Below are 288,358 nucleotides of genomic sequence, written 5' to 3' on the forward strand. Positions count from 1 at the left end.
TCTGCTACATATTCCAAGGAATATTGAATGATTCCTGATAAATTGATGGAAAATACCTTGATGTAAAATAGTGGATAAGGCAAAGTTTTTGTACTACCAAGTTGAATACTTTTTTGGGGGTAATAAATAATAAGTAAAATGGAATTTTATATTTTCTGCCTTTTTTAGTCAATCATGAGATGGTCAAAAGGTGGTCATTGTTGAATATTATTTACAGAATCCTGTTTGTTCCCTTGAAAATGCCCTCAATTTGCATGTAGGTAAGCCTTCAAATAATAATAATAGCAATAGATAGCATTTATGTAGTGCTTTCAGGTTTTAAGGTACTTTACACATTAGCTCAAGTTGATCCTCACAATAACTTTGTGAGATAGGTATGTACTATTTTACAGGTGAGGAAACTGAGGCACAGAGAAATTAAATATATATGGGAGAGTAGGCATATAATTTGGTAGTTGTTGATGTATTCTTGACCACTTTTTCTTTTGGAATTAAGTTCAATATGTTTTTCAATGCCTTCTTACTTTCTCTTCTGAATAAATTTCATTCCTTGCACCCCACAACTCCATCCTCTCTAACAAAGAAGAAAAAATTAAACAAAACTAACCAGTACATCAACCAAGTCTGACTATATATGTGACAGTCACACCCCTACAATCTCCCACCTCTGCAAAGAATGGGGGTGGGCGTACGTTTTCTCAGCTCTTCTTTGGGAAAAAATCTGTGCATTATAATTTATAGTGCTTCGTTGAATTTTTTTCCTCAATAAGCATTTAAGTTCCTATTATATTAAAGGCACATAATTGGGCAAAACAAAGATTAAAAAAATGAAATATACTCTGCTCTAAAGAAACTTACGTTCTTACAGCTTCTTTCATAGCTAACAGCATTTATTCTATTTCATCCAACTTCTTGTTTTCTAAATCCTTATTTCATAACCTCAAAAACCTGATTCTGAAGAATAAACATAGAAGTAGAAAGACCACTGGATTTAGAATCAGAGAACTCCAGTTAGAGTTCTAGTTGTGCCTGCTGATTACTGGGTATGTGATGTTGGACAGGTCCCTTTACCACTCTGGGCCTCAATTTACTCATGTGTAAATGATGAAGTTTAATAGCATTCAGCTAGAATTTGTAAGCACCTACTACGTTGTAATTGCTGTATGTAAGTATTTATGTATTAGATGAGGGAATTGAAGGGATTAGGACAGTAAGTGGTTAATTGTGGGAACTGAGTGAACCACACTGACTCCATCTTGTGATAATTCTGGAGTTAGCTCAGTTCCCTTTCTATTCAATTATGGTTTTAGTCCAAATTCTATCCTGTAAGAAAACTTTATTCAGTTGTGGGAATTGAATACAATTTATCGTATTGTTTAAACCTAGTCGTGCATGGCTGGGAAACTGGACCACCTCTGCCTGCTGTTTAAAGACCCTTAGCTAAGGACCTAGGTTATGTTGATCAGAAACCTGGTCAGATTCAAAGATTGATACAAAAAGTTTTCTCAGAATTGTACATCTCATGCAACCCACATGTTTTATTTGAAAACTGGCCCTGTACAGATCAATCAGTTATTGTTTACATGTTCCTTTGATTGTTTACAGACACTTTGGGGAGTGGGACATCTCCTTTTCTGAATTCAAGGAATATACCTGTTCACTGTCCACCTCTTGAAAAATTCCTAGTCTTTCTTCCAATTAAAAATCAGTTCCTTAATGTATTGTTTCCTTTTAATTAATTGGCCTTATCTGATTGTTTATAATGTACAAAAGTCTGTCTCTCCCTGTATTTGGGGCCCAGCCCCAAGCTGAGGAAATGGCCTGGTCCCGATCAGTTAGGCTTACTAAATCAATACGCTTGGAAGATCAAGCTTTTGTTTCCTCAGTAATTTCATCTTTTACAAGCACACAGAACAGTGCTATTATGCTGTGAGAATGAAAGGAGGGTTGATCCCAATGTCCCTTCTAGCCTTATATTCAATGATTTTGTTAGGAAATTGACTATATAAATTGACAGACATATTTAAAATGTTCTTCATTGATCATTAAAAGATGATAGTGGATAGGAGAGTACTAATTCTATATATTTTTATTGCTTCTCCTCAAAACCACTGTAGGATTACTAAAGATCATACAGATTTTTGCATCCTGAGATAGTTGCCAACCACTCCTATTCTATTCTAGTCCAGATCTCCATGAAAATCTGATTGTAGTCAAAATTTCTCAGCAACATAAGCAGATTTCCCGTCTCTTCAAGACTATGAAACAATTTTTGCATGAATATTTTACATATATAATCCTGTTTTGTAAGTGACCCCCAAAATTTTCCTGGCAGAGTTTCTATGTTTTACATTTCAGCTTCAAAGCTGGCCTTTTCGCCTTTTCTTCTGCTGGATTATTTTTGAAAAAAATTTTTTTTTATTGCTTCTGTCTTGTAATTACTGCAGTGGGAATACTTACATCATATGATTTATAAAACTACAAAATTTCCATTGTACTTTATTACCTGAACATGAATAATGCATCGAGTCCCGAAATGTCACCACTGAACATCAAACGGTTTTTACATAATATATTATTACTGGAGTTTCAAGAAGCCAGCAATCCTAAGAGGCAGCTGCTAAGACCTGAGTTTGGAAAGAAAGCTTAGTCCAATGCTGTGATCTGATCAGGAGGTGCAAACTCACATCTAAATGAGCAAAAAAAGAAAACTCAAGAAATACTTCACTAGGAAGAAGTAAAGAAAAACAGTAGATTTTTTCCAGAGCAAGTTTAAAGAAGAAAGGTTTAGAAACAAAAGAATCGAAGATTCTGAAAATTTTGTAGGGGGCAAAAAAAAATACCCAAAACAATAGCGCCCCCTTCAAACAACAAACAGAAAAGAAGCAAACAATGTAACCCCACCAAATGAGGGACCGAATTCTGAATGAAAGAGAAGCATCGCCCAATAGTGACACTTTTCAGAGAGGTGATGGTGAAAACGGGGTTCAATCATTTTCACCTTTCATAACTGAGAAATCCTAGTGTCTTTATTTACAAAGCTGAGATGAGGAAGTTTTTTTAATCTTCAGATGCCTGGTTATTTGGCAAGAATGCTCCTCTCTCCACCTCCCTCTCCCTTTTCAAGGAAAGTTTTCTTTTCCATTCTTTTTGTAGGCTTGTCACTATTCAGAAGGTGATTGGAACTGCTTCCAGTCTCCACCGCAGGATAGAGCTGCATTTAAAATGCTTACCATGGAGGAGTTGAAAAAGCCATGACAAATCTATGATTTTTTCCCCCTCATCTTCAGCATAGGGTAATTTCCCATCCTCATACTTAGCTTGTAGTTATGGCAACACAGCTTACATTCCTAGATTCGGCGTAGGCAGTCATGAATTCAGATGTCTATTGGAAGATTCTGATTGCTTTGTTCAACATTGTCCTTCTGACAAATTGTTATCGATCAACTTTTCAAAGCCTGAGGCTTAGATAAAGAAAGACGCCTTGGCTCTCTTGATACTTTCGCAAAACAAAACCACCACCTGACCTGAACCAATACCTCATTGGGTCTTCTGTCTTTTTTTCTCCCAGGCCATTAAGACTTTACATCTTTTTATTTCTCTCTTTAGCTTCAGGGAAGGCAGAGTGAGGACGCATCATGTTGAAGCTAAAATATCATAAACTCATGTCATCCATTGATCCTTTTCCTGATAAAGATAAGTCAAAATATGGAATTTGTTCTTTGGTTGAATTATGAAAAACCAATAGAATCTGGGGCTTCAAATGTCATGACACCTCATCTGTAGACTATGTTTGAGACAAATTGAGAAAAGAGAAGCTAGGTGGCACAATGGATAGAGGGCTGGGCCTAGAGTCAGGAAGACTCCAGTGCCCTTACTAGTTGTGTGATCCTGGGCAAGTCCCTTATCCCTATTTGCCTCAGTTTCCTCATCTGTAAAATGAGCTGCAGAAGGCAATGCAAAATCACTGTAATATCTTTGCCAAAAAACCCCCAAAAACTCAAATAGTCACATAGAATCAGAGACTTGACTGAGCACCAGCAATGGAATGTACTGAGCACCTGAAGTGATTTTGAAGAAATGGAAAGGGCAGAGACTTGAGGTAAGTAGATCAATTAGGAAGCTGTTGAAATAGTCCAAGATTGACAAGGGCCAGAATTATCCACTCTTTAGCATCAAGCCTGGCACATAGTAGGTACTTAATAAATGTTTATCGACCGTCGGCATGAATAGACTTCTGTCTATTCGTCCAAAAGACGTGGAGTTGGAGGATCTGGGTGCCTTTCCTAGCTCTGTTAGTTAATACCTGTGCAACCCTGGTCAAGTTCCTCCATCTCGATGAAGGTTCAATTTCCTCATTTTTAGATCATTTCTAAGGACTCTTGCAGCCCTAAACACTAAGAAATGAATCAGATGACCCAAATTCATATCTCAGTTCTCCACATCATTACTTGAGTGGCTTTAGGGAGTCACTTAACTTTTAAGGACCCTCAGTTTCCTCATCCATAAAATGAGAGGATTAGACAAGATGACCTTTAAAGTCCCTTCCAGCCCTAAACCTATTATCTTAGAAGCATAAATCCATGTGGTATATGTTAACTTGTCCATGTGCACCATCTGCTGGGCAGGGAGTGTTAGTGCTCCTGGACATAGGTGAAATATTTTTTCAGTGGTTTACCTTTTGAAAAAAGTCATATCATATGATAACAATAGCAGGTCTAGGGACTCTAGGCCATTTAGTCTGTTTCCTTTACTGTTTAAGCTTCTTTTTCATTACTATGAACTTGATAAACATTAACAAACACAAACATTTCTACATATAAAGAACAGAAAAAAATTGTATAGAAACTGTGAATTTTCATTACCTACAACATAGGTGTGTATGAAATTGAAAATGTTAGTTCTAACACTGACCTCCTTGTCTGTGTTCTTTATTAAACTTCCTCCTACTCTTTTTTGAAAATTTTTACATTTCATTGATGCTCATTTCTTTTTCTTCTATTCTTTTTCTTTCTCCCTCCCTCCTTTTCTTCCTTCCTTCCTCTCCTTTCTTCCTTCCTTCCTTCCTTCCTTCCTTCCTTCCTTCCTTCCTTCCTTCCTTCCTTCCTTCCTTCCTGTCTTCCTACTTTCCTTCTTCTTTCTTTCCTCTTTCTGCCTTTCACATCAGTATCACTACTCCCACTTTACCCCGACACCTTCCCTTCCTGAAAAAGCCCTTCCTTGTAACAAATAAGTACATTCAATCCAAAAAAATCTCTGTATATTTGGCACATCTAAAAATGTATGTCTTATTTTGTACCTGGGCAAGTCATTAGCTGGAGAAGCAAATGACAAAGCATTCTAGTAGCTTTGCCAAGAAAACCCAGATGGAGCCACAAAGAGTTAGGTGTGACTGAAATGACTGAACAGCAACAACTTAGAATATAAACTTCTTAAAGGCAGAGAAGTCTTGAATAAGGGTAAGGTTGAAACCTCTCCATTTGGCTCAGTGACTTAAGTAGGTGAGAATTTTCTAAAGAGTCAATCAGACCTGAGTGTGAACAGGGCCCAAAGCCCTGTTTTGTTTGAATCAAACAAAGACGATGCATGAAAGACTGAGTCAGCAATTTATATAAAGGAGAGACGATATCTCAGAATGGGATTGAGAGGAAGAGATTCTGATCATCGGGATTCTGGAGGTTGGAGAAAACATGAAGCAAAGGGAGAACTGAGCTGTGACAGAGAAAGAGGATATAAAGAAGACTGGTATTTCAAAGAAGACAGGCTGTGGATAGTCAGCTCTTTCCTCACCTTCCCCTCTTGCTTCTCGTCTCTCCGCAGACACTATGACACAGCTTGCTCTTTCATTACCCAAATGTTTCTAGTAAACTGAATTTTACCTCAACCACAAAAAGGTAAGGGTTTAATAGACAGACATACAAAGTTAGGCAGAGAGTCTACCCTCTACCTAGTGTTAGGAATTTTCCTGAGGGCCAAGAGTGACTGTGACAGAACTTAGAATTTTTCATCTAAAATCAACTCCCTAAAGTCAAAGAGAAGTCAGGTCAAGTTACTTAGCATTTATTAAGTACCTGCTACGGCCAGATACTGTGCTAAGTATTGGGGATGCCAAAAAAGGCAAAAAACCAGTACCTATTCTCAAGGATTTCACAGGGAAGAAAGAGTAAGATTGTTATGAAGCGGAGAGGTAGAGGATAGAGAGGGAAAGGGAAGCCTTGCTGGAAACTGGATATGGATTTTGAGTTGTGCTTTGGAATTCATTAGATGCAAAGGAGAAAAGAGGGCATTCCAGGCAGTGAGCACAGCCAGTTAGAAAGTGGACTGCATTTTCCATAAGATACATAGTACTTAAGGATTTTGTTCTGTGGTATCACATAATCATAGAAATGATGACTGCGATGTCAGAACAAACATCGAATAATTATAAACCTAATTATTAAAAATAATAAACTTATGCACCAAGTTTTAAAACGAACCATATATATAGATAGATATACATACATACACACACTCTACATATTAAACTAGAGGCCCGCTCCATGAAGTACACATTTAGTGAATAACAATATAATTGTACTATAACTTAAATTTGTTCTAAAACCAACATGCTAGCTATTATAAACATTAATGAAGCATTTGATTAGCATCAGTTTTATTTGCCTTCTTAGAATTTAGGTTTTTGGAGAGTAAGGATGCAGCGTAGAGGGTAAGTCTGAAGTTTCTTTTTGGTTTGAAAAACTTCCTGGGCAAGAAGTACATCCAAAATGGTTCCACTCCCAAAATTCAGAACAAGCTGTGTCCATGACTTGTCACAGTGCTGAAGTATTCAGTCAAAGAAGCATTTACTAGGCGAATGCTATGTGGAAACTACAGAGAAAGCTCTGGAGAGAGGTAAGACAAGGATCTAGTTCTTGAGGTACACAGAGAAGCAGCGCTTTGGAAACCAGGCTCAAAGTCATGAAGGGGTTAATCGGGTGGTGTGGGGGAGGCGGCCCTTTGTTTAGGCAGGAGAGGGGAGGATGGTGGGAAGTGTAGTCGTAGCCCCGCGGGCTGATGGGAAATGGAGTTCCGCTTTTTCCAACATGGCTGCCCCCAGGTAAGGCGCTGCGAGGAGCAAGGGGCGGGTGGGCGAGCGGCTGGGGTCTTACCGGAGAGTCAAGTGGCGGCCTCCCCGTGGCTACCGCTGCCCCCCTTTTCCCTGCACACAGGGCAGAACTTGGAGAGGGATTCTGGGGCCGGCTCCTGCTCCCGGCCCCCGCGTGCGGTGTGCGGCGGGGGGTGCCCGCACTTGTGTGTGCCCCTGCGGTTGGTTGGGGTTTGCGTTGGTAGGGGCCGTCTCTGTCTTTGCCTGGACGTGCCCGCCTCTGGTGCTTCCCTGGACTATTTCCGCTTGACCCCCGTTCGACTGGGAGCGCCCCGAGGCCCGGCCCGTCCTTTTCCTTCCTTAGCATTTGCCGCCCTCCGCACAGAGCCCGGCTCCGGGAGGCCCGGCGCAAAGGTTCACTGACTGACCCACAGCGCCCCTGTGGGCACGTGGCATCCCGGCCTGGCTGCCCCACCTGGCGCTTCGTCTGTCGCGTGCCCAGAGGACGCCTCTTGGGGTGTGCGGATGTGGGCGCGGTGAGCTGACTTCTGTCTCTGGGCTCCCCCATCAGCCCCCTTCTCTTGGCACACGGTTCTGCGTGGTCTCTGCTTCTCCTGCTCTCCAGACTGCTTCCTTGGTTCTGTATTCCACACTGCTCCCGGGACCATTCGTTTCCAGTTCTAAAGACTGTTGCATTTTATTTCTTACCCCACTTTTTGTCCCCTCCTGTTCCATCAGAGGAACGGGTGAATCCTAACAGTGAAGTATCATGGAAGCCGAGGAGAGGAGGATGACTGACAGCGTCAGAAAGCCACAGAGAGACCCAGAGACCAACTGTTTTTCTTTCATCATTGACGTGGAGGACAGAGAAACTTAGCCAGATTCTGATAACATTGCCCACCCCTCCTTTGTGATGCATCTACTGTGCTTTTTTCTTTTTTCCCTAAAGATCCTGTACTTGGTTGAAGTAGGTTTAAGATTATAGTTGGATTGAGTAGCAGAGTCAGGGGAAGGCTTTTTTTATGTAAGAGAGACCTGGGCGTATTTGTAAGCTGAGAGGAAGGAGCCAGGAGAGAGACAGCCAGACTGATGAAGCAAGGCTATGGTATAGATGAGAGGGGTAGGATTGAACCGTTAGATGGAGAGGGGAACTTTGGCCAGGAGGGAGGAGATCGACCTCTTCTTCCCATACCAGAGGGAGTAATAAGTTCAGTTGCTTTTGAGAGTTAGAATCTGGTGATCATTTAGGAATGAAGAAAAAGTATATCTGAAATTATAACGTGAATAGGAGAGAAATAGGATTCTATTTATTAGAGATAACTTGCAGAAGAAGACTCATAAACTTATTGCATTAAGTGAGATATTATTCTTTTAGTGTAGATTAAGAAAAAGTTTATATGTATGTGATCATAAGGCTCCATCTGCTGGAAACTAGATTGCTAACTACAAACAGAAACTTAGCCAGATTCTAATAACATTTCCCACCACTCCTTGTCAGTCTTCAAACATTGATTCATTTGCTGTTGCTTTTATTTATTCTGTCTCCCTAAAGATCCTGCACTTGAAGAAGGTTTAAGTCAAATCCAGGAGGCCTTAAATACCTGGCTAAGGATTTGGACTTGAATGATGAAAGCAACTAAAAAATATTGAGCAGTGGGATGAAGTGATCAGTGATGCTTAGAAGGATTAAATTTGGCCGTGGTATGTATAATGGAGAGACTGGAAGAGGAGAGAACAGTGGGGAGACTTGCAGTAGGTTAGGCAGAAGCTAATGAGGGCCTGGTCTACAGTGGTAGCAATGGGAATGGAGATTGGATCTGTGATATTTTGTGAGTGAAATTGACCAGATGTGTCGGTGACTTCTGCGAGGACAGTAAGGGAGAAGAGTCAGGTATCGCTGAGATTTTGAACCAAATTGACCGGGAAAATAATAGAAAACTCAAATGAACATTAAACAAAAACCCTGGTAATTCTCATTTTGTGCTATCTTCTTTGCACAGAAACAACAGACATGCATAACTAGTATAGGAGAAGTATGTAACCTGAGTTATTAAGGAGAGATTCTTAGAACTTTCAGATTCCTTCAGAAAAGCATCACTTTGTGAAATTCTTCCTCTACCCCTAATGCAAGGCAGCCAGATGCTGCAATGAGTGCCACTTCTGAAGTCAAGAAGACTCATCTTCATGAGTTTAGATATGACCTCAGAAACTTGCTTTGTGACTGTAATCACTGTTATCTCAGTTTTCTCATCTGTAAAATGAGCTAGAGAAGGAAATAGCAAACCAAAAAACCTTTGCCAAGAAAACCCCAAATGGGGTCATGGAGAGTAGGACACAACTGAAAACGAGTGAACAACATTTCTGGTGTACCTTGTACAAATAGTAGTTAATAATAGCTAGCATCTGTATAGCTTTTTAGGCTTTGCAAAGTGCTTTTCATATGTTAATTCATTTAATCAAGTAGGCACTCAGTAAATACTTGTTAAAGAAAGAAAAAAAATTAAGTGTGTTTAAAAAACAATCATTGTAGAAGCAGTTGGAATATTGATACAGGACTTTCCTTAATACTATAGTGGATCTCTGATCTCATTTCTAATGTGCATAGCCTTCCATTGGTGCACATCATAACCTATGCATGCCTTTGATTTGGGATGAATCTGTTCATGTCCTTCCCTAGATTCTTCAAAGAGGATCCACTCAATTGTTAGATGCCGTCCTCTAGATCTTCTGTTTTGTACTATTTAAGAATGCAGGTTGTCTGTCTGTTATCCCTCGCTCTTTCCACAATAACTAGTCCGACCTCTTTTTAATCCTATATTTTCTTGATGCCATTTCTTGTACCACAGGTATCAAATTTAGGCCAAAGGAGGAGGGCTGTGTGGCCTAGGTCATATTAAAACGTACTTGGGAAGCGTTTAACAAACTAAATAAAATACAAAGCAATATAATGTTCATTTCTGGTTTTTAAAGTCAGTATGCTGCCATGGGGATCTGTTTCTATCTAAGTTTGGCATAACTTCCTTAAGCCACTTCTGTGATCATTGGCAAACTTGTAGTCTTTTTGTGCATGTATTAAGGACATGCAAGATTCCTTGATAAATGAATGCAACCATAGATTAAACACACTTCCCTCTTCTTGGGAGAGAGATAAAGGACAATTGGTGCAGAATGTTGCGTGTGCTATCAGACCTACTTGTTTTGTTGATTGATTTTAATTGGCTTTTTTTCTTTGTTATAAGGGAAAGTTGAGAGACATCCTGCGTAGGTGGATAGAGCTTGCCTTTAAGTCAGGAACACCTGGGTTCAAGTCCTTCCTCTAACATGGGTGAGGAACTTGTGGCCTCGAGGCCACATCTGGCCCTCTAGGTTCTCAAGTGTGGCCTTTAGACCGAATCAAAACTTCACAGAACAAATTCCCCTAATAAAAGAATTTGTTCTATAAAACTTGGACTGAGTCAAACGGCTATACCCAAGTACCTAGAAGGCCACATGTGGCCTCGAGGCCACAGGTTCCCCATCCCTACTCTAACACATATTGAATGTGCCACCCTGGGCAAGTCACTTAACTTCTTAGTGCCTCAGGCTATTGTCTAAGATGTCCAAGTACAAAATGGGTACTGATTTTAATTGGTAGAGGGAGTTCCTTATTAGGATACCCTATATTGTTGAAAGTGCTTGGCCAGTCAAAATAAGAAAGTTAAAAGCTGGAGAAGATGGGTAATGGAAAGTAGCTTGGAATATAACTGTGGTATAGATAACAAAAGACAATGAAATTTTTTAAAAGGCCATCACAAAAAATAACCATGTTCAATGATCCTCAGATTGTTAAAGTCAAGTAAGGTAGGAAACAGAAATATATGTTCACCAAAGATGTTTGCTTTTCTATAGAGGTTGTCCTCTGCAAAATCCACAAGGAACAGAGGATCCTCCACATTTTCTTATTTGTCATTTTATTGTCGGGATTGTAACAATTCAAGAAGGTTCCTTCAAGTGAGAGCAGTGATTTCTCAAAAGATATCAGCCTTACAATTCATACAGGAAAAGCTAATAATAAAATATAATTTTTAAAATATACATAACTACATTTACATAAATTTATTATTAAATAATTTAATAAATATTAATAGCACATTAATTACTAATAATGTATTTTTAATAAATATACATTATATGATCATATGTAAGCCTGTAATTATATATCATATATTAAATTAATATTATATATTAAATATAAATTAAATAATTTAAAATAAAATAAATTTATGTTATATAAAAATATAATTTAAGATAATAACATAATAATGAAGATTATATATTATTCAGACTATGACCTAGTAGCATGGGCAGTCCATTGAGTTTACGTTTGTGTTTACATACCTGCCTGGGTATCTTTTTACATTGTTGTTAAATCTGGCAATTATATAGCACTCTGAGGTTTGCAAAGCACCTTACAAATATCTCATTTTATCCTCAACATTCCTGCAATGTAGGTGCTATTATTACTCTTTTATAGATGAGAAAGCTGAGACAGATCATAACTTGGGGTCATGTGTCTAGTAAGGCCATAGAGCCAGATATGAGCTCAGACTTTCCCAATCCTGCATCCTCAACTCTATGGATTGCACCACCTTGCTGCTTCAAATCATTTTACACACTGTCTAGGCATCTGCTAGTCATTGTGTATGTTGTTTTCTTGGCTCTGCTTACTTTGCTGTGCATCATTAGTTTATGTAGATCTTTCCTTGCTTCTCTGTATTTATCATAGTCATAGTTTCTTACAGCACAGAAATATTCTATTACAATCATGTACTATTCATAGTGTGTTTAGCCATTCCCAAATTGATGAGTATTTACTTTATCTCCATTTCTTTGCTACCACCCAAAAAAAATACTGTTATAAATATTTCAGGCAGGATTCATTTTTTTACATACAGATGTTTTCTTGCCAATATTGTGTGGTTGGGAATCTGGGCTTGAGTTCTAAGGAATCAAAGGAACCCAGAGAGCAGTGGAGGCATGGATGGAAAGTGCAAGGTACAAGGCAGGAATGGCATTTTTAAAAATTATGCTTTGATAAGACTTAATGAAAAATGGTCTCCACATCCAGAGAAAGAACTGATGGAATCTCAATGCAGATTGAAGCATGCATGCTATTTTTGGTTTTTAAATTTTTTTCGTAGTTTTTTCTTTTCTCAAACTAATTTTTTTACATAGTATTTCTTCTTTTTACAGCATGACTAATGTGGAAATGTTTTACATAATTGCACATATATAACCTATATCAAATTGCTTACTGTTTTAGGGAGGGGGGAGGGAATGAAGGGAGAAAATTTAGAATTCAAAATTTTAGAAAAAATGAATGTTAAACATTGTTTTTACGTGTAATTGGAAAACAATAAAATACTAGTAAAGAAGAAAAAAAATTGTGCTTTGAAGATAAATATTCCATTCATCTTTTTCTGCAGTACCAGCATGGACAACAATCAAAGTCATCCAAAACTTAGTAAAACTGAGAAGAAATTTTTGAGGAAACAAACCAAAGCCAGACACACTTTGCTGAGACACGAAGGCATCGAAAGTGTATCTCATGCTACTGAGGTGACTCAAAACTTTTATTATCACTTGATTGTAAATATAACTGCCATGCTACTTTCAAATATTAATGCATATTAATAACCTCTTTTAGTGAAACAGGTTTGAGGAGATGTCTTCATTTACACTTTAGGGTTATTTAACATTCTGCTTGGACCCATATCATGATCACATATAATTGTATATTTATATTCATATGTAATTCAGCCATATGAGTTCCCATTGCTTTTGCTGGGTAGCTGGAGGAAGCTTATGTTTTAGGAGATAGTATCACTTAGGGAACTAGAGAAGACCTGAATTCTAGTTCCTACTCTTTCACTTTAAGCTGTGAGGGAGCAAATCAATTAATATTTCTGAACCTCAATTTCCTCACTTTTGAAATGAGAATATCACTCTATCTCACATGGTTATTGTGAAGATCAAGTGAAACACTATATATTAATAACTGATAATACCTCATGTATATAGTACTTCAGTATTTGCAGGACATCTTCCAACAGTTTGTGAGGTAGGTGATGCAAATATTAGCCTCATTTTCCACATTATGAAATGGAACCTCTGTGAGGGTTTCAGAGAGTAAGTAACTGAGGTGAACTTTGAACCCTGGTCTCTTGACTCCAGTTCTTTCCATTGTGCTATGTTGCCTCAAGAGGATTATAGCTATAACATGGTATTGTTATTGTTTATTATTTCAGTTTTGGTCCATTTGAATCATAACATGGAGACTCCTAATGAATTTAAAACAAACATATGAGTAGAAAACATGGTTGAGAGGCAATTATTTGTTGAGAGGCAATATAACTTCTGGCACACAAGACATCTAGTCTAGGAAATGAATGTTAATGATGGGGGAATTTAAAGGAAATTTCTGATTAAGAGGATGAAAATAAGATGACAGATTAAGTGACTTTTAAATAAAGAACTAGTGCCTAAGTTTATTTGAGGAACTATATTAAATGAAGAACTATTCAGAGAAGTTTGAAGATACTTAGCCATTTGCCTTCCCTCCACCTACACCTCAACTTCCACCAATGGCACTGTTTGTTTCTCCTGAGGTTACTGCTGAGGTAACCAAAGGATTAAATGGATGCCCCACCTGGTGCAGGATGTTCTGATGGCTGTGGGACCATGCTTTTTACTTTCCCTATACAAGAACCATTTGACATAGTAGTAAGAAAAGAGATGGGAAGAGAAGAGTTTAAGAGATTCTTAAACTGTATTTGAGATTCCTCTGGCTTTGTTTACCAGCCTTGATCAAACCACAGGTGACGCCTGAAGAGTGAGGTTACAATGGAACCTCTTCTTTTATCCTGGAGGCTTTTCTGTGTTAAGTAAACTATACTCCAACTCTTCCAGTCTTTCCTGGATACTTGGATCCTTTTTTTTAATAAGTTTTTAGCATTTAATAGCTTTCCCTTCAACATTTTGGCTTAAGGACCATTACAAAACAAGACTTTATAGACCTGATCTCCCACATCCCTTTGACTCCTGAAGAAAATAAATTGTTGATCTTTTATCTGGTTTAAGAAACAATTGAACTGTTTTGGATATCTAGAAAAAAAATTTTTATTTTTGTACATTTTGACAATGATTCACATGCTATGGAAAATTTATTTTTCAAACATTAACTCATTATTCTATATTTTGGCTCATAGGATCATTAACTAGAAGAGAGTTGAGAGGTCATTTAGTCCAACTCCCCTTATTTTACAGGTAATGAAAATTAGTCCTAGAATGGTTAATTGAGTTGCCCATGGTCATTCAGATAGTAAATGGCAGAGCTGGGTTTTGAACCCAGATCTTCTAACTTTTGAACCATTGTTCTAACTTTTAGACTGATCTACAGATGACTTAGAGAAGACCTTTAAAGGAAACCAGTGGCCTTCAGGATATTCTCTGAGAACTACTGCCTTAGAAATAAGACAAGTACTATGAATACATTAGGTGCTCCATAAATATTTTGTGTTTAGAATAAAATCATTCAAGCTCTTAAGTTGTAAATGAAATTTTCTATATTTTAAAAAAAGATTGTATTTTCAGAAAAATGATAACTATTTTCAGATTATATCTGAAAAATACACTTATATGAAAATTTCACAATTAAAGATGAAACAGTGGCTAGTGCTGAGATGTTTCTTTGGCTAAAACTAAAGGTTATAAAGTTAGGTTTGTCAAAGTAAGGTGTAGGAGAGGAACAATGACTTGGAGCATTAATATGAAATCTCGAGCTAACACCTGAAGGATTAAAATGAAAAAGAGAAATAAGATATGAAAAGAAAGAAACTCTCTTTATTCCTGCCATGTTCTTTTTCTTTCTTACACGTTTTGTTTCTGTCTTTTTTTTTTCCCCAAAAGGGACAATTTTCGAACCTTGGTAGTCATCAGCTGTTCCATTCTGAGAGCCTATCTACCTGTCAGTCTCTCTGTCTATCTCTCTGTCTCTCTTTCTGTGACACTTTCTGTCTTTGTTGTCACACGCACGCACACATGCATACACATGTGCTCACGCACACACACATGCACGCACACACATGCACGCACACACATGAATTTGCTCTTAAGGCTGTCCTGAAATTTATACCATCATTTGCCTTGTAGTGCAGTCTTATAATAACCATCTTATAATGAGGTCCTTTTGGCAGGTCATAGACTAAACTTTCTTTACTAAAGAAGTCCGGAAAAGACCCATATTAGATATATGAAATTGAATTCTAGTCTAAAATATTCATTGTTATAGCAAGATTCCTCTGTGTGGAGGGGAGGGGGGCATGTCGACCTTGAGAGATTATTATATTTTGTTGTCATCAAGTTTCATTCTTTAAAGTTTTATAGCAGAGACCTATATTTCCCTACTTGTCTTTGTTTATGAAGGTCTGGTGAATCACAAACCAATCTTATTCTTGATGAGATGCTTATTTCTGCTGTGTTTTGATATTCTCAGGAGTAGTAGATGATAAAGTAAAGGTTATGTGTGATCCAGACTGGACAACAAATTTTTCTCTGTTCAAGGACTTTTGCTGTGAGACCAAAAGGATGTGTCATCAGAAGAAAAATACAAAGAAGAGAAAAAACATTTCCCTGAATAAAGTTTAGTACAAAGCAGCACAAAAAAAATCGCATTTGCTAAAAGTTCTGTGCCTCCTGGATGATGTATATCACTTGTAGAAAACTTTGTCTAAAAAGAATTTTGTGAGTCTGTACGTTGGCTAATTGAGCTAGTTTGATGTTGGACTCATTTTTACATGTATAATTAGTGCTTCATTGGAGTGTAATTTTAAAAAACTCATTGTCCTTGGAAATAATGTAAAATAGTTGTGTGAGGATGCCTTTGTGTGATATTTATAGTTAATAAGCAAGACCCATATTTTGAATTTGGGCTGATGTGTATGTTTTATTTTTTTAAAAACCAACATCCACAATAAGTTGACACGTACTATAGACACAGGGTATTAAATTAATTGTATTTTGGACTTTTGTATAAAATTATTAAACTAATTAATCATTAAATAATTGTAAAATAGTATTCATTTTTTTCCTTCTGGCATTGTTGTATTAGTAAAATACTCTTTTAGGATAAACAAATCAATTTTGATTGCTAATGCCTCTTTTTTGTTTTGTTTTAATTAGAGCCTTGTTGTTGCCAATGGAGGTTTGGGTAATGGTGTGAGTAGGACCCAGCTGCTTAGGGTATTAGAGAGATGCGGATCAGTGGAAGCTCTCTTAATGCCGCCTAACAAACCCTACTCCTTTGTAAGATACAGGACCAAAGAGGAGTCCAAAAAAGCCTATGTAACCCTCAATGGAAAGGAAATGGTAGATGACTTGGGACAAAATATCACTCTGTACTTAAATTTTGTGGAAAAAGGTATTTTATTTGTTTATTCTCTGAGAATAATTCTTTATCTTGCCATGGTTCATTTTTTTTTTTTTTAACATTGAGACTTATAGATGAGCTTATAAAATGAAGATTAGTTAAATGACAGGTCTATTTAGCCATTGGAGCAGAGTGCTGAGTTCAAACATGGCCTCATACGTTTATTAGTTGTGTGACCCTGGGCAAGTCACTTAATCCTGTTTGTCTCAGTTTCCTCACTTATAAAATGAGTTGGAGAAGAAAATGGTAAACCACTGCCCAGAAAGCCCCAAAATGGGTCATGAGGAGTTGGACATGATTGAAACAATGGAACGATAATGCTCAGCGTTTAGCCGTTGGTTCTACTGACAGTACACATATGTCCAGTTAATATAAAATCATCATGGAATTCACAGTGCCTATCATGATACTTGATAAATCAGCTAAAGTCATTTGGAGTTCAGGTTGATTGTTGAGGATCACCTTCCATGACTATTCCCTAAACTTAGGAAATGGAAAGAATTCTATATTTACTTGTCTTCTCAGGGAAGAATTTAATAGATCAAATTTACATTGCTTCAAAATGTGTTTCAAAAAGAAATTTTAAAGCATTATTTTTAAAGAATGTTTTTGTATTTTAGGAAATATATTGTGTTTCATCTCTGACTAACTGCAGAATTTTTCCAGTTTTAAATCTATGGCCTAAATTTAGACCTCTCCTCTCTATCTTTGATAGATTATGTCTGAGTTTTTAATGTCTCTAATCAATTTTTAAAAATTAAAGTTAGGAACCAAGTTTTCATTAGAAGCTGAATATTGTCCCAATCACTTCCTGTCACTTTTTTCTTCTTTGAAATGCAGTAATAGAGTCTGCCGAAGTTCCAAAGCTACTACGTGCACACTTATAAACTTATGGCTTTGTGAATGAGAGTAGAACAAAATAAAAATGATCTGGGTACTTGTCCGTAGTGAATACCCACCGAGCTGCACATTCAGAAAGTGTTTTTACTTTTTCTAATATTTCAGAGAAAAACAGAAATTTTACTTAAGCTTACAGTTGATTTATGTTTTGCTCAAAGAATACTAAGCACAATTTTGTCTTTAAACTGAAGCCATTCACAAGGCTTTATTGATATGTCATTTGTACAGCATACCGCAGTATTTAAATCGGTGGACTTGTGTGGATACAACACAATGAAATCCTGTTAAGGTGTGTAACTTATAGCTTACATTTATATAGCACTTTATCCTCCCAAGTTCACTTCAGTTCAGCAGCAAGCATTTATTAAACACCTGCCCTGTGTAAGACACTGTGCTGTACCCTCGGGATGTAAAGATGAAGTAAGGAGTAGACTGCCCCTAAAGTGTTTGTAATCTACTGGGAAGATAGAGCATTTACACAAAAATGTAAACTCAAGGCAGCTTGAGGAGGGTAAGTACTAGCAATTGTGGACACTAGGAAAACTCATTTCTGTTTATCACAGTGATCCGGTGAGGCACACAGTGCTAGCATTCTCCTTGCCCTGAAGAAGAGGAAACAGACTTAGAGGAGTTAAGTGACTTGCCCAAAGTCATGTAATGATGGAGATGATGATGATGATGATAATGAAATTAGCTAACATTTATATGGGGCTTTAAGGTTTGTAAAGTGCTTTACATATTTTATCTTATTTGATCCTCACAACAACCCTCTAAGGTAGGTATCCTTATTTTATAGCTGAGGAAACTGAGGCACAGAGAGATCAGGTGACTTTCCCAGAGCCACACAACTAATAAGTATCTAAGGCAAGAACTGAACTCAGGTCATCCTAACCCCAAGTCACACACTCTTTCTACTGTGCCACCTCACTGCCTAATTAGTAAGCAACAGCACAACTGGAATCTAGGTCTTCTGATCCAGTCGACTGCTCTTGTCACTGTACCAGCTTGGGATTGCATGTATTTGGATATACCACATGTCTTTGAAGGTATTTTAGCCTCTAGCAGACATTTTATTTTGTTCCCTAATACTTTTAAGGGGCAAGTAGGTTGCACAGTGGAGAGAGTGACAGGCCCGGCATCAGGAAGACTCAGGTAGTGGCAAAGAAAACCCCAAATGGAGTTACTAAGAGTTGGACAGGACTAAAAAACTACTGAACAACAAAAAATACATTTAAGCATGGACTTTCCTATACTTATTTTCTGTACCTGCATCCTTATCAGTTATCCCTTCAGAATTGCAATTATATTTGGAGCCATTTGAAGGATAGTATGGAAAATTTCTCTTTTGATGCTATCAGTTTCTTAGAGATTGGTGTATTAGTTTTCATTTCCTGTAGTTAACTATGACCTAGTGTCCAGTGTTCTAGAAAAAATAATTGTACATTAAGACTCCTGTGTGAAATGACCAGAGAGCACAGTTTCGTTTAAAGAGGCCTGTTGTTGAGTATTTCAAAAATTTGATAAAAGATTTTTCTTGTCTGAGATTTGAAAAAAAGTGATTTAGTCGTTATTGAATGTAATACCTAAGTAAGGGCTGTTTTCTTTGTTACTGATTATGACAGTGGGCAAAACTCATTATATTCTTAGTTTTTTGCTTTTTTTCATATGTAATGTATAATTTTGGGTCAAATTTTATATTCTGTACATGAAATTTTGGAAATTTATGACTTGGAGTATGGATATATGGGTGGAATTACTATTTTATGTGCAATTTTCTTCTTATTTCTCTAGTGCATTGGGAAGATCTCAGACCTCCAGTATTACCTCCAGGTCTTATGATTGTGGAAGAAATTGTCTCTCCTGAGGATGAGAAAATATTATTGCAAAGCATTGATTGGACTGACAGATCTATTGGTCAAAATAGTAAGTGAAGGTTATGGAAATCAAGACTTCGCAGATGTCTTCAAGTGGCTGTCTTGGATGCTTTTTATACTCTAATTGATACATATTTTCAGTGTCATGGATTCTTTAGTACATCTTACCACCTTCCCATGGCTTCTCATCTTATACCATGGTTGCCTAGGCCTTTCCATAAATCCTCCATAGAGAATTCACACTATGTGCTAGAGACCTTATTTTTATTCCTTTGGTATCTTGGGGATGCCAGTGTAGTGTTGGGTCTGTCTTTTGGTCTTTCCCATTCTTTTTAAATGGCTAATTTTCCCTCCTTTTCTAGTTAAACTGGTCCTTAATGATGTATTTTACACCTCTTCTCAAATACCAGTTGTCTGGTAATCTGCTCCAACCTAATTATGTCTACCTTATTTCAAGGGTCCTTTGGGTTACTTATACTTGGGATTTTTCTGAGATCTTAGTATTCCATGACTTATGGCTGTTTGGCAGCACTGGTGGAATATTGGTTTTAAAAGAGATTGTCATTTGCAGCAAGGAGCACTTTAGAGTTTTTGAAATTACCTTGCAGTGTTCCTCAATTCAGTTTAGTTCAGTCATTCTCTTCCTACTTAATTCTAGACGCAGATCATTGTCCATCTACAGTACTTGTCTAAGATATATAGAAAGAGATGGTATGGTGTGTGTATACATTTACCTGTATACACACACATATTAGCCATATATATACCATAATATATGTATGTGAACATATATGTGTGTAAATATATGAAGTGATGTATGATATAATTGACATGATATGTGGTATTGTCTTTCTTGGAAATCTGACTGATGCTTCATTACAGCTTAGAGATGGCTAAGTTCTTGGGGACTGTGTGTAAGCTCTAGTAGGTTCTCATAAGATGAAAAGGTATCAAATACTGACTCAGTGATGGATTCTGTGACTGTTATCTAACAATTAGCCTAGCTAAGCTCATCGCCACATTGGCCGTAAGGTGGTGAAATTTTTGGCCACAGTACATACACACATGAATGCATATGTGCCCACAGATACATGTGCACGTGCACACACACAGTCATTCACCCAACTGGATGAGTTACTCTGCCTAATGTGCATCTTTCATCCATTTTGTTTTTATAATGTTGATGTTTAAAGCAATCTTTTTGCTGAATTGTTACAGGTTTCACTGAGGAGGCATTAGAGCATTCTGGTGCTCTCTTCAATAATGCAATGTCATCTGCAAATAAAAACATTTGGAGAACCTAATATCTTTACCCATGCCAGGAGTGAGGGACCTGTGGCCTCGAGGCCACGGATGTGGCCCTTTAGGTCCTCAAGTGCAGCCCTTTGACTGAATCCAAACTTCACAGAACAAATTCCCTTAAAAGGATTTGTTCTGTAAAACTTGGACTCAGTCAAAAGGCTGCACTTGAGGACCTAGAAGGCCACATTGGCATTGAGGCTGCAAGTTTCCCATCCCTGGCCCATGCCATAAAAGAAGTCCCAGGCAGGAGCTCTAGTAAAGAAGGACTTCCAGCTAATAGCAGACTTCTCTAAGGGCTTCTGTTCTTTCATAACTCAATTCTGAGTTATTCTTGGTATATGTATTTTTTTTCCCAGAGTTAAGCAAATTATACTAATAATATTTTGCTGCCATGGTGCAGATTTCCCATAAGAACTAGGAAGACTATTTTCTCATCATTTCTCATAGTTAGATATTTCAAACTCTTTTTTCAGTTTTAAGAACCTAGTGCAGTCTCTTTAAATCTATAATGCTCTGAGTACTCTCTCAGATTTAAAACTCTCCAGTTCATTAGTAGCAGTGTGAGGGGCAGGATAGTATTTAAACTACCCATTCGGTGAAATCTTAATTGTTATAGTTTTAGACTTGAAGGAGCACTGGGTGCAAAAGCAGAGTATTTGGTTAATTTTGTTGAATTCGTCAGCAGAGGGAGTTGTTTGTAAATACTACAGCTTCCTCTACAAATTCTTGCACAAATTTAGGTTCAGAGACTCACAGGAAATCCCCAATTTTGAAACATACGAAGAAGGCTAAGTATTTTTTCCCCAAAGAAATCACTTCTTTTCTTTTTCTTTTTCTCTTTTATGCAGCTCAGAAATCTTTAAAACATAGAAAAGTAAAGCATTATGGGTATGAATTTCGCTATGATAACAACAATGTCGATAAGAATAAGCCATTACCTGGAGGTAAGATATTGTTAGTAGTTATTGGTACTGCATTTCAATTATAATATACTCTATAGGAAATGAGGTCTCCTCTAATAACTGCATCCTAGTTGAGGGGATGCTAGTTAATTTTTTTTATGAGAGGCTTTGCAAATAACTGGAAATTGACTACTCCTGGCCACGGTGAAATAAAGTTGGTGCCGTTTGGTTGTGTGTGATGTGACCAGAGATTTTGAATGAAAACTCAAGAATCACCTCATTAAAGCCCCAAACTGAAGATGTTCAGTATAGTTTATAATTGAAATAATTGTAAGACATAGTAGATAGAGTGTTGGATGTGGAGTCAGACCTACATTCAAATCCTTCCCCTTGTGTTTTACAACCATGGGCAAGTCAGTAAACCACCTGGTCAACAAATGTTTATTAAGTGCTTTCTATGTGCCAGATGCTGTGCTAGCACTGAGAATAAACAAAAAGAAAGACAATCTTTCCCCTTCAGGACCTCAGTTCAAATCCAGCCTCAAACAGTAGCTATGTGACCCTGGGCAAGTCACTTAACCCTCATTTGTCACTAATTGTATTCCCAGTACCTAGCACTGTGCCTGGTACACAGTAGGCACTTAGTAAATGTAGATTTTGTTGGTTTGGAGTAGAAGAAGGTACATGGCTCGGGCTCACTAAGAGATGTCGGCATGATGGAGAAGTTCACAGGAGCAGGATCTGATGGAAAATGAAATCACTTGATCTCTCTGAGCCTCAGTTTTCTCACCTAGAAAATCAGAGGATTGAACTAGATGATCTTTAAGTCTCTGATCCTACAATGCTATAGGCTGTGCATATTATTTAAGTGGGATTCAAGAAAGGACGAAGCAGCATAATAGACCCCAAAGAATACTGACCCTTCAGGACTCAGGCAACTGGGTTCTGGTTCCACAAGATTTGCTGTTGGTAGCCACGTGACATTGGTGAGTCACTTTACTCTGGACTTTATCGTCTTCATTTTTCAAATGACAGGTTTGGACTATCTTCCACTTCTCAAATTTTGTGATTCCATGTGTTTCGGATACTTTCTTCAACTGTATATAAAATTCTTCAAAATTGAGAGGAAAAAAAAAACTAAGAGACAAGTTTTACGAATTGAAATCATCTGCCTTTGGTTTTTTCCCAACCCCGAAGAATGATTGGTATATTGATTTGGTAACAAAAGAAATACCTTGCACCAGAACTTTATTTTTATTGCAATATTTTTGAATTTTTAGGGTTTTATTTAATAAAATAACATTATGAATAATAAATAAAATGTAATTATATTAGAGAGTCACCTTGAAGTTGCAAAAAGAGAAATGGCCTTGGAGTCAAGAAAACCCAGACTCAAGTTCCGCCCTTGATACATACTGACCAAGTGACTCTGGACAACCTCTCAATGCCCCAGACAGTCCTCTAAGATTATAAATTATAATCTGCACTGGTGGAGAGAAATTCCACAGCAATGAAACTATAGTTCTAGACCCCCAAAATGTATTACTAGATTTTTTAAAGTTATGTTGTGGTTAGATCTATTATTTCGTCACAACAGGGGACTTGTTCTTTTATAAAATGCAAAAATTATTAGTAATTCCTGAATTTTGCTTAAAAATCTTGGGCAGCAACTTAAAAATTTATAAAATTTAAAAATATTTGATATTTGTTTCAGGTATGAGTAGTTTGTGTTTTGGATTTCTTTGTTGTCATATGGTTATGGAGCTTGATTTAGATTTAGAGTAAAATATACCTGTATTTTTTAGACTGGCTTTGATTTTTGTACTTACATCAGAAATATTTAGTAAATGTTTTTCTAATCTAATGTTTTATGCTTATAATTTTAACTGCAGGTCTTCCTGATATTTGTAACAGTATTTTAGAGAAATGTTTAAAAGAAGGACACATTAAATACATCCCTGATCAATTGACAGTAAATCAGTATGAACCTGGGCAGGGTGAGTACTTCTTCTTCTGAAAATTCCAAAGAAATGAAGTAAAGGAAATAACCATAAAGAATATAATGTCCTGTTAATACTACTTGTTGTTTTTTTTTTTATCATATTTGCCTCATAAATTATTACTGTTTCACCTTTATTAATTGCTTCTGCTTGACCTTGGTCCAATAGAAATAGTCTAGAAGCTGTGTGGAACTTTTATTTAAAATATTGGCAATCATATTAAAAATAGATGTCTGGAACTCTTTTAATGGAACTGTTTCCATTAGAGAAATAAAAAAAAAATACCTAAAATGTGAGAAAAGGAATAAGTGAATAATTAACTGAAAAAGATGAACCCAAAAGAGAAATGAACAACAGTGGGAGGCAGGGATATAATGATGAACGATTATGAGAAGATTTGGCAGTATTGTCAGATGGCTTTGCTCTTCTTCCCACACCAGAACCTCTGTAAAGAGCAAATTTAGGTTCAGAGACTCACACAGGAAATCCCCAAGTTAGAGTCGTCAAACTTTGGGGCCAGGCAGAAACTCTGGGAGTGTAACTTGAACTGGATTAAAATGTAATTAGAAAATATTTAGCAAAATAAAAATACAATACGATATAGCTATTAATTTGTAGTTTTCTAAATCAGTATGCTTCCTGCGTTTGAGTTTGACACTGTGGCCTTGATTGATCTCACCTAATCTGGCAACACTCTCCCCTGGTATTTGGAGTGTGTCAGTGTCTTGTAAGGAATATATAAACTCCTTGAAGGGAAAGACTATCTCAAATGCTTTTAAAAAATTTCCCCTCCTGTGGGCAGAGAAAACAAATGCTCAGGCAGTTAATTGATATATAGAGAGTGAGTAAACAGAGGAGAAAGCCATACCTTCAGTCACGGGTCTCCTTAGATTTGGTTTTATCTATGATTTAGGTTGTGTTCACACCTGGTTAAAATCCATTGCTTTCAGGAAATGGCTTTTGTGATAAAATGGCATTGATGTTTCAGCAGTTGAAATCTTTCTGAATCCTGGCCACTCTTTCTCCCCTCCAGCTTTATCTTGGGCTGCAGTAGGCCACTCAGTGTCTGATGAGCTGAACTGGGGCACAGTAGAATTTTTCCTGAATCTTAAGATATAGGACAACCCACTTTGTTTAGTTCCAAGAAGGAAAATTGTATTTACCTTGCCTATCCCTTTTAGTTCAAATTATAATACTTTTCTTGTTATTGCTTGAGCTTTTTATTATATTAAATATAATTGATTAATCAGTCAACAAGTATTTATTCAACATGTGTAGAAGCCTATGTCTAGAGTGTGTGTGTGTGTGTGTGTGTGTGTGTGTGTGTGTGTGTGTGTGTAAATTTTTAAAAAGGAAGAAAAATGATCTAACTAATTCTGTTTCAGGAATTCCTCCTCACATTGACACCCATTCTGCTTTTGAGAATGAGATCATCTCTCTCAGTTTGGGAGCAGAGGTAATTAGCAAATGCATTTTATATAACACTTTTATATATTTTGGTTTATAGAGGACTATTTCCCATGTCTCTTAATTTTTAGTGCAGACAGGCTTGTCTACACTTAGTACACAAAACAATGCTGCTCTAATGGATGTTGGACATGAATCTGTGTAAGAGAACCCAGCCTCCCAAAAAGGAGCAGAAAGGGAGAGCTAACCTGCAAAAGAAGAATGAACAGTTATCATGCATTTATCGCTTATTTTTGTATAGATAATTTGTGTGCTGATATTCTGCCTTAGTACTTAGTTGAAGATTTCTGAACCTGGATACTTCAGTCTTGCTCCCTCTCTGAAATGGTACCATGTTTGTCAGTCATTTTTAGTGTAAGTACCTTGGGTACTGATTCTGTCCTAGGTACTTGGAGAAGATTATATAACATACCAACAATGTTTTACTTCAGTTTCTTCATCCCCAAACAATGGATAGGTTATATGACTAATCCTTTTGTGTGACAGCCTCTCAGATACTTAAAGTCAGAGATCATGTATCTTCTTAGACTTTCCCTAACTGAGACAAATACTTCACAGGGGTGGGGGAACCTGCCTCCTCAAAGCCACATGTGCTCCTCTGTGCCCTCAAATGAGGCCCTTTGATGGAACTGGATTCGGTCAAAGGGCCACACTTGAAAAACTAGAGGGCCACATGTGGCATTGAGGCCACAGATTCCTAACCCCTGTAATGCTTTCAATTACATTTATAGAGCCTATTACAGTTGACAGTGCCTTTCTCACAATAATGCTAAGAAAGACAGTACAAATATTATTAACTCTCTTTTAAATGAGAGAGCTGATGCTCAAACCAGGGCTTCTGATGCTCGATCTGGGCTTCTTTCTCTTGTACTCGTTTTGCTTTTTGACATTGCGTTAAGGAATAGGGAGAATTGCCTCTGGATGAAGTATGTCAGGAGCTTACAATCCTGTTGAGCCTCTCTCTGGTGGATTGCTTGAGTCAGGTTCCCCACAGTTTTCTTTGTGCATCTCTAAATTCACTTAAGCAATTCCAGTGAACAAAAATCTACTGAGTATTTATTATGTGATAGTCACCGTGCTAGACTTTGGGAATTTAAAACTCAAACCCAAGCTTGCCTGTCCTCATGGAGAAGAACCAAGAGTGCCATAACCAAAAACAGTGTGTGTGACGGGAAACTGTGTCTGTGATTGAAAACAGTATATGTGAAACTGAAAACAATGTGACTGAAAACTGTATGTGTGTCTGCAAACAGTGTATGTGACTGAAAACTATGTGTGATTGACAACAGTATGACTAAATCAGTGTTTGTGACCCAGGCAAACCGTGGGCATAGAGAAATCAGAGAAGCCTAAAGATGTAAGAAACCTTAGAAAATATCTCATTAAATTCTGTTCATGATAAGTGAATGCTTTGCCTAATTAGCAAATTAGCAGAAGAACCAGGGCTTGAACTCAATTTTCCTAATTCTTAATCTGGTCTTTGTTGTCCCTTACAGATCTTTTAATATATCCTGCTGATATAATTCATACAGTGACAGATAAAATCCTGTGGACTTATATTTTGATTTTCTTCTTTACCTGGAAAAAATTGTAAAAAAAGCAGTGTTTACTAAGTCAGACATTCAACAAATATGTATTGAGTGTACGACTCTGTGTGCTTAGGCAGTAAGGGAAAAAGAATAATCTTCAGCTTCTAAGAGTATACAGTCTATAGCTACAATTTAGGATAATACAGATACCATATCACTAGTACTGTGATAAGTGCTGTTTAAGTTCCAGGATGAGAAAGGTTGCTTTCATTTGATGCAATCCAGAAGCCTTTTTCCAGAAAGTGCTGTTTGAGCTGAGCCTTCAATACAATCTCTTTACCTTCTTGATAGTCAGAACCTATTGGCCCAACCCCTGTGCCTTTCTTTGGGCATAGAATCACTGCGTCAGTATCACTTTTCTATTCTCAACTTAACAAGTTCTCTTTAATTTTCTAAGAACCTTTGTAAATCTTACCTTTTCTATGAAGTTTTCTTTTTATTAACTGAAGTCAGGTGTTTACAACCATTGCATTTCATCTGTTTGTATCTGCATTTTCTACGGCACAGAACTCTTGCTCATATTAATAATGCTTGTAGGGATAGGGATAAGACCTGTGATTTCACTGTTATATGAAACTCCTGGGTCAGGAAACTCCCTCTGCTACCAATGCAGGTTGGCGTCTTTTTTCTGATGTCTGGTCTTAAAGAGGTGTCTGAGGCAATGAAAGGTTAAGTGACTTACCCCAAGCCATACATCCAGCATACATCAGAGAGAGGATTTAAAACTAGTTCACACTGGTTCCTGATTCCCAAGCAAACTCCTATCCACTAAGCAATACTGCTTCTCTGAAATAATGATTTATAATATGTAAATTTATAAATATGCAACTCCTGTTTATTCAGGAACTGATTGTTGTTGTGAAGATTACCCTTGTGTCCTTCCTAGTTGTTTATTTATGTTTATCTTTAAATGGCATTTAATATAATACTATTACAGGTATGGATACTTTATGGGTAAATCTGGTGATGATGCTGACAGAATTTTATACTTTTTTAGTTTTTGTCTTTTTTTCCTTTTATGTAATTTTAGTCAGAAATGAAGAAGCCACAGATTTTAGTTGAAGAAATAAAAATCTATTGTCATATTCACCATATCCATTTGGTGGCTCTGGAAGCACACATTGGGTTCAGTTTTCCAAAAGAACTAGAGAGCTTCAGGTTAAAACCTTGTTTTAACATTTAGAAAAAAATAACATTGAGAAGCCTGTGATGGAGATAATAGATTTTATTTTTTAAAAGATAGGGTCAGAGGTAAAATGAAGCTTACTAATACTATGGTAATTTTATACTTCCTTTCATTAACTCATCATTTGCTTTTTTGACAATGATTTCCTGTATCTTTCAACCTCTTCAACTTCCTTCAGGTTTACTGAACTAATTTTTCATGCGCTTAGGACCTTGACACCTTGAAATTCCCTCAGTCATTCATCAGTCATGGCTGTTCGGGGCCACAGCTGCTTCTCTTCCTCCCTCTGTGTAGTTATCTCAGCAGGTACTATCACCCAGGAATTCCCTGCTTTCTTGACCTGCTATTCCCAACTTGACTTCCATCTATATGTTATTTCAGCTTCTCCTTGAGAACTGCTGAGTATCACTAGAGAAAGTGACCAAGCCATACTGATCTCATCCATTTTAAAGTCATGCTGTAACCCCAGCTGGGCCCTTAGCACTCTTCAGCAGTCTTTCTATCGTCTCTTGTTGACTTACTATTGCATTTCCCACAGTGGTTTTTTCCAGTCCTTTTCCCCTCTTTCATTCTCAGATAACCTTACCACCTACTTGACTGAGATCGTCTGAATCTTAAGTGGTCTTCTTTAACTTCCGTTCCTACTTACTCAGAATTTCTCTTTTTTTAACTACCCATGTCATCCTTTACTATTTTTTTCTCAAGAAAATGTGTCCATCCTCTTTGCCAAGGCTAATTCCTTTAATTGTGCCCTCAGTCTCATTCCTTTCCTCTTCCTTGGCAGTTCTCAGTGTGTGGTCCATAAACCCCTGGGATTTCAGGAGGTCATCAAGATCAAAACTGTTTTCATAATAATACTAAGATGTTTTGATTTCTAATATGGTAAATCTCAATAGATGTAATCCATATAAACAAAAGTTCTTTGGAGGGTCTTCAGTAATTTTTAAGAGTGTAAAGGGGTCCTGAGACCAAAAAGTTTGAGAACTTTATCTTTGTTATTATTCTGTCATGAAGCTTTAACTTCTCCTTCTCCACCCTTCTTCATAGCCCTTAGCTTACAAATATGCTTAGGTCTCCTCATTCCCAAAACAGAATAAAAATCTTTCTTTCAACTCTGTTGTCCCCTTTGAGATTTCTTTCCCTCACCATCAGACTTTTCTAGAGAGTAATCAATATACATTTCTTCTGCCTATTTCCCATAAACCTTTAAACCATTATGAATCTGGTTTTTCTCCTCATCCATCCCTACCCAGGTATCTTAGATGCCTCTCTATCTTTTTTTTTACTTATCAAGATCATTCATGATTATGCTGTAAGAATTTCATTCTTGGGAACCTTTCATGATGATACTATTTTACTCTATAGTTTTTTTCTATTGTAGACGTAGTTGGGATCTACCCAGACTACCCTAAAGCCAGTTCTCATTTAAGTAGGTGGTAATCATTGCAATGGAAAGTATGCTGTACTTGAAGGATGAAAGACCTGAGTTCAAAAATGACTTCAGACATTAGCTGTGTGACCTTGAGCATCACTTGCCCTCTGTTTGCCTCAGTTTTTTTCAGCTGTAAAATGGGGATAAAATAATAGCACCTAACTCCCAGGGTTGTTGTGAGGATCAGATGAGATAATATTTGTAAAAGCACTTGGCACATTGCCTGGCACATAGTAGATTATATATAGAGTTAGCTAGTAGTGGGAGCAGCAGCCTTAGTAGTATAGACTATAGAGAATTTTTTCAAACTAACCTCATCTCCTCTATCTGCAGAGTCAAATTAAATTCATAGATTCACAGATTATTAGGTCTGCAGTGTTAGAGATCCATGAGATCTGAAGTAGAGGGACAAAAGAGAGACAAAATCCAAGAAAGTAGCCAACAGTAAACGCTACAGATGTCCATAAATACTATAGAAAAAAAGCAAGGTAAATCGGTGGCAAATTTGGCCTTATAGGTAGTACTGAGACTTGGTAGGATCAACCCCACAACTGGAATGTGACTGGAAGGGTATAGAAGGGGCATGGGAGAGAGTAGAGCAGAATGTACTCATATGAAGAAATTCAGAAACCAGAGGAAGAAAGCATGGTAGAGAGTGTTTGGATAAGATAAAGATCAAAGGAGGCAATCTATCAATAAGTAATCATTAAGCACCTCTTCTGTTGGAGGTAGGAGTTTAAATAGTGACATCCCTACTTTCAATGATGAGTTGAGGTAATATATATAAAAGACTGTATAAAGTCTACCTATTATTATTAAGGGGACAGTTACTGATGGGGGAGCCAACATAACATTTAAGCTACAAATAGCATAAATGTAAAGTTAATAAATGCAAACATATACAAGGTAGTTAGTACAGGGTAATTTGGGAGGGAGGAAGAGAGAGTATCAGAAGCTGTGAAATGAGGAAAGGCCTCTTGCAGAAGATGGTAAAGAGCTTCATTCTAAACCAAGAGAGGAATCTGGGATGGAGGTAAGGCACATAGGACAGCCAGTGAAAAGGAACAGAGACTAAAGATGGATTGTATACACATGTGTGTCCTTGTGTGTGTTCATGTGTGTGTGTGTGTGTGTGTGTAACAGAGAGAAAACCATTTTGATTGGATCACCAAGTGTGGGAAGGGGAGTATGGCAAAATGTAAAATGAGACTGGAAAGCTAGACTGGAGCCAGGTGGTGCAGGGGCTTTAAAAGCTAAAAAAAGGATGGTATATTTTATCTTAGACATGACAGGAAACCACTGGAGTTGACTGAGTGGGAGAGACACATAGTCAGATCTTTTACTTCATAAAAATCACTTTGGCAGCAGTGGGTAGTAAGGCCTGGAGGGGAGACACTTGAGTCAGGTTGATAAATGAGCAGGTTATTGCTATAATCTAGGTAAGAGATGGCCTGAACTGAGGTAGTAGATGGAGAGGGGTTGGATGCAAGAGATGTGAAGATAGAAATTACAAGAATAGACAACTGACTGGATATTTGGGGTGAAGAAGAATGAGTTGTAAAATATAATTTTGAGATTTTGAACCCCAGAGGCTGAAAGAATGACTTGAATAGAAATAAAGAAGTTTGGAAGAGGGGAAGGTTTAGGGGAAAATATCACGATTTCCATTTTGGACATATTGAGTTTCAGATGTATATAAGACACCAGTTTGAAATACACAGTAGTCAATTAGTGATGTAGAATTGAAGCATAGGGGAGAGACTGAGGATGGACAAGTAGATCTGGGAGTCATCTGCATAGAGGTGATTTTTAAAGCTATGGAAGATGAGAGAAGGAGAAGAGAAGAGGCTGTAGATTAGGACCTTGGGGACCATTCACAGTCAAGTGACATAATATAGATGATGAGCTAGAAAAGAGACTGAGAAGTAAGAGTTAGAAAGGTAGGAGATAAACCAGGAGAGAGGAGTGTCATGTAAATGCAGAGAAGGGAGACCCTCCAGAAGTAGAAGGCAGTCAACCCTTTCAAAAGTGGACCAAGAAGTATTTGGACTGAGCAAAAGTCATTAGATTTATCAATTAAGTGATTGTTGGTTACTTTGGACAGAGTACTTTCAGTTGAATGATGAAGTTGGAGCATTCCTCTATACCATCCATGTTCCTTTTTGTTCCTAAATTATTTTTTCTTAATTTCTCCATATTTAAGCTTCCATCTTGGCTAGACGTTACATTTGCAAAACAAGCTGTGAAAGACTGGTAAGGATGCCTTTTGGGTGAACTAAATCTACTTTTAAATGAGTTTGTTCACCTATAATTCAGCAGTGTAGCATAGCTGCCAAAACATCACATGTTTTGGCTATATTAGTCCTAATTAAAGTCACTGGCTCATAGACCCTAAATAAGGAAGAATACCTCTTACCAGAACCCATCTTGGGTAATCGTGATTTTAAAAAAGATTGTTAGACTTTTTTCTTCCAAATCTCATTTCTTAAAGTTTCTTTGCTTTGATGTCATTTTTGCATATTTATAGACTTCCTAGAAGCCCAAATTGCTCTTTTTATAAGCAGAACTCAGTACTGAAAAAAACATTTTTCTACCTCCAGCTATGATGGTGGGTTTTTGTTGTTCTTGTTTGTATGGGTTGTAAGCTAGCTCCCTCCACTGAGCAAAAAAAAAAAAAAAAAGAATAGAGCTTCCTTTATCCAGTCAGCGATCTGCCAAGAGATCTTTTTTCACAGTGAGGTCACTAAAATAGAGCAGTTGGTTGTATTTTGTGTGATTTCTTTTTGAGTGCTGATTCTTGTGTCTTTTGTTAGAATTGTGGATAATGATTCACTGTGTAGCAGAACTGTAGAGTCCAGAATTATGTCTCCATAGATATATTTAAGGAACAGAAGGAAAATTAGAAAAGCAGTTGAGTTTGACTGATGTCACCTCTGCCCTCAACGGTTCTGCTCTGGTGTATAATACTTGGTAGCTGTCTTCAAGAAGCATATAGCTTCGTTTAGTTGGAGATGTGCAACTTATAGTAGTTACTCTCCTTGTTCTTTGCAGTTTTTAAAAATTTATTTATTTTAAATTTTCAACCTTCATTTCCACAAAATTTTGATTTCCAAGTTTTCTCCTCATCTCTCCCCTCCCCCCCACCCCAAAGTGCCGAGCATTCTAATTATCTCTACCACTAGTCTCCCCACCCTTCTAACATCCCTCCCGTCCCTTATCCCCATCTTCTCTTTTGTCCTGTAGGACAAGATAAATTTCTATACCCCATTACCTGTATTTCTTGTTTCCCAGTTATATGCAAGAACAATACTCAACAGTTGTTCCTAAAACTTTGAATTCCAACTTCTCTTCCTTCCTCCCTCCCCACCCATCCCCATTGGGAAGGCAAGCAATTCAATATAGGCTATATATGTGTAGTTTTTTGCAAATGATTTGCATAACAGTCATGTTGTGCAAGACTAACTATATTTCCCTCCATTCTCTCCTGTCCCCCATTACTTCTATTCTCTCTTTTGACCTTGTCCTTCCCCAAGAGTGTTGACTTCTAATTGTTCCCTCCTCCCACTGCCCTCCTTTCCATCATCCCCCTCACCCTGCTTCTCCCCCACTTTCCTGTATGTAAGATAGGTTTTCATACCAAAATGAGTGTGCATTTTATTCCTTCCTTGAGTCAAATGTGATGAGAGTAAGCGTCACGTTTTTCCTCTCACCTTCCCCCTTTTTCCCCTCCATTGAAAAGTCTTTTTCTTGCCTTTTTTGTGAGAGATAATTTGCCCCATTCCATTTCTCCCTTTCTCCTCCCAATATATTCCTCTCTCACCCCTTAATTTCATTTTTTTAGATATGATCCCTTCCTATTCAACTCATCCTGTGCTGTGTGTGTGTATGTGTGTGTGTGTATGTGTGTGTATGTGTGTGTTTGTGTGTGTGTGTGTGTAATCCCACCAACTACCCAGATGCTGAAAAAAGTTTCAAGAGTTACAAATATTATCTTTCCATGTAGGAATGTAAACAGTTCAACTTTAGTAAGTCCCTTATGATTTTTCTTTCCTGTTTACCTTTTCATGCTTCTCTTGATTCTTGTATTTGAAAGTCACATTTTCTTTTCAGCTCTGGTCTTTTCATCAAGAATGCTTGAAAGTCCTCTATTTCATTGAAAGATCATTTTTTTCCCCTGAAGTATTATACTTAGTTTTGCTGGGTAGGTGTTTCTTGGTTTTAGTCCTAGTTCCTTTGACTTTTGGAATATCCTATTCCATGCCCTTTGATCCCTTAATGTAGAGGCTTCTAGATCTTGTGTTATCCTGATTGTATTTCCACAATACTCAAATTGTTTCTTCCTAGCTGCTTGCAATATTTTCTCCTTGACCTGGGAACTCTGGAATTTGGCTATGATGTTCCTAGGAGTTTCTCTTTTTGGATCTCTTTCAGGAGGTGATTGGTGGATTCTTTCAATATTTATTTTGCCCTCTGGTTCTAGAATATTAGGGCAGTTTTCCTTGATAATTTCATGAAAAATCATGTCTAGGCTCTTTTTTTGGTCATGGCTTTCAGGTGGTCCCATAATTTTAAAATTGTCTTTCCTGCATCTATTTTCCAGGTCAGTTGTTTTTCCAGTGAGATGTTTCACATTATCTTCCATTTTTTCCTTCTTTTGGTTTTGTTTTGTGATTTCTTGGTTTCTCATAAAGTCATTAGCCTTCATCTGTTCCATTCTAATTTTGAAAGAACTATTTTCTTCAGTGAGCTTTTGAACCTCCTTTTCCACTTGGCAAATTCTGCTTTTTAAAGCATTCTTCTCCTCATTGGCTTTTTGAACCTCTTTTGCCAATTGAGTTAGCCTATTTTTAAAGGTGTTATTTTCTTCAGCATTTTTTGGGTCTCTGTTAGCAAGTTGTTGACTCGCTTTTCATCATTTACTTGCATCTCTCTCATTTCTCTTTCTAATTTTTCCTCCACCTCTCTTACTTGATTTTCAAAATCTTTTTTGAGCTCTTCCGTGGCCTGAGACCATTGCATATATTTTTTGGATGTTTGGGATACAGAAGCCTTGACTTTTGTGTCTTTCCCTGGTGGTAAGCATTGTTCTTCCTTATCCAAAGGAACAGATGTTCACCAGGAAAGTAACCTTCTGTAGTCTTATTTTTTTCCCCTTTTTTGGGCATTTTCCCAACCAGTTACTTGACTTTTGGGTTCTTTGTCAACAGTAGGGTATACTCTGGGGATCTGTAAGATCTCAGTTCCTCCAAGGTAGCACAATCAAGCATGTACACTGGTCTGGGAGAAACAAGAAACTCTTGTGCCAAGAATCTGTGAGTAGTAGAGTTTCCTCTCTACAACCACCTGGGCTTCAGTTCCACCAAGCCATCACTGGGGGCTGAGATTAAGATAAGCTGCTCAATTCCCCCAGGGGTTTTTGGCAGGGGCAGGGCCACCTTTCAGTGTGAGATAAAGATCAGCTGCTCAATTCCTCCAGGGGTTTTATGATCCAACAATGGAACCAGGCTGCTGTGTGAGGTGCTGCCACCTACATAGCCTTTGCCACAGCCACCTGCATGGCCTCTGCCACAGCCACCTGAGGCCAGAGCTATGGGAAGACCCTGCTCCCTTCCTCAGCCAGCTGAAGAAACCCTCTCAGTGACCTTTGGCACCTGTGAGTTGAAGGATCTGCAAACCACCACTACTGCCACTGGGGATTTCCTCCCCACCCAGGACTGCTCCAGTCCTCCTCCCAGCGCTTGCTGCTTGGCAAAACCTACAAACCCTTTCTCAGAATAATATTTTTTAAATGAAGAAAAAAAGAATAAATTGGGTTATAAATGAAATCTATCATACTGAAATACAGTGATCAAGATGTGTTTTTTAAAAAACTGAAGTTAATGAACCCCCAAGTTAAAATACTCCTGCACTAAAACATCTTGAGCTAATTTGCATTTAGTGCCTTTGCTCTATTCAAATTGGTTGCCTTACCTCTCACTTTTGCTACTGTTCATTTAGCAAGCTGTCTCTGGAGGCTCCCCCTTTTGTGATCAAGCAGATAACCACATTCATTATTCTAAAAAACTCTCAAGGAATTGCTTTAAGAACTTAACAGGAAAAACTTCTTGCAAAGGAAAAATTGACCAATATGGTTGGGGACCTCAAAACTGTAATGTATTACTAAGGAAAAATGTATTAATAGAAACTTTTTAAGAGTAGTTTTATTTCATTATATATATTTATTTTTCTTAAAAGACTTTGACCAGGGCACAAAATGAAGGGATAGTACTAAGTTAGGATCCTTTCCAACCCTGGAATCTATTATTCTGAGTCTTTAGAGAAAAGACAATAAATGTTAATGTGCATATTTCTATATAGATACTTCAGAAGTCTCTAAATACTTATTCTTTCTCTAATATGCATTTTTTTTCCTTGTGTGTGTGTGTGCGTGTGTGTGTGTGTATTTCAATAAGCTTTTATTGAGCACCTACCATTGGGAGACAGTATAGTACAACAGAAAGGATTTGGAGTCAAATGACCTGACTTCACATTCCAGTTCAGCCATTATTAAATAGTAGAAGGCCATCTATGAAATCTTGGGAAAATTACTCAATCTCATCTGTAAAATCACTGTAGGGGACTAGATGACCTCTGGGTTCCCTACCAGTTCTATATCAGTAATACTATGAATTCTTTGAGATGAATGACACTATTTTAGAAAAAAAGCTTTTATTATATTTGGTTCAAATGAAGTTAGGAAAGGAGAGTTCAATTTAGTATAACCTTGGAAGATTCACACTTGGCATATCTGCATTTTCACCATTCTGTTAATTGAGGGATACTTACTTTCTCCAGGTCACCTTGGTAAAGAAACTTCCATGCTCTCTCATGGTTTACCCCTTTAACTGAATCACAGTATTTCTTTCATTGTCAGCTTGTTGTTTAGATTTTTTTTTCTGTTGCTCTCAAAAGGTTATTCACGTCAGCCTAAATCTAAGTAGAAACAAAAGAATGTTTGCCCTTTGTATTCTTTTCTTGTGATTGGATTGTGTATTGTATCACTCCCAGTGGCAGTATGAGCTTCATTTGGATGCTTAGTCAACCTGGAGATCTGTATATTGCTTCATGTGTTCTGCCATCTTAGGGACATTATAAGCAAGATGAAACCAGAGATTGGGATTTCCAGCCCTCACCATCTTGGGTGTATATCTTCTATAAGTACAAATAGTGTAAAGGTTACATGGGATCAAAATGTCTAGCATTTTTATTACTGAGCATAATCCCTATGGTGTGCCAAGGGTAGCTGGCAATTTGATCTTTATTGACTCTGCCACCTGAGAAAATAAAGAAAATTGGTGAAAAGCTAAAAGAGTAATTGGGAATAGCTACTGTGGAACAAAGCTGTCATGAGGTAGATCGATTCAGTTGTGGCAGAGTAGCACTATTGATTGTGAATCTTTAGTGAATTAAAAAAGCTATATGCTTTATTCCCTTTTTTAAAAACTGTAACAACTAGGATTGTTCAGTTAGGAGTCTACTTGGAAAGACTCTATTTGAACCTTTTTAGTGTTTTTCTCAAGAAAAAATGAGACATTTATTTAAGAAAAGTGTTAGAAGGTAGAAACAGGAGGATTTCCATATTATTTTCAGAATTTTTGAAAAGTATAGCCCCAAACTTGGAAATATGGAGTGCTGGCTCCACTCCACCCCCCTTCTATTATTAAACTGATATTTTGATCCAGAATATTAGGTCAACAGATTATGTTTGGCAATTAGCAGAGTCTACTGGACACAATGGGTGCTCGAGAAATATTGTTTTAATGAGGAACCAACAGTATTTCCCAAGATCTTGCAGTACATAGGCAGTATTTAGTTGGTGTTTTGTTGTACCATTTGGCCACATTGGATGAAAATTGGCTGGTTTTTCATAATCATAAATGGCAGAATTTTTAAAAGGGGAAGAATTATGAACAGTTTAATTAGGGTCAAGTTTCAACTTCTCAGTTCTAATCATTTATTAAGCCGAATTTTCCTCATTAGTCATTACTGTCTGCCAGGAAAAGAGAATGTGCATAAATTTCACAGATACATGTGAATTATACCCCTTCTCATTTCCTAGCTCAGATTTGCTGGATATTTTTTCATACTGACAACTACAGTAAAGGCGTGGGGGCTCACAAGTTAACAAATGATTAACCTATATGATACAACTAATTCAGTTCAGTCAGGCAACAACTATTTAAGTGCTTACTCTACACTAGGCACAGTGCTAAATGCTAGGGATATGAAGAAAGGCAGAAACACTGTTCCTGCCCTTAGGGAGCTCCTATTTGTTTTTTCTCCCCAGTTACATGTAAAAAAATTTTTGCCATTCATTTTTCAAAATTTTGAGTTCCAAAGTCTCTCTCTCCCTCCCATCTTCCCTCCCCAGAAGATAAGCAATTTTATATAGATTATACATGTGAAATCATATAAAACATATTTCCATATTAGCCATGTTGCAAAAGAAAACACAAAGAAACAAAAACCCAACAAAAGTAAAGTTAAAAATAAGTGTACTTCTAATCTACATTCAGATTCCATCAGTTTTTTCTCTGGAGGTGGGCAGGAGGTTACATTCTAATGGGAGAGGCAGCATATGAATTGCTTTGTACATCAAAGATTTATGCCGAGTAGATGGAAAACAACTTCAGAAGGTAGGCTCTGGAAGTGAAGGAGTTTACTAGGAAAAGACTTGCAGAAGATAGGATTTGAGCTGAGTCTTGAAGGAAACCCAGGAAACAAAGAGGCTTAGATGAGGATGGAGAGTATCATGTGTGAGGACCAACAGGCAGGTCAGTGTAGCTAGGTCATAGAGTGTGTAAAAAGACTGGAAAGATAGGAAGGGGCTAGGTTGTGAGAGGCTTTAAATACAAAAGGGAGTTTTTATTTGATCCTGGAGATAATAGAGAGACTCTAGATTTATTGACTAAGAAACTAACATAGTCAGACTTGAGTTTTAGGAAAATTACTTTGGCTACTGAGAGAATTGATTAGAGGTAGGAGTAGAAGTGGGATCTGAGGCAAGAAGACCAATTAAAAGCTTATTGAATTACTCCAAATGAGATGTGATAGGACCCTATACTAGGGTGGTGGCTGTGCGAGTGGAGAAAGACAAGATTGGACATATAGGAAAAAGAAACAGGAATGAGGTAAACATTTATATAGTGCCTACTGTGTGCCAGGCACTGTGTGAAGCTCTTTTGTAAAAAACATATCTCATTTGATCTTCACAACAATCTTTTATATTTGTGGAAAAGGAGGCAAGCAAAGACTAAGTGAGAGACAAGGTTAAGTGACTAATGAGTCTAGTAAGTGTCTGAGGTTGGACTCAGGTCTTTCTGACTCAAGGACCAGTGTTCCATCTACTGTGCCACTAGCTGCCACTCATCCCATATGATGAGTGCAAGTAAAAAGTCAAGGATAACAGTGAGGTTTCGAACCTGGATGGGAATATGGTGGTGCTTTTGACAGTAAGAGGATAAATGGGAAGAAGGGAGAGTTTTGGGGGAGAGATTTTGGGCATGTTGAGTTTGAGATGCCTATGGATACCTGGCTTATGATGTTCAAAAGGTAGTTGTTGATACAGGACTAGAACTCAGGAGAAAGATTAGGGCTGCATTTATAGATCTGAGAATCATCTGCATTAGGTGATAGTTGAACCCATGGAAACTAATGAGATCACGAAGCAAAATATCATGAAGTGTGAGTTCTTAACCTTTTTTTAGTCATAGATGCTTTTGGCAGTCTAACGAATGTTATGGATCCTTTCTCAGAATCGTTTTTAGATGCACAGACAAAATACATTGAATTACAAATGAAATTATGTTGAAATGCAGTTATCAAAATATTTATTTTATTTGACTAGGTATAAGTTACAAGGGTTTTGTTTTTCTTTTTTCATGAGAGGTAGTGAGAAGAAAGATTTGTTAATTGAAAAAAACATATGTATTTGAAGAAAAGAACCCTTAGGTAACAGCAACCCTTCCTTGGTGAGCATATTTATATCTGTATCCATTTTATTTGATATTAGCTCAGAAATTGAGAGTAATGTTTTCATTCTTGTTCCACATAGGTTTGATAGTTATATTTTTGTCTTTCCGTTAAGATTGTCATGGATTTTAAGCACCCAAATGGTTGCATGGTGTCAGTTATGCTGCCTCAACGGAGTTTGCTGGTGATGACAGGAGAATCTAGATACCTTTGGACCCATGGGTATGTGTTGAACCATCAGTGTTGACAATAAACCTGTCCCATAAATTCTGAGCTCGAAATGCTCACTGTATTACAGAGGAAAAACCTGGGGTCTTGGGTGAATAAGTGACTTGTCTGCTACAACACAGGAAGTAATTCTGTGGAGTTAAGCAAGAACTTTCATCCCTTCTTATCTTGGCTTATGAATAGTTTTGTCTGAATAATTTTGTTGTGAGGCACCCAAATGAGAGCTGCTGCAACCCATTTTTAAAGGGTGGATTGCTGTGTGAAAGTTCTTTGCTTCTTTGTAAGGACTTTATATAGCTGAACCATGCTATGATCTCTGCTTCCTGCTCAGAGACATTAAATGCCACATTTTGCCATTTTTGCAAAAATTAAAAGAAACTATGAATTGGTTCTAAAGATTGACTGATTTGACCTGTTTAAAAGCAGTCTGATTTTCAGAATAATTGCTCAGTTTTTAATGAGCAATTCTAGCCCTGACAGTTTATAGTAGATGAGCTATTGAAAGGGAACATGACCATGTGACCTAGTGGTTTAGTAAAAAACTTGGAATTGAGAACCTTGGGAGTCTAGCTCTGTTTAGCTTGATTACATCTGTTTTTCTTACCTTCTTGACTTATTAATTCTATCAGTTAAAACCTTTGTAAAACGAAAAGAACATTTTCTGTATAACTATACTATTAAAATATTGCCAGCTAGGTGGCACAGCAGATAGAGCACTGGACCTGGAGTCAGGAAAATCTGAGTTCTAATCCGCCCTTAGATGCTTCCTAGTTATGACCCTGGACAAGTCACTTGACCACTATTTGCCTCAGTTCCTATTCTGTAAAATGGGACACACTGGAGAAGGAAATGGCAAACCACTCCAATATCTTTGCCAAGAAATTTCATGAACAAAGTTCGTGAGGTCATGTATAGTCAGACGCAATTGAATGGCTGAACAAGAGTAACAAAATTCATCTTACACACCATTGTCAGTTTAATTTTTCTCAGGCAGCACTTTTGTCAGAATCTGAGTTGAACAGGACCTTAAGGGCCCTCTAGCCTATTTTGAACAATGATACATTCCACAACCTACCTAAATGCTCATGCAAGCTTTTCCTGAAAGTCTCCCATGAAGCAGACCCTACTTTCTCCCAAGATAGTTCGTTCTCCTTTGGTATAACTGTTACAAAATTTTTCTTTTCTCCTGGTTCTGCTCATTTCATTTTGTGTCAGTTCACATGTCTTCCCTGTTTCCTTTGAAACCATTCCTTTCATCCTTTCCTGTCTTGTCCTCTCCCAAAACCTTAAACCTGCTGCACTCTGAAGCTCAGATGCCAATGGGCCTTTGCCTAAGGGCTCTTCTGGACCCTCCTAGCTTTAGAGTGATTATCAATAGTAGCTGTTGCTGTTTCCCTCCCAGCCTGATGTCTTTCTTTTTCTTGGCCTCACTAAAGGGGCCATGCCCTGGCTACTTCTTAAACAGGCCTATTCAAGGAATTGGTGTTACCTCACCCTAAATGAGTACCTGCAAAGACCTTGGCCTAAAGGGCCCAAGGTCTCCCAGTGCATCCTGGGTCATCTCCAGTCATCCTGATGAATATCTGGTCACTGGATTCAGATGGTTCTGGAGGAGAAGTGATGCCGGTGACCTGAACAGCCCTCCCTCACTCAAAACAAAGTCAAGTGCAAGTCATGTCATCATTTCTCTGATGACATGGTCTTCCTCTGCAATGAAGGATGAACACAATGGTGCATTAGTATTTTGTTACTTTCATATACCAAAATTTGTTCAATCATCCCCCAATTGATTGGCACTTTCTTAGTTTCATATTTTTGCTGCTATAAAAAAAAAAGCTGCTATCAGTATCATTGTATATATATGTATATATATTGCATATATGTATGTATATATATATGTGTGTTCTTTTCCTCTTTCTTTGATTTCTTTGGAGTATACAGGCTTAGTTAGTATCACTGGGTCAAAGGGTATGTATGCACAATTTAGCAACTTTGGGGGGAAAATCCCAAATTGCTTCCTAGAATGACTGGACCAGTTCACTACTATACTAACAGTTCACCAGTGTACTTATTTTCTTATATCCCCTCCAACATTTATCATTTTCCTTTTTTTGTTGACTGTGCTAATCTGATGAGTGTGAGGTGGAAAGAACCTCATTGTTGCTTTAATTTTCACTTTTCTAATTATTAGTGTTTTGGAGCCTTTTTCTTATGATTATTGATAACTTGGATTTCTTTCTTTGAAAAATTCCTGTTCATTTTGGGGATTGGTGCTTGAATCAGTTCCTCATGTATTTTGGAAATAAAGCATTTATTTGAAAAACTTGGCAACTGCTGAAACTTCATGAGTAGGAGAGTGGTAGGTTGGACCTGTGTTTTAGGAACATATAACTTTGGGGCTTTATAGAGAAGGATTTGGAGAAGGGGAACAGTGGATTTGAAGAGAACAATTAGGAAGTGATTGTAATAGTCCAAGCAAGATGTAGTGAGGAGCGGTGTGGTGTGGTGTGATTAGAGGAAAGGGGTAGAATCTGGGACATATTGAGGTGGAATTAGTTAGATGTGATAGTTAGAGATAGTCAGCAAGGCAAAGATGACTTACAGGTTTTAAATCTGAGTAACTAGAAGATTAATAGTGCCCTTGGCAGAAATAGAGATTAGGAGGATGGATTGGACATTTTGTGTTAGAGATACTTATGAGACATCCAGGTGAAGCTGTTAAGAAATTAATTGGAGATTCTGAAATGGAACTCAGTAGAGATGAGGGCTAGATATGTAGGTTTAAGGCATTATGTACATAGAGAAGATGGTTGAAAACAGAACTAAGCAAATCACTGAGGAGAAGGAGAGAGCCCAGTATAGGGGCCTGATGGGCTAAATTTATATCATTTGCCAGTTTGATAAGCTTATCACTTGTGCCTCTGTCCAAGTCATGGATAAAATATCAGCACAGGGCCAAGTAGAGATTCTGGGAACATTCTACTCTTTCCAAGTACTGTTTCCAAGCTGGCATGGAACTATTAATAATCATTATTTTGGGGGAGTAGCCATCCAACCAGATGTGAATCCATCAATCAGATTGTTCTACTACTTAGCCTGATCTCTCCATCTTGCTTACCTGAATAGTATATATGACTTTGTGAAATGCTTTGCTAGATAAACTACATCTCCATCATCCTCCTGATCCACCCATCTGGTTCACCTGACAAGACCTGTCCTTGATGCAAGATTTCATTCTTTGTATTTGTATCCCTAGCATGGTACCTGGCACGTAGTAGATGCTTATTAAATGATTGTTGATTGATTGAGGAAACCCTGTTGGCTCTTTTAGATTACCAATTCCTTTTTGTAGATGTTCATTAATGATCACTATAGCAGTATATTCTAGAAGTAGTAAATCAAGCTCACTTGTCTATAATTTGCTGATTCCTTCTATTCCCCTTTTTCAAAAATCAAGATATTTACCTTTTTCAGGCTTGTAACACCTCTTCTGTTCTCCACAATCCTTCAGAGACCAGTAGCTGAGTAGTCATATCTTTCATTCTTTTTGTGCTCTATCATGGGGCACCTAAGTGACACAGTGAATAGAGTACTGAACCTGGAGTCAGGAAGACTTATCTTCCTGAGTTGAAATCTGGCCTCACTTAACACTGTTTGCCTCATTTTCCTCATCTGTAAAATGAACTGGAGAAGGAAACAGCAAACCACTGTGGTGTTTGCCAGGAAGACCCTAGATGGGGTCATGAAGAGTCAGACACAACTGAAAATAATTGAACAACAACAAATGATAAAATTTATTGAGGCCTAGTGACTTCAGTTCATCAAAGGCAGTTAAATACTCCCTTATTATCTCCCTACTTATTTTGAATTTCAACTCCATTTTAGCTACTTTTTTTTCATATACAAAGATTATTTCCCTTGGAAGGAAAACAGTGTAAGAGTTGAACAGCTCTGCTTTGTTTCTTCTGTCTATTATCGTCATTCTGTCTTCCCAGAACAATACCTAGCCCATCTTTGATCCTCCTAATTTCTGCAGCATGTTTTAAAATATACCCTGACATTCTTCTTAGAGGGCCATGCTGTGCTTGTATGTCCTCGGGTTGCCTGCTGTTGTTTTCATCTTTTGTACATATCTTACAAAGACCTACAAGTAACAAGTTATCAATGTGCCGTTTTCCTAGTGACTAACCTTCAGTGATTCCTTATTGTTTGTGACATAGGGTCTGAAATCTTACATTTTAGCCTCTCCCTGCATCTCTACTTCTCTGGCTAAGCTGTTTTTGCTCATTCTGTGAAAATACTTCTCACCTTCCATCTTCTACTATTTTATTTTGTTTTAAACATTCTTTCCCTCACTTGGGTTGGTTTCCCTACTACTCTTCCAACTCTTAGTATGTTGTCCATGACCTGACTCAGCTCTCATATATGCATAGAAGTTTCCCTGACCATCCCAGGTTTCTCTAAGCACCCTATATATTTTATACTTAATTGGTTTTATGAATTCTAAGTAATGATTTAAAACTTTTAATTTTAACAAAATGGGACACTCTGGTGTTATGTATTGCATTGTGATAGTTTCTAGGTGACACTTTCTTAGATCAATGGATTGCTAGAAGAAGTCCTCTTATTTGACCACCTCGGTCACCTGATCTTTCTTTATTAGTCTTTTCTTGTGAGGACCCATTAAAATTTTCATGTTTGCATCAAAACCTAGTTCATTTGGTGATTTTTAGAATTAGGTGTACAATCCTTTCTGTCACTGGGCAGCAATCCTAAAATCTGCTCAAGCAGTGTATGTCACAAGATGGTGTTTATGTTGAATTTTAATAATGAGTATCAATATTTTAATAATTCAAATAAATACCTTTTCAAGTATTTATTTATATTTTTACTTTATAGATTAAATATTTTAATATTTAATAATATTTTAAATAATAGTTACTTAATTTAAATAATAATTTAAATATTAAATATTAAAAACAATATATTTTGTGCATTTATTATATTTTTATTGTTATATATATCATATAATAGTGCATATATTTACATATAGTATTTATACTTCTGAAGTTTTTAAAGCCTAAAACTGCACTAAGACTTTTGAGACACCCTGTATATTGTTTCTGTATGTGCAAATTTTCTACCCTCAACTACTATCGATTGTGAATTTATAGTAGGCAAAGATCATTTCTTCTTTTTTTTTCTCACAGTGTTTCTCTCGGTATCTTGTACATAGTAGATGCTTAATTAGTGTGTCTTTATTTCAATTTATGTTATCCCATTTGTACTTTTAATTTAATGTGAAATATTTCATTAAGATAAAATGTTAACAATTCATTGTACCTCCCCCCCCCTTTTTTTTTTTTACCAAAAGAATCACACCCAGAAAATTTGATGTTATCCAGGCATCTGAGGGACAGAAAAGTGGAATTATCACTAGTGATGCTGGAAACTTAACATTAAATAAAAGAGGAGTGCGAACCTCATTTACATTTAGAAAAGTGAGGAGAACACCTTGTGACTGCAGTAAGTATGTAATCTTTGTACTGTAAAATCAGCTCTACTGGCTCTTTTATAAATACAAGTGAACAGTGAAAGGGCTACACTGGAAAATGAATAAAAACAGAGTATTCTTTGCACAGTTTTTGGTCTGAGCATAGATTTGTTGGTTGTCAAGATTCAAAATTACTTCCCATTAACCCAACAGGGGAGCTGAATGTGACATATTGCTACATAGTAGATTGCCCTTAAGGGAAATAAACACTGATTTATTGTTAGTTGAGTTGGAGCCCTGGAAAAGTGGAAAAGAAGTATGCTGTAATAATTGGCATTTATGTTGTATAACCTATACAGTATTTTGCAAATATTATCTCATTTTACCATCAGGTAAAATGCAGTAGGTAATATTATCCCCATTTTGTAGGTAAAAGATATGTCTGTAGAAATGCCTATTAAACTGAATGATAAACCGAAGCTTAGCAAGACCAGACTGTTTGTATTTAGTCATGATAGTAAAAGTGAGATGCACTCAATGTGCTGGGAACTTCCACTGTAGATAGCACATGACAAATTTTTCTAATTTCTGTGCATGATAAAACAGAATCAAATTAGTTCATCTAGCAGAATGAGCCAACTTTAATCATAGAACACAAGGAGAGTCTTTAAAATAACTTTTGAGTTAAAGGTTCTTATTATTGCATCACCCAGAATTAATGTAAATAAATATCTTTGGAAAAATCTAAAATCTCTATAGGTAACAGATTACCTTGACAACAGTAAAGCCCAAAATAGTTCTTTGTTTATTTTTCTAAAGGGAACCTAAAACATAAAATTCCTTATTGATCAACAAGTCTTCAGTAAGCTGCTACTATATGCCTAATAACTTGTTGTTTGTTTTGGAAGATCCTGAAAAGTAGAAAGCCTTATTATCCCTCACTGTCCAGGAGTCTAATTTGGAGATAAGTTTTGTTGGGCAAATATTTCATTGACACCTTCCTGATGTGAGATTGATGTATTTAACAAGCCTCTCTTTAGGTTTATAAGTTTATTTCTACTTTTGAGCCCAAAGCCATCCTCTAGAAAGTTATTGTACAGATTTAGAGAATTTTTTTTGGTATCATTTTTGTTTCTAGTAATGCAGGTGGCTTTTAACCTTTGGTAACTCAGATGTTCATAGTTTCCAAGAGAATTAAAGTGAAGTGATAATTGCATACAGTAAAAATTCAGCCAGGATACATACTACTCTGTTACTGAGGGTTTTGTTCCATATGAATACTTTCTTTTCTAGAAGAATTAGAGACTACCTTTTTTTTCCCTTTAAAAAAATTAATAAGAAATTTCATGGAAATCAGTTTAAAAATTTATTTGTATTATTATATCTTATTCAGGTTATCCTTCAGTCTGTGACAGCCAGAGTTGTCATCAAAATGAAACTTTCCCCTCCTTCCCAGAGAATGACAAAGAAGCCTCAGAACTGGAACGGGAATATGTCCATAAAGTTTATGAGGAGATAGCAGAGCACTTCAGCAGCACAAGGCATACCCCATGGCCCCAGATTGGGGCATTCTTGAAAGCTTTACCAAAGGGCTCAATCGTGGCAGATATTGGGTGTGGAAATGGAAAATATCTAGGCCTGAATAAGGAGATATATATGGTAAGTCAATTTCATCTTTGGTTTTCTTGAGTTTTTTTAAAATAGTTGTCCCTTAGCCCACATGATGCAATTTTTTTTTATACTTGAAAGGTACTGTGTTTTCATTGGTGTAATTTTTTATTCACTGATGCAACTCACAGACCGATTATAGCTTTATAGATAGATGGTCAAATTCATTACCTAGTGGTTGGCTGTCTGTTGATGAGCATTTCTGAACCTAACCAACTAGTGTCAGAAAACATGTCTGCAACTGGGCCCATAATTAAAGGCCTAATAGAGATGGTCACAGCTCCCTCTGTTTTTGACATAGATACAGGAACATAGCAATAATGATGTACTGGGGTTGTTTAATTTACATATAGCATTTTTAAAATTGTCTAAAACATCATTTACCCACAGTAATATAAAGCATAGTGAGAGTATTGTGATTTCTTAACGTTTATTCTAAACTTAGTAGGGGGAAATTACCTTTGTCACCTTTAGATTTATTCGGTAATAACAGAATTTGCCTATTTCTTGAAAGTTTCTAAACTATCCCTATATATTCATGCCATGAAGCTGTTGGGTTTATTTTGTTGTGTGACTACTCCTGTCAATGGAATGACATTGTAAAAGACTGAAAACTAGAGAGAACTCCCATTCTTTCTTCATTCTTTAAGTGACTCTGTGTGTGTCTGTCTGTGTGTTTCTTTGTGTATCTTTCAGTGTGTTTGTGTGTGTGTGTATGTGTATGACTCAGGTCAAGTAGAATTTAATAACCATAGATTAGAATACTTTTGGGGAAAGACTAAATCTTATTCCTGTGTTCTTGGTATACAATACAAGGACACTCTCAAAGTATCTCTTAAGCACTTTGGAAGTAATTGTGTGACTTGGGAGACACTGGCATAGGAACATTCAGTGTGGCATGCCCTCATCAGAGAAGGTGCTGTATGCTATGAGCAAAGCAGAATTAAAGCAGCTCAAAAGAAACATGAGATGTGTAAATTTAGAGAATCCATCCAAAATGTTCACAGGGACTCATTGTGCCTGTCCTCTTACAGAACATTCAGAGCCCGTATTGGTTTGATTAGCCACAGTCAGACACACTGTAACTTGACTCTAGCCTAGTGATGTCATTTTGTCCTCTTTGAGAATGAAGGACTGCAGCCAACCAAATCTTATCCCAGAGATAATACCATCCCAGGTATATTGCAATAATAATGATTATGATGGTGTATTAATAATGTAGCTTTTTGGTAATAAAAAAAAAAACAAAAAAAAAACTTTGTAAGATTTTGGTGTAAGAGAGGAGGGACTAAAGTAAATGAGAACAAGTGGAACTACAATATGATAATTTTCCATCTCCCTCTCCCCCCTGCCTGTCCACCAATATCTTACTCTTTCCCATAATTAGTATTCTAAAGCTATACTGGAAAAGAAAAGAAGCTCTGGTTAGGGTTCAGTATTAGTTTAGCTAGCAAATCTTTCCTAGTCTCTACTGCTGACAGGTCTTTCTCCTTTTAAGTTACTTTCTTTTTGTTCTCTACTGAAACTGGAACTGTGATTTCATTGATTTAGGGAACTCCTAGATGAGGACATTCCCTGTACAAGTACAGATCAACATTTTTGCAACTTTTAGTCCCTAGAGAGCTGACTAGAGCATAGAGATTTTTATATTAGTGCTGTCAAACTCAAATAGACGGTCCTTGTAGTGCAGATTGACTTGGAAGACCACAAAATAACATTATCTGTGTTGTGTTGTATTTTTATTTATTTTTGTTAAACACATCTCAGTTATCTGATTGGAGCCACACTAGGAAGGTTTACTGTTTTGACAACTCTCAGTTACTTTATTTGCCCAAGGTCACACAGCCAATATATGTCAGAAGGCAGAACTTAAATCCAGGTCTTTCTAACTTCAAGTCCAGTCACTTACTCAGCAAGTATTTCATAAGCACTTAGAATATTCTAGGAAGCTCTCTATCCACTGTGAAGGAAAAACTGATTAATTAGAACTGATGAAAAAGAGAATAGAGTCCCCCTGGAGGCAACAGATTTCTCCTAATTGGAGATCTTCAGGCAGAGGCTGAACAATCGTTTGTAGAGATGTTATAGATCTTATTCGGAAATGAGTTAGACCAAAGGGCCTATGTGTTCTCTTCTACCTCTTAAGATTCTGTAAATCTCTGATATGTTTAGTAGGGATGGGGTGCAGAGCAAAGATGGTGGAGTAGAAGGAGGGACCTGCTTGAGCTCTCCCACCCAAACCCCTCAAAATACCTGTAAAAAATGACTCTAAACAAATTCTAGAGTAGCAGAAGCCACAAAATAACAGAGTGAAACAGATGTCCAGCCCAAGACAATCTGGAAGGCCAATAGGAAGGGTCCATTGCACTGGGCTTGGAGTGGAGTGCAGCACAGACAGGACTGGAGCAGGCCTCAGGGTGCTGAATCACAGGCAGCTGCTTTGGTTTCCTGACTTATCATCCCACAAATGCCAGAGTGTAAGAAAACTCTCTCATCTGTGTGAGAGGGGAGCATAGTTCCACTCCAGCCCCTGTGGTGGCTGCTTCTACAACTCACGGCCTACAGATAGTTGGAGAATCGAGCAGCTGATCTGGGTCACAGTCCTGAGTGGCAGTCCTGGGGTGAGGAGGAGCACTGGTGTGGCGGGGCTAGTGGTAGCAGAGAGGGAATTCTACTAACAGTTCCAGGGCAGAAAAAAGTGCTTGTGATAGCTCATAGAACAGAGTGTAGGCCAGGAGAGGAGTAAACACCTCTTCATTATACCACTGTGGAGGAACTGAAAACTTACAGGTCCCTAAAGATATCTCTGAAAACAGCTACACAAAACCACTGAAACTTGGGGTAATATGCCCTACACTTAACAAAGAGCTCAAAAGTCCAGTCAAGTAATTGGCTGGGAAAATGTCCAAAAAGGGGGAAAAAATAAGACAATAGAAGCTTACTTTCTTGGTGAAAAGATATTTTCTTCCATCCTTTTGGATGAGGAAGATCAAAGCATACAACTGGAGGAAGATCAAATCATGCAACTGGAAGAAGACAGCAAGGTTATCTTCTCCATCCAAAGCCTCCTCAAAAAATATGACATGGTCTCAGGCCATGGAAGAGCTCAAAAAGGATTTTGAAAATCCAGTAAGAGAAGTAGAGGGAAAATTGGGAAGAGAAATGAAAGCGATGCAAGAAAATCATGAAAACAGTCAACAGCTTGCCAAAAAAGACCCAAAAAAATGCTGAAGAAAATAACACCTTAAAGAATGGACTAACTCAAATGGCAAAAGAGGTCCAAAAAACCAATGAGAAGAATGCCTTAAAAAGCAAGATTGGCCAAATGGAAAAGGAGATCTGAAAGATCACTGAAGAAAATAGTTCTTTAAAAATTAGAATGGAGCAAATGGAAGCTAATGACTTTATGATAAATCAAGAAATGATAAAAAAAAAAATCCCAAAAGGCTGAAAAAATAGAAGGCAATGAAATATCTCATTGGAAAAATAACTGACCTAGAAAGTAGATCCAGGAGAGACAATTTAAAAATTATTGATCTGCCTGAAAACCATGATCAAAAAAAGAGCCTAGACTTTATCTTCCAAGAAATTATCAAGGAAAAGTGCCCTGATATTCTAGAACCAGAGAGTAAAATAGAAATGGAAAGAATCCACAGATCACCTCCTGACTCCAACAGGAAAATTTCTAGGAATATTGTAACCAAATTCCAGAGTTCTGAGGTCAAGGAGAAAATATTACAAGCAGTCAGAAAGAAATAATTCAAGTATTGTGGAAATACAAACGTGACAACACAGGATTTAGCAGCTTCTACACCAAGGGATTGAAGGGCTTGGAATATGACATTCCAGAGGTCAAAGGAGGTAGGATTAAAACCGAGAATCACCTACCCAGCAAAACTGAGTATACTGCTTCAGGGGAAAAAATGGAATTTCAGTGACATAGAGGACTTCCAAGCATTCTTGTTGAGAAGACCAGAGCTGAATAGAAAATTTGAGTTTCAAATGCAAGAATCAAGAGAAATATGAAAAGGTAAACAGGAAAGAGAAGCCATAAGGGACTCATTAAAATTCAACTGTTTACATTACTACATGGAAAGATGATATTTTTAACTTATGAGACCTTTCTTAGTATTAGGGTAGTTAGAGGGAATATATATATATATGTATGTGTATATGTATGTATGTGTATGTTTTATATATATATGTATGTATATATGTAGGTATGCATTGTGTGTGTATACATACATATATATGTATATATATGTATGTATACACACATACAGGGGGCACAGGGCAAGCTGAATATGAAGGGAGAATCCCTAAAAAATAAAATTAACTGTTGAGAAGAGTGTATTGGGAGAAAGAGAAAGGGAGAGGTAGAATGTAGCAAATCATCTCACATAAAAGAGGCAAGAAAGAACTTTTACAATGGAGGGGAAGAGGGGGGGAGGTGAGAGGGAATAAGTGAGCCTTACTCTTATCAAGTTTGACTTAAGAAAGGAATAGCACAAACTCAATTGGGTATGGAAATCTTACCTTACCCCGCAGCAAAGCAGGGGGGAAGGGGATAGAAGAAGGAGGATAATAGAAGGGAGGGCAGATTGGGGGAAGGGGTAATCAGAAGCAAACACTATTGTGTGGGGGCAGGACAGGGATAGAGGGAAATGTGGTGAGTCTTTTACAACGTGACAGTTATGGAAGTGTTTTGCCTGGCTACACATGTATGACCCACATCAAATTGTTTGCTTTCTCAGTAAGGTTGGATGGAGAGAGAATGTGGAACTCAGAGCTTTAAAAATGAATGTTAAAAATTGTTTTTGCATGTGCTCAGGAAATAAGATGTACAGACAATGGGGTACAGAAATCTATCTTGCCCTGTAGGAAAATAAAGGGAAGGAAGATGGGATAAGGGGGGCAGTGATAAAAGGGAGGACAGATTGAGGGAAGGGGTAGATAGGGTGCACACTGTCCTGGGCAGGGGAAGAGATGGGGATAAAATTTAGAATTTAAAATCTTGTAGAAGTGAATGTGGTAAACCAAAAATAAATAAATTACATATTTTTTAAAAATCTCTGAAATGTTTGTCAAAATGAAGTAAATACTTTGGGCAAAATATATTTAGCTTTTTCATTGGGTCAAGACATTGATATTTGTGGCAGTGTAATTTTTTCTCTATTCTTATAGATTTTAGAATTCATGTATTTTTAAGATGAGGAATCATAGTAGAATTTAAAATGAAGAATGTGATATTTTATTCTGTCTTTGGCATCAATGCTGCCTCAAAACACCTATCATTTTATTCTTCCCAGAAATGCAGGTAGATGTCCATGAATAAACTGGTGGTCTCTGTTCATTGTTATTGATCATTACATGGCAATGTCAGGAGGGCTTTTCTGGGTACTCTGCTCCATTCTCAAATATAAAGTCTTTAGAGTAAAGTTTCTTAATCTAGGCTCTGTTATCTTGTTTGGTTTCTTTTTTAATATTTTGATAACTGTACTTCCATACAGTTGTAATTCTTTGTAATCCAGACTATTTTATGCATTTAAAACATTCTAAGGAGTCAGCCTTCACCAGATTGACCAAGGGTCCGTGATGTAAAATAATTAAGAACACCTGCTTCAGAGAGACGTGAAGACAGATTTGGGAAGAGAAATACAGGATGATAAATGTTTGATAATAGGATAAAGAACTTGCAGATAGTTAGATGGATGACTGGATGAGAGGAACCAACTCATTGGGCACATTCGACGGGTCTGGTGTCTTTGAGGAGTGTACATTAGACCTGGCACGTTCTTTCTGAGCATTGCCAGCCTCTCTTCTCTTGGATAAAAGGAAGGGGTACGCTAGTAATGTGAAGCCCTTTTATTACTGCTGTTTCAACTCCTTGTTTCATTTTGGTATGTATTTCCCAAAATGATTTCCTGCTCAGGCTTTCATGTTGTCAGTATAGGTAGCTGAACTGTGTCTCTAGAAAATGAGATTATCTTATTGTTGGGAGTCTAGCTTTCTCGAGGCAATTCTATGTAAAGGAAAGAATAATGTCATTGAATTCAGAAAATCTGGGCTTAACTCTACACTTTGCTGATTACTAGCTGTATGGCCCTGGGCAATTCACTTCCCCTTTCCGTGCTCCCTTTTCCTCAAAGGCAAATGGAAGAGATTTGGCTGGATATTCCCCAAGATCCTTTGCATCCCTAAGTCTTCTGTTCTTAAAATGAGTTCTTTTTTACTTAGTTCAGCTTAAATAAGCCAGTGTTCATTATTTTGAAAAACTTAATTCTGCCAAGTATTGGTGATTATAATGAGTGACAAGAACCAAACAGAGCACGTGCTGTTTTGGGTGGTATTGTTCCTTAGGAGTGGTTAGGCCGTAATTGTTCGTTCATCCATAGTGCTTTTCACTGTGCCAAAAGATCTCTTATATGCATTCACTTCTGGGGTAGAGTAGGACCCCTATTTAATAATGGACCAAAAATGAATTATCTCTTATCAAATAAGAAGGAAATGCCCTTGACAGAATGATTAATATCCCTCAATTCTCAGAAGGGCTGAGGAAACTGCCGATCATTGCTCATTATGACAACAAATTGTCAGAGTAAATAAAAGCTTAAGGTGACCACTTCTGTCTAACTAAATCTGTTTACAATTCTCTTCCTCCCTTTCAAAAATTAAATTTAGAGGCACTGCCTGGGATAATTAATTGCTAATTTATTATTTAAGATTCTCTAAGCACCTACCACTAAGTGTTGAACACTCCGAGGTCCATAGTACATATGCAGTGATCTTTGATACTCAGAAAGCTAAGAGTAGGCACACAAAGAAATTCAGTAAAAGGAGACGCATGGAGTCAGACACTTGAGGTCACATCAGGCCCTCCGTGTACTTGATGAAAAGGTAGATTGTGCACTTTCATTCTCTTCCATTGCCCTCCTATACACAGACCCAAGCACACATAGACACCAATAGTAGTCATCATAGCATTTATATAGTACCTGCCATGTTCTAGGCACTGGGCTAAGCAGCACTTCACAATTATTGCCTCATATGATCCTTACAATAACCCTAGGAGGTAAGTACTCTTGTCATCCCCATTTTACAGTTGAGGAAACTGAGGCAAACAGAGGTTAAGTGACTTGTCCAGGATCACCCAGCTAGTAAGTGTATGAAGCCAGATTTCAAGTCAGGTATTCTTGACTCCATGCTCAACATTTTATTCTCTGCACCATCTAGCTGGTGCATTTTGTTCGTTTGATTGAGCAATTCTAAAAGTTTTGATTTCAAAAACTTTTGATCAAGTACCTCATTCTTGTCAGAATTTAGAAATGCTTCTGTGATAAGAACAAGAGAAAAAGAGAGTTCAGGTACCATAAATAAAAGTGGGCTTGGGAAGCACTATAGTATAGCAGCTAAAAGACTGACATTTGAAGTCAGAAAGATCTGGGTCTTACAGTCTGGTTGTGTGATCCTGTGCAGGCCACTTAAACTCTCAGTGTACCAGGTAACTTTCTGAGTCTATTTGCTGATCTACACTGGCAGAGGAGTTTCTTCACTGAGACCACAGTTCTAAACCAAACAGACAAAAAGTGGGATTACTTTATTCACTTTCAACTTAGAGCCACTGAATAGCTGTCACCAGATAACCTATAATTTAAAGGCAGATTTGTCTTCTGAGTAATCATAGATAAGTACATTCTGTTGTAAGACTATCAGAGTGGTAGATGTGATGATAACTCTGTATTTAGTAGAGAAAAACAGCCATATGGTGTTTTACAAAGAAGGCTGGCATTTCAAACTGTGGTTATATAGATAGAGACTGAGATGTCACATTCCAACTGTTTGCACATTTACTCCTCTCATCCATTTGTTTTGTTTTATTAATTTGGGTACAGGATATCTACAGTGTCTTTCAAAGTAATGAAAGCTGTCCTGGTCAATTGAATGTGGTTCTTTTACCATATACATTGAATCCATACATGGTAATAATGCTCTGATCCCAGTCTAGTTTCCATGATATTCATGAAAAATCATTCATTTACAGCCCCTGCCTGTACTTCGGAGTAGCTAGCAGTAGTGACAAAGGGACTTGTTAGTTTCAAAGTTCATACAATACACTGCTAATCTAATACTCTTTGTTATAGATTGGTTGTGATCGCAGCCAAAACCTCGTCGAGATCTGTGGGGAAAAGCGGTTTGAAGCTTTTGTCTGTGATGCCCTGGCTGTGCCTCTGCGAAGTGGGACGTGTGATGCTTGCATTTCCATCGCTGTCATTCACCATTTTGCCACAGCAGTAAGTATTTTTCATTTTCCACCTTATGATGATTGAGATCAGGGTGGGTTTTTTTTTTGTTTCGTTTCAGAGTTGGGTGTTTTGGGTTGTTTTTTGTGGGGTTTTTTTTGCCTATTTACTTACTACCTTACAGCTTTTTATTATTTCCCATTTCTTTGATCATTGTCAGTCAGTTTCTTCAGTATCCAAAAGGAATGTAGGATGAAGACAGGCTTCATGTGAAATAATCAGAAAATACATATTTACATGGATAGACATGCCTATATGCCTGTAAATACACACACAAACACGCATTATATATACACACACGTGCCACACTCTCCTAGAAAAAAACCTTATGGTGGTTTTTTTTTTGGACAAATACCTGTCTACAAATTGTAATCAGGCTCCTTTTTCTCATGTATATGCCCATAATCTATAGTTGTTACCTTGGTTTCTGTCATTCATTTTGGTCACATCACCTGGGTCTGTAGTACAGTTTATTGTACTTTAACAATTAAGAGAAAGGAAAGCCAAGGTAGGGCAGCTGGGTGGTGCAGTGCATAGAGCATTGGGCCTGGAATCAGTAAGACTTATCTTCTTGAGCTCAAATCTGTCCTCAGGCTCTTATTAGGTGTGTTGCCCTGGGCAAGTCACTTAACTCTATTTGCCTCAGTTTCTCATCTGTAAAAAATGATAGGGAGGAAAAAATTGCAAACCACTCCAGTATCTTTGCCAAGAAGACCCAAAAATGGGGTCACAAAGAGTTGAAAATGGCTGAAACAACTGAACAACAACAAAGCCAAGGTTCAAGATGCATAATAATAAAAATTTATTTCCTCTTAATTAAATATACAGCTCATCAGAACTTGATTCTCCCTGATTTCCAGTTGCTGTCAATCATTAAACATTTTCTTAACACCTACTGCATGCCAGACACAGTGCTAAGCCCTGGGGATACAAAGAAAGGCAAGTGTTCAAGTGTGCTCAAGGAACTCACTATTTAAAGGGGAAGACAACATGAAAAAGAACTGAAAACTGGAGGGGTCTGGTGGAAGGGGAGAGGGATACCTGGCTTGGGGACATGATGAAGCTGATGACAAATGATGAAACAACTGCCCTGGGCACCTTCCTTAAATGGAGAATATGAGATGTCTCTGACGTCCTCTCTCTGATGTCCCCCCGTAACCACTCCCCAATCAGAAGGAGGGAGGGGCCCAGGGACAGAGGATGCTAAGGGGGTGTGAGTTTCACAGTTGATGTTCTCTTGTAGGATGATGAATTTCTGGAGATCATGAAGTCTAGGAGCGCAGCTGGGAGGGAAAGGAGGTGGGATTTCATTCCCATAGTGTCTTCTGTGACATACTAGTCTTTGCCTAAATGGATGATTTTATTATTTAAATGTGAAAAGCTATACATAGCAAAATTCAGGGAATGTGAGGGTAGCTAGCTCCCAAATACTCAACCAAATGTAGGGGTGGGGAACCTGCAACCTCAAGGCCACATGTGGCCCTCTAGATCCTCAAGTGTGGCCCTTTGATTGAAGGATCCCCAACCCCTGGGTTAGGAAAAAGCAAATGAAAGAGGAGTTAACCAGATAAAATTTCTTTTTTTATGCATAGTCTCAGTTATAACTTTTCTTAATCTGAGAATTCATTACGGAGTGAGAGGTTTTCTGTTTTTCTCCTTCAGTTTACTTAGCATGTCTTAGTGGAAGTACTCTAATTTTAAAAGTGTTACTATCCATTTTATATATACATACATATATATACACACATCTATATACATACCTGCACATATACAAATACATATGCTTACATACATAGATACATACATGCACACATGTATGTGTATGTGTGTATTTAATGCCATTTTCTTCCTGTATCTTCTTTGGGTTAATAAATGCCTATGTGTTTTTATTAGGAAAGAAGACTGGCAACCCTCCAAGAATTAGCTCGACTCCTGAGGCCTGGAGGAAAGGCTCTCATTTATGTCTGGGCAATGGAACAAGAATATAATAAGCAGAAATCTAAGTACCTTAGGGAGAGCAAGGATGGTGAGGAGAAGGAGGAGCATCTCAGCAGCAGGGGGTTGGCCTCAGGGCTGCATGGGGAGCAGAGTCCTGGCCCCAGCAGTCATAATGCTGTATGTTCTATCACAGCCACTGATGACTTGAAGGATGGAGGTTGTGATGCAAATGGAGTAATTCATTCCAAGCTGCCAGTTCACACTAACAGGACCTCTTTTCATTCTCAAGATGTACTGGTCCCTTGGCACCTCAAAAGGGACCCTACGAGAGATAAACATGCTGAGCCACTGAAACTTACACCTGATTTTGGGGGGGCACATGATCCTAGCCCAGTATTTCACCGCTATTACCATGTATTTTGTGAAGGAGAATTGGAAGCAGCATGTAGAATGTTAAATAACATAAGCATTCAGCAGAGTTATTATGATCAGGGAAACTGGTGTGTGATTTTCGAAAAGCTCTGACTCCCTAAGCACTTCATCTAGGCAAGATATGGTTAATCACTTTAAAAAAATAGTTGACCATTTATTTGACTAAGAAGAAAGTCTTCTGGGCAGGGAGGCACCATCAAACACACTTCTAGAAGACTGAAGAATCAGAGAGATGGAGGTTTATCAACAGACAGCTGATTTCTGTATGGACCCTGCTCTGCCATCTGGATGACCTTGGACAAGGCATTTAATCTCTCTTTCCATCTGTCAAGTGGGGTTTATAATATAGTTCCCCTTCTCTTTTTTTTCTTACAGGGACATGGACTTTGTAAAAGTGAATGAATTAGTTTATGAAAAGCTTTGATATCCTTTAAATTTATATCCTATTAATTGAAGGTGTTTCTCCTTAAAACATTAAGGAATGCCTTTATTTTAAAATATTAATTTCAGATTCTTTGGAATTTATACAGAAATCACAATCTGGTAGTGTCTTAATGAATTTGTATTTTTTCAGTAAAAGAACTTGAATCTTATTGACACTGAAATAATTATCCCTTCAATAGAAAATGTTTATATTCTTAACTCTGGGTTTGTATTTGTTTGTTTATTTGGGGGGGTCAGCTGGGATTTGGTAATTCATATTAATCAGGAACCCCTCTAACATTGAGTTTTCCCCCAAATTTCAACCCTGGTCCCCCGTCTGTTTTTCGTTCTGTATTATCTCACTAAATGATATTGTCAGTTCCTGTAGGCTTAGTTATCATTTCTGCAAATCACTCTCAGATCTATATCAAGCTCTTAATTTCTACTGAGTTACGTAATTTCAAATGCTTTTTGAACATCTCAAACTAGATTTTTTTTTTTGGTATCTCAAAACTCAATATGCCCAAACAGAACTCATCTTTATCCCCAAACCCTCCCTCTTCCAGTCTTTCTTGTTACTCTTGAAGACTCTACTATCCTCTCAGTCACACAGGCTCATGATCTTGATGTCATCTGTCATCATCACTTTCAGCCATCTCACGCAGTCAGCCCATTGCCAAATCTATATGCATACCTGTCTCTCCACTTATTCAGCCACAATTCTAGATCATATGTTCTAGATCAAGCTCTTAATCACCCACGCTTGGACTGCTACAGTTGTCATCTAATAGTCTTCTTGCCTCAAGTCTCTCCCACTCCTAACCATGATCCACTCAGCTATCCAGGTTTATTTTCATAAATTGTAGGCCTGGCTATGTCACTCCCCTACTCAGTGATCTTCATTGGTTCCCTATCACCTCTGAAATTAAAGATACAGTCACCAGTTTTAAAGCACTTAATAATGTGTATGTGGCCCTTTCTCACTTTTCCAGCCTTACTTAATATACCTTACTTCCCTTCACAAAATCTGTAGTTCAGTTACTTAAGTGTGAAGTGCTCTCTCCCCTCTTTGCACTGGCTGTCCCCCATGCCTTGAATTCTCTGCTCCTACATTTCTTAGTTTTCCTAGCTTTATTCAAGTCAAGTCAAATACCATCTTCTATGTACCTACTTATTTACATGATTTCCCCCATTAGAATGTATGATACTTAAGGGAAAGGACTTTTATCATTTCATTGTGTCTTTAGTGCTTAGCACAGCGCTCAGTACTTAGTAAGCAATAAATGTTGACTAATTAAAAAGGAAGGATCATTTGAATGAGACTGATCACAAATTCAGGATAATTAACCAAAGATAAACTCTTAGACCCATTATAGATCTCCATAGATAGGCTAACCCAGAACTGGCTCTTCTAATCCTCTTGATTAAGCAGCAAAGGGTCTAATGGCACAGATTAGACCTAATTATATCCTTCTAGCTAAAGAAAATATCCATTTTTATATTCCATGGAAACAGGTTAAGATGTGGATGTGTAATTCATTTCATCCCTTAGCAAGCATAGGGTTGTTCTTTTTGGTTTTTTCTTTTTCTCTTAACTATTCTGTTTTGGTCTGTATTGCCTTTCGTTTCCTAAATCATTCCCCCAAAACTGTACTTGGCCAGGGATCTTCTCTAGCCATTCTTTCCTAGGGTGATGTCTTTTGTTCCTGTGAATTTAGTTATCACTTTTATGCAGATGACTCCCATATTTTTACCTATAACCCTGAGCTACCGTTTCACCTTTCCAACTGTGTACCTCAGCACGGTGTCAAATTCAACGTCTGGATGGTCTGTATGTAAGCTCATAGTAGAAGGAAAAAGATAGAACTATATTAAATAGAAGTCTAATTAATAAATTTTGTAGTACCATTTTCTTATTTAACTCCTTTTAACAGTTCAGTTTAGTAACATATACATAAATATGGCACTTCAGCTGTGCTATTTTGGATTCGTGCATTCATTCATACATGGCTTCCAGATACCTTCACTATCACAATCCTCCTGTAATAACACCTGCAAACAAACACAACTGTTGTTTTGTACTCAGAGTCATTAATGAACAGATGTTAAGTCAGTGTGTTGCATGAAAGTAGAAATGAAGAGAATTCAGCCCAGAATATATTTCAGATGAATGATATTAGAGGATGCTTTACATTTCCTTCCTTTCTGTTAAGAAATGAAGAACTCTGAGATAAGAATGTTAAATATGCTGTCAGTCCCAATAATTACTCTCAATGGTTTTTCCTGATTGTTTTTCAAAAGAAAAATACTATTATTGGGGAGAATTTTTTTTTAAGGGAAGTGATAGTTATGTCAAAATGAAATGCATCAGTAATTTTAAAAAACATCATGTATGTCATTCCTACTGCATTTCTCTAATTTGCCAGTCTAATGCATCTGTCACAAGTTTAGTCTGGCATGCCTTGCTGTTGGTAAAAATGCTGTGTCCTGATCAGCTGCTTTTTAAAGTGCTAATAAAATATATTTGGTGATTCATTGTAAAAATTTTTCTGGGAATTGACACTAACAAAACTCTAGTCCTTTATACTTAGTCTTCAAAAATTTGTCAAATCAATCAAAACTTAAAAAACAACTACATAGGAAATATTGACATTGAAAGAATAAATTTTCTAAGACAAGAAAAATTTTGAGAAAGGTCAAGCAGAGGATGAAGAAGACAACCACAAGGTCAATGCGGGACCACAGAGGGTCAAGGGAAGGAATCATGGGGGTGCTATTAGAAAAGCAGCTTTTTTTATCAGAAATCAAGAATCAAGATATCTTGATAGCACAGCTGGGAGTCAGAGCAAGGAAAACTTAGGATGTAAGTCTAAATGAAATCATAAATGGTCAAAGAATGCTGGTGGGATGCAGCCAAATTTGTTCAGAATTAAGAAACGTTGGAGAAGTATCTGGGCATCCATAGGTGGTGAATTAGAGCAGGAATAGAAGAATAGGCATGTGGTGTCTTGGAAAGAGATCTGGATTGAGAGTCAGAGGCTGTAGATACAAATCCTAGCTCTGCTATGGGCAAAGAACCCATCTGGGCTCCATTTTCCTCATTTGTAGAATGACAGTTTGATTAATTGACCTCTAAGATCTCTTCCAGCTCTAGACCTGTGGTTGATTAATTTTCAGTCCAGGGGTCTAAAGTATAGCATGTGCGTATGTGTGTGTGTTTGATAATTGTGAAGTTTTGTAATTTGTACTATTTAATCTACCCATATTCCATTTGAAATATGTTTATCTCTTTCTGATCTCTTGTTTTCACTTTTAGAATACTTAGAAAATTTCAAGGAACAATGTGCCTTTTTTTTAGGGACAGGAAGGTAAGTATTTAGTTGGCTGACAACTCTACTGCTAACCTCATAGTAAAGGAAAAATACTCAAACTGAAAGTGATTACCTGTAAGGCTATGTAGGGCAGTGTTCTGGATCTGTGCCCTCCCAAGTGCTGATACCATCAGACCTATCTATGTGTTTCATAAAAAGGGCTTCACAAAGTGATATGGGTTGATTTAGAAAATTTCATAATGGCAGATGTGCAAGATATGTCTTGCAAATGATTTTGTAAAATCAGCTAACACAAAAAAAGTCAAGATTTTTCAATCCCTTCTGAACTGATTTAGCATTCAACAGAAATGACAAATTCCCATATAATCAGAGGAAAATGACTTAGGAAGGGAAGCAAGGAGTAGCAAAAAAGGTTTCTGTAATGAGAGTGAGGAGATATGGGTACTAGTTCTGGTGCTCTCCTTAACCAGTTGTGTGCCCTGCACAACAGCTAGGTAGTATGTTGGGGGCAGGCTACTAGACCTGAAATCAGGAAGATCTGAATTCCAATCCAACCTCAGACTCTTAACTAGCTGTGGCACGTTGGGTACCTCATTTAATTTCTATCTGCCTCAGTTTCCTCATCTACAAAAATGGGGATTAAGAATAAAATGAGATATTTATAAAATGTTTAAGGTGCCATACTCACCCAGTCAATAAACAGTTATATGCCAAATGCTGTACTAAGTGCTAGTGATACAAAAAGAGGCAAACACATTTCTTCCCCTCAAGGAGCTTACAAGCTAATGGGAGAGAAAACAAGCAAACAAATATGCACAAACAAGCTGTATACAGGATGAATAGGAAATAATTAAAAAGGAAGGCACTAGAATTAAGAGGGATTGGGAAATGGCTCCTGTAGAAGATGGAATTTTACTTATAAAAATGAATATTGAAAATTAAAAATAATTTTTGAAAAAAGAAAATAGAATTTTAGGTGGAACATAAAGAAAGCCAGTAGGCAGAGATGAAAAGGGAGAACATTCCAGGCATGGAGGACAACCAGACAAAACTCCCAGAGCTGAGAAATAGAATGTATTGTTCATGTAACATCCAAGAAACCAGAGTCAGTGTACTAAAGAGTACTGCAGGGAATAAGGTGTAAGAAGAATGGAAAGGTAGGAAAGGACTAGGTTATGAAGGGCTTTGAATGCCAAGCAGAATTTTGATCCTAGAGGCTACAAAGAGCTACTAGAGCTTATTACAGGTGTGTGTGGAGAGTGAGCGTGTGTGGGGACGGATGGGGGCGCGGTTAACACAGACCTATGCTTGAAGGAAATCACTTTGGTGGCTGAATGAAGAATAGATTGGAGTAGGGAAGGACTTGAGGCAGGCTGACCCACCAGCAGGCTACTACAGCAGTTCAGCCACGAAGTGATGAGGGCCCGCGCCAGGGTGGTGGTGGTGTCAGAGGAAAAGCAATGGTTGGTTGACCACTGTGGGAGGCAACTTTTTCCATTACATTAAGAGGTTTAGTAATCAACCAATCAGTAATCATTATTAAGAGCATGCTTTATGCCAAGACCTCTGCCAGGTCATGGAGATACTAAGACAAAAACAGAAGTCTTTGCCCACAAAGAGCTTGCATTCTACTATACAGATGTACACAGTTGAGTATGTAAAAGATAAATATAAGATCATCTTAGAAGGACTCCAAGTAGAAAATGGTACTTGAGTTGAGTGTGAGGGAAATTTCAGAATTGTAATAAGGAGGGAGACTATTCCTGGCATGGAGGACAGTGCAGAGACCCAGAGAGGAAAGGGAGAGTTCTATGTAAGTAATAGCAAGAAGGTCAGTTTGGCTTGAAAGCAAAATGTGTAGGTGAAAAATATTTAATCAGATGGGTAAAGGTGGAGGTTGGGGTATAGTGGTGAAAGGTCTTAAATGTCAGGGTAGTTTGTACTTCATTTTAGAGCCAAAGAGGAATCCACCAAAGTTTATTAAGCAAAGGAGTGACACAGTCAGATCTGTGCATCAGGAAAAATAGTAATAGTGTCTATTTTCACCTTAATTTTTCCCATATTATTATTTCTAAAAATGATAAGTCACATTTATGTGGCCATTTGAGGTTTACTAAGCACTTTTCTGTAATTTGGATAATCCTTTTTTACAGATGAAGGAACTGAGGCCCAGAAAAGGTAAGTGAATATACAAGGCCTGTAGTGTGGTTGGCTGGGATTTGAACCCTGGTCTTCTGACTTAATAGTTTCTTTTTCATACAGAATAAAAATATCTTTTCAGCAGTGTCTTTTGAACAAAAGAACTGTTATTGAGCTTGCATATTTTTTTTCCCCACAAGTATTTGTAGTTTGTTACCTTAGAGGATAGCAGTGGTATATGAAAACAATCTTTGAATGAATGAATATCCAAAATAGCATAAGTGGAAGTGGAAGCTGGTATAAAAGTGAGGTGGCATGGTACAGTGGCAAGAGCACCAGGTAGGTAGTCAAAGGACCTGGGTTTGAATTCCCACTTTACTACTTACTGTGTGATCCTAGGTAAGACACTTAACTTCTGTCTGCCTTAAGTTTTTTTATCTGTAAAATGGGGCTGTCCTGCCTCCAAGGGTTGTTGTGAGAATCAAATGAGATAACATGTAAAGCACTTTGTAAACCTTAAAGTGCTATACAAATTCTATGATTATTTCCTCCTATTAAAATGGAGGAGGGGGTTAGACTAGATTATTTACAAAGTGCCTTCTACCTCTACTCCTTGGGCCTATATGCTTATTATGTTTTTGTATATATGTGTATAAAATTACACACATGTATACATACATACACTATATATGTGCTGTCAACTTTGGTAACAAATGACCACAGAGTCACAGAGGTTTTGCAACCACTGTTAAAATACTAAAAATAGTAAAGAGCTCACACAAAAAGGCTTTCTTTGCTCCATTGGGGAAAAGAAATAAGACATGTCAAGGCCTCCTCTAGTAGGAGACCCAGGGCAGTGGGGCTCAACCTTGATCTACATATTTGTGGCTAAATAAAGACTCAAACAGCAGTGGTGACATACAACAGCAACAGTGAGGTAAGGTTGTCTAGTGACAAGAAGTCCATTGGTAGCAGGGCTTCATGTCTAGGCCTGTTGGTGCTTACCTGAGCTCAGGGACCATCAGTTCTCTGATTTAGTTGCAGCAATGTTCATCCAGAGGGTGAGCACAAAGGATTGCTGTTATGCCAAGCTCAGGGCACAGCTTGTTTGCTGGACCCAAACTCTGGAAAACAGAGTGTCTCCTAATAGTAAAAAAGAGAAGAGTAAAAAGAAAGGGTTGGCCTTGGATCCTGACAGTATACAGTATACGTATACGTGTGTGTGTATGTATATATACATACACATACACATGCATATATAAAGATATGTGTGTATGTAGCTTGATTTATTGTTTTTTGTTGTTGTGTTTGTCCTTCATTTTCAAAGAGGACCATGACATCAGAGAAATGATGACATGACTTGCACTTGACTTTGTTTTGAGTGAGGGAGAACTGTGCAAGTCACCAGGCTCACTTTCTCCCCCTGAGCCGTCTGGATCCAGTGACCAGACATTCATCAGGATGACTGGAGATGGCCCAGGATGATTGCAAGGGAGACCAAGGTCTTGTATCTTGATCTAGAAGCAGTGAAACAATGACTGCTACTAGCAAATTTGCCAAGGTTCTGTTTATACAGTAGTTTCATCCCATTCCATCTGTTCTAGAAATTTATCCCATAGACCATTTCCTCCCCATCCCTCATCAGCTTTAATCTCTCCCTATTAGCTGACTCTTCCCCACTGCCATTCCATATTCTTCATCAACTGATCTTATCTCTCTTTCAATGCCAACCTTTTAGAGTTTTCTACTGTTAATGTCTCTCCAGCCTTACCACCCACTCACTTCTCAATTCAGAGTCTCAGAAAAGTAGAATGTGTGAGTCATAAGGGACCTCAGAGACCATCGAGTACAAATAAGAAACCCCCTATTACATTCCCAAGTGGTCATCTACGATTTGCATGAAGACCTCTAGTGAGGAACCCACTACTAGAGGTAGCCCAATATCTCTTGTTAGGAAATTTCCTCTTATATTTATCCTAAATCATTTTCACTGTAACTTCTACCTAAGGGTGTGCTCATAAATGTTAGTAACTGTCCCTCCAGGGGGAAAAAAATGTATGCCCTGCACACTTTTGTTTAATTTGTACTATTAATACTTTCTTAAGTCTATAAACTACAAAATAATAAGTTAAACTCCAATTTGCAGGGATTTCTGAGGTGTAAAAGCTCATGATGAAAATGTAAAATTTGCCTCTCACATAGGTTCCAGCAGATTCCAACACACTACTGCTTCTATCCGTTGCCCCTAGCTCTCTGTCCTCTGGGATTAAACAAAGCAGATATAATCTCTGTACCAAAGGCCCTTCAAACACCTGAGTCTTTAACAGTTTATATCTTCCTATTTCTTTTCACTAATCCTCTATATGCCATCATCTTGAGGTCTTTCACTATCCTGATCATTTTTCTCTGGACTAAGCCCAATTTTGTTATGGCCTTCCAAGGTCAAAAGAATTATCAAAAGAATTAACCTTTTGAGCCCATAGAGCTCCAGCTAAAAGCTATTATTAGGAATGGGTTTGTTGTGCATGGATAGTGCAAGCTCCCCTAACATTTGAACGCTAGACATGCTGGAAGTTGTCACATTCCACTCTTTTACCTGTACCTATGTATGAGCTTATGTAGCTTCATTTAATGGGAGGGGAGAGGGGCAATTAGGCGATACAGCACCAGTTCTGGGGTCAGTAGGATCTGAATTCAAATCTGTCCTCAGACACTTGATGATTACTAGTTGTGTGACCCTGGGCAAGTCATTTAACCCTGATTACCTCACAAAATAAATAGAGGGGAGAAAAACATGCCACGCAGTGGCCAGAGTCACCTCTCCCACAAAGTGTAACCCATTTAATATATGATTTAACCTTTCTTCTGTCCCTCTTGGGATACCCACAGGTATCACTCCTACTTGTCCTTCTCCAAGTGTCCCTTGGAAGTCCTACCTTAACTATCATAATTTCTATGGGTCATTCCCCACATGGATAAATGGTCAATGGATATTAACAAAGAGTTTTGAAAGGAAGAAATCCAAGATATCAAATATATATACACACATATACATGTACGCATATATACATGCATATACACATATACACATACATATGCATATATGTATATGTGTGTATGTCCATCTAAAATGCTCTGCCCCCTCAAATTAATTTGAATTTATTTTTCTATTTACCTGTTGTATCTCCTAGTAGAATATTAGCTTCTTAAGGGAAGGGATGGCTTCATTATTGTTGTTTTTGTGACCAAAGACTTTAGTTCTTGTTTGAAAAATGTGGAAAGTAATTGTAGTGATAAACCAAGCAAACTTCAGTTGTTCAAACAAAGGATTATGATTAACTCTAGATGTGTAAACATGATACTAATTCAGAATTAGGTGAGTAATGAATGGTATTTAAGATCCACACCTGCCTTTAAATATCTGTGAGCTCTTTTAAATGAAATCAAGCATATGTTTTGACTTACTTCACCCAAGCACAAAATGATGTGTGGTATAGATTTGCTAGTCTTAGATGAGAGTAGAAGTGAGGCTCAGAAATTTCACTGCTACACTCCCAGCCCAGAGCTCCTTATGGAGGGCCCCACTTGAACCCTTTCTCCTTATTGTTAGCCTCCATCTTACCGATAGTGAACCTCAGCATTTGTTGCTGCCATGTTTTCCCCTTGCTCCTGTTTTGCTCTCTCACATTTCATCCCATATCCCAGCAAGACTAGACTTTCCCTACTTTCCAACTGACATTTAGTGAATTGGATGAATTGACTTGTTAATGCCCTAATGCAAGAAAGGTTTAAGGGCTACTCAAGATTCTCCCACAGTTTCTAGGCCTTTGGTGTTAGGCTAGAAGTAGCTATCTCCAACAACATGAAAAAGGGGGGAATTTGTGCTTTATAAGAGACTTCTAAAGACAGTAAAGAATTATTATCTGATCTTTCAGTTGCATTATATTAATTTTATAAATTAAATAAACTAATTAAAGTGTACAAATCAGTACAGATGAGGATGGTTTTGAATTGCTTTGACATCAATTGAAAAAAATGCAGCATAATATAATTACATTTTATATGGTAATATAATTTGCAGTAGAATACTTATAAAATATACTGTAATATGATATTATAGTAGAATACTTTATTGTAATATAACAAAATAACATTATATAATGTAGCAAAAAGCATAATGCAGCAATTAAATTATATTTAAGAGTATTATCCCCAAATGACTCTCCTTTCATTAGCATATCAGAAAACTCCTGCATTAATTAATGAATTTGTTAATCGTTGTTTCTTATTTAGTGAATTAGTAAAAGTTGGAGGTGACATGAGAGTTGTGTTTCAGTGTCTATATGTTTGCACATTAAAATATGTGGTTATCCATTGTCTCAAAGATCCCCTCCGCCTCCCAAATGGTGTTCATTTCTAGCCTTGCAAGAGCTGTGAGTGTCTACCAGCCCTTGCCTTTTAGACTGCAGTCAACCTTCAATCACCACAATAATGAGAAAAGCAAAGATAAATGAAATCTACCGATAATCCCCAAGCCTTCTTTCAGTCCTGTCTTTCAATTTCCTCCCTCACTACTTCCTTATAAGACCTGTTAACAAAGCTGATTTAAATTTCACCCCCAATCTGCCCTCCAGAGTTTGCTGAGTTTCTTATTTGTTCCACTATTAGTGCAGAAAATCTCTGCGGGGAGAGGAGGGAAAGGGTCAGGGAAGAGGAGTATTTGTTAGGAAACTGTTGGGAGAATTTGGAACTAGGCTGAGTTGGCCTGGGAAAGACTGACCCAGGGAGTCTCATACTTAACTAGTTCACTAAGATGTCTTAGAGTCTACCTATGCACTGGAATTTAATTGGCCCACAAAATTTTTAGATAGTAATCCCCAAAATAGGTATGTATACCTCTAGGGGATACTAAAAAAAATTTCAGCAAGAGCATCGAGACTATTTATCAAATAGCTATATTTTTCTATTGAAATTAATAATTTTATTTCTCTCTTATGTGCATGGAAAATCTATAATTTATTTCCTATCATGTCAATTAGCAAGATTTTACTGAAAACCAAGGAAAGAAAAAACATCGAGGAACCCTGCTTTAGATAGTGGAACTGATCCACAGCATCACCAGATCTTTGGTCTGGAATTAAAATTAGTCTAGCCTCTGAAGATTTGCAAAGGGGATGTTATTCACTGTTTTGGCATCCAATTTATTGTGGGCCTGATGGGGTTCTTGGGTGCCTGTGCTTGGACCCCAATTCTAAAATCACATTTCTCTCTAAAAATCACATTTCTCCCTAGCCTCAAAACATTATCCCAGGCAGTTTCTCCCCAGCCCAATAACAGCCTGCCCTGGATCTCTCTTCTATACAGTAGCCAGCTGCACCCATAGAATTTATTAGTTTGAACCAGCTGCGTACCGGCTGAACTGGCTGTGTACTGGGTCATAAAGATATTTACTACTCACTGACCAGTCATATGCATCCTAGACTTAGACATGTGTATACTCCATTATGTTTATTTTGTCTAAGGAGACATTGCTGGGAGTAGCCTGGGTATTTCTCAGTCAACCCTGACAACCCTGACTGGTAGTTGACTTAGTGACATTTCAGGCCTAAAACCACAGCTCCATATAGTTTCTTCTGCCCCACCCCCTTTTGGGCGTTTATCTGATGAACTCTGGATATAATACCTGTGCAGTAGACACCAAAAGTGCATGTTCTTTTAAGAACTAACCATTCCTTAACCACTCCCTAATCCCTCCCTGAATCACCTAATTAGCATATTTGGCACATTTTATTATAGAATACCCTATATAACCTTTAATTATACCCCTCTAAGGTTGCAGATTCCCTAAGAACTGTTGTCCCATGAAAAGTGTAACAAATCTTTACCACCTTGACTTGAAGAATACCTGAGTCTGCAAATTCTTTCCAAATGGTTCACCTCTATACTCTGGGGGCTGGGGGGTCCCAGAATCCTACATCCTCACCCTTTTAACCCTCTTCAGACTTTTTCTTTGTTTCTGGAGGTGATGGGGTGCTATTGTCTAAACCCCCTTTATATTAAATCTGGCATCTAAGGGGCAAGGTGGCTTCCCAGAGACCCAATGTATTTATGAACTTCCCTGGATTTCTGACTGACTCAGAATTTTGGCTTCGTTTAAACATCAGTTCAGCAAATCAGGAGATATTCCTTTCAATTCCCACAGAGCTGGTTTCCTTAATGAAGATTCTAAATGTTCATCCATGCAAGTCCCTTTTTTTTCAGCTGAGCTGTTTTCTTTTGTTCTGATATATAACTAATTTTAAGATATGCTGCTCTGTAATATAATTTTATAATCTAGCCTTGACAGCTCAGCTGGAAAGTGAGGATAGCTGGGACAATATCATCCTCCACTGGCAGCCAATGACATCTTTATTTCTATTACCTTTAGGTCTATGGTGATACTTTATATCCCCATAGCTATGGAACAAGTAGGAAGGCACTGTAAAGTAACTGGTTTTAGCATAGAGGACCCAGGTTCAAATCCCTGCTATGCCCCTTACAAAACCTGAGGCAAGTCACTTTAATTCTTTGAGGCCATGTTTCCTCCTCTGTAAAATGGGAATAACAATACTTATGCTACCTGCCTCTCACAAAATTACCTTGTGAAGCACTTCAGAAAGTAGAACTACTATTATCATTGCCACTGAACTTAAAAGGGCAAGTCTATTTCATTGTAATGTATGACCTGAAGGAACGAAAGTGAAGGGGGAAAAAGGCTTATTTGACTCTAGTCTATCATTCCTTTTAATAATGTCCCCTTTTCTTATGATATACTTTGGATTTACTCTGTAGATATTTTGTTCTTACTCATATATGCACATGGCATTTTCCCACAGTAGAATGAAAGCCCCTTGAAGGGAGGGGCTTTTTTTGTTTATGTTCCCTGGGACTGTACTAGACCTTGGTTGATTTGAATCAATTGAATAGCAATTATCATTGCAAAGGAAACAATTTCCTTTCAAAGAATCTACTTATAGATATAAAAGCATGTGTTCCACTTTCTCTTTCACCTCTTAAAATCCTAGCTCCCCTGCTTCCCACCGAGTGTTATCTTGGGCAAATTACTTCACAACTCTGCCCTGGTTTCTCATCTATAAGATAAGGGATTTAAGGTCCCATCTAATCCTAACTCCTATGAAATTAAAATTAGACATAGTATATTTAAGCAATTTAATTAAATTCAGCAAACACTGATTAAGTGCCTACAGTGTGCTAGACATTATTCATCATGCTAGTCACAATAGATATTTACATGCCGCAATGGATCTATGATCTTGCCTCCAGGGATAGAGATCAAAGCTGTCCCATTCAGGGCTACTCTTATCCTTCCATAAATTCGACACAGAAGTCCATTTAACCTGTTGGAAACCTCCCTCAAATTCTCTTTGAAATCTTAAGGGAAGCACCCTGGCTTTCTGCCCATCATCGTTTGTCCTAGCCATAGGACGAGCCATCTGTACTTCCCTTTTGTTTCTGTTCTTTTTTGAAGTTCCTTGTTGGTTTTATGTTGAAGCCTGCTCATACCCACCATGCATTGCCCTCTGTGTGATATTCATTTTTCAGTTCTTCACACACTATTATATTCTATGTTTTACTACCATGCAGGAACATGGGTAGAATATTGGTGTTAAGATGGGCCTCAGTTTCCACCAGAAATGCGGTATCATTAAAAGAATTTTGCAGTTTTCCAATGGCAATACAGTCTATTCTCTTCTTGTCCAACTCTACCCAGATGGATGTCCTCTCGTCCTGTCTGCCCTGGTATACAGACTGATGGGCAAGCTCTCTAGGCAGTGAGAATACAAATATAACAATGACATTGCTCTCATAGAACTGACAATCTACTGGGGCTAGGGTGAGGAGTGGAGATTCGAATGATTAATATGTCACATGAAGGAGACTCAACCAGTTGAATCATGACTGTTGTGCCTAATACGTAGAAGGAACAATAAATATTGAATTGAATTAACATTAGAAAAAGATAATCATCATAGGTGGCAGTGACACACAAAAAAAGCTAAGCATTTGTCTCCCAGGGATTTTTACTTTGTTCCCAAATATATCTGATTTTAAGAAGGGCCCCATTTATTTAAATGAGGTTGAGCAAAGGAAGAATTAGTATATCCAACATAAGACACTGAGGAACTGCCAGGAGTCTCTGCTCTTGAAAAATGTGGTATCTGTCTATTCTGGGCAGAAGACCACCTTTGGGACAATAGGACTGTCACGTTTTCTAAAAGAATTTACACCTTTGTTTTAAGGAAAAACGAACACTACTTGGAAGCCATTTAATCAGAAGCCTGTTTCATCTGCTTCCAAGTGACTTTGCTCAACTGAATTGCTACCATTATCTGGACTTCTCAGAGGTAAAATTGAGATCTTCATCAAGAAGGGAACATAGAAAAAGCAGGGGGAAAGAAGAAAGCTCTGTGCTAGTAGACAGTTGTCTGTTGTAATGAATGGCAAAAGAGTTCTCCATAGTGGTAGAGGAAAAGCTGTTTATAAATATTGTAATTGTTTAATGGCCTCTGCTTACATAGGTTAATTGCTTCTGACCTTGGGCACTTCCTTGAACCTCAGTTTCCTCATTTGTAAAATAACAATAATAATATTAGCAATACCTACTTCTTATGAGATATTATGAGAATCAGATTGAATGGGGATGCTATCAAGGTGGCAAGTAGCATTCTCCTCTACATTTCCTTCCTGAAAATCTAGAAAATATACCAGAGCGAATTTTGATTGAAAAATCCAAGAAAAAGTGACAGAATCACTTTTTCAGCCCATTGAGGCTTAAGGAGACAGAGAGTTCTGCAGACACTTACAGAAGTAAGCTCTGCTCAGATCATTCCAGTGCCCATGAACTGTAAGAGGATGGAGACTGGTCACCAGGGAGGAAGAGATTCCATGGGACACTTGAATTAGTGAAGGGTTCAGGAACTGACACCATCTGGAAGTTATATCACCCTTTACCCAGTTCCAGCTTATGGATCCAGATTACCATTAAAAAGTTTGAGAGACATAGTTTCTGGGTAATTTAATCATTTTATTAATAAATCAGGTTATTAACAAAAGAATGGTCATTTGGCCATCGCTCTTAGACCAAAGACTCCTAGTGACAGTGAGGTCACAGTTTATATGCCCTTTGAAGAGGAGGTGTTCCTGAGTGGTGGCAATCAACTGGGATCAGTTAACACAAAGACATGTATGGGATATATTAAAATGAAGGTCTTGGAGTATGTGATGTAGGTCACTCAAATCTTGATAGAAGAAACATCAATTTCCATATCCCCTGTCTTGATAATGGGGAGAATCAACCTTTCCCCAGGACTCCTGGAGCAAACACAATGAGCAGGAGTATATCCATTCACTGGATGAGGTTGTAGAAAAGGGGAAAAACCTTGGATCTAATACAATAATTAGTTATTAAGTATAAGAGAGAATATTCATTTCTCACACAGGTCAGACTAAGGACAGGACCTATACCTACAGATAGCAGAGAAAATTATGGGTCCCATCTGTCTGTTAATTAGAAGTCAATGATAACTCCCAGGAATAGTTTTAGTTCTAACCTCCTACCCAGTGGAATAACCAGGACAGAAATCTCAGACCCAAATGGAAGCTGCTATAAATCTATAGGGTGAAAGGGAAGGAAATAATAATTTATAAAGCACCTACTATGTGCCAGGTACTATGCTAAGTGCTTTACCAATATTATTTCATTTGACCTGCACAATAACTCTGGGAGGCAGGTGCTATTATTATCTCCATTTTATAGTTGAGGAAATTGAGGCAAACAAAGGTTAAGTGACTTGCATAGAGTTACACAGCCAGTAAGTGTCTTAGGCCAGATGTGACCTCATGTCTTTTTGACTCCAGGTCCAGCGTTTTCTCCACTGCACAACCTAGCTGTCCAAACCTTCCAGTCACAAGTAAGCCAACAGACCCAAACCTGGATCAGCAATTTACAGAGCTCTGATCAGAAAGGCAGTGAGAGACTTTATGCAGGATCACATCAATGGGAACAGTGAAAGCTTCCAGGTACACAGTCTAAGCTTGGAAACATCAAAAAGACTCCAGAGGACAGAACTTTAAGCCAGAGATTCTCTCAGAGAAGCACATAGAACTCCCTAAGTCAAGAGTCAAGAGCTCCAAAGTCAAGAAGCAGGATGGAAGAATGAGCAAACTAAAAAGAATCCCACTATAGAGAGCTAGTATGACAATGGGGAAGTTCAAGACACAAATCCAGAAGAAGAAAATTACTTCAAAGCATTTACAAGAAGAGCCTTAAAGAAAATGCAGCTTAAACACAAGTTCAATTATAATTCTTGGAAGAGTTAAAGTAAAAAAACTGGAAATGATTTTAAACTAAATAAGGATAATAGAGTAAAAATAGGAAAAGAAATGGGAGTTATAGAAGACATATGAAAAGAGAATTAACCACTTGGAAGAAGATGTGTAAAACCTCACCCAAGAAAAGTTTTTTGAAATTTAGAATTGTCCAAATTGAAGCTAATAATTGCATGAGATATCAAGAAATATTAAAACAAAGACAAAAGACTAAAAAATGAGGTATCTCATAATAGAAACAATTGGCAGAGTGAGGAAATATAATTTATCATGACCAAAGAAAGAGCCTAGCCATCATGTTTTAAGAAATCATAAAATAAAACTGCCAAGGTCTCTTAGAACCAGAAGGCAAAGTAGAAAGTGAAAAAATCCGCCAGTCACCTCATGAAAGAAATATCAAAATGAAAACTCCAGGAATATTATAACCAAAAGCCAGAGCTCCTAGGTCAGAGGAAAAAAATACTGCAAGCAGTGAGAAAAAAACAATCTCTTCCTTCTCCCCAATTTTTAAACATTTTAATTTAAAGCTTTGTGTTCCAAATTCTAACCTTCCCTTCCTTCCCCCCTCCTTGAGATGATAAGCAATCAGATATGGGTTATACATGCGCAATTATGAAAAACGATTCCATATTAGTCATTTTGTACAAGAAGATTCAAATAAAAGAAAAAAATGAAAATGAAAAATAGCTGTGTTCAACCAATATAGGTTCTTTCTCTAGAGGCAGATAGCATGCTTCATTATTAGTTCTTTGGGATTGCCTTGAATTATTCATTGTATTGCTGAGAATAGCTGGCATTTACATTTCTTCATCAAACAAGATTGCTGTTACTGCGTACAAGGTTCTCCTTGTTCTGTCTGCTTCACTATGATTCAGTTCACATAAGTCTTTCCAGCTTTTTCTGAAATCATGCTGTTCATCATTTCTTATAACACAATAAAATTCTATTACAATGATATACCACAGCTTGTTTAGCCATTCCCCAAGTAATGGGCATCCCTTTGATCTCCAAGTCTTCGTCACCACAAAAAGAGTTGCTATAAATACTTTTGTAAAAATAGGTCCTTTTCCCTTTATTTGAATATCTTTGGGATATAGACCTCCCAGTGGTATTGTTGGATTAAAGGGCATATACAATTTTATAGCCCTTTGGGCAAATTCCAAATTGCTCTCCAGAATGATTGGATCAGTTCACAACTCCACCAACACTGCATTAGTGTCCCAGTCCCATATCCCCTCCAGTATCCAACATTTTCCTTTTATCACATTAGCCTCTGATAGGTGTGAGGTTGTACTTCAGAGTTGTTTCAATTTGCATTTCTCTGATCAATAGTGATTTAGAGCATTTTCTCATGTGACTATAGATAGCTCTGATAGATATGAACTACCTGTTCATATCTTTGGAACATTTATTAATTGGGGAATGACTTGTATTTTTATAAATTTGACTCAGTTCTCTCTATATATTTGAGAATGAGGCCTTTATCAGAGATACTTGTTGCAAAACTTTCCCCCCAGTTTTTTGCTTTCCTTATAATTTTGGTTGCATTGGTTTTGTTTGTGCAAAAACTTTTGAATTATATGTAATCAAAGTTATCTATTTCACATTTTGTAATACTCTCTATATCTTCTTTTGTCCTGAAATCCTCCCTTATCCATATACCTGACAGATAAACTATTCCATGCTTTCTTAATTTGCTTATGGTATCACTCTTTATGTGTAAATCATTTACCCATTTTGACTTTAACTTGATATACAGTGTGAGATATTGGTCTATACCTAGTTTCTCTTGTACTGTTTTGTAGTTTTCTGGGGAGTTGTGATCAAATAATGAGTTTTTGTTCCAAAAACTTGGATCTTCAGATTTATCACATACTAGATTACTATGGTCATCTACTATAATGTAATTTGTACCTAATCTATTCCACTGATCCACCACTCTGTTTCATAGCTAGTACCAGATTGTTTTGATAATTACCACTTTATAATACAGATTGAGATCTAGTAGATCCAGACCACCTTTTGCATTTTTTTCATTGGTTCCCTTGATGAACTTGAGCTTTTGTTCTTCCAGATGACTTTTGTTATGATTTTTTCTAACTCTATAAAATAATTTTTGATAGTCCAATTGGTATGGCACTGAATAAATTAATTTAGGTAGAATTGTCATTTTATGACATTTTATGCTCAGCCTACCCATGAACAATTAATATTTTTCCAATTATTTAGATCTGACTTTATTTATGAGAAAAGTATCTTATACTAGTTTTCATATAACTTATAGGTTTGTCTTGGAAAATAGACTCTCAAATATTTTATATTTCTGCAGTTATTTTAAATGGAATTTCTCCTTCTATCCCTTACTGCTAGACTTTTTTGGTAATATAAGAACTTATGACTTATGTGGGTTTATTTTGTATCCTGCAATTTTGCTAAAGTTGTCAATAATTTTAAGTACTTTTTCAGTTGATTCTCTAGGATTTTCCAAAGTATAACATCATATCATCTGCAAAGAGTAATAGTTTTGTTTCCTCATTTCCTATTGTAATTCCTTTCATTTCTTTTTCTTCTCTTATTGCTATAGCTAACATTTCTAGTATAATATTAAATAACTGAGGTGATAATGGGGATCCTCTCTTCACAACTGATTGTACTAGGAAGGCTTCTAGTTTATCCATATTACAGATAATGCTTGCTGATGGTTTTAAATCAATATTACTTGTCATTTTAAGGTAAGCTGCATTTATTTCTATGCTCTCTGGTGTTTTTAATAGGAATGGGTGCTGTATTTTGTCAAAGGTTTTTTCTATATCTGTTGAGATAATCATATGATTTCTGTTAGTTTTCTTATTGATATGGTTAATTATGCTGATAGTTTTCCTAATATTGAACCAGCCCTATGTTCCTGGTATAAATCCTACCTAACCATAGTGTATGATCCTTGTGATATATTGCTGTTATTTCTTTGCTAGGATTTTATTTGAAATTTTTGCATTAATATTCATTAGCAAAATTGATTATCATATTCTTTCTTAATTTTGTTTCTTCCTGGGTTGGGTAACAGTATCATATTTTTGTCATAAAAGGAATTTGGCAGGACTTCTTCTTTGCCTATATTTCCAAATAGTTTATATAGTATTGGGATTAATTGTTCTTTAAATATTTGGTAGAATTCACTTGTGAATCCATCTGATCCTAGGTATTTTAAAACAAACTCTAAATGAGGGGGCAGAAAGCAAAGAAAAGGAAAGACATTAGAGAATAGGTAGAGGAAAAGATGTAATTAACCACCTTAGCTACAAATATGAATAGGATGAACTCATCCATAAATGGAAAAGGATGGCAGAATGGATTAGAAACCAAAATCCAATATTATGGGTTTTTTTTTGTGAGAAACACACTTGAAACATAAAGATATATACAAAGCTAAAAAAATGGGGAGGGGGGAGGCCTAGAGTAGAGGCTGTTGTGCTTTAACTAAAGTAAAAAAGGCAGGAGCATCAATCATGATCTCAGTCAAAGCAAGAGCAAACATAGAGCTACTTGAAAGAGACAAACAGGGAAAATACATTTTGCTGAAAGGCACAATAAATAATTCATCAATGTCAATATAAAATATATACACCAAATGTATTATCATCTTAATTCTTAAATCTATTATCATCTTAAAAGTTAAATAAGTTACAGGGAGAATTAGATAATGACTATAACAGTAAGGGCTCAATTTATACCCTCTCACACCTAATTAAATTATAACTAAAAATAAGCAAAAGAAATTACCATATTTTGGGGTACACAAACCTCATAAAAATACATGAAGCAGAAATGTTAAGTGAATCTTTCATTAACCATAATGTAATAGAATTATATTCATCTGAAAACTAAATAATCATAAAGAATGAATGGGCCAAAGAACAAATCATAGAAAAATCAATAATGATATTAAAGATAATGACAACCATAAAACAATCTACTAAAATTTGAAGGATGAAGCCAAATTAGTATTTTGGGGAAAATTTATATCTCTAAATGCTTTCATCTATAAAAGAGAGAAAGTTCTGATCAATGAACCAAGCATGTAATTAAAAAAAACACACCCTAGAAAATCAACAAATTAAAAATCCGCAGTTAAACCCTAAAATAGAAACTTTGACAATCAAGGGAAGGAGAAACAAAATTGAAAGCAGTAAATGAAAAAAAAAAAATCCCCTTTGAATTAATAAATAAAACTGAGAATTGGTTCTTGAAAAATAGAATAAGTCAATAGTTTATTTGATTTAAAAAGGCAATCAAATTACCAGTATCAAAAATAAAAAAGGTGAATTCACAACCAATGAAAAAGAAATCAAAGAAATTATTAGAAGCTATTTTGATCAAGTCTATGCCACTAAAACTGACCGTCTAAACAAAGTAAATAAATATTTATAAAAGTATAAGTTGCTAAGATCTGGAATAGAAAACAGAGAATTTAAATAACCTTTCCTTAGAAAAAGAAATTGAATCAGCCAGAAATGAACTCTCAAAGAAAAAACTCCAGTACCAAATGAAGTTACAAGTGAATTCTATCAGACATTTAGGGAATTATTCATTCTAATATTATATAAAATGTTTGAAAAAATGAGGGGAAAAAGGGAGCCCTGCCAAATTCCTTCTATGACATGAGTATGATATTGATACCTAAACCAGAGAGAGTCAAAAGAGAGGGAGAAAACCATAAGCTAATATCCCTAATGAATACTGATGCAAAAAAATTAAATAAAATATTAGCAAGAGGTTACAGGAATGTACACTTTCATAAGAAAGTATTTATAATAGGAATAATGATTCAATATTAGGAAATGATAAAGAAAATTGATCACATTAATAAAAAAAGTCATATTATATCAATAGATGCAGAAAAATGTTTTGACAACATATAATACCCATTACTGTTATAAAACATTAGAAAATATAGTAATAAATGGAGCTTTACTTACAATAAATAGTATCTATCTAAAAACAAGACCCAGCATTATCAGTAATGGGGATAACTAGAAGCTTTTCCAATAAGAAAGAGGGTGAAGCAAGGATGTCCATTATCACTATTACTATTGAATATAATGCAATAAATGCTAGCTATTACAATAAGCAAAGGCAAAGAGGATCAGAATTTCTACTTTTTGCAGATAATATGATGATTTCCTCAGAGAATCCTACAGAGGTAATTAAAAAAAACTCATTGAAACAATTATCAACTTCAGCAAAATTGCAGGATATAAAATAAAACACATATCATCAGCATTTTTGTATATTACTAACAAATTCCAGCAGGAAGAGACAGAAGAAATAATTTCTTTTAAAATAACTAAAGATTGCATGAAATACTTGGTAATATACCTGGAACTATATGAATATGATTGCAAAGCACTCTTTTCATAAATAAAGACATCTAAATAATGGGAGAAATATCAATTACCTATGTGTGGGCCAAGCTAACAGAACAAAAATGACAGTGCTACCTAAGTTAATTTACTTATGCAAGTCCAACAACCAAACTATCAAAGGATAACTTTACGGAACAAGAAAGCATAATAAAAAAATCTTTCTGAGAACCAAAAAAAGTCAAGAATATCAAGAGAATCAATGGGAAAAAGTGGGAAGGAAAGAGACCTTGCAATACCAGATCTCAAACTGCACTACAAAGCTGTAAACATCAAAAGAATTTGATCTGTGAACTAATTTGATGTATCATGTACAGAAGCAAATGAGCACAGTAATCTATGTTTGAAAAACCCAAAGATTCTAGTTGTTGGTGCAAGAACTCATGATTATGCAAAAACTGTTGAAAAAACTGGAAAGCTGTGTGGCAGAAACTAGGTACAGACCTACATCTCACACCCTATAGCAAGACAAGCTCCAAATGAATGGAAACAGAAAACATAAAGAGCAACAACATGAACAAATTAGAGGAAAATGAAAGAAAATACCAGTCAGATCTGCGGGCAGAGGAAGAGTTCATGAATAAACAAGAGATAAGGGACCAAAGGAGATAAAATGGACAATTATGATTATATAAAATTAAAAAAAAATTTTTGCACAAACAAAATCAACATAGTTAAAATTAGAAGAGAACCTGGAAACTGGGGAAATAAACCTTTACAGCAAATTTCTCTCATAAACATGCCATTTCTAAGATATGTTTGGGAACTGATTTAAATTTATAAGAATTAGAGCCATTCCTCAATTGATAAATGGTCAAAGTGTATGAATAATAAGTTTTCAAAGGAAAAAATCTAAGTTATCAATAGCCATATTGGGAAAAGAAAAACCTCTCTAAATAACTAATAATTAGAAAATCAAAACAACTGAGGTATCCCACCCTGCCAAACACACACACACACACACACACACACACATACACACACACACACACACACACACACACACACACCGGATTGCTAAAGTTGTCAGAAAAGGAAAATGAAAAGTACTGGAGGGACTGTGGGAAAACAGGTACATTGATGGGGTTTTGGTGGACCTATTAACTGTACATACCCTTTCACTGAATGATGCTATTAGCAGGTTTGTATGAAGGGGATAGTTTTGGAGAAACCTGTGAAGATTTCTGTGAACTGATGCAAAATAAAGTGAGTGGACCCAGAAGAATAATTTATATAATAACAACAATATTGTAAAGACAACCTTGAAGGACTTAAGAGCTCTGATCAACATAATAAATAGCCACAGTTGTGCTATCCACTTCTAGATAGAGAACTGATGGACTCAGAGTACAGATTGAGGCAATTTTTTTTTCCTTGGGAGGGGAGATATAGCTAATGCAGGAATTTATTTTGCATTTATTTTTTATACATGTCTCTATTTTTTTTTATCTTTTCTTCCTAGTGGGTGACAGATTGAGACATGAAAGGGAGATAATTCTGATATGAAAATAAAATAAAATTGAATTTTAAAAAAGAATCAAATGGGATAATATACTTAAAGCACTCTCAATTTTAAAGTATTTGTAATTGACATCTCTTAGGAGATAGGGTCTTGTCCTTTGTTTTTAGTGCTACAGGGAACTCCTAGGTGAAGAAATTCACTCTATCAATTCAGATAGGTACCATCACTATCTCATTGTGCACATCCAATCTGTTGCCAAGGCCTTTCAATTTTACCTTTGTAACATCTCTTGAATATGCTCCCTTCTCTCTTCTGACTCTGCTACTACTCTAGCAGGCCCTCATCATCTCATATTTGGAATCTTGCAATAGTCTATTGGTAGGTTGTCCTGCCTCAAGTCTCTCTCCCAAACCAATGCATCCTCCACTCAGCCACCAAAGTGATTTCCCTAACGTACTGGTCTCATTACATCACCCCTCTACTCAGAAAACTCTAATGACTTCCTTTTGTCTCCAGGATCAAATACATGTTTGGCATTCAAAGTCCTTCATAACCTATTCCCTCCTACCTTTCCAGTCTTCTTATACCTCACACCCAGACACATAACTCTTAAGTCCAGTGACACTGACCTCTGGCTGTTCCAGGAACAAGGCACTCCATCTCTTGGATCTGGGCATTTCCTCTGGCTGGAATGTTTTACCTTCTCACCTCTGCCTACTAACTTTTCTGTTTTCATTTAAATCCCAATTAAAACCTCATCCTCTATAGGAAGCCTTTCAAAACCCCTCTTAATTCTAGCGCCTTCCTTCAGTTATTTCCTCTTTAATCATTTATATAGCTTGTTTGTACATACTTGTTTCCTTGTTGTCTCTTCTTTTAGATTGTGAGATCCTTGAAGGCAGGGCTTGTCATTTGCTTTTTTTGTGTGTCCTGAGTGCTAAGCACAGTGCCTGGTACATAGCTGGTACTTAATAAATATTAACTGACTGGGTAACTGATTTCTGCAGCCTATAGTCATGGAGAGTTACCTAGAATAGAAAGATTAAGTGCCTTGCTGAGGATCATAACCCTGTATATGTTATAGATTGGACTTAAATCCAGGACTTCCTGACTTAGAGGTCAATTCAATATCTTTTATGACATTCTACCTCTTGTTTTTCAGTTATTGTCATAAATAACAACTTAATCACGTTGGAAATCTTATGGTAACATAGCAAACAGAAATATTGTAGATTAAAGCAACATGGCATAGTAGAAAGAACAGTGAACTTGGACTCAGAAAAGTCTTACCCTAACCATATTATTACAAATAAGCCATGTAATCTCTCTCTACATCAGTAAAATGGGAATAATATCTGTAGTATTTACTTTGATGGGTTGTTAGGATGATTAAATGACAATACATGTGCTTTACAAACCCTAAAGTGCTGTACTATTTATATAAAATTTTATTATTAAAGCAGCAATTTCTAAGGAAAAGCATGTTACAGATTGCCCAGCTGTGAGAAAATCTATGCTAGCACATACTCAAACTTTCACCATAAATTTATGAGGAAATGAAACATCGAAGATCATTTGGACATTTTGACATCAAGGTCCAGATGAGTTGGTGACTCAGAGGAAGAAAAAAATGCTTAAATTACTGTGACTCACAGCCTAGTCAATATTTCTAAAACCATGAATTTTCCTGACTGGATTTCATATCACCAACCTGATATTATATTGTGGCCTGGGAATTTGACAATTGCTTTTTATTTGAAGGAAAGATTAACCTTGTTCCAACTGTTTCTGCTCAGTGAGACCAGCCCATCATCTGGAAAGGGTCATGTGCCTGTCTCAGCGTGGAAAAACACCGGGTTTAATTCACTTGTGGTTCTTTGTATTTAAAAAGAGTGTGCTATCTATGGGATATTTCTAGTAGGAATAGATATTCAGGGTTGGAGCAGAATTAATTGAAGCAACTAGATGGCACAGTGGATAGAGGGCTGAACCTTGAATCAACTAAAACTTGAGTTGAAATCTGACTTTAGATACTTACTAGCTGTGTGACTGTGGGCAAGTCACTTAAACTGCTTCAGTTTTTTCTACTGTAAAGTGGGGGATAATAATAGCACTTAAGTCTTAAGGTTCTTGTAAATATCAAATGAGATAATACTTGTAAAGTGCCTAGCATGTAAGATAGGGACTCAATATATGCTTATCTCCCCCTCTCCCAGTTATTATGAGTTACTTCAGACTTAAGTCACTTTCTACTTTGATGATGGTGATAATTTTAGTAACTGACATTAATAAAGTAATTGGTTTACAAAATACTTAGTATTCTGTAAACACTTCCTATACTGTACCACACGTCTCTCTTGTAAATCAGCTCTGGGACAGGTTGTCAGTGCAAAAATTAACTCCTGTTTTGCTGACAATGAAAACTACTATAAAACCAGACGGCTAAAAGGGATATGACATCTTTGTAATGAAAACACAATCTTATAGAACAGTATTCTACTTAGTAGAATAATATTATTATTCAGGGCACATAAACAACATGACTCAGGACCCCATAGCAGCAAGGTAGATAGATTATAAGATTTAGCTAGTGAGTCCAGTGCTTTGTTCATCCTTGACTTGATACAGCCATAGTCATAAGTGATGGGCTTCAGGTTACACTAGCTAGGTCACAGGAAAACAAGAATAAAGAATAGAAGGCCATTTCAAAAGCAAAGACAAAACAGTAACTTTTTCCATCCTCACTTCATCCAGCTCCTCATATAATATCTTTAGCCAATGCCTCAGTTTGCTCCATCCAAAGACCCACAGCACACTGCAAGGGCAAACTCTACTTTTTACACATGTTCACTAAGACCAGAAGTTACATTTTCAAAGATGTTCCTTCCATTTCCCCCTCTATTACCTTCTTCTTTCCTTCCTCTAAATTAATTTCCATTATTACAGTTAAAATAATAATGATTACATTTGAATGATGGAATGTATACATGACCATAAGCTCTTTGAGGGCAGAGACAGTTTCTTTTTTTGTTTTGTTTTAGTGTCCAGAGCACCTATCTTGCACATCAGGACTAATTAATAAATTCTTCTTGAATTGAACTCAGTGTATGTGAGGGAGTATACCCCTTTCAGATTTTGAAATTTTTTCTAGTTGAAAGGGGGAAAAACCAAAAATAAATGTAAAATTTGTATATTTGAGAAACACTAAGAAAGCAGCCTCCAGGGACAAAGCATTTATTCAGGGTAAAGATGGTTGTAGTGTCCTATTTCCTAGCAGCTAATACACATGTAACTGATAGAAGTATTAGCGGTTGGTAACTACAAAACTGAAGCACAGAATCTTTTGGGATTAGGACAAATGTACATTGCATGATTTTGAATTAGCCAACAGAAATGATCACTGAGGGGAACCTGATTTTGACAGGAAAAGGGTGAACAAAAGACCTCAGAGCTTAATGAAAGGAGAAAGGCATTTCCTTTCTTTTAACTAATATTTGTACAGGGAAGCTAATAAATAACTACTCAGCAGCTGGTGGTAAAGTGGATAGTGTGCTGGGCCTGAAATTAGGAAGACTCATTTTCCTAAGTTCAAATCCAGTCTCAGATGCTTACTAGCTGTGTGACCCTGGGCGAGTCACTTAACCTTGTTTGCCTCCCTTTCCTCATCTGTAAAATGAGCTTTAGAAGGAAATGGCAAACCTCCAGTATCTTTGCCAAGACTGCAGACTGTATCTGAGGAAAAGAAAGGATTATCAGGGTTTGCCTTTCCAGAATTTTGAGTTGCCCTGGGCACCTGAGTTTTCTACATGTGTCTCATCAAATGCAAACTAAATAAAATTAAATTAAAGGCAAACTTTAAGTTTGTTCTCTCTTCTATGGACACTGTGTATGTTGGTAAGATGGTATGCCCCAGGTCTGTGGGTGTATTCTTTTTTGTTATATGTTATAATTCTTTTTTGCTTTGCTTTCTATTTAGTAAATGTTTTGATTCACTTGGCTGATTTGTCAAGCACACTAATGGAGGCTCAGGACCTATAATATCCAATAGAAGGATGTGGGCCTCCCTCTCCTACTTAGCAGGGGTTACCCCTAGAATTTTTAGAGAGTTTAGTTTAGTAGCAGTAGCTGCTTCTCTGTGAACCCCTCAACTTGTCAGCATGAGTCAGGTGTTAGGAAGACCTAGGTTCAAATGCCACTCCTGATACTAGCTATATGACCATGGACAAGTCACAAGTTCTCTGAGCCTCAGAAAAATCACTAAGGCTACATATTAAGTTATATAACTATATCACACTAAGTTATAATGAGGTCACTATGTGTGCAGTGTCTTTTTCTCAATCTCAGGTAAGAGATATTGATCAATGATGTGTATATCCATGCTTCCATCTATTTTAGCTATGGTGATTTTTTTCTGATACTGGTCCCCATCATCACTATACTAGTTCAGACAAGGTAAGGAGGGCCTAGACTAAGGTAGAGGCAGTATGAGTGAAGAGGAAACAAGGTATGATCTTTGTACCCTCTTACAATTTGATCTCCAAACTTACCACTCTCTTGAAACCAAGATTGCCAACAATTACTTAACTACTAAATCATAGGATCATAGAAGCATAGAAATAGAAGGAACTCAAAAAGCCATCTAGTTCCAATCCAATCCTCTATACAGATAGGGAAGTTGAGGCCCAGAGAGGATAAGTGACTTGCTAAAGGTCACACAAATCTTCCCTCTCAATGGAGTTAGAAGTATAGAGGAGATGGAAAGGGAGAGGATTATAGAAGACACATAGTCAAGGAAAGGAAATAGGAGAAAAATCTGTCCTCCACCCAGCAGCAAAAATGATTTTCCTAGAACAGAGAGGTAACTCTAGTGGCTCTCTATTACTTCTGGGATTTGCAATAGATAGACAAGACCCTTGGCACTGAAGAAGGCAAGTCACCTCTAGACCAAATCCAAGTAACAGAAGTCCTGTCTTTCAGGACCCCCAGGTTATAGAATTTTCAAGCATTCTGTGCTTAATAGCACAGAATACCATCCCCATCAGCAGTAGCATTAATAGCCCTGACAGGAAAAGTGATCCAGAAAAGAGCTTAAGAAGATAATTGCCAGATACAGCTCTCTCCTCAGTCCTTACAAGAGAGTCTGCACTATGGTGAGATCCTTACTTCCACATTAGCCAGAGGAGTGGACAGAAGGAGGTCCAGTTTTAAAGCCTACAATTTCAAGGACGACTCCCTGCATGAAGATTCATCTTCATTTCTTGCCTTCTCTAAAGGGAGAGAACTGTATAGATTTGATGTTTCAACTTTAAAAGTATATTCTAAAATTGAACAAAGGATGCCCACTGGCTTTTCAGTCTATGTTTACATTAGGCTAACAGGTACTTGTTTATCTGTGGTTGCTGTACATTTGCTATTTCAAAGAATCTTGGAAACCATTTTATTGGGTTTTACAAAATGAATGCAAAACCCAAGAAAAGCTGCCAATAAAAATAAACCTGCACGTCAAGTCCTTATCCAGTCCAATTCCAATTTGGAAATCAAGTGCAAACTTACTGCTTTATAAATAAGAAGTGCTTTCAAACTTAGGGTCTTTGAATTTTTAAAAGATTTTTTAAAAAAAGTTTCATTAACCTAGTCAAGTTGATCTGGTTTCTATTAAAAAAGAAAAGAAAATTCAAACAATGAACTGGGCCTTATTTACTTTTTCCCTTCCCATCCTTTCTCAGATGGGATCTTGGTTTTATTAGGACAACACAGTAATAAGCACTAACATGCCAGCTTCTTCGGAGCTTGTCTGCTTGAACTGACTTACCACTTTGATGTTTCATGTGAAATGACACCTAATCAAGGAGTGAGACGGCAGCGTGCAGGTTGAAGCTCTCATAAGTTTTAAGGAAACTCTTGACTAATAACTTTCTTCCAAGAGCTAGTCAATCTAGATGATGATTAGGTCTGAAAACCACTAAGTAAAAGGAAGTGTTTACTATTATTTACAAATTCTAGATAGCAGTTTGACTGTGAAAATGATTATACCGATAACATATTTTTCATTTTTCTTTTTAAAATGTTTCACATTTGATCATTGCTCCAGAGGCCAGCTAGTCACACTGAGTATTGGACCTGGCCTTAGGAAGATCTGAGTTCAAATTTCCCCTCAGGCATTTACTAGTTGTATGACCCTAGGCAAGTCATAATCTCTGTCTGACTGTTTCCTCATCTGTAAAATGGGGCTAATCATAGCACCAGCTTCCCAGAGTTGCTCTGAAGATCATATGAAGTAATAATTGCAAAGCCCTTAGCACAGTGCCTGGAATGTAGTAAGCACTATACAAATATTGGCATTATTGTTGGTATTATTATTAGCTCTTAAGGGGGATGCCAAGCTGACTGACTTGGAGACCAGTAATGCCCCTTGTCATCATTCTAAGCTACGCAAAGAACCTCACTTTGTTCTAGGGGTGTTTTCTCCCAATTACATACTCAAGCTAAAAATTCAAGTTTCAGAGTATTCTGAAGTACACAATTAAATAATGGAAATTAGAAGAAAGTAAAGATGAGAGTTGGGTAATTCTAGAGACGCAATATAGGTACAGCATTGAACTTAAAATCAGTTAACAGTGAACAAAACACAATTGTACAAATGCAGAATGGAAGATAGCCTTCTTAATTGTAACATTTGTATTACACTTTCAAGCTTGCAAAGCAACTTCCTCGTTGTGAATTATGCAATATAAATATCATTAGTTCCCATTTTATAGATGAGGAAACTGAGTCTCTGAGAGGTTAGTTGCTTTGCCTAGGGTCATATAGGCAGGATTCAAAACCAAATTTTCTTGACTCCTTTAAAAGCAAGGACCCCAACATACAGAGAAGGGCCTACTGTCACAGGTTCTTAGATTTGCTTTTCTAAAAGGAAAATCACTTTAATCAAGCACATATATCATTCACCTACTTCAGGGAAAAAGTCAGCACCCTGAACTTCAGAGAAAATACAGAGAAATCAAAATCAACAGACAGCGTTTCCAACTGTCTGACATAAGCAATACATACATCATAGATCAACAGACAGATCCAACTGTCTGACCGTTACATACATACATCGTTACGGGGGGGTGGGGGGGGGGGGCGGGGTTCCTTAGTGACTGCCCAGAGTCTTAGCCAAACAAACCCTTCCAAAGAATAAGTCCCAAAGTAAAACCTCACCTCAGAGTATTTATACATTTTTTAGAGCTGGAGGGCATCACAACCAGCACCTCATTAGCAAAAGGTGTGGGCCTTCCTACAAATCTTCCCAGGCTCATCCATGGGGGCCAATCTTCTTTAACCACATTATTCAATCAGATGCACTTGATTATACTAAAACAAAAAATGCATTATCAATACAACTTCCAAGATCAGGGCAATATCCCAACAGTATTCACATTAAGCATGTTTCATATAAAAAAACATGCTAGATTTGTTGATTGTAATAGTATGTTGTGTCTGCCAAAAACTATTTAAAAAAAAAAAAACCTGATGGAATTTAAGACAGCACACATAGAAGTGTGGGACCTGAATGAGGTAGGTGATGGTCCTGTTACTTCCTACTCTGGCTATCCCACATACAGACCACCTTGTTCAGTTCTGTGCTGGAATATGTAAAACGACTGAATATTCAGAAGACAGCAATCAGAATGGTGAAGATACAAACAGAAAGCTAAAAAGCTCTCTGTTTTCCAAGAGCTCACATAAATGTGCTGCTAGGAAGGTTTCAGTTTTGAGTCAGAAGGAAAGGTCTGGGTCGTCCGTAGCTGTGTCTATAAAGCTTGCTGGAGCAGTTGATATGCTACATCTCCATATAAATGCTTCCTAGGAGTGGGCTGGTTGCACTGTTATTCCAAAGGTTGTAGGTTGGGTTGAGGGTCCTGGTATGTCTTCATAGCAGAAGATAGTGATCAAAATGGTGCTGGTAGTGGTCTCACTTGTCCGGCACATTCTGCCTTCTATCTCTCCCTTAGGGTCCCTTGATGCTTCAGGTAATCTGGTTTGTCTCTCTTTTGAGTGGCACTTGGTTGGCAAATGATGATGAGTTCACTTGGAACTATGTCATATAAGGATTGATCTAAAGAAATGGAGGAAACACAGTTGGGAATAGAAAATAAAGGAAGCCATGTTAGTTATCTACAATATTTAAAAGACTTGTATGAGGAAGGAATTAGATTTATATTGCTTGATTGAAGAGGATAGAACTAGGAACAATGAGATGAAGATGCAGGGAGATAATATATATACATATAAGGAAAAACTTTTTTATATACATTTCTCTGTTCCTCTCTTTCTCACTCTATTTATTCAACTTGAGTCCCTGGTTGGGTGGTATGGCAATCCATGACTGGACTGGGTCAAACACATGGGTTCTCTGCTGGGCTGGCTCCTTACCATATTTGGCTAATATAGCAAATCCAGTTACTTGTGAGACCTTTCTGATGCATCAAATTCACTAGTCACCTGGTTAACTTCCCCTTACAGAATACTCATCTCTAGGGAATACTATAGCAGTTATGTTAAGTTTCTGAATCCTGTTTTGAGACTTTTTTGTATTTTGTATGATCATTTCTTTTGTGTGTAAGAAATAAAGGTAATTTTTGGCAGGAAGAGGCATTAGCAACTTGGAGATGAATCAGGAAAAGCTTCTTGTAGAAGTTGGCTAACTTTGAAGGAAACTAATGGTGCTAAGAGGTAGAAGTTAGGAAAGAACATTCTAGGGACAGAGGTACCCTTTGCAAAAGCAAGCTAATGGGAGCTGGAATAGCAAGAAAACCAATTTAGCTGGACCAGATCTAACTAAAAGGAAGTAATAAAGCTGAAAAAAGTGTTTGAGAGCCAGGTTGTGAAGTAATTTAAAAGTCAGGCAGAAGAGTTTGTATTTTATCCTAGAGCTAATGGGGGTGGGGGTGGGGGTAGCCACAGGAGTTTATTGAACAGATGAAAATTATGTTCAAGGAAAATCACCTGAGCATCTATGTGGAAGCTAGATTGTTGAAAGCAAAAACTGGATGCAAGGAGACTTATTAGGAAATTATTGCAATAGTCCAGAAAAGAGGTGATGAAAATGTCTAGGGTAGTGACTAAGTGATTAGAGAAGACATCAAATGTTAGAGACACTGTGGATGTAGAATCAATAAGACTTCTCCAATTGATTGGATATGGGGATAAGGAAGAATGAAGAGTTGAGAATGACTCCAAGAATGTGAACTGGATAATTAGAAGGCTGGTTGTATTCTTCAATTGAAACAGATTTTAGCAAGCGGGTATGTACTGGGCAGAGGAGAGGAGGGATGGCTGGAGTGAGGGGACATAATTGTTTTAAGTACATTGAGCTTGAGATACCCATGAAACATCTAGTTCATCAACAGGTAGTCTGTGATGAAAGGCTGGAAGTCATGAGGGAGATTCAACTGTTTCAGTCATATCCAACTCTTCATGATCCCATTTGGGATCCAGAGACACTGGAGTGGTTTGCTATTTTCTTCTCCAGTTCATTTTACAAGTGAGGAACTGAGGCCAACAGGGTTAAGTGACTTGCCCAAGACCACCCAGCTAGTAAGTGTCTGAGGCTCGATTTGAACTCAGTCTTCCTAAGTTTGGACCTGGCACTCTATCCACTATGCTACCTAGCTACCCTGAGAGAGCCTCTAGGACTCCCATATAGAGATCTGGAGTCATCTGCATAAAGATCAAAATTAAGCCCACAGGATATCATGGGGGCATCACTTAGGAGTATAGAGAAGAGAAGCCAGTCAAGGACAAAGCTTTTTACTATTTAAGCTTTCCACAGATGTCTTTGGTTTTTTCCTTATCTGGTAAGTGCCTGTTGCATTCTATAGGCAAGGAGGTAAAGTTCATTCAGCAAGCATTTATTAGACAATTTCTTTGGGAAGAGCACTATGTTAGGGTGGGTGAAATGTAAAATTTAGATAAGACAGTGCTTCTGGGAGCAATCAAGGAAAAATTGATGTGTCAGTCCCTGGGGGTGGGGGAGAGGCATGGAAGAGGAATGGAAAGATGGGCAGGGAGCATTAGCTTCGGCATAGAAGAAGCCCCAACTAGACTCTGGGAAGGAAGTGATCTCTGTTCTATAATCTCAAGATGTTTTATTAAATGTGTTGTCATCACAGTGTCACAGTTTGATAAAATGCACTTTATTTTTTTTTTGTCTGATAAACTTCCTTGCTTTTGCTAAAAATATCAAAGAGCTGCAAGGTTTGAAGCTGATTTGTGAAACAAAGTTTTCTTTTCCTACACACTATCTGTTCATGTTATGAAAAGTTTTAGATTTTAGAAATTCATATTGGAATGTGATGCAGGTTTTGTTTTCTCAAAAGACCCCCTATTGTATTGTATTACATCCTATTATTAATTGTATTGATTATTGTATTAATATTGCATTAATATTATTGTATTATTAATCCTAATTGAATTAGGATTGTATTAATTGTATTAATTATTGCATTAATTATTGTATTAATATTGTATCATATTAATCCTAATCAATAAACATTTATTAATTGACTCTTATGTATGTTAGCATATAAGCTCCTTGAAGGCAAGGAGTGTCTTACTTGATTATATTTTAATCCCAGTAATTAGTCCATAAAATGGTTAATAGATACATTCTCTCTCAATCTCCCTCTCTCACTTTCTCTCTTCCCTCTGTTCCCCTTCTGTTTCCTTCCTTTTAGCTATCTAGTTATGTACCAGGCATTGTGCTTAGTATTGGATATAAGATGACACAATGACACAAAAGTAAACAGTATCTGCCCTCAAGGAGCTTACTTTTTTGGAGGGTGGGGTGGGATATACAACATGTAAGTACGTCAACAAGCATTTGTTAATGTTTTAAGCTCTGGGGATGCAAAGAAAGGCAAAAACAGACCCTGCTCAAGGAATTCATCTTTCAGTCAGACAAGACAACATCAGAAGAGGGTTTCTTTGCTTCAATATCCTTCTTTGAAAATGAACTCTGGTCTTCTCTACTCTTGTAGTAACTCTATGGTTGGATTCTTTCTCCTTTGCCTGTGCATTTTAAAAAATTCGTAGTAGTTTAGTTTTTATAATCACCTCTAGTCTTGGGGTATGGGTGAATGGTGCCTTTGGCCTCAGATCCTCCTTCAGTTTTCCCTTCTGGCCTTGAACTGATACCAAGATCATCAGCCTCCTGTAAGCGCCCATAATCAGTGGCAACCGTCCCCAAGGCTTCAGCACTTACTGGGCATGTGTTGGCTTCTTCTGTCCCCTTCCCCCCTCCACATACATCTCTGTAATATATCTGAGTCTGACATTCCTTGTCAGCAGAGGTTCCCTAGATCTTCCCCGGATTCCCAACTCCTCTCACTGGCCCTGGGTTTTGTAAAAGTTCCTGTGGCTGGAGCTGAGGTAACCTCCCAACCCAGCTAACCCCACAGCTTGCCGCTTGTTGTTTAAGCAGACCTAGGACCTATTCTGGTTTCTACTCTCATAGGGACCAACCTGGCCATGGGATTTTTCTTTAGTTCTCCAATTGTCCTAGGAGGATCCCTGTTCTGCCCTTAATCTTATTTATTTTTACTACTCTATGTTCGCCCTGAGGCATTATTTCATCTCTTTTTGTGAGGGGAAATCTTGAGAGCTTGGAATTTTCTGACCTCTGCCATTTTCCTAGAATCCCCTCCCAAAAATTCACTGTTGCAAAGGTTAATTTAAGGTTACCAAGAGAGCTGCCAGGAGAGCAGTTGGGTTTTCAGTTCTTGCCCATATAAGAGAAGATTTCACGAAAAGGGAAGGCATTAGATGCCTTTGCTTCTAAAATAACTAGTGCCCCCTAACTGAGCAGAGCTAAGTTTTACATATAAATATACTTGACACTTAGGCAAGGGGCAACTAGGTGGTGCAGTGGATAGAGCACCAGTGCAGGAATCAGGAGGACCTGAGTTCAAATCTCACCTCAGACACTTGACATTCTCTAGCTGTGTGACCTTGGGTAAGTCACTTAACCCCAGCTGCCTCATTCTGGGTCATCTCCAGTCATCCTGACGCAGATCTGGATACTAGATTCAGATGCCTCTGGAGGAGAAGTGAGGCTGGTGACCTGCACAGCCCTCTCTTACTCAAAACAAAGTCAAGTGCAAGTCACGTCATTATTTCTCTGATGGCATGGTCTTCTTTGGCAACGAAGGACGAACACATACTTGACACTTAGGCAAGAAAGGATCCAGGAGACATGAAGAGGAGAGGAATGAGTATTTACAGTTTTGTAACTGATGTCTTTCTGAGAATATTTTATATGTTAGGTAGAAAAGTAATAGGACAAAAATCTATACTGAGTTTAGAGATACTATTAGTTTTACATTACTCTTAAAAATAATGCCCTGAAGTTAGTTTTCCTGTGATCATTTGGTTCTTCTGTGAAAAAGTTAAGGTTAGAATAGATGTTATTTAGCCATAACAATTGACATCTTAAGAGTCATCCACAAACTATTTGCTATCAGGAAAAAGGATCCCAGGAAAGTTCACCTCTGACATCTAGATGGTAGTTAGTAGCAACTGCTGCCATATGTGATCTATCTAAGGCGTAATTAACCACGACTTCATCTTCCTTGACCTCTCTGCAGTATCTGACATTATTGACTAGTGTAGAAGTCCAGAAAACCTTTGTGGTTTTCTGGGTTTAACCTTTCTCACTATTGATTGCCTCTTACTCTACACACAATCCCTCCTCCTACCTGGAAGCCCCATTCTACTCCCATCCCCTCTTTCCCATAACTAGAATAATACCTTGCCTTTATATGCATCCTTAAGGTTACCTTTATATATACAGGGTGTCCTAAAAGTCTTAGTGCAGCATTGAGCTTTAATATTTTAATAGCTTCTTAAGCTTTAAATGGCACTAAGATTTTTGGAACATGTGTACGGATTATTGAGGGGCCTGGAAGTCCCAGACATTGATAGCCAAGGGTGCCAGAGCATTCTCCTTCTGTCATGTCTTAAATATTAACACAGTGACCAGCATACAGTAAACTCTTAATAAATACTTATTGATTAATTGATCATGGCTCTTAAGGCTCTGACAACATTTGTTGCTGCATTTTTTCCCTGCTCTTCTTCCTCCTGCTTTGGAAATGTTAGTTGCTACTGTGAGAAACATGCTCACTTTAAACAAAGAACAGTACTTGTGAAATCAGGAAAGCTTTTATTAATTTTTATGTTCATTCCCTCAGAATAAACAGGTAGCTTCTAATGGACAGCTACAATTGTTCAGACCAGTGTGAGCCCCTTTATACTGATCCCAATTCGAATTTCCAGCCTTGCTCTCCATTGACTAAATGCAGCCTCCTGAACACCTCACCTCACGATCCCCTCTCTGACAGACTCTCCCTCAAACAGCTCATCAAGTATGTGCACAAGCTTCTGACCTGTTACCAGGTCAGAAGTCTGTTTCTGCTAGGTCACAACTCCAATTAGCTGCTATCACTCAAAGCTGGGAAGAGTTTTAATCCTGTGGAAACAGAATTCCTTCTTTTGTTTCTGCCACTACCCTAGTTTAGAGGCTGGATGCAATGCTATTGTCCTTCCCTTGCTTTCCCTGGCTCCCACTCTGTGTACCCAACCTTGGGTTTCTCTAGTTAAGCCATGAAAACTTTCCTTAAATGTGCCAAATAAAGACTACTGTTTACAACATAGGATGGTTAGTCTAGTTTTCCCTGTGAAGCCCCATTTAAGTCCCAAATGGATTGAAAAACCCTCTTCTTGTGTATTCTCTCCTTCTATGCCTTAAACATATACCACCCTCTCCTGGTTTTTCTCCTGTCTCTTTATCTACCTTTTCGTTCTTTTTTTTTTTTGCCTCTGACAGCTCAGTTCATTAGTAAACATCTGTTAGGTGCCCTGTGTGTTACTGTGCTAGGTCCTGGGGATGCAAAGGCAAAATTGAGACAGTCCCTGCCCTTCAACAGCTTATATTCTACTAGAGGAATATGATATGTTGACAGGTAAGCAGATATAGGAGCTATACAAAGTGAATAGAAAATGATTTGCTAATTATGTTAATGACAGTTAAAGATCTCCCCCTGCCCCCATTAATGGGTCTGCCCATTAAGAAAGCTTGATTAAGGGAGATTTGTAGGAAGGCCCACACCTTTGGTTAATTTGCCCTCTGACTCTGAAAAGTGTATATATTCTCTGAGGTGAGGTTTTGTTTTGGGGCTTACTCATTGGAAGTATTTGTTCGGCCAGATGAGACTCTGGGTGGCCACTAAGGAGCTACCCGGTTTTGAAAACCCAGATGTTGGTGTTTCTCTCTCTGGTAACTATGTATGTATGTGTTGGTCAGGCAGTTGGATCTGTCTGTTGATCTGTAATATATGTATTGCTTATGGTCAGACAGGTGGAAGCCCTGTCGGTCTTTTTTCTCTGTTTGTATTTTTCCTGAAGTTCAGGGTGCTGACTTTTTCCCCTGAACTAAATGAATAATATATGTGCTTGATTAAAGTAGATTGTTGACCCCTCAAAAGTTGTTTTCCTTTTAGAAAAGCAGATCTAAGAACCTGTACGGTAGGCCCTCCTGTGTATGCCAGAGTCCTTGCTGTTACAGTCCTTCATTCTGGAAGGCAACCATGACATCAGGAAGGTGATGCCATGACTTGCAAGTGACTTGGATTTAAGTGAGGTAGGGCTATGCAAAGTCACCATCCTCACTTTGTCCTCCAGAGCCATCTGGGTCCAGTGGCAAGAGACAGATCAGGATGACTAGAGATGGTCCCCAGTAGATATGACTAATCATGGCCTGAATATGTACCTTTTCTGCTTTACTGAGATGGGTTTACATGGCAATTAAAATACTGGGGAGTTAGGATCACCTTGTTGTTCCTATGGAGTTTTTTGTTTGTTTGTTTTGGTTTGATTTTTAGAGTGCTTGCATGTGGTGGAAGGATAGTAGGAGAACACTGCTTTAATGGGTTTTGACGACATAAGAGACATAAGGAATTACACGAAATTTTTGTCTGAAACAAAAGTTTAGCATCAGATAAAAACAATAAAAAGAACAGACTTGTTCTTACCCTTGGGTGCTGCCTAGAAAGAAAAGGCACTGTTTAGGGGTTCAGCCCTTACCCTTGTTTCTCTTTAGGCAAGGATGGACTCCTTCTATTTCTCTCACATTTTGGTGGGAATCAACACTTAGTGTCTCCATTTGGATCACAGTCTGGATCCATGTGTATAGGAGATCATCCAGGGAAAACTTTTTTTTTTTTAAAGTGCGGGCATATTTTTGGTTCAGACTAGGGATATTTCTAGCAGGCTTTTTATGTTGTCCAAAACATATTTGTGAGCAATTGGGGGGAATGGGGAGGAGAAAGGGAAGAAATTATTTATACCATACTACTATGTGCCAGGCAATGTGGTAAAGGCTTTTCATAAATATTATCTCATTTGATCTACCACACTACACTACTATACTATAAATCACAACAGCAATAATAGTCACAAGTTCTATTATTATCCCCATTTTACAGTTGAGGAAACTGAGGTAAATAGACGCTAAATGACTTGTCCAGGGTCACAAAGCTAGTAAGTATCTGAGGCTGGATTTGAACTGTTTTCTTGACTTCAGGCTTAATACTGTGCCACTAGCTGTGCTAAATAGAGGATCAAAGTGTATTTTTTTAAATTTCCAATTAAATTATCAATTTTTAATTTTAATTTATATTTAATTTTATTATATTTTCAAATACATGTATTTATTTTATAAGCATTTACAGCTTATCCTTCACACCACTCTGTCTACTCTCCCCAAATTGAGCAATTAAAAATTCAACTCATATCCACAAAGGTCAGCAAAACAAATTCCCACATTATCCATGTCCAGAAAAGTGCATTTCTTTCTGAATCTCAAGTTAATCACATCTTTCTCAGGAGGTGAGTGGAATGTTTCATCCTCATTCTTTTGGATCTGGGTTATCATTGCATTGATAAAAATTCTAAGTCTTTTGGAGTTGTTTTTCTTTATAATTATTATCATTTTGTAAATTGTCCCCCTAGTTCTGCTTACTTTGCTCTGTATCAGTTCATAGAGGTCTTCTCAGTTTTCATTACTTCCTATAATAAACTCATATTCCATTACATTTATACATAATAATTTGTTTAGCCATTCTCTAACTGAGGGGTACTCCCTTAGTTTTCAATTTTTGTCCTCTATGAAAAGAGCTCTAAATATTTTTGTACATATAAACCCTTTCTCTTATTCTTTGTTCTCTTTGGAGTATAGACCTAGTCATTCTGTAGCTGGGTCCAAGGCTATGGACAGTTTAGCATGGTTCCAAGTTGTTTCCAGAATAGTTGGAACAATTCACAGAAAATCCAACAACATTTACCATTTTCCTCCTGAATCTTTTGTCAGTCAGATGGGTGAGAGGTGGAATATCAAAGTTCCCTTAATTGTAATTTCTTGTATTATTTATTGAATTCATACATTTTATCCTGTGATTGCTGATAGCTTATATTTCATCCTTTGAAAATTATCTGTTCATGTCCATGGATCATTTATATGTTCAGGTAAACTCTTAGTCCTATAAATTTGAATCCATTCCTTATGTATCTTGGATATTAGATCTTCATCTGAGAAACTTTCTACAAAGATTTTTTTCCTGTTATTCTTCTTACCCTTCTGACTTTACATTATATTTATTTGTGCAAAAATGTTTAAATGTCACGTGATCAAAATTTTCCACATTATCTTATGTGATCCTTTCAACAGCTTGACAGTCAAGAACTATTCCTCTTTCCATAAACCTGAAAGGTAATTCTTCCTTTGCTCCTCCAATTTGCTTATGATGTTACCTTTTATATGTAGGCCATGCATTCATTTGGAGCTTACCCTGCAGTATTGTGTGAGGTTTTGTCCAAAATTTAATTTACTTCTGTCTACTTTTCCCCCATAGTTTTCTCAAATAATAATGAGTTCTTATCCCAATAGCTGGGATCTTTGGGTTTATAGAACATTATGTTACTGAGTATTTGCTTTTGTATATTGTTTATCTAGTGAGTTCTTGTTCCAATAGCTGGGATCTAGAAAACAAGAAAAGACAGATTGGTGTCTAGTTTTCCCAACAGGTTTTTGATTTTGTTTTATCGAACAGAGAGCTGGGATCTTTGGACTTATTGAACATTATGGTACTGTATGTTTGTTTCAGTTTATCATATACCTGATTTGTTCCACTGATTAGACCTCTATTTTTAAAACCAATATGAAATTGTTTTAATAATGACTACTTTGTAGTACATTTTGAAATCTGATACTGATGTAACCATCCCCATTCCATTTCCTATTTTTATTTTATATTATTACCCTTGATATTCTTGACCTTTTGTTCTTCCAGATGAATTTTGTTATTTTTTGTCTAGGTCTTTAAAATATTCTTTTAGTGGTTTGATTGGTACAGCACTGAATATGTAAGTTAAGTAGCATTTTCATGATTTGTTTGACTTATTCATAAGCAATGAGGATTTCTCTGTTAAGAGTCTATACATATATATAATATATATGTACCTATATATGTTAATAACATTTTTTTTCAAATAAAAGCCTACCTTCTCTCCTCACCTCTTCTCTCCCAACCTCAATGGAAAGCAAGAAAAATAAAGTCCCTATTACAAACATGCATAATCAGGCAAATCAAATTCTAACACTGGCCTTGTCCCAAAAAAACATATCTCAATCTGCACTCTGAGTTCATCACCTATCAGGAAGTGGGCAGCGGCAAGTTTCATCATTAGTTCTTTGGAATCCTGATTGGTCATTGTCTTGATCAGGGTTCCTAAGTCTTTAAAGCTGTTTGTCTTTACAATGTTGCTGTTATTTTATAAATAGTTCTCCTGGTTCTGTTCACTTCACTTTGCATCAGTTTATACAAGTCTTTCCAGGTTTCTCTGAAACCATCTCCATTTATCTATCTATCTATCTATCTATCTATCTGTCTGTCTGTCTGTCTGTCTGTCTGTCTGTCTGTCTGTCGTCTATCTCTCTGTCTGTTTAAAATTTGTATCTTTTCCCTCTTCCTTTTACTTCTTTGGGGCTTATTTTTTTTTCCAGAAGGGCTGGAGTAGTTTATAACTCTTCCAACAAGATATTATTGTACCTGTTTTCTGATAGCCCTTCCAGCATTGATCTTTTTCTTTTTTTCCAACTTCATCGACCTGATGGATGTCAAGTAGAACCTCAGAGTTGTTTTAGTTTACATTTATTTAATTATTAGTGGTTTAGAGCATTTTTCATGTGGATCTTGATTTCTTCCTCTGAATACTACCTGCTCATATTCTTTGATCAGATTGAAGAAAGATAATTTAACAATAATTGAACTACCTGAAAACCATGGACATAAAAAAGAGCCTAGAAATTATGTTTTAAGAAATCATTTTAAATGTGCCAAAAACCTCTTAAAACCAGAGGGCAAAGTGGAAATAGAAAAAAAAATCTACCAGTCATTTCCTAAAAGAAACTTGAAAATGAAAACGCCTTGCACTATATCCATGGTCCCCTTTTATGTCTATGAAGCCCAGATTAAGAACCTCTGATCTAAGTTTTCTTTCTGAACAATTCAATTAAACAAATATTTTCTTGTGGTGAAGATGCATACAGATGAAATAGGGATGGCTTTACGAGATCCATGAAGATCAAGGAGTCCAAATTAAACATTCCACTTCATATAATCCTTTTATGATGTAGCTAGGTGGTGCAATGAATTGGACTGGAATCAGGAAGACCTGCTTCAGACACTTACTAGCAGTGCAACTTAATGTTTCTTAGCCTTCGTTTCTTTATCTGTAAAATGGGTATAATAACATCTACTTTCCAGGTTTATTGTGAGGATCAAATGAGTTAACTATGTAAAGCACTTTGCAGACCTAAAGTGCCATATAAGTACTTATCTCTGTCATTGTTCCATATATATGAAATATATCACTTAGAGTTTGAGGCTTCAGATAAATAATTCCTTTAATAAAAACATATCTAATAATTCCCAGATAAAAGTAGTTCAGAAAGGCAAAAGCAGCCTAAGAAGTCAAAATCAGTTAAAAGTCATTGGTATGGAGATTAAAAAACAGATAGCAAAGATCTCTGAGTTCTGAGGAGTTTGTTATCAAAATTCTGAGGCTGTTTTTCTATCTTCCTTGTCCAAAGGGACCACATCTGGGTCCCATATCAAGCTACCTGAAAGCAAGGTTAAACCAGTCGCTCCAGGTATACTCCATGACTTCCTGGCTCCCAAAGATCTGGTTGATGTCATGGAAGTTTAAGTGTTAGATCTCCTCAGGCAACTCCAACTAGGCAGCTAGGTTGCAAGTGGATTGAGCACATTGCTTTGACCTGGGTTCAAACTCTGCCTCAGACACTAGTTGTGTGGCCTTGGGCAAGTCACTTAACCACTCTGTGCCTTAATTTCCTCATCTGTAAAATGGAGCTAATAATAGCACCTATCAGAGGGTTGTTGTGAGGATCAAATGAGACAACACACGTAAAGGCTTTGCAAACCTTAAAGTGCTATATAAATAGTAGTGACATCAGTCCCACTAGCACCCAGGTCTATAAAAATACACTATAGTTTGGATTCCCCTCAAGATTCTGGTTGTTCTCCACTGGATCTGCTCCAACATGTCTATGTTCTTCATTAAACTCTGGTAACCAGAACTGGAAAACTGGACATAATATTACATAGAGGCTCTGTCTGACCATAGCAAAAGTCCACTTGGGATTATCATCTCCTCCATTCTGGACAGTTTGAAAAGCTGAATTGTTAGGTCCCTGACAGGCACGCTGACTTTCCTTGTTACTCTGGCCTTTGTGTCCTAAGGCTGTTATTTCAGTGAGCAGAAGGGAGATTCATTTGTAGTTAGGCTTTAGCTTACTGCCTGCTTGACTGCTCACAGCAGAGCAGAGGAACTCTGTGATGTGAATACAGATGCTTGAAGCTTACGTATATAGGCAGCCCTAAGCTTAGGTACCTGTGCAAGGACACTGCTGGAATGTCTTATTGAAGATCTAAAAATAGTTTGAAAAAAAGCTCTTCTGTATTTTTATGATTAAGGAGAGAGGAAAATGCAAAAGTGAGAGCTGAAATCTCTTCTTTTGGTTTTCCTGATGCATACATTTCTTGTCTCTTTTTCAGAAAAAATTGCATGAATCATTGTTCACCAGGATTTAAAATCATCTTTCAAAGCTTTCCTGATTGATAGAGCTAAGAGACTACTATGCAAACTGAATGAACAGTTAGAAAACATTCTGTGCTCTGTCCTTCTGGATTCCTCTGATGTTAGTGAAAGCTGGAACAGGGTGAGCAAGTACAGTAGCTTCTCCAGTGACCTTGGCCATGACAAGTTAAACCTGATTTGGGATGTTCCAGCTACTCTAGTATGACATGCCAGATGAAATAAATGAACATGGGCACAAGCTACCTCTAAGAGACTATTACCCACATTTAATTGTAACCTGCTCTCAACTCTCAATACAGAGACCCAGAAAATCACAGAATCCTACAGCTAAGGAGACTCCACAATCTGTCCATTCAAGCACCTTTATTTCGCAGATACAGAAACTGAGATTCAGAGAAGAAATCATATGTATAGATCTGATCATGACATTCTGTTAAGAAACTTCAGTGGCTCCCTTTTGGCCAAAGTTTAAACTCTTTATCCTGATATCCAAAACTATCCATTATTTGGGATCATTTTATACTTGTTTTTTTAAGTTGGGGTATCCCAAAAAGTCTTAGTGCAGTGTAAAACCTTAAAAAAAGCTTTATACTTTAAAGTATAAAGTGTATATAAAGTATAAAGTATATTTTTAAAAATTTTTTTACTTCAACTTTTAGGCCACTCTGTATTACTCCCCTCTATGTACTTTATTTATCAGTTAAACTTGATACTCTATCCCCCAAACACATGAAACAGGTGAAAGAGAAAATGACTGAGAAAATAAGGGCTTGAGCTTCTGTACAGTTTATTAAGCAAAGCATGCAAAATGCTCAATAAATTGGGACCAGACCCCTTCCTCAACTTAGGGTTACACTCCAGAATACAGGGGCACATAAAATTTTTTACATTAAAAACACTTAATCAAATAAGGCCTATTAATTAAAGGGAAACAACATGACATTAGGTAATCTGATTTCTAATTGGATAAAAGATTAGGGACTTTCCAAGTTGGGAAGGGGAAAATGAACAAATGTAATTTCCTGAACTCGGAAAAAGAGGTGTCCACTCTCCTCAGGTATTTGTAAGCAATCAGAGAAATACAGAAATAATAACTGATTGATTTGTTTGGAGCCACTTTTCAGATAAGACATATGGGTTGCTTGAGATGTACAATTATGAGAAAACTCCTTCTTTTAGTCTTTGAATCTGACTAGGTTTCTGATCAGCAGGTAGAGGTGATCCAATTTCCCAGTCATGCACGGCTAGATTCCAACTATACAATAAAATTTTCTCTCAGTTCCCACAACTGAATAAAATTTCTTCACAAGGCAGAATTGGGACTAACTCCAGAGCTAACTCCAGAATTGAGAAACAACATGGAGTCAATGTGGCTCACTCAATTCCCACAATTAACCACTTGCTGTCCTAATTGTCTCAATTCCCTCACATAGACACTATTCTTTCCTACCTCCACACCTTTATTTAAGCTGTTCTCAGCACCCAGAATGTCATTCCTTCTCTTCTTTGCCTACTGAATTCCATCTTTTAAAACCCAAATGAAATGCCATGTTTTCCATGAAAATTTACCTTGTACCTGCTCCTACTGGATTAAGAACTTCCTTTCTCACCTCACATATTTGGGGCGGGGGGTAAGGGGGGATGATGATAAGCAAAATGGGATCTTTTACTGTTTTTGTTTTAGTACAATCAGATGCCTCTGATTGAATCCTGCCTTTATCAACCAAGAGTCTTAACTAGGAGTAAAGTACAGAAACAAGAGTTTCTTTAACTAGAAACAGTCTATGAATTTGAATAGTTAATGTGATTAAAGATCTTCCCCATCCATTAATGGGCCTGCCCATTAAGGGGAGTTTGATTAGGTAAGTGTGTAGGAAGACCAAGATCTTTTGTTAATGAGGCACTGGTTCTCTAGGGTTGGCATGCTATCTGGCTCTAAAAACGACACAAATACCCTGAGAGTGAGGTTTTACTTTGGGACTTACTGACTGGAAGTGTTTGTCTGGCCAGACAAGGACTCTGAGAAGCCGCTTTAAAGAGTCCCCCAGCTTTGAAAACCCAGATGTCAGTGTTTCCCTCTCTGGTAACTATGGTCAGACAGTTGGGGTCCAACAAGCTGTTGAATTCAGGCAGAGGAAGCCATGTCTGTTGAATTTTGATTTCTCTATATTTTCTTTGAAGTTCAGGGCGCTGACTCCTCTGAACTAGGTGAATGATATTTGTGCTTGGTTAAAGGAAAGATGCACGTGCTTGATTAAAGTGATTGTTAATCCCCCAAAACTTGCCTTTACTTTTATGAATGTAGAACTAAGAACCTGTGATAGCAGGCCTTGCTATATATGTTGGGGTGCTTACTGTTACAGGGTAACAGGTACCTTTTAAATAATATTTTATTTTCCCCAATTACATATAAAATCAATTTTTAATATTCTTTTTTTAAAAAAATTTTAAGTTTCAAACTCTATCCCTTTCTCACTTCTTTTCCCCCTCCCTGAGATAGCAATCTGATATAGGCTGTACATTCACATGCCATTTAAAAAAAACTCATATATTTGTTAGTATCATGCTTTTATCATTCATGAATTTTGCATCATGCTTATTTCTAAATGTCTCACATTTTCCTCCTGATTAGAAGCTCCATGAGAACAGGGGTTGTATCTTATCTAAACCTTGTATCTCTCCAGGCATCTAGCACAGTGTACTTCACAAAGTAAAGAGTACTTCAGAAATGTTTGTTGGATTGACTTGAAATGACTTGCCCAAGGTCACAATGAGTTAAATGGCAGATCTGATTCTCAATATAGTGATCTTTATACTATGTTTTGGCTGTACCCATTATATCATGGCTTCCTCTCCTTTCTGGGGGATTGAATTGTGGAAAATGTGTTGTTTTTCTTAAAAGGTGACATCAACCATGGGTGGCATCAACACTCTGTACCATTTGGAAAAAGGAGTGTTTTCTCAAATCAGAATTCCAGAAAATTATAGTTAAAAACATTATAATTTTGCATTTATTTTAAGTGTTAAACTCTGTGTAATAAGAGGAAGATCAGAGAACCTCCATGGCCAGATAACTGAGGAAGAAAACACTGAAGCTTTTTGCTATACTTAGAGAAATCTACACACCACAGATCTCTTAAGAGGGTAATCAGTTTAGATTAGTCCTTTGTCCTAATAGGTGTACTTGATTTTTATTATTACCCACAAATTAACAATAACACCAGCAAACAAAAACCCTACTTGTTTTCTCTCTATTTAACTCTTAATTCATGAATTAGGTAGGGAAGAAATGAAGATCCAAATGATCTATTCTGGACGGTATGAAAGCAGAAGTGTTTGTAATGTTCAGTAAATGTGCTGGCAGGTGGTCTTTCCATTTACATCCATTTGCTACAGGGTTGTGTTTGGTCACAGTACATGTGCCAGACTTACAGAGCTCAAAGAATGGGGCAAGAGAATACTTTCAGCTTGGCTCTGATGCTGTAAAGAACCACTGTTTCCTGCACAAACTATATGCTTGATTGGAGCAGAAGGTTAGAGGCTTGAACTGGTCACCATAAAGCTAGAAATACATTTTTTTTTTCATAACTGCAGCTAGCTCAGGTGAAAATAAATGGGCAAGGGAGTATGGAAAGGAGGTGGAAAAAGGAGGCTTCTCCATTTGCTCCTGGGAAATAAGTAGTCTGAGGAAGACTGGAAAATGAATTTGAACTCTCTAAAGTTGCTCCCTGTGTATTTTTTTCTCTTGCCCTTTATTTTACTTGGGTCATTCCTTTTGTAAATGGTTCTTTCTCTATCTGTTCCTGGCTAGCATTCTCCCTTATATTATTTAAAATCTTCATTTTTATTAGGTTATTTCTTTCATTTCCCTTCTCTTTTATTTTTTTCAATACTTTCTTTTTTTAACACTTACCTGACTAGATGATTTCTCAATTCTCTTCCAACAATAAAATTTTATAATTATTGACTAATTTCATCAAATAATATTTCTAACATACCTCCTTAAACCTATTATCTATTAACTTACCTTGTCTCCTAAACTAAATTTCCAGGAGACATAATGGCCTAGACAAGGGTGGGAAACCTGTGGTCTCAAGGTCACATGTGGGCTTCTAGGTCCTTGGGTTTGGCCTTTTGACTGAGTTCAAGTTTTACAGAACAAATGCTTTTATTAAGGGGATTTGTTCTGTGAAGTTTGGATTCAAAGAGCCACTCTTGAGGACCTAGAAGGTCACAAGTGGCCTTAAGGCCACAGGTTCAACATCCCTGTCTAGAAGCATAATGTTAAAAAGCCATGGAATAGTGGAAAGACCCCTGGATGTGGAGTCAGGAAACCTAGGCTCAAATCATGGCTTTGACACAGCGCTTGTGTGATGTTTGGAAAATCCTTTCACGTAGGTTAGAACAGATGACCTCTAAAATCCCTTACATTTCCAAACACTTGTTACTATGATGAGTACAAATGAGAATAATGTCCTTTGAGTAAATGCACAATAAGAGGATAAACGAATGATCATCATGGGAATAAGTTATGGAAGGCTTACAGGAGAAGGTGGCAGTTAGGAATAGGAAATAGAATGCTCTTATATTTATAGCCTCTACTATCAAGTGTATCTGAAGCTCTAACACAGGCTTCATTATCAGGTAATCTCTGGATGGCTAAAATGAAAATTCAAAACCTAGGCATCTCTTTGTGTCTTTGGTTTGATGAAGAGCAAAGTCAGCTAATACTGCTTAGGAAAATTATGATTTCTTCTATATTAAGCATAAAAGCATTTTATGAACTTTCATGTAGCAGAGGGAAACTATGACTCTATGACTCTTATCACTTCCTTACTGCAGATTAATTTTTGCAAAAAGTGTTGTTAATGAACCTGTAGAAAAACCAATAGAAGATCCAGTAAATGAAACTAAATAAAAAAGAAAAGCTAAATTACAGGAAAAGGAAAAGCAGTTAGAGAACTAGGAAAGGTCAGGAAAAGAAAAGGAATCATAATGTAATATGTTAATGAGTTTGGAGCTGGATAGGATCTGCCCTAAGTAAAATGTCAAAAATAGGCAAAAATTCCTTCCTGCTTCCTTGTTCTGTGCCCTTTTCCATACATTATGCCTCCTCTTAATCCCCCCTCCTCATCAATATCCTTATGTTCTCTCTGCCTTTTCCCTTATCAAAACTTGCTCTCAGGAAAGAATATGATGAATGCATTCATAATTTAGGTGTTAATACTACTAAAGCCTAAAGTCTTAGCCTATAGACTGCATTTGGCTTACTTGAATTAAATCTAATATACATTTGTTAAATGCATGTTATGTGCACAATACAGTGCTAGGCTGGGGATACAAAGGTAAACAGGACACAGACTTTGCTCCCAATCTAAATGGAAAAAAGACATGTACAAAAATAATTATGATACAAAGAACAAGCTCAAAAGTACAAAGAAGGCTGGGCAAAGCCCTAGGAGAAATGGGAGGAGGGGGTAGTCACTTTAATTTGGAATCAAAGGCATGAAGCTCTTATTGTGGAATTTCAGACATCAGTAAAATGGAAACAGGATACAGGGTCATGATCTGTGAATCCCTGAGAGCCCACTATATGCCATCTTACATGATCATTCCTAAGGTTGATGTTGTTTAAGCATATGGTATTGTAACTAAGGTAGCATATAGATTTACTGATGATTGTCTCCAGGACATTTGGAGAAAAACAAAAAGTTTTCCCTATTAAATCTCCCTTTTCTCATTCCTCTCCCCCCACCCCATCTTCCTTTTTCTACTTTGAAGCAGCCACCACTGTCTTATAGGGGATCTTTTTTATGAGTCCTTGCTCCAGTTGAAATTGGCTAAATTAAAAGAGCAAGTTGTCAGCACCATGCACATGAGAAGCAACTAGTCACAGAGCTCCACGCAAGATTGCTTGTAATTGAATGACTAGACTGCCATTACAGGCAAACTGAGCAGGCCAGTGGTGAAAGATTTAAGGTGGAGGAAGGACAAAAGTCATGGCCAATATTAAAAGACTGGTCACTCCTGTGGAACTTTGTGGCATAACTGGGTAACTTCCAGGTTTCAGGAAGGGCATACCTTCATTGTTTGGAACCTTCAAAAGTACTCCCTGATATGACCATTTGTTTGTGTCTCTCCCAATACACTATCCCTTGGGAAGGTGGCTTGGGGGCTTTGTCTAGTGTTTACATTTCAGCTCCATAGTCCATACTATGTACAAACGGTGAGCTGTGGTTGGGTACCTCTAAGGTGTCATATTGATTAATAGATTTACAAATTCCTTGAGAACTTCAGGCAAGAACTTCTGCAGGTACCAAAACAAAAGGTGTCTGTGGGAGCAAAGGATTATACTCATTTGGGAAAAAGATAATGGGGGAATACTGGTTACTAGTTGATTAGAATTTTCAAGTTTATGTTGGAGCTCACAGCTCTAAGGGAACTGCAGGTTGGGACAAAGGGCAATTTGCAGTGAACACCTCGAAAGTTGCTTTAGTCTATCTTTCAGCAATACAAATTCACTGCTTTAGGTTAATGTTGAATATAATGCCTTTTAAAATATTTCTAACATTTTTAGGTTGGGAGTGCTGCAAACATTAATAATTTGCATTATATAACATATGTCAGTGTTATATGGACCAAGGAGTCTAACACAGTGGCAAGTTAGGGGCTTGTGAAAGCTACCTTTGGCATGATGAAGGTGAAGGTCAAAATTGGGGTGTATGGAGCATTTGGGGAGGACTAGCACCTTTGGTGTAAGGACTTACCAAGCACTTTTCAGGATTGTTTATCCACCTTTGGTGTCCACCTATCATCCATCTCTCACCTGTGGCTCTAAGAAGCTATAGCATGCATAGCCATACCCCGGTAAAGCTGTCTTGGCAGACCAGCTAAATCAGACTGGGGCGAACCAACAGGCCTCAGACCTCAGATGTCTACCCCAAGCATGTGAAGACTTCCCCCAGTGGAACTGGTGGATGAGAAAAATTTGTTCTAATGGGCCATGAAGGCAGAGGAAGCAGGTGCTATGATTTGCTTAGAGCTTGATCAGACATTGAAGACACCAAGGCCATCCATGGAATCCTAGGACTTTACCAGTTGTCTTGACTTTTGTCTTGCCACTGGACTTTGATGAGTCTGAAAGAGAGAGTGAGGCCAACAACTTTGAACAACTCTGCCTCACTTAAATCCAATTCATGTGCAAGTCAAGATGTCACCCATCATCTACTATTTTATTATTTTTCTCTCTTCCTTTTTAATTATTTTACCTACCTTGAAGTCCTGTGACCAGGTGAATGATGAAGCAGCAGATGTGGATACACTAGGAGCTGTACTCACAACCCAGCACATAGGCAGTCCAGTATAGGGTCATCTTCTCACTGGAATGAAGAGGCAGAGGGATTAGCAGTTCCCTGGATTTCTGAGCAGCTTTTTAAAAAGACTCTAATGTTTACCTCCTGGTGTAAGAAAGGGGCTAGAAAAGGTACCCTAAAAATTGTTTGCTTCACCCAACCTTATGCTTCTTGCTGGGGCAGGAAGGACCAGCTTACAAATGCTGAATACATAGTATCCTCTGTGAAGAGGAGCACCATGAAGTTGGCTTACATTTTGCAATCAGATCTAATCAGCAAGCTTTTATGCCTCCCAAAAGTAGTGAATAACACGCTCATTGAATGCAGCTGCCAGTTACAGGAAAATGCCATGCCACCATCATCAGAACATATCCTCTCACCAAGATTAATCTTGATAAGTTCAAAGAAAAATTTTATGAAGACCCTGGGTACCCTCATAACCAATGTGCAAAAAGAGGGCCAGCTTGTAATTCTGGGTGACTTTAATGCCAGAGTAGGCACAGATTATCAGATGTGGCAGGGAATCCTCAGGAGGATGTAGCACCAATGTGATATTCACAGTGCCTATAGCAGCCATGAATATGCCAGCACAATTCTGAATTGCGAAATACCACAGACTCTCCACATGGAAGACAGAGCAAAACATTTACTCAGACACAATAACAACGCAGAGGGCAGCACCACCCTAAAGCCTTCCCTCTTCTAGGCTTCCCACAAACCAGCTCCATTAGACAAATCACAAGTAGACTCCCTTAAACAAAATCACAAACAGGCTCTTTCACTCACACTAGCCAGCTGCCTGCTTGCTTGGATCCTTCCTAGCTCTGACTGCTCTGACCAATCTTTTTCTCAGCTCTGCTCTAGCTCTACCTCTTCCTGTTCCACCCTTCCTGCTCTACCCGTCCAGCAAGCTCCTCCCACAACATGTGACTTAGGCTTCCATGTGATTTAAACAGGTCACATGGACTTGTTAATAGATGGGAAAGATCTTCAAATTAAGCAAAATATTACACTAACAATAAGCAAAAATGAATTATCAATACAGAGGAACATAGCCAGAAATAGCAATATCAATGGTCATTTACTACTGAAGACTTGAGTGTTTCACAGCTTTCTCATCGTCAACACCGCCTTCTGTTTACCTACATTCAACAAAATGTTTTGGATGCACCTTTGTAACAAGCACTGACTATATCATTATAAGGGGAAGAGACAGGCAGGAAGTGAGAGTGATGAAGGTGATGTGTGGCACACAGTGCTGGACTGATCACAGACTTATCCTTTTAAAGCTAAAATTCCCATGCAACAAAAGTGGTGGCCCCAAGGCAAGACAACAGTCAGGAGACTCAACCTCAACAGATCAGAGTGCTTCTGCTTTCATAAAGTTTATTGCTGACCTGAAGGGAAAGCAGAGTCAGCAAACAGCAACAATGGAGCAGAAAAGGAGTGGGTAGCATTCAGAGATTTGGTGTATGGCACTGTATTTGCTCATCTGGGCCAGAACATTTGCAAACATAAGAACTGGCTTGACAAAAATGATGGGGAAATTAAAGAAGCTGTTAGACAAAAAAAGAGAACTCTACAGTGTTTGCCAGGAAGACTGTTCATCTGTCTCTAAGAAGGCAGTATTTAACTCTATCAAAAGTAAACTGAAATCAAAGCTTAGAGAGATGTTGGATTTTGAATTCAGTAAAAAGGGAGATGAGATTCAGTTTTCCACCAATAGCAAGTATCCCAAAGTGCTTCTATGATGCCCTGAAGATTATTTATGAGCCAAAGACCTCTGCTGCATCTCAAGAACTCAGCACTGATGGAGTCACACTGATTAGTGATAAGGATATGATCCTGAAGAGATGGGCTGAATTCTTCTATAGTGTTCTCAACACATCACCATCAACCAATGCTGAAGCCATTGGCTGTTTACCTTAGGTTGAAGTCAATCCCTCTCTAGATGAACTTCTAAATGAAGGAGTACTGAATGCCATTAGGCTTCTTTTGTGTGGCAAAGTGCTTGGCACTGATTCCATCCCAGCAGAGATCTACATGGCGGACAGGTTCACTGTTCATATAGATGCTGACTGAAGTCTTCCAGGTTATGTGGCAAGAGGAGGTTATCCCTCAGGAGATCAAGGATGCTTCCATTGTCCATCTCTATGAAGGAAAAGGAAACAGATTATCCTGTGACAGTTATAGGTGTGTGTTTATGTGTGTGTGCATGTCTGTGTGTGTGCGCGCGTGTGCGTGTGTGTGTCTTAGTCATTGCTGGCAAGATTCTTTCCAGAGTACTCCTTAATTGGCTGATCCTTCATGTGGAAGATAGTCATCTACCAAAGAGCCAGTAAGGCTTCAGAAAGGGCAGAGGAAACGGCATTATTGTGTTTGCTGCCCAACAACTCCAGAAGACATTTCTGGACCCAGTGTTTGTCGACATGACCAAGACCTTTGAAACTTTGATACCTGATACAAGGCCTCAGTCATGAGATCTTATGGAAGATTATGTTGAACTTTGGCTGCTTGGAGAAGTTCATCAATATTGTACACCAATTTCATGATAGCATATTTGTGTAAGTTCTTGATAAAGGACAATACTCTCATGCTTTCCCAATTATCAGTGGAGTGAAGCAGGTTGTGAGCTTGCTCCCATGCTTTCTTAGCATTGTTAGCATTTCAGCAATGATGTTAGATGCCTTCAATGAGGGAGAAAACAGCATCAAGGTCAGCTACTGCACTGATGGCAAATTCTTTAACTTGAAAAGGCTACAAGCTAAAACTAAAGTAGAGGGAGAGTTGGTACACAACTTTTTGTTTGCAGATGATTGTGTACTCAATGCAGACTCTGACGCTGAGATGAAACAGAGTATGGATTGATTATTTGCTGCTTGTGCTAATTTTGGCCTGACAATCAATACCAAGAAAATAGAGGTTCTCCCACCAGCCAGCATTTTTCCATCCATTCATGAAACCGTTGGTTAACAGTGAATGAAGAAATTTTTAAAAAATTATTAATTTATTTATTTTCAGTTTTCTATAATCACTTTCATAAGTCTTAGATATTTTCCCCCTCCCTCCCAAGAAATTTTCTATAGTGTGGGGAAATTCACTTACCTTGGTAGTATACTTTCCAGGGATGTTAGGTGATGAGGTTGATGCATACAGACATTGCCAGAGTTAGCCCAGTGTTTGGGAGGCTCCAAAATAAAGTATGAGAGAGAAGAGGTATTAGGCTACATACCAAACTGAATGTCTACAGAGCCATTTTGTGCTGACCTCATCACCATATGACTATGAAACCTACCTTGTGTACCAGTACCATGCCAGAAAAGCCAACTGTTTCCATCTGAATTGTCTTAGATAGATTCTGAAGATTACCTGGCAAGATAAGGTATCAGACACAGGTCCCTGAATTATTGGCATTACAACTCTATGGCAGAAAGTGTAACTCCAATAGGCTGGTCCTGTAGCCCAAATGTCAAACATATGTTTACCTAAAAGACTATTTGGCTGAGAAGTCTTCTAAGGCAAGCACTCACATGGGGTCAGAAGAAGTGGTACCAGGACACTCTCAAGGTCTCTCTGAAGAACTTTAGTATCAAGTGAAACATGGGAGACCCTGGCACAGGACTGCCCGGCATGGTATACCTGCATCAAAGAAGGCTCTGTGCTCTAAGAACAAAGCAGAATCACAGGAACACAAAGCAAATATGAGAGGTACAGATCTAGAAAAAGCCATCCCAAATGTTCAAATGGCCTATTTGTAGTTGGAGCTGTGGTAGAGAGAGTCTTGTGAGCTCCCATCGGACTGATCAGCCTCAGTCAACACGCTGTACATCACTGTGCCCAACAGAGTGATGTCATTGGTACTCCACAACAACAACAAACACTGTGGGAATTAATTTTCTTTGTATAATTCCTCTGTGTAATTAGTAATAATATAATTATTCTCTGTATAATTAGTGGTGAAAATGGGAGTTTTTTGAGGGAGGCGTGATAGTGGGTGGAGAGGAGTTGATGTCTAAAACTTTGGCAGCAGAGCGCAGCGTGGGGAAGCTCTAGGTCAGAAGGGGGGAGGGATCCCCAAGGTCAGAAGGGGGGAGGGAACCCCAAGGCTAGAAGGGGGGAGGGATCCCCAAGGTCAGAAGGGGGGAGGGATCCCCAAGGTCAGAAGCGGGGCTCAGAAGTTAGGGGTGAGCAAGGGCTCGGAGTCAAACTTCATGGTTTTGCGGAGGGTCGGTTACTGATACAGGGGTGCCCCGGCTGCGAAAGGTGAAAAAGAGCATCGACTTTCCATAGCGAGCAGTGAGGTCCATGGCAAGACAATCACATTCTCGGGTGCCCGGTGGCATCATCCCTTCCGGTAACAGCCTCCCTTTAATGCTAGCAAACCTAGCCCAGAGGTGAATACGCGGTGTCCCAAAGGTCTCACAGCAGGTGGGTCAGCTGACTAACTCCTTTCTCCACCTGCATTTGCCTTCTCCTCCCAGGATTTAGCTAGACTCGAGGGAGGAAAAGACCCCACTCTTGGAGAGGGAGAGAACAATTCCTCGCGCGCATACCCAGGACTCTGAAGTTCCAACTCTCCTTCCCATAGGGCGCCCCGCCCCTCTCCGTCCCGCCCCGCCCCTCTCCGTCCCGCCCCTCCCCTCTCCGTCCCGCCCCGCCCCCAGGGACTCCTGAGAGCGACGAACCGGAAGGTTCGCTTTTACGACTGTCGTAAGCCGACTTTTACGACGGTTGCCTTGGGAACTTTTCCATAACAACAACGATGGCGGCTTCCGGTGGTCGGTTTGAAAGCGCTAGGAGCATCGAAGAACGGAAAGAAGAGAAGCGGCAGGCTCGGGCCGAGGTCCTGCGACAGGTATCTCCGTCTCAGAGCATCCTTGTACCGTCGTTCCCTGTGCCCAGGGCGCTGGGGGTCTGGGGAGCCACCCCTCCGGCCACCGCCTGCTTCCTCCCTGTCCCCACGCTCTCTTAGGGGCCGCTCTCAGGCCTTCCCGTCCGTCAGCTCCCACCCCGAAAGCCCGCGGTCGCCCCCGGTCACCCCCGGGGTTCTCGCCGTTTTAGACCATTTAAGCTCAGACCTCACTAAGGCTTGTGGGGACCCCTGATTTCAAGTCCCGCTTACAAGTACAAGTGTTGGAGCGTACGGACAAGAGGCCTAGAAAAGGGGAGGAAGGCTGCCCAGGGGTTCAGGCCTCGCCTCCTTTTGCTGTCGTTCTGGCGAGTTTTTGCGATCCAGTCCCATTCAGCGTCCTCTCGCCTCCCCAGCCTCCCCCCAGCTTCTCCCCTTCCCTGTTTCTCTTCTCTCTTCTACCCTTCAGCTTCCTTTCCCTATTTATGGCCTTTTCTTCTGTCTTTCTCCTCTTAACTGTTTTCTCCTTATCTTCCTTCTCTCCAGAAGAAGACGATTTGTGTAATGCGTATATATAGTCAAGCAAAACAAACTCCATTACTGTCATATCAAAAAAAAAAAAAAAAGATCTTTCCCTGCATTCTAAGACCATCACTTCTCTGGGCTCCCTCCCTAGCCCTCTCCTACATTTGCACTATTTTCCCTGCCCTAGAAAGTTAAGGATTTCCCGGACCATGGGGTAGGCGTCCTGATCACCTTTTTCTTTGTTTTTCTTAAGCTGTCAGATATTGAGAAACTGCACCTTCAAAAAATGTTGGATGGAATAGACGTTGTGAAGCTCTTTAATTTTTCTGAAATGGAGGATGGACAGAAAGATTCTGAGCACTAAATACATCGATTGTCTTTGTGAATTTGTGAAAACTGGAAGTGCCAGTTTTTCCTTTGGAATTTTAATCTACTTGTCCAATATTTTTTTTCCTTACTGAGTTTAAATTTCCCTCAGATAAAAGTGTATTTTGCAAAAAAAATTTTCATTTGAGATAGTCATAAATGGGTGAATATATAAATTGGAGTTAAGTAAGAGAGCGTTTCTGAGCAGTTCCATAGATTTTTTAAGAAAAAAAGTTATTCTTCATTTTATTACATGGTAAATTCTTGAGGCTGTGCCTCAGTTGAAGGTTCAAAAGATTATGAGAGTTTTGTATTTCTAGGCTGAACTAGGAAAGATATCTAGATTAGCTTTTTCAAAAGTCAGTGTGGTTTTGCTTAATCACATTTGTAGAAAATAGGTATTACTGTTTCTTGCTCTGTGAAAATTGAACCTGGAAGAGGATTTGAGTCTTTTCCCCCCTCTTTTCCTCTATGCCTCTCTTGATTACTTGTTGAAATGGTGCCATTGTTGCTATGGTTATGATTTTGAGGATAAAAAATAATAATAGCATTTATGTGTCATTTTAAGATTTACAAAGAGCTTAGAAATTAGGAGGTCATAGGATTTAGCAAGGGAAGAGACCTTGTAGACAGCCCAAAACTCTTATATTACAGACAAGAAAAAGAGGCCTAGAGAGGATAAATAGAAGAGACTGAATTTGAATCCAGATCCTTTGACTCCTGTTTTCTGCTACAACAGTAGTTTTACTTGGTAGGCACAGTTATATTGACTTTCATATTTTTTTATGTAGCAGCATCATGCTTGATTAACTTAGTTTTCTTCTCAATGTCATTGTGAAATAGCTTTTACCTCTTTTATTGCTACATGCTAAAGGAACTCCATCCACTTCAGTAAGCATTTATGTTCAAATCACTGTGTTAGACGCAGTGGTTAAAACAACAACAAACAAAAAAAGTTACATAGACGAAAAAGGGCACATACCTATCATCACATCTATTAGGGGATGGAATGGGGGGGAGACACAACATGTAAGAATAGACAGCAGATAAGTACAGATACAGATACAGTGTAATGGAAAGGAGGACACATTAATTACTGAGGGAATAGGAAAGAGTTTTTTTTGTTAGAAGTAGTAAGTACTTAAGTGGAGCTTTGAGCCTTAAAATGAGGTGGAGCAGAGAAGGAATGTATAACCTGTGTCAAGAAAGAGAGATGTAATGTTACAGACAGGAAACAAATACACCCATCTGCCTGGAATGTTGGGTGTATGAGAAGAAATATGAAGTCAGTTTGACAGAAGATAGAGCCAGAGAAACCTCTGATATTTGTTTGACTCCTGTTCTTTAAAAACTTTGGAAGTCTTTGTAAATAGGCATAACATGACACTATTTGAATTTCTCATGTTTTCACCTCTTTGTATGTATTGAAGAACTCTAGAATAAACAAGTTTATTTAGGTTAAAATTTTATATTACATACACCTTTTGTTCAGAAATCTGACTTGCCTATTGTTCATCTTGGTGATTTATATTATTTTTAGTGAAGAGTTTACACATTGATATTTAAACATCTTTGACTTTTTTGGCTGTTTGAATTCTGGTTATACAATGGAGAAAGATGTTTGTGGAAGAATGACAGATACTAGTACAAAATTTTGACAGTGTGGACTTACCAAAAGATAATCTATTAGATGTATTATTTGTTGAGTTGTGTATTGATTCAGCCATTCTGGAGAGCAATTTGGAACTATTCCCAAAGGGCTATAAAATCACGCATACCCTTTGACCAAGCAATACCACTACTGGGTTTGTATACCAAAGAGATAAAAAAGGATAAAGACCCATATGTACAAAAATATTTATAGTTGCTCTTTTACTGGTGGCAAAGAATTGGAAATTGAGGGCATGTCCAGCAATTAAGGGAGTGGCTGAACAAGTTGTTGCGTAATATTGTGATGGGATACTATTGTGCTTTAAGAAATAATGAGCAGGATGCTCTCAGAAAAACATGGACCTGATGCAAAGGGAAATGAGTAGAACCAGGAGAACATTGTACACAGTAGCAGCAATATTGTGTGATGATTTATTATGAATAATTTAGTTATTCTCAGCAATACAGGTGTGGTTCTCCCCTCCCAAACACGTTTTAACATAGGACCCATGATCAGAAAATGGAGGAATAATTTTATGCGAGGTGTGTCTGTTCATATTCATGAGGTTTTGTAGGACTTGTGATGAAAGGTGCTGTCCATCTCTAGAGAGAAAACTGGTAGAGCCCGAATGCAGATCAGAGTCTTGTTCTTTACTTTCTTTGTTTTCCTTTTTTTTATCTTTTGTTTTCTTTCACAGAATGACTTAATTGTGTTTTGCATGACTACACATGTATAACTACTATGTCAAATTGTTTGTCTTCTCAGTGTGGGGAGGGAGAGAATTTGGAACTCAAAATTTTGGGAAAAAATGTTAGTATTATTTTTATGTGTAATTAGGAAAAATAAAATATTGAATAAGATTTTAAAAAGATAACCCATCAGATTAGAATGGTGAAGAATAGATATGGAAGCATCACATTTTGAACAACCTAATTCTGTTTCTTCTAAGAGTACAAATAAGCATTTTCTTCAAAACTCACTTCTCTTTGCTACATTACCATTTGTGTTTCAAGGCCATTAAACATTTTCTCACATGGAAGCATTAGAATTAGTTTTCTGGCATATGTACTGTAGAAATGGAATTGACCTTTCTTTTTTCTTTTGCTGTTATTGAATAAAATGTTTTGTTTTTTTTTTTTATCAAAAGTGAAAAAAAAAAGGTGCAGGGGGTGAGCTTGTCATTAACCCTGTCAGATCAGAAGATGAAATTCTCTATTTGACTTTTTAAAGAACTTTTTATGCCGCTTAAGTGTATATATAAGAAAAGTGTGTGTATATATCTATATATCTATACATATATACATACATATATATACATATATACATATACATATAAGTGTATATATGAGAAAAAAATTATTTAAAAATGTGTTTTTTTAGGATACCTAGTATGAGTTGTACAAAGTCAATGATTAACTCTTTTTCCATGGTACTTTCTATGGGTATTTTTATACTGTTATTTTAAAATGCATACTTTTATAGAAAAAAGCAATAAGCACTCACCTTTTTTTTTTTTGCCACCTTGATTAGTGAATCAAGAGTGCATAATAAAGACTCACATATCATTTTTTCCCCCTTCCTCTGCCTGTTCATTCAAGCAGTTTTAGGTAACAGTCATACCCTAGTCAGATATGTAATGTTTGTATTAAGATTCTAGGGAGAGACATTTTGAAGCTTCTTTTTAAGTCATTACTAATTGTGAGAGACAGCAAAAAGTTAAGTTTCCACCAAGTTACTAGTTGAAGAAGTCATTGAGAATAAGTCAGATAATACAAAGCTAGCAGACTGCAGGTGGACTCAACCAATCAGGAGACAGACAGTGGCCTTCAGAAAATTACAAAGTGATTGATAAAGGGATCAAATCTGAAGCTAACTTAAACTAGTCAGGGAAAATGACCTAGAATAACCTGGAGAGAGCTTTTCTTCACTGTACTTGGTTAGTGAACCTCATGAATATGAACAGACACACCTCGCATAAAATTATTCCTCCATTTTCTGATCATGGGTCCTATGTTAAAACGTGTTTGGGAGGGGAGAACCACACCAGCGGTGGTTACTTAATGGGCATAGAGAGAAGATGGGGACCTACTGGAGAATGGAACAATCTGTCTTCTGATAGGAGGAATTAACAGTATAAAGCCAATCTCGCTTCTGTATCCGATGCTCCCTCCTCCTGAAAAGAGGGTGGTGGGGTCTACTTTGGCCAAAATGTTCAATTCCTCTAAACTTTGCTGTAATAAATTTTCCTTGATAGCTTTTTGTGTGTCAAGAATGTTTCTAACACTAATGACTAGTAATTATTTTTGAGACTTTCTAATGTAATATCTTGTGTTTTAATAGTGTTTGTCAAAGTGGTAGTATTTTTCAAGTCAGTTAATACAGTATACTTATTAATAACTAATGTCTAGTAGTACAGAAGGTTCATATCTGCTGAAGAAGAATGCATGTCTCAAGTTCTGAGAACCTTTTTTGTTACAAATATCATTGTCTTAGTACAGGTTGATGATGGGAGGAAATGAGGCCTTGACAAGTCATTGAACAGTTAACAAAAGGTTTATTTTGTCCTAACACAGCAAGGATGTTCAGGAAGGATATTGTTTTCCTCCTAGGATTTTGGCATAAAGTGCTTCCTAAACTATAAAAGGCTGTATAGATGATAGCTTTTCTTATTACATTTAGGATTATAAGATTGTAGATTTATAGGTTTGGAAAGCTTCTTAGCTGCCATCTTGTCCAACTCTTCAGTTTACAAATGAAGAAACTATTGAATTGGCCCTCTAAAAAGAGTAAGTGACTTGCCCAAGGTCACTGGTAGCAAGTGTCATATCCTTGTATTTGAACTCAGATTCTTTGACTCCAAACCCAGTACTCTTTCTTCTATACTGTGTAGTGTATAACAAATTGGGAAGAAAGGTGGAAAGCTTCTATACTTGAGCTTCTTTGAGGATTGTATGACAGTGTCTTTAGTTCTATTACTGTATAACTGTATTGCTATATAAGATGGACTAGGGTAGTAGTAATAGTATTACCTTAAATATTGAACTCTTAGGACCATGTACTATAGGAGGAGGAAGAAAAATTCCTTTTTCCAAGATTCAGGCTAGTCCTAGGCAAAATTTTAAATGTGTGAGGGAGCTATTAGAAGCACACTCACAGTGTCAAGAATGACACTTGACAGCATGGAAAGAGACAGAAAAACTACCAAAAGCAGATATGAGTTACAAAATCTCACGACTTCAGGCTCATGCCTTGAGCTAGACTTATACTGTGAGTGACTCAGAATGTAATTGTCATGGGAGAATGAGATGTTCTTCTAGCTTGTATTTAAACAGAAAGGACTCAAAATTCATGTCTATGCATAGAAGACCATGTATGTAAAACCTTTTTTGGCGCTGTCTTATGGCATGTTTCTCTTCCCTGCAGAGCTACATCCCTGATTTGGGAATGCGATAGTCAGAGGGGGGCAGAGCTGTTGCTTCAGGTTCTCAGCCACCTCTGGTCTAATAGCCTCCCCCAGGATCCTGTTGCTATGACAGGGGCCTTTTTGGGGCCATTTTCTTCCTCAACCCCTTTTCAGAGTTCTGACAGAACTTTCCGGGGGTACGGAGTAGTTTGTAGTGTGAGTGTGTATGTCTGTGTGTGTGTCTGTGTAAAACTCAGAACAGGAGTTTTTATGCCCCTAAATTATCTTATATTAATTTTGTACATAATTCATTTTTTATATGTTGTTTTCTCCATTAGAATGTAAGCTCCTTAAGGGCCTGGGCAGTTTCACTTTTGTCTTTGCATCCCAGCATGTAGGAGGTGCTTAATAAAATGCTTGTTGTGATTACCTGACTCCCTCACTGCCAACACATTTTTCTAATTATTTATCAAACTTATCTTAAATGTCTGCCATGTGCCAGGCACTATTCTAGGCACTGGTCACACAAAGATAAAAAAGAAACAAGGAGAGCTCATCCAGGAGATTATAAAAAACTCTGCTTTTTCCCCACTCTCCAAATCAGTCTGACAAAGTTTTCATTTCTTTTCCTAAAGTGTGAATTGCTCCTTTTGAACATTTTCTCTCTTGGAGGCTGCCCTTTATGTTCATTGAAACCTAATTTAACCTTAATAGAACTGATTTCGATTTGGAGATGGGAGCTGAACTGAACTGAACTGTTTGTTCTGTTATTTTTATTTTATTTTATGGCTAATATGTTTAATCTAATTTGTTTTGAATTCCCTAAATTTTTGAACTTGTAATTTTAATTTCATTAAAAATTCTTGAACCAGTCTCTTTTCTATATACTTAGTTTACATTTTACATGGTCATGACCCACCTGTGAGATTCTAAATAATAAATGTTTATTTCTTAAATACTGAAAACATTTTGCACCTTCAAAAGAGGACTGTATGTGATTATATTTGACACTAGTCCTTGATTTTATCTTGAGGGGTTCTGTATTTTTAAACAGTTAAGTACCACAAAATGATAGAATTTTTGAACTATACCAGAAAATCGTTTGGTTCTGATGCCTGAGGTTGAGTGAACTTGCTCAGTGTTGTATCCTTTGTAAGTGTGAGATTCAGATTTTCTGACTTCTAGGTCAGTTTATTTTACTATATGGAACAATAGAAGATTATTTTGATATATTTGTTCTTTTTCAGCCATTTCCAATCTTGAAATTTCAAGATATATTCTGAAACTGCATTTAAAAATAAGTTGGAGAAGTAGTAATGCTAAGATCATAGAAACAGCTGGTACAATTCTGGCAGTGTGGCAAATGTACATGGAGTAATAAGAGCCAATTCGTATCATTCTGTCTAAAGAAAAATAACTATAGAAGTGTAAATAGTGTACTCCACTTAAAATAGATTCATCAGGTGTGGGCAGTTGAACAAACCAGACAAAGTGTATCTCTGTAAGAGATTATCTATCTGTCTGTCTATCTGTCTGTATCTATACACATGCATACACACATGTGTATATATATAATATACATATACATACACACATACTTCTACATACATATGTATAGTTCTCCTCTTAGAGGGGCAAAAACTTTTTTTAATAGGAATTTGAGAAATATCAGGAGTTAATTGTAGATAAGGGAGAACAGGTATACTCAGCACCTTTTCACCTCTCTCAGTTGACTTTCTTCTTTGTTTGGAGGACTGGAGAATTGTGCATTAATTGGCACCCCAAGCCTTTCTTTATAAAAGTATGCCTCACAACTTTCCAAGTAACTCTCCATTTTCTATCAGGGTCCCTGCTTGGTTTACTTGGATACTACATTTTAAGAAATTTTAAGTGATAATTGTCTATATTTCTTAGACCGGAAGGAAAAGTAAAAAGTAAAAGTGAAATGTAAAAAAAAAAAAGGTTAAAAAAAAAAAGTTAAAATAAGAATTCACCAGTCATCCTTGAAAGAAATCTGCAAATGGAAGTTCCCAGGAACATCATGGCTGAAATCCAGAGCTTTTAGGTCAAAGCAAACATACTTCAAGAAGTTAAAAAGAGCTATTAGAGATACTTGATGCAAATATTTTTTCCCTTTTGATAGTTTAGTTTCTTAAGTAGGTTCCTTGATTTTTGTTTCTGCAAAAGCTTTTAAGTTTTATATAAAATAAATTATTGATCTTAATTTCCTGTTTGTTTTAAAATTCTCCCCCAGCCATTACTGTGAAAGATATTTCCATCCATTTAAAAAATAATTTCATGATGCTGGAACCCTGAAATTCAGCCAAACGGGCCCTATCTGTGACTTTCACATAGCACACGCTGTTCCTCCTTTTCTCTCTGTATCTTTGAACTGACTGGGCCACATGCCTGGAATGCATGTCCTCCTTACTTCTGTCTCATAGAGTTTTTCTCTCCTTTTATGCCAAAGCTAAAGCAAGAAGCCTTTTCTGACCTCCCGTTCCAACTGCTTGTGCTGTTCTTCCCACATCACCTTTTATTTAACTTCTCTCTCTCTCTCTCTTTCATATATGTACATAAATGTATATATATATATATACATATTCATTTTATATTTATTTTGTGTATATTTTTAGATGTACTTATTCTTGCCTCCATTTGAATATAAGTTTTTGTGAGTAGGGATGTCTTCATTCTTTGTACTTGTATCATTGGGCCAATTCCTAACATCATGCCTGACATGTAGTTGATGCTTAATAAATACTTGCTGATTGATAATATGGTATAAGAGTCAGATCTAAACTTTTTTTTTTTTTTGCCAAACTACTTTCCAGTTTTCCTAGTAGTTCCTGTTAAATAGTTATTTCAAATGACATTTTGATAAAATATTCTATGGAATTGGTTAAATGGCTGAGCAAGCAATCAGTAAGAATTATGAAGCTGTAGAAATGAATTAAAATTATAATATAAACACTTGAATATGATTTTTTTTAAAAAAGTGACACATTTCAGGGAGGAAGAAGTTTGGGAAACCAGGTTCTGGGAAGCAACTCTAAGGAAGATGTGACTTGTTATCTTAAAGTCAACCAATACAGATTAACAGAGGCCTCCTCCTGTACCATACAAGACTTGATCTTATCCTGGGTGTGATAGAGAGAAGGAGTAGGAGAACTATCTGTTTATTCTAGGGAGATATAGAGGAAAAAATGTTGTAATTCAGTTATAATAGAAGGACTAACATGGATATGTTGAAGTTGGTATCACCTTGCTACATGTACAGGAACAAAGTTTTCTGTATGTATGTTATTCCGTAATGATTAGAAGCTAGAGTAGTATATACTTGTGTCCACCTGGTATATTTTTTAAGAGCAGTCAGTGGAACCTTAGAAAAATATAACACATAGATGATTGTTTTGCTAGGATTATTTTGAGGGATTGGAGATTGCTTTTCATTATTATTTAAATGTCTTATGTAAGTTATATTAAGGGGTCACAAAAAAATTAAGGCAAAATTTGAACCCCATAAATGAGGTAGCAGAAATTTAATCAGCATACATATGTAGTTTAGTTTGTCTTAAGCCTTTACCTTGTTACAGATCGTCCTTTAAGAGGTAGGCAAACTTTCAAATGAAGTCTACAAATCAACAAACATTTAAGTGCTTTGTATGTGCCAGATGCTGTGTGAGGTAATGAGAATACAAAGAAAAGCAAAAAAAGACCCTGTCTTCAAGGAGTTCACAGTTTAATGGGGGAGACAACATGTAAATAACTATTTACAAACATGCTACGTATAAGATAAGTTGAAGGGTATTAGGTCTGAAGGGGATTGGAAAGTCTTCTTGTAGAAGGTAGATTTTGGGAGAATTACCAGGATAGACTGAAAGGAAAGAACCGTGTCTGGGGAAGGCAGTTCTGCAAGGTCAGGCTCAAGTAAGCCTTAATAGTTGGAGAATTTCCTGTCTGAGGTCTTGCTGTTTTTACTCTTTTGGCAATAGGTTTTGAAGTTAGCTGGAAATAAGTGGAGTATTACGGGGTGGGAAACAGATTTCATTTTTTACACTTCTTTCTAGTTGAGAGATAGCATGTCATAGTATAGAGCCAGTGGACTTGGTCTTTAGCAATATATGAGTTTGAATCCAGCGTCTGACACATGGTTGTGAATGAGGGCAAGTCACTTAACTTTGCATGCTTCAGTTTTCTCATGTGTGAAAAAATTGCATTTCCCTCACAGAGCTGTTGTGAGCATCAAACAATATGTGTAAAATGAATTGCAAGCCCTAAAATGCTATGTAAATGTCATTTATTATTAGTTCATTTCCTCTTTTCTGTTGAGAGAAGAAATTAAGTCCTTTCTTGTACTTTGAGGTGACAAGGTAATTTAACTGGACTCTTTCCTGCAATTCAACCCAACTCTTAGGGTCTTTCAGTTTTTCCTTTAATTAAAAAGGGAAATAGGGTCCATTGTCTAAACAAAATAGAAGATAACTTGGCTGAACCATTGGAATATAAAGCTGTGCCCTAAGAATGTAGCTTGAAAATTTGTGTCTGTGTGCATGTTATAGGCTAAAGCAGATTTTGAGAAAGAAGAGAGGCGCAAAGAACTTAAGCGGCTGCGAGGTGAGGACACGTGGATGTTAGCTGATGTGAATGAGCGAGTTGAACAACTATCACAGGTAAGGATTACTAATTATATTTATTTGCTCCAGCCATAACTGTACCTACCTTGTTGTTTTGCCCTTGCAGTTTTTTCAGAAAGTTCGAAGAATAGTCCTATAGGTCAATTATTGTGAATTAGACCTTAGAACAAGTTTATTTACTTGGTTGATATTACATCATTACATCCTTGAGAAAAAAAATTAATTTTAGTACAAAAGGAAACCAATGATTTCTTCATTTTCTGTATCAGTTCTCCTGCTTCATATAGTCATTTTATGTAGATGCTGCCATTGGGATGGAATGTTAGACTCTGGATTTTGTTGTGTAAGTTAATGTGTGAAGCAGTAGGTAATTGTGACTGATCAAGCTGAATCTTGACTGAATACTACAATTCTCAACTCTCCAGCTTATTGATATCATTTTCAAGTGGCATATTCTGTTTTGGGGAAATTGTTCTTACTTTCCCTGAAATGGTTGTTTTTAGGTTTTTGGAAATGATAAAAAAACCCTCCAAAACACATTTTTTTTTTTCATTTAAAATTATCATATACAGGAACATTCTGTGAAGAAAAAAAGGAAGAAGGATAGACATTCCAAAAAAATTAAGAAAGAGAAGAAGAAAAAGAGCAAGAAACAGAAACATGAAAAAAATGAATCATCTGATAGTTCATCAGTGAGTACCTGTTTTTTAACTCACAGTTTAAGAGCTGAAAGAAACTTTTGAGATAATTTATTTTAGGGGGGTTAGAAGTCATAGTCTAAACCCTTCTTTATAGAGATTAGGAAACTGAGATCCAGAGAGATTTAATTACTTGTCTAAATTCACAAAACTTGTGAGTAGCAGAACTGAGATGAGCCTAGTTCTTTTGTCCTATGAGAATTATAGAATCTCAGTGTTGAAAAGAATCTCAGAGGTCATCTAGTTTGACCTGTGTATGACCAAAGATCTTTAAGAAAAGTTTGAATATTATGCACAGTAAAATGGTGTTTAGTCTTTTAAAGCTATAATATATGTTGTTTAGAAACTTTACTTACTATAATTTGAGAATTAGATTTATTTTATCAGAAGAATTTGGCAGATAGCACAGGAACCAAAAAAATTTATTCTAAGCTTTATCTATATTGCCATAGTGGAAAGATGAGGTTATCTTCATGGAAGAGTTTGTATTACTCAGGAATAGCCATACTTCTGTTGCTTTTAGGGTGATGTAGATGAGCTATTAGAGTGATGCTCAATTCAACATAGCCCTTTTCCTATGAGATATTTAGTTTTGAGTGGCTTTGGTAATCAGAGATATTTTTTAAAAATTTTGGATAATATTATTAGAGAAGTGCAAGTTAAAACAGCCTTGAGATATTATTTTACACCTACCAAATAGTCTAAAATGGTTGAAGGGGAAAATGACAAAAATTGGAGGGGATATGAAAAAATTGGGACACTAATTCATTGTTGGTAGAACTGTGAACTGATCCAGCCATTTTGGAGAGCAATCTGGAATTATGCCCAAAGAGTTATTTTATTAAACTGCCTAAATATACCTTTGACCCTACAATACCTCTACTCATCTATTTTCTAAAGATGGTTAAGGGCAAAGGAAAAGACCCTGTATGTTCTAAAATGTATATATAGCAGTTCTCTTTGTAGTGGCAAAGAGCTGGAAATTGCAGATGCCCATCAATTGGGGAATGGCTGAATAAGTTGTGGTATGTGATTGCAATAAAATACTACTGTGCTTAGAAACGATGAGCTCAGAATCTTAGAAAAACGTGGAAATACATGAAATAATGAAGAGTGAAATGAGCAGAACCAAGAGAACATTGTATACAGTAACAGCAATATAATTTTAAGAATGACTTTAAGTGGTTGTCATTTTGACTGTTATAAATATACAAATTAATTATAAAGGACATTTGAAGAAATGCTCAATCTGCATCTAGAGAAAGATCTGTTAAATGGAAGTATGGATGCAATAATTTAACATTTATAATACGCGTTTGTGTCTGATGTGAGCCATCTCTAGAGCCATGGGTGGGGGGAAGGGAAGGAAAAAAAAAGAAATTTACATGATAACTTTACTATATATTTAAAAGCAAGTTATACAAAGTGGATTTGCAATTTCATGTGCTATAATCTTTTTATTAGACTATGCCATGGAAATGCTTGTTTTATTCCATAAATTAAAAATAAAATGCATTTTTTAAAAAATAAAAATTTAGAATATTTAATTTTTTTCCAACTACATGTAAAAACAATTTTAACTTTTTTTTTTAAAAGATTTGAGTTCAAATTTTCTCCCTCCCTCTTCTTTTTTAAAATAAAATTTTATTGATACCATTTGGTTTTTTAAGGTCACCGAAATTTCCTTCCCCCCTCCAATAGAGCCATCTCATATAGCAAATAATATTTTTAAAGAAAAAAAGGAAAAAGAAGAGAAAATCAATGAGCATAAGTGATCAGTACATTGAAAAATAAGTCTGAAAATATGTGCAATGTACAGTGGACCTTCCACCTCTTCAAAAGAGTAGTAGTGTCTTCTCATATTTCTTTTTTTCTTCAACAAATACCTTTAATGTTACTTAGAGGGAAAAATGCTTATAATATCCTCTAACCAGACCATAAAAACATTAAACTTTCCATTTCCTTTTATGTTAATCTGGGATATTTGTATTTTTGTAAACATTTGTCCATTTTACTTAGATCGTCAGTTTTATTGATATAATTGGGCAAACTTTGCTCCCAGTAATTGCTTTAATTTTTTCTTCATTGGTGATGAATTCACCCTTTTTATTTTTGATACTGGTAATTTGGTTTTCCTCTTTTTTGTAAATCAAATTAACTAATGAATTATCTGTTTAATTATTTTTTCATGAAACCAGCTTTTAGGCTTATTTATTCAGTGGTTGTTTTTTTTTTAACTTTTAGTTTTATTAATCTCTCCTTTAATTTTCAGGACTTCTATTTTGTTTAATTGGATATTTTTAATATGTTCTTTTTCTAGTTTTTTTTTTGTTGTTGTATGCCTAATTTATTGTTCTGCCCTTTCTCTTTTTTTTATTAATGTAAGCATTTGGAGTATAAATTTTCTACTATTTACTACATTAGTTATATCCAACAAATTTTGGTATATTGTCTCGTTGTCATTCTCTTTAATTAAATTGATTGTCTCTATGATTTGTTCTTTAATCCATTCATTCTTTAGGATAAGACTAGTTTCTAGTTAATTTTTAATCTATGCTTCTAAGACATTTTATTGAATGTAATTTTTATTGCATTATGGTTACAAAAGATGCATTTAATATTTCTTCTTTTTCTGCATTTGTTTATAAAATTTTTATGCCCTGATACATGGTCGGTTTTTGTGGAAGTGCCATGTACACTTGAGAATTTTCTCATTCAGTTTTCTGCGGAGGTCTATCATATCTAACATTTCTAAAATTCTATTCATTTCCTTAACTTCCTTCTTATTTTATAGGTAGATTTATCTAGTTCTGAGAAGGAAAAGTCTATACCTTTGAGGTGTTGTCCCTCTCAATATCTTAACAAACTTTCTAACATGTTAAGCCCTTCCCATATACACAGTAATCAAATTTCCTGTAGCCTTCTTAGTAGGAGTCTAATTTTATTTATTTAGTAGTGATACTCTAATTTCATTTATTAAATAGTGATAATACTCTTCTAGTACTGTATTGACTAGAGGTAACATTTACTTTTTTGCTAATTGTGCAGTCAGATTAGAGTTGCTTGTTGGCTCTGGGTACTGTTCCACAGTTACTAAGGGGTCTCAAGAAACCTCTTCCCAAATCCTAGGATTAGGTGAAAATCCTGAGATAGTCTCTAACTAGTGAAGATTGTACATGCACAGAGTCATAAAGAATTCTGGGAGTTTCTTTTGATTTGATTTTATAATGGGAGAATTGGCTCCCAACCTTGTGGTTAGTATACAAGCTCTTTAAGGCTATAGGAGCAGAAGAACAAATGAAAGTAAAAATCATTTTTCTTCTCAGGAATTGTGTTTCTCCTTTCTCAAGAACCCTATATTTGCTCCTTGTTGGGAAAACCTTTCTGGTATGCTGAAACTTTTCTACCTTTCATTATTTGAAATGCTGCTTTCCAAGAATTTGAAAGATATATAAAATTTGAGCCTGTTTCTTTTCTTTCCTCTTAAAAAACAAAAAAAACCCCAAACACCAAAAACCGCTCAAGAAACCTATTCTATGATTAAAGCTTGAAATTAAGTTTCTCTTTTAATCTAATCTAATCTTTTAAATCCCTACTCTGCCAAGGGATAATACTTATTTTATACTTTCTTAGTGGTGAATTCCTAGAGAATACGGGGCCATGTCTATGCAAAGATCTTTTTATAGCACCATAAGTAAATAAACCCTTTTGGTGATGATGATTTCTTCAAATATAAGTATAAATAGGGAGAGAAAAACTCAAAGGAAATCATTACGTAAGCCAGATGGATCTTTCTGGACCATAAATAATAAGAACGATCTGTATTACATTGGAGGTAGATGGGAGTGTAGATTCCAGAACCCCAGTATAATTTGTTCCATGTAGGTCATACCTTTCCTGTATCTCTAGTTCTGTATGCACTTGGCTCTGTGGGGCCAAACCTCTCGATAAGTCATAGTAATTATCTCCATCCTATGGACACTCTACACTGAAAGGTACATTGGTTACTTCTTGACAGGAAGGGATAGAATCAGGGATAAATGAGGAAAGGTTGGCCATGGCAAGGAGATGGAACACAATGAAGGAGGGGATAGTGAGAGGATGATACCAGAAAGATGTAAGATCAGAAGAAGAGAGGAAGAGGGCGTTCTTAGTGAATGACTTTATTTCAGCTTTTTTAGTGAAGCATGAGTGGAGGTCCTGAGCCTTTTTGGGGGAGGGTAGGGAGGCAGGAAGAGAGAAAAGAAGAGAATGTTTGAAACAATCATGTGGTGAGTAAAATAAGGAATTTTTTAAGTAGAAAGAGAAGGATTTCCTTGTTAGGACTCTGTTTTGATATAACAAATTTATAGTGGGCCCAGTAGGCACAGTTTAGTGATTTCCCTCATATAATTAGTATATATTATATGTAACATATAATACAAATTGATATCGAAATGGTATAGAATTAAGCTGGAGGTGGAGAGCAGGCTGAATTGTATTGGAGAAATTGCCAAGCTCCTGTGATGAGCCTAAACTCCTAGAAGACAAAGGCCTATCTTTTTAATAATAATATTCTGTTAAAGTTACATGGCAGAAATACATAGAATACCACAGTCTCCAAACAACTGAAAATAAATACCACACAGAAGACAACATAGAGAGATACACAGTGGGTGTGAGCAGACTACTCATGAAGAACTTTGAAGAATGAGAGTCATTTGGGAAATGTATGACAGAAAAAAGTTTGCTGCTTCTGTGTCAGTAGGGTGAGGATTAACAGATGGACACCTTCAGTGCTCCACTGGTATTTTTGCAATGTCGAGGTTAAGCAAGACTAACAAAATTCTCACAGTATGGATAAGCACGGATGAGTTGTGACCTGCATCACTGGAAAAAACATTGCAACTGATGATCCATTTGAGGATTTGCAAAATTTACCAGCTTCTCTTCTTTTGTGGAGGTAGTAAAGATATTGTTAAAAAGCATTTTTTGGTTATCTATTTGATGTGACATTGTGTGAAGCTGGTCACATTTCTCCCATCTTATTTATATCTGTCCTTTGCCTAAATTCCCATTACATTTGAACAAATAGATTCATGATGGTTTGTTGTCTACTTGTTGTTAGATGGAATTGGAGCTTTGTACTGACGTGCTTTCTTTGTCAAACTGTTATTATCATTATTCATTGCTTTTTCTTAGTTTTGTGACATAAGTGTATTAAGAAAAAAAGCTGTAATTTAGTTATTTTGTAGGATTGTATCAAAATGATAGCCTTTACCTCTTTTTATTTTTTTCAGGAACTATTTTTTTTATGTACACATTCTGTTTAGAAAATGTACTCTCCTGCTTTGATATCTCTGATTTTGTAATTTTATACTTGAAATGTACACATACAAGTATTTCATTTGTGCGTTTTGTCACTTTTAGAGTTCTGAAGATGAATGGGTTGAAGCAGTTTCATTGCAGGCAACTGTCCCAGAAAAAGCCTGGAAGATCAAGAAGGAGGAATCAGATAAAAAAGAAGGTTCCCAAACTGTTCAGGTGAGCAGCCTGATTTTCAGTAAAGCAAGCGTGTTCTTATGATAAAAGAACTGCATTTTTAATGTAAAATATGATTTAATTTCTTTAGATAAAGATTAACTCTGGAACTTCTGGATGATGATGTGCTGTATTTTGGATGTTCTGCTGAAATATAATTTTTTGAGTGGGGGGAGTGCAATTGCTATCAAATACTTTGGAAAAGGGAGTACTCTTTATTTCTGTCCTTAGTTTTCAGATCTCTAGTTTGGGAGAGAGAAGTGGCACGCTAATTGTTACCTGTTTCTGATATTCTTCAGTTAGGTAATTGGGAGCTGAAAATTAAGCTCTAGTACTGAGTGTAGCAACTCTTTAATAGCTAAACTTGACTGATTCATTCTTTTAAAATTCATTCTTTTGATATTTTTGCATGAATAGGAAGTGAAGAATATTTTATGCAAAAAGATTAACTAAACAGCAATTAAGAAGTCAGTTTATAGAACTTTAGTTCTAAGCACTTGAATTGAAATGGCTTACTTTCTTCGTAGAGAGATGAATGGATGACCTTTGATTTTATGTCTGTTAAAACTGTATCATCATCATCATCACTCAAAGCTGAAAAACAGGCTGCAAAGAAAACAGAACAAGAGAAAGCCCAAGCAATTGAGCAGGTAATAGGACATTGGAGTCACTCTTTAATCTTTTTTTCTCTTTAAAAGAAAAGACCTTTCTTATTGTGAACTTAAGCATAAATAACATGAAACTTCAATATACAAAGAATGGAAAAGAAGATTTTATATGAAAATATGAACTTTAAAATTTTTAGAAGTATTACCAAATTTAGAATGATAGTAATGAAACTGTGCTGGTTGTATTTGTGTCCTTCTAAACTTCCTTCTGTTCCTTTCTCGGTATTTTTAATGTTTCTGTAACACTCTTTTCTTCTTCTTCTTTTTTTTTTTTTTTTGGCATCACCATACTCCAGCTCTCTTTTCCTTTCCCCTCCAATCCCTACTCCCAAAGTTCTCTTTTGTAGCAAATAAATATTATCACAAAAAACAAATGAATACATTGGCTAAATTTGAAAGTGTGTCAGTTTCATTCTGCATCTTTAGTACAACATATTTTTGCCAGTAGATAACTTGTTGTTTAGATTTGCAACTGCAGATAGAAATATTTCTAAAAAGTCAGCCTGCTTTTTGATATTCCTCAGTTCCAAAAAAACCTGTTCTGCGTGAATCTAAAACACAAATTAAATTTAAAAAATTTTTAGTTTTCACTGGTAATTGAGTCCATTATTTTTACTAAAATAAAACTTAAGGAAGTTAGATTTCTTAGATAAGTACATAGTATCTCATTTTCTGAATACTTATGAGGAAAAATGATTATTGTGATAAGGATATTACTTTTATCATGTAACGTATCTAAATATTTTTTAGAGCAAGAGTTCTGTGGATTTCAGGTTGTCTGTGAAGTTAGATGGGATAAAATTAGATCTTTATTTCAGTATGACTTCCTTTGCAACCCTATGTGTTTTATGCATTTAAAAACATTATTCTGAGATGGGGTCCATAGACTTCACCACACTGTCAAAGCGCTCCATTACACACACACAAAGTTAAAAACTCCCTTTCTGGAGTAATCTTTAACTGAAATTAAATATAAAAAGTATTTCAGCTTGGGAGAAAAATCAGTAAGGTTATAAGCACAGGTCAGATGAATTCAAGGTAAAACAATATTTTGTTATGCATATTGCTTTGAATAGCAAAAAAAGGGGAATTAGGGAAAATTTTTAATAAAAATATTTTTACATACTAATTCTTCAGTATTTTACAGTTCAGTTACATTCAACAAATGTTTTATTAAGCACTTTTATGTGCAAAGTGTGATAGGCACAATAAGAGAAAAGAAAAAACCAGTTCTTGCCCTTAAGGAACTCACATTCTATTTGAACACATATAAACAAGTAGATAATAATGTAGTCTAAAGGGGGAAAGAGCATAAATAATTAGGGATTTGTAAGGGAGTGAAGCAAGGCTTCCTAATTCAGTTGAGGGATCTACTACTTTGTGAAACCTTTTATTTCTCCTATGACCTAAGTTGTTAATTCTTTCTCCTTCCTCAGATTATCTTGTATGTAATTTAAGTACCCTCCCTTCATAGCCAGCCATCACAACAAGGCACTATTCCCATTCTTTGAATCTCTTCTCCCCTTGTTGTTTCATTGCTCTTAAGCTGCAAATTGTCATCCTGTGGTCTCTTACCTTCCTTTGTATTTCATCCATGTTCTCATCCTTCTCTGTGTCTCATAGGATGTAATAGACCTTTTTCCTTGCCAAGAGTTTTACTTCTGTCTTTGATTCTGTTTCCATTTATCTCTTGTTTTAGGACCTTGTTTTAGCAGTCTTTTTGTAACTCTTGCTCATCTTCAGTTTGTTATTCTCTCTTTCAGCTTTGTCTGTAAGCATGCTAAGGCCTTCCCTTGCATGGAAAATGCATTGGTTTTGTAATCAAAGGTTCTGGGTTCGATTCCTGGCATTGCTAATTACTAAATGTGTCAACTTGGGCAAATCAGTTAGCCTCTCTGGACCTAGTGTCTTCATCTTTGAAATGAGGAGAGTGGATTAGAAAAATTGTAAGATCCCTTGTAGTTTTACATCTATGATCCTATGACTTCAATCTTTTGCCTTTTATCTTTCCTTTATAGCTAAGCAATAAAGTTTGACATTCATGGGGAGCCAGTTTATAGAAGAACTTGAATGACAGAAAGAGAAGTTTGACTTTGATCATATGAGCGGTGAAGACTTTAGGGAGAGATGAATTAATAGTAATAATGATTTGGGAAGATTATTCTTATAATGGTTACAGCTCTTAGATGTTAGACTGATCTTTTTCTGTTTTTATCCTATTCCCTTGGCATGTTCAGATTTTCAAATAAGTCTGTGATCTTATTCATTTGGAAGTTCCCTTCAGGAATTCAAGTTGCAAGCCATCTATACCTATTCATGTTCTGTGACTTTTGTTCTTGTCGTCTAATAGATTTATCATAGTGGGCCCATCTAGCATCTTGGAGTTCTTCCTCAATTTCTCTTAACATTTTGAGGGTTTTAGTAGAGTGCTCTGGCTATCTATCTGTTGTCCCTTCCTCTCACCATGTAATCAGCCCATCTCCTGTTTCTGTCACACATTTCCTGTTGATATTTTACACTCCCATTTTATTTGAAGGTCCTTACTAGTTATATGGTGCAGCATACTCATACTGTGAGCCTTTCTTTTGTCCTTTGTGTGATATTCATTTTCAGGTCTTCAGAGACTTTTATTTCCTATCATGCTGTTGTATTTCTTTTCATTCATGTCATGCATTCATCATTGCCATAAAGCAATACCAGTAGTATGCTCATATTAAAAATGTTCGGTTTTTGTTTCCATGTGAAGCTTGGGGTCATTTAAGGAGCTTTTCAATTTCCTAAGGGCAGTCTAGCCCAGGACTATTTAAACTTTTTCCATTCCAGACCCCTTCAGTGCTTCTTAAACTGTGAATGGGGTTGCAACCCACAATTTAAGAAGTACTGACTCTATCCCACTCACCTCCTTTAATTCTAGGACTGACTCCTTAGATATGCATACTGATAGATAATCTCTATGGGTTTTATATGTCATAATAGATCCACTTGGTCTTTCCTGTGTGGAAAGGCCAAACTGTTGTGGGGGGGAGGGTTATAGATTTCTACTAAGAGGTTTTGCAATATTCCAGTGATTGATATGATCAACATGACATCATTTAAGTCAAATCAGTAGTCATTTATTAAGTACCCTAACTATGTGTCTGGTACTGTACCGAGTGCTAGAAATGCAAAGAATGACAAAATCAGTCTCTGCCTTCCAGGAACTAACATCCTAAAGGAGGAGAGAGCTTTCAAACAACTGATACAAACAAAATCCATACAGGATAAATTGAAGATACTCTTAGAGAGAAGTAAGGAGTGCCCGAAAAGCCTTTTTGCAGAAGAAGGGAGTGTAGCTAATACTTGAAGGAAGACAGAGAAGCCAGGAGGCAGAGTTGAGGAGGGAGAGAATTTCTGGCTTGGGGATTAGCCAGTGGAAAACAGGCAGTCAGGAGATGGAGTGTAATGTGTCAGAAAGTGCAATGAAGCAGTGTCATTGAATTGTAGAGTACATGGAAAGGAGTGAAGTGTAAGGAAACTGCAAAGACAAGAGGCCAGGTTATAAAGGGTTTTCAAATCTAAACAGAGGATTTCACTTGCAAGCAAGAACATCGGGCATATCATAGAGAAACTTTTTATAACTTGAATTCTGACCTGGATCTAGTACCTTTGTCAAGCATTCCTCTCTCTGTTTTATACCTCATTTGATGTTTTTATGTTCAGAGAGTCTTGAACAGGGTCATTTCTATTATATCTTTCAACAAATACTGAATGGTTTCAATGTGTGGAAGGGACATTGCTGGAAAAGGGCATTTAAAATGGCATTTTGTTCTATCGAATCAAATGATTTCTCACAATAAAAAAATTAGCATTATAGGATCTTATATTCTCTATATCTTTCAGTTAATTTTGAAATGGTGATGATGTGATCCATGGTAAGATATCACATTTGAAAGCCTATTTCTTCCCTAATACCATCTTTAAGGGTCTCTTTGACTTATGTAGGCATAAAAATTTTCAATAGGTATTTGTAGACTAGGAGTTGTTGATGTTTTCTCAGTAAATTTTTTTTTCAGAACTAATCAGATCCAGGTTTTTTATTTCTTTGGTATCTTGAACTCTAGCATTTGAGTATAAAGCACAGGTTTCTTCTTATGTACACTTAGTACAACCTGGCTAATTTCTCTCATCTTTGTTGTCCATATTGCCATTTTTAACTCCCAGTAAGCACAAGTAAGATTGTGATCCATGGATCCAAGTATGTTTCCTCCAAACTTGTTTGTGAAAATAGTTTATTATAGTAAACTTGGTAGATATTTTCCTTTTTTTCTATTTGTTGTCCTTTTTTCCTTTTTGTCTTTATATACTGTTAGGAAGAGGTTATTTAGTTGGATTTCTTGCTAGGCTTATTTTAAACTGAATTTACCCACATTACTTTCCTCTGCTTTATGAGATTTTATGGCCCATACTTATCTATCAGCTTTGTTTGTAAGATTTTGCAAATGAATTTATATTTTATGCTGGTCTGTGGCTGTTTGTCAGATAAATATAATCTTTTCTGACTAAGGTACTTCCTGGGTTCTTTTGTCTTTCTCATAGCAACAGATTTGTAGCTATTAAATTTTCTAATAAAATTAATGTCTATATCCTTATTTTAAAAAATTAATTAATTTATTTTTAGTTTTCAACATTCATTTCCACAAAGTTTTGAGTTCCAAATTTTCTCTCCATCTCTCCCTTCCCCCCACTCCAGATACCATATATTCTGATTACCCCTTCCCCTAATCTGCCCTCCCTTCTATCACACCTTTCCTTTCCATTATCCCCATCTTCTCTCTTTTCGTGTATGGGAAGATAGATTTCCATACCCCATTACCTGTATTTCTTATTTCCCAGTTGTATGCAAAAACAATTCTCAACATTCATTTCTAAAACTTTGAGTTCCAACTTCTCTCCTTTTCTCCCTCCCCACCCATCCCCACTGAATAGGCAAACAATTCAATATAGGATATACATGTGACTATCATAATAGTCATGTTGTGAAAGACTAACTATATTTCCCTCCTTCCTGTCCTGTCTCCCTCTCTCTTTTGACCTTGTCCCTCCCAAAATTATTTACTTTTAATTACTCCCTCCTCCTATTTGCCCTCCCTTCTCTAATCCTCCCCACATCTCCCTTATCCCCTCTTCCTCTATTTTCCTATAGTGTAAGATAGATTTTCATACCAAATGAAGTGTGCATGCTATTGCTTAAACCAAATGTGATGAGAGAAAGTCTCACTTTTTCCCTCTCGTCTTCCCACTTTTCCCCTCCATTGAAAAAGCTTTTTGTTGCCTCTTTCACTAGAGATAATAATTTGCTCCATTCCATTTCTCCCTTTTTCCTCCCAATATGTCTCTCTCACCCCTTAATTTCATTTTTTTAGATATCATCCCTTGCTATTCAACTCACCCTGTGCCCTCTGTCTATATGTATATAATTCCTCCAACTACCCAGATACTGAGAAAAGTCTCAGTTGTTACAAATACTATTTTTACATGTAGGAATGTAAACAGTTCAACTTTATTAAGTCCTTATGATTTCTCTTTCCTGTTTACTTTTTCCTGATTCTCTTGATTCTTGTGTTTGAAAGTCAAATTTTCTATTCAGCTCTGGTCTTTTCATCAAGAATGCTTGAAAGTATTCTGTTTCATTGAATGACCATTTGCTGGGTAGGTGATTCTGGGTTTTAATCCTAGTTCCTTTGACTTCTGGAATATCATATTCCAAGCCTTTCAGTTTGTTAATGTAGAAGCTGCTAGATCTTGTGTTATCCTGATTGTATTTCCACAATACTCAAAATGTTTCTTTCTGACTGATTGCAATATTTTCTCCTTGACCTGGGAGCTCTGGAATTTGGCTACAATATTCCTAGGAGTTTTCCTTTGGGATCTCTTTCAGGAAGCAATTACTGGATTCTTTCAATATTTATTTTACCCTCTGGTTCTAGAATCTCAGGGCAGTTTTCCTTGATAATTTCTTGAAAGATGATGTCTAGGCTTTTTTTTTTTTTGACCACTGCTTTCAAGTAGTCCCATAATTTTTAAATTGTCTCTCCTGCATCTGTTTTCCAGGTCAGTTGTTTCTCCAATGAGATATTTCACATTATCTTCCATTTTTTCATTCTTTTGGTTTTGTTTTGTAATTTCTTGGTTTCTCATAAAGTCATTAGATTCCATCTGCTCCATTCTAATTTTTAAAGAACTATTTTCTTCAGTGAGTTTTTAAACCTCCTTTTCCATTTCTCTAATTCTGCTTTTTAAAGCATTCTTCTCCTCATTGGCTTTTTGGACCTCTTTTGCCATTTGGGTTAGTCTATTTTTAAAGGTGTTATTTTCTTCAGCATTCTTCTGGGTCTTTTAGGAAGCTGTTGACTTGCTTTTCATGATTTTCTTGCATGGCTCTCATTTCTCTTCCCCATTTTCCCTCTACCTCTCTTACTTGATTTTCAAAATCCTTTTTGAGCTCTTCCATGGCCTGAGACCATTGCATATTATTTTTGGAAGTTTTCAGTGCAAAAGCCTTGACTTTTACGTCTTCATCTGGTGGTATGCTTTGTTCTTCCTCATCTGAGAGGATGGAAGAAAATAACCTTTTCACCAGAAAAGTAACCACCTCTAGTCTTATCTTTTTTTCTCCTTTTTTTGGGCATTTTTCCAGCCAGTTACTTGACTTTTGAGTCCTTTGTCAAGTGGAGGGTAAACTTTAGGGACCTGTAAGTTCTCAATTGCTCCATGGTGGCACAGTCAAGGGAGAGGAGTTTATTCCTCTCCTGTCCTGCGCTCTGGTTGGGAAGCAACCGCAAGCTTTTCTGCCCAGGATCCTCTCCAGAGCCTCTAATAGCTCCACCACGTCAGTGTTCTTCTTCACCCTAGGACTGCCACTCAGGGCTGAGATCCAGATCAGCTGCTTGATTCGCCCAGGGTCTTTAGGCTGAGAGCTCCAAAAATGGATGCTGCTGCAGTGACTTCCTCATGCCAGGCTGGACCCTCGCTCCCCTCTCACACAGGTGAAAGAGCTTTCTTACTGACCTCTGAAGCTGTCTTTGGCATTTGTGGGTTGAGCAATCTGGGAACCGCAGCTGCTACCCATGATTTCGTGCCCTGAAGCCTGCCTAGTCCTGTCCGTGTCATGCTGTGTGCCCAAGGTTGGGCTGCGCTCCTCTTGGAGCCTGGTGCAATTGACCCTTTCTGTCAGCCTTCCAGGCTGTCTTGGACTGGAGATCTCTTTTATTTTGTCATTTTGTGGCTTCTGCTGCTCTAGAATTTGTTTAGAGTAATTTTTACAGGTATTTTATGAACTATGGGGGGAGAGCTTCTACAGGTCCATCCTTCCTCCCCCATCCTGACCTTGCTCCCTTCTCTGTATCCTTTTGAATGGCCATTTCCAATTTCTCATTTTTGACATACATATTTTTATGTAACCTGCATAATATTCTTTTTCTGTTCTTGAAGTTATGCTTCAGAACTGAATCAACCAGTGCTTTTTAAGTGTCCTGCTTTGAAACTTCTCCTTAAAGTTATCACAAGAGCTTAGATAGATAAGCATTGAAGTTTTGACATTAGCCTTGATAGTTTGATGATTGATCTTTGTCTTTTACCTAATAGGTTTAAAATTGTTATCCTGGGATTTACTGGGCTTTGGAATAAGTTATTAAGTAAGGTTGTTTGGTTTCTCTATTTAAAGTAAATATTATTGAATTTCAGGTAGAATAGTTCAGTTGGAGTTTTTCTTGAAGGGTAATGAATACATGACTTGACTAAAGTTCTTGCCAGCCTGTGGCTAAGTTCAGAATGAGTACTTGAAATTTGGTAATGTCATTGTATGGGTGAGAGCAAAGTCAAAATGGTGCAGTGAGAGGTCACAGCTGCCAAACGTCTTCTATAAAATGGTCACCAAAAACACTGAATAAAATTTTGAGTGAGAAAGCCAACAAAAAGTCATGGTGAGTCATTTTTCCAGCACAGGAATCTTAGGAAGATAGAAAGTGAGACCTGGTGTCACTGGAGTAGAGATTGGCCTGGAGCACAAGGCATGGCATGAGCAGCACTGACTGTGAGCTGTGCGGCAGCAGAGGTGCTCAGGGATAATAAGGGTGTTCAGGGATAGTAAGATTGTAGTTGTGTAAGGACCAGATCACAGATCAGGAGGGTAGTTACCAGACCTTTCCCCTGATCACACCACATTGGAAGCATCAAAAATCTACAGGCCTCCAGAAGAATATAAAAGATAGAACCTCAGGCTAGTCATCTCCCACAAAGATGAGCAGAGTCCAATTCTGACATAAAGTCCAAAGAAGAAGGTTGGACAAAATGAGCACACAACAGCTACAAAGAACCTGCCCATAAAAATCTACTATGGTGACAGGAAGATCATGACACAAACCCAGAAGAAGACAATGACTTGAAAAAACCTGTAAGTCAAGCCTCACGAAGAAATATAGATTGTGCATAAGCTTAACAAGAATTCCCAGAAGAGCTAAAGAAAGAGATTAAAAGAATGGCAAAAAAAAAAAAAAATTTAAAAAATCAAATGAGAGCAGAAGAGGAAAAGTGGGGAAGAGAAATGGGAGCTATGCAAAAAAATTATGAAAATAGAATTAATGTGTGGATGTTGTGTTTTTAAGCCTAAAAATAGTAAATCAAGAATAACTTGGCCTTGTTGTACATAACAACTACTTATTGGAAGAATAATATCTGGAGTCGGTTATTTTTACTTTTTTAGCCAAGAGAAAATATAGTTGATAAAGTGCAAAACATGGAATTAGTAAGAACTGGGTTTGAATCTTGTCCCTGATTGTAGCATTCTGACTATAAGAAATTAACCTTTTAACCTCAGTTTCCTTATCTGTAAAATTGCGTTAATATATTTATTATTTACACCACAGAGGTTTGGTAAAGATCAAATGGTAAATTTGTTACGTACTTCGCAAACTATGAAGCACTGAATGAATGTCAGTTATTATTGGGAGGGATAATTGACATGTTTGATATAAAGTCAAGAATCCAGAAAGATCTGAAGAACATGTAATGGTGGCCCAAATCTAATTAGAAGAAATTTAATATGGGTTTAACAAATCAACTTCAAAAGGATAAGAAGGGGGCAGTATGGTGAGAGAGTTTATATTAAAAAGATCTTGAGGTTTTGGTAGACTTCAATCAACTGAACATTTACAATCACTTGCTATATGCCAGGGACTATGCTAGCCACAGACAAAAATGAAATAGTCTTTACTTAAAAAGAGCTTGCAGTCTATTTGGGGAGAAAGCCTATACACATGTAATACACATGTATTACAGTGCATTATCAATCATTAGCATATAGTTACTAAAAAATCATAGAAATATAACTAAAAGAAACCTGTAGCATTTTCTAATCTAATGTAGTTAATAAGTATATACTATGTGTGTGTATGTGTGTATGCATGTACACATAAACACACATACGTATATATGCATAGATGTGTGTGTATATATTTGTGTGTGTATGTATAGATACCCCCATATACGTGTATACACATATATTTCATTATATACACATTTTATATATAATTCAGCATACATATATGCAATATATATGTGCAATATATTGCATATATGTGGTTTCAAAATATTTTGTATCTATATATCATACACATGCACACAGATATACATGTATATGTGTGTATATATATATTTGTATGTGTGTGTATTCTCCCCAAGTAGACTACATGCAGAGACTCTTTCATTTGAGGCAACTGTGATATAGTAGCCAAAAAAACCTTATATTATCTGAGGTTTTATTAAGAGAAAACATAGTGTTAAGAAACAGGAAATAATAGTTCTGTTGTACTCTGCCCTGTGGAGATCATATCTGGAGTATTATGTTTAATTCTGGATACTACATTTCAGGAAGGACTTTGATTCAAGAGAGTGCCCATTGAATGGTAACAGGACCTTGAAATCTTGCTATTTGAAAATTTATTAAAGAAACTGGGGATGCTTAGTCTGGAGAATTGATTTGAAAATAGAGGCATTTGATAACTGTTTTTAAATGTCTGAAAAAGATTATACTGCTTCTAATTAACCTCTTAGGGCACACCTAGGAGCAGTTTGGTGAAAGTTGCAAAGAAGCAAATTTAAGCTGGATGCAAGGAAATAGCAATTGGAGATATAAAAAAAAGAGAGCTGCCTTGAGATTTAATACTTAGTAGAGTTCTTCAAGCAAATGTTGCATGCCCGTTAGTCTTGTATGTTGTAAAGAGGATTTCAGTTAAGCTATCAGTGGACCTGGGTGGATTCTAGGGCCTCTTCTCACTGTGAGTTTGTATAATTCTTTCTCTAGTAGTCTGGTAAAGCCTGTTGATTTCTCAGAATAATAATTGCTTAAATTCTTAATTGAAGGAAATGCTAAATTTCAATTAGTGGTTACCTGAAAATAAAGATCTAATTTTTTTTCTCGTCAAAATTTCTCATCGAAATTCCTGGACCCCCTGGATTTATCTGTGCTATTCTCCCACCCCCAAGTTATGAACACCTACCTTAAAGTTTTTGTTTAAATATTTACAGCTAGAGAAGTAGAACTATTATTTGTATCTCCATGATTCTTTAATGCTCGCTTAAAATGTGTTAGGGTGTCTTTTCATATAAAACATAAATATAAAAGTCATTTGCCAAAACAGAAATATCAGGGACAACATTTAACATTTTGTTATGTGGAACAATAAAGTTATTACAGGACATGATTAATCTTCAGCATATGTTTACTAAAAAATTGTAGAAATATAAAGCTAAAAGAAACTTGTAAGATTTTCTAATCTAATTTTAGTTAATAAAGCATGTGGAAATTAAGGGGTAGTAGATAGAGCGCTGGGCCTGGAGTCTGGAAGACCTGAGTTTAAATCTGGCCTCAAACATTTGCTTAACTGTGTGATCCTGGACAAGTCACTTAACACTGTTATCTTAGTTTCTTCATCTATAAAATAATCTGGAGAAGGAAATGTAAAACCATTTTAGTACCTTTGTCAAGAAAACCCCCCAAATGGGGTCTGAAGAGTGACACAAGTGAAATGACTGAACAGTAGAAGTTAAATGATAAATGATTTTCTCAAGCTCCTTAGTTTTGTTGTGACTAGAATTCAAATTACAATGACTATGTAATTGATCGTTATAAAGGTAATTCTATGTGAATGGCACACTTTTGTAGAATGGGAATTTATGCCACCTGCTTAATATCTTTTAGACTTCTTAGCATTTTGCAAGTAAGTATCCTTACTTAAATGTAACTTTCTGGAAGGGAAAAAAAAAACTTCACAAACCCCAAGATAACAATTTGTATCATAATTAGTATGGTCGTAATGGATCAAGTTATTTATAACACACAAAAGCATTCTATGTACTTTTTGAATTCTGACTCTTGAAAATGTTGTTTGTTGTAGTCTAGACTTTCTGAAAGAGAGCTGAACCCTTATTGGAAAGATGGTGGAACAGGCCTACCACCAGAAGATGTTAGTCCATCATCAGTTGCTAAAGGTAAAAAAGTGAATTTCTTTTAGGTTCATTTTTATTCCTCTTAAAATAACCTGAGTTTGTTTTTTAAACAGTAGATATGTTATGCAGTCCGACAGAAGAGAAGCTCCAACTTAAGATTTGGGAAATGTTAATTTCAGGTTTCTCCATTGACTGCAGATATTATTGAACTTGTAACCTGTGTCACATTCTAAATTAGTGTCACTTTTTTCTTCGTTTTCAAATGAATTTAACATTTAAGTGACTTTTGTGCTCAAAATACTATACTAACGCTACAGCACTTACAAAATTTAAACAAGATAGGGTCCCTGATCTTATGGAGCTTATGATTTTGTTGGGGTTTAATTATTCCCCTATGGTTTTAATTATCATTTATGCTGGTTATATGTTGGCACCTAGTACGGGGTAAGAATTTAGAAAAAATGAGTCAACATTGCAGATTAACACCCTCCCCGCCCCCGAAGAAAACAAAACAAAACACAAACCCAAAAAAACCCCAACACCTATTGATAGGTATAACTTTACAGTCCCTGTGCATAATAGCATACTTAAGTCAAAGAAAACAGTAGTCCACATGAGAATAAAAAAGTACTTCAGGTGCAAATACTTACATTGTTTTTGACTTCAGCTATGTGGCATAGGACCTATGAGCCCTTAGGACCTCAGGTCTTGACAGAGTGATTAACATGTCTGTATAGATCATCCTCCAACCTCCCCTTTCCAGACTAGTCTTGAGCATCTTTTCCACATTACCAAATGCCTACTGGATTTTTATACTAGATATCTAAAAGACATCTCAGACTGAACATGTTTAAAACAGAATTGATTTTCTTTTCATCCAAAGCCTCATGTCTTCCAAATTTCTCTTGTTTCTCTTGAGGATATCTTTCCAGTCACTCATGTTCACAAAGTTGGCATTGTACTGCATTGTTTACCCCACATATCTAATCAGTTGGCAAATATTGTTTTTACCTTCACAGTCTCTCTTCTATCTATTTTCTTCTAACTGTTCACGTTGCCACTACCTATGTTATGGTAAATACTTTGCATTTTCTCTCCCAACTCTAATCCTCCATACATTTGCCTGAGTGATTTTACTAAGTTTTGGTCTGACCACGTTACTCCATTTCTCAGTAAACTCCAGTGAATCCCTATTGTATCTAGGATAAAATATAAACTCAATTTGACTTTAAAGCCGTTTGTAACCTGGCCTCAATTTAGCTTTCCAGTGTCATTATGCAGTACTACACTTCTGGCACTTTACAGTCTAGCCACATGGACCTCAGTGATATTTCTTATATGCCATACCTTCTCTCTTTTGACTTTGGGACATTGCACTGACTGTTCTCCACCTTCCTCACCTTGTAAGACTACTCAGACAATCCTTTTACATGAAGCTGGGCCTGCTACTCCAGGTATTAGTGTTTTCTTTCCCTATGCTACCTTATTTAATCTATATATATTTATATATGTACATGTCTTTTCTGATATGTAAGCTTTTTGAGAACAAGGATTGTTTCATTTTTGTCTTTTTATCCCTCTCATGTAGCACAGTTCTGGGCAATAGTAGACATAATGAATGCTTTTTGCTTTCAAAAAATACATATATGCATATACATATATATATGCTTATATATGTGAGATAATACATATACTTACATAGCTTTCATACATAATAATATATGAAAAATACATAAGTTGAAGAATAGTGAGAGGGGACATAGTTCTGGGAATGGGGGAGAGGCATTCAGGGAAGCCTTTAAAGTAGAAGGTGACAGTTAATTTGGATTTTAAAGGATAAGAGCATAAATGCATAAAGAAAATTATTCTTACATCAAAATAAAGGTTTGGTTGGGGAAGGAAAAGAGTGGAGGCAGGAAGACTTATTAAGAAGTCCAGAGAGGTGATAATGACTTGCATATAAGGGTGATGGCAATGGGAATAAAGAAGAGAGAATGGCTCTGGAGACATAGTAAGTTTGTTGACTGTCTACCTTATCTAGAATTTGTATGCATTTTTATTTGAACCATCTATGAATTATTAGTAATAGCATCTTGTGTTTACATTTATGACAAATAATAAAAACTGCTAAATTATTTTGATTCTTTTTGTAGTGTAATATTAACTGTTACTAAGGGAATTTTTTTAAACAGTGTATTTATTAGTATATTAATTAAATGCTTATTTTGATGCATTTAAATTTTTACAGATTCATCATTTATCAAGGTTACTAGTACCTCCCTTAGCATACCCTCCCTTTATCTTGTATCTTCTTTCTATGTATTTTTTATATATCTATATACGTGCATATTGTTTTCTCTGTAAGAATGTAAGTTCTTTGAGGGTAGGGACTGTATCACTTGTGTCTTTTGTATCCTCAACACCAATTGCAGTGCCAAAAAAACTTAATAAATACTTACTGGTTGATTTTATATTTTGAACCAGTCAGAGGGGAAGATGCCCATAAATAATACACTGCTTTTTTGACTACTTCAATTTTATAACAAAAATTACAGTTTTAAACTTTATGAAAAAGTTTGTGAAGTGAAATAAAGTAAAAACAAGATTAGGTATTTAGTGTTGAAAATATATCCCTTTTATAACTTTTTAAACCTACATGCCAACCTTATGGTAATTCTGTTGCTTTCCAGCAGATAGATACAAAACATTAAAAAAATTTTATATATATAGTCTATCTTGGTGATTATTTCCTTTTTGAAAAATGATTTTTTGTGTAACAGTGTGGTCCTATTTGACCAAGGAAATTAAGTTCTCTGTTTTGACAGTGTTGTATGTAGTTCATTTGAACAGGGAGAATCCAAATAATATTTTTCCATTACCGCTTTGTCTCTTTAAGACTCAGGAACATTATTACCTTTTTGAGTGCACTGTATGCCCAATAAATATTTGTTATGTTTTCTGTTGTTTGCTTTATTTCATTTTTATTTTAGCATTTATTAGAGAATTTGAGTTTTAGTATACATTGTGCCCTATACATTTCATGGGTATCTCTCAGTATTATAAATTGGAACTTTTCAGTTGTAGTAATAATAATAATAACTTTCATTTATATATTTTACCCATTTTTCTGTTGCCTTGCATTATATTAGTAAATCCATGGTAAATTAGAAGTTGTTATTTGTAAATCATGACATGATATGAATGTACAAGGGCAGTGGAGGAAATGCTCTTTTTGGGGGCTTTCTGAATAAAATAACTATTTCTTTAAAAAATACCAGGTTAAAGTAAAAGTGAGTGTTGCTAAAGCCTTACTGCCTTTGCCATTCAGAGGGTTGTACTTAGCAAATTTAGGCAGTTAGGTGGTATAGTGGATAGAAGCACTGTAACAGCAAGCACCCCTACATACACAGGTGAGCCTTGCTGCACAGGTTCTTAGATCTGCTTTTTTAAGGAAAGCAACCTTAAAAGGGGTGAACAATCTTACTTTAATCAAGCACTTATTTAATATATTTTTTATTTAATTAATAACTTATTTAATTTTGTAATCATTCACTTAGTTCAGGGGAAAAAGTCAGCACCCTGAACTTCAGAGAAAATACAAACAGAAAGACCAACAGACAGGACTTCCAACTGTCTGACCATAGACAATATATACATCGTTACTAGAGAGAGAAGCACCAACATCTGGGTTTTCAAAGGGGAGTTGGGGGAGACAGGGGACTCTTTAACAGCTACCTAGAGTCTACTCTGGCCTAATCACACAAACACTCTTCCAGCCTCAAAGCAAAACCTTACTTCAGAATACACACATACATACATACATACATACGTGTGTGTGTGTGTGTGTGTGTGTGTGTGTGTGTGTGTGTGTACACAATTAACAAAAGTGTGGGCCTTCACACAGAACAAGCCTCCCCTAATCAAGCTTCCCTTAAGAGTTCCACCTGAGGTCTATTAATGGACAGGGAAGATTTCTAACTTCCATTACAAGCACCTGGGTCTGGAGTCAGGAAGATTCATCTTCCTGAGTTTAAATCTGGTCAGCTGTGTGACCCTGGGCAAGTCACTTAACCCTGTTTGCCTCAGTTTCCTCATCAGTAAAATGAGCTGGAGAAGGAAACAACAAGCCCTTCTAGTATCTTTGCCAAGAAAACCCCCAAATGGGGTCACAAAGAATCAGACATGATGATGATGACTAAACTACAAATTCCGTTAGGTCCTTTTGCCAGCCGTCTTACTCTCAAATAAATATTCATCAAGGAATGTGAAAATGACAAAATTACCTCTTCTGTAATTTGAAATCAGTTGGTTATTAGTTTTGGTAAGGATCAGAGCTTATATTTATTTTTTAGTTTCTTTTCAGCCTTCTTTGTCACAAGAGTACTTTTCACCTATGTGAAACATGGATAGAACTAAGGACAGTAGGCCTCTCTAGAGGCAGCTAGGTGGTTCAATGGATTGAGCCTGGAATCAGGAAGACCTGAGTTTAAATATTTAGTAAACATGTGACTGAGCACTTGACCTTTATTTGCCGCAGTTTCCTCAACTATAAAATGAGAATAATAATAGCACTTATCTTTCAAGGTTGTGAGGATCAGATGACATATTATGTATAAAGAGTTTAGCACAGTGCCTGGCATATTTTATTATTGTTCAGTTATTTCAACTGTATCCAACTTTTTGTGGCACCATTTGGTCACATTCTTAGCAAAGATACTGGAGTGGTTTGTTGTTTTCTTCTCCAGCTAATTTTACAGGTGAGGAACTAAGGCAAACAGCATTAAGTGACTTGCCCAGGGTCACATAGCTAGAAATTTCTGAGACCAGATTTGAGCTCAGGTCATCCTGAGTGCGGTTCAGGGTGCTCTACCCATTGTGCCACCTACCTGCCCCACCTGGCATATAGTAGGCATTATATAAATGTTAGTCTCAGTGAGAGTAATCAAAACACCTAATAAGTCTGATACTGTATGCGGTGTTCCTCACTTATGGTCCTCTACTTCTGCAAAGAAGGAAGGAGATGCTTTTTAATATCTCATCTTTGGGGTCTAGCTTGGTTATTATCATTTTGTAGCTTTCAGTTTTGATTTTACTGTTGTTCTTTCCGTTGTTATAGTCATTGTGTGTATATCTCCCTTCAGTTCTTCAGTTTGTATTAACTCATATCAAAGTCTTGGAAAGCTTTTCTCTATTAATAATATCATTGTTAATTGTACAGTAGTATCCCATTACATTCATGTATAACAGATTGATTGTTCATTCCCTAATTGATCAGTGCCACTCAGATTATCAAATGAGCTCACTACTTTAAAAAATTTGAAAGGGAGACTATTTGGAATCATTTGAGCTACTTGAAAAAAACTCAATTTTATTTTAGATTCCAAATTTTTTCCCTTTCAAATTGCTTTCCAGAATGGTTGGACTAGTTTACAGTTTCATTAACATAACCTGTTTTCCCACAGCCCCTCTGTCATTTGTTATTTTCCTTTTTTGTTATCTTATTCAAGCTGAGGACTGTGAGGTATGCCTCAGAATTGTTTTAATTTGTCTTTCTCTAAGTATAAGTGACTTAGAACATTTTTTTCATAAGACTATTGATTGGATTTCTTCTTCTGAAAACTTATTCATATGCTTTTGATGATGTCTGGAGAGATAGAGGTACAGGAAATCCAAGACTAGAGCTTTGTGCATGGGCCATCCTGAAGAGTATTCTTGAGGTCAAGGTGGTAAAGATTTATTATGCTCTTTAGTAGGCAAAAGTTCTTAGGGAACCTGCAACCTTAGAGGGGTACAGATGAAATTTATATAGGATATTCTTTAGTAAATCATGTGCCAAATGTGATGACTAGATGATTCAGGGTGGGATTAGGGAGTAATTAAGGAGTGGTTAGTTCTTAAAGGAACATGCACTTTTGGTATCTACTGCATGGGTATTTTACAGAGTTCATGGGGAAATAGCCCAAGGGGAGGCTACATGGAGTTGTGGTTTTAGGCCTGAAACTATACTACATTAACTTGTGGTCAGGACTGACTAAGGAATGCCAGGCTGCTCTCATTAGTGTCTCATCAGACAAGATAAATGTAAGGGAGTATATATATGTCTAAGTTTGGGATACATATGATTAGTCAGTGAGTCATAAATGTCGTTATAACCCAGCACACAGCCCATTTAGCCAGTACACAGCTGTTTCAGACTAATAAGTTCTATAGGTACAGCTGGCTACTATATCAGGAACAGAGATAATGGTTGTTACTGGGGCAGGCTGTGTCCTTGGGCTGGGGTGAAACTGCCTGGGATAGTGTTTTTGAGGCAAAGGAGAAATGTAATTTTTAAAGGGAAATGTGATTTTAGAATTGGGCTTCAATCACATGCACCCAAGTACCCTATCACTTTGAACATTTATCTGTTGAGTAATGGCTTTTTTCTTGTACATTTGACTCACTTCCCTAATAATCATAGAATTAAGATCTTTACCTGAGAAAACTTGCTGCAAAAATTTCCACCCAGTTTCCTGCTTTTCTTCTGATTTTACCTGCATTGGGCTTTTTTTTTTACATAAAATCTTTTTAATTTTATTAATAAATTATCCATTTTACCTTGTGCAAACCTTTATATCTCTTTTTTCATCATGAACTCTTTCTCTCCTCAAAAGATCTGATAGGTAATTTCTTCTGTGCTCCACTAATTTGCTTGTGATGTCACCTTTTATGTCTAAATTCTGAATAGGTACACCCATTTGGATCTTGGTGTATGATATGAGATGTAGGTCTGTACCTGTAGCAATCATGCTGACACATCTAGGATGGCCTGCTAGCACAGGTTCTTAGATCTGCTTTTCTAAAAGAAAAACAACTTTTGAGGGGTCAACAATCTTCTTTAATCATATATACCAACAGAGAAAATACAAGCAGAGGAAATAAAGACCAACAGACAGGGCTTCTAACTGTCTGACCGTAAGCAACGCATACATCACAGATCAACAGACAGCTCCAGCTGTCTGACCATTACATACATATATAGTTACTAGAGAGAGAAACACCAACATCTGGGTTTTCAAAGCCAGAGGGCTCCTTAATGGCTATCCAGAGTCTCATCTGGCATCCCAAACTTCTTCCAAAGCATAAGCCCCAAAGCAAAACCTCATCGTAGAATATATACTTTCCAGAGACAGAGGGCATCACAATCCTTGTGACCCAGTGCCTCATTAGAAATTAACTAAAGGTGTGGGCCTTCCTACAAAACAAGCCTTCCCTGATCAAGCTTCCCTTAATGGCTCCACCTAAGGCCTATTAATGGAGGGGGAAGATCTTTAACTCTAATTAACATCATAATACCTAGTTTTTGCAAGTTTACTTTCCAGTTTTCCCAGCAGTTTTTGTTGAATATTGAGTTCTTGCCCCAGTAGCTAGGGTCTTTGGATTTATAAAAAAATTTTGGTTACTGTGCTCATTTGCTTCTATATATTGTGTATTTAATCTGTTTATGTGAGGTTCAACATGTATTTCTTACTTAGTTCCAGATTGTTTTGATGATTATGGCTTTGTGTATAGTTTATCATTCTGCTTGATCGCAGTACTTCTTTTCTATTTTTTCCATTGATTCCTGTGAGTTTCTTGACCTTTTTTTGGGGAAAGCCAGTGGTGCAATGGATAGAGTGCCAGGTCTGGAATCAGGAAGGCCTGAGTTCAAATATGGCCTCAGACACTTACTAGCTGTGTGATGATGGGCAAGTCATTTCACCTCTGTTTGCCTCACTTTCCTCATTTGTAAAACAGGGATAGTACTAGCACCTACCTACCAGAATTGTTGTGAGGATCAAATAAGATAATAATAATTAAGTGTTTATCAGAGTGCCTTGTATCTAGTAAGCACTATATTAATGTTAGCTGTTATTATCATTTGATCCTGGAGCTTATTTCTTTGGGAGTTCATTTACAGCTTGTATAATTTCTTTTTCTAAAATAGGGTTATATTATCCTGTGTAGTTTACTGTTAGTCTGGGAAATTCACATTTTTGTAAATATTCATCTATTTGATTATGATTGTCAATGTTATTGTCTTTTAGTTGCACAAAATAACTCCTAATAGCTATTATTTCTAATTCATTGGTTGTGGATTCACCTCTTTTCATTTTTGATACTGGTAATTTCTTTTTCTTTTTTAAAAAAAAAATCAAATTGCCCAATACTGTCTTACAAATTTTTACTGTTATTGTTTTTTTCCTCAAAAAAGTAGGTTATGGTTTTACATATTAATTCACTTGCTTTTTTAATTGAAATTTTATTAATCTCCTTTGATTTTTAGAATTTCCAATTTGGTTTTTAATTGGAGTTTTTTAATTTGTCAGTGTCTTTTTTAGTTGCATGCGAGTTGCATACTCTTTCTTATTGATTAAAACACTTAAAATTACATGTTTTCTCCTAAGTATTGCTTTAGTTCTGTCCTATAAATTTTAGTTTGTTGTCATTATTTTTAATGACATTATTGTTTTTTGACCCACCTAATCTTCAGGACCAAGTTATTTAGTTTCCAATTAATTTTTAATCTATGATTTAAGTTCCTTTTATTGAATGTGGTTTTTATTACATCTGGTTGGGAAAAGTTATATTTAATATTTCTGCTTTTCCGTATTTTCTTGTGTTTTCTTCTTTTTTTTGTGAAAGGACCATGCAGAGCTGAGAAATAGGTATATTCCTTTCATTTCCAATTTAATATTCTCCAGTCTGTTGTATCCAAATTTTCTAAAATTCTATTAATTTTTACTTTTCTTGTTTATTTTATTTCTGAGAGAGGCTAATTGAGGTTCCCCACTAGTAAATTTTACTGTTTCCATCCCCATTGGCTGTAAGAATTTAGATGTTATGCCATATGACACATATGTGTTCAGTCTTGATATTAATTTGTTAACTATAGTACCTTTTAGCAAAGTGTAGTTTCCCTATTTATCTCTTTCATTTAGGTCTATTTTTGTTTTTGCTTCTCATGAAATCATGATTGCTATTATTGTCTTTTTTATTATGCAGAAACATAATAGATTCTGCTCCAGCCTCTTGTTTCAAATCGGGGTATATCTTTCTTTTTCTTTCAGGTATATACTATTCAATTCAGTTTTCAAATCTATTCTGCTTTCTCTTCCATTTTATGTATGTGTTCATCCTATTCACAGTTTTAAATGCTAACTTTGTGTTTCTCCCTGTCCTATTCAATTATTTTTTTCATTTCCCCCCATCCACTCTTTAAGAGTCTATTTTGTTTTCTGATTACTGCCTCCGTTAATCTGTCAATTCTTATTTTCTCCCTTTCCCTTTTTCCCTTATCCCTTTCTCTCCTACTTCCCTGCTGGGTAAGATGAATTTCTCTGTCCAACATTGTATCTATATGTACTCTTTCCCCCTTTAACTAGTTCAAATGAGAGTAAGGTTCAAATGTCACTTGCCAACCCCCCTGGAAGCCACTGCACTTGTTTACTTCTCTTTGTAGTATGTCTCCTGCCTTGGTTATTTCATTGAAGGCTTAGATATTGGGGTAGAGGTTAGAACTTGAGCTTCTGTGCTCTGCCTCTGGTTTTTGAGCCACTTAGCTGTATTAACAGAGCTTGTTTTTCATTTGGTACACAACTAGGACAGGCCCTCGTCTCTTGAGACCACCTTTCTTCACCCTGGATCTGTAACCCAGAGCTAGGTAATGGGCTGTTGAGCTAAGAGATGACACCTGTTCCTGCACCTAGTGCCAATTCAGAGATCCCCTGGGTTCTCCTCTGGCTTGGTGTTTCCTGTTGTGGTCTTTTGTCTTGGTCCTCTTTCTGTCCCTGCACATTAAAATATTCCCTGACTTTGCTACCCGTGTCTCTGCTCTAATATCTATGGTCTTCTCTCTCTCTCTCTCTCTCTCTCTCTTCTTAAGTTGGAATTGGACTGGAAAAATGACTCATTGCCACTTGTTCTTTTATCTACCCTTTCTTTAGGACTATTATGTTATTATGAAAATTATCATTTAGTCAAAATATTTAGCATTAAAATGATTATAGATTCAGGCAGGTGGTGTTACCTCAGATGCTTAGTTTTTTTGAGGTAAATAAGCATAGTTTAGTTGCTTAGTTTTTTTGAGGTAAATAAGCATAGTACAACTCATTAGAGCTGAATTCTTAATGTAGAATTAGGATCTGGGCTGAAATTTACCTTAGTACTGTGAATGTCTTAGGCATGTTCTATTCTGTTGTGTTCCTGATTTTAAATTTTTTTAAATTAAAGCAGATTCAGGAATTCTACTTCGACAGCCAATTTTTTTAAAAAATTAATTTATTTTGAGTTTTCAACATTCACTTGCATAAGATTTTGAGATGTCTTTTCCATTTTTGTAAATAAAGGATCAAATTGAAAATTTCTACTGAAATGTCACTCTACAATAGGTGACCCCAAGAATGTGTAAACACCTTACATATTTCTTCTATAAATGTTGACATTTTGAATAGATATTAAGCCTCTGGATTTTGTACTTTTATGAGTAAGCTATGATTAGTCATCAATGTAATATGTTTGTGCAGTATCATTTATTACCTAGTTAGAGGTTTGTAGTAAACATCTAGTTCCTTCAGTGCTTTGCCCTTAAGTCTTTTGCTTCTCTGTCCATTCTTGATGATGTAATAGAACACCTAGCATGTATAAAAGAACCAGACCAATAGAGAACTAATGAAATTTGTCAATTGTCAATCCTTTATGACATTGTATTTGTAGCAGACATGGCAAAATGAACTATTCTACCAAATTAAAAACAAAAACCCACAAAATTTAGCTTTTCAAATCTTGTGTGTTTTTAATATTGTTATAGAGGAGGTATACATATTAGACAAAATAGAAGAACAGTGCTTTCTTTTCATTCTACTGTCTTGACCCTGACTCATGTACACACAATGGTTTTCTCACCATGTTTGAAATTAAGTATTATATGGAGTGGTCACATTATGTATTCTGTCCCTATACTTCTTTGCTTTTGTTGGTTTGGATATTTACACTGATTTTGATCAGTGCAGACTTAGATAGATGGTTTTGATGTTGTGGCTAAAAATTTATCAAGCTGTAGGCAATCTCACAGCCAGAAATTAACGCAGTCTATACAGTCTTTGCACCTTGGTAGGTACTTGTGTTCTGCTGGCTTGGCCTTCAGATCCAGGTATAACTTTCATGCCATCATGAGTCAGTGGAATTTTGGTAGAGAGAAGTGTCAAATAATGGTAAAAATCCAGTGTAATTAGCATATACTTACTATACTTCGAGTGGCAATTTGGTGCAGTGGAAAGCACAGGGTTCTTGGTTCTTATTAACTGTGTGGCTCAGGGCAACTCATGTAACCATGCCTCAGTTTTTTGAGTTGTAGAATGGGGATAATAATATACTTGCTTTACTTATTTAAAAGGGTGTTTGTCACAAATATGATAATGTATGTGACAGTTATATGAAAAGTATATATAGTTTTTAACAAGTAAAATATCGATTTTGATGTTCTATAAGACTAAGCAAATAATAGTAAAAAGCAAGGGCTGAAAATACAAACATATCATAGTACTAATTATTGTAGCGATAGGTCCAAAATTTATTCCTGACTTTAAAATAAAAAAAAATTACTTATTAAATTTTCCTTGGGATATGTTATATTATACCAATTTAACTGTTAAACTCAATTTAGCAAACATTTATTAATTGTCTATGATAATTGTAACATTTATATAGTGCTGTAAAGTTTGCATAGTGCTTTATGTAGGTTATTTTATTTGATCCTCACAGCAGCACTCTGAAGAAGGTGCTGTTATTATTCTCATTAAATAGTTGAGGAAACTGAGGATAAGAGAGGTTAAATGACTTCCCTAGGTAATGTAACTTGTAAGTATATGAGGCAGGATTTGAACTCAGGTTTTCTTGACTCTCAAGTCCAACAGTATATCTACCATGCCTTCTAGTTTGTAATATGCAAGGCATTGGTAGTAGATTCTATAGATACCAAATCAGGAGTGAAATAATTTTTGCCTTCATTCTAGTAGAATATATCATATCCACAATTAAGTGCAAAATATACAAAATAATTTCAAGAGTTCTCAAAACTGATGTGATTAAGAAAGGAAGCATCTGAATTGCGTTTTCAAGGAAGTTTGGTATGCTTTGAGGTAGGAGTGAGGAAGAATTCATTCTAGTCATGGGGAACAGCCTGTGGAAAAATATGGAGTCAGGAGATGGAATGATGTGCATGTTGAATGGAAAATAGGCCTGTTTGACTAGACTGTAGAGTGCTTGAAGGAGAAGAATAGAAATAGGACAGGAAAGTTATGTGGAAGCTCTATTGTAGAGGGTTCCAAGTTGTAGGTGAGGATTTTGTGTGTTCTCTTATAGCCAATAGAATATAATTAAATGTTTTTGAGTAGGGGAGGTAATGGTCGGATATGTTTTAGGACTATCACTTTGGCAGCTATATGGAGTATGGCTAACGGAAGGGAGAGACTGGAGGTATGGAGACTGATTGGGAAGCTGTTGCAGTAGTTCAGGCAAAAGGTGATAAAGTGTTGAATTATGTAAGAGGCTGTGTGAATAGAGAAGACAAGTGAAAGAGATATTGTAAAGGTAGAATTGTTAAAACTTGATAATTGATTAGCTTTGAGGATTAGGAAACAGGAAGAGTCAAGTATGTCACTAGTGTTTTTTGAACCTGCGGAACTGGAAGGCTAATGATGTCACCAACAGAAGTGGTATAGTTTAGAAATGGGATTTGTTTTGGTGGAGTGGTGGTGGTATGAATTCTTTTTTTTTGGATATACTGAATTTGAAATGCCTGTAAGACATCCAGATAGAAGATGGACATGAAGCAGTTGGTAATATGGGATGAGTTAGGGAGGGGATTAGGGCTGGAGCAAAATCTAATTTGACATCATATTCATGAGATAATCAATTTGATTTTTAGTTTTTTGAGAGAGAATTAAATGCATGGGTAGACAATTATTTGGAAAAGTTTAGGAAATTAATCATTAACTGCACAGAATTATTTCTTGTACTACATATGGAATTAGTTTTTTGCATCACAGTTTAGAAATTCTTTGAAATCCTAATAAAAATGACAGCTAATTTTCTTCCATTGCCTTAGCAGAAATCTTTATTACATTGCAGTTAGTAGTGAATGTTATTCACAGACCGTCTTGATCCATTAATATTTTCTGTGATTTTTTTTGGGTGGTATGTAATTTCCCCTCTGTTATTAAATTGTTTTTAGTATACTCGAAATAATTGATGAGAATCACTTGTTTTTTTTCCCCTCTTGCTTCTTTCTTCTAATATTAAAGAACTGGAAATAAATTTTGATCATCTCACTAAAAAACATTTAGTCACTGTTGTTTCTGATCATGGGATTAACACACTCTATTGAGAATAGGGCATGTGATCACTAAATTATATAACACTAATACCTAAGAAATAGTATTATTTATATGATGATGGAATTGGTTTGAAAATGTTTATTACTAATGGATTTACATTAGTAAAAATAGGCTAGCATTTATGTAGTGCTTTAAGGTTTGCAAAGACCTTTACATATTAAGTCATTTGATATTTGATAAATTTCTGTGCTGCCATGCGTTCAAACTGTATTTCAGAGAGTGCATCTCTGGTGGTCTGGTCATGTTGTTTGAATGTAAAGTATGTGTTTGCCAAAAAGATTATTTTATGGAGAACTCACACAGGCAAGCATTCACATGATGGTCAGAAGCAATACAAGGATACTCTCAAGGTCTCTCTTAAGAACTTTGGAATTGATTTTGTGACATGGGAGACTCTGGCACAGGAATGCTCAGCATGGCATGCCCACATGAGAGAAGGTACATTGCTCTGTGAACAAAGCAGAATTGAAGTAGCTCAAAAGAAACATGAGATGTGTAAATTTAGAGAATCCACCCCAAATGTTTCACATGTGCCCAACCTGTGGTAGAACATTTTGAGCTCATATTGGTCTGATCACCCACAGTCAGACATGTGGTAATTTGACTGTAGCATAAGTGATATCATTTTGGTCCTCTTCAAGAATGAAGGACAACAACTAATTTCCATAACTTTTAAATTTTTAAAAAGTAATAATTTTTTTCCTTAGAGTCTCTGTAGTTTGTATTCATATATTGTTGGTTACTTATACCTTTGTTAAATCCTAAGCCTAATGTCTCCTCATGACCCTGGGTTTTCTAGGGCTGTGTCAGTGAAACACAAACTCTGATAGGTCCTATGGGCCTGATGATGGAAATGTGTCTGTCAGAGAGTCAGCTGTGTCCATATGTCTATGTTCATAGACATTTATCACTGGAAGTTGGAGACTGAATTGTTGGGTTTGTTTTTTCCTCTTGCCATGTTTTTTCCTCTTGTCCTCATGACAACTCATGAAACCTCTAAAGATATGGAGGAATTGAAGTCTGTATCAGTTGAGGGAGTTTATATACCAGGAATTTTCCATGCTGGTGAAATCACAAGTCTGTACCTTCTGGTCACCCCACATAAAACAGGGTGTAAATGAGCTTGAAACTAGAAAATTCTTCAAATGATTCTCCCCAAAACCCAAGGTAACATTTTTATGTAAATAGTTTATATTGCTTTTTTTATGCACTTAAGGGCTTATTTATTTCACTGTACCAACACATAATGAGCAGTAAGACTAGCTTGAGGTGTTGTTAGAGATCATCTAATCTAGTGGTTCTTAACCTGGCATGTACGAGTTTATTTTAAAAATATTTTGATCATTGTCCATACTTCAGTTTTAATATAATTGGCCTCCTTTGCAGCCCTGTGTATTTTTTTTTTTGCATTTAAAAACATTGTTCTGAGAAGGGGGCCATAAATTTTATCAAGTTGCAAAAGGGATCCATGACATAAGAAAGGTTAAGAATACCTAGATTTAGTCATTCAGTGGAATCTGGGTTCAAGTTCTGATTTTAATGGTTGCTACCTTTGTCACCTTGAATAATTCACTTAACCTTTCTTGATTTCAGTTTCTTTATTTGCAAAATAAGAGGGTTGGACTAGATGCCCTTTGAGGTCCCTTCATTCTCTAAAGCTATGATCCACAATTCTTTTTGATTCGGTATTTCTGCTTCACAGATGAGAAAAGTTAGCCCTTCCCCATTTTTGACCCCAACCAATTTAAATCTGTATTGTTCTCTTCTTTCTGGTCCGTTTTCATCTTAAACTGTTGAAGATCTTGCCATCTTCTTTGACAGATTATTCTCTTTGTTATCTCCCTCTGTCACTTATCTTCCATCTTTTCATGTCTGTTCACTGCTTCCTAAGCTGTCTCCTGCCCAGGTCTCCATCATCCTCAAAATGCCTTCTTTTGATCTGTCCACCCCCACTGCTTCTTGTTTTATATCTTTCCCTCTTATTATGACTAAACTTGTTGAGAAGGCTATCAGCAATAGTCACCTTGACTTCCCTTCTCTCTCTCTTAACTCTCTACAATCTGGCTTTTGACTTCAGCTGAAGCTGTTCTCCGTATTTACCAATGATCTCTTAATTTCCAGATTTAATGGCATTTTTTAAATCTTAATCCTTCTTGACCTGTCTGCAATCTTTGGTATTGTTGAATACTCTCTTCTCTTTGATACTGTTATCTCTCTAAGATACTAGGATATTGCTCTGTCTTCGCTCTTTTTCTACTCTTCTGACTTCTCCATCTTAGTATTTTAATTTTTTTTTTTATAGAGATAAGTGATTCATTTTTCAAGGCATGTTACTGCAGAAATAAGTTGGCCCTAGAGGTTCTCAGTAGCACAAAGGGCCCTGAACCCTAGTTCCCATATGGATAATATACATTTGGATGGAGTGAGAAATAACATGTAAAGATTAAAGCTACTTTATTTTTTTATTTTTAAAAAAATATTTATTTTTAGTTTTCAACATTCATTTCCACAAGATTTTGAGTTCCAAATTTTCTCCCCATCTCTCCCCTTTGACCCGCCCCAATATGGCATGCGTTCTCTTTACCCTTCCCCCAGTCTGCCCTCCCTTTTATCACACACCCTTCTTATCCCCTTTCCCCTTACTTTCTTGTAGGGCAATATAGATATCTATACCCCATTGCGTATACATTATTTGTCAGTGGCATATAAAAACAATTTTTTTTAACATTTGTTTTTAAGACTCTAAGTTACAAATTATCTTCCTCTTCCGTCCCCACCCACCTTCATTGAGAAGGCAAGCAATTCAATATAGGTTGTACATGTGTAGTTATGCAAAGCAATTCCATAATAGTCATGTTGTGAAAGACTATATTTCCCTCCCTCCTATCTCATCCCCCACTTATTCTATTTTCTCCTTTGACCTTGTCCCTTTTCAAAAATGTTTGCTTCTGACTACCTCCTTCCTCAATTTCCCCTCCCCTTTATCATCCCTCCCCTTATCCCCCTTATCTTACCCTTACTTTCCTGTAGGCTAAGGTACCCAATTGAGTGTGTGTTATTTCTTTCTTAAGCCAAATCTGATGAGAGTAAGGTTTACTTATTCCCTTTCACCTCCCCGTTCTTCCCCTCCATTGGTAAATGTTTTTCTTGCCTCTTTTATGTGGGATAATTTACCCCATTCGATCTCTGCCTTTCTCCTATTCCCAATACATTCCTCTCTCACCCCTTAATTTTGTTTTTTAGATATCATCCCTTCATTTTCAGCTCATCCTATGCCTGCCATCTGTCTGTGTATGTATGTATTTATCTCTCTCCTCCAACTACCTTAATACTGAGAAAGGTCTCATGAGTTACAAATATCATCTTTCCATCTAGGAATGTAGACAGTTCAACTTTAATAAGTCCTTTATGATTTCTATTTGCTGTTTACCTTTTCATGCTCCTCTTGATTCTTGTATCTAAAAGCCAAATTTTCTATTCAACTTTGGTTGTTTCATCAAGAATGCTTGAAAGTTCTCTATTTCATTGAAATTTCATTTTTTCTCCTGATTATACTCAGTTTTTCTGGGTAGGTGATTCTTGGTTTTAATCCTAGCTCCTCTGACCTGCATAATATCATATTCCAAGCTCTCTGATCCCTTAGTGTGGAGGCTATTAGATCTTGTGTTATCCCGATTGTATTTCCGCAATACTTGAATTGCTTCTTTCTAGGCTGCTTGCAGTATTTTCTCCTTGACCTGGGAACTCTGGAATTTGTCTGTAATATTCCTAAGAGTTTTCCTTTTAGGATCTCTTTCCAGAGGCGATTGGTAGGTTATTTCTATTTCCGTTTTACCCTCTGGTTCTAGAATATCAGGTCACTTTTCCTGGATAATTTCTTGGAAGATGATGTCTAGGCTCTTTTTTTGATCATGACTCTCAGGTGGTCCAATAATTTTAAAATTATCTTTCCTGGATCCATTTTCCAGATCAGTGGTTTTTCCAGTGAGATATTTCACATTGTTTTCTATGTTTTCATTCTTTTGGTTCTGTTTTATGATTTCTTGATTTCACATAAAGTCATTAGCTTCCATTTGCTCCATTCTAATTTTTAAAGAATTATTTTCTTCAGTGAACTTTTGGATCTCCTTTTTCCATTTGGCCATTCTTGCTTTTTAAGGCATTCTGCTCCTCATTGGCCTTTTGAATCTCTTTTGCCATTTGGGTTAGTCTGTTTTTAAGGTGTTATTTTCTTCAGCATTTTTTTGGGTTTACTTTATAGCAAGTAGTTGATTTGTCTTTCATGATTTTCCTGTATCATTCTCATTTCTCTTCTCAATTTTTGCTCTACTTCTCTCACCTGATTTTCAAAATCCTTTTTGAGCTCTTCCGTGGCCTGAGACCAATTTATATTTTTCGTGGAGTCTTTTGATGTAGGAACTTTGATTCTGTTGACCTCTTCTGGTATGTTTTGATCTTCATCATCAAAGTAAGATTCTGTATTCTGAGGTTTTTTACACTGTTTGCTTATGTTCCCAGCCAGATACTTGACTTTCTCTTTGCCAAGGTAGGATTCTGTTTGCAGAGGGGATGGGTGTGGGTGTGAGTGTACTGCCCCAGGCTTCAAGGGTTTTGTGTCATTTGCTTGATTCCCCCTTTGTCTTTGGGCCAGGAACTCTGGTAGCAGCCCTCCCTCAGCTGCTATCAGTGGTCTCGCCCTCTTCCTCCTCTGCCTTGGGGCTAGACCCCAGGCAGACTAGGTCTCACAGAGTTTTCCCACTGACCTTGTATACTGTCTTTAGCGTTTGTGTGTTGAGAAGCCTGGAAATGGTCACAGCTGCCCATGATTCAGTCCCCTGAGGCCTGCTGCAGCCCCTCTGTTTGAGCATAGCCCATGCTAGACTACACTTTGCCCCATTCCCAGCCTGAGTGTGATAAATGCTTCATACTGACCTTCCAGACTGTCTTGGACTGAAGACTTGTTTCACTCTGTCATTTTGTGGGTTCTGCAGCTCTAGAATTTGTTTAGAGTAATTTTTTACAGGTGTTTAGAGGGGTTTGGGGGGAGAGCTCTGTCAAGTCACTGCTTTTACTCTGCCAATTTGGCTCCCCTTCCCCCCTTATCTTAGTCTGCTTATCTGGATCTTTTTCCAGGTCACGCCCACTAATTGTGGTTGTCCCAGAGGGCTCCATTCTAGCTCCTATTCTTTTCTCTCTGTATACCATTTCACTCACCAACTCCCATAGATTCAGCTGTCACCTCTATTCTGAGGTTTCCCGATCTGTATGTCTAGCTCCACTCTATTCTTTATAGAATCAAATACAAACTCCTCTAATTGGTATTTAAAGCTTTTCACAACCTGGCTCCAATTTAGCTTTTCAAGCTATTATATAGAAATTTTTGGTCCACCCAAACTGTCCTTTTTAAAAAATAATATTTTAATTTTTTCCCCATTTACATGTTAAAACAGTTTTTTACATAAAAGTTTTGAGTTCCAAATTCTCTGCCTCCCTCCTACCTTTCCCAGTGTTCTCTGTATCTTTTTTGGTCCTAAATCTTCCCATATCCATAGATCTTACAGGTAAGGTATTCCATGCTCTCCTAATTTGCTTATGGTATCACCCTTTATGTATAAATCATATATCCATTTTAACCTCATCTAGGTAAAAACTGTCCATCTTGTTGCTTATTTGACATGTTTCCTCTCTGTTTACCTTTGCATAGTCTATTTCCCAAGCTTGGAAAACACTACCACTTCACTCTTGCCTTTTAGAATCCCTAGTTTCCTTCTGAGCTTTGAATTAAATTTTTCTTTCTTAATTCTCTCAGGTGCTAATGCTTATAGTCCTGTTTTCCTCTCCTCTTTCTATTATCTCTCCCCTTTTTAAAAAATTTATCTTTATAATGTTGACTTTGTCTGTAGAATATAAGCTCTTTAAAGTCAGGGAAATTTTTTGTTTGTTCTTTGTGCTTTGTATTTCTAGAGTGTAGTATGGTGTTAGGCATATAGTATGTGTTTAATAAATGCTTATTGATTAATTGATGTGTTATTATTGAAGTTCAACTCATCTTTCAATACCCAACCCAAATATGATTTCTTCCATGAATCTTTTATTTATTTTCCCCACTGAATAGGATAAATTAATTTTCCTACTGATTTCCCAATTTTCCCCCATTTGAACTCCTATAGCATTTTATTTTCTTCTCTTTTGTCCCACGGATGCCTTTTTTCCTGTCTTATATTTGCTACTATATTGTAAGCATCTTGAAGCTGGGGACTAGGTCATATACATACTCACTTTCCCCAAAATTTAGCATCCTGTGTTGCATTTATTAAATTCTTAGTTTGTTGAATTGGATTGAACTCTAAAAACAACCGACACAAATATAGTGCTTTAAGATTTTCACTGTACTTTACCTACATTATCTCATTTGTTTCTCACAAATGGTGAGGTAGTAGGTACTGTGGATAATACTATGTTAAAATATTCTAATGTTCCAGTAGATTTGTGATCTAGTCAGTGGGGTTAATTCTCTGCAGCAGTGAAGGTTGGAACTCATTCTGTGTAGCTGTTATCCATGTGCTCTTAAAAGTTCATCATAAAAAGTTTACTATAAGTTCCAATAGTGAGCTTAGATATGGAAGCTTTTCTTACATTCTTTTGACATTTCAAATATTACAGTATGTATATTTAAAGTTCTAATTTGCTAGGAGTTCTCAGCTAACTGTCTTTTTGGAAATACAGAATATAGATGTAATAATTTAAACCACATTAAAATACAGTTTCAAATTTAATTTTTTTTTGTTTGTCCTCTAGTTTCAGTGGTAGAAGATGGTGGATTAAGCTGGCTTAAAAAGTCCTACCAAAGAATGAAAGAACAAGCTGAGAAACAAAATAGAAATTTTGAGGATGTTGTAGCAGAAAGATATGGGGTAAGTATCTCTTTTTTGAGAAAATTCTTTTTTGAAAATTGAAGGAAATTAACTAAAGCCTTTTACTTTTGTCACTGTTGTCTGCCATGAAGACTTTTGATTGAAACTTTATTTTAAATCTGCAATTCACTTGCTGGTAAAGACATTTGTACTCAGCATTGTTACCATATAATATGAGTTCATGGTATAGTTACCATAAACCTTAGAGACAAATATGCTCAAATTATTTCAAAGTTTAACTTTATAACATTTTAAAGATACATGTTTCTTTTTTTTTTGTAGTCAATGGAGACATTTCAATTGAGATTAGAAGAAGCTAAAAAAGCAGCATCAAAAAGTGACAACTGTGGAAGAGAACGGTGGAGAAAATCAAGATACTCAGATAATGAGCAGAGTGGTCAAGAAAGCAAGAAACAAAACACGGAGAAACATGTTATAGGTGATAGCAATAGGGACACTTGTAGTGAATTTTCAAGTGGCAGTTATAACAAAGTAAATATGACAAGTGATCAAGTATCTAGTACAGATAAATCTAGAGGAAATGAGAGAGACAATAGGTCACGATTTATAGAACCAGATAGAAGTGAATCATATCAACTGAGAAAAGATTATGATTCAAGGAGAAAACAAGATTTTTCTTTACTTGGACATATCAAACATAAATTCTTGAAACCTTCTGAAGATGATGAGTTATCATTTCCTAGTAGAGATTCTGAACCACCTAGCTCCTCAACATTATTAGGTCAAAACTCTTTGAATCATAGTTTCCTAAAACCTGATGAAAGCACTGAACAAATTTCATTCTCATGGAGCCATGAGAAAAGAGGAGAAGAGAAACAAAATTTAGATCGAAAGTCATTTATACCCACCAGAAGTACTGCTGATATTCAAGAAATTTCAAAGACCATGAAAGAAAAATCACAGGAGGAAAATCCAAGTCCTTTCCTTGAGAAAAGAGAATTTCTACAGGAAACTAAGACTTCATTATCTGGGTATTTTGTAGTTTGTTTTTCATTTTGATTGCTTATTGAAGGCCCATGAAACCCAGTAATGCATTGGGTCTTTGAAGTACCTGTTAACAGATGGGTTATATGTCCTTAAATTTCCTATAGTATAAAAGAGGAGATAAGTTATACAAATATATAACTGATATAAATCTATGCTTATAAATAATTATTAGACTGCATTAAGATAAAAGCATTGGATTTATGAATTATGTTGAATATCAGAGCTGTACAATTAATGAAATTAAATGAACAGTAATCATATAAGCCTACTATTGCTGTTGTGATCTCAGGTAATTAAATTAAGTTCTGGTCTTGTAATTTTATAACCAATCCTGGATATTAAAAGAAATGTCATGGTTGATTGATCATTGGACTTACTAAGTATAAGTAAATGGATTACCTCAGTGGTGTGAAACTCAAATAGAAATGGGGGCCACTAATTCATACATGGGAAACTAGATGGTACAGTGGACAGAGTGCTAGGCTTGGAGCCAGGAGATCTCATCTTTCTGAGTTTAAAGCTGGCTTCAGATGCTTACTATCTGTGTGACCCTGGACAAGTCACTTAACCTTGTTTGTCTCAGTTTCCTCATCTGTAAATGAGCTTGAGAAGGAAATGGCAAACCATTTCATTATCTTTGCCAAGAAAACCCCAAATTGGGGTCATGAAGAATTGGGCATAAATGAACAGCAACAGTCCATACATAAGGATTCCTGTGAACAGCATATTGACTTAGTTTAAAAACGTTATATTAAGTATGTTTTAGTGTATTTTTATTTTGTTAAAGATTTCCAAATTAATTTTAATCTAGTGCTAGCTGAACTGGGGACTACTGAGTGAATTTAGACTTCGTGTTTGACACTTCTGGTTTACAATTTTAGGTGGAGGCCAATAGGAAAAAGTTTTCCATAGTCTTCATAGATAAGATTGAGAAATGTGAGCTTAATGATATGTGAAAGTTAAACTGCCATACTCAAAGACTGCTAATTGATGGATTGATGTAAAGATAAACCTTAGAGGGAATGCTTCATTGGCCTGCTGTAGGGTTCTGTTGTCAGCCTTGAGCTTTTCAGCACTTTTATTAGCAAATTGGATGAAGATAGAGATGGTGAAGTTATCAGATTTATAGATGATTTATGTCATTTCCTAGGAAGGTGATAGTTAATACTTGGAAGTACAGAATTAGGGTCCAAAAGGAGCTTGACAGATTTTGATGGTGGGATTTCCTTCATTGTAAATTTTGTTAATTTAATGTGTTTAATTGAATCTCTTTTAAGTTTTATCAATGACCTGTTATTAGTAGTTTAGATTTCTAGCATATGACATTCTCAGTTGGTTACATTAAGATGAACTTTATTTTTTTATTTCCAAATTCATTTTATTAGACTAGATGCAGGAAGCCTGTTCTGACCCCACTTAATGCTAGTGCCTCCCCTCTCTGATTTTTTCCAATTTATCCTGTATTATATCTTTTTTGTATGTAGTGGTTTGTATGTTTTCTCCTTCATTGGATTGTTAGCAACTTGAGGGTAGGAATTTTTTTTTTTTGTTTTTTGCTTTAATTTGTATCCCCAGAGCTTAGCGAAAAGCACGGCACATAGTAAGTGCTTAATAAATGCTTGTTGAGTTGACACTTTTGATGGTTAATAAGTTTCTTTAGTTCCAACAGTTTTGACTTGAGTATATTAGAGTAAATGATATTTAGTCTGCAAACCTGAAAGCTCTAGTTCGGAGCCTCAGAATAGATGTAAAATATTTTTTAACAAGAGCAACTTAGAGTCATGAGAGCCAGAATTTCACAGTTGTCAGTATCATTTTCTGAAGTGAAATTTGGTAAGATAAGAAAAGACTGATTAGTATTATGAAGTTGATTATGTTAAAATGAGGAAGGATAATAAGTATGAAGGGGACTCTGAGAAAAAAGGAGAAGTGGTGTGTTAATAATGGGAAGACAGAGCAGTGAGGACTTGTGGAATATTGAATGTGTGGAACACAAAGTTTGTGTCTTATGTGCTGGCAGCATCCTGGTCTAATTTGAATATCATCATTTGGTCCCAACATTAGATTATTACTTTCCTTGCTAATATTGTTCAAACTCAATATTTCCCTCACCTCTTTTGGCTGCTGTGTGTTTTAAACAACTGAAATTTTTTCTTTTACCAGTGGGTACTATGATTTTGAATTCTGAATTTACTATCCCTGGAAATTTATTTGTTCTTTTCTTTTTGCTTTCTGTAGTAGTGGGATGTGCAGGCAGATATTCATCAGGTAATATTAAATATGAATAAGCTCTTTAGGAAGTTTCAAACAGAATATTATATGGTGATGGAAAATAAAAATATCCCTACATTTTAAGTAAGCTTGTACAGAATTTAGAATGTATGTACTTGATACCATTGGGTAATAATTCAATTTACATGATATAAAACCTTACTTTTAAAAGGAACCTTTAGATGGGACTATATCATTGTTCTAGCAGCACCTACTTGCAGACTGTGCAGTGTTGTAGTCTAAAAAGAGGAAAGAGAAGGCAAAGATTTGGTATCTTTGGATATAAAATCTTAGAATCTCCAAGCATGGAAGAAAACTTTACTTGACGTCCTGTGAGGCCTTGAAAAAAGGCAATCTTGCATTTGGGAAATGATTACAAACCTTAGAGGTGTCATAAAGTAGGTCCAGTAGAGATAATGCTGATGGTTTGCTGCCAAATTGAGAATATTCTTGGGGTTGAGGCTCATTTGAACCCCTATTAAAAGTTGAACCTCTTCTTAAAAGTTTTGAATTACATCACTTACAGGTTTTTTTTTTCTCTTAAAGCAGCAATTTTATAGTACAAGTTAGTGGGACAGTAAGCTTTGTTTTATAGGTATTCGTATAGAAGACTATTCTAGGAAATCAGAAATATCTGTGTATTTTTTCTTTTCTGGCTTAATTTTGGTTGTCATGGTGATAAATGTGTCCTTCAAAGCATCTGTTTATTGTTACAAAAACTTAAAAAAATTGAATCTGTCCAGTGCTTTTGTCCTGAATGACAGTGTCTATGCTTTGGTGATAACCTGGTAAAGCAGCATATTTTTTCATTTATCATATACTTAGAATTCATTTTGCTTCACTATATTTGACATTTAATCACTGTCATGTTATTTGGTGTATATGTACTTGCTAATTCTAAAATTAGATACTGCAAGAGATGTTTAGATTTTTTCACTTATCATATCATTTATAATCTTTGCATTCCAAAACTGGGCAGATGTGTCTATTTAAGATATTGACACACATATTTCACATCTTTAAAAGTCAGGAAAATTTTGACTATCAATTTCATGCAATCACCTTAACTTCACTTTAGCTACAGGTTAATATGATAGTATTTGTGTATATTTGTATATGTTCTCTGTCTTAGATTATACATTTGTAAATGAATGTAACATGTCTCTCCTGGCTAGATTCTAAGCTCCTTGAAGGCAAGAGATGTTTCAATTCTGCCTTTGTATTCTCCAAGCACTTACCTCAGTGTTTAGCATATAGTAGGTGCTTTCTCATATTCTTCATGATTGTTGACTGATTATTATTCTCTTCAAATCTTCCTCCTTAGCTCTTTCTCACATCAATTTTCCTTTAGTTGTTTCTATCCTATCTTGTACTTGTTCATATGACTTTTTGAACCCAAGTGCAGTACTATTATATTACTTCTTAATAACTGCAACCTTTTGTTTCAGTTTGTTGATTTGGAGTTGAGTTCCTAGCTTTGAATCTTGACTCAGGAGTGTACTACTTATATTGCCTGGTAGCAATTAAATTTTGACCCATCTTTAAAATGAGGGGTTGGACTAGATGATCTCAAAGTCCTGGGATAGGTCAAGTAGCCAGAAGAACAGAAAAATCTATCAGACAATTCAAAGAAAAGCATGAGTGAAGCAGAGTCCTGCCTCATGTGCATGGGGAAGGAATAGAATTTATTTATTTATTCTTAAGATCTATTTATTTATTTTTAGTTTGCAACATTCAGTTCCACAAGCTTTTGAGTTCCAAAATTTTTCCCCCTCCCTCTCATACTCTTTACCTCCTTCCTCAAGATGGCATGCAATCTGATATAAGCTCTCTCTATATATACATTCACATTAAACATATTTTCACATTAGTCACATTGCAAATAAGAATTAACCAATGGAATGGACTGTGAGAAAGAAGAAATAAAACAAAAGAGAGAGAGAGAGAGCAAATAGCATGCTTCAATTTGCGTTCAGATTCCGTAATTCTTTCTCTAGACATGTAAAGCATTTTTTATCATGAGTCTTTTGGAGTTGTCTTAGGACCTTGCATTGCCGAGAAGAGCCAGGTCTATTAAAGTTAATCATTGCACAGTGTGACTGTAACTGTGTACAATGTTCTCCTGGTTCTGCTCCCCTCACTCAGCATCAGTTCATATCAGTCAGAAAGAATAGAATTTAAAAGGCACGATCTAGAACAGGCATATAATCCATATTGAATCGTGCTTACTTAGTATGGGGTATGTATATGATTACTTAACAAATATTGATAATAATAATCTCCAAAGAATGTAAGAGAAAGTTTTCAGTGTCAATATTTTGGGAAGTTAATAGAATTGGAATGAGATTGCAGATTGAGTAATAGCTTGTTTTTTAGAAATCCAAAATTTTCATCATGGGAGAGAAAGTTGCAAATATTTTGGTAAGTTAATAGAATTGGAATGAGATTGCAAATTGAGTAATAGCTTGTTTTTTAGAAAGCCAAAATTTTCCTCATGGAATCCTGATTTTGCATATGCTGAAATTCAAATGAATTGCATTTAAAATAGAACAAGAATGATGTGTACATCAGAATATAATTTGACAACAAGCCCAATATAATATTTTCCAGCCAAAGAAATGCAGATAAAGGATGCAGACAGTAATACCAACCTATAGAGGCATGTAAAAAAATAATAAAATAACTGCTTACACTAATGCAGTACCCTTACTGTTTATTTTAGTTGTTTTTCAGAATATAGATTGAGGAAATATGAGAAGAGGAAGAGGCTCTTCCTGAATTTATTTGACTGAAAATATTTTCGTTTTATATTAAGCACTTTGTCTTAAATAGAAAGAGATGGTTAGAGAAATTTCTGTAGAGATCATTGCCAAAATTATCTTGGCTGAAAAGTTATTATTTAAAATAAACTTCTCTTTCACACTCCTAAAAATATTTCCTCTTTTAAAAAAATAATTTCCTTATTATAATAGCAGTCCCAAGTTTTAATTTATCAAGTATTTTGAATATTATTATTCAAGAGATCTTATATCCACACGTGTGTAGTGACATTCTCTACTTATATCCTTAGAATAATGATGGAAAACTGTGGGCTTTATATGTTTAGGTGATGTAGAAGCAACTAGAACAATGAAATATTTATTAATAAATTAGTATAGAAGGATTTGTCTTGTCAAAAGAGTGATTAAATGGAAGCAGGAGAGAATAGCTGATAGTTCAGGGGAATTTTGAAGACTGAGATTTCACATTTGAGAATGTTTCCTTTGGATGTCTGGAATTTCAGTGATATAGAAGAAGGGTTTGGTTTTCTTTTGTAAGTGTGGTATGTAGAAGTATGGTTGGGAATTTGAGGAAAGAGAAAAAATTTGGACTGTACCTTCTGAACAACAAAGTGAGAATGGAGTGATAAATTAGAATAGGATTATTGAGACTTCAACTGAGGTTATGTACTACAGATTTGTAGGAGGTGAAATCAATTTTATAGAATTTAGAGAAAAATGACATATAGAGGAGAGGGGAAAAAAGGTAAGAATAAGCATTTATTATATAGAACCTACTATGCATCCAGCATTGTGCTATGTGCTTTACAAATATCTCATTTGATCCTCACGTTAACCCTGCAAGGTAGATGCTATTACTCTCCTCATTTTACGATTGAGGAAACTGAGACAAACAGAAGTTAAGTAACTTTCCCAGGGCCACACAGCTAGTAAGCATCTCAGTCTTCACACCAGAGATGCTAGCCCTCCTTGAACACTCCATACACCCTTTTCAGGGCTGCTCATCCATCTTTGGTGTTCACTTTCACCCAACTCTCACTTGTGGCTCCAAGAAGTTGTAGCTTGCACAGTGGCCACACCCTAGTGTGTGTCTCAGCAGATGGACTAAACCAGATTAAGGGTAACTCACAGGCCTCAAACCTGTTGGTGAATTAGGGGGATGTCTTCCCCAGGTATGTGAAGACTTTTCCTGGTAGAATGAGCAGATGAGAACATTTTGTCTCAACAGCCATGAAGGAAGATGAAAGCAGGTGCTACGTAGCACTTAGAACTTGGTCAGGCATCAGAGATGAAAGGTCATCCACTGCATCCTGGGCTATCACCAGCTGTCTTGACTTTTGTTCTTCCACTGAACTTGGATGACTGGAAGAGAGAGTGAGGCTGATGACTTTGTGTAACTCTCCCTCACTTAAATCCAATTCGCTATCAAGTCAAAACATCATCCCATAATGTCATTGAACAATGAACAAGTATCTGAAGCTGGATTGAACTCAGATCTTCCTTTTTCTTGGCCCGGAATTCTCTACTGTATTATTTAGCTGCTTCAAATAGGGAATATTCTCTAGTAAACATTATATGCTCTTTGTTGCACATGCGATTCTGGGTTAGGAGCTGTGGAGTTTAGTTCCTCCATTTTAGGATTTTCCAGTTTTAAATAGAGATGACATGTACATCCTTGAACCATGGGATCAACATCCCTTTTGGCTTCCGCAAACACAAAAAGTTTTTGTTTCACCACATATAAACAACTATAAGAGATATAAGATTGATAAGTGCCATAACAGATATAAACCTAGGAATTCAAAGGGGAGATGATTTGGGTTATATTTTTATATTTAATGTTGATATCAAAGATGATAATCATTCACTTTTACTACTTTGGGGTTATAATTTGAGAGAGAATGCTGAGTTGCATGGAGTGTGTCAGGTTTGAAATGTGACAGTAATCTTACCATGGGATGTGTTAAAGTGCCTACTGTTTCTAGGAATTTGTGGTTATTATATTCGTTTTTTTTTTTGGAGTAAAACTGTGAGTATGCTTGTTGAAAACTCTTGGGGAACTTTGGATATATTAGTTTTTTGGAACTTGAAGAGTTATCCAAATGTCAGAAACTATATTTTAACTCTTCTTCATAAGTTCCTTCTTAAATATGTTAGCATGGATGTGTAGTTTAGTTTGAATAATGCTATGTGAGTTAGGCAATTTCTTTTACTCCCCTGTGTTAAGGAGTAAATTAAGATAAAATAACTTGTGAGCTACTAACTATCCAAGCAGCATTAAAATATTGGTGAACTTGGGGAGGTCACATGACTTATGTAGCTACCAGAACTCAAATCTACCAGTGGTGTCAAATACTTTATGAACTCTTCAAAAATGGCATGAAGTTTTTTCGTTGTTTCCTGCACTTTCCTTGTATCCATCATGTATAGCTTGAAGAGTACAGGTTTGAACCCTCATAACTATCTGGATTGTGAATATTCATTATTAGTTATTTTTTGCTGATATCCTATAAATGTCCAATAATATTGATTATAAATTAAATTTTACGGAAGATTTTAAGATAATGCTGCTTTTCAACTTTTCAACTCTTCTTTTTTAAACTAGATACAATTCAGAAGATGGACCTAGCCAACTTCTAAGTGAAGATGAGATGAATAAACTTGGAGCCAAGCTTATCAAGGCAGAATTAATGGGAAAAATGGTGAGAGTCTTATTGCTTGCTTTCATAGAGAGTATAAGTTATTATATTATTTCTGTTGATGCTCATAAAACCATACAAGGACTTAGAAGATCATCTAATCTCCCAACCCTTGCCTTTTACAGATGAAGAAATAGAGACCCAGAGAAGTTCATTTACTTGTCCTCAAAAGTCCTAAACAAAGCTGTTCAGTTTGTGAATTTGCTGGAAGGGTTTAATTCCTTATTAAATACTTTTTAAGTGGCATTTAAATTATTCTCCTAATTTACATACGTGTGTGTGTGTGTATGTATGTATGTATGTATAGTCCCTCAGCATTGAAATCTCCATTTCTTGAATACATGTTGATATCATGCTTATCTCTTTTGAAGGAACTTTACATATACACTCACCTTTTAACGATTGATGAATGAAATGCCTTTGGTAGAGCTTTAACCATCTAGGGTCCCAGGGAACATTAGCGTTTCATTTTAAATTCCTGTTTTCTTGCTTTTTAATCAAATTTTATTTTGATGCTGTATAAAAACTGAAACACTCACATATAATCCTCCCTTTTCCTTTCCCTATCCCCCACCCCCAGTATCTGACAACAGGTTAGTAGAATGGCCTCTCCTAAGCTGGAAAGGTTTTAGCTTCACTGTTATTGAAATATAAGTACAAAAAAACCCTTTAAAAACTAAATGGAAGTTATTTTGAGATTACATAAGAAATATAAAATATTCATACCATCATAATAGAAGAGTTCAGTTCTAATTATTATTCTCTCATGCCAAGGAAAAGATTGTGTTTTGCATGCTGTTTGTTTTCTTTATGCCTTATCGTTGGTCATTCTGGACTTTGGAACAGAGTTGAAGATTTTGCAAGAAAAAGAGAACCAACAGAGGCGTTAGTTGAAGTTATCAGTGAGAAGGCAGTCCATTCTGCTTCTGTTAAAAGGAAGTATGTCTTTGTTCATTGAATCACTATGGGAAGGAACACTTTCTATGCTGCCACATAAATCTGTGTAATTTTTTGCTTCATGGTTTCTTGCTTTATATGTCTTTTTATATGAAACTCCTTAGCCAGCTAGAAAAAAAATGAAATAGAATCTAGACTTTGATCTGAAGCCTGTGTAGGTGATAAAGTAGATGATGGTTTAAATATTGTGATGTACTTAAATGATATCATAGTATCCTTAGTATAGTATAGTATCATAGTAACCTTTAGCCCTGTAGCATTTGAAATTTATGACATGTAAGGGAATTACAAAATAGTATCATCCATAAGGTCACTTGGATTTCTCAAAGTGAATATACTTTTATAATTTAATTAGAATTCAAAGTAAAACTACATTTCAGATAATTACGAGAAAATTGTGATTCAGATAGCAGTCATAAACCTATAATATATAAACCCTTATTTTTATTTTTGAAGGACTTAGCAGTACAACTTAAAGCACAGCTTGACAAAGCACGCAAATTAAAAGAAATAAAAATGCGAGAATCAACAAGAAAATCTGAGATGGAGGTAAGAAAAAAATCTTTTTTTGTGGCTTCATTTTGCATATAAGTTACTTTTGGAGGACGGCGCTAAGTTTTCAGTTGGTGATATTTTAGTAATAGTTAATCATTGAACATTTATTAATACATTAGGGGACATGTGTTCTAGATATGACTCCCTCAGTAACTGGAAATGACTTTGGGCAACTCATTTAACCTCTTGAATCTCAGTCTTCTCATCTGTAAAAAGAAGAAACCACTAATGTTTATTTTGTTTTGTGTTTGACTTAGTATTTGCTGAACATGAAAATAATTGCAAGTTTACTGGGTGATACTGTAGCTTCATCCTGATAGATGACTTAAAATTACTTAATAAATGCATTTATTGAGATATTAGATTAATAGCAGCAAAGATGAAGTTGATATTCCTCTCTGGGAATATGCTAGAGTACCATCAGAGATTAAGTTTGCAGGCATCTAGAAGATTGTGGAGAACTGGCTGAAGTTAGTTCTGTGCAAAATTAATCCTGTTTAATGAACCTAATTTATTTTTCCTTTTGATGTGAGAGAAAGGGAGAGAGAGAGAGAGAGAGAGAGAGTTACTGTTATTTTGATATGAAAACTTTTGCTTCCAAAGTTTTGGACATTTTCCCAAAATGTCTGCTAAATTGTCCAAAAAGATCTAGGTACATAAATATTTGTATTAGAGGAATAGATAACTGGTTTTAATGAATGGGTCATCTCTAAAAGATACTTTATGAGTAATTCATTGTCACTGAATAGAGAAAGCTTTTATGATAGACAAGGGAATTTTAGAAGAAAAAAAATACTTACCTCTTTCAAAAACATTTCTGTAACTATTTTTTGTCAAGAATGTTAGCTCAGAGTCAGGAAAACCTGCGTTCAAATCCCACACCTGACAGTCATGTAGCTGTGCAATCATGGATAAGTTACTTAACCTCCTTGACCTTTTGATTTTCTCATCTGCAAAATGGGACTAATGTTAGTAACCTGTAGTAAACCTAAATCTCATCAATTCTTATAAAGACTACAAAATTTTGATAAGAATGACTCTTGCCCTCATGGAACCTACAGTAGAGTCAAGGGATGACATACAAACCTATCTGTCTATATTAATCCATTCATCTATTTATCCGTCTGCCTGTCTGTCATGCTCAATAATACAAGTGCATTAGAAAGGTTCAGAACAACGTTCCAATGTAAGTTACCCAGGGAAGATGATTAGCATCAGAAGGATGAGACTAGGAGGTTCAGCTAGGCTTTAAAGAATAGGTAAAAAACCAACAAATAAAGTAGAAATAGCACATGTTAGGCATAGAGAACAACAAGAGCAAAATGTGGAGGTGAGAAGTTTAGGGTATTTTGGAGATGTATGCGAAGGCCAGTGTGGTTGTAGTATCAGTATTTGAGGAATAGTAGATAATGCTAGAAAGGTAGATGACAGCATTTAAGAGAGTTTTGAATGCCAGATCAGGGTTTTGAATTTTCCTTGCTAGGCAATAGGGAGCCATTTGAAAGATTTTTAAACAGAGGAAAGACATAATTAAATGTCTAGTAGAAGTTGGAAGAATAAATTGAAGGAAGAAAAGTGGTGAGGCAGGAAAACATATTAGGAGGCTATTGGAGTAGTGCATGGTGCAGGTGGGAGACAGTGAAAACTTGTCTTAGGGTAATGATGCTGAGAATCAAGAAGATAGGACTGTTGTCCTTATAGAGTTGGAATTGTATTTTTGGACAAGTGAGAAAGAGGAAATAAAGATAAGTTATAATATAGACAGCTGGATAAAATGGTAGTGCCATTAATAAAAATAGTGACATATGTAGGGAAGGAGCAGTTTTTTTTTTTTTAAGAAAAGATAGTGAGTTTAGCTTTTATATGTGCTGAATTTGAAGTGATTATTGGATATACACTTGGAAATGTCATGTAGGTCATTAGTGTTAATAGCTTATAGTTTGGGAGAGAAGGGCTGGAAATCGTTTCTGTACATGTGATTAAAACATGGACATGAGTGAGTGTATTGGGAAATGAAAGGCAAGTTGAATACCAAACCTTGGGAAATAATCCATTAAGGAACTGAGAAGAGGTTAGGATTGAGTGGAGGAGGAGAGCCAGAAGAGTGGTTTACTATTGATTGCAATATAATTCTGTGTCAAACATTTTCTTGTACTTTTTCTATCCACAATATATTTTAAGTCACTCACAACATATGCTGTGAAATCCACACTTTTGCCAACCAATTTGTGAAGAAAAGATATATATGTTGTGCCACTCTTAATTCTGCCATTTGAATTATATGAGAAATATGTCCAAGCTTTTACACTTCAAAATAATGTTATTTGAAACATCATCACAGTTTTTCAGTTCTTGATTCCTTGCTGCCATTTTTCCTTTGGTCTGATTTTAAAAGTAAAGAAGTGTTTGCAAAAAATTGCTTTCAGAGAAAAATGATGAAAATTCATATACAATGTCTGAAAAGTGCTTTGTCTTTAGTAAATGCTTAATATAAATATATATAAATATATGATATACATATATAGCATATTGTATATAAATATATGGTATATATTATGTATAATATATAAATATATAACATATAGAAGTTTCTCAGGCTTTTTATTTCAGTGCATGTATTTTTACGTTACAATGAAGCTCAGATTTCCTTTCCCTCCTGCCTTCCCATCTTGTATTTATATTAAGATGAAAGATCATGTACATATTTTCATTGCCGTTGTGAAATTATAGTTGCACATTGTGAGGCTTAAGAAAATCCGCAAAATTTACATGAAGCCTTAATCTTATTTTTTAAAAAGTTTTTTAGAACAAAAGAATTCCCAGTCCTATATTTTTTAACTTATCTCTATACCTAATAATAGGGTGAAAGCTTGCAGGAAGAACAAGAGGTGGTCCTTGTCAGAACAGATCATTCTGGAAGGGTATGGCCTGTGAGTGCACCAGGAGTACCATTGGAACCCAAGGAAAGAAGAGGGAAAAAGCAGATGGTAATTTTTAAAAAATTTATTTATTTTGGAGGGGGGAAGGCAAGGCAGTTGGGTTTAAGTGACTTACTCAAGGTCACTCAGCCAGTAAGTATCAAGTATCTGAGGTCACATTTGAACTCAGGTCCTCCTGGCTCCAGGGCTGGTGTTCTATCCACTGCGCCACCTAGCTGCCCCAGATGGTAATTTTAATACAAGACCTTTACTTGTTAGGGCAAAAGTTTGTTCAAGGCTTAAATTTTTCATCAAATTTAATGTGAAATATTTGCTGCCATGGAACTTTTTTTTTTCTTTTTTGAAAGGAAACTTTCAAATGTTTATAACTAGAAATTAGTAAAATAACTGGGTTAATTTAAAGATTTTTTTTTTAAAGATTTTCCCTTTTCTGGTGATTTTCTAGTGGCATCATATAAGTTTAAACCAAAAAATAAAACTACTTAAGGAATTTAAAATTTTTTTTCTCAAAGATGTTTGTTTAAAAATTTAATTACAAACCCTTAACCAGTAGCTTGAATTACTTAAGATTACTAATGGTTATTTTGTGGAGTTATTAAATATATTAAAAAAAACCTTATCTTTTAATCCTTGTCTATTTTAGTTACCTGATTTTTCAGGTATTACAGTGGAGTATTTATAATTAGAATAGTTATGTAATTCTCTACATGATGTAGTGTCTTAATTAATGATATTTACAGACAAGAAGACCAATTAGGCTATTGTAGTAGTCCAGGTATGATGTGATGAGGGCTTCTGTCAGGGTGGTGGCAGTGTCAGAAGAGAGAAGAAGGCATATATGAGAATGTTGGGAAGGTAGTATTGATAGGAACTGACAATTGATTGCATATGGGGAGTGAGAGAAAGGGGATAAAAGTTGAGGATGACAGGTTGCACACGTAGGTGAGTAGGAGGATGATGATACCCTCTTAGAGTCATAGGAAAGTTTGGAAGAAGGGAGGGATTGGGAGGAAAGATAATTAATTCACTTTTGGTTATGTTGAATTTAAGATACCTCTGTGGCCTCCAGTCTGAGATGTTTACAAGGCAGTAGGAGCTATGAGACTGGAGGTCAAGAAAGAAATTAGAGGTGGATAAATATTTCTGAGAATTATCTGCATAGAGGTGTTGATTGATTCCATGGGAGTTGATGAGATCACCAAACAACTAGTGGAAGAAAAGAAGGCTTAGGACAGAACTTTATTAGCAGGTATGACCTAGATGCAGGTCCTATAAAGGAAACTGAGAAGGAATGGTCAGACAGGTGGAAGGTAGAACAAGAGAGACTGCTTTCATGAAAACCTAGAGACGAGAAAGAATGTCAAGGAGAAAATGGTGATTGACAGTGTCAGAGGCTGAATAGGGATCAGGAAGGAAGAAAAAGAGAAATTGAGAAAAGACCATTACACCTGGCAATTAAGAGATCATTGATAATTTTGGAAAGAGCGGCTTCAGTTCAATGATGAGGTAGTTCAAATCCTGCCTCACATACTTACTTGCTGTATGCCTCTAGGCAAGTCACTTATACTTTCTCAGCCTCAGTTTCCTCATCTGTAAAATGGTGATAATAATAACACGTTTCTCACAAGGTTGATGTGAGGATCAAATGAGATAACATGTAAAGAGCTTTGTAAACTTTGAAATTCTATATATAAATGCTAACTATTATTGGTTTATCTCACCACTGTTGTCAGTGACCAATAGAATGATCATAAAGTGGTCCTGGGGTTAGATATAGAAGGAAAAATTTACAGCCATCTTACGTTAAATTAAACTGTTATGTCATCTTTGGATTTTACTTTTATTTCATTATTTTGATATATAAGAAATTCTTGTATTCTCACAAGGTTATTCATTTCATCGTAGGTAACAACGCACATAGATAAGGAGCGAGTCAGATACTTTCATGATGATGATGACTTAAACTTAAAGGATTTGATTAAAAATGAAAAGATGGGAACAGCAGAAGATCAAAATAGGGCTTTCATGAAGATGGCATCTAAGGTAAGCATGTTATTGGCTTTTTTTAGATTCCTGCCCAGATTGTGGATTATTCATCACTTAGTTTGGAGATTCTTCTATTGGTTGACTGTTTCACTATTTTCTGACTCCCTCATAAACAGCTCTATCTACGTAAAAGCAAACACATTTTGGGATTGGTTTTATTGGCATTTGGAAGTATATGAATGTTACTTTCTGCAGAGGAACTAATTCTACCCTTCCATATATTTCATCAAAAATGCTGGTTATAGCATTGCTTTGCCTTATGTCTATCAGTGGACCACAAATAGTAAAGCTCGTGTTCTTTCTGATCTATACCTTTAAGCTTTAGCTCTTGGCAGGTAAACAAGAGGTGGAAGAAAACGTGGATTGAGTCATGCGTTAGGGAGCTTAGGTTGTTGAGATTTTAGTTATTGAAAAAGATGGAAGAATCTTACCAGATTATTATGAAGAATTAACAGTACAATTTTCTTTTTTTGTATTTTCAAGATAAATATTCTTTCTTCGAAGTCTTTACCTAATGCAGACCTCCTAATGATGTGTGGATAGTAAAGCTATAAGACCTGCGGTCAGTGTTTGAGAAAAAAAGGATGAAATGGAGTCCTTTTTGTTCCAGTATGGATTTAAGTTTAGGAACTATTACTTTTGTCAGTTTTATGATTTATTTATATTCATAGATGTGACACCTTAGAATAATTTAAATTTTGTTTATTTCCGGGATGAAAACTGAAGGTGATGTCCAGTAAAACAAGTCTTCTTTGAAGAAAGAATAGAAAAAGATTTAGAGAATCTAGAAATATTGTTGTGGTTTTTTTTTTATTTTAATTTTTCATTTTTAACACAGTTTATAATAGATAAAACAATTCAAACTTTTGGTCAGGTGATACTTCTTTTTAGAGCATTTACAATATGGACCACAAAAGAATTTTTTTTTTTAAACATTAACCAACTGAGACACAAATAATATTTAAGTTGCTAACTTCACAAGCTCTTGACCTAATTGTCTCCACAGTATTGCTAAGAATTAAAGGACCCTAACTTATTGTTGTTGGTCTATAGTCCTATGCCTAATAGCTTAACTTTAGACTTAACCTTGGATGTTCCCCTATCAGCAATCTGTAATTGAATAGATCTGGTATTAAGCTCACAAACCTTTTGACTATAGGAAATTGCCACCAAGGGTCGGGACATTGCAGGGATACAATATCTTCCCAACTTCATGTCATTTCCAGGCAGGATTAGATTATCCACTTGCATTCAGTCAGGCTTAAGGTCTACCACGTGTCAGTGGATAGATTGAGTCAGGAGAATCCTACCTCAGCCCCGGCTGAACAGCTGCTCTCTCACCCTTCCCACGAGATGACCTTTTGCAGTTCATACGAGCATCTCACCAGTTTACTGACATCATGGATTGGAGGCTCAGATCGCTTTTCTTGCTACCCATACCTGGAGTTAGACTCAGCAGAACAGTCACATAATAGTCCCATAGCATCTAAAAAATGGCAAGTTCCAATAACCAGGTTTCAAATATGGTTATAATTTCACTTCAGCTAAGGAACATCTTTTGAGGCAAGTCTTAACTGGCTTACATGCCTTTCTACACATGTTCTAGTTCCTGATTAAATAGCAATCATAAAAATCAAATTTACCATTAAAACCTTAACTTTTCCATCAATGCCAAATTTTACCTGAGGCTACCTTCCTCTAGGAAATTTAGACTGAAATTCTTTTCCCCAAACTAAAGATGTCATTGATTTATTCTCAGTAATTAATTCAGTCAGTTGTTTTAATACTAATTGCTTTTACCTCACTTTGTAACTTGTCCAGTTTTTCTCCCCATCACTCCCCTCCCCTGCTTCCTAATAACTTGCATTCTGATTACTCCTCCCCTCAATGTACCCTCCCTTATGTCACACCCCACCCTTCCCTTATCCCCATCTTCTCTCTTTTCTTGTAAGGCAAGATAAATTTCTGTACCCCATTCCCTGTATTTCTTATTTCCCGATTATATGCAGTAAAAATTCTCAACATTCATTGCTAATACTTTGAATTCCAACTTCTCTCCCTCCTCCCCCCTTCCCCAGCTCCACTGAGAAGGCAGGCAATTCAGTACAGACTAAATATATGTTGTTTTGCAAAAGACTTCCATAATAATCATGTTGTGTAATACTAATTATATTGCCCTCTGTCCTACTCTATCCCCCTTATTCCCCCCCCCCACAATTGACCTTGTCCCTTCTCAAAAGTGTTTATTTCTAGTGACTCCCTTCTCCCATTTGCCCTCCCATCTAATATTCCCCTCACCCCACTTGTCTCCTCCTACTTTCCTGTGGTGTGATACAAATTTTCATATCAAATTTAGTGAGCATGTTATTCCCTCCTTCAGCCACATGTGGAGAGAGTAGCTTCATTTTTCCCCTCTCCACTTCTCCCTTTTCTCCTCCATTGAACAAGATTTTTCTTATCTCTTTTATGAGGTATAGCCTGCTCCATTCCATTTATCCCTTTCTCTTCCCAGTGTTTTCCTCCTTCACCACTTTTTATTTTATTTTATTTTTTTGTGTTGATATCATCTCCTCTGATTCAACACACCCTGTACTGTCTGTATATGTGTGTGTGTGTGTGTGTGTGTGTGTGTGTATATGTACTGTCTCTCCATCTACCCAAACACTGAGAAAAAGATTCAAGAGTTATAAATATTTTCTTTCCATGTAGTAATGTAAACAGTTCAGCTTTAGAGAGTCTTATGATTTATCTTTCTTATTTATCTTTTCATGCTTCTCTTGATTCTTTCCTTGGGAAGTCAAATTTTCTGTACACATCTGGTCTTTTCCTCAATATGAATGACTGAAAGTCCTCTATATCATTGAATGACCATTTATTCCCCTGAAGTATTATACTCAGATTTGCTGGGGAGGTGATTCTTGGTTTCAATCCCAGTTCCTTTGACCTCTGAAATATCCCATTCCAAGGCCTTTGATCCCTTAGTGTTGAAGCTGCCAGATCCTGTGTTATCCTGATTGTATTTCCACAATACTGAAATTGTTTCTTTCTAGCTGCTTGCAGTATTTTCTCCTTGATCTGGGAACTCTGAAATTTGGTCATAATATTCCTAGGAATTTCTCTGTTTGAGTCTCTTTCAGGAGGTGATTGGGGGATTTTTTCAATATTTACGTTGTCCTCTTGTTCTAGAATATCAGGGCAGTTTTCCTTGATAATTTCATGGAAGATAATGTCTAGGCTCTTTTTTTGATCATGGCTTTCAGGTAGTCCCATAATTTTTAAATTGTTTCTCCTAGATCTGTTTTCCAGGTCAGTTGTTATTCCAATGAGACATTTCATATTATCCTCCATTTTTTCAAATTTTTGGTTTTGTTTACTAACTGCTTGGTTTAACTCATAGTCATTCATTTTCCTGAATTCAATTCTCTCTTTCAATGAATTTTTTTGTTCAGTGAGCTTTTGCACCTTCTCCTCCATTTGGCTAATTCTGCTTTTTAAAACCTCCTTCTCCTCATTGGCTTTTTCAACCTCTTTTTCCAATTGATTTAGCCTCTTTTTAAAGCTGTTATTTTTCCTCAGCATTTTTTTGGCTCTCCTTTAGTAAGCTGCTAACTTGTTTTTTAAGGTCTTCTATTGGCTGATCCCAGTTTAAGTTCCCTTTGGAGGCCCTGGAGGCAGAGGCCTTGACTTCCTCTGATAGTATGCCTTGTTCTTCCTGATCCAGAAGGATGGGGGGGGATACCTGTTCCCTAAGAAAGTAACCTTCTGTGGTCTTATTTTTTTTCCCTTTTTTGGGCATTTTCCCAGCCAGTTATTTGACTTCTGAGTTTCCCCTCCACAACTACCTTGCCTCCAGTTCCCCCAGGCCAGCACTGGGGGCTGAGATTCAGATGACCTGCTCCAAAGCCTCAGGGGCTTTAGGCGGGGGTAGGGCTGCTATTCAGTATGAGATTAAGATTAGCTGCTCAGGTAGGGGCAGAGCTGCCACACAGGGGGTTTACAGTGAGACCTTCAACAATGGATGCATGCTACTGCCTGCTTTGGGAGGCCCATCCTATGCTGCCTCTACTGCTGCCTGAGGAGGCCTGAGTTATGGGGACACCCTGTGCCCTTCTTGGCCAGCCAAAAAGACCCTCTCACTGACCTTTGGTGCCTGTGGGTTGAGGAATCTGTGCTGCTGCTGGAGATTCTGTCCCTGCAGATCTGCTGCTCTCGGTGCTATGTGGCCAAGACTGGTCTGGACTCTGCTCCTCATCTGGTGGGACAGACCTTTCCTGTTGGTCTTTCAGGTCACTCTGGAATAGAAATCTCCTCCACTCTGTTGTTCTCTGGCTTCTGCTGCTCTAGAATTTGTTGAGAGTTCTTCTTTACAGGTATTTTATGGGCTGTGGGGTAAGAGCTAGCGTATGTGCGTCTTTCTCCCTTTTTGGAGGTGAATGGTGAATTCTTTCGATGACTCTTTTGCCCTCTAGATCTAGCACTTTTGGACAGTTTGCCTTGATCATTTCTTGGAAGATTTTATCCAGACTTTTTTTCATCATGGCTTTCTGGCAGGCCAATAATTCTTAAACTTTCTCTCCTGGATCTATTTTCCAGGTCAGTTGTTTTTCCAATTAGATATTTTACATTTTCTTTTATCTTTTCATTCTTTAGGTTTTATTTGACTGATTCTTGATATCTCATAGAGTCATTAGTTTCTATTTGCCCAATTCTAATCTTTATCAAATTGTTTTCTTCAGTTAACTTTTGCATCTCCTTTTCCATCTGTCCAATTGTTCCTTTTAAGGAGTTATTTTCTCCAGTTAGTTTTTGTACTTCCTTTTCCATTTGTCCAATTTTCCCAGTTAAGTTTTGTGCTTCCTTTTCCATTTGTCCAATTTTCCTTTTTAAAGAGATGTTCTCATCAGTGAATTCTTCTTTCACACTTTTAAAATCATTGGCCAGTTTGTCTTCTATTTCCTTCTTCAGCTGTTCCCAGAGAGCTCTTTGTGCATGTGAGCAGTTCATGGTCACTTCAGATGGGAATACAGTCTCACGGCTAACCTCTTTGGTATTCGTGTTTTGGTCCTTGTCCCCATAGAAAGAGTCTATGGTTTTTTCACTGTTATTTTGCTTTTTCTTGCTCATGATGATGATTTATGTTGTGGCTTCTGGTTCTTTCAGTTAGAAGCTGCAGAACTTGGTGTTGAGCTGACTGATGTGAAAAAGCTAAGGGCAGGTGCTAATTTTTCTTTTTGTTTTGTGTTTCTCTGTCAGCTCTAGGGCTAGCTTGTTAAGTGTGGGGGAGGGGTGGTCTGGTCAGGGGAGATCTCCTCAGCTGAGCTCAGGCAAGGCAAGCTCAGGGGTTGGTGGTCTTGGCTGCCCTGCTGTCTTCCCATTTCCCTTGGAGTGCTGAGGCATGCCTGGGTCCTAGTGGGAGTTTCCACCTCCCCTGGAGCTCCTCTCCTAGTCCTGAGGCTGGCCTGGGTCCTAGTGCAAGTTTCCACCTCCCCTGGAGCTCCTCTCCTAGCGCTGAGGCAAGCCTGAGTCTTGGTGCAGGTTTCCACCACCCTGGGGCCCCTCTTCTTCCCATTGGCCTCTGCCACAGTAATAGGAATTCCCCTTAGCTATTTTCCTAGCCTCAGGTGTTATGAGACTATTTGCCCCTTCACTGTGTCCACTGATCTGGGATTTTTCTGAGGAAATATTTTATGGTTCTTTTGATGTCATCAAGCAGGGAGGAGAGAGCATTTACCGGTCACTTTGCCATTTTAGCTCCTGGAATTTCTAGTAGGTGACTTACAGACATATGCTCTGTGGGCTGAAAGTCTCAGGAGCTGTTGCAGCTGATCTCTGGGGCTCAGTGGCTGTCACTCTCTTGGCTCTGTTGGTCTCTCACCCTGGGCTGCAACTCCACAGTTCTGCCTACTGCTGCCTCAGATCTCCATGGGCCCTCCTGCTCCGCTGCACTGTGCGCTCTGGGCTCATCCCTATGGAACAGATTCTTCCCTTCAACCTTCCAGTCTGTCCTGGGCTGTGAGTCTTCCACAGTCTGTCTCCTATTGGATTCTGCACCTCCGAAATTTGGTCAGATTCTCTTTTTAGAGGTATCTGAAAGTTTGTCTAAGAGGTTAGGTGAGTAGTTGCTCTCACTCTGCCATCTTAGCTCCTGGGAACTCTTTTATATCACTTAAATTTCTATGACAAATGTTAAATCAGAGTTAATATCTTTACTTTTATTAATTTGATTGTTGATTTTTACCTTTGCTGTATGTAACTAGTTTATGATCTGAGTATGCCAAGATGGCTGACTTTGAAGACTCTTATTCCAGTAATCAGCTACTCATTGCTAAAATATATTTCACTATTATAATAACTAGTTTATGATCTGAGTATGCCAAGATGGCTGACTTTGAAGACTTATTCCAGTAATCAGCTACTCATTGCTAAAATATATTTCACTCTTATAATTAATGACCTAGAATTCTAGGTGAGGTGACTTTCTAGGTAGGGGGGGTAGGTCATGGGGACGTAATTGTGATTGGAAGTTCAGTTAAAAGTTGTTACAATCTTGGGGACAATTCTTTTTCTTCATTTTATCTGGATAATAATAGGCATTCTTCATCTACTTGGTTTTTCTTGTACAGGCTAAACAATGTGAAGATTTATGCATTTCATTTAGGATGATCTGCAGTTTTCTGGAGCTTTATGTTGTCTGCATAGTGTGGTTTGGAGGACTTTTTGTAGGGAAAATTTCTAGAGAATTTTTCTTCTATTTAGACTCAGTTATGGACAGTGATCCACACTTTTGATGAGCCTTTGTCTACTTGGTTTACATCCCAATTGATATTAAAAATCAGTAGTTTATTGGACAAAGATAGAGGTTACAAAGATATACAAGGATAGACGCTCATATGATTTTTGCTTATGAATAGGAGATGAATTTCTCTTTTTAAAGAGCTTATTTATATATTTATAGTTTTCAGCATTCACTTTTACAGGATTGTGAGAGTTTTTTTACCCCTTCTGTCCCTTCCTGCCTACCCAAGATGGTATGCAGTCTGATATACGCTATACATGTATGATCATATTAAACATATTTCTTACAGTAGTCATGTTATAAAGAAGAGTCAGAACCAAAGGGAAAAACCATGAGAAAGAAAACACACAAAAATCAGACTCCATAGTTCTTTCTCTGGATGTACATAGCATTTTCCATCATGACTCTTGGAATTGTCTTAAGTCATTGCATTGCTCAGAAGAGTTAAGTCAAACTAAGTCAGTCAGGGAGATGAATCTCTTAATGTAGCATTTTGTTATACTGAAATAAAGTGCTTTTTTTATACTCAACAGACAGGTGGGATCTTGTAGTTTCTATACCTTTTTGGCTGTTGTGTTACTGTAATAGTGTGATCTCTTGTAGAATGTAATTTATGAAAGTAAGCCTACTTCAGAGGTTGCCCTCAGTGCATATGCATACCATTATCATTAAAATTTTGTCAGTATGAGAAAGCAGACATGTAGGTCAGTAGTTACTGATTTTTTCTTGGTTGATTTTTTTGTGGTAATACATTCTGAAATTTTTCCTCAGCTTTTAGTGTCCTCCTTTTTCGACCTTGGGCAAGTCACTTAACCCCAATTGCTGCCTCATCCTGGGTCATCTCCAGTCATTCTGATTAATATTTAGTCAGTGGATTCAGATGGCTCTGGAGGAGAAGTGAGGCTGATGACCTGCACAGCTCTCCCTCACTCAAAACAAAGTCAAGTGCAAGTCATGTCATTTTTCTGATGGCATGGTCTTCTTCAATAACGAAGGACTAACACACACACACCTTGAGAATCAACTTCTTAGCACCCTCAACATTGTACCATCCCTAGCATGGACCACTTCTCTATGTAATTGGTCTCTTCCAGCTACTTGTACCATTTTTGTTTTCTTTAGAGCCTTTTTCACTTCTTTGTGCAGCTAATCTAAGATTATATTGTTAGAGTCCACTGTGGAAGAACAGCTGTTTCTGATGATCAAGAGTTAATTGAAAAAAAATCTTTTCAAGTCTTTCCCATTTGTTACCTACTGTCTTATGTCCTATTTTATCATTAAATGGGATTTTGTTCCTGCTTACTCAGTAAACTCTTTGTGTTTTTTTTTCCCACTGTTTCTCACAATTTTATGAGGTCATAATGTTCTTACTCTTTAACCATCCTTCTCCATAAACGAGTTTATACTCTTAACCAACAGTTGACCTTTGATGCTTTATCTCACCACTTGGGCAAGGATCAAGAATTTGCTGACCAAAGCAGTTATTAGGATCTTTTGATCTTCATGTTGAAATATGGTAATTTGGGTTTTTTTTGTTAATATTTGATGCTCAGCATGGCCATCACTTTTTGATTCTTCTTGAAGAAAGTTTTCATGACATGTACTAGGAGACATGAGTAGTCTGTAAGCCTTTTTGGCTTCTTTCATTTTTAAATCCTAAACCACATTTTCCCCTGTTGTTCCCAATGTCCACTTTTGTAGTAAAGTTGCTGATTAACAATCCATATATTGACTTGTTTTAGAGAATTCTGTTAAGTTTATCACAGAATTTCTTTCAACTTTGTGACTATAGGCAGCCACTGAAGAGTTCTGTGCAGCAGGTGACATGGTCAATCTTGTGCTATAAGAATATTTTTTTGGTAGCTTTATGGATCACTGATCTGAGAAGTAGTAAAGCTAGTGAGATTAATTAGGAGATTATTTTAATCCTGGCTAGAGGTGATGAGGGCCTGAATTAGGCTGGTGGTTTTTTGGGTGGAGAAAAATTGATAGATGAATTGAAAAAACTTGACAGTTGATAGGGAGGATAGTAGTGCTCCCCACAGAAATGAGAAAGTTTGAACAATTTGGAAGTTCAGTTTCATTTCAGATGTTTTGAATTTGAGATGGGTATGATCAGAAGGCAGTAAGAAATGCAGGACTGTTTTAGGAGAGGTATTTGGTCTTATTGTGTAGTTTGGAGAGTCCTTTAGCTAGAGATGAAGATTGATTCTTTTGTAGTTGACAAGACCACTAAGGGAGAGAGAGAAAAGAGGGTTCAGCTTAGAAATGTTGGGGACACCTGTGTTGGGGTAAGAGATGACTGATGATCCAGAAAAGTAGTCCAAGTTGGAGTAGGGATTAGGGATTAGGAAGAGAACCAGGAGAGACCACCTTCATGGAAATCAAGGGAGGAGATGATTTCCAGGGGAATTCTCTGATCTCTCTACCTCTAGTCTTTCTGTACCTAGAATTTTTTCTATACACAGCTGCTATAATATTATTATAATATTTGGAATTCTGGTTAAAATGGCAGCATGAAAGGTCTTAGCAAATGAGTAAGGCCTGGTCATGTATGTAGGCAGCAGGGAGCAGCCAATAGGAGAATATTGAAGGGGTAATGAGATAGCTGGGAATGATAGAGGTATAATTTAAAGATGGGATGGAATGAGATTGCTTGTGCATGTAGAAAGATCTGCCTTAGCAAAAATTCTACTTTTTCATGTGAAATGGGTGCAGGAAGAGATCAGTGGCTGAAGGTATCTGAGTGATGTTAGATGAAGAGGAAAGAAGAAGGAGATCTTGGCAAAGTCCTTAATTGTGTGTGTGTGTGTGTGTGTGTGTGTGTGTATCTGTGAAATATGAGCTTAAGTTGTTAACTGAGAAGATGGGGGAAGGTTAAGCCATAGGAGGCCTAAGGAAGGGTGAAAAAATTTGGAAAAGCCACTGTGGTGAGTGGGTTAGTGATTCAGTTTGAGAGATTTAAAAAAGATTACCTTCATGCAGTGAGCACCCAGTTGAGATTATGTGATATAAATTTGTAGTGGATACAGGACTCTGTCTTTGTTCAGTATCGTGATTACGAGCAAAGGTATCAGATGGTGGGAGTAAACCAGATAAGTAGTAAGAGAAGAGAAAAGAGATCAGTATAGAGTTGCTTGACCAAGGGGTTAGGATGGGGAAGAGAGGAGAGTGTAGCCATTCCAGTGACTGTGACATTGAGAAAGAACTGCGGAGTTGAGGAATTAGTGGTCTTGAGAAGGATAAAGAGCTGAGTTAGTGTAAAGGGTGTGTTAAAGCCAGTTTGAAGTAGCTTTTGTGAGCAGTTGTTAAGTTTTTAGCATGAGCTTTCACATCTTGAAAATTGATAAATGTTATAAATCAGGGCTATTTTGTTGATTGTTTAGATGTAAAGAAGTTGATGCAGAAAATGAGCAGTGTGCACTGTTAATAATAGATATAACTTAAAAGTGTGTTGTGTGCGTGTTTGGTTTTTTTTTTTCTGGAGTGTCAGTTGTTGAACATTTACCAGCACTTTTTGAGTTAGAACAAAAGAAAATGTCAGTACTAATTGTTAAAAGCAATGGACTTGGAATATAAATTGAGCAGAGATAATAGTCATTACGCTCCCTGAGAACCGTGACCAAACAAAAGGCCTTAATGCCATATTTCAGGAAATCATTAAAAAAAAACCCTGTCCAGATCTACTAGAACCAGAAGGCAAAATAAAAATAGAATATACTTAGTATTTCTAGAAAGAAGCCCCAAACTGAAAACATCCGGGAAAATTATAGCCAAATTCCAGAGTTTTCAAGTCGATAGAAAAAAATATTGCAACTGCCAGAAGTAGTTCAAATATGAAGGACCTACAGTTAGGATCCCATAAGTCTTGGCATAAGCAGTGTGAGAGAAAATCTTAGAATATGTTATTTTGAAAGAAAAAGTTAAAGCTTACAACCAGAGTACTTCACTGCAAAACTTAATATAATCTTACGGAGAAGTGGGAGTGGAATGGACTTTTAATAGAAGAAAAGACTTTTAAGCAGTCTTGAAAAGGTCATACTGAGTAGAAACTTTAAAATGCAAACACAGGCATTGGAGAGGAATTAGGAAAAGTAAATACATCTGAGTAACTGGTAAGGCCTTGTTAAATGATGATGTATTCACATTCTTATTTGAGGAGAAGCAATAAGTATCCCATCAGGATCCTAATATATTCAGGGTTCATTGAGGCAGATAAATAAGACACAAGCAAAGGTTCTGGGTGTGGGTTTGATTGGTTGGCTCTAGGAAAGTAAAGGGAGAAAAACAAGTATACTGGGGAAAGAATTAATTGAATTTTATTTCAGTTGAATCAATTCAAGTAAAAATTCATTTCAATCATGATATGGAAATTATTTCTGCTATGCTGAACTCCCATAGTGCTTTTTATACCTCTAAAATATTTGTAACTTTTTGCTTTGTATTAGTTATCTGTGTGCATGTTATATGTTTCCCTTTGAATTGTAAGTTTCTTGAGATTATTGTCCATGTGTTGTCCATTTTTCTATGTCCCATAGTGCCTTAGGAAAAGAAAGGTTTTTGGTAAATGTTTTTTTAAGGTAAACGTTTTTAATATGATATAATATCAGTTTGGTATTGCCAGTCATATTCTGCTTGACTTTATGTCTTTATATAGCATGCTTCACTATGTTGACTTGGAAGCACATACTTTACATACATACATAGTCATTGTACCACATGCCCTTTACTGTTTATATAATGTCAGCTGGACCAGAATCAGCCCCTAACCTGTGGGTGGCTGTAGACACCCAAAGCAGCTCAGAGACAGGAGAGTTAGGACACAAGCAGAAGTTTAATTTCAAAATGAGGAAACGCTTGCAAGTGGAAGGCTTCCTTAAGAGGAGGGCTTAACATGCTAGGACAAGGCAGTGCTTTATACACATAAAACCCACAAGTGGGCTGGACCATGATGTAATCATTCTTATGTCTTGAGTAGTAGTTCCCATGGCAGGCTCATATGTGGACAATACCTGTGTTCGTGTGTCCTGTGGGAACAGTCTCCAAGTTGATTGCCTCACAGTGGGATACAGAACCAATTAGCATGGTGGAAACAGGAGTGCAGTACCTGGTTTGGTTCACTTAGCTGTTATAAGAAACAGGGATTGTGAGAATATAAGGGAGTGTGATGGATGTGCCTGGGAAATAGGGGGTCCCTGGGAAATAGGGGGAGCTCAAATACATCTAAATAGTTATTGATTAATATTGAACATAAATCCCTTAGTGATAATGTGGTGCTGATCAAAGCAATACACTTTGTCAGAGGGTGAGATCATCCAGAGCACAAAGGATTGTTGTTATGACAAACTCAGGGCATAGCCTGCTTGCTGCACCTTAGCTCTGAGAAAGAGTGTCTCCAAATACCTTGACAGTAGTTTAGGGAGAATGATTTCTATTTCCTTTGTTGTTATTTATTCATTTTCAATTGGGTCTGATTCTTTGTAATCCCATCTGGGATTTTCATGAAGTGGTTTGCCATTTCCTTCTTCACCTCATTTTACAGATAAGGAAACAGAGACAAACAGGTTGAAGTGACTTACCCGTGGTCACACAGCTAGTAAGTAAATATCTGAGACCAGATTTGAGCTCATGAAGAGGAGTCTTCCTGACTCCAGACTTGAGTGCTCTACCTACTATACTATTTAGTTATGTTAGTTTCAAGGTACTGTGTTACTTTGAATGTGAGGTGGCTACTTTTTCTTTCTCATTTTGGTTTTTTAATAGTAAGTGTAGTGTAGATAAATTACTAAAATGTCTTTTTTTCTTGAAATAATAAATTTTAGTGATGGAAGTATTTAAAGATATTCTCTTTCACTTGAGAAAACCAAGGCACAAAGAGTTAATTGTCTTATTCAAGGTCAGATGGATAATTTGTGGCAGAATCAGGAATAAAACCCATGACTTTTGATTACCATGTCCAATTTTCTTTTTAATATAGAGTATATATTTTTACATAGGTTCAAATTCAGTGTTGGGAGAGACCTTAGAAGTAATATAAGAATTGTTTAAATGAATAAGCAGTAGTTACTGACTAAATTTAACTATTTATATACAGTATTTGTGTCATTCACTGTGCTCTTTGTTGCCATTTCTCAAAATATGTTCTGAATAAAACATTTTTTGAAGGTGAACTTTATCATTTAAGATTGCCCTGTATAAATGAAATCACAGGTCCAATTAAAAAACAATCATATTAAAAACCCATCATCTTAGAAAATTGTCTAGATTTGGTTTCATTTTGAATTGACTTTTTACAAAGAAAAGTAAAACCTTGGTGCAATATTAAGGAGGAAAAAATCACTAAACTTTATATATGTATATGTATGTATGTATGTATGTATGTATGTCTGTTGCATTTCTTGGGGTAGGTCCAATTCTTAAATGTTGAAAAGTTCTTTAGGAATAGCTAGATTAATCATTCACATTTTGACTTAGTCCTACTGACATCTGGAGGAGAATCTGAGTAAATCTTATTAATTGCCTCATTTTTCTTTTAAGCTAAGGTTTAAGATCGGGTAAAATTACCCTTCTATCTTTCTCTGGGAATTGTGAATATCCTTAACATTTAAATATTTCTTCCAGACTCCCATATTACTTAGAAGAACCCTTGTAAAGAACTGGATTACAGCTGCCTTTTATTGTTCTGTTTTGGTAACTATGAAATTTCATAATAGGAAATCTTGGCCACTGGTATATAGAGTATATGAAATCAGCAAGTCTACAAATAACATTAAATGATGCCCTTCATTTATATAACACCTTCTACCTAAGGCTGTGAATTTCTAACAACACAGGTACTAACATAGATTGTTGTGTTCCATAGTTTTAGTATCTAAAAATATGATAGCTTTCCACAGAATAAATGTGAATTTAGTACATTTGCCTATTTACTAACAAGTAGGTATAAACTATTAATTCATTTTTCTTCTTTGGTACTTATAAACTCTTTGTTGATAATCGTAATATAATTAGGTACAAATCATTTTCAATTACCTAAGCAAATGGCTGGGAACATTATTTATATCCTTATATGTGGACCTGTGATTTGGTTGGTATAGGTTACTCCTTGGTGAGAAAATTCCCTCTCCTAATACAGTTCAACATTTTATCATTTTGGAGAGTTAACTCAAGTGATTTATCCAGGGTCAGATGCCCAGAATTTGTCAGAGGTGGTATTTGAACCCAGGTCTTCTGGCTTTGAGACCTATTCTCTATTCATTACCACATGCCTTCTTTGATGAAGCTGTGTAGTAAGTCCCTGAAATAGATAAAATATCGAGAGTGAAGGAATTTATTAGTATTGCATCTCTCAAGAGTCTGAGTAATGAGGGACATGTTCAAATAATCATCCATCTAGTTTTCTGTTTTCTCTATTTAATATGGGCCTTTCTTACAAATCTGGGGATTTTGAATTGGATCAGGCCTCAGGGATCTGCTAGTTGAACTTCCCTATTTTACAAACAAGGAAATTGAGGTCCACAGAATTGAAGTGACTTGCCCAAGGTCAATGCTGGTAGTGAGTGGAAGAGCTGGGGTTTGAATAGGGGTCATTAACTCAAAATACTTTCCATTACCTGCTGTTTGTGCAACCTTTGCATTGTTGAGATGGTGAATACAATCTTCTTCATTAACTATGGACTCTTATTATTATGTCAGTCTTTCCTGTTACCAATTCAGTCTTTTCTAAACTGATTCATTACACAACCCATGGAGGAAAGCTACTTAATTTGTGCTTCCATTAATCTCATCTGAAAAATGAGTGCTTGAGTATTTCTTGGGATGGTTATGAATAGAATGTGATTTTTATTAAATTATTAAAGTATTATAAGTAGAGTGAGAAAATGATAACGGTTCTCTAATGCATAATGCTGTTCACATGATCTTTATTAAGAGATAAGGACTATGGTGATCATAACTTAGAATGCTTCATGATGTGTTATAAAATAAAGCCTCTTCATGGGCATAGGTGTATCTCATTTTTCAAGGTCAGTTGTATTAACAGTTATTTTCCAGTTCCTGGGTAAGCAGCACTATGCACTGAAAATATGTAATTAGAAAAAGCTTTTTTGAGATTTGGGTCAATTGTGGGTCACAGATTCTTGTTCTGTGTATTGCAGTGGATACCAGTCAGCAAATCCACTTCCATTCTTTGTGTAAGAAGCATTTTGTGTTGTTTGGAACTTTATGTCACAATATCAGTTTGCTGGGCCAAGTTGATGTAGATTCTTTTTCAAAAGAAACATCCTTTGTATAAAAGTGGGTCTTCTTATATAAACCTGCCTATAGATTTCAAATAACATATTCCCATTTCTAGAATTGACTTTGAAAATGATAAGTTTAAAATCAACATATGTGACTGAAATCCAGTAGCTAAAGAAATTTTTTTAATTACCATGTTTTCATCGAAGTGAGATTTTAGTGTGGAGTTCAACTTTTTTTCTTAATCTTCTTTGGCATGCTATATCAGTAGTTAAAATTATAATATACCAATCAGAGAACATTTGAATATCCACTGATCTTTAAGCATGACAGAAGTGTGTGATTTAGCATGAGATGAGTTTTTAAGACTAAGTGTGTCATCTAAGAGTTCCTGTTTCATATTGGTTAGATTGAGATTTCATCTCAATTTAAACTTGGCAATGATGTGACATAGGAATGATTGCAAGGAAGTATAGGACCTCTTTTAGATCTTCATTTATCAAAACCATGGGTATTAAGCAATTTAATTCAGTAAATATTTATTAAGCATCTACTCTGTGACAGGCACTGTGCTAAGCACTGCGTATACAAATAAAAACAAATAAAAAGAAAGATAGTCCCTGTTCTCAAGGAGATTACATTTTAATGAAGGAAGATGAAACATAAAAGGAAGCTAGAAAGCTGGGGCATGGGAATGGAATTAATAAACCAGCATTTATAGAGCTCCTACTTTATGTGAGGCCCAATAGTAGGTATTGTGGTTATAAAGACAGAATTGAATGTCTGGTCTCAGTAAGCTTACAGAGATTGACCAGAAACTGAAGTAAGATTAATCTGATGTCATTTGTTCTTGATGAAGTCATGTTGTTTCTTTTGTATCATCATTTTTTGTGCTAGGCACTCATTAATTATTTTTTTAGTCAGACACTGTAGAGTTTTGCTAGCAATCAAAGTCAAGTTCTAGAGTTTGTGTGTTTCATTCTTTTTCTCTTTCATCAGTCCCCAAAACCTTCACATCATTTTAAGCAAGCAACTATTTGCTTCTTGTTATTAAGAATCACATCTAGAATAAAATTTATTCTTAATGCTTCCTCTACCTTTTGAAGGATGAATTATTACTTAGTCAAATCAAGAACCTATTAGCTTCACTGAGTGCAGCTCAGGTAATAATTTACCTGTTTGTTAGTAAGTAGGCAAATGTACTAAGTTCAAATTCTGTGAGAGTTACCAAATTTTTAGACATCAAAACTATGGAACGCCATGATCATATTTGTATCTTTGTAATTAGATACTCATATAATGCTTTTGTAGAAGAGACAGAAAAAAGAAATATAGGAGATGGTACCTGAATAGGTAAGGCAGTTCATCACTACTTTTTTCGTTCCTTGAATCTAGCACACTTTGCCAGAATTCTCCCCCCTCCATCCCAGTTTCTTAAGTTATTTACGTGTCTGTCTGTGTGATTTGTAGGAGTATTCTATCAAAAATGCCCACTTCTGTTTCTGTCTTCATTCGTCTTCATCCAGATATGTTCTTCTATACTTTTTTCCTGTGGTTTCTGCAGTTCCCTCCATGAGAGTATATCTTCTTTTTTTAAAATTTTATTTATTTATTTATTTTTTGGGGGTGGGAAGGCAAGGCAGTTGGGGTTAAGTGACTTCCCAGGGTCACGCAGCTAGTAAGTGTGTTGAGTGTCTGAGTCAAGATTTGAATTCAGGTCCTCCTCACTCCAGGGCCAGTGCTCTATTCATCGCACCAACCAGCTGCCAAGAGAATATGTCTTCTCATAAAGGTTTACTTTATGTCCTTCTCTTTTTATCTTGTTTCATTTGAATAAAATAACTTTCCAGAACCATATTCTATGTATGGGTCTCATCTCACCAGATTTCTGTTCTACCTATGAGATCAAATTTCTCCTTGCTTTAAGATGTCTGTCTTATTTTTCATACTTTTATCATTACGTACTTAAAGACTTTGACACAACGTGTAGTATGCAATATATTGAATATTAAGTTGCTTATAATTGAACCTTACCATTATTCCCAAGGTACTTATTATTAATCCTGAGCAGGTTCATCTCAAGATAAAATTTTGAAGTACGCAGAGTTTATCAATGGCACCTCCTGTTAGGGATACTTTTCATTTCAATATGGCTAAAAGCTTCTTAATGACTAAGGGGGAAAAAAAACTCCATAAAGAGATGGAATTTATGCCTGACTAGAACGTTGTGGTGGTGGTGACTGGTTGGCATTTTGGTGTTCTGCACCTTTTAAGATTAAATCAGCTAGGTGGTTGTCTTCTCCCTTTTATAAGGTTTTGGTTTTGGTGCAAGAGAGTTTCTGTGGAAATTTTCTTTGCTTGTATACATTCTATTGCTTGGGTAACCTGCAGTCTTAAGAGGTTAGGTGATTTAACCTTGTTTGCATTACTTGGATGAATCATTTAGGACTTCAATCCAGGTCTTCCTGACTTTTAAGATGTGCTCTGTACGCATCATGTCACATTGCCTTTTTGTTGAGCCTTCATACCCTTTCAAAAAACAATTGCAATGCATCTTGTTTTGGTTGGTAAATAAATTTAATTTCTTTTTATTGAATGATTCATTTCTCACTATATCATGCCATGCAAAGACTGTCATATGTTTATGCTACTAATGACAAAGGTACTTGATTAAAATTTATGGATTGAGGATAACTTCTTATTCCCTGAATTAAAATAAATGACATCAGTAAAAAAATACCTATCTTTTAAAATTTCAGCTTCATTTATTGTTATGGAGAGATTTCATATACCTGGAAGATCTTTACTACTGTATAAGCTTCCTGTTTTTATTGTTAGTCTAGTGTAGAAGAGGTGTGAATTGAAAAGATATAAAGCATTACTAACAGCATTGCATGTTAAAACTTTTACAGCAAAAAACAGAAATGTAAAGTTTTTTTATTGGAATTTTTAGTGTCATTAAAAATCAATCTTTGTAATCAAGATTACTAATTGTACTTGTAAAGGCAGTATCCTGAAATCATGAGAAATACGTAAGCTTTTGATTTGATTTTTTCCTAATTAAACCTTCTTGAAGAGATGAACCCTTTTCTATTAGATTTTGCACTGTTCCAGAAAATAATTTTTGCCACAGAATGAATATCTCCCAAATGTATTGTGTTTCACATTGACTGTAATTTAATTAAAGCTAGGTAAGAAAATGTGTGTGAGATGAGGTCATGGTGGCAAAGTCATAGTGGCGTGTCCTGCATAAACCTGACCAAAAGATTTCATCAAATGTTTAATTACTTAGTATGTATAAAATGTCAGGTGTTGGAGAAATGCAAAAATAAACAAGACACTGCCTCTACCTCAAATTGCTTCATCTATCAGTACATATTTATTAAGAATCCATAAATATCCTTTCCACATCTCAGGGCTTAGAGTTGTGTAGCCCCTGTGATCTGGAACATCTGTGTAAAATTTTTTGGCCCTCCCTTGTACCAAAGAAGAAGTTTGAATTTTTTCTTTTATGGGGTGTTTACAGTACCTTATTGTAAAACTTGGGTTGTTTGGCCACAGGCTTTATATCATCTGTTGGACTTTGCGTGGCATCTGTGGCTTCTGCATAACTCCCCCAAAATTCCCTTTTAATTTCTTATGCCAGTCTGTGATGTATTGAAACCAGGATAGGGAACGTTGTGATGTGGAAGGGATAACTGTACTATGTGCCAGGTACTTGCTAGGTGTTAGAGTTACAAAGACAAAGCATTCCAAGCTATTTGGGGGGGGGCGGGGTGTTGATCATCAACTGAGAAATCCAAGGTGAAAAAAAAATATTTTCAGCTAGTACAATGAAAGTTGATACCAGAATTTAGCCTGGAAAGAAGAGTATTTCAGGAAGTAGAACACCTCAGATCCTCATCTGAGATAGAGGCATATGAGTCTGACCAGTACAAAAAGAATGGAAGTGGTTCCTTTGTCTAGAATTTAAAGTACATGATAAAGAAAAGGTGTTTAATAATGTTGGAAAATTAGTTTGCATTCAGATTGTAGAAAAGCCTTTGTAGTCAGTCTAATGAATTTTTCCACCCCACTCCCCTCGCCCCCTTTTTTAGTAGGTAGTAGGGAGCCATTGAAGTATTTTAAGCAAAGGAGTAACAAAATCAGATCTAGGCCTGAGGAAGATTAAACTGTAACAATATATAGATTGGATTTGAGGAAGAAAGTAGAAGTTTAAGGACCTGTTAGGATGCTATTACGTTATCAACAGCAGGAGATGATGGGGGATAAAAACTACTATCATGGTGACTGGGAAAGCCATGGATTTCTTGAGACACCTGATTGGATTTGGGGGTGGGTAGTAGGGAAGAGTTCAAATATGTCTGAAGTTTCAAACTTCAGTGACTGGGAGGTTATGGTACCAGTTGAAATGGAGAAATACAAAGTAGTATTAGGAGGGAAATGATATTCCTTTATTTGTTCATATTTCTTTAACTGTAGATTTTCCCCTGTTTTTAATATGATGTCAAAAGAGTTAGCCTTATATTATGAAAATGGAAAGGTGAATTAAAATAACTTATACACATAAATGGATGTCTAAGCAGTTTGAATGCATTTGAGTAATCTGTTATTTTTGGCATATGATTCTATGCTGGTACAGTGCAACTAGATGGTACAGTAGATAAAGTGCTGAGCCTAGAGTCAGAAAGACTCCTCTTTCTGAGTTCAAATCTGGCCTGACAGTTAATATCTTTGCTACCTTGGACAGATCATTTAAACCACATTTACCCCAGTTTCTTCATCTGTAAAATGAGATGGAGAAGGAAGAGGCAAACCACTCCAGAGTCTTTGCCAAAAAAACCCAAATAAGTTCATGAAGAATCATACATGACTGAAAAATGACTGAACATATATGCTGGCATATTCACTTTCTTTTTTATTGATGGATTTTGTTTTTACCCCATATAGTTTTCACCAGAATTCATCCCTTTTCCAGTGGAACCATTCCAAAATGCAAATATCATTTTTAAGACCAAAAAAAAAGTAAAAGAAAAAGAAGAGGAAAGGGTTCAGCACAACTGATAAGAGATGTACATTGAAAAAGTTAAAAACAAAACATATACAGTGTACATGTGGATATCCCACGTGCTCAAAGGGGTGGCTTGAGGATGGCCTCTCATATCTTTTCTTTCAAGTCGTGTGTTCTTTACAATTTTGCAACATTCATTTTTGATTTTTTTTTGTATGAAGTGCTTCATTACATTTATGTTGTTGTCTTATTATGTATGTTGCTTTCTTGACTCTGCTTAGTTCACTGTGCATCAGTTCATGCATATCTTTCTATGGTTCTCTGTAGTCATCTCATGCATCATTTCCTGTAGCACAATAACATCATATTACATTGCACCATTTGTTTTTTCATTCCCCAGTCTGTAGACACTTAATTTGTTTTAATCTTTTTTCTATCACAAAAAGTATTATTATAAATATTTGTTGTATATGGGGACTTTCTTCTTATAATTGACCTTCTTGGAGGTATAAGACTAGTTTGTATAATATAACTACTAATTGTTTTTCAGCTAAATACTCTCAAAGTGAAAATAGTCTGACTCAGTTACATTTATGCCATCTTGGAACTCTAGATCACACAATAATATTTTTTATAGTATTACAGAAATGAAAACAAGACCTTGAAAAATGATTAGACAGTTCACTTTTAGCACGACTACCCCAGAAAGACAATAGTATTGTTTAAAGCTTTTTCTGTCTCTCTGTTCCCCCTGTGACTTCTGCTCCATCCCTCATACATCCATCCATGAAGAAAATGGAGAATTTTATAATGTTTATCTCATCCCATTATTTAGCAACTATCACTTTTAGATTGGGGAATGTATTGAGTGTGTGTGGGGGTGGGGTGGGGGGGAAAGATTTGTTTTCAGTCTTAAAATGCATATTTGAAATGTCATAGGCAGTATATGTTCATAAAAATTTATTTCATTATATAATAATTTTATTCCTTTTTACTCATATAGTATCTTTGGGGGACATTTTGAAGCTCCATATGATCTGAGCTTTTACATATTTATAGTTGATTTCCAGTATTTCTTTTTTAATTCATCCACATGATATCACTGTTTTTCAGCTACAAGTTCTCTGTGTTAGAATACAATAAAATTTCAAATATGACTTTTATTTTTTTACTCAGATATTAACACAATTTTCTCTGTGTTTTCAGCTTACCGAAAAAACTGATAAAGACTATTACAGTTTGGATGACATGTTTGTCTCAAAAGCAGCCAAGAAGGAATGTTTTGGTGGTGATGAGGAAAAGCAGAAGAAAAAAGCAATCTCAGAGCATCAGAAGCTCGCTGCACAAATGGAGAAATGTCCGTATTGTTTTGATAGTTCTCAGCTTCCCAAGCACCTTGTTGTTGCAATAGGTGTTAAGGTATGAAAACAGAAAACTTACTGAATCAGAAAAAAATATTTTTTTTGATATTTCATAGTTTTGTATTTTATTCCATTTCTACAACAGAAATAGAGAAGTGGGGAAGAAATGTGGATTTTGTGGGAAAGGCAATAACTCTTATAAAAATGTTTTTGAGATGCTTAAAGGTCATCCACTTTGAAATATCTAATAGGCAATTATGCCTATGTTGTATGTACAGTTAGAATTTGGAAGCAGAACTTATGCTGGATATGTAGTTTATATATATTTTGATTTTATCTGCTGTTGTGGTAATTGAACAATGTGAACTGTTGTTCAGTCATTTAAGTCGTGTCTAACTCTTTGTGACCCCACTTGAGATTTTTTTGGCAAAGATACTAGAGCAGCTTGCCATCTCCTCCAGCTCATTTTACCGATGAGGAAACTGAGGCAAACAGGGTTAAGTGACTTGCCCAGGGTTATACAGCTAGTAAGTGGCCGAGGCCAGATTTGAACTCAGGAAGATGAGGCTTCATCCTGAGATGAGGCTCTGGGCATGGCATTGTACTCTGCCACCTAGCTGCTGCATGTGAGCTGAAGGGCCAGAAAAAAGATAATAAGAGAAAAAGTCCTAGGACAGAGATTTAGGTACACCCTCCGTTAGGGGATGAATTTGAATAATGATCCAGAAAAGGAAACTGAGAAGAAACAGTCAAACAGGTTACAGGAGAATTGAGAGAGAAGTATCACAAAATCATAGAGCAGAAAGACTGTCTGGGAAGAGGTGATTAATAGCATCAAATGCTGCAGAAAGATGAGAGGAAACAAAAGATATATTTGTCAAGTAAGATGATTGGTAACTTAAGAGTGAAGAATTTGAGCTGAGTCATGAAATTGAAAGGCAGGTTACAAACAGGTGAAAAGTGAAGAGAAGAAATAAGGACAGTGAGTATAGACAGTTTTCTAGTAGTTTGGCTGTGAAGTGGAGGAGAGATAGATAGCTAGAGGGGAAGGTAGGTCAGGTAAGCGATTTTTAAGAATGGGGCAAGAAATGAGACAAATTGGAAGAGACTAAAGGAGAGAGAGAGAGTGAGTGTGAGTATGTGTGTGAGTGTGTGAAAGAGAGACAGAATCAGACTAGAGGCACATGAATGTAAGTCGGAGGGAGGAGGAGATGATTGTAATGGCAGTCTGTCAAAAGAAAGTGAGAAGGGATGGAATTGTTTGTACAAGTAGAGGGATTAGCCATGTGGAGGATACAGGCCATATTTTTCTTGGCAACTGGAATAAAGGAGGAGAAAATGGAGGATGATGTCAAGAAATTTTGAGATGTTGTAGAGCAATGTAGAAGGAGTTGAGAGTGAATTGTGTCTAGGGGGTGGTGTGGGAAGCTTGAGGAGAAATTTGGAACAGGTGCTATATAAAGTTTGTTAGAGAATCAGGTAAGAGGAGTAATAGCATTGCCTTACTACACTCTTAGTCTAGTTGAGACAGTAGATAGTAATATTTAACTGACATGAAGATCAGCTTGACATTTTTTCTCCCAATTGAATCTGAATGCTAATTGAAAACTTCAGCATTTGAAGGTAAGTTGCATTTGGAATTGTGCTTAAAAAGCGACTAGACCCTAGCTCTGCCTGGTTGGACCTGGCCGAGCCTGGCCTGGCTCTGAGGGGCAACTTAGAGGCTTCCCATTGGACACCCAAGTGGTATATATTTGCCTCCTAAAGTTGGGAAAAGGAAAACAGCTTTTTGAGTAATAAAGATGCTTCCTAAATTCAAGCGCCACCTAAATGATGATGATGTCCACTAGTTCTGTGAAAAATGAAAGGAGAAATCTTTTGGAAGAAGAATCAGATGAAGAAGAGGATTTTTTTCCTAAGGAGCCCATCTGGACCAAACTTTGGACCTTGGAATGACCAGATTAGGCATGTACACAATCAGGTGGATGAAGTAACCGATGTCATACAAGAGAATATTACAGAAGTGATTGAAAGAGGAGAGAGACTGGATGAGCAGAGAGTCTGATCAGAAAACTTTTCAAATAATGCTGCAGCTTTTTGCAGCAGATCTAAACAGCTTGGAAGACAAATTTGGTGGCGTGGATGCAAAATGAAGGCCCTCATGGCTATGGTTGCTGTTATTCTTTTGTTAGTGATTATTATTCCTCTGTTGTCTTGAAATATCAGACTTGATTCAGTGACTAGAGATCTTCAGTAAAATGTTGGGACAATTCTGGGACAGTTAAAAGAAAAAGAAGATTACTGCATAATTTAATGAAATATGTATTTGGCTTTCAAAAGTGTTTTTTTCTTAAGCATAAAGGCACTTGTCCAGTTCAAATTGGATTTTTGACCAGTTCCCCATTAGCCTCCTTCTTGACACCTAATTATCCTCTCATTAATTTATTTTAAAATTTGCCATGTTATAGGAATCTAACTTGAAAGTAGACATTTGCCAATACATTATTTGTATATAGAGTTAAATATTGATGATGATATTTATAATTTAACACAATTTCCTATTGTAAACTAGAGAGGTAGGGATTTATTGCATGAAGTTCAGGGATAGGGTGAGAGGGAAGAGACAAAACATTATGTAAAAAGGGATGGCATTTAGTTAATGATTACAAATGATTACAAAATGTATAATTTTTCTCCTGTAAAAAATTTAGGTTTTGGAAATGGTTTCCATATATTTATGGAGAAACTAATGTTTTCAGTACTGCTACTTTCAACTGTGACTAAAGACATTCCAGTAAACCTATTTTTCCTGTAAAAAAAAAGTGACTGGAAACAAAAGTAGATAAAATTTAATTGGGAAATGACTAAACAGTGGCACTTTGGGTAAGGGAGTTGGAGAGGAATATATTTTGAATTAAACATAAGATCAAAAGATATCAATTTGAAAATGAAAATAAATTGCATTAACATTTAATTATTATAACTTAATTTTTTTCTCTTTCTAGGTTTACTTATGCTTGCCCAATTGTCAGTCACTTACTGAAGGGCATTGCTTGATAGTCCCACTGCAGCATCATACAGCAGCTACTGTATTGGATGAAGACATTTGGGAAGAAATTCAGGTTAGTTTTTGTATCCTAGTTATAGCTATATGGCTGCAAAATAACTTTTAAAAATTGTAAAATCAATTTAGAAAAGTAGAACTTATAATCATTTATTAGAACAGCTTTTTTGTGAATTTGTAACTTACACATTTTTTTTAGCAATGTTTAGTAATAATTTGTGCTCTGCCTCAATATTAACTCCTATACAGTTTGATGTAAAGAGTGCTGGACACAGGAGAGACATAAATTCAGATCCTACTTCCAACATTTTCTAATTATGTAATCATATATCTCTTAAAGCTTTAGTTTTTTTTAAATCTCTAAAATGATACCAACAGTACTTGTCTCACAGGTTTGTTATAAGACAATGTAGAGTAGTGTGTAAAATTTAAAACACTATCTAAATGTCAGATATTATTACTCTAGGGTTTAGATTAGACAGGAAATCTAGTCAACCTCCTTCATTTTATAGATGAGGAAATTAAGGCCCAGAGATGAAACATTTTTTTCTAGTGTCGTACACTAAATAATAGAGGTGGCCTATTTTCCTGTTTCATAAACATTACTTTTTTTTTTTTTTTTACAAATGATTTCATAGACAGGAGATTCAATTCTGGGCTCAGTTGTTTTGCCACTGAATTTCTATGTAACTTTAAGTTAAGAACTTGTGCTTTTGTTTTCTAGCTTCCTCATCTATAAAGTATGATAAATAATTAATGCCTTGGGAAGATATGTTGGGAGGATAAATAATATGAGATAGTATTTCAGTAATAAGCTAATAGGTTGGTTGTTTGGTCACTTTCTGTAATTTATATTAACTCATATATAGTCACCAAATCATTGGTTCAACTTCAAATTTATAAGCAAGGGGAAATGTGTTGAAGTAGGTGAGGAGGAAAATGTAAATGAGTATATTCCTGTTTAGACATTTGGCTTGCTAGAAAACAAAAGTAGATGAGAAGTAATTGCTTAGAAGAAAGAGGTATTGTTAATAGTGACATGCTGATCTGTGTTAAATTCTTTAGAAGAAAAACAACAGAATTATGCTCAAGTATTAATATTTTAATCTGGAGAGGAATTTAATATCCATTAACTCTGTTATAGAATTTCTAATCAATAAATTTATGTTTTACATTAAATGGAAAATGACACATTTGGAGTTTTAGCCATTGACTTCAAGATGTTTCATTGCTGTATATTCTGAGTACAATTTTGTTCCTTATATTTGTAGGTAAGATATAGAAAATTTTAGGACAGTTCAGAAAACTATAACATTTGTGATCATTGTTCAAAAATATAGTTGATGAAGAGTAACTATCTTTTTTAAATAGTTAATTTGTTTTCAGTTTTCAACAATCACTTCCATAAGTTTTAAATTTCTTTCCCCTCTCCCTCCCCTCTTCCTCCCCACGATGGCGTGCAGTCTTATATGGGTTCTACACATACATTCTTGTTAAACACATTTTAACATTAGTCATATTGCATAGAAGAAATAAAATGAATGGGAGAAACCATGAGAAAAACCAAAATATAACAAAAGAGAAAACAGTCTGCTTCATTCTGCATTTTGACTCTGTAGTTCTTTCTCTGGATGTGGATGGCATTTTGCGTCATGAGTGCTTTGGAAATGTTTTAGGTCCTTGCATTGCTGTGAAGGGCTAAGTTTATCAAATACAGTCCTCACACACTGGCTCTTTACTATATATAATGTTCTCTTGGTTCTGATCACTTCACTTAGTGTCAGGAAGAACAACTGTCTTAAAAAAATTAGATCATAGATTTCAAGGTGGAAGGCACCTTAGAGGCCATTGACGTCAGTCACCTCATTTTACAGATAAAGAAACTGAGACCTAGAGAGATTACTGCTAGTAAATGTCTGAAGTGGGATTTGAGCCCACGTGTCGTGCAGTGTATGTGTATGTAAAAAAGTAAAATATCTGTCCTCATGAAGTTTTAATGCTTTGGGAAATCAGTCAGTAGGCATTCATTAAGTGCTAGGAATTATTATACAAGGTGTTCTAGTACCAAAAACCAAAAGAAACATCTTCTCATTTTTAATATGTTTAGATCCTTACAGAAGAGTTGACCAGTACATGTGTTATATACAGAATAAAATGTTTAAAATAAATAAAAATAAACACAAAGTAGTTTAGTATCTGTGCAATTGAGAGCAGGCAAGGTTCCTGAGAGCCTTAGGCAAAGATTCACAAAGTGGTTCTGGAGCTGCATCTTAAAAGGAGAGGATTTCTGTGAGACTGTGGCAAGGAAAGAGTATTCCAGGCCAGGGATATGGATAGTGGATAGTCATGGAGAGAGGAAATAAGAATGCAAATAACAGAGTGTGTTGGATAACTTTATGTAAGAGAATATGGTAATTGCTAAATTGAAAATGGATGAATGAAGATATCTTTTTTATTAAGTGTTTACTGTTTGCCTGGCTTTGTGCCAAGAAGTGGGGATGCAAATACAAAAAGAAACACAGGATTTACCCATGAGGAGCTAACATTGTGATAGGGGAAGACAGCACATAAAGTTGTAGGGGATTTTGTACTGGTAAATCCCAGAGACAGTGAGTGGAACCATAGGGCAGTTTATTTATCTTTCCTAGAATAAATTTTGTTTGGATTATTTTTCCTAGAGCTAGAGGGAGGCAAGAGTGGGTGATGGGGTTGGATTAGCATTCATATGATCAAATGACTGCATCTTGGTGGGTCTGGGCAGTTTAAACACTCACTAGTCAAGAAGACTGAATCTCATTGGGAACTGAAAAGAGGCTAGAAGGCATAGCTTGAAGATGGTTGGAGAGCTGCAGCAGAAGGGAACTTTCAGTTCATTAAACTTATATTTAATATGTATTATATGCAAAGTACTACTGTAAGCATTGAAGGTACCGAGATGAAAAAAATGATGAAGTTCTTACCTTCAAGTAATTTTCATTCTTGGGAGAGAAGGTCTTTATTTGAAGAATCATATTTTTCTTTAAGAGGGATTTTAGTTTATGTACAATGTTAAAACCATATGAAACATTGTATAAAAATTTTAAAACTGTAGAAATATGACATTATTTTGATTTATGATATATATTACAGGACACCTGAAAGTATCATTGAAATGATAGAAGTTAAAAGGAGCAAAAAAGAAATACATACACACACACACACATAGACACAGACACAGACACAGACACACACACACACACACACACACACACACACACACACACACACTCTCTTGTGTTACCTGGCATGAGTAGTTACTATAGTCAAGCAACAAATTGAACTTTGAAAATTGCAGGAAGCCTAAGCAAAAAGGGAAAGAAAATTGGTTACAGAGTTTTCATTATCTGATAAGAAAGGTAAAAATAGCCTGAAGAGACATTTTTTCTAGGCTCTCAATGTTAAGAATTTTTGGTATTAATCTAATGTAGGAGAAATGGAGTAGCATAACAGACAAATGTCTGTGTTAAATAGTATCTGAGAAGAGAAATTGGTGATAAAAAATTAGAAAAGACAAATCACAGCAGGCAATTAGATTTGACATAAAATTTGAAGATCTGTAGACATCAGTGCAGATCACTGTGCAAAATATTTTCTTTGGAGATTATAAATATAGTTATCCCTGTGGAATTAGGTATGTTAGCTAGTGGAATGAAAATGAGTTAAATGACCTTGGGGTTTTGCTCTGCAATTCTGTGCACTGAAAGGAAAATACACATGGTAGCTATATAATAGAAAATATAGAAAAGGGGAAAAAAGCAAGTAAAGGTTATTTGAAGATAGAAAAAGAACATTATATTATATAATATATACATAATATAATATATGTAATATATAATATATATTATATTATATATATAAATTATATATAAAATATGTATATATTTAATTGTTGCTTTATCTCTTTCTACTGGGGTGATTTTTAAAAATTAATTTTCTTACTAGTTTTATACTAGTTTTCTCCTTCATTCCTTTTTCAACCAAAGGCTTATTTTTGTTCCTAACTCTAAAAGAGACTGAAAGTCACAGCATGGGTAAAATTACTGCTGAGTTATTTCAAGACCACATAATGACCAAAAAAAAAAATCAAAAGGAGAGAAATTTTTGTTATCTAAATGCTTGACAACTGAATAGGAGACTCACGCACCCCTCTATTGGAAATGTGAAAATTGTAATACTTGAAAAGAGGCTCTGTACCAATCATTTCTGCATGCTGATATAGAGATTATAAAGTAGCAATAGAAAGGGAAATTTTGGCTGGACTTTACGGATTTCAGTATCTTATTGAAACTATTTGAGGTTTTCCATTGTCAGAATTAAAGAGCAGATTTTTTTTAAGGTACCCACAGCCAAGCAAGTAAAAGGATGTGGACAAATGGTTTTGATATGAAAATCTGTTTTTTTTTTCCAATAGTGGATGCTAGTGCCAGGAGGTAATTAAGGCAAATATGACTCAGTGTGAAAAGATTGCTTCATAGAATGACTTTGTACTTTCCTGGAGGATGGGGGTGGGGTGGGGAGGTTGAGATAAATTATCTTTGAAGAAATAATGTGTCATAGGACCAAGTAATGGTTATATAGACATATAAAAGGAACTTTAGAGGCAGTCTTGTCTAGTCCCGACATTTCACAGAAGAGGAATTAGGGCCCAGAGAAGTTAAGTGCCTGCCCTAGGGCACAAAGCTGTGAAATTACTGAACTAAGATTTAAACCCAGATTCTCTAACTCCACAGCCAACAGTTTTTCCCCACAGAAAAAAAAAAGGTTATTGTGGGAATATGAAAGGCGTTTTGTTCTTATCCTTGCCACTTCCTAGCATGAACAAGTCACTTAATCTCTTTAAATGTGCTCTCTCATCACTACTACAAGGATAATAATATTGGTCTTGCATATCTCACAGAATCTATAAGAGGCTCAGTGAAGATGATGTATATCACTTTATAGATTGTGAAACTAAGATGTTCAGTAACAACAATAAAAAAAAACCCTTTTATTAAGCATTTGCTGTGGACCAGAGAGTGTGCTAAATGCCAAGGATATAATGAAAAAAATGGAAGTCACTGTCTTTCAGGGGCTCATATTACATTCTATGGAGGGTGGTGAGATATAACATGTACACAGATAAGTATGAGACAAGGTAAATTGAGGAAGGGGAGACCATTGTAGCATAAGGCAAGGTTTTGTGTAGGAGGTGGTACATGAGCTGAGACTTGAAGGAAGCAAGGGATTCTAAGGAGCAGCTGTGGAGGGAGCAAATTCCAAATATAGGGAACAGACCATGTATAGAGAAGAACAAATTTAGGGAACAGACCAAGTATAGACAGGTAAGATGGTATGAATTTAGAGAACATCAGGTATTCTAGTTTGATTTTAGGTGGAATTATGGAAGGCCAGGTAGAGGAGTTTGTATTTTGTTCCAGGGGCAAGAACACTAGGAAAGTTTTAAGGAGGGATACATTTTAAGGGAAAAGAAATGCACTTTTAGACATACTGAGTTGTGATGGGAGACTGGCTATATGGATTTAGGAGTTATCTTCATACAGATAATAAATGAACTTCATGGGTACTAAAGAATGAGTGTGGAGAGAAGAGATCCCAAGACAGGACAGCTTTTAGGATGCCCATACCAAGTGGAGGGGAGACCAGGGGCTAGAGGGAATTGAACAGTTATCCAGGAAAAAGGTATAACAGTGTTTGTTTAAGTTGTTTAAGGGAGATCAAAAAGAATGGAAAGTGGGGAAAAGACTGTCAGATTTAGCTGTCATAAAGAGGGCAGTTTCAATTGAGTGGCAAGATTTCAAGGAGTTAAATGAGTAGGAGGTCAAGGAGGAAGGCAATAAAGGTAGATGGCATTCGGAATTTGACTCTAAAAGGAGAGCACAGGATAATAGCTTGAGGGGGTGGGTTGATAGAACTAAGTAAAATTTTATATTTTATGGATGAAGGAGAACCTGGGCATCTTTGTTGGCATCATGGAAGGAGCCAGTAGATAAAAAGAGATGATGGTGTGATAGAGAGCTCCAAATCTTTTCTTTAGTCCTTATAGCCTCTTAAGCCTCTTCAAAATATAAACTTATGCAAGAGATAAAGCAGTTTCAGCTGTCTTCACTGTCTAGGACACCAAGAACCCTAACTAGGGAACAACTCAATCAAGTACTGGCAGAGAAGACTAATCCTTAATCCCTACCTTGCTCATTTGGCACCTTATTGCCTTCCTTGGGAGAGTAGACCCACAGGCTTGCAGCAGAACATAACTCTAATGTTTCCCAGCTTGATCAGGGGAAAAAAGAAGGCACTGTAACTGGGACAACAGTGAGGTAGTGCTCTGTGTCACAACAGAGCTCAATCATAGAAGAAAGGTACAGAGGCAACTAGAGTAGGACATGTGTATATGTGACCCTCCACACATGAGGGAAAAAAACATAGCATTCAGTTTGGGCCAGTTTTGTCCCCTGAGAAGTCACGTGGGAAAGGGACTAAGGCCACTGAAATGTGAATTGCCCAGTGTGAAAAGAAGCTTTGGGGCCCATTTCCCTAGGGAAACTAAAAGGATAAAGAATCAGAAAATGAGCATTTGGGAAAAGAAGGAGAAAACAACTGAAATGATCAGAAAAATCAGGGAGAAGAAAATTCGGTTAAAAACCTTGAGAATAAGCAAATAAACCACAGGTAAGATATTAATCATAGAAGACAATAAGTCTTCCAGGTCAGCCAAAATAATCTAGGCATCTATGAATAAATATAAGACAGAGGACATTGAATTGACACCTAATGAGGTAGAGGAAGCTTGTAGACTCTGAAGAGAACATGAAACCAGAGTAGAATGTTCCTGATTGGTTTAAAAGAGAAATAAGAATTTTGACAACAGAAATTAAGGCCTTCACAGCAGAAGTAATTATCAGAGTAAAAACTTGAATTTGTAGGGGCAAGTCTCTCCAAAGAAACAAAAGAGTTAATAACTGCTTGGGAATTCAAATATATGCAAGTAATGGAAGTAAAAGATAATCTGGAAGAAGAGAAGGAAAGAGCAATAATATTCAAAGAAAACATAATATTCATACAAGCAAAACAATAGCCCCGAAAACAGGATAAGTAGAAACAACTTATAAGTCCCCCAGAAAAACGTGACAAGACAAAAAACCTGAACTCTATAGTTCAAGAAGAAGTACAAAAAACTGCCCAGAAACTCTGAACATAGAAAACAAAGTACCAGTTAAAAGAATTAACAGATTGTCTTCAGGAAAAAAAAAATCCTGTGCTGCAGACTCCAAAATATAGTGGTTAAATTTAACGGTTCTACTCTAAAAGTAATTTACAAAAAACAAATTCTGCAGATGACCAAGAAATATCTTCATATGTAAAGGAATAGAAATTTGAATAACACAAGACTAGTCTTTACCTACCAGAAACCATAGGATACTCCAGACAAAAGGAATACAAGAAGAGCAAACAAATACAGCAACCAAGAATAACATTAACAAAATAATAACAGACCATTAAGAAAATTCTTGGTAAAAGTATGCAAGTAGATAAGAGTGAGCACAGAAGGTAAATAGATATTATGGAAGAGAAATATGTTTGAAACATCATGGACTATAATTCATATCACCTTACCTGTGGGTGTTCTTGTGAGACTCAGAGAAGGGGAAGGAAGGGAGAGAAGATAGAGCAGAATATATGATATTCTCTGAGTCAAAATAACTCCTTTAGTCTCTCAGGAAAAAGAGAACCTACTGGAAAATGTTTGAGGAAGGGAAAGGAAGGATTGAAATAAGGGAAAAAAGAAAGGGGAAAATCTTATTTCAGTAGTGTGAAGAGAGTACCACTGATGAGTGCTGCCATGGGGGAATCTGCAGGGATTTGGTACTCAAGAGAACCACTCATCCTGCCTCAAGAGAAGGAGAATTAGTCATTGGAGACGGATAGCCAAGAGTAGGAAGCCATGAACATGAAGAGAGTTCATGGCAAATGGGGAGAAAATTACTAAGTGGAGGACAAAGGTAAACTGCACAGTCAAAGACATAGGAAAATTCTTTCAGTGGGCCAGTGTCCTCTTTATTATCTGCAGTAATTGATCTTTCTTAAGAGTGAGAAAAATGGAGCCACAGAACAAGATTTGCAAGGTGATAACATAGAAACTGTTTTGAAGAAATGACTATCTTAGAAATTTAATTCCACAAGTAATTCAGAAATGAAAGAAGGAAAATATAAGGACCATAAATCAAAGAATGAAAGTCTAGAAAAGGGAAGTTAAATAATGATAAGAATGAGAGATAGAAATCTTTTTTAGGAAAAGGTTCAGAAAATGAAATTTTAAAAACTAACAACCAAAACAAGTTCATGGGAGGAGATGAAATGTCAACTTAACTGAGAAGGAAAATAGAGGGGAAGAATTAAAAAAAAAAAAAAGCTAAAGGAAGAAATAAATATGGAGAGGTGGCACTTGAAAGTGAGAAGAAGAGAGCTGCTTGGCATTAGAATATCTTAGATTAACCTAAAATAACTGAAGACACAAAGTACTTTTTTTTAGAGGAAGATAGAGGAAAACATCCTAATTTGCGAATAAAATATTAGAACAAGTGGAGGAAATTATAAACCCGGCTCATTTTATATATGAATGGATGAAATAATATAATAAAATGAAAGTATGACAGATTAGATAAGAAAACAAAACCCTACCTGTTCCTTAAACACACTTGAAAATGAAAGTCATACAGAGAATCAAGATGAAAAGTTTTACTATGCATCAGGAAATTTTAAAAAAGCAGTAGTCCCAGTCATGCTGTCAGATAAAGCAAAAACAAACATTTGCAGTATAAAAAAGGTATAAGCAAGAAAACATATGCTTAAAGAAATTATGAATGCAAAGTAATACCAGTATTAAGTTTGTGTGATCCAAATGTTGTAACCTAAATTCAGAAAGGAAAAATGAATAAACTACAAGACTATACGTTAATGTAAAAGTAATAAGGTACTTCATTGGCTCTCAGTTTTCGCGGTCTACTGGAATGATAAAAATGAAAATATAAGATTGAATAAATCTAGAACTAAAATTTATAGAATCTAGAACTAAAAAAACTTACGACATCTTCTGAATGGAACTGCTAAAGAATATAATACTTTCTCAATACCACATGGAACTTTTGCAGTAATTAATCAGGTTAGGGCAGTGAGATAGAACAAAGATATTTTTAAAAAGCAGTATATACATGCTTTGCAAATGCAATAAGAATTACTTTAGGGAATACAAACAAAAGATACAGGCCCAAAAGTAGATTTAAAAATAAAATCTTCAGTAATGAGTGGGTTAAAAAAAACAACATAGAAGAAATGGTTATTATGTGAAAGAAAACAATAATGATAAACAACATACCAAAATATCTAGGATGCAGTAAAATCAATCTTCAGAGGAAAAGTATTCCTACAAACATCCATTAAAAATTTAAAAAAAAAAGTTAGGATTAATGGAGTGGACATGCAATTTAAAATTTAAAAATTAGAAAACCAACAAGTTGGTCTAAAATTAGCACAAAAGAAGAGATAATAAAAATGAGAAGAAATTGTAATGTAAGAAAAATCTAGAAATGATAAAACTAAAAGCTGATTCTTTGAAAAGACAAGTAAAATTGGACAAACTTTTCCAGTTAAAAAGATGGCAGAAAATAAAATCAATAAAACAGCCAATGAACAAGATGAAATAAAAACAAAACCAGAAGAAATAGAAATGTCAGAACCTACTGTACATAGGTATATGTTAACAAACTGAGAGCGCAAAGGAAAGAAAAGAATGCCATCAAAAATATAAAATACTGAAACCAAAAGAAGATCAAATAGAAACCTTATATAAAATGAGATCAGTTCAGGGGTGATAGACTGGGAGAACAGAAAGGGATAAAGGGACAAAAGGTCATTTAAGGCAAAAAATAGGTGGTTAGACTTAAAAAGTAACAAAATATCTTAAAAATGCAGATTAAACTTAAAAGTGTGTCACATATTTTTTTTTTCTTCCCATTTATTAAAAATTTACCAGTATACCCCTGACTTTATGTCAGGAGAACATTCCTAATAATTAGGGCTATGAAAAAGTGGAATGAATTACCTTGGAGACTTGTAAAACAAAAAGTGGGTAAGCACTAGTTAGGTATGTTAGAATGGCAATTTTTAATGGGTTGGGGTTGGCCCAAAAGATCCCTGAGAATCCTTCTAAAATTCTATGATTCTTTTATTCCCTGACTTGTTTTTTTAGTTTTACATTATTTTAATATTTTGAAAAATACACAGTTGCTTCCATGTGGTTAAGAACATTTGAGTTTGAATGTGCTTAGACACTTACTAGCTGTGTGACCTTGGGCAAATTATTTAACCTCCTTTAGCTTCAGATTTCTTCATCTATAAAATGAGAGAAATAATAGCATCTGTATCCCAGGGTCGTGAGGACCAAATGAGGTAACATATGTAAATCACTTTATAAATGTTTGCCATTATTATTGTCGTTCTTGCTAGCTTTTGTGAATAATGAATCATCAAGAATTTATTAATCACCTATTATATTCCAGGCTGTGCTTGGTTCTAGGGACACAAAGAAAAAGTGATATTGTTTCTGCCCTCCAAGAGATTACAGTCTGATTTGTAGAGGCAGGCATTGCGTCTTTTCAACTTGCTTTGCATATTGTTTAATAGTATTTTTAAAAAGAATTTTTGATCATTAACTATCATATAAACCTCCACATGGATTTTCTATATGCAAACTTTTAAAAAATAATCTAGACAAACTAGTTACAAATTTGAGGGCTTAAATAATTTTTCTACTAAAATAGGATGTTTTCAGACATGATTTATTATCTCTAAAACAACCGTTTTCAAAGAATGACCTTGATAGCCATGATGACTTATAAGAGTTTTTTGCAAGTTATCTGTGTACTGGTCCAAAAACATTGATTCTGAAGCTGGAGGACTTAAGTTCAAATTCTAGCAATGCTGCTTCCTGGACAAATCACTTATTTTGCAGTGTATGAATCTTCATTAAAGGGTACAAAAATAAACATTTTAAAGTATTCATAAGTTACATTATTCAGGAGAAGATCTACACTTTTTTTTCAAGTAGTAAGAAATTTTGAGAGAGATACATTATAGAACTTTTTTGCTTTGATAAAGTGATTCAAAAGTCTGTTAACTGCTGTGAGCTTTTGAAGTCTCATGTGCTTATCACAGGACAACTATCAACATAGAATCAGAGGTTCATATTCAAGCTTATTTTTTCAAAAAGCTATGGAAAAGCCTCCATCCAAAGGTCCCCTTCTGGATCCTCCAGTGGTTTAACTAATGATATTAAACAAAGCATTATCAAGCAACAAATATTCATTAAGTACCTACTATATGTTAGGCACAGTAATAGTCACTGCAGATGCAAGTACAAAGAATGAAACAGTTCTACCTGTCAAGTAATTTAAATTCTAATGGAGGAGACAAATACATATAAAATTATATGCAGTGCAAATATAAGGTAAATAAATTCTAAGTAGTTAAATACAAGGTATTTTGGAAAGGAGGCCGCTAAAAGTTGGGAAATCAGGGAAGGTTCCATGCAGATGATGGTGCTTATAGCTCCAAATGAATTTCAAACACTGTTTAAATTCTTTTCTTCCAATTCTGTCTAGTCTGCATGCTGATTTTCTACCCTGGGGATTCCTCACTGGATCTCTTGGCCTCTTACTGTGTTCTGCTCTTTCTTAGATATGAGGTTAAGGTCCTCAGCTCCCTTTGAAGTAACTTCTTGCTAAAACCTTAATGTTAAGAGAATTATCCTTAGCTTGGAAGATTTTAAGTAGAAATCTAACACCCAACTACTTCTTGCTACTTTTGTTTTTGTTTTTCTCTGGTTTGAAATAATTCAGCAGGAAGAGTTGCTCTGGTTTGTACGTCCCTGCTGAGCATCCCTAAGGAAGCTATTTGTTGACCTGTCAAGAACAATATGGCTTATTAGGAATATAAGACATGATAGAGAACCATCTAAGACTTCAAAATGCATGAGTCTTACCCACTTCAAGTGACTCACATCGGCACAAATGATCCTGTGAGGAAGAACCTAGAAAATATTGCTAAAGGTATGAAGTCTTGAGCAAGAAACTTAAGACCATAGGAGCACAAGTGGCAAGGCCAAGTGGATGACATTTGAGATTGGGATTTGAAATTCTGGACATAAAATATAGGGAGGCCAGTCTCTTAAACCTAGAATGGACAACACCTAACGAAGTCTGTTTGTTTTTTTTTAAAGTATTTGTTTTCAGTTGTGCAAATCTAATCAAAAGGGCTGTAAATTGAAGAATGGAGGAAAGATGAGACTGCCTACATAGTGTGTCTGTCAGGTTCCTTATCAGTGAGAGCAGCTATAGTCTTGGAAAAGGCAGTTGGGGTTAAGTGACTTGCCCAAGGTCACACAGCTATTGAGTGTCAAGTGTCCGAGGTGAGATTTGAATTCAGGTGCTCCTGACTTCTGCACTGGTGCTATATCCACCCAGCTGCCTTCATCCTGGGTCATCTCCAGTCATCCTGAGGGGTATCTGCTCACTGGATTCAGATGGCTCTGGAGGAGAAATGAGGCTGGTGACCTGCACACACTCAAAAGAAAGTCAAGTGCAAGTCATGTCATTATTTCTCTGATGGCATGGTCTTCTTTGGCAGTGGAGGATGAACACACACACACTGTCTTGGAAAAAAATATAGCAATAGAGACATTCAGAAGCTAGAGCCAATAGTTAAACCCGTGGCAGCGAATATCTCTTAAGAAAATATGCAAAGCATAGGCAGCAAACAAGATGAACTTGAGGTCCTTCATAAGCTGGAAATTTTGACTTCTTAGGGATCACTGAGACTTGATAGTTTAAAGACTCCTTAACTGAAACATGAATCTGGAGTGGCATACCTTATTCAAGTGAGCGAAGTAGGTCAAAGGGGGAGGGGAGTATTGTATATAATCAGTCAAGCAAGAAAGTATTAAGCTCCTTCAAGTTTTAGGCACTATACTAGTCACAGAGGATAGAAAGAGAAATGTGAAACAGTTGTGTCCTCTGAGAGCTTACAGTCTAGCTTGGGTAGATAACGTGAACATATGTAATGATATAAACAATTGATAGAAGGTAATTTTTTGGGGGAGGGGTAGGCAGTTACTAGTATCTGAGACATAAGGGAAAGCTTCTTATGTCACTTATGCTGACCCTAGAAGAAAGCTACAAATTTGAATGAATGAATAAAACCCACCTTGCAGGCTTATTATGAAGAGCAAATGAGATGATAATTGTGAAGTGCTTAGTACAGTGCCTGGCACATAGTAAGGATTATATAAGTGTTAGCTTTTGTTATTATTGTTAATAAATAAAAAGTACTTTATTAAGTACTATGTTCTAAGCATTGGAAATACAAATAATAAAGTCAGACAACCCTTGCTGTCAAGGAGTTCACATTCTAATAGGGGAAACAACACATACGGAAGGTTTCTGCTGCAAGTCTTAATGGAAAAATCCCATGGTCCTTATGTTGTAGCAACAAAGTAGATGGTAATGAAATCTTTTTTAATGTCATTTCCACTGATAAGATTATCTCAGTCTCTGAACTATTTCACATGACAAGGGCTTTGCGGGCAAGAAGTTTATTTTCTGGGTCCTCATTAGTTGTGACTTCAGTACCTACAGAAGCAGTTACGAGGCTGCATCTCCACAGGATTTTCATCTCAGGATGATCATTATGGAAGCCAGATGGGCCAACTCAGGACTGGTGGTCAGCAGGGGTTGGGGGTGATGCTATATCTTGAGCTGTTGGGCATACTTGCTACTAAGGTGGTGGTGAGGAAGGTAGGTCCCTCCTTTGTAGTGTTTACTTCCCTCAATAATGGCTGCAGGGCTCAAAATGCAAGTAGGGACAGTGATATGGGATCACTGCTGTTCTTGTGGTTCTTTGATTCAGGATCCTGGGCTATGTCCATTAGTGTCTAAAGGGAGATGGTAGTGCTAGTGTTTTGATTTACTTGACACATAATGCCTACTGTGTCTTTCTCAGAATGCTTTGCTACTTCAGCTGTAGCCTGGCTTGCCTGACTTGTAAGTGGTTGTTAGTTCATAGCTGGTGGGGATGCTGGCCCCTTTTTCACATCAGCTTCTTTCCTACATGTGGGCTACAAGGGTGGAACTAGAAACAAGAATAGTGACTTGGTTGGTGCTGCCACTCTTGCTTGACTTTCTTGGACTTACCTTTCAATAACTGGCAGTTGATCAGCAGTTAGTATTGGTGATAGCAAGGAAGATGGTCTCCTTCTCCACAGTAATTACTTCTGTGGCTTCTAGGCCTAGACTAGAAGTGGGGATAGTGATCTGGAGAGCACTGATCTTCCCAAGGCTAAGATGTAGGGATGAAGGAATGTGTTAGAGGAATGAAGGGCAGACAGTACAGTGGCTAGAGAGAAGAGATGAAATGTCATATACAGAGAATAGAATAGAACAAGCTATAGGCCACTGAGCTTGACTTTGATTTATGGAAATTCTCGAATGTATTGTTAAAGTTAAAAAGGGGAGTGGTGATCACATAGAAGGAGAATGACTTTATCAAGGATAAGTCATGCCAGATTTACCTGATTCTCTTTTTTGGCAGGTTTATTAAATTTTACAAATCATGATAATAGATAAAGTTTCCTATATTTTTTTCAAAGCATTTAAGCATTGTGGAGTAGCAGATGGAGGGCCAGCTTTGAAGTCGGGGCATATTACTTAACCTTTCAGTAAAGGTGCTGACCTGCTTTGGTAGAGAGTTTCTTCATCTGGGAGTTCCCTATACCAATGAAATCTTAGGTCTGATCCCTAGTTCCCTATCCCTTATAGATTTAGAGTTGGTTGTGCCCTTATGGTCATTTAGTCTAATCCTTTCATTTTGAAGATGAAGAAACTGAGGCCCAGAGAAGTGCCTGTTCTTAGCTCATGCAGGATGTGATAGTATTTTAATACTATTCTTGTGCAAAAGATAGATATAGGCTAGAAAGATGATAGCACAGTGAGATGAATTTGGAATTTGTTGGCCAAACTCAGAGTAATTGTTAATAATTCATTGTCAGGCTTAGTAGGAAGTCCCTAGTATAGTACTCCAGAGATCTGTTTTTGGACCTGTGCCATTAAACATTTTTTTTATTTAAGTTTTCAACATTCATTTCCATAAAATTTTGAGTTCCAAATTTTCTCCCCATCTCTCCCCTTCCCTACCCCAAAACTCCAAGCATTCTAATTACCCCTATCACCAGTCAGCCCTCCCTTCTAACATCCCTCCCTTCCCTTATCCACATCTTCTCTTTTGTCCTGTAGGGCAAGATAAGTTTCTGTACCCCATTACCTGTATTTCTTATTTCCCAGTTGTATGCAAGAACACTACTCAACAGTTGTTCCTAAAACTTTTGAGTTCCAACTTCTCTTCCTCCCTCCCTCCCCACTCATCCCCATTGGGAAGGCAAGCAATTCAATATAGGCCATATATGTGTAGTTTTGCAATGACTTCTGTAATAGTCATGTTGTGCAAAACTAACTATATTTCCCTCCTTCCTATCCTGCCCCACATTTCTTCTATTCTCTGTTTTGACCTTGTCCCTTCCCAAGAGTGTTGACTTCTAATTTCTCCCTCCTCCCATTGCCCTCCCATTATTCCCCCCACCCTGCTTATCCCCTTCTCCCCCACTTGCCTGTATTGTAAGATAGGTTTTCATACCAAAATGAGTGTGCATTTTATTCCTTCCTTGAGTCAAATGTGATGAGAGTAAGCTTCATGTTTTCTCTCTCACCTGCCCCCTTGAGGGGCCTGAGGCCGGAGCTATGGGAAGGCACTTCTCCCTTCCCAGCCAGCTGAAAAAAGCCTGTCACTGACGTTTGTTGCCTGTGGGTTGAGGGATCTGCGAACCAGCTGCTACTGCTACTGGGGATTCCGCCCCCGAGGCCTGCTCGCATCCTCCTCCCAGAGCCATGCTGCGCAAAATCTCCTCCACTCTGTTGTTTTCCACTTCTGCTGCTCTAGAATTTGTTGAGAGTCTTTCTTTACAGGTATTTTATGGGCTGTGTGGGAAGAGCTAGTATATGTATGTCTTTCTACTCTGCCATCTTGGCTCTGCCTCCACCATTTAACATTTTTATTAATCACTTGCTTGAAAAAAAGGTTAGATGCCATGTTCATCAAATTTGGAGATGAAACAAAGTTTGATGTGTATATCTTAAATGCCATATCTTATTATCTTTGCCTAATCTTTCTCTTTCTTCACATCTTTACTGCATTTGACACTGTTGATTGTTTTCTCCTCAGGATTATTATGATACAGAACTCTCTTGGTTCTTCAAGCAGCCTTTCTCAGTCTCTTTTATTGTCTCATCATCTCTCTAATTGTGGGTATACCTCCCCAAGTCTCTGTCTTGGGTTTTTTTCTCTCTGTATTATTTCTGTGAGTTCATCAACCCTTATGTGTTTAATTATTATTTCTATGTAGATGACTCAGTTATATATATCCAAACCAAATACATACATACATACATACATACATACATACATATATATATATATATATATATATAAATAATCTCCACATCTCTTCTGAATGCCATTCCCATGTTTGCTACCTCTTGATCATTTCAAACTGGATATCCCATAGATGTCTAAAACTTAATATAGCCAAAGCAGAACTTATTTCCTCCCATTCCTATACTTCTAGAAACTTCCCTGTTTCTGTCAAAGGCACTACTATCCTTCCGGTCACTCAGGTTTGCATTCTTACTGTTGTCCTTAACTTTTAACTGTCCTGTAACCCATACATCCAGTCGTTTGTCAAATTTGTCATTTCTAACTCTACAACATCTCTCTCATTTATCCCCTTCTCTCTTCTCACATGGTTAGCACCATTTGTTAGACCTTTTCTTCACCTTTCTCCTGGACTATGGCAATAACCTTCTTGTGTTTCATGCTTTAATTTCTCTGCTTGCTCCAGTCCACCCTTTAATCATCTTCCAAAGTAATTTTCCTTAACCACAGATCTTACCAAATCACTTTACTGTGACTACCAGTCGCTTCTTCTATTTAATATAAACTCCTCTCTTTGCCTTTTCCAGTCCTTCATTACCTGACCACAGCCTATATTTTCAGCCTCATCATATATTACTAGCCTTCCTGCATTCTGTGGTCCAGTCAAACTGTCTTCTTTTACTTATGGCACTCTACTGTCCATCTCTCTGCATTGGCATATGGTGTTTCCCCCTGTGTCTGGAATGAATTCTTTCACTTGTACCTCATAGAATGTTTCACTTCCTTGATGACTCAGCTCAAGCACTACCCTCTATGAGGCTTTTCCTGAATCTACTCCCACCTGCCAACTTCTAATGCCCCTTTTTCCTACATAATTTGAATCGAAAAGCCTTGTATTTATTCTGCATATACATATATTCATACATATATTCATCCATGTAAGCTGTTTGAATGCAGGAACTGGTTGTTGTTTTTGTCTTTGTATCTCTAGTGCCTAGCATAGTGCCTGACACATGGATATTTATTAAATGCTTGTTGATGATTGATTGAGAAAGATGGAACCATATGCAGACTCTAGTAAGATAAAATTTAATGTTGATAAATATTAATTATATATTTTGTTCCCTGCCTAACCCTACCCTCCGGTCCCCCCGTGAATTTAACAAGTACAAAACTGGGAAGGCATGGTTAGCCAGTGGTTTGTTTAGGAATATCTGGGAGTTTTGTTGGAATGAGTATCAATCATTAGTGTCACATGACAGCCAAAAAATGCTAATGCAGTCTTGGGCTATCTTAAAAGAGGAATAACTTCTAGGAATAAGTAAGTGATAGTTCTGATATTCTCTGCCCTTGTAAGACCACATGTAGAATGTTATAATTAATTCAGGGCATTTATTTTATTTTAATAAATAATTTATTATATTATATGTTATATTACATATATTATGTAATTTTATATATACATATAATATTATAAAATAAAATTTAATAAGTAATTTTAGAGAAAGACTGAGGGCTGAAGAATGTCCTAAAAAGGCAGCCAAAAATACTGAAATGCCTCAAATTCATACTGTATGGAGGAGTACTAGAGATGTATTCAAGTATTTGAATGGCTGTAGTGTGAAAGAGGGATTAGCTTTGTCCTATTTGGCCCTAAAGGTCCAAAGAATTTGAAGCAGTAGCTTGAAGGAGCACTTATTTACTTGATGTCAGGAAATACTTCTCCAGAATTAGAAAAGTAGAAAGTATCTGTGGTAGAATGGGCTCCCTTGTGAGGTGGTAGGTTTCTTTGCCTTGGAGATCTTCAAACAGGGGTGATATGATAATTTGTTGAGTATGTTCTTAGAATTCTTTTTTATATATGGCCGCTGAGACCTTTTTCAGATATGAAATTCTTTGATTCATTTATCCTGAGAATTGTTACAACTACCTTCCTAAATGAGTAATTTGGAGGTAAGATTATAAAAGCTGAAGAATGCTTGATGAATGTAGAATCAGAACAGAGAGAGCTTAATGTTTCTAACTAATATTACCATCAGGTTAGGGTATCCTGATGAATTGTCTTTTGTATTCAGTTGCTGTAACAGCAAGGACCCTGGCATACACAAGAGGACCTGTTATGACAGATTCTTAGATCTGCTTTTCTAAAAGGAAAGCAACTTTTGAGGGGTCAACAATCATTTTCATCAAGCACATATATCATTCACTTAGTTCAAGGGACAAAGTCAGCACCCTGAACTTCAGAGAAAATACAAACAGAGGAACAAAGATCAGCCAAGAGACAGGGCTTCCAGCTATCTGACCATAAGCCATACATGCATAGTTACCAGAGAGAGAAGCACCAGTATCTGGGTTTTCAAAGCCCAAGGGCTCCTTAGCTGCTGCCCAGAGTCTTATCTGGCCAGGAAAACAGTTGCACTGAGTGAGCCTCAAAGTAAAACCTCACCTCAGAGTATTTACACACTTTTCAGGGCCAGAGGGCATCACAACCCTTGAGAACCAGTGCATTAGAAATTAACAAAAGGTGTGGGCCTCCCCAATCAAGCTTTCCTTAATGGGCAGGCTTATTAATGAGTGAGGAAGATTTTTAACTCCGATTAACATTGCAGTTGCTATTATGTAAAAAAGCAATATCCACTGGCCCAGAAGGAGAGTATCTTCTTCCTTAAGGGTGCTGAATGATTGAGAGTTATTTTCTGTTTCTTAGACTTATCCTTGGTATTGTTTTTAATAGAATTTTATCTTGTTTCATATTCATATCACCTTGGTAGTGTTTTATTTTTTTTTAATTTCAATTTATAATTTATTTTTCAGTTCTCAGCATTCACTTCTACAAGAATTTGAATTCCAAATTTTCTCCCCATCTTTCCCCACCTCCCACCCCAGGACAGCATGCACCCCATCCACCCCTTCCCCCATCCTGTCGTCCATTCTGTTACCCCCTTCTTCTATTCCTCTCCCTTCTATCTTCTTTCAGGGCAAAAATAGATTTCTATACCCCATTGCCTGTACATCTAATTTCCCAGCTGCATGCAAACAATTTTTAACATTCATTTTTAAAGCTTTGAGTTCCATATTCTCTACTTTCTTCCCTCCCCCCCACCCTCATTGAAAAAGCAAGCAATTCAATATAGGTCATACTTGTGTAGCCATGCAAAACACTTCCATAACAGTTATGTTGCAAAAGACTAACCACATTTCCCTCTGTCCTTTCCTGCCCTCCATTTATTCCATTCTCTCCTTTTAACTGTCCCCTCACAATAGTGTTTGCTTTTGATTATCCCTTTCCCCAGTTTGCTGCCCTTCTATTATCTTCCCTCTCCTATCTTCTTCCCCCTTGCCTTCCTGCAGTAGATTTCCATATCCAATTGAGTGTGTTATGCCCTCCTTAAGCCAAATCTCATGAGACTTAGGCTCACTTATTCCTTTTCATCTCTTATCCTCGATTGTAAAAGCTCTTTCTCGACTCTTTTATGTGAGATGATTTGCTGCATTCCACCTCTCCCTTTCTCTTTCTACTAGTACATTCCACTAGAGTAAATTTTGTTTTTTAGGTATTCTCCCTTCATATTCAGCTCACCCTGTGCCCTGTATGTGTGTACGTACAATACATACATATATACATACATGCATACACATACCCACATATATTATATACACATATATACCCATACACACATATATACCTACACATAAACATACACATATATAATATATGTATACATATATACATATATATGTACATATGTGTGTACATATATGTATATATTCCTTCTAACTACCCTAATACTAAAAAAGGTCTCATAGGTTACAAATAATATCTTTCCATATAGGAATGTAAACAGTTCAACTTTAATGAATTCCTTATGGCTTCTCTTTCCTGTTTACCTTTTCATGTTTCTCTTGATTTTTGTATTTGAAAGTCAGATTTTCAATTCAGCTCTGTTTTTTTCATCAAGAATGCTTGGAGGTCTTCTGTTTCATTGAAATTCCATTTTTTCCCTTGACGTGTTATACTCAGTTTTGCTGGGTTGGTGATTCTTGATTTTAATCCTACCCCCTTTGACTTCTGGAATATGATATTCCAAGTCCTGCTAAAGTCTTAATGTAGAAGCTGCTAAATCCTGTGTTATTCTGATTGTGTTTCCACAGTAATTGAATTGTTTCTTTCTGGCTGCTTGTAACATTTTCTCCTTGACCTGGGAACTCTGGAATTTGTCTACTATATTCCTAGGAGTTTTCCTTTTGGGGTCTTTCTCAGGAGGTGATTAATGAATTCTTTCCATTTTTGTTTACCTTCTGGTTCTAGAATATGAGGGCTGTTTTCCATGATAATTTCTTGGAAGATGATATCTGGGCTCTTTTTTGATCATGGTTTTCAGGTAGACCAAATTGTCTCTCCTGGATCTATTTTCTAGGTCAGTTTTTCCAGTGAGATATTTCACATTGTTTTCTATTATTTCATTCTTTTGGTTTTGTTTTATAATTTCTTGATTTCTCATAAAGTTATCAGCTTCCATCTGCTCCATCTTAATTTTTAAAGAACTATTATTTTCTTCAGCGAACTTTTTGGACTTCCTTTTCTGTTTGGCTAATTCTGCCTTTTAAGGCATTCTTCTCATTGTCTTTTTGGATCTCTTTTGCCATTTGGGTTAGTCTATTTTTAAAGGTGTTATTTTATTCAACATTTTTTTGGGTCTCCTTTAGCAGGCAGTTGACTTGTTTTTCATGATTTTCTTGCATCACTCTCATTTCTCTTCCCACTTTTTCCTCCACCTCTCTTACTTGATTTTCAAAATCCTTTTGGAGCTCTTCCATGGCCTGAGACCATTTCATATTTTTTTTTGGAGGCTTTGGATATGGGATCTTGCTGTCTTTCTCCATTTGTATGCTTTGGTCTTCCTCATCCAAAAGAATGAAGAAAATACCTTTTCACCAAGAAATTAACCTTCTATAGTCTTTTTTCCCCTCCACCCCCCTTTGGGGCCTTTTCTCAGCCATTTTCTTGACTTTTGAGCCCTTTGTCAAGTAGAGGGTCTACTACCCCAGGCTTTAGAAGTTTTGTGCAGCTCTTCTCTGAGATATCTCTAGGGACCTGTATGTTCTCAGTTCTTGAAAGTGGAGTAATCAAGGGAGGAGTGTTTACTCCTCTCCTGACATTTGCTCTGGTCTGTGAGCAACCACAAGCACTCTTTTCTGCCCTAGAACTGTGAGTCGGATTCCCTGTCCACAGCCACCACCAGTTTCACCATGGCAGCCCTCCTCCTCATCCCAGGACCTCCACTCAGGACTGAGACCTAGATCAGCTACTTGATTCCCCCACCATCTGTAGGCCGTGAGCTCCAGAAGATGCTGCTGCTGTGGCAGTGGCTGCTGCTGCTGTGGCAGTGGCTGCCACTGCCCTGGGGCTGGGTGTGGACCACATTCCCCTCTCACCCAGGTGAGAGAACTTTCTCATTGACCTTTTAAGCTGTCTTTGGCATTTGTGAGTTGAGAAATCTGAAAAATGCAGCAGCTGCTCATGATTCAGCACCCTCATGCCTTATCTGTGCTCTACGCTCTACTCCGAGCCAGGTGCCATAGACCCTTCCTGTCAGCCTTCCAGGTTGTCTTGGGCTGCAGATCTGTTTTACTCTGTCATTTTGTGGCTTCTGCTGCTCTAGAATTTGTTTAGACTCAGTTTGTACAGGTATTTTAAGGGATTTAGGGGGAGAGCTTGAGCAAATGCATACTTCTACTCTGTCATCCTCTCCTTGGTAGGTTTTTAGAAGAAACTGTGGTCATCTTGATTAAAATTAGTTTCCTACTATCCAATATGTAACCTTTAGGCCAAAGGTGATTTGCCTGTTCCTAGGATGTGGACTGCCTGAGATTTTTAGCCTAATTCTTCATCCTCTTCCTTCTTCTCCTCCTCCTCCTCCTCAAGCTATCTCTAGTTAGGTTACAAAAAAAAATTAGGCAGTATTTGTGTCCACTTGACTCTGTGAAAGTATATGAAGCTCTGAAAGACATACCCCCAAAAGTTTAATAGCAAAGAGGTGGACCACATGTACAGCAAAATATTTATAGCAGTACTTTTGTGTAGCAAAAAACTGGAAACAAAGTAGAATCCTGTCCATTTGGGAATGGCTAAACAAATGGTGATACATGACTGTTAGAGAATATTACTGTACCTCACAGAACCAATGGACATAATATAGAAACAGTAGATATGATGAATATAGAGACACATGGAAAGACTTGTATGAATTGATGCAAAGTAAAGTAAGCAATCAGGAAAACAATGTACACAATGACTAAAACAATGAAAATGGAAAGGACAACAACAAATAATTGAAAGTGAATGTTGTAGAATTTATATTGAGCAAACTTGACCCGAGAAAAAGAGTTATGAGAAGGTCCCTTTCTCCTTTGCAGAAGTAGGGGGGGATGTCTGTGAGTATAAGATATTGCACATAACATCATACTTTTCTTTCTATGTTGTTTAGTTTTATGGAGCATTTAGTGTTTCCTTTACTCATAACACTGTTATAAAGTACAACTGCAGTAGGAGATATAGATGATATAAAAACAAAAGCTGTCAATAAGTTTTTGAAAAGATAATATAGGAAGCTGCTGAAATCTAAACTGTCACTGTCAATGCAACATGAAATTGTACCATTCTTAAGAATAGTTGTGTCTTCAGTGTCAATATTTTCACTGATTTTAAGAAATGTGATCAATGACCTTCACTAGGAAGAACATAAAGCTTTCACTCCAATTACTGTTTTTTAAGTCTTGATCAGGATTCTTTGTTCATTTCTCTCCACTATATACTTTATTCTGGTATTATTTTTGTTTTGTTTTGTATTCCTAAAAGACATTGCATATTTTCTTTGTATTCTGCACACTCAGTCTTAATTGTAGGCCTACTTTGCTTACTCCTTTTGTCCCTTGGCCACAATGAGAAATTTGTTTGTACTGTTTCATATTTTTGAGTGGAATTTGTGTGTTCTACTTTTTTCTATCTTCTTTTCAGAGTTTCAGAAAGGCACTGGTGAGGATGTTTGAAGATAAAGAACTAGACTGCATCTTTTTAGAAACAAATATGAATATGCACAAACGATATCACATGGTTTATGAGTGTATTCCTCTCCCAAAAGAAGTTGGAGATATGGCTCCCATCTACTTTAAGGTATGTGAAGATAACTTCTCAAATGCTTTCATTTTTTCCTGTATAGCACCCTACTGACAATAGAGTTTTCTGGATGCTTTTCTTATTTTTTCTTATGTGTTCATAACATTTGTTTCTCATTATTATATTAATCATTGAGTGAGATTCAGTATAATGTTACATTCTGAAAAATTGGCACAAGAAGTTAAAATTTTTTTCACTTTAAATTATACTGATCTTTTAGTAGCAATAGTATAAAGTAGTTAGTTGTATTTTCAGTTTTATTTTTCATTCCTCTTGTAGAACTCAGATTTTACTTTAGAATATTCTCAAGTAATAAGTGTATTCATAACTCTAGAGCACTTATAATTTGGCACAGGAGCCAAAGATAGCAAGGTACAAACAGTACAAATTGCGAATGCCAGGATGAATTATTTTAGTAACTTCTCAGTATATAGACATTCATGATAAGTCTTGACAAAAGAAATCATATCTTTAGACTTTGACGTACGTTTTTTGGATTACAATAAATTGATGATAGTCATTAGCTGATTAAGTTGTCACTATCAAAAAAAAATCCTAATACCTTTTAAAAAGATACCCATTTGTTTATGCTCCGGAGTTTACTGCCATACTGAATGTTTAAAGGCTCCAACATCCTTCCATTCTGAGCCAATTGTCCAAGCATCAAATGATATGTAAAGTATTAACATAATGTGCAAGTATGTTTTGTAAATTGGTTAGAAGAAATAGAATTGAGGAGAGTGAAATATTTTTAGACTGCATGAAATTTGAAATTCGTTGATATAGGTTCTAATAAAGATATAATAGGTCAACAATAATAGGTCAACAAAGGGCTAGTTTAAAAAATTTAGCCATTTTATTGAAAATGGTGGGATTTTAAAAATCTAAGTATTCTTTTGTTATATAATGTTAGGCCATTAGAATAGGCCAGGTGAAGTATCAGTAGCTCTTCTAAGGCACTGGGGTTTTTGAATAGCTAATAAAATTACTTAATGCTTAGCTTTCAACAAACAAAAGTGTCACATTTATTTTGTTAAATATATTGTATTGAGCCCATTGTATAGGTATTATCATGTTTTATTTTTGGATTTCTATAGTGATGTCTTTGGTGGTTTATTAGGCATCCATGACTTTTATAAGTCCAGGGCCTACCAGACAATAAATGATAATTTAATTATGTTGTCTGATATAATTTCTTTTAGATTATATGCTACCATCTCCACTAAATCATTTATTTGATTACTAAGAGATACAATTACTTGCTTTGTATAAAATGTCTATATTTCACAAAATCATAAAATGATAGAGCTTGAAATGACAAAGAGTTATTCTAGTATGACTACCTCATAATAGAGACAAGGAAGCTAAGTCCTAGAAATTGTCTTTCCTGGGGCCACAAAGAAAATCATTTGCACAGCCTGGACTGAAATTCATATCTGGTGACCCTTCTTGCACAGCTTTTTCCATGACGATGTAAAAGAGCTTTTAGAACATGTTTTAAGTACATGCCCTTCATAACACAGTACTACAGTAACTTGATAGAAATAAGTTGTATTATTTGAATCTTCATTAACAACAAAGTTTTACAAATACAAGTTTCCTCAAAAGTCATTTAATCCTACTCCCTTATTTTGTAGATGAGGAAACTGAATCCAGAAATGCTAAGTAACTCACACAGGCCATACAAGTAGGAAGAAGCAGAACTAATATTTGAACCCATGTCTTTTGACACCAAAACCAGTACTCTTTTTTCATTACCCCATGCTACCTCAAGTTAGGATTTCATGTTGAGATATTTTCAGTTTTAATAGGGATATAACTACAGAATGGGAATGGAAATAATTTAGTGTTGTCCTACTGTCTGTCAGATATTTGTGTAGCATCAAGTGGTTTGTGTCTTCTTCACCTAGGAAGAAGTGCCAGTTTTATATTTCTGAGTATTTCCTGCTTTTGTATCTCCCCCTTTAATTTTCTGCTTTATTATATAGGCAGAAATAATCATGTAGCTTTGAGTGCCAAAGGCTTGTACATTAATTTTTTATATATTTGAAAAATGAACAATTGACTTAACTAATGAATTAATATGAATAGATTTCTTTGAACACAGTTGGATGTGATGTGACCTTCTATGATTAACATTAAATTGAAAATTCTTATTGAGGATAATTATGTCATGAAAAATTGAGCTAGTGTTAATATGAAAGTTAAGATAATATAAGGCATTAAATTCTGATATTTAAAATGTTTAAATCACATAAAATATTTTCAAGTGACTAAGGCTTATGCATTCAGAATAGTAGTTCTATTGATAGTTGGCATTATTTCCTTCTAAATTACCTTCTGTTTATTTCTGTATGATGTTCTCATATTTCAAAAATTATTTTTCTTAGAAAGCTATAATGGAATCTGATGAAGAATGGTCCATGAACAAGAAACTAGTTGATCTGTCTTCAAAAGATATCCGAAAGTCTGTAAGTATCTGCCTTTTTTCTTAATAGCAGTTTGTAGATATTATGGAAATTGTAAAGCACTATAACTCTTCATTTATAATGTTGGGGCACCTAACCCGTGCCGCACCTATACCTACGTGGTAGAATAGGCTTATACATAAGATGTCATCCATATATGAATAGGTTAAATGCCCATTATCAGATGAAAGTTGTTTTAGAGGTTATCTAATCCTAACCACTTATTTTTATAGAAGGGGAAGTTGACAAGTGACTTTGCTTGGGTCACATATTCAGGAAGTAAGAGTTGACATTAAAATTCAGGTTTTCTGACTCTACATAAAGTGTTCCTTTCCTTGTGTTTCTGATCTGGAATGACTTTTTGCCTTTGGCAATGTCTCCTAATGACTTTAATAAAAAAGTTTTGTTGATGCATGGTTCTTTTTAAAGAACAAATAGGGCATCCAGGTGGCACAATGAATACAGTACTGGCCCTGAGTTCAAATCCAGCCTCAGATACTTACTAGATTTGTGACCCTGACAAGTCACTTAACCCCAGCTGATTCAACAACAGCAAAAACCAAAACAAAATGATTTAGTTTATTTCCAGATACACTTCTTCTCTCCCTACCCAATGAATTTTCCTTCTCAAGAAATAATTTTTTAAATACAGAAAAAATAACATATAAACCACACCTGACAGAATGTCTGATATTCTGTACTCATAGTTTCCACCTAATTTCGTTTTTCTTGTTTCTCCAAGCTTGATCACTGTAACTAAATAGCATTTGTTTTTATTTTATTCTTCTTTCTAGTTATATTGTTTTTATTGAGCATGTTATTTTTCTGGTTCTGTATACTTTATTCTACATCAGATCATTTAAGTCTTTATATTTTTCTCTATATTCCTTATATTTATTTGCTTATAGCCATAATAATATTTAATTACTTAATGTTATAGTTTGTTTAGCTATTCCACAGTTGATGGACACTCAGTATGTTTCCAGGTTTTTGCTTCTACAAACATTGCTGCTATTAGTGTTTTGATAGATGAACTCTCTTTTTCTATCCTTGACCTTCTTGGGTTCTATGCTCAGCAGTGAGGTTGGTGGTATTTTTACCACCTTTTCCCCCTCACATACTTGCAAGTCCAGAATGGCTGGACCAATTAGTAACACTGTTTTTCTGCAGCACCCTCCTTCTCCTCCTACCCCCCAGTATTTACTATTTCCATCTTTTGTTAATGTTGCTAATCTGAAGGTGTGTTATAAAGCCTCAGAATTGTTTTAATGTACATGTTTCTTAATAATAATTTGACAAAATCTTTCATATGGTCATTAATAGTTTGTAATTTTTCTCTTGAAAACTATTCATATTTTTTGAACATTTTCTCCTTGTTCTTATGTATTTGTATAAATTCCGTATATTTTAAATATTAGGTCTCAATAAGAGATATTTAGTGCAAAGGTGTTTCACATTGATAGTTTACTTTTTAAATCTTAATTGTGTGGTTGTTTTTCAATTTCATGTAATCATATCATTTATTTGATCTATTGTTATCATTTTTCCTTGTTTAAGGTTTCTTTTCCTAGCTGTAGATATGAAAGTTTCCTCTATCTGTTTTCCTTCAGTTTTTAAAAACTAAGTGACCTCTTATGTTTTGATGACCTGCCATTTGTAGAAAAGTTGCATGGTTGGCATAATACTGAGAGAGCTAGCTTCAGAGACAAGGAAATCTTACTCAAGACCCACTTCTGCTGCATGCTGACTGTTTGCCCTGAAATACATCTTAATTCACCTTAACTACTTCAGACTATAGGATGCCAAGCAGTTGTTTTTCTGCATTAGTAGAAGAAGTTCCTTTACCAATAAAACTACAGGTCTGAACCAAAAGAAAAATGTCTGTTTCGGTAATATTATGATATCTGTACAAGATGTTGGTTTAAAGTTTTGTTTTGTTTTCTGGGGCAATGAGCTTTGGATGTGGGAAGGGAAGAGGAGGGAAGGCTGAATGTTTGGTTTTTGGTTTTGTTTTGTTTTTATCATCCTCAGCTCATGGCTGTATAAAACCAGAAGGTAGATTAAATTTGGGCCATTGCTTAGCACAGTGCCTGGCACATAGTAATCACTTATTGCCTAGGTGACTGACTGGCCCATGGACTTTAGTTTGCCAACCACTGGTTTATAAATCAATAAGCATTTATTCAGCTCCTACTCTACCGGGAACTGTATTTTATGCTGTTTTTATATAGACAATTCTTTATTTAACCTTGTAAATGATTAGCTGCTACCATCCTCCTGAGCTCATGGTGTGGCAGCACCATGAATGAGAGGAGCTTCCTTATTCTTTCCAGGGAGGTCAGTGAGTCAGTAAGCATTTATTAAGTATCTGCTTTGTGCCAGATACAAAGAAAGGCAAAAGGTAGTCCCTGTGCTATAGGAGATAACAACTTATTAGGGAACACGACATGCAAACAAATATGTACAAACAAGTTATATACAGTTTAAATAGGAAATAATCAATAGAAGGAAGACTTTAGAATTAAGAGGAATTGGGAAAGGCTCTCTGTAAAGGTGGGGTTTTATTTTAGCTGGGACTTAAGGAAATCAAGGAAGCCAGGAAATAGAGATGAAGGAGAAAATGGGGGACAGACAGAGAAAATGCTTGCAGCTGAGAATATCTTATTCAAGAAATAGCAAGAGGTCATTATCATGGGATTTAAGAGTACCTGTTGTGGAGTAAGGTGTAAGGAGACTGGAACAGTAGGAGGGAATTTATGTTATGAAGGAATTTTAATGCCAAATAGAGAATTTTGTACTTGATCTTGGAGGTAATAGGTAGTCACTGCAGTCTATTTAAATATGGGAGAGAGATGGTCAAACTTGCATTTTAGGATAAGCACTTTGATGGCCGAATGGAGGATGTGCTGGATTGGAGAGACTTGAGGCTGGCAAACCTGTCTTTAGGCTATTATAATAGCGCAGTTATGAAGTGATAATGGCCTGAATCAGGATGGCGGCAGAATCGGAGGAGAAAAGGTGGTGTGTTTAGGAGATGTTGCAAAAATTGACAAGCCTTGACAACTCATTGGATAAGGGGAGGGGGAGGATAGAGAGAAAGTGAGGAGTCTGGGATGGCACGTTGGTTGTGAACCTAAGGAACTGGGAGGGTGGTAGTACCTTTGAGAAGTTTGGAAGGAGGCAAAGTTTAAGAGGAAAAATAATGAGAACAGTTTTAGACATCTTGAGTTTAATATGCCTGCAGAGGAGGTCAGTGGAGAGGTTAGGGCTGGATAAGTGGAATTAAGAATCATCCAGCATAGAGACAGAGATAATTAACTTTATATGGGAAGTGAAGAGATCATCAAGTGAAGTAGTATAGAACTTAGATAGAATTGGATCCCTGCAAGCCATATACATATTAACGTAGAAAACTACAAATTAACATTTTCTATATTGCTTTATATTTTTATTTTTATTAAATATCTTCCAATTACATTTTAATCGAGTTTACCAGCACTCTGAAGTGTTGAGGTTTTGACACCTGGGTCCTGCCTCCCAAATACTGCTACCAGAACTCATTCCGTAGAATTTTATTCTCTGTTCCTTTTTCCTGGTGGAAACCATTAAAAGAGATGGAAAAGAGCTGAGGAAATGGTTGGCTTCTCACTTCTATGACTGTATAGGAATTATACACATTTCTAGCCTTTACACTTGGACTTAGATCTCATTTTCCCATGTATTAAAAGCTAACTAGGTTAAAGAGTACTATAATTAAACTGCATTGTGAACCAACCAGGGTTTTTTCATTTGCTGTCACCTGATATGATGACTTTTCTATGGAAAAATATTCTGAACTCTGAAAGCTAACCTTAAAATGAACTTTAGAATCAAGACTGTTCGTAAGTTAGAGATTGCTTTTCAGATCAGAAAACATTAATTATTGTGTCGTATGCCCTCTAATTTCTCCAAAAACAAATCAAATGAATGGAGATGGTAATAGAAATTTGAGTTATTTTTCAAAAAATTCATTTGTTGTCACTGAGATGTTTTTTTTGTTGAACATCCTACATGATAAGAATGAAATTGTTGCTCATAAAAGGAGAAGGAATAGGAATCTGTCACAGATTTTTGTTGTTATTGATAACTCACAAATTTCAGAGAGGGCTTTGTAGCAGAAGCAAATATTTTAAGGGGGATATTTTGTAATTCTCATAGTAGCATTGTTTTGCTATCAGTATAACTTTCTGGGAGAGTGAGGCAATCAATACTTATTTTTAAATGAAAATGAAGTCTGGATAGATGCTGAAATTAAGTAGGCATTTAGATCTTATACTATTGATTTAATCATTACTTCAGCAGATCTCTGATTTCATTATTTGGAAACTCCTTCCACCAACACAAATCACAATTTCTTTATAGCTGGATAAATTATTTTATGTCTTGCCCTGGCCAAAAAATAAATTATCTGGAACCAGTGGCAGGTCTGATGATAAAGACTCAGTCAAAGTGGATGAAAAATAATTTAAAAAATTAAAAGGTGAAAGTTCAGTTTAAATACTTTTTATTTTATTGGTGGTAACACTTGTATTTACCATGATGTCTCAGATCTTACACTGGGTATACTTTGAGAGTAGTCCTAGGGTAGGAAATTGAATCAGATGATCTCTGTAAGTCCTCCTGCTCTTGAAATTTTTGTGTTTGTGGAAGAAATCATGAAAACTTGGGTGTTGGAATAATTCTAAAGGACAATTTTTAGATTAACAAGTTTCCAGTGTCTTTCTAAGTGATTTAAAGTGTATCTGAACATGAGTGTTACACAGCTGACTTATTCTGACATTATTTTAACTTCTGTCACCTCAAAGCTGGAAAAGAACCTTATTTATACTTCTTCCTAAAGCTCTATGTCCCTTCTGGTTCCATAGGGTATTGTGTCTGCTTTATTTGTTATATAACCCACTGCTGATAACGTTTATCTTTTCTCACTGGATAGATTCTTGATCTGTTATAATTTCTAAGATGAGGAATCATTCATGTTATTTACTGTTGGGATTGGAAGTTCAAATCCGTGTGGACGGTCTCGGGCGGGTAAAAGTGGGACTTCTAAATCTTAGAGTCTTACGAGGCCCTCCATGAACAGCGGGGATTCGAGAAGGTCAGACTGAGCTAGCTCGGCTAGCTCGGGTATTTCCGCCTCTCCCCGGGGAGATACGTGATGGGTGGAGTCTCCCTGCCCTCGAGGTCGTCCCGGATCTGGGCACACTATTGTTATCTAACAGCACGGTATTCAGATGCAAACTGTGCGGCTGAAGGTTAAGTAGGATTGAGGAAGCCTGAAAGCTCTCTTAGCACGTGAGGAGCCAAGAGGACAGTAGGCTCCGCTTTCTTCTTTCCTCTCTCCCCTCCCCCTCTCTCCCCGCTTGTACTTCTACTTCCAGTCCCTTAAGATCTTAGCCTCCTTAGGAAATCTCCCCCTCTTCCTCCTAAGGAAGACCCCCTGCACTTGTAACCTAGACCCTGAAATAAAGCTCAACCCTTGTTCGACTCTGGAACGTCCTTTCTCTCATATGAGCATCCGGTTTTGGCCAGCCGAAGACCTCGGAGGTGAGGTAAGAAGACTCGGGTAGCCCACACAGGCCTCTAGGCCTGGCAATTTACAACATAATCTATAAGCGTAACAGTTTCTTAGCTTTTTATATTTTTCTTTCATGACTTGAATCCTTATCTTTGATCTTGTTTTTTTTTTTTTAAATGGAGGCAAGATAGTGACTTATGTCATTGATTTTCATTGCTCATTGTCAGGTATTAGATTGCAATGCATAATGATGTCAGGATAATTATTCATTGCCTCACAATCTACATTCAGTAACTGATTTTTAAAATACAGGGAGTTGTTCTTTCGGGGAGATTTAGCTTCATTAAGAAATCAACACAAAATAAACTATAGAAAGTCTGCACAGGATAGTTGAAATGGCCAATAGGAAATATTTTAATGGTCAATTCATAATCATTTATGTGGATAACTCCCTCCAGTGATGCAGATCATCAGCCAACCATATGATCTCATCTTCTGTGTCTTTTGTCCCTGTCAATCTATAAATCCTCCACGGAACTTATACTGAAGAAGTTGAAGGCCTTCCTTTGCAGCTTTTAATATTCCATGAGTATCAGTTCAGCTTTTAGGATGTTAGCTTCTTATTCCTCACTCTTATTATATGATCAACCTCATTCTTTTCTGCTTATAAACTTATTAGATAATATTGTTAATGGTGTTTCTGGTGCATAAGTCATCATTGTTAATATTATCTAGCCTTGTTATGCTTATCATTTGTCTTCCTGTTGTCCTTTGGTCTGCTTGCAATTTTGATTCTTCAGAGCTTGTGGAGTTTAATGATTTGCAGCTATATAGCATCACCAGAATGATATTGATGTTAAGGATTTTTTAAAAAAAGTTTTGGTGAAACATCTTAGGATCATAGAAAGTAGTATATAATTTTCCAAATGTAATTGGGTTCATTCTCTTCATTTAATTCTGGTTCCAGCTTGAATCATAACTCTCCCATTGCTTACTACCTTGAAAAAACTACTTAACCTTTTGGGTCTTAAGTTTCCTCAACAATAAAATAAAGAGGAGTGGATCAACTAGGAGATCAGTAAAGCATCTTCTAGCTCTAAATTCATGATCCTACAATTCTTGTATGATTCATTTTGAATAGAAGATGAATATTATTTTTAAGACCTTATAGAATTTGAGAAAATAGTAACTATATGAAAGGATTAGTGATTTATTTCCCTAGCCTATCCTCCAGAATTCTTATGGAGAATAGAACCAGAAGGAATTAACTTCAAGAATAGCAGTTAGAGATTCAGAATAGCGGGTCCTGATAAAAGGTTGATATTGACTTAGCCAGAAAGTTAGATTTCTAAATCTCTTTTTCTAAAGATAGAAGATTTATCTTGGGAGACAGGAGTGATAGGTGATGGTAGGTGGAGGGGATTTGTCATATATCCAGGTGAAAGACTAGGTGACTTCTCCATGTGTTTTATACTTCTTGAGTCAATATCCATTTTTAACAAATGTTCTGTTTGTATTTAGGTGCCCAAAGGTCTGCCTTACTTCTCTGTGGATTTTGGTCTTCAAGGAGGCTTTGCCCATGTTATTGAAGACCAGCAGAAGTTTCCTCATTATTTTGGAAAGGTATGACCATACTTACAAATAGTAATAGTATTCCAGAATAGTATATTATAGTATTCCTAATAGTATTCCAGAAATTTATACTTCAGTGTACCTTATAAAAAGGTATTTCAGTCTTCTTGTGTAAAAGAGATGGAGATAGGTATATCTTTTCTGACTTGAAAATTAGAATAGCTAAGTTCCACTTACTTAATTCTGACTTACTTGTCCAGTCCTTTTGTATTTAAAGGACCGTTGCTTGTCTTTCTGTGTTGTTAGGATTATTTGGTAAGTTAAAATTGAGAAGTCAAAAGGAGAGATCTTAATGACACAGAGGCTTGGAACTCAAGCTGCCAGCTTCTTCCTCGTTATTGTTGTTATTATCTTCATTATTGTTATTAATTTGAGAATGTGGCTGCCAAACCAAATTATTTGGTTTATTAGCACACATATTGTTTAATGTCAAAAATTTTTTTCCCATAGTTGAAGCTATTCTGTGTAGCAATTACAACATCTCATGATACCTTCCCTATCTTGGATCTCTAAAGGACTCCATTTAGTCTGCTATTAATGACAACTATAATTTTCTATCAAACAGAATTGAATCTGTAATGTTAGGGTGTTGGCAGGAAACCAGACCTCATGATCATCATTTATTGGTACTTATTGAAATTATAGTTTGGTGAAGGTAGAACACTTGTTTTTCAGTCAGAAGTTCTACATTCAGATCTTGCCTCTGGTACTTGGTTTCTTTGTGCCTTGAGCAGATCACAAATCACTGGGCCCCACTTTCCTCATCTGTAAAATGAAATTCAATTAGATAGCCTCTAAGGTACCTGTGAACCCTTGAATTTGTTTAGTGAATATTGATTAAAACCTGAATTTGTATACAGAAAAATTCAGTTCACCTTGTATTCCTCATGCTGTCCAGCAGCTTGAGGAACTTTCAGCTGTTCTCTTAGAACCTGTTTTTGCCCTCATCCTTCTTTTACCCTGGTTCTTGATTCTCTCTGTGAATCGTGGTCACTGTTGCTCAGGCCAGAACAACAATTAATGGCTTCTGCCCCATGTAGAGTTCATAGGAGGAAGGTGCTCATTATTCTGAAGTCTTCCTAAATTGAAGCTGCAAAGCTGCTAAATAGGGCACCAGAGGGATTAAAGTTTTCACTTTCATTTTAATTTAATTTTATTTTTTCTGGTTATTTTTCTTTTTCAATTGGCCAATCAGTCATCAAGGACTTCATTAAGTGCTTGCCATGTGCAAGGCACTGAGCTAAATTCTGAGACAACAGAGGTCAAAATTAAATGGTTCTTACCCTTGGGAAACTTACATTATAATAGCTAATGTTTATAGACAAAATAAATATAAGCATCCTGGGATTATGAAAAGCTTTATATACAAGGAAGCTGAATCTTGAAGGAAGCAAGGAATTCCAGGATATGAAGATGATGGAGTATAGTTCAAGCATGACTAGTGCAAAGAAACAGAGATGGGATGAGAGAGTAAATATGTGAATGGATGAGTGAATGAGTGAGTGAACAAAAAGCGATTTATTAAATACTGTCTGTGTAAGGCATTATGTTAAATGCATAAGATACAGGTGGAAAAGTAGCAACAGTCCTTCCTTTCAAGTAACTCATAGCATTCCAGGTGTGGGAGATAGCCAGAGAAAAGACTCAGAGCCAAGAGATGGAGTTTAGGTGAGCAGCAAAGAGGCCAATATCACTGGATCAAAGGTACATTGGTGGGACGTAAGGTCCAAAAAGATTGGAAAAATGGGGAACAGGGATTGGTTATAAAGGATTTTGAATGCTAAACAGGGGATTTTATATCTGATCCTTAAAGTGTTAGGGAGCTATTGGAGTTTATTGAGTATGGAAGTGACATGATTACACTTGTGCTTTAGGAAAGTCACTGGTGGTTGAATAGAGAATGTACTGGAATGAGGAGAAACTTGTGGCAGGCAAAACATAGCCCTAATATTGCAATATTCCAGGCATGAGGAGATTAGGGCATGCACTAGGGTGCTGTATTAAATGAGAGAAGAGGGCATATTTGAGGATGTTAAGGTGTAATCTGCAGGCCTTGGCAACACTGGATGAGGACAGGAGGGGCAAGTGTGTGAGAGATAGTGAGGAGAGGGAGATGCTGCCCCATTGTTTGCTAGAGCTTGCTAACAGGGAGTGAAATGGAAAAATGATTCTCAGTAAGACAGAAGGAGAAATAAAGGGCCTAGAGAAAATCATAGGGCCTATTGAATCAAGTAGACTATACTTGGAACTTTTTGCTTGCCTTGCTATTTAAACATTGTTTTAGCATGGAAAACCATTTAACATTTCGTTCATTTTTTTGCACAAATAATAATAAAGTTTTGTTTCTTTTTTTCAATTAAATCAGGAAATTATTGGTGGTATGCTGGATGCTGAACCAAGACTTTGGAGGAAGGGAGTTCGAGAGAACTTCGATACCCAGAGGAAGAAAGTGCTGCAGTTTGCTCAGTGGTGGAAACCATATGACTTTACCAAAAGCAAATGACTGTGTAAAGAGTGAGTTTAATTAACTGGAACCTTTTCAATTCCTCCAGTGCCACTGCCATTTTCTTTTGACTCTCTCAAACTGAAATGACCAATCCTTATGTGATAAAGACGCAGGATAATATTAGCAGATCTAGGGATGTGAGTTGGCAAGGACTGTTAGCCACCACCAGTGATTGTCAACTACTACCTAACATCACTGGGTTAGGTAGTTTCTTCACCCCCTGATTGTGAGAACTTCCCTATAGTGCTCAAGGAGAAAGACTGAGTTTATTGAGAAACCAGTGTACTGCCTGTGTTTTGTCCTGATGAGTCCATGTCATTGTCTTGATGAGGACGTTGTCATATCACCCCTATATTGTATTTTAGAAGTAACTTATGAAGGAAGCAAATCAGTGATCTAAAGAGGACCCTGGTGTTCCTGATTCCAAGGCACCATTATCCCTGTCTCATTTGGAGTGGTAACTGAAGTTATGATGTAAAGGAACATATAGCTCATATTTTAAACTAGTAACATATAATGTCACTCATTTAGTATGTAACCAAGAACCAAGTATGTAACATCTCCAGATGTACAAATGAAAAATTAAAGGTTGATAATGAAAAAAATCAACTGCATTTGTGTGAAATAAATTCAGTTATTTTTAATTCTGAATTTCTTTGTAAACAATATGTTATGATTGATTATCTTTTAGTCTGAGTACTGTCAGAAACTGGGGCATTAGATAGCACAGAATTTATCTGGGGATACATGTTAGCTTATGTAATTAGGGTATCTGCAAATCATTAATGGAAAAAGCCCCAAATGTCAAGAACATCTGGTATCATCATACTTACCAAAACTACTTCACTTCAGACTACTTTAATAAACACAGTAAAAGTTTGCTGTGTATGAGGCACTGTAGGTAACGCACGGTTCATGCTCTTAAGGTAAGGATCTAATAGAAAAAAAATTGGTTGTTGTCCTTCATTCTTGAAAAGGACCTAAAGGACATCTCTGTGCTAGAGTCAAGTTACAGTGTGTCTTAGTGTGGCTGATCAGACCAGTACAAGCATGGGATATTCTACTACAGGTAGGGCACAAATAGCCAGTGTGAACATTTGGGATGGATTCTCTAAATTTGCACATCTCACATTTCTTTTGAGCTACTTCAGTTTTGCTTTGCTCATAGAACATAGCACGTTCTTTGATGAGGGCTAAGTGCACCTGTGCCAGTGTCTCCCGTATCACACAACCAGTTCCAGAGTAAAGGAGACACTTAAGAGAGACCTTGAGAGTGTCCTTGTATTACTTCTGACCACCATGTGAGTGCTTGTCCTGTGTGAGTTCTCCATAAAATAATCTTTTTGGCAAACGTGTGTTCTGTTTTTGAACAACATATCCAGCCCATTGGAGTTGCACTATCTCCAGTAGCGTTTGAATGCTTGGTGGTTTAGTTCGCGAAAGGACCTCAGCCTCTGGTATCTTTTCCTGCCAGGTGATCTTCAGAATCTTCCTAAGACAGTTCAAATGGAAACGCCTTCATTGAGGATGAATATAGCATCAAAGTCATCTACTGCACTGATGGTAGATTCTTCAACTTGAAAAGGCTGCAAGCCAAGACCAAAGTGGAGGGAGTGTTGGTGCATGATTTCCTGTTTGCAAATGATTGTGCATTCAATGCAAACTCTGAAGTTGAGATGCAACAAAGTATGGATCAGTTCTCTGCTGCTTTTGCTAATTTTGGCCTAACAATTAACACCATGGAAACGCAGGTTTTGGCCTAACAATTAACACCAAGAAAACATCAACCACCACCACACCATCCATACATGAACCATCAGTTACAGCAAATGGAGAAGTTTTGAATGCTGTGGATAGATTTGTTTACCTTGGTAGTATACTTTCCAGGGATATACCTGTTGATAATGAGCATGCCAGAGCTAACTCAGTGTTTGGGAAGTTTCCAAAAAAGTATGGAAGAGAAGAGGTATTAGACTGCCTACCAAACTGAAGGTCTACAGACCTGTTGTGCTTACCTCATTGTTGTATGCCTGTGAAACCTGGATATATACCAGCACCAAATCAGGAAACTAATGGGGAAAATATACATACACAAATAACTATATACAGTAAAGAAATTGATGTAAAACAGAGGTCTAGGCATAGTCCTCTGAACATTTTAGAGGGAACAGTTCCCTACAACTGCACATGGAAGGAAGAATGGAAAAGTTAGGAGAGGAGGATCATCTAGACTAGGCCTTGAAGGAAGGGAAGAAATTCAGCATCTAGAGAAGAAAATAAGGAGACAGGGTGGGGATATCCATTCTAAGTATGAAGGCTGGCATGGATAAAAGCAACAGAGAAAAGGAAAAACAGAGTGGTTGAGATGTGTTCTTTGTACTGCATAAGACAGGCCTTCTGGAGGAGACACTCGGACAGAGCTGTCAGTTCAATTCACACATTTAATTCTCAACTGCAAGGCACTGTATTGAACATTAAGAGTACAAATACAGATGAAAAATTGGCTCAAGAAGTTTACATTGTGTGGGAGAAAATACAACATAGAATAAAATTGATAGAGAGTTTTGTACCAAATTGATATAATTACTTCAGTTATCATATTGACTCATGCCAAAGAATAAGTTAATGTCTTGCTTTGTCATTCAGTATTAACACAAAAGCTTTTCTTTACTTTTTTGTTTGTTTTTAAAACTTAAAATTGTGTCAGAAATTTTTTATTTCCCACATACCTGAAGATCAATTGAATTAATAATTTTAAAGAGTGCCAGACTTAGAGTCAGGAAAAGCCTGCATTGTAATATTATCGTAGATGTTGGATTTTTTTCAAATTCATTTATTTTTAATTTATGGAATCAAACAAGCATTTCCATAACATTTTACTATAAAAATGTGATTGCACATGAAACAGCAAATTGTTATGTATACTCTTTTAAATGTATAAAATTTTATTCTTTTCCTTCCTTCCCCTGCTCTGCCCTAGAGATGGCTACCATTAGACACAAATATATATGTGTATGTATGTACACATGTATGTATGTGTATGTATATGTGTACACTATTCTATGCAAACTTATATTAGTTCTTTCTCTGTACACAAATAGTATCTGTAGCACCAATGCGATATTCTCAGCATCTACTGAGGCCATGAATATGCTGGCCCAGTTTTAAATTGTGAAATACCATAGACTCTCCACATGGAAAGCAGAACCAAAACATGTATTTAGACACCAGAAAGCCAAATCCATCATGGTAAAAAAATCTGCACATAACAACAAAGCAGAGAACAACACCATCCCCAAGTCTTCCCCCTGCTAGGCTTCCCACAACTAGCTCCATTAAACAAATCACAAACAAGTTCTTTCACTCATGCCAGCCAGCTCCCTGCATCCTTCCTACCTTGAATTGCTCTCAAGACCAACTTCCTCTCAGCTCTGCTCTAGCTCTGCCTCTTCCTGTTCTACCCATTCAGCAAACTCCTCCCACCACAGGTTCCATGCCACTCAGACTCATGTGACTCAGGCTTCCATGTGACTTAAGCAGGTCACCCGGGGCTATTAATGGATGGGAAAGATCTTTCCATTAAGAAGCAAAATTATGTTAACAAGCAAAAAGGCATTATCAGTACAACATCTTCCTATGTCATTTGTAGTTAACTACAAATTGTTGAAATGACTTACTCAGTATTGCTTGTAAAACAATATAGTTATTTGTGTACTATGTTCTCTTGGTCCTGCTCATTTTGGTCTTCATTATTTCATGAAAGTCTTTCCATGTTTTTCTAAGATCATTGAACTCATTTCTTATAGTACAGTAGTATTGCATCCCAATCGTGTACCACTTGTGCAGCCATTCCCCAACTGATGGGCATCCCTGCAGTTTCCAGTTCTTTACCCCCACAAAGAGAGCTTCTATAAACATTTTAGAACACATAGGTTCTTTTCTTTTTTCCCTAATCATCTTTGGAAATACACATAGATGCTGTGTGAACATTGGTGAAGCGCATTATCTCTCTGAGCCTGTTGCCTCATCCATTAAATGGGGATAATTAAACCTGCACTGTTTACCTCACAGGGCTATGAAACTCAAATGAGAAAAAGAATATAAAGCACTTTGCAGTGCTTATAGTGTTATACAAAAGTCAATTATTATTACTCCCATTTCAAAGCACCTTCAAGTAATGACTGTCCCTCTAGAAATGTGAGCATAGCCTGTAGTCAATTTTCAGAGCAAATACTAATGGTTGAGAGAAAGGATAGTCTAATATGAAATCATGTATTATGAGTTAAATTACAATTTTAATGACCCTCCTAGGTTAAATATTTATATAATACTTAGGTGTTTGACATATGTATAGCTTCTCCAAAGTAAAAAGACTAAATTATAGTCACAGCTGATACAATGATTGCATTGTTTAGTAAGTATAGACAAGATCTGTCACTTGTAGAGACATTCATTTCAACACATTTATTTGGTACCTTATTGTGAAGAGCACTGAATTAGGTGCTGGGAGACAAACAAGATTTAGACAAGAATAAAATATAGACCTCCCAATCTAATAGGTGCAAGATATAGGAAAAATAATTTTAATACAAAGTAACACATACATGCATGGTATACCAAAGCACAAGGATTTTTGAGTTTTGGGAAGGTGAGGAGGGAAAGATCATTACCCAGCTTGGGAAACATGGCATAAATTACAATTAAATATATTTCTGATATAGTATCTGGTTTGATAAATCTGCTCTGATGCTGGGTATTCCTTCCCCTGTAATTTTGAGATTTCAGTGTGCCTCTGTTTCTCCCAATGGACTAGGAACTATTAACAGATGTAGAATTAAGCGGGGTTCTTTTGTTCATAAGAACTGGGAACCATTTGGGGACATGTACAAAATACTCTTATTCATTTTTATTTCTATAAATAAATAATGCCTTCCAAATTCAGAAACATACAAAGAATTATCTATGTGTATGTATTCTAGGTTAAGATGCTGCATAAAGTATATAAAATAATCCATTGTAAGCCTAAACAAACATAGTTTGAAAAATGAATTAGAAAATTTTCACTTGTAAGGAAACTCAAGCCAGCTACTTCAACTCATGCCTGAAAAAGGATTCTCTCTACAACAGGCCTGCACAACCTGCCATCTGCAGGCCTCAGGTTATGCAGGCCAGCTCTGCAGCATACCTGACTAGTGGTGTTCAGCTTTTGCTTGAAAACCTCCAATTGGGAGAACATTGTTTCTTTTCTTCTCGTGGAGCCTGAATTACTGAGTTACTATGGCTCTATCCATTGCTCCTAGTTTTATTTCCTGGGGCTGAACACAACAAAGTTAGTCTCTTTTCCACATTATAGCCCTTCATACATATGTACAGAAGCTATTATGTATCTCTTCTACTCCTAGAATGTTTTCTCTCTAAGCCATATGTGTTAATACAGGTAAAACACTTTTCACACTTTAAAATGTTTTAGAAAATAGTAGCTATTATTGTAATTAAGTATCTCTGCTTCCTTCATATGGCACCAACTCAAGAACCTTCTTCATCCTCGTTAGCCTTCACCTGGACATGCCAATTTTTTAATATCCTACCTAAAATGTTATACTGGATTTGATAATGTTCCAGATGTTATCTGTTGAAGGTACAACCAAACTTTTGCTTTCTTTTTCGACATGTTATGCCTCTCATTGTGTCCTAAGATTGTATTGGCATCCTTGGCTGCTTTATCACATTATTGATTCATATTGAGCTTCCAATTCTCCAGATCTTTTTCATAACAACAGATGCCTCTTGAAGCTTCCATCTTATACAGGGGGTCCCAGAAGTGTTAGTTCAGTTTTAAGCTCTGATAACTTCAGAAATACAAGTGCTACAAACTTATTTTAAAAAACTCACTTGAAATGTCAATTAACTACATTTTGAAATATTGACAAATTTCTTATTAAAATTCAGCATAATTGTTTCTGCTATCCTTCATTTTGGTCAATTTTCAAATTCTGCAAAAATTCTCATCAGTTTCTACTCAGTGACTGAAAGGATTGCATTTGTAATCTTAGCCTTAAGATCATCGAAACAATTAGGTTTTGACAACAGTTTTGATCACAAGAAAAAGACTAATGGTGAGAGATCAGGTGACTAAGGTGGATAAGCAATGGAACATTCTCTATGAATCCACCAGTCTGAGGAAGTATAATCCAGAAACTCTCATACATGCAAAGTATAATGATAGGGTCCCTCATCTTATTAAAATTAAAAATTTATTATTCAAAATTCACAAAGCCAAATAAGTGTAAAAAGAAATTTAAATAGTGAAAATTTCAAAAGATGCCTTTTCTAAGTTTGTAGTATACTTTTGAAATTATTAAAGCTTATTAAAATTGCACTAAGAATTTTGAAACACCTTGTACTTACGCAGCTGATTTTTTTGAACCTGGGTGTGAAACTTGATATTTATGTTTTTAAAATTTCTTCTTATTAGATTCAGCCCAATGTTAAGATCTTTTTATTTTTTAAATTTAATTTGTTTTCAGTTTTCAACGATCACTGCCATAAGTTTTAAATATTTTTCCCCTTCCTGAGATAGCATGTAATCTTATGTGGGTTCTACACATACATTCTTATTAAACATACTTTCACCTTAGTCATGTTGCACGGAAGAATTAAAATGAATGGGAGAAACAATGAGAAAAACCAAACTAAAACATAATGCAAGAGAAAATAATCTGTTTCATTCTGCATTCTGATTCCATAGTTCTTTCTCTGGATGTGGATGGCATTTTGCCTCAAGAGTCCTTTGGTTATGTTTTAGATCCTTGCATTGCTGTGAAGGGCTAAGTCTGTCAGAAACAGTCCTCGCACAGTGTGGCTGTTACTGTGTATGATGTTCTTCTGGTTCTGCTCATTTCACTCAACATCAGTTCTTATAAGTCTTTCCATGTTTTTTTGAAGTCTAACTGTTCATCATTTCTTACAGCACAATAGTATTCTATTACATTTATATACTACAACTTGTTCAGCCATTCCCCAGTTGATGGGCATCCCCTCAATTTCCAGTTCTTGGCCACCGCAAAGAGAGCTGCTGTAAATATTTTTGTACATGTGGGACCTTTTCCCATTTTTATGATGTCTTTGGGATGCAATCCTAGAAATGATATTGCTGGGACAAAGGGTATGCACATTCTTGTAGCCCTTTGGGCATAGTTCCAAATTGCTCTCCAGAATGTTTGGATCAGCTCATAGCTCCACCAACAATGAATTAGTGTTCCAACTCTCCCACATCTTCTCCAATATTTATCATCTCCCTATTTTGTCATGGTAGTCAATCTGATAGGTGTGATGTGGTGTTAAGATCTTTTTTAGATCCTATACTCTAGTGAGTTAGATATTTCTCCCAGATTTTGTGTAAGTGGCAAATTGGATTAGCATGCCAGCTATGTTTTTATCTGAGTCTTTGATGAGAACATTAAACACTGCAGGGTCAAGCATAAGAAACTTTGCCTTTGAAATTGTCCTTCACTTCTGTGTATTTGTATTCTTAGTCAGTTGTTCTTTCTTTTGTTTCTATTTGTTTTCTTTTTTTGTTTCACCACCATAGATTCAAGTTTTCACCAAGTATCTCTGCTATGCAGGCTATAAATTCTGATTTCATATTTCTTGTTTCTCTGTTAAATCATTTTGGAATAGCCTGTTGTTGTTCACATGGGAATCCACAAGGTCCACTGCTCATCTGGTGCTGATTCATTTTCCTTGGTCTTGCAATATTTATCCAAGATGTTTGATGTCATTTAAATGTCTTGCTGACCATCTTCCCTTCTGTTATTAATATATTCTCTTTTGATTTATCACCTTATGCTTAGGGTTTTGAACTAAGTTTTTTTACTGCTGAGATTTTTGGTAATTTGGCATTCTCATCAAAGACTTGGATAAAAATAGCTAGCAAGCTGACCCCATTGAGTTCTTTTGTTAGTTGCCACACAATTATGGTTTGAGTACAGCAAGGGAATTGAGCAGATTCCTGAATGAAAAGCACGTGGGTGTATCAGTAAGCACCCCAACATTCACAGGGAAGTCTACTGTTATAGATTCTTTGATCTGCATTCATAAAAGGAAAGGTAACTTTTGAGGGGTTAACAATCACTTTAATCAAGCACATGTATCATTCGTTTAACCAAGCTCATATATCATTCACTTCGTTCAGGGGAGTCAGCACCCTGAACTTCAGAGAAAATACAGAGAAATCAAAAGATCAACAGACATGGCTTCCTCTGCCTGAATTCAACAGATAGTTGGACCGCAACTTTCTGACCATAGTTACCAGAGAAGGAAACACTGACATCTGGGGGGCTCCTTAAAGCATCTTCCCAGAGTCCTCGTCTTGCCAAACAAACACTTCCAGCCAGTAAGTCCCAAAATAAAACCCACACCTCAGTCTTTATATACTTTTTAGAGCCAGAGGGCATCACATCCCTTGAGAACCAGTGCCTCATTAATAAAAGGGGAGGACTTTCCTACAAATCCTCCTTAATCATATTCAAATAGAGGCATTATACTTCTTGATTATAGTAAAACAGCAAAAGATCCTATTTTACTTGCCATTGCAATGGGTCACATTGTGTAGCCCTGCTTAAGTGTGGGTTGTGGTGGGGAAGGAGATGCTAAATTGAGAATCAAGGATTAGCCTTTCTGCTATTTATTCATTGGGTTGTTCCTTTTAAGAGTTCTTGGGTGCTTTTGCCCAAGAAGATAGCTTCAATTGCTTTACCTCTTATGCATAATTTTGGATGTTTGCAGTATTTTCCCTTTGATTTGGAAGCTTTGGAATTTGGCTATGACATTACTGGGAATTTTAAATTTGCAGTTCCTTTCAGGAGGAGACTGGTGGATTTATTTTATTTTCCCTGTACTCTCTGTTTGGTTCTAATCAATTTGTTCATTTTCTGTTACTACTTCTTGAAATATAGTATCCAGGTCTTTTGTTTGTTCATAGTTTTCAGGAAGTACAATTATTAAAATATCTCTCCTTGTTTTCCATGTTACTTTTAAAAAATTTTGTTGTAGATACATTTCTATTTTTTCACAATCTTTAGACTTTGTTCTAATATTTTGTGTAGTCTCACAGAATTATTCATTTAAGAATACTCCATGCTATCTTTTTAGAATCCACTTTTTGAATTAGATTTTCTATCTTCTAAGCTATTTGCTTTCTAGTTTAATTGAGAGCTCTAATTTCCCTTACAATTTCCCTTTTCAGTCTTTGCTTTATTTTTGTTGGCTACTATTATGGTCCTTGTGGCTAATCTGATTTTTCTCTCTGAGGTTCGCTCTGTTTGCCATTATTGTGGGAATACCCTCTTCTGCTTTTACTTTTTGAAATTCTCTTAACCCAACATATTTCTTTATTGTATTTGGTGTCTTCTGTACGATTTTCTACCCATTTGTGCAATTTAATTTTGTGTTTTGGCCAGTCTTCTTTGGACTCTTGGCAGAATTGGAAGGATTTTAGTTTTGCCCTGCTCCCTGTGTAATCTGAGTACTACTGCCAGTCTGGATGAGGTGGCTCATGTTGGGCCCCATCCTCTGCTCAGACTTTTTTTTTCTGTTTCCTGGTGGTCCATCGTGGGATCAGATGTTGGTAGGCTTCCTTTTCTTCTTTACAGGATCCTCATTCAGTTACTGGTTCACTCCCATACTATAATAATCTCCAGTGGGATATTGACAATAACTCTGTCCTAAGACCTCCTGCACAATCCTCCTGGTGTTGGCACCTGAATTCTGTCTCATGCTGTAGCTCTTAGTACTCTGTGTAATGAACACATGACCAGGCTTTGTCTCATTAAGCAGTGACCTTTTGGGCCTGCTTCTGGTTCTGCTTCTGTTTTGTCACTCTAGGACATGAATCTGGCATCAGATACTTGATTATTAGATTAGATTACCTCTGTTTAGAATCTGGGTTAGTTTTAGGCCTTTTTTTGCAGAAGTTTGCCCTATTTTCTGTCCTTTCTTTGCCTTTGATCGCCTAGTTGTTACCAGAGTTTACACTTGTTTTCCTGATATGATCTTCCTGTCCCTTCCATTCCTTTGAAACTTATCCAAACTGACATTCCTTCAGCATTTTATGCCTTTGTCTTAATTGTCTTAATCTCAGCTCACTCATTTTACAAATGAGAAAATGAGCCCAGACTTGCTTCTTCATAGATAGTAAGAGGTAGAATTGAGATTTGAGCTCAGATTTTCTGAGTATAAATTCAGGATTCTTTCCACTCTCTCCAATATGAATACCCAACAAAAATTTAATAATTTAATTTAATAATCAATTTATTAAATTATTTAAATATTTTGATTTAATTAAATTTATTAAATAAAATGAATTAATAAAATAATAAAAATTTAATCACCTGACTTTTTATTATCCTTTGAGTCACTTGCAATTTTGATTTTTTAAATATCCCTGTGTTCCATTATTGGCAGTCATATATCATTCCTGGGAGAATATCAGCATTTAAAAGATAGGTTTTTCTAGCATTGAGGAACTTGAGATTTTTTGAATATTTCACAAGTTTCAACTTATTCTGCTGTTTAATTATATCCTTAGTTTATTATCTAACAGTGCTTACCAAAGATACAGGTAGACTAGTTCAGGTGGTAAGTAACACACATTCATCCAATTTGTTTTTACTAAACTCTTTTCCGTGATCATTAATACAATTGAGATGTCCATGTATCATTCTGGAGCTTGGTTGGTATATAATGTCATCTTCACATGAGAGCATTAAAAGAATCTTGCCATTTATATCCCTCATTCATTTAGACTTTGCATATCTTCCATGAGATTTGTGAATGCAGCATGCATATGTTTCTCTGATTTTATGCCTTTTACATGTAAATTTTGTCTTTCTTAATATTGAGTGAATTAATTAAAACATTTATTAAGTGTTTATTTACTGTGAGCAAAATATTAACTAAGCGTGGGGATACAAGTAGAAAAGCAACATGGATTTCTGCTGTTACAGAGTTTATATTCTAATGGAATGACAACTCACAGGATGTTTCAGCTGCAAGTTAGATGGAAAGATCCCAGGTTTCTTAGTGTTTAGGCAAAGCAAAAGACAAGGAATTTTTTAGAATGTCATTTACACTGATAAGACTATATTCATCTTTGATGTTGAGCCATTTGATGGGGCCAGGGATTTTGGTGATGAGAACTTTTTTTTTTAGATCTTCAGTAGCCAGGGGTAATGGGGAGGCAGGGGCTTCTGAAACAGTTGCCACGTTATATTTCCATAATAGGAGATCTTCCCTGGATGTTAATTTCAGGAGTGAAGTTGAAAGCAGGGTAGTGATTCTGATGGACTTACCTGCCCATCCATGACAGCTAGTTAGAGGCTAGTAATCATCTTATTTTTAAAAATGATCTTTTTCTAATATTTTCCAAGGAAATGAAATCAAACTTATTAGCTTTCATCAACAAACATAGCAGTTTCTTGGATTCTGTGTACAGTCAGTTTTGCTAAACACTTGTTTTGAAAATGTGAATTGATTCTAACATGATTTGAGCATAACATAAATTTTGTGTGCGCTTACGCTTAATTTTGTTGGTTAACACAGAAGATTGCACCACTTCACAACTCACAAACTGAAAGATTTCTTGTGCACAGCAACCTTTTTACTGGCAGTTGCCGCCCTGGGACCTGTATGAACCAGGGTGCAAGCTGAGCAGCAGCCTGAGGCCAAGGGCACCACTATTATTTCTTGTAGTGTTTTTGTATTTCTTAACTATTTAACACACACACACACACACACACACACATATGTGTGTGTGTGTATAAATAAAAGCTGTGCTACCATTTCATTATATTTATGTGTTTTTGATGAAATTTTGAGTGTTTTGTTCCTAACCCCATTCCCATTGGCCCTGTAGTTTTGGGGGTTTTTTTGGATTATTTTGCATAGCACTGATTTTTAGAATATACTAAACATAAGTTTAGTATGGCAGAGCTTACTCTTCCTCTCATTCAGTTGTGACTGTGAAAATGTCCAGTGTAATCACTGTTCTATTCTCATGTTCATTAAGGATACTGTTGATTTATTGACAAATCATTTTCATAAGTTTTTCAGAGAGATGAGGAAGTAGTTCCAATGGTTAGTGGTTACTGAAGTAATAGAAAAGACATTAGGGAGAATGAAGTTGGTAAAAGCAGTTAGAGCTGACCAAATATATACAGAGAAAGTAGTGCTAGAGGTATGAGCATTTTAAAGGTAATAAAGGCCAATTTTCAAGATAAAGGCATAGTGTTTAAAGAGGTTTGAAAGACATAATTTCTGGGTAATCATTTTATTAATAATACTAGCATTTTAATAAAAGTATGGTCATTTGGCTATCTCTCTTAGACTACCGACAGTCATGGCAGACTCATCACACTCACATGCCCATTGGAAGAGGCGTGTTCCCTGAGGGTGGCAGTCAACTCTGATGGTTAACAATTAATGTGAGGATTACTATTGTAATGAGAGACTGAACTTATTCAAGTGAACCTGTATTAGGTCCTTTACTTCTAAGTTACCCTCAGCCTTGGGCAATCTATTCAAAGAATTTATCTCCACCCAAACCTGAGCAGAGCACAATGGCTTCCTCACCTTGGTGGGGTCTGGATAGAGAAGAAGGTTAGCTCAACCTTCAGAGACTGAGTTCTTGAAATGAGGATAAAAGAAAAAGGGGGAAAATCTGAATCTCCCCAAATCATTGATTATTAATAATAATTTCTTTGGAAGGAAAAGATTCCTCCCAACTTTGAAGCAATGCCCAAAGGGCAAACAAGATGATGTCAGAATTTCCCTAATGGATTAGTCATTAAGGAATACAAACAATTCTCACAAAATTTCCCAAACTGTTAACAGCTATATGAAAAATTGCTCACGTCATAAAGACAGTTCTGAGACTCCATGTTGTTCCCAGAGAACTGACAAAAGTAGCAAAAGATTAAAATAGTCAAGCGTTAGAAGATACAGGCATACTAATACTGTTGATGGAATCCAATCAGTCAGTAAAGCAATTCTGCATTATGTCCTCTCCCCCCTGAAAAAGGAGATTAGAGTACTGGTACCTTTTGCTCAGAGATCTCACTGCAAGACTATGTACCCTAAGGATAGCAAGGACAAAAGTGCTGCTATCTTCAATATTCATAGCAGCAATTTTTGTGATCACAAAGAACTGAAAACAAGATGCTCATCATTTGGGGAATCGTTAAACAAATTATGGTGCATAAAATTTAATTTACTGCCCTTCAAGAAATAGTAAATATGAATATTCAGAAAAGCATGGAATGATTTCAGTGCACTGAGGCAAACTATGAACGGTGACTACAGTGAGGTAAAAGGACAGAAGGAAAGGCTATGTAATTATAATGACTGAAGCTGGCCCTGGAAAGGATGGGAGAAAATGTTCTTACCCTTCCTTTAAAAATAAAAAGTCATAAATATCTTATTTTTGCTTAATTTTCATTTCTAAATATATTCCTCCCATTTAAGATAGAATGAGAAAAGGAAAAGAAAAGCAGTTCATTGGAACTAACTGCATCAACTGACACTATATAGAATGTTCCACACTGATTGTCTCCCAGTTTTTTCCCTTTTCTCATTCTTTTTGTAAGAGATGGCTTACTGGGTAGGGAAGCAGGAAAGGAAGGGAGATATATTTAGAAATGAGAATGATATAAAAACAAAAGAACATCAAGAAGATGTTTAATAATTTATTTTCTTTATTTTTTCTTGCCCATCATGTTTGATCCAGATCTACACTGAAAATGGCAGCTTTGGTGCTAACATAGTTAGTTCTCTCTAAGAAGGAAGAAGGGGGGAACAAGGTGGCTCACAGGATAGACTACTCTACCTGGAGTAAGGAAGACCTGAGTTAAGATTTGGCTTCAGATACTTACTAACTGTGTGACCCTGGAAAAGTCACTTAACCTCTGTTGGCCTCAGTCCACCGGAGAAGGAAATTGCCAATCACTCCAGTGTCTTTGCCAAGAAAACCCCATGAAGAGTATGGTCCATGGATTCATGAAGAGTTGGACAAAACTGAACCACTGAGCACAACAGAAAGAAGAGACAGAGAGAAGAACAGAGCAGACATTTACCTTTAGAAATCAAGAAAACTGTTTAATTGTGATTGCTCAGTTGGAAGCCGTGATTCTGCATACATCTGAGCTTTGGGGAAGGAAAGGGCAGAGAGCATTCTCTTTGATTAACCTTTTTGGATGTTCCTACATTGAAGTATGGTAATAAGCCCACAAATACTGGCTGTGAGTAGAGATACAGAGGTATGGAAAGAATATGTTGGAAATAACTGGGAGAAGGGGAGTACTGGACCCTCTGGCTACAATGGAATGGGAAGGATGAAGCAGGACTGGAATAATGACAGAAAAAGGTGACTAAGGTCTGCATGCTACTAAGTATGCTTTGTGATGTTGGAGAGTATGGCTGCTGAGCAAAGCAATGGACAAGTTTTCTGACTACTACAAATTAATACAGTATGAATTAATACAGTATGTTACTTCATGAATTGCTAATGTGCCTACCATATGATGCAGGGGAGTCTTGCAGGTTAGGGTGAGAACCATGAGAAACCCTTGACAAGTTGTTCCTGAACCATTAGGCAGAGAACCGAGACAGTGAACTTATATCTTCTTTCTTCTGGGCCCTTTGCATCCTATTCCATTTGACGTGAATACAAGGAAACCAGATGACTGCTGTTTTTTTAAAGCCATAAACTTACAGTGCATGAAAGAGATTTGACTATTTTAAATTATATTGACACAACTTGTGACTCAGCACTTAGGTCTTTCCAGATCAGAAAGTTGTAATGGTGTAGTAGAAGGAGCATATTTGGAATCAGAGAACCTAGATTCAAATCCTGTGATCTTGAGTAGTCAATTAATACCTTTGGGACTAAATTCCCTCATATATATATGTATAAATATGCATGTAAATATATAGATAGATGTACATAGATATACATATGTATGTATGTATAAAATAAAGGTGTTAGATTAGATAATCTCTGCCCTTTCAGTTCTTAAGTTTTATGATCCTTTAATAAACCAAATACAGGTAACAATCCTTTGTTTTTTTTCAAGAGGCCAACTAATACAGTTTATCCAATTTTGCGCTCCACATTTTTCTTAGGAGCCACACTAATGTGACAGTCCAAAGATAGCTCCTTCACTTTAGATCTCACACCTGCTGTAATAACCTTTGTATGAAATGTCATGGTCCTCAAATGGAATTGACCTGGCAGTCTCTGCATAGCAGCATTTAACTTTTTCCTTAAATAAAAGATGCTATTTTTGAAATACCTTGTGGAGTCTTTGAGAAGGATGACTGAGTGAAAGGTTAAGGTTGTGTGTAAGCTCTTATCAGCACAAAACAGTAAGAAATATACTGCAGTAAGAACAGTGATCATTAAGACTGGAACCAAGCTCTTCCTGACTCTAGATTCCTTATTCCTGGTTCCTCCCCCTGCCAACCCCATGCTGATAAAAAGATGTCCAAGTGCATCTGCATCTGTGATTTCAGTTAATCCATCAGTAATCATTTATTAAGTGTCTACTATGTACCAGGCACTGTGCTAAACACTTTCATTGCTGTAGAGAATTCCCCAGTGAGGAAATTCCTATCTTTGCTAATTGGAAACAACTCTGCCACTTAAGGGCTTATAGAGTTGCCTAGAGCATTGAGAGGGCAAATGATTTACACACGATTTATGTGTCAGAGCTGTGACTTAAATCTAGTTCTTCCTGATGCTGAGACCTGACTCACTATACTCTGGGCCAGACTGCCGAGACGACAAGCTAAGAACTAATATTTGTATACTGCCTTAATGGAAGTAAATGGCAAAATTTGAGCTCAAAAAACCAAATAAAAACAAAAGAAAACAAACCAGCCAACAAAAAAATCCTTGAAAAGAGAAGTGAGAGTTTAGAACATAAGAAACTTAGAGATAAACAAGTTTAAAGAGCTCAAAAACCCTGAGTGATGATTCAATGTTTATATACTGAAAAGAGAGAATATCGGAAATCCCAATGAATCTCAAATGCATTGAAGGAAGAAAGAGAGAAGCTCTGAATTTGTGTTCAAAAATACTCTAGGAAAGAGGAAGGGAGGGGAGTAAAGAGATTTAGTATTTCTTGAACTTTGGGTGAAGGTCCTTCAAACTTAGAGGTAGAGGTAAGGGGAAAGAAGGTACCCATAAATCACACTTATCTGGGTGGATGGGTAGGGGCTTGGAGGTATGAGATAAAAGAACTGGTAGATTCAGCTAGATGGCTTACTAGATAGCGTTTACATACTCAGAATCAGAAAAAAAACCTCAAGTTAAAATCCTGCTCTAGACATTTGGCCATGAGACTTGACAGGTCATTTAACCTTTCCCAGGTTCTTCATCTGTGAAATGGGTATAGTAAGAGCAATTACTTCATGGGGTTATTGTGAGAATTATATCAAATGAGATAATATGTATAAAGCACTTTTCAAACCCTAAAGTGATACGTGTTAGCTATTATTGTCCATGGCTCAGTACACTGCCTAATGTTGTAAGTGCGCAATAAATGTTTGTTGATTGAATAAAGGAAAGAATATAGTAGCTGAGGACCAAAAGATGGCAGCAGAGAGCAGAAAAGTATTTTCAGGAAGCAGCCTAGCTATGGAGAACCAACAGATAACACTAGAGGGCAGAAAATCAATAGCCCAGGAATGCCAGTCTAGCAGCTCTTAGCTTGGTGATGTCATGACTAGCAGCCGACTCGACTATGCAGCCATCTGAAAGCAGCAGCATCTGGAGAAGAGAAGAGTTCCCAGTGAAATGTAGCTCTATGAGTGGGAATTGCTTGGCTGTGCATAAAAACCTCATACACATGCCCTTCCCACATGTTCCTTTTCTTGGGGGAGTTTTCATTGTCATTTATTTCACTCTCTAACAAGCATCTTTTATTTTAAATTAGTTGTCTTCTGGTGATTATGCTGTCATAAGCTGTAATTTGGAGTAGATTATGACCCAAAGAGAAACTGGGGTAGCTGTCAGGGTGCCCACATGTGAGGGGATCCCCTCCTCTGACATGAACATGTTGGATCACCCTAGTAATAGTGATGATAATAATAACAATAGCTAACATTTGTATGGAACTTTAAGACTTGCAAAGCACATTTCAGATTTCTCATTCAGTCATCATACCCCTGGAAGATAGGTGCTGTTATCCCCATTTTTCAGATGAGAAAAAGAGGCTTGCCAGGGTTACACAGCTAGTAAGTGTCTGAGACAGATTTCAGGTCACAGTCTTCCTGACTTCAGGGCTAGCACTGTATCTGCTGGACTATATGTAGTAATAGCTAGATCTTGGAAAAAAACATGAACAGAAATGGACAAAATAATAAAGAATGAAATGACCAGACCCAAGGTGATGCTGTATGCAGTAAGAGTAATAATGTGTAAGAACAACTTTGCATGACTAAGTCATTTTGACTGTTATAAGCACCTAAATTAACTATAAAGGACATGTGAAGGAAGATCTATGTGCATCCAAAGAACTGATAAATATATTTAAAAGGAATAGTAAGTTGTACATGATGATTTGTAGTTTCATGTACAATCACCTTCTTTTCTTTTCTCTAAGTTATGGAAATGCTTGTTTTATTTCTTAAGATCAGAAAAAAAATAGCTAGCTTTTATATAGTGCTTTAATGGTTTCATAATGATTTATAAATATCTTATTTGACCCTCACAGCAACCCTGGGAGGTAGGTGCTATTGTTATCCCCATTTGACAGTTGAGGAAACTGAGGCAGACAGGGCTTAAGTGACTTTTCTAGGGTCACACAGCTAGGAAGTATGAGAGTGGATTTCAACTCAGATCTTCTTGTCCCCTGGTCAGAAGAGTGAAGATTCCTTGAAGGCAAGTATGGGTTTGGTTTTGTTGTAGTGTTTGTATCTTTAGCATCTAGCATAGTGGCTTATACATGGTAAGTGGATTCTTCTTTTAGTTTAAAAAGCACTTTATTTTTTAAAATGTAAATAGTATTTTATTTTTCTAAATTCATGTAAAACCATTTTCAACATTCACTTTTATTAAGCTTTTGAATTCCAAATTTTTCTCCCTCCCCCTTTCCTACCCCATCCCTCAAGATGGCAAAGAACATGATATAGGTTATACATGTGCAGTCAGGTAAAACGTATTTCCACATTAGTCGTGTTACAAAAGAAGAAACAGAACAAAAGGGAACAAAAACAAAAACAAAAAAACCCAAAATGAAAATAGTTTGTTTCGGTCTGCATTCAGACTCCATCGGTTCTTTCTCTGCATGTGGATCGCATTTTCTATCATGTGTCTTTTGGAATTGTCTTAAATCATTGAATTGCTGAGAAGAGTTAAGTCTCTCATTGTTGGTTATCACCCAGTGTTGCAGTTACTCTGTACAATATTTGTGCTTCTCACTTCACTCAGCATCAGTTCAGCACATGGTGAGCATTTAAAAATTAATTTGTTAATAGACTTGTCCATGTTCAATGAGGCTATTACTTGTGTGTGTTACCAGGCACATAACTTGACCTTCAAAAATTCATGTTAAAAATTGTTGACAAAGTACAGAGAACAGTTTTTACTTTCTCTGTGTCACTAGTGCTTAGCAATGTGCCTGGCATGGTATAGATACTTAACAAATCTAATTCCAAGGCATAGTTTTAGATTTTGCCTCGTGTTTATGGGATGCTCATACATCATTACTCTCCTCAGTTTGCCATGTGATGACAGTTTTAGTATCTGGAATTACTCATTCCTTTGCCTCAAGTCACACTGCAGTCAGATTGTGATGAATATGGCCTCAATTTTATGGGATTTCCAGAAGACCGGGATGGAAGGTTTTTATTCTGCTGTTTGTGCTGGGTGACTGGGGTACTTATCAAAGGTTCAGTTTGTTAAATCTAATACAAGGCTGATGTCAGATTCTTCTCTTATTGGCCAAAGCACCATGGTGGTTTTGTTGAGAAATATAGCACATCCTTAAAAATACATAGGGGTGATGGAGAGAGGATAAAGTGATATATTCATAAAACAGCAGGAAACTGAGGCCAGAAAGGTTAAGTGATTTGCCTAAGATTATTTCTATGGTAAGGAGCAGAACCAGATTTCAAATTCAGGTTTAAATACATGCTATCAATGGAAGTACATGAATTTGTGTAATTTAATAAAATAATTAAAACTATAACCAGCCTGATTCTGTCTGCCTTATACCCATGAAGTCTCAGTGGAGTAGGCTTCTAAATGTTCAAGATTGGACCAAACTTTTCTGTACAATATGTACTTCAGGGAGGGTTTTCTGATTAGAGCTTTACAGTCCAACTTCATCATACTTCAGCATACCCAACCTCAAACAGTGCTCACTTTGTATTAAAGACTTTGCCAGGGGATATGGAGGAGGTAGGGGGGATACATAGAAGTATAGACTATGAGTTTTCCCTTTTTAGAGTTCACAGTTCCCCAAATTAACTATAAAAAGTTATTTGTGGGTCTAGAGTTGGAGGACCTGGTTTGACTCCTAAGTCTGCTACTTATTATCTGAATGATCTTCAATAAATCACTTAATATCTCTGGTCTTTAGTTTCCTCATCTATAAAATGAGAGCGTTGGACACAGTGACTTCTGAGGTCCCTTTTTCTAAATCTATCATTTCATTTTGTTGTTAGATGTGTCATCATGTTTAAGACAGTAATGATTCATTTTTGAATGAATGATACAGAAGTGCCATCAGCATTCAGGATGGGAACAGATCATTTTAGGCTGTGATATATGGAGAAAGCTTTTATGAAGAAGGTAGGCTTTGAATTTGGTCTTGATAAAGACCAAAATATAAGATGTATTCAAGAGATAGTTGGTAGACCATTCTGGCTGAAAGGTTAATTTAAAGGAGAATCCTGCAAAATCATCATAGTGTCTCAGAGTTAGAAGGCCCCACAGAGGCCATCTAGACCAGAAGTGTCAAACTCAGAAACAGGAGCCACTACTGTCCATATAAGGATTCCTGTGGGTGGCAAATTGATTTAGTTTTAAAATGTAATATTATTTTGTTAATATTTCCTAAATACATTTTAATCTTGTTTTACCACATAACCCTTCATGGTCTATGCATATTTGTCATCTGTGTTCTAAACTACTCTGATTTAGTGAGAATTCTCACTACTGCATTCATTTGGTCAGTTTAGTATGTCTGACTCTTTGTGACACCATTTGGGGTTTTCATGGCAAAGATACTGGAATGGTTTGCCATTTCCTGCTCTGGTTCATTTTACAGATGAGGCAACTGAGGTCAACACGGTGAAATGACTTGCCCAGGGTCACACAACTATTAAGTATCTGAAGAAGAGTCTTCCTGATTCCAGGCTTAGCACTCTATCCATTGCACCACCTAGTTTCCAACTACAGCATAGAATCATGAAATTAGAGACAGGATCTTAGATCTACTCCTGCCTCTTCCCCTTTTACAACTGAGGAAATGAGTCCCAAAAAATTGTGAGCTCAGTCAACAAGAATTTATTAAGTACCTACTACATGCTAGGCGTGATGCTAAGCACTGGGGATATAGCTATAAAAATGAGATGGTCCCTACCCTCAAGGCACATATATTCTTCTAAGAGGGATGCAGTGACCAATGAAGGGTTATAATTGGATCCCTAGAGCATGCCTGTGGTCATGACCTTTTCAGTAGTAACAAGAATACTGATTTTTGCTCCCTGATCATTAAGTGAAAAAGCATGTTTAGGGCATAAAGTGGTAGAGCGAATATAACATCCTCATTCTGATTAGGACCTGGTATGCTAGTGGATACCTGGATAGGCATGAAACATGGACTGAGGTCAGCTCACAGTACTGGACTAAGATGAGGATTAATTTATTTTCTAATCTGTACAGACTCACCCTGAGGCAAGTCTCAAAAATGATCAGTCCTATTCCCTGTTGGGGCAAAAGAGGAGCTGGCTAGTCTCTAAATTCTGTTCTAATTCTTGTTTTTGTATGCATCCCTGCCAGCACCAAAATGTTCTTTATAAAGCTGGTTTTTTATGTGCTGGCTACTAGATCAGTCTATTTAAGGAACTGCGGAACTTGGGGTGAATCCTATAATGTTCAAGCCAGTAGAATTAACATAATATCATTTGCAAATAGAAGTATATGCAGATTCCCCTCATCTATAGAGAATCATTCTTCCATTAACCTTTATCAAGGAAGTTTCTCATACATATGCACATGGATATACATATACACTGATATTGCTAATTAGAAGAGTGTTGAACAAAGTTGTATCTTTGGGTACACCTATAAAGTAATCTTGCATAAAAATATGAGTGGGAGACTAAGTCAATAAGAATTTTTTTATAGTTTTCAATTTATTTATTTTTACTTTTAAACATTCATGTCCATAAATTTTAAATTTTCTCCTCCTTCCTCCCACCTCCCTCCCCAAGATGGTGTGCAATCTGATATGGGCTCTACACATACATTCCTATTAAACATGTTTTCATATTAGTCATGTTGCATAGAAGAATTATAATGAATGAGAGAAATGAGAAAGAAAAAAATAAAACAAAAAAGAAAATAGTCTGCTTTGCTCTGCATTCCCACTCCATAGTTCTTTCTCTGGATGTGAATGGCATCTTTCTTAATGAGTCCTTTGGAATTGTTTTAGGTCCTTTCACTGCTGAGAAGTCTGTCAAAATCAGTCATCGCATACTGTAGCTGTTTCTGTGAACAATGTACTTCTGGTTCTACTTACTTCACTTAGGAACAGTTCATATAAGTCTTTCCAGATTTTCTGAAGTCCACCTGTTCATCATTTCTTATAGCACAATAGTATTCCATTACATCCATATACAATAACTTGTTCAGCCATTTCCCAATTGATGGGCATCCCCTGAATTAACAGTTCTTGCCACCACAAAAAGAGCTGCTATAAATATTTTTTGTACATGTGGGAACAAATTTTCCCATTTTTTCTGATCTCTTTGGAATATAGCCTTAGAAGAAGTTGTTGTGTTCGTTCTTTGTTTTCGAAGAGGACCATGACATCAGACAAATGATGACATGACTTGGACTTGACTTTGTTTTGAGTGAGGGAGAGCCTCACTTTGTCCTCCTGAGCCATCTGGATCCAGTGACCAGATATTCATCAGGGTGACTGAAGACAGCCCAGAATTCAATGGGAGACCTTGGCCTTTTAGGCTAAGGCCTTTTCAAGTACTCACTTAAAATGGGGTAATGCCCATTCAGTGAATTGTTGGGTCAAAGGGTATGCACATTTTTATAACCCTTTGGGCATAGTTCCAAATTGTTCTCCAGAATGGTTGTGTCAGCTCAGAGTTCCACCAACAATGAATTAGTATTCCAACTCTCCCACATCTTCTTCAACATTTATCATTTTCCTGTTTTGTCATGTTAGTCAATTTGATAGGTGTGATGTGGTACCTCAGAGTTGTTTTGATTTGCATCTCTCTAAGCAATAGTGATCTAGAGCATTTTTTCATATGAATATAGATAGCTTTAATTTCTTCCCCTGAAAACTGCTTATCATATCCTTTCACCATTTATCAATTGGAGAATTACTTGTATTCTTGTAAATTTGACTCAGTTCTCTATATATTTTAGAAATGAGGCCTTTATCATAAACACTGGTTGAAAAAATTCTTTCCCAGTTTTCTGCTTCCCTCCTAATCTTAGTTGCACTGGCTTTGTTTGTGCAAACATTTTTCAATTTAATGTAATCAAAATTATCCATTTTGCATTTTATAATGTTCTCTGTCTTTTGTTTTGTCAAAAATTCCTCCATTCTCCATAAATCTGACAAATTAAACTACTCCTTCCTCCCCTAATTTGTTTATAGTATCAGCCTTTATACCTAAATTGTGTACCTATTTGGACTTTGTTTTCACATATGGTGTCAGACATTGGTCTATGCCTAGTTTCTGCCATACCATTTTCCAGTTTTCCCAGCAGTTTTTGTCAAATAGTGAGTTCTTATCCCAGAAACTGGCATCTTTGGGTTTAATAAACAGTAGATTGCTGTAATCATTGACTGCTTTGTCTTGTGTACCCAACCTATTCCACTGGTCTACCCCTCTATTTCTTAGCCAGTATCTAGTAGTTTTGATGATTGCTGCTTTATAATACAATTTAAGATCTGGTAGGGCTAGGCCATCTTCCATAGCATTTCTTTTAATTAATTCCCTTGATATTCTGGACCTTTTGCTCTTCCAGATGAATTTTGATATTCTTTTTTTCTAGCTCTGTAAAATAATTTTTTTGGTAGTTTGTCAATAATTATTTATTGATCCCATATTATATGACAGATACTATGCTAAGAGCTAGGAATACAAATTCAAGCAGATTGAAAGACAGTCCCTGCCCTCAAGGAGCTTCCATTCTAATGGAGGAAAGGCGGTAATTGTTGTTCATACTTCCTTTGGAAGGGGACCAATGACATCATGGAGGTGATGTCTTGACTTGCTCGTGAGTTGGATTTAAGTGAGGCAGAGTTGCACAAAGTCATCAGTCTCTTCTAGAGTCATTGAAGTCTAATGGCCAGACAAAAATAAGGACTCCCAGTGGCCTGGGATGTGATAGATGATCTTGGCATCTTCAATGCCTGACTAAGCTCTCAGAAATCCACAGCACCTCCTTCAGTTGCCTTCATGGCTGTTGAAATAAATTATTCTCATCTACCCATTCTGCTGGGGAAAGTCTTCATGTGCTTGGGGTAGATATCATTCTAACTCACCAACAGGTCTGAGGGCTGTAAATTACCCTCAACCTTGTTTAGCCCATCTGCTGAGATGACTACTAGGGAGTGGCCCATGTTATAGCTTCTTGAAACTGCACATGCTATATTTCTTGGAGCCACAACTAAGAATTGGGTGAAGGTGAACACCAAAAGTGGATGGGCAGCCCTGAAAATGGCTTAGCAAGCTCTCACACCAAAGGAAGGTTAAACAGGTAGAGGAAGAGACAGGTACTTTCTATGGTAGAGAAAGTCGAGAGTCAGTAGTGCAGCATGGAGAGGAATGAAGTCATGGTTGGCCTGGGCTTCCTTAAAATTGAAGTTCTAGGAAGAATCAGCCAATCAGAGGGTCAGACCACAGAGGCAGAAGGCATTTCCAGTACATGAATTCCAGGAATGGAATGAGCTTCCAGGGTGAAAAAATTCTCTCTTGGTCTGAGGTCCCTGCCAGCTGAAGCTCTCAGAGTTGGTTGGGGCACTGAATTCAAGACTATGTTCCAGGAACCAGCCACACAGCTATTGCCTGTTTTGCTTCCTGCTCCTTGTCTACCGTAGACTGTTTGGCTTGTGACTGACCCTTGCCTTCATCTACCACCTTTCTCTGTCCACACTATATCTACAAGTCAGTTCTCTATGGCAAGGGATAGTTGTCAATGCTGACAATTCTCAACTCTACCCATCCTGTCACAGTCTCCCTGTTGACCTCCAATTTTGCATCTCCAACTGCCTTTTAGAAATTTCAACCTGGATGTCCTGTAGATATCTTAAATTCAACATGTCTACAATAGAACTCTAACTTTAGCGCTAAGCCCTGCCCCACTCTTAGCCCCATCATCACTTCAAAGGATAAGACATCCTCCAAGTCTCTGAGGCTTGCAACTTTGACACCTCACTATCTCTCTCTCCCTCCCTCCATATTCATTCTGTTGCCAAAGCGTGTGAATTTCATCTTTGATTGCCTTTCCCTTCTCTTCTGACACTGTCACCACTCTGGTCAAGGCCCTCATCATTTCATGCCTGCACTATTACAATAGCCTGCTGGTGAGACTGCTTGCCTAAAGTCTCTCCCCACTCCAATCCATCCTCCATTCAGCCACCAAAACAATTTTCTTAAATCAAAAGTTCATCACCCTAGTCGATTTTTTTCCATAAAAGATGATATATTGATTTGATATGAAGAGAAATCAGAGTATTCCAAGGCATTTTCTTTTTTTTTTTTTTTATTAATTTTTAACATTTATTTTCACACAATTTTGGGTTACAAATTTTCTCCCCTTTTATCCCCTCCCCCCCAAACCCGAGCTTTCTAATTGCCCCTGTGACCTATCTGCTCTCTCCTCTATCCTCCCTCCCTGCCCTTGTCTCCGTCTTCTCTTTTGTCCTGTAGGACCAGATAGCTTTCTTGACCCCTTAACCTGTATTTCTTGTTACCCAGTGGTAAGAACATTACATTTGGTCCTAACACTTTGAGTTCCAACCTCCTTAGCTCCCTCCCTCTCCACCCCTTCCCCTTGAAAGACAGGCAATTCAATATAGGCCATATCTGTTTAGTTTTGCAAATGATTTCCATACTAGTTGTGTTGTATAGGACTAACTATATTTCCCTCCATCCTATCCTGTCCCCCTTTACTTCTATTTTCTTATGGTCCTTTCCCTCCCCATGAGTGTCGACCTCGGATTGCATTCTCCTCCCCATGCCCTCCCCTCCATCCTCCCCCCCACCCTGCTTGTGCCCCTGTCCCCCACTCTCCTGTATTATGAGATAGGTTTTCCTATCAAAATGAGTGTGCATTATATTCTTTCCTTTAGTGGAATGTGATGAGAGTAGACCTCATGTTTTTCTCTTGCCTCCCCTCTTTATCTCACCACTAATAGGTCTTTTGCTTGCCTCTTTTATGAGAGATAATTTGCCCCATATAACTTCTCCCTTTCTCCTCCCAATATTTCTCTCTCACTGCTTGATTTCATTTTTTTTTTAATATATGATCCCATCCTCTTCAATTCACTCTGTGCACTCTGTCTCTATGTATGTGTGCGTGTGTGCATGTGTGTGTGTGTGTACTCCCACCCAGTGCCCAGATACTGAAATGTTTCAAGAGTTATAAATATTGTCTTTCCATGTAGGAATGTAAACAGTTCAACTTTAGTAAGTCCCTTATGATTTCTCTTTGCTGTTCGCGTTTTCATGGTTCTCTTCATTCTTGTGTTAGAAAGTCAAATTTTCTTTCCAGCTCTGGTCTTTTCATCAGGAAAATTTGAAAGTCTTCTATTTCATTGAAAGACCATTTTTTCTCCTGAAGTATTATACTCAGTTTTGCTGGGTAGGTGATTCTTGGCTTCAGTCCTAGTTCCTTTGACTTCTGGAATATCCTATTCCATTCCCTTCTATCCCTCAATGTAGAGGGTGCCAGATCTTGTGCTATCCTGATTGTATTTCCACAATACTTGAATTGTTTCTTTCTAGCTGCTTGCAATATTTTCTCTTTCACCTGGGAATTCTGGAATTTGGCCACAATGCTCCTAGGAGTTTCTCTTTTTGGATCTCCTTCAGGCGGTGTTCTGCGGATTCCTTGAATATTTATTTTGCCTTCTGGTTCTAGAATCTCAGGGCAGTTTTCCTTGATAATTTCATGGAAGATGATGTCTAGGCTCTTCTTTTGATCATGGTTTTCAGGTAGTCCCAGAATTTTTACATTGTCTCTCCTGATTCTATTTTCCAGGTCAGTTGTTTTTCCAATAAGATATTTCACATTATCTTCCATTTTTCGAATCTGCGCGGTATGTTCTGAGATATCTGTCTTTCTCGAAAAGTCCTTAGTGCCCATCCGTACCATTCCAGTTTTGAAAGATCTATTTTCTTCAGTGAGCTTTTGAATCTCCTTTTCCATTTGGTTAATTCTGCTTTTGAAAGCATTCTTCTCCTCATTGGCCCCTTGCACCTCCCTTGCCAGCTGAGTTAGGCTAGTTCTCAAGGTGCCAATTTCTTCAAGATTTTTTTGGTTCTCCTTTAGCAGGGAGCTGATCTGCTTTTCATGCTTCTCCCTCATCCCTCTCATTTCCCTTCCCAGTCTTTCCTCCACCTCTCTAACTTGATTTTCAAAATTCCTCTTGAGCTCTTCCATGGCCCGAGCCCATTGGGTGGGCTGGGACACAGAATCCTCGATTTCTGTGTCTTTGCCTGATGGCAAGCATTGTTCCTCCCCATCAGAAAGGAAGGAAGGAAGTGTCTTTTCTCCAATAAAGTACCCTTCAATAGTTTTATTTCTTTTCCCTTTTCTTGGCATTTTCTCCAACCAGTGGCCTGACCTCTGAATGTTCTCCTCACACCCACCTCGCCTCCTGGTCCTCCCAGCCAGCGTTTGGGGACTGAGATTCAAATGCTGCTTCCCGCCTTAGGATTTTTGGCAGGGGCAGGGCTGCTATTCAGTGTGAGAATTAAGTTCAGGTGGTCAGGGGCAGGGCTGCCTCTCAGGCACAGTTCCCTCTGGGGGTTTATGCACAGACCTTCCACAATGGATCCAGGCTCCTGCCCGTTTGGGGAGCCCCCGTCCGCAGCCGCCTCTCAGCCCCCACCTCCCGGGGGAGCCCGAGCCATGGGGGCACCCCACTCCCCTCTCAACCCGCCAAAGAGACTCTCTCACCCACCCCCGTCAGTCACCTGTTGGTGGGGGGGCCCGTGCCGCCGCTGAAGATCCCATCCCCGTAGCCCTCTCGGATCTCCTCCCCTCAGTGTCGTGGCCGCGGCAGGGCCGCACTCCGCTCCCCGTCCCGGCGCCCAGTCCGCGGCGCGAAGGACCCCCCGCGAGAGGTCCGCAGGTCTCTCCGGAGCAGAAATCTCCCTCGCTTCAATACTCCATGGTCTCTGGGTGCAGAATTCGCCCTGGCTTGGTCCCCTCTAGCCATTCTGTGGTTTGTGGGTTCAGAGCTATGTGTATATGCGTCTTTCTACTTTGCCATCTTGGCTCCGCCTCCTCCAAGGCATTTTCTCTGGCTGTTCCTCATGTCTAGAATGTTCTCCTTACTCATCTCTACCTCCTGGCTTCCCTGACTTCCTTCAAGTTCTAGCTAAAACCTCAGGAAGCCTTTCCCAACACCTCCTAATTCTAGTAGTGCCTTTCATCTCTTAATTATTTCCTGTTTATACCCTATACGGTTTGTACATATTTGTTTGCTTGCTGTCTTCCCCATTAGATTATAAATTCCAAGTCAAAGTCTATCTTTCACCTCTTTTTGTATCCCCAGCACTTAGCACAGTGTCTGGCATTAGTAGGTGTTTATATATGATTGTGCACTAAATACAGCCTCTGTAGCTGAGGTTCAATGAAGTATGGAAGTATGGATCAATTCTCTGCTGCTTGTGTTAATTTTGGTCTAACAATGAGCACCAAGAAAACTCTGGTGCTCCATCATCCACCACCACACCATCCATATGTGGAACTGTCAGTTACAGCAAATGATGAAACTTTGAATGCTGTGAATAAGTTTACTTACCTTGGTAGTGTACTATCCAGGGATGTACACATTGATAATGAGGTTGACACACATACATTGCTAGAGCTAGATCAGTGTTTGGGAGGCTCTGAAGGAAAGTATGGGAAAGAAGAGAGATATTGGACAGATTATCAAACTGAAGGTCAACAGAGCTGTTCTGCTGACTTCATCATTGTATGCCTGTGAAACCTGGACAGTACACCAGCACTATGCCAGGAAACTGAATTGCTTTCATTTGAGTTATCTTAGGAAGATTCTGAAGATCACCTGGCAGGATAAGATACAGACACTGAGGTCCTTTCTCAAGCTAAACTGCCAAGCATTCAAATTCTGCTTCAGAGAGTGCAACTCGGATGGGCTGGCTACGTTGTTTGAATGCAAAACTTATGCTTGCCAAAAAGACTATTTTATGGAGAACTCACATGGGGCAGGCAATCACATGGTGGTCAGAAGTGATACAAGGCTACTCTCAAGGTCTCTCTCAAGAACTTTGGAATTGATTGTGTGACATGGGAGATATTGGCGAAGCACTGCTCAGCATGGTGTGCCCACATCAGAAAGGGTGCTGGGCTCTGTGAAGAAAGGAGAATTGAAACAGCTCAAAGAAAACATAGGATGAGCAAATTTAGAGAATTCATCCCAAATGTTCACATAGACTATTTATGCCCAATCTGTGGTAGAGCATTCCAAACTCATATTGGTCTGATCAGCCACAGTTGGATACATTGAAACTTGACCCTACTGTAATGATGTCATTTTGGTCCCCTTCCAGAATGAAGGACAATAACCACCTGGTCCTATTCTCTTTGAAGTCATGGAACTCACTATCTTATGAGACATCTATTCCATATTAAGAAGTTCTTCCTTAAAATAGGCTGAAATCTGTTGTCATCTATCCATTGTTATCCTCTAGGAAGTCAAAGTCTACACATTCTTTCCAGGTCTAAATCTATGATTCTACAAGCCAAGGGAGATGAGAGCTGGCATATCAGAGGGATGTTTCAGGCTGAAAAGGCTGTGAATGTTAGGGAGTGAGGTGGCCCCGAGTACTGAGGGAAGTTCTAGGGTGAGATGGCTATTGAGGCAATGGAAAAGTCTGGAAAAAAAAATCTTTTTGAAAGAGACCACTTCCCATTTGCATTTTGTTCTATTGTCACTTCCATGTCTTTTTTCAATCAATGAATAATAAATATAGTAAGATCTTGTATTCTTTACAACTCTCAAGCCAAATGTATGACTATGAAGATGTCTTTTATAAAAAAACCAACAAAAAATCAAAAAAACTGATTTCAAAACCCATCCATTCCTTCTCCATAATTTCAAGGATACCTTTGACATACATTGACCATTCTCATAAATGCACAGAGAATTTTAGAGAAATTAAAAAAAGTAGGCATAGGTTACCCTTTTTTGTAATCATATATTATCTTTTCCATTCCTTTGGAATTTTCCTCCATTTAAACTCTTTTGGAAATGGATGAGAATGTCTTTAAAATTACATTGTTTCAAATGCAACACTGATTACTTATGTATATATTTGATCAGACCCAGTGACTTCTCTTTTTTTTTTTTTTTTTATTAATTTTTTTATTTTTTTTAATGTTTAACAATCACTGCCATACAATTGCGATTTTATCCCTCCCCACCCACCCCCCGCTACCTCCCTCCCTCCCCACGACTGCATACAATTCTGTATAGATTCTACATATACTTTCCTATTGAGTATATTTTCACTATCGTCATGCTATGTAGTCAGACTAAGATAAATGAAAGAATCCGTATAACAAATCAGAACATGATACACAAACAGATACACATACACAAACATGATCTGCTACATTATGTGAGTGACTTCCATATTTCTCTCTCTGAGTGTGGAAGGCTTTTTGCCTTGAGGTCCACCATTGGGATTTTTTTTTTTTTTTTTTTTCAGAAATTCTTGTGTTATTACAAAAATCTAAGTCTACCAGAAAAAACTCTCACACACTGTGGTTGTTGCTGTGCATAAAGTTCTCCTGGTTCTGCTCCTTTCACTCAGCATCAGGTCATATAAGTCCTTCCAGGCCTCTCTGAAGTCTTCTTGTTCATCATTTCTTATGGCACAATAGTACTCCATTACATTCATATACCATAATTTATTCAGCCATTCCCCAATTGATGGACATCCCCTTGACTTCCAGTTTTTGGCAACTACATAGAGTGCTGCTATAAATATTTTTGTACATGTGGGACCCTTTCCCATTTTTATGATCTCTTGGGGATATAGTCCTAGTAGCGATATTGCTGGGTCAAAGGGTATGCACATTTTTGTAGCCCTTTGGGCATAGTTCCAAATTGCTCTCCAGAATGGTTGGATGCGCTCGCAGCTCCACCAACAATGAATTAGTGTTCCAACTCTCCCACATCCTCTCCAGCATTTATCATTTTCTTGTTCTGTCATGTTTGCCAATCTTATAGGTGTGATGTGGTACCTCAGAGTTGTTTTGATTTGCATCTCTCTAACCAATAGTGATTTAGAGCATTTTTTCATATGATTATAGATAGCTTTAATTTCTTCCTCTGAAAATTGCCTGTTCATATCCTTTGACCATTTATCAATTGGGGAATGACTTGTATGATTATACATTTGGATCAGTTCTCTATATATTCTAGAAATGAGGCCTTTATCCCCGAGCTTAGCTGTAAAAATTTTTTCCCAATTTACTACATCCCTCCGGATTTTGGTTGCATTGGGTTTGGTTGTGCAAAAACTTCTCAGTTTAATGTACTCAAAGTTATCCATTTTGCATTTCATAATGCATTCTATCTCTTCTTTAGTAAAGAATTCTTCCCTTCTCCATAGATCTGATAAATACACTATTCCTTGCTTCTCCAGTTTATTCATGGTATCAGTCTTTATACCTAAATCATGTACCCATTTGGACTTTATTCTTGTGTACGGTGTCAGGTATGGGTCTATGCCTAATTTCCGCCACACTGTTATCCAGTTTTCCCAGCAATTTTTGTCAAACAATGAGTTCTTATCCCAGAAGCTGGGGTCCTTGGGTTTATCAAACAGAAGGTTGCTATATTCCTTGCCTACTGCATCTTGAGTGCCAAGTCTATTCCACTTGTCTACCTCTCTGTTTCTTAACCAATACCAAGTGGTTTTGATAATTGCTGCTTTATAGTACAGTTTAAGGTCTGGTAGCGCTAGGCCACCTTCCCAAGCATTTCTTTTCATTAGTCCCTTTGATATTCTGGACCTTTTGTTTTTCCAAATGAATTTTGATATTATTTTATCCAGCTCTAGAAAGTAATTGTCTGATAGTTTAATTGGTATGGCACTAAATAAGTATATTAATTTGGGTAGAATTGTCATTTTTATTATATTAGCACGGCCTACCCATGAGCAACTAATGTTTTTCCACTTACTTAAATCTGACTTTATTTGTGCAAAAAGTGTCTTGTAATTGTGTTCATATAGTCCCTGGGTTTGTTTTGGCAGGTAGACTCCTAAGTATTTTATACTGTCTACCCTAACTTTAAATGGGATTTCTCTTTCTATCTCTTGCTGTTGAACTTTGTTGCTAATATATAGGAATGCAGAGGATTTGTGTGGGTTTATTTTGTACCCTGCAACTTTGCCAAAGTTGTTTATTAATTCAAGTAATTTTTTACTTGAATCTCTGGGATTCTCTAGGTAAATCATCATATCATCTGCAAAGAGTGATAACTTAGTTTCTTCTTTGGCTATTCTAATTCCTTGAATATCTTTATCTTGTCTAATTGCTACAGCTAACATTTCTAGTACCATATTGAATAATAGTGGTGATAATGGACAACCTTGTTTCACCCCTGATCTTATTGGGAATGCATCTAGCTTATCCCCATTGCATATAATGCTTGCTGAAGGTTTTAGATAGATACTGCTTATTATTTTATGGAAAGTTCCCTTTATTCCTACGTTCTCCAATGTTTTCAGTAGGAATGGATGTTGTATTTTGTCAAAAGCTTTTTCTGCATCTATTGAGATAATCATGTGGTTTTTGTTAGCTTTGTTGTTGATGTGGTCGATAATGCTAATAGTTTTCCTAATATTGAACCAGCCCTGTAGTCCTGGTATGAATCCTACCTGATCATAATGTATTAATCTCATGATAAGATGCTGTATTCGTTTTGCTAAAATCTTATTTAAAATTTTTGCATCTATATTCATTAGGGAAATTGGTCTATAATTTTCTTTCTCTGTTTTGTCTCTTCCTGGTTTGGGTATCAAAACCATATTTGTATCATAGAAAGAATTTGGAAGGACTCCTTCTTCCCCAATTTTCAAGAATAGTGTATGTAGTATTGGAATTAACTGTTCTTTAAATGTTTGATAGAATTCACTTGTGAATCCATCTGGCCCTGGAGATTTTTTCCTAGGGAGTTCATTGATGGCTTGTTCAATTTCTTTTTCTGAGATGGGGTTGTTTAAGTATTCAACTTCCTCTTCTGTTAATCTGGGCAATTTGTATTTTTTAAAATATTCATCCATCTCGTTTAGATTATCGAATTTGTGGGCATAAAGTTGGGCAAAGTAGTTTCTAATTATTGTTTTAATTTCCTCCTCATTGGAGGTGAGTTCACCCCTTTCATTTTTAATGTTAGTAATTTGGTTTTCTTCTTTCTTTTTTTTGATCAGATTAACCAAAGGTTTATCAATTTTATTAGTTTTTTCATAAAACCAACTATTGGTTTTATTTATTAATTCAATAGTTTTCTTTATTTCAATTTTATTAATCTCTCCTTTGGTTTTCAGTATTTCTAATTTGGTATTTACTTGGGGATTTTCAATTTGTTCTTTTTCTAGCTTTTTCAACTGCAAGCCTAAGTCATTGATCTCCTCTTTCTCTATTTTATTTATGTAAGCATTCAGAGATATAAAACTTCCCCTAATAACTGCTTTTGCAGTGTCCCATAAGTTTTGGTATGTTGTCTCACTATTGTCATTCTCTTGAATGAAGTTGTTGATTGTTTCTATGATTTCTTCTTTAACCCAATCCTTCTTTAGAATTAGATTATTTAGTTTCCAATTGATTTTTGGTTTCTCTTTCCATGGCCTTTTATTACATGTAATTTTTAATGCATTATGATCTGAAAAGGATGCATTGATTATCTCTACCTTTCTGCACTGGATTGTGAGATTTTTATGTCCTAGTACATGGTCAATTTTTGTAAATGTTCCATGTACCGCTGAGAAAAAGGTATATTCCTTTCTATTCCCATTTAATTTTCTCCAAAGATCTATCATATCTACCTTATCCAGAGTTTTATTTACCTCCTTAACCTCTTTCTTGTTTATTTTAAGGTTGGATTTATCGAGTTCAGAGAGGGGGAGGTTGAGGTCCCCCACTAGTATAGTTTTGCTATCAATTTCTTCCTTCAACTCCCCCAACCTCTCCTCTAAGAATCTGGATGCTATACCACTTGGAGCATACATGTTTAGTAATGATATTGCTTCATTGTCTATGGTGCCTTTTAGTAGGATATAGTTTCCATCCTTATCCCTTTTGATTAGATCTATTTCTGCTTTTGCTTTGTCTGAGATTAGGATTGCTACTCCTGCCTTTCTTACATGAGCTGAAGCACAATATATTCTGCTCCATCCTTTGACCTTTATCCTATGTGTATCCCCCCGTTTCAAATGTGTTTCTTGTAAGCAGCATATTGTTGGATTATGGCTTTTAATCCATTCTGCTATCCGTCTCCGTTTTATGGGAGAGTTCATCCCATTCACATTCACAGTTATGATTACAATCTGTGTATTTCCCTCCACCCTCTTTCCTACCATTTGTGCTTTTAACTCTCCCGTCTCCCTTCCCCTCCTCAATAGTATTCACTTTTCTCCCCCTCCTCCTGCAGCCTTCCCCTCCTTCTTTTAGCCCCCCTCCCTTTTACTCCCCTTTACTCTTATTGCTTCTTTCCTCCCTTTTAGCCACCCTCCCCTTTCTTCCCCCTTCCCCTCCTACTACCTATAGAGCTAGTTAGGATTATCTGCTTAAGGTTATTGTTCCCTCCTTTGAACCAATCAGATGAGAGTACCTCTCAAACAATGCTCATCTCCCTCCCCTCCTTCCCTCTACTATGGTTTTGTACTTCTTCCTGTGATATAATTTACCATTTTCTGCTTCCCCCTTTCCACACCTCCTATTACATTCCCTTCTCATACTTAAATCATATTTTTGCCATGACATCATTTACTTTATGCCCGTTCCCTCTACATATATCCCTTTTATCATAATAGCTGCACAGTTCTTCAGATTAACAGGTAGCATCTTCCCTTACAGGGAGGTAAACAGATTGCCCTAATTGAGTTGCAAGTTTTTGTTTTTGTTTTTTCCCCTCTGTTTACCTTTTTATGATTCTCTGGAGACCTGCATTTGAAGATCAAATTGTCTATTGAGTTCTGGTGTTTTGGTCAGGAAGCTCTGGAAATCCCTTATTTCGTTGAATGACTTTCTCCTTGCCTGAAATGTTATGCTGAACTTTGCTGGGTAGTTGATCCTCGGTTGGAGTCCCAACTCCTTTGCCTTACGGAATATTGGGTTCCAATTCTTTCGATCTTTTAATGTAGAAGCTGCAAGGTCCTGTGTGATCCTGACTGTGTGACCTTGATATTTAAATTGTTTCTTTCTGGCTGCTTGTAGTATTTTCTCCTTCACTTGATAGCTCTGGAATTTGGCAACTATATTTCTTGGGGTTTTGAGTTTGGGATCCCTTTCCGGTGGGGAACGGTGGATTCTTTCGATGACTATTTTGCCCTCTGAGTCTAGTACTTCTGGGCAGTTTTCCTTGATGATTTCCTGGAAGATATTGTCCAGACTCTTTTCTTCATCATGGGTTTCTGGCAGGCCAATAATTCTTAGATTTTCTCTCCTGGATCTATTTTCCAGGTCAGTTGTTTTTCCAATTAAATATTTTAGATTTTCTTCCATCTTTTCATTCTTTAGATTTTGTTTGACTGACTCTTGTTGCCTCATTGAGTCATTAGTTTCTACTTGCCCAATTCTAATCTTGATCGTATTGTTTTCTTCAGTTAGCTTTCGCATCTCCTTTTCCATCTGGCCAATTTTTCCCTTTAAGGAGCTATTTTCTCCATTTAATTTTTGTACTTCTTTTTCCATTCGACCAGTTTTCCCAGTTAGGTTTTGGGTTTCCTTTTCCATCTGATCAATTTTCCCTATTAGGTTTTGAGTTTCCTTTTCCGTTTGATTAACTCTTCCTTTTAGGGAATTATTCTCTCCAGTTAATTTTTGAACTTCCTTTTCCATTTCTTCAATTTTCTTTTTCAGATTGATGTTCTCATCAGTGAATTCTTTTTTTATGGTTTTAAAATCATTGGCCAGTTTTTCTTTTATATCCTTCTTCAGACGTTCCAGGTAATCTAGTTGTGCTTGCGAGAAATTCATATTCCCATCTGAGGTTTCAGATGGAAGTACAGTCTCAGCTCTGACCTCTTTGGTGTTTGTGTTTTGGTCCTTATCCCCATAGAAAGATTCTATGGTTTTTTCACTTTTCGTCTGCTTTTTCCGATTCATGATGTTGGCTGAGTGTTGTAGCTTTTGGTTCTTTCAGTCAGAAGATACAGATCTTTTAAGTTGAGTTGATGTTTGTCTAGGCTAAAAGCAGGCTTTTTTTGTTGTTGTTGTTGTTGTTTCCCAGATCAACCCTGGGTTTAGCTTGATAGGTGTGTGGGAGGTGTGGTCTGTTCTCAGGATATCTCCTCAGCTGGCCTGAGGCAAAGGCAAGGTCCAGGGGGATGGTGATCCCAGCTTCCCTATTGTCTTCCCTTTTCCCCTGGAGGGCTGGGGCACGCCTAGAGGCTAATGCGTGTTCCCGCCCCTCCTGGGGCTCGTCTCCCGGGCTGAGGCTTGCTTGGGTCTCAGTGCGAATTTTTCTCTGCCCTGGGTCGTCTGTCCCTCCAGATAGCCTCCACCATGGTAGGAAGAATCCCCCTTTGCCACCTCTCCAGCCTCTGGTGTTATGAGACCACCCGCCCCCTTCTGCTGCTCCCACTGATCCAGGATCAATCTGGGGAAGAATTTTATGGTTCCCTCACGGTCATCGGGGGGGAGGGGAGAGCACTTACTGATCACTCCGGCATCCCAGCTTCTGGATGTTCAAGTAGTGACCCACTGAAGTCCCGTCTTTAGGCTGAAGATTTCAAAGGCTGTTGCGCTGATATCGTTGGCTTGGCCTGGCTTATCTCCTGCTCCGCTGGTCTCGCCCGCCACTCTCGGGCCCCTCGGGTCGCCTCCGCCCTGCCGCGCCGACCGCGCTGCGCTGCGCTGTGCGCCGGGCTCTTACCCCCGCGGAACAGATCCCTCCCGTGGACCTTCCAGTCCAGCCTGGGCTCCGAATCTGTCAAAGTCCGTCTCCCACTGGATTCTACACCTCCAAAGTCTGGTCAGACTCTCCCCCCAGAAATATCCAAAGGAGTTTTTCCAGGAGCTTAGGTGAGTCGTTGCTTTCACTCCGCCATCTTGGCTCCGCCCCCCGACTTCTCTTGACTTCATCTTTTTAAGTGCTAATTCCTCTTGTTCATACAGTACATTGGGTACTGACGTATGAGTCCAAATGTGGAGGTTCCACTGTTATTGATGTTGAGAATCAATTGCCATAGAAATTATAGCACATCTCTTTCATTTTATTTGCTTTTTTTGTCTTCTTTCCAATTTCCTCTATAAATACCCCAGAATATTCTAGTTTATTGAGGCCTGATGGCAGTCTTCCCTGCAAACTCATTTCCCCTTTCACTGTTTTGGATGCTTTGAGAAACAATGCTCTCTTCCACCATTCTTCACTGTAGTCTGTTCAAATGAAGTTGTACTTTAATGTGTTGTTGCCCTTTGCTGACACCTCTCTCTACTTGGGTGAGAAATTGTGCACAGACTTAGGCAGCTTCTTTTTATCTACCTATTGTAGGTCAGGCTTTTAAAGCATAACCTCCTCAAGGACAGGGGGCTGTCCTTCTTTCTGCCTGTACTTGTATTCCTGAGCAAGCAGCCTGGCACATAAGAAGTTCTTAATAAATACTTGATCACTGACTCATAACAACTATTCTAAATTACTTAAACTTCTTTTAGTAATAGAATCAACATGTTTACTATTATAATTTCCTATTTTTCAAAGTTAACAGCTTCTTTAAGTAGGCCATAATTAGATAGTTGTAATTGGATGTAAGATTTTCTCATGTCTATCCCTTTGTGTAATTTGGTATTATTTTGAACTTTGCAAAGGTTCCAAAATGGGTGATGCAGCTCACTGGGGTGTTGGAACAATCAGGGAGTGGAGGTGGTAACCTCAGGTGCAACTGGAGAGCACTGAATAAAAATAAAGGGGCAGTGGAATCATAAGGAAAGAAGAGGAGATATGAAAAATTTGCAAAACCATTCATATATGTTTCATCTGTTGTATAATAGTTAAAGTTGTAATGATTACATTATTTTGCAAATAAACACACAAAATGCAAGTTATGACTCATTGGTGGTCAAGTCCACCAACAGGTCTTAACAAGCAAGTGTTGGCAGGTGAGTGTGTTGTGCATTGTCTGGAGGTCCAGCATGCACTGGCAGCAATATGTGCATGTAATGACTTGTTTATAAGATGACACTATATGGTTACATGATGCAATGTTGCATCATCAAAATTTCAGTGCAGGAAAAACCCCACAGATTTACAATAAATTTTTAAATTTAAGATGTGTCATTTAAAAAATTTTATGTATATATTTTTTGAAATGATGCAAATTAAAAAAAACACATTAAGGAATTAAAGAAAGTAGATTTCCAGTGGGGCACTGAGTAATCTTTTTTTTGAAAAGTGTGTGGTTGGCCAAAAAAGTTTGGAAACCTCTACTCTAAATAGTTGAAGGAAATAACAAAGCATTTATCAAGTGCTTACTGTGTGCAAACCATTGTGCTAAACGATGGGAATCCAAATAAATAAAATTAGATAGTGCCTGCTCTCAAGGAGCTTACATTCTGATGGGAGAGATAACACAGAAGGAAGTTTTCAGCTGTAAGTCAGAAGGAAAAGTTTCTGTGGTCCTTAGGTGCAACGCCTCTCTTCCTTTATGTCATCATTTAATGTCTTTTCTGAGGGTTCTTGGATCTAGGATCCTGGGCTGTCTGTATAAAAGTTTCAAGGGAGATAGTAGACAAGATTTTAGTGTAGCCTAGCACATACTGCCTCCATCTCTCTCAGAGCACTTGATTACTTTCAGATATGCTAACTTGCTATGTGTGTGCTAATTGTTTGGCAGCTGGTGAGGATGGTTGACTCTTTCTCCATAGGGGTTGCTTCCCTGGATGATGCCTATGAGAACTGGATCAGAAGCAAGAATGACGGTTTGGGGGCCACTGCCACTTTTAGGGACTCCTGTGCTTATCTTCCAGTTGGAAGCTATTGGCCAACAGTTGTTGTTGGTGGTGATGAAGAAGGTGGGTTTCTTCTCTACACTGATTTCTCCCCTCAGTGATAACTGTGGGGGCTTGGCTAGAGCACTTCTATTGCCAAGGTTCTTGGGTTCAAGGCCCTGGGCTGTCTCCATTTGGGTTTGAGGGGAGATGGTAGTCAAGATGGTCATTTGACCTTCCTGATATATGCTACTTCTTGTCTCTTCCTTGGGGTGCCTTGCTGCTTCAGCTAGTCTGGCTTGCCTGCTAAGGCAATGATCTAGTATACAGAAAACTGGTTCTAAAATGACCCCCAAGTTAGTAACTAGTGCTTTCCTGTCCTGAAACTATAATCTCTCTGTCTGTGTTTGTGTGTGTATGTGTGTATGTGTGTGTGTGTGTGACAAAGACAGAGAGAAAGAGAGAGAGAGAGAGAGAGAGAGAGAGAGAGAGAGAGAGAGAGAGAGAGAGAGAGAGAGAGAGAGAGAGAGAGAGAAAATTTCTATTCCCTTCTGACCCTCTTGCTGAAGAAAGTATTTATGGAACACAAATGGGAAGCTTCTGTGTAACACAGAGGCATTAGTCTCTTTTGTTTCTTAATCCCAAACCAAATTTCCAATTGTTTTTCCTTTCTAAACTCCATGCCTATTTGTATTGAAGTCACCAACTGTTGTAGTCCATGTTAACTTAGTTTAGAAGATCTCAATAAGTTCTTCTTAGAATCTTTCTATGTCACTAACCTCTGCAACAGATCTTGTCACATAAGGCTTTGCAGTTATTTTCATCCTAATCTCTTGTTTTATACTCATTAGAAACACTATAAGGCAAAGAAACCCAGCATCTCATGAATTGTTCCTTCTTTGTGTCGTTGGGGACACCATGAAACAAACTCTCTCATCCTTTGCCATTTTTAGTAGAACCTGTGAGCTGCCCTCCTAGTGAAGTGAAACTGCTTTATGTCTTCTGGTTGTATATGTGAACAGAATGTCAATATTGCTATTGTTAATCTCTTCCTGTAATAATAATAATTAAAAATAATAATAATGGCTAGACTACACCTAGCATTTTAAAGCTTGTAAATCTTAATAGTGTTGCATTTGATCTTTACAACAACTATGGGAGTAGGGAGTATTATTTACAGATGAGGCAAACAGAGATGAAGTGACCTGCCCAGAGTCACACAGTTAGTACGTGTCTGAGGCTGGATTGTCACTCAGATTTTCTGATGCTAAATCCAGTACTCTCTCCACTGTACAACCCAGCTGTCCATAGTTCATAAGCTTGTCACTACACAAAGATCTCACACGTGGAATAACAGCAGATAAATCAGTTTATGACCAGTCTAGAAACTGATTTTTGGATTCAATGCCCCTTTCATTTGCCACTCTGCCACCATCCTTGTGGGAGTAGAAGGATATGCAGATCATGGAAAGAAAGCTTCATAGAAAAATGCTGGCAAATGGAGAAATAGAAGGTAGATTCTAGAGATCATCAGCATGGTCAGACGATGTGCGTAGATCTCATTTGATAATTGGTTTTAATTTGGGATTCATGTATCCATGAGTTTGTATTTTGTTTGATATCTCACGGGCAGCCCCTCCACATAGTAAGAGAGAGAACCAAGCACTCAGAGGAGCAGAAGGAATTACCAGCAGCAAGGAGAAAAGGGGTAAGGAAATACAATTTCATAAGTGAACTTGATCGTGTGTCCTTGTGGCTTGTCTCCTTATATATTGTCTATTCCTGTTTGGCAAATGAATTAAACCTTGTGTCCCAAGTGGAGGAAGAAAGCCTTACATTCAGAAAACCAGAAAAAAGCATCCAAAGGTTAGTAGTAGGGCGATATGAGGTAGATAACTCTCATTAGGTTTATGTTCTATATCTTTCAAATAGGCAGTTTGGTACAGTAAAAAAAACAAAGAGTTAACCCAAAGAGCTACACAAAAGAAAGTAAAGAACCATGGATCTTATGTCAAGGCAAGGAGATGTTTTTTTCTGTAACTTGAAGAGACTGTGCTTGTATTTTTGTTTTGCTTTCTTTTGTTGTTGTTTTGTTTGTTACTTCTGCCAATAGCATATGCTATCAACATATTTAAAAAGTACAAGTTATTCTCTTATCTCAAGGAGAAAGTAATTGGCTATAGGGACATATTTCTATCCTACAGGTTATCAAGGGAATGATAAATACTTAAGGGAGGAAAAGAATGAGAAAAAAGATGTTGATAGGCATAGGAGAATTCTCACCTGTATTAGGGGTTTAGAGGGTAAAAGAACTGATATAGAAAAGAAAGAGGAAAAAGATCTCTGAACTTGTAAAGATGTGAAATAATTGTGAAATTCATTTAGGGGAGAATGGAACTGAATTCTCCAGGGAAGAAGCCATTTCCTTATGCTCTGAGAAATGCAGATGTGGATGTACAGGTGCCTTTAGGGAGGATTGGTAAGAGAGAAAAGGGAAGAAGAGGAACAGTTGGGATTCCCTGCTGAGGAAGCCCAAGTTGGAGTGCCCTATTTCTTAAATTGACATAAGCAACAGAGGGTCTGCTGTTTTTCTAGGGCACATATTCAGGCTCTGACGGAGAACCTTGTAAGTATTTGCAATACTGACGACCATTACCTACTTTTGGCACCCTCCTCCCCCTTTCAGACCCTTTTTGTATATTCCCAATTAGATTGTAATCTTTCTGAGGGACTGTCTTTGTCTTCATTTGTATCTGTATCCCCGGCACTTAGCATAGTGCCTGTCGCATAGTAGGTGCTTAAAAAATGTTTATTGACTCATTAGTGATTTAATTCAGGATAAAGGAAACCATCAAAAGGAACATGGTATAGCTATGGATGGGGAAATCCTTCATCATTCAGAAGGCCTTGGGGGAACAAGTGATAGTTTTTAAAAATCACCACTGCTTTTTGAATATAGGAGTGCCAGTACAGGGGAAGATAACGCTGACAAGCGTGATACCTTGGAGAGAAGCAGTTGCAACACAGGAGGAATAGCAGGAGAGAGGTCCAGCAATGCATGAGAGGCAGTATCCAAGAGGAGAGCTAACAATCAAACACATTGCTTCAGATGTTTTTCTAAAAATACCCAGATTATGGGTAATAATGGTGAATTAGACATTCTAACGCAAGGAGGCAAATTTGACCTCATTAGGTAGTCAATTCCATTTAATTCGGCAAACATTTATTAAATACTATGTGCGAGGCACTGTGATTACAAAGGAAATTTTTAAAAAGCAGTCTGTGCTAGTTAAGGAGCTTCTATTTTCCTAATGGAATACAGCATGTACAGAGATAAGCAGATATAACATAATTTCAGAAAAAAGCAGTATTAGAGTGGATAGATAAAATTTAATTCTATTAAACAAGTATGTTCATTCATTCATTCGTTCAATAAGCATTTACTAAGTACTTAATATGTGCCAGGGTGGTGAGTGGGGTGTTCAGGGAGGACTAGCACCTCTGGAGTGAGAGCAAAGTCCCTTTCAGTGCTACCCATCCACCTTTGGTGTTTGCTCTCACCTATGGTTCCAAGAAACTGTAGTATGTGCAGTGGCCACACCCTAGTAAAAACCATAGTGGTGGATGACCTAAACCAGGTTGGGAGGAACTGACAACCCTCAAACCAGTCAGTGAGTTAGGGGATGGCTACCCAAATCATGTGAAGACTTCCCCTAGCAGAATGGAAGAAGAAAACAATTTGTTTCAATGGCCATGTCAGTGGCTAAATTGGTGCTGTGGAGCACTTAGAGTATGGTTAGACATTGAAAATGCCAAGATCATCCACTGAATCCCAGGCCACTGCCAGTTGTTGTGACTTTTATCTTGTCACTGGACTTCAATGACTCTGGAAGAGAGAGTGAGACTGACCACTTTATACAACTGTGCCTCACTTAAATCCAATTCACTAACAAGTCAAAGCATCATCCCATGATGTAATTGGTCCTCTTTGAATTGAGGGCAAAACACATTATGTGTCAGGAACTGTGCTAGGTATTAGGGAGGCATTGGTTGCCCTCAAGGAACTTATGTTCTACATGTTCACAAATAAGGAAATGTAAGATATTTACAGAAAAAAGTGTCATAGGTGAGGGAGCACTAACCATTCTGGGAATCCAGAAAAGCCTCTTGCAGGAGATGCATAAACTAATATTTGAAAGAAGATAGACTTTGAAGAAGTGGAGATGGAGAACATTCTGAACATGAGGGTTAGCTTCTGCAAAGGCATGAAAATGGGAGACAGAATGTAGTCCATGGAAGCAGACTAACATTTAAATGCCTGCTATGGACTATACACTGTGCTAAACTCTAGGAATTTAAAAAAAGACCAAACAACCCCATCCTCAAGGAGTTCGCAATGCAACAGGGCAGACAACCAGAAACAACCATGTACAAATAACAGCTGAAAAGTAGGGCTTTTGTAAGTAAAGGAAGAGGGAGAGGTGAAAAGCAATAGATTATGGTCAAATGAAGGGATTTCAGGATTCTTGAACATGGAACGTTTGTGGGTATTGGTAAGATCAAAGGTATAACCATTTTTGTATGTGGCTAAGATGGAGTAGAGTCATGAGAAGTGAGTGGTTAGTGTATTTGAAGGGAGTAAATGTGCAGGTTGAAGTCATCTGTTAGCAGGGCAGGATTTGGGGAGGAGAAAAATTGAGTCATGGGCTATGTGTGTGTTCGTCCTTCATTGCTGAAGAAGACCATGCCATCAGAGCAATGATGATATGACTTGCACTTGACTTTGTTTTTGAGTGAGGGAGGGCTGTGCAGGTCACCAGCCTCACTTCTTCTCCAGAGCCATCTGAATCCAGTGACCAGATATTCATCAGGATGACTGGAGATGACCCAGGATGAGGTAATTGGGGTTAAGTGACTTGCCCAAGGTCACACAGTTAGTGAGTGCCAAGTGTCTGAGGTGAGATTTGAACTCAGGTCCTCCTGACTCCTGTACTGGTGCTCTATCCACTGAACCACCTAGCTGCCCTAAGTCACACACTAAGTTCATTGAGGAAGGAAAGGGAATGACTTGGAGGACTGTAGACAATAGCTACCAGGATTTTGGTTGTGTAGTAGATATGAAGTGTCTGAACTCAAAGGAAAAGAGGTTATTGAATGATGGAGGAAGGGAGAGAACCCAAAAGTAATGATGGGGAGCAAGGAGTATGCCAGCTTCCCTGTCTTTACCAGTGAACCAGGGATAATGAGTGAAGGCACAGCCAGTATGGGAAAGAGTAACCAGGGAGGTTATATCTTCTGGAGGAAGGTGGATTTCAGTTATTGTTAGTAGATGGAAGGAATGGAAGAGAAAAAAATCTAAGGAAAGTTTTTGTCACCCATGGAACAGGCATTCCAGAGGGCACAGTAAAAGCACTGGATGGTGTTAGGTTAAAACACTGGGATGGGAGGGTGATAGGGGTTGGGAAATAAAGAGTAACAAACAAATGGAATCAAGGTCTTCTTGATCTTGATGATCATGATTATTTTCTAGTTGTACTTAATTACACAATTAAGAGGGTTCATTCATGCAATGTAACGGAAGCACCATGACCTATTAACCAAGCATCATTAGTGAATCTGCCTTTTAGGAGAAAATTATTAACCCTTTCCATGTGATTCCTAAGTTATCAGGAAGATTTTATGTAATCAAAAGTAAGATCCTTACAGGCAAAACCTGTTTTTACTTTTGTCTTTGGATCTCCAGTGCCTTCTTTGCACATACTCAAATGGATCTGTGATTTTATCACTCTGAGAGTTCCCATCAATGATATAGAATTAAACCCATCCATGCCTGCTTGTCTTGTGTGACTTGTTCACATCCTGCCAAAAGTTCACTATCAGTTATGGCATAGAGGGGTTGCAATCTGTTTTATTGGAGAGAAGGATTACCCTTTGATGAAATCATGGATACTTCAAGTATTGAAGAAGTATGATGATATATGTTCATTGTTCACATGATGACTAATTTCTTAATATTTAGTTCTTGCAAGACTAATAGGTTGCCTGGAATGTCTTACTGTTTATCATTAAGGTGTCTTAATGAAGACTATTTATCAATTTGAAAATTATAAGATTGATGAAAAACATTAGGGATGAAACTGCAAGATAAATGGTTTTATCTCAGATATTACAGAGATAAATCATAGATGATTATTCTTAAGTCTAGATATTCCAATAAACCATGAAGGAAATTATTTTGTTCTGTTTACTGTTAGCAAAAATTGTGATGTTTGAAAATTACCATTTAAGCATTTAGAGTTTTATTAAGGATTCCAGGAATATAATCCAATAAACATTTATTGTGAAAGCTTCCAGCATGTTGTGTAGAAGCCCCTGTGGTGGCCAATCTTCTGGTGATGAGCTTCCCTGTGCTGGGACTGTCCTCAGATGACAGACACAAGCAATCCATTGCCAGGTCCTGGCAGAACTTTTCCAGCTTGATGGAACTTGCCAGAGATTGTACTCTGCTAGCTTAGCCTTTGAGAATGCAGGGTTGCCTCCAAAACAGCCTGAGGCTTGGGAATAAAACTTGAATGATATACAGAAGTTGCTTTGTGGCATGTATGATGCACAGAGGGACAACTTTGAAGCCAGGAAGAATTGAGTTCTAGGCCTGCCTCTGAGATATTAGCTGTATGACTGCAAGCAAGTTACAGCCTCTGAAAAGTCCAGCCTACTCCTTAAAACGAAGTTATAGGAAAGGTGCTCATCTGTATTTTTGGAGGGGCTTTCTGCACCAGAAATTCCTCACACTGTTGATGTCACATATTTGAATTTTCCCTTCCCTAAATTAGTATGGTCCAATGTTAGATTGTCTGTTGAATACCTCATACAGAATTCCAACTATGGGTGGAACCTATATGTGTGAAATGGTAACTAGGATTGGTTGTAGCATCATATATTCAGAGCTGGAAAGGACCACAGAGGTTAGTGATCTAGTCCAACTCCTTCATTTTACAAATGATGCCAAGGAGGGAAAGTGAATCACTGATGGCTACCCAAGTGATCAAGACAGCAAGCAGCAGAGCTGGGCTAAATGCAGGTCCTCTGATGGCTCTCCCCGTTCTTCCACCCTGGCTTACAGTCTGTGCTCAGGATACAGAATTTTCTCATGGAGATACCATGAGGGAGAGGAGAAGGGAATAAGAATCTGCCCACTACATGCCATGTACGGTGCTAAGTGCTTTACAGATAGAATCCTTACAGTTACCCTGGGAAGTAGGTACTGTTGTCATCCCCATTTTATAGAGGAAGAAACTAAGGCAAACAGAGGTTAAGTGACTTGCCCAGGGCCACACAGCCAGTATTAGAGGCTGGGTTAACTTAACAAGTACAAGAGAGGGGAAGTATAGTTAGCAGGTTGTCGTAAAAAGATCTAGGGGTTTTAATGGCCTGCAAACTCAATGTGAGGGGCAGTGAGATGGTACAATGGATAGACTGCCAAGCCTGGAGTCAGCAGGACATCTTCCTGAATTCAAGTCCAGCCTCAGAGACTTACCAGCTGTATGACCCTGGGCAAGTCACTTCACCCTGTTTACCTAAGTTTCCTCATGTATAAAATGAGCTTGAGAAGGAAATGGCAACCACTCCAGTATCTCTGTCAAGGAAACCCCAAATGGGGTCACAAAGAGTAAAATATGGCTGAAAGGGACTAAACAACAACAATCTACAGGAAAGCTGTCAGTGTGGTGACTAGCCTTGAGTCCATGTTGCGTGTTTTTGTCTTTTGTTGCCAAGGAAGACCATGCCATCAGAGAAATAATGACATGATTTGCACTTGACTTAGTTTTGAGTGAGGGAGGGCTGTGCAGGTCACCAGCCTCACTTCTCCTCCAGAGCCATCTGAATCCAGAATCCAGTGACCGGATATTCATCAGGATGACTGGAGATGACCCAGGATGAGGCATTTGGGGTTAAGTGACTTGCCCAAGGTCACACAGCTAGTGAGTGCCAAGTGTCTGAGGTGAGATTTGAACTCAGATCTTCTTGACTCCTGCACTGTTGCTCTATCCACTGCACCACTGAGCTGCCTCTCCATGTCATGTGAAGACTTGTTGAATAAGTGAATGAATAATTAAAAAAACCTCAAACCTTTATTAAACACTTAATGCAAGACCCTGTGCTAAATACTGAGGATACAAAATAGTTAAAGGAACTAAGGATATTTCACTTGAAGAAAAGATTTGAGGTGGGGTAGGGAGATGACACCTAAAAATAACTATTTCAAGTATTTTAAAGACTATTGTTTGGAGGGTAATTAAAGTTGTTCTCTTTCATTTCAGCAGGCAAAACCAGGAAAAATGGGTATTAATTGCAAAGAGGCAAATTTAGGTTTTTTATTAGAAAAACTTTCCCCAACCTGGAGCTATCCAAAACTAAAATGGGCTGGTGTTAGGAAATAGTGGGTTCCCCTTCATTCTAGATCTTCACAAACAGAGGCTGGATCATCATGGGCTGGGTATTGTGTATTGTATATTCCATGGGGTATACATTGGACTAGATTTTCAACTCTAAAATTTTCCACTCTAAAAATTCCATCATCCTATGATGCTCTGATTCTGGGAATCTTGTATAATTTTAATGGGAAATAACTTGGAGCTCCCATCCTACTTAACTAACTGCCTTGTAGACATCTCAGAATGGATCTCAAGTATCTTAAATTCAACATATCAAAACCAGAATTCTTTATTTTTCCTCCCAAACTCTCCCCTCTTTCCAAATTTTCTATTACTATTGAGGATACCTCCATTCTCCCAGTGACCTATGAATCATTCTTAACATCTCTCTCTACATATGCAGTCTGTTGGTATCTTATAATTTTTACCTTCACAATATCTCTCATGTACATCTCTTTCTCTTCACTCATCCAGACACCATTCTGATGCAGGCACTCATCACCTCATTCCTGAATGGTCTCCCTATCTTCAGTGTCTCCCTAGTTCTGTCCAACTTCTTTTTAGTTACCAAGGTGATCTTCCTAAAGTGCAGATCTGATATGTCATCCACCTGCTTAATAAAATGCAAGGCCTCCCTGTTGCATCCATGATCAAATATATAACGTTCTGTTTGTCATTGAAAGCTCATCACAATTTTATCCCATCCTACTTTTTCTGTATTCTTAGACTTTACTCCCTTCCACGTTCTCTATGATTCAGTAACACTGAACTTATTCATTTTCCCCTCAAATATTTATTAAATACCTGCTATGTACCTGTCACTAAGCTAAGTACTTTACAAACATCTCATTTGATCCTCACAACAACCCTGTGAGGTATTACGCCCACTTTATAGTTGAAGAAATTGATACAGAGGTTAAATGATTTGCCCAGAATCATACATCTAGTAAGTGTATGAGTCTTTTGGAATGGAACTCAGGGTATTCCTTACTCTAGGCTCAGTGCTTTACCTTCACTGCCAACATTGTGCTACCTGATACTCCCATCTCCTCACTCTGTGTGTTTTTACTGGCTTTTCTCTTCAGCTCTGCCTCCTGACTTCCTTGCTTTCCTTTACGACAGCCCAAATCCCACCTTTTCTGGACCTCCCTTCTTTCCACAATTGCTAGTCTCTTCCCTTCAAGTTTACCTTCCATTTATATTGTATATAGGATAGCTAGGGAGAGCTAGGTGGTGCAGTGGATAGAGCAACAGTGCAGGAGTCTGTAGGACCTGAGTTCAAATCTCATCTCAGACACTTGACACTCACTAGCTTTGTGACCTTGGGCAAGTCACTTAACCCCAATTGCCTCATCTTGGGTCATCTCCAGTCATCCTGATTAATATCTGGTCACTGGATTCAGATGGCTGTGGAGGAGAAGTGAGTCTGGTGACCTGCACAGCCCTCCTTCACTCTAAACAAAGTTAAGTGCAAGTCATGTCATCATTTCTTTGATGGCATGGTCTTCTTTGGCAATGAAGGATGAACACACACATATAAGACAGCTTGGTGGTGTAGATAGAGTGGTGGATAGAGTGCTGGGCCTGGAGTTAGAAAGATGCATCTTCTTCAATTCAAATCTGACCTCAGACACTTACTAACTGTATGATCCTGGGCAAGTCACTTAACCCTGTTTACTTCAGTTCCTTATCTGTACAGTGTGCTGAAAAAGGAAATGACAGACTATTCCAGTAGGTTTGCCAAGAAAACGCCAAGTGGGGTCACAAAGAGTTGGATGTGAATGAAAATGACTGAACAATAATAAATATTGGATATATCTTTTACTTACATAATTGTTTACATATTGTCTTCCCCAGTTAGAATTTGATCTCTTTGAGGACAGAAACCTCCCCCCCCTTCTCTGTATCCTCAGCACTTAGCATACTGCCCAGTACACAGTTGGTGCTTAATAAATGCATGTTGACTGATTGAAGGGAACTTTCAAGACTAAGTTTCATTTATGGAGGAAAAAACCAGGCAACTTATTAAATGCAACAATCTCATAGATAGCACTGCATCTACTAGTAAATTACAAAAACTTGAAAATGTGTTGTTTTAAAAATTATCTGGAAAGCCCAACCAATTTTCTTCTTATTTCTGTATCAAGGATATCCATAGTACATGTATAAATCATTTTAATGAGGATTTTGTAGAGATGAGAAATGGCTGATAATGTCAATCACCTTTCTTGGGGTGAACGGAGGTGGTAACAATACCATTCATAAATTTTCCATTCTTTTGGAATCTTCCCCTCTTTTGAGACAGCATAAAAATTGTTGTACCTTTAGAACTGTATCCCTTTAGTCCAGCACAGATTTTATTCTGTATATATTTGATTGGATCCAGCTATTCTTTCTGCCTTCACATTCTTAAGTGCTATTTCTCATATGGTATATTGAGTATTTCAGATATGATAGTTCTACTGTTATTGATGATGACAACAGGTTGCTATAGAATTGCCAGAAAATCCGTTACATTTCAAGTTTATTTGTGATTCTCTTGCCAATTTAATTTTTAAATGTTCTCAACATTCTCTAGATTAGTTAGGTTTCATGCCACGCTTTACTTATTTCCCTCCCATCCCATTGCTCTTTTGAGGTGATACTGCTCATAGTCTTGTACCAGCCTTCCTTTGTATGCTTTGAAAATGAGTTTTTATTTAAAATAAACATTGCATTTAGTGGCAACATCTCTCTACTTGAAAAAGAGATTATGTTTTTGCCTACTTTAATGACTTTTGACTTTTATTTACTTGCTAATTTATTTACTTTAGTTTTTTAAATGTGGTGACTGTTATGAGTTAGACTTCTCTTAAGAGTGGTGATAATCACAATTGATATCTTTACTTTTATCCATTTCCCATTTTTCTTTGTCAACAACTCATTAAAGCAGGTTAGTCTGGAGCTAATATTATTGAATGTAGCATCTTCTTACTATGTTTTACTTTCTTCTAATTTGATCACTTTTTCTCCAACTAGTCAGTCATCTGATTATAAATAACTAATTTTGAAATGTCTTCTATATTAGTTAGAGACCAGAGGTTTCCTGTCTTTAAAAATGTAATAAATTTCATTTTTGTTATTTTGTTCAAGCTTATCATATCTAACTATTTTTTTAAAAGCATTACTGCCAACCAACAGAATTATAATTTCTTTGGCCAAATGCAGGTATTTTTTCACTTTAAATTTCTGATGGCATGCTCTTTTTCTCGTATAACCTGATAACAAACCTAGACATGTATTAGAAATATTCAGGAATTTGATTTTATTTGATTGCTGTAGACTTGCCAGACAAGCTGAACCAAAAGGCCTCAAACCTGTGGGTGAGTTAGGATGATTTCTACCCTAAGTGTGATAAAACTTCCTTCGATGGAATGGAAGAGAACAGTTTGTTCCATGAAGGCAGTTGGAGTACTTAGAGCTTGGTAAGACACTG

The 288,358-nt window shown here is 36.9% G+C and overlaps 2 protein-coding genes and 1 pseudogene across 8 annotated transcripts; all 3 read left to right on the top strand.

The window, feature by feature from the left end:
* The first annotated feature begins 7,037 nt into the window (after positions 1–7,037).
* On the top strand, positions 7,038–57,915 carry ALKBH8 (alkB homolog 8, tRNA methyltransferase). Of its 6 annotated transcripts, none has more exons than XM_072611202.1 (12): positions 7,038–7,096; positions 12,550–12,682; positions 16,304–16,541; positions 19,242–19,373; positions 21,475–21,570; positions 23,421–23,525; positions 24,914–24,984; positions 39,329–39,435; positions 44,816–44,967; positions 46,329–46,594; positions 54,745–54,894; positions 56,797–57,915. In XM_072611202.1, exons 1-12 carry the CDS (start codon positions 7,083–7,085, stop codon positions 57,364–57,366), a joined length of 2,034 nt encoding a protein of 677 aa, XP_072467303.1. In that variant the 5' UTR covers positions 7,038–7,082; the 3' UTR covers positions 57,367–57,915. The 6 variants fall into 6 exon arrangements, with proteins under 6 accessions (XP_072467303.1, XP_072467305.1, XP_072467307.1 ...); XM_072611204.1 differs by lacking the exon at positions 7,038–7,096 and adding an exon at positions 8,637–8,785; XM_072611206.1 differs by lacking the exon at positions 7,038–7,096 and adding an exon at positions 8,637–8,785 and having other exon boundaries at positions 16,432–16,541.
* Positions 57,916–112,616: 54,701 nt separating this feature from the next.
* CWF19L2 (CWF19 like cell cycle control factor 2) lies at positions 112,617–239,965 on the top strand. Of its 2 annotated transcripts, XM_072611210.1 has the most exons (19): positions 112,617–112,865; positions 123,367–123,477; positions 124,014–124,133; positions 129,549–129,662; positions 130,187–130,309; positions 141,760–141,853; positions 162,025–162,140; positions 162,423–163,132; positions 170,805–170,901; positions 172,312–172,404; positions 175,272–175,397; positions 177,255–177,392; positions 198,647–198,859; positions 201,807–201,923; positions 225,453–225,608; positions 228,002–228,082; positions 235,155–235,256; positions 237,631–237,779; positions 239,246–239,965. In XM_072611210.1, exons 1-18 carry the CDS (start codon positions 112,773–112,775, stop codon positions 237,766–237,768), a joined length of 2,742 nt encoding a protein of 913 aa, XP_072467311.1. In that variant the 5' UTR covers positions 112,617–112,772; the 3' UTR covers positions 237,769–237,779; positions 239,246–239,965. The 2 variants fall into 2 exon arrangements, with proteins under 2 accessions (XP_072467311.1, XP_072467310.1); XM_072611209.1 differs by lacking the exon at positions 239,246–239,965 and having other exon boundaries at positions 237,631–238,422.
* LOC140505332 (vesicle-associated membrane protein 4 pseudogene) lies at positions 200,506–201,111 on the top strand (annotated as a pseudogene).
* Positions 239,966–288,358: the final 48,393 nt, after the last annotated feature.

Source organism: Notamacropus eugenii, chromosome 5, assembly GCF_028372415.1.
Source record: "Notamacropus eugenii isolate mMacEug1 chromosome 5, mMacEug1.pri_v2, whole genome shotgun sequence".
Taxonomy (NCBI): domain Eukaryota; kingdom Metazoa; phylum Chordata; class Mammalia; order Diprotodontia; family Macropodidae; genus Notamacropus; species Notamacropus eugenii.

What these genes read in the sequence shown, in the direction of transcription:
- CWF19L2 (XM_072611210.1), top strand. Translation starts at nt 112,773, where the DNA reads ATGGCGGCTTCCGGTGGTCGGTTTGAAAGCGCTAGGAGCATCGAAGAA. An exon ending in AAGCCCAAGCAATTGAGCAG is followed by an intron (nt 130,310 to 141,759) that starts GTAATAGGACAT and finishes TGTTTGTTGTAG; the next exon opens with TCTAGACTTTCTGAAAGAGA. An exon ending in TTCCTCATTATTTTGGAAAG is followed by an intron (nt 235,257 to 237,630) that starts GTATGACCATAC and finishes CAATTAAATCAG; the next exon opens with GAAATTATTGGTGGTATGCT.
- ALKBH8 (XM_072611202.1), top strand. An exon ending in CAGATCTATTGGTCAAAATA is followed by an intron (nt 19,374 to 21,474) that starts GTAAGTGAAGGT and finishes TCTTTTATGCAG; the next exon opens with CTCAGAAATCTTTAAAACAT. An exon ending in GAATAAGCCATTACCTGGAG is followed by an intron (nt 21,571 to 23,420) that starts GTAAGATATTGT and finishes TTTTAACTGCAG; the next exon opens with GTCTTCCTGATATTTGTAAC.